The sequence below is a fragment of the Trifolium pratense genome, linkage group LG4, assembly GCF_020283565.1.
Source record: "Trifolium pratense cultivar HEN17-A07 linkage group LG4, ARS_RC_1.1, whole genome shotgun sequence".
NCBI lineage: Eukaryota > Viridiplantae > Streptophyta > Magnoliopsida > Fabales > Fabaceae > Trifolium > Trifolium pratense.
Genome location: NC_060062.1, coordinates 21732288 through 21987185, shown reverse-complemented (window position 1 = coordinate 21987185; position 254898 = coordinate 21732288). Strand labels below are relative to the sequence as shown.

Genomic DNA, 254898 nt, shown 5'->3' with positions numbered 1-254898 from the left:
TAGTGATACACCATCACCAACTGCACTGGTTAATAAAGATTTGTTAACTTTTTCTTCAAGGTGGGTACTTGGCTACCCATCTTCTAAAATTGGGTCACTAGTCCATCCTTAATGTCTTAAATACATTGGTTGAAAAAAGTGTCATTTACAATATTATTAAATTGTGATTAATTTTCAGTTGTAGTAATATAGTTTCCAATATTTACAAATTAGCCCTATTAAGAAGAGTGAAATTCCCAACGCTAATAGTTCCTAGTTAATTTCCAATGACAGTATATGCATAATTAATTGCATATCATATGTACAGTATACAATATATGCATTATGCATAAGAAAATAACGCACTTGTTAGTTTTTTTCTATTATTTAAATTAAATTGCTTCCAGAAACTAATGATTGGAGTGGAGCATGGTTAATTTGTACTCCTCCGTCTCAATTTGATTAACACATTTGACTGTTTTGCGCATATCGATGGATAACTTTGACGATTAATATTTTTAATTGTATAATATTAAAAATTATAAAAATTTGATATTTTTGTTATGAATAATATAGATGTGGATGTCCATTTGTCTAGGCCCATATTCTTGGCTCATGTAATCTCCTATGATATTTTCTCTTCGGGCCCCCATGTATCTTTTATACCCCCCAATATTCCAATTTTGCCCTTGATAAAAACTTTGGTTCGCAGAAACCGAAGTTTTTTCTAGTTCAAATTCAAGGAAATTTCGGTTAACAGAAACCGAATTTTGTTTTCAAGACAAAAGAAATTTGATTCGTAGAAACCGAAGTTTTTATTGAAGGGCAAAAAAGTAAAATTCAGAGGGTGAAAAAGAACCATGGGGGCCTAAAGAGAAAATATCATCTCCTATATATATGACTATCTCACAATGTAAAACACACACCTTGAATAGAACAATACAATAGTCTATTCCTTTCTCTTCTCCCTTTCTCTCCTTCTTCTCTATTCTAGTTATTCTCTATAAACAGTTTATAACACGTTATCAGCACGATAGTCTCTCTCCCTCTCTAGAAAGGTATAGCAACCATGAGAGGTGATAATTTTATTTCTTGTATTTTTTATTCAATTTTTTTCGTTTTTTTTCATATTGATTCACAGCCTACGATCCAGAAGTATCGTAGTAAAATTTTTAAAATATGAATCCTGAAGATTCATAGTATGATGAAATTTTAAAATATGAATCCTGAAGGTTCATAAACCCACGCTTCTAAAATATCAATCCCTGAAGGATTGAAAAAAATAACTGATTTGATCTATTATATAGTTCTTAAAGAACTTAAAAATCCAAATTTTGTTCTCCATGAAATCTTGATGAATTCAATTGGGACACATCCCTGAAGGATGTACAAAATAATTGATAAGATCTATTATATTTATAGAGTTTTTGAAGAACTCATGAATAATTCAATATATTTATGCATCCCTGAAGGATTGCACCAATATATGTATTCCTATTACATTATAATATATGTTATATAGTTCCTAAAGAACTCGATGTTGTATGCATTCCTGAAGAATTGCATAAATGATTAATTTTACATTATAATGATGTTATATAGTTCTTGAAGAACTTCTTATAAATTATTTCTTATGAATTCCAGAAGAATTCAAAATACATATACATGCATCCCTGAAGGATAGCTTTATCAATTTTTTTAGAGTTTTGGCTATTTATAATTTTTATTGAATTTATTTTTATTTATTTTTATAATAATAATAAATAATAATAATAATTTAATATGTATCATCATATTGTAAAGCTAAAGCATAAAAATATTCCAATTTATTTTCAATAAGTTACTAATTAACACTACAACAAAACTGCTTTTTAGCGTCGGCCTAAATGATATGCTAAATGGCCAAAAACGGACGCTACGTAGTTCTTAGCGTCTACTTAGCGTCTGTGTCGGGATAGACACTTAAATGCCTGAAGCTAGACAGTTGCGTCCAGTAGACGCTATTTAGCATCTGTCACGTTAGACGCCAAGGGGACACTACTAACATGTACATAAGGCAGACGCTACTAGCATCGGCTTGTGATAGACGCTACAGATATATATTTGCATTATAAAACGTCACTGGTAGAGTCCACTTTGGCAGACTCTAAGTGTAGAGTCTGCCCTTGATGGATGCTATATATTAATTTTTGAATTACATAGCGTCTGCTAAAAGGTGACTTTTTTTTTTAAAATATATATATTCACCAATTCTTAACATAAACATCTATTTCTCATATATATATATATATATATATATATATATATATATATATATATATTTAGAATCTCAACAAAAAGGTCTACATCCATTTAAATTCATCAATTCTTAACATGACCATCTATTTCTCGTATATAACCATATATATAAAATGTCAACAAAAAGGTCTACATCCATCAAAATAACAACCCACAAAATATATGACCCACCAAAATATCCCACAAAATATATAACCTATCAAAATAGCTTTGCCGGAAAGGAGGACCTACACCTAGTATTCCTGCTTTGCCGGAAGCATCCGTTAAGAAGAAGGATATGCGTAGCTATTGGACAAAGCCTGACGATGTGGCCTGGGCGCAAAATGGTTTAGTGGCGACTATTATTAATGGAGAGGCGGTTCCAGTTGTGCAAAGTAGAATAATGGACGCAGGTTCTAACGATGTCATTCTCATCCCAATGGGGGCTGGCAAGGTTTTCGTCCGGAGCTCGTCAGGAAATGATGCGAAGGCAATCGTCAACACTACTAAAGAGTTCTTTCAGCTTATTTTCTCGAGCTGGACGTGTTGGGATAATCATGCGCACGACTACAGAAGAGGCGCCTGGTGCGTTTGTATGGTATCCCGCTGCAAGCCTGGAACGAGAATTTCTTCAAGTTATGTGTTTCTGATTGTGGCATGGTGGATGGTATCCAGAATGAGGTGAAAATAGTGGAGGAATGAGGTTACACCCTCGGGAGGATAATTGCCTATTTGGGGACGATGACGATTCAGAGACGTCCCAATCCAATCATGAAGAGGGACATCGTGATCCGGAAGCTCGGCGTCATCTTTGAGATAATATATAAGAATAATAAAGAATGGATTGGATTATGCATTTTGGGCTTGGGCTGCAATATGGGTCTCTTCTCACCAAACAATTGGACTTAACTCTAATTATTTTTTACAATAATAATTTTGTTAATTAATAGATCAATATTTATTTTAGTATTTTTAAGTAAATAAATCATACACTAATATATCATACACTGATATATACGGGGAACAAATTGTTGGTGATGTCTTTCTATAAAATATACTACACTAATATATACGGAAACATATTGTGAGTGATGAAAAATTTAAATTAACTACTACACACAGACACGGGGGACAAGATATTTGCTGATGAAAAACTTAAATTAACTATATTATACGGGGAACAAGTGTTGTTGATAAAAAAAATTATTAACTAATTATATACAAAGAACAAGTTATTGTTGATGAAATTTTTTAATTAACTATTATATACGGGGAATAAATTGTTACTCATGAAAATTTTAAATGATTCGAGGAACAAGTTGTTGTTCATATAAAAATTAAATTAACCATTATACTATACGGAACACAATTGTTGTTGATGATATTTTTCAATTAACTCTTAAACACGGAGAAATTGGAAAAAAATTAAATTATACTGAGAACAATTATTGCTGATGAAATTTTTTAACAAAATATTATACAGCAAGAACAAGTTGTTGCTGAAAACCTTTAATTAACATTTGTATACAGGGAAGCTGATAAGAAAATTAAATAATCGGGAGAACAAATTGATGTTAATAATTCTATTGTTTCATAATACTGGTTAAATAAATCTAACTTCAAAGTTTAATTTTTTTCAATTAAATGTGTTAATGTAATAATTTCTTTTTAAAATTTTATATAACAAAATGTAACTTGAAAAATTACCGGTGTAACGTTACGACCCGTGCGAATGCATGGATCTATTACTAGTATTATTAAAAAAATGAAAATTATCCCGTGGGATAGATATAAAAATAGTGAGCGAGAGAGAGAAAGAGAGAGAATCTCTAACTGGTGTATAATGAAAAATGCAAAGCATTTTCTACCCTACTATTAAAAATGATTCTTGACTAATTAAATTTTCATTTGAGAATTAGGTTATAATTGTTTTATATTTATGGGTCACTATATAGTCTCGTGGATGAAGATAAGAGAAATAATCTATCTCTCAATAATGTAGAACTGAAAGCGAAATAATAGTTTTTATCTCGCTCTATGTAACATCGTTAAACTTATATCATGCAAAACCTATCTTAATTTTATCGTAGAAATTTAAACCAAATTACTCAAATAATATATTAAAATAAACACATAAATAATAGTATTAAAAAAGAAAAATAATCCCGTGCCAAGGGCTAACATACTAGTATTAGTAATAGAATAATACGAAGAGAATTATAAAACAAAATAATAATACGAAGAGACGAGTTGTAGATTATATTTCTCAACACATGCTTTGGTGAAAAGATTAATGGATGGAAGCATATGCATTTCGGTTCCCAGGTAGTATGTGTGGCAATGGATCTGAATAATGCTCTGTTTATTAGAGCACTAACATCGATCTGTACTTTTCTTGGAAATGATAACTTACAATTAATATATTTCGGGTTAATATGCAAATATTTAAAAATTAACAACTTAAGGACATTCTTAAAAGTTATGCCACCTAGTATTTGATTCAATGCATGACAAGTCAAAGGGGCTGAGTAGCCCATTTTCTTGAAATGGGTAGATAAGAATTTGCCTTTCTTCAATCTCCTTTTTCACAAATTTTTCCTTTTATATTTCTCAAGTGCCAAATCATCCGGAGTCCAAACATCCACGTGTTGGAAGGTTTGGTCTACCAAAAAGGTTTTTATTAGTTATTATTGGTCTACATATATTGTAATATTTTTTCTATTTTTGCTTGTGAAGCCTTTGTGCTTCTTTTTTTTTTTCACTCGGCATGATATTATTATTTTCAAGTAATTTCATAATATCAACATCTCTATTAATTTTACTTTATTTAGAAACACTTTTTAGTCGGTGTTTATATGCGTACATGTGAGCGTGCGTGGACACATTTGTGTTACTCTCCCAAAATAAAAAATTACTTTCGCTAAAATGAAAAATTACTTTTACCAAAATTAAGGTTTGACCATTGATTCCCAAGTCGATTTTCTATTGACTCAACCTTGAAAAAAAACACGCAAATAAATAAATAAATATCATACTCCGTTTCTTCACTTCACTATTCAACTTCACAAATCACAACCATGAAAATTCTCTTATTTTTTCAATTTTCATTGTTTTCATAACCTTAATACAAGATGATGGTCGAGGATTAATAATATTCCAAAAGCACCTTCTTATTACTCTAAGATGTACATGTGGCTATGCTGCAATGTAGCATAGAGTGTTTTGAGATTAACAAAAGGAGACAAAACATGAGAGAATAATTGGAGAGAATCCAAATTCTATTTTTGTACACCTTCTACACTTTATAAAAATTAACTTAGTGGACTATAGTTTATTCCTCCCAACTAGAGTTATATATATTGACGCATTCATAACCTCCTTTTTTAGTATTTATTCTCCTTTACCTGCTTATTGCATATACTTGGTGTACCTCTCTTGGTGAATCTCAATTTGCATTTCAGCCTATGAAGAATCACGATTGCATATACATGACAGATAAATAATACCAAATATTTACGAACATGGCAATGAATATATTGGCTGGTGTGGAGACTGACAATTTCAATACTAAATTTATGGAAAACAAGGACTCAGGAGAACAAATTGCAAGTGCACATGCAATAAAAAGAAGTTTTGTTTCAAAGAATCACATGAGCATCAAGGATAAACCTTAGTTCAAGAGGAAAAAGGATGATGGACTGTTGGCTAACAACCTTGTTGATACAAATGCTTGTTGACAAATTTGATGGATTGTTGGAGTTGAGAGCTTGACAAGGAAGAGTATGGCAATGAGGACATTAACGGCCTTAAGGAAGACTTTGAAACGAAATAAAAAACGGAGAGAAGTGAAAAGGCATTGTGAAGAAGACTCAAGCGATGACAATAATAGTGGTGTGGTTCGTTGTTGACTACCAAGTTCTAAGACTGATAGAGCTCAACAAGCATGCTGTTTGGGGATGATGACCTATCGAAGTAAGTGGAGAATCTTTTCTTCATGCCCTTGTTACCCAATACAGATTGTGGTCACCACACCCATTCCACCACAATGGTAACATGTCAAATGCCATCCTTCTACTTCTTGAGCACATAAGAGTTCGTTTTTGAGAAGATGTCAGGGAGCAAACAATTGCTACCATTAATGATTGATGCACTACAAACCCTACACTTACGAGAATTAAGAAACCCTAGATTTCAAAAATTGGAACGCCAAAGTTGAACAAGTGTGGAACTAAGAAGAATAAGAGGTGAAATTGCAAATACTAGGCTATTATTCAAAAAATACATCACGTACGATGGTTGAAAACTACTTTTGTACCAGGCACCACATACTAGGCTAAACCACATATTAGGCAAATGTAACATAAACAAACTGTTCAACAAAATATCTTTAAAATGGCAGCCAATCAATATCAATATGAATTAAAATCCTATAATTTGGTGGCAAGAAGAGTACTAAAAAATCTGGAAAACCTTCTCACCAACCTATACATCATGACCCTTTTAAGGTCAAGTAAAACCAACTTGCCTTTTGATACTCCAACATTTTGAACCAAATGTTAAATGCATGAAGACAACAAGACTTCCTTTCAGAGTGAGGAAACATTCTTTCTCTGACTCATTCAAGAAAAAAATTTACAACCTGTACAAATTCTGACAGATATTTTAGTGATCGAAGTTAGAAGATGAAATCCCCGTATACTTTTTTCGTGGGGTGAAGGTAACAAAGCCATGTCAATGATCATCATTACTTTTTTGTGTAAGTGAGATATGGATCTTGAGCAATGGTTAACACATCTGGTCTCTCGGCCTGGTTATATGTAAGACATCGCCGAATAAAATCCTGACAAAATTGTAAACATAGTAGAGATAATTGTCAGGTTTCATAGTAAGAATTGTAGATAGTAGGTATTATTTTTTTGGATTTGACTCCTTTAAAGTGATGAATGCTCTTTAGATAATACAATACAGAATTATGATTATTGATTGGAAATCAACGGTTGAGATTTTAACTACTTTGAGAATACAATGCCTAAGAAATTTTATTGTGGTTCTGGTGATGATAATTAGAATGATAAATAATTTAAATGAAAAAAATATCTTGCACTATCAATATTTTCTCGTTGGTGCAAATTACTTTCAAAACTATCAAACCATCACCATTTTAATGGCATTGTGATATGGAGGAGAGACACTGCACATTCAATTAAAATTATGAAGGCTATTTTGTGCTTGGGCATGGAATAAAGTTGAATATTTGTTCAATAAATATAACCCACAACAAGCAAAGATTGTGTCCACTATCGAATAATATAAATAAATGAAATATGGGCAAAGAACAATCAGCCAGGGGCAGTAATTAATAGAAAAGGGCTCAACTAACCTTTGCCTCACTAGAAATAGTAGGTCTAGAGGGAAATTCAACTTTGCGTGCCTTAATGATCGTGTCTTCACGAAGTATTCTCTCTTGTGTTTGGTCGTGTCCGAAAGGACGTCTGCCAAAGAGCATTTGATAAAACAAAATACCAGCAGACCAGACATCAACCTGTTTTCCACAAGTCAGAAACGCACGGTGATTATCATTATCCAATTCTTAGTTGTTTGCACAATACCAACCAACCATCACGACACTTATGTTAAAGTGAAATAACAGTTTTGAACAAAAGGACTAATAAATGGAAAATTGATCACACGCAGAAAAAACCTATTCGTGTATTTACAAATTAGAAAATTATTGACCTTGGATGATATAAGTGGTGTCTTGCTGAGCTCAAAGCATTCAGGAGGCAAATACCTGCAAATCAGAAAAGAAAAAAAGGCATAAGAGGCTTTATTAACGCAAATGTTAAAAGATCGTGGAAACATGAAACGAGCATCAAAGTTGAAGTATATTGAGGAGACTGAAGCTTAAACTAACAAATTTGGGACACTTCAAAATTTGAAATCCTACAACAATGATCTTAATTCTTTGTCGCTTACCAATATGTTCCAGCACCCTGGGATGTAAGTTCCATACCCTGGGATCCCACGTCATTCTCCACTATCTTGCTAAGACCAAAATCAGTCACTTTAGCGATCCCAAGTTCATCAAACAAAACATTTCCAGGCTTTAAATCATAATGAATAATCTTCAGTGTTCTTTTATTCATGTAAACAAGGCCATGGAAAATCTGACTTAAAATGACCTTAGCCTCCCTCTCGGGCAATGTAGGCGTTGCTTTAAGAACAGCATCAAGATCTTTCCCTGGTAGAACAAAAGAGGATCAGAGGAAGGAGTGATAGACAAAACAAGAAATCAAACATACAATATTTATAGGTCTTGTTTGGATAAACAACTTAATTAAGCACTATGTAAAATCTATCTCTATAATATAAGATAAAATCATATTGTTTTCAAATAAACTTTAAATTGTTTTCAACTTTTCATAAGCTATCCTGGAGAGCTTATGGAAATAAGTTGGAAACATCTTATGAACATGTCATTAGCTGTTTTCATTAGCTCTTTCAAACAATCTCACAAGTGCTTAGGCAAGTAGATAAGCTCAAATAACTCGATCCAAACAGACCCATAGTTTGTCACAAAAGTCAACAAAATAATGATTTTCATAAAACAGATAAGGTGCATATACCACTACAATACTCTAGCACCGTGCAGAATGTATTCGTATCAATCTCAAAGATGTCCCATAAGCGAACAATGTGAGGGTGAACCAATGTCTTGTGAATATTATACTCTCGAAGTGCATGCCTTATGTAACTTTGCTTCTTCTCTTCACTCCATTGAGCATTTAAACCATGAAGTTTGCAGGCAACATATCTATGCTCCACCAAGTCAAAAGCCTGCTGGAGCAAAAAGGTATTTATTTACAATTGCCAATAAAGGCAAAGGAACTCTCTAGGATTTTGGTTTTACTAACTCAACCTTGTATAATATTTCCTAAAGTAATATAAATATGAAAAAATGATTACTATTGAACTATAAAAGTTTAGACCTTGTACACCTCGCTGAATCCTCCCTTTCCGAGAAGGTTTAGAAGGGCATAACGATGGTTTAGAATCTGAAAGTTGTTGAACCGTGAACCATCTTCATCCCGTATGCGTTTCATTTCACGAATTAGTCTTCCCTTCTCTAGTTCGTAGCGGTCCCTCTCTCGCAAAACAATTTCTTCTTCCTGAAAATTATTCCACCATTAGAAATATAAAGAGGAAATAAAATAATTAGAGAAGTAGCAACTTACCCGTTTAATGCTGGCTAGTCGACACTTATAGATTTCCTCGTGCATGAGAATAGTATCTTCCAGCATTCCAGCCTCTGCATCTATTCCTTCACTCTTATCTTCAACCATAGAAAAGGACCAAGCAAAACAAAACTCAAACCATTAGAAAGTGAGCAGAATAACATGATACAAGATAGTCTAGCAGTATCTCATAGCCTGAAATAGATATTTATTGAGTCAATTAGCCATGTTAAGGAGCATATTCATGATTTATAATATAATCAGGGTAATATATAAATAAGTAAATAATGAAGGCTATTAAAAGTTGATGCAAACAAATCACATAGTGTACTGTACAGGTTTATTATGATCCGTGGTATATGTTATAATGACAATTGGTACAAATATACAAACTAAGAATGAAGGGAAAGAGAAAGCGGAAAAGGACAGTCATTCATGTGGTCCGCTTAACCCCTCTTCCCCAAGTGAAGCAAGACAAATGTTAAAAGAAAAAAAAGGAAACCTAGTGTTACCAGATTGTTTTTTCTTGAATAGCTTCCGCTGGCGCTCAACTGCCTCTTTTGATTCTATTAGTTGTTTCTGTAAAACATAAAATCAAGAGATAAGGGAATTCATGTTATTACTAATGCAAAAAACTACCACAGATGTTATAGAAACATTCACAAAATACACCACAAGCTAATGCCCCTCAATCATAGTGAAAAGGGAAACACTTAGAAGTTCGAAGAGAAGACATCGTCTATATAGTTGCATTTAGTCATCAATCCAACAAAAGCAAAAAGGTCCAAGAGTGATAGTATTTAGAATCTAAGATCATTAATGAGAAGCCCATAAAACTATGGTTGCACAAATGAAACACATAAATATCTTTAGAGACAGTTTAACTTAACGTTGATGTGTTACATGAAAAATAAATTGATTTGTTTTTACAGTGTACATACAAATATTCATGCAATACGGTTAAAATCTATATTTCAAGCATTGGGCAGTGTAGATCGATACAAGTCTCTAGTGTTTATCTATTTTAAACAGGAATCTCATCTTGAATATATCCTGATATATTAAGAAGAAATTGTCCCAAAGAGGGTGTGACATCTATGATACTACTTGCAAATACCATTGGTGCATAATAAATTCAATAAATAAATACGAACGGGTAGAAAGAGATTTGACATACAAGCTGGGCATTAAGATCCTTTAACGCCTGACCATCTTCCCATGTCTCCGATATGATAGTACCAGCTCTAAAATTCATAATCAAACCAATAAGAAAACCTAAATAAAAATAATATAAAAAAGTATTTGTCACAAACAATGATCCACCTATACCTGAGTACACCAACATTTCCAAGCCTCAACGAGTCTTGTCGTACTTTTAGCCTTGCTTCTTGTCTTTCAGCCTTTGAAACTGATATCAGCAAATCAGATATTATTTTTGTTCTCTGCAAAATACAAGACCAAATGTGAATATGCTGGCTTAACTTATTTATTATGCATGACAAATAGAATGCTCCTTAACTTATTTTAGATTATTTAGAACAATAACCTTTTTTAAGAAGTTTCATGCAGGCAGATTTAGTGTCACATGCAAAAGTGAATCCACCACTTTATTATATTTTGAATAACATTTTAACATGTATACTAAAAGGAGTGTCGTGTCTAGGTAGAATCAAGAAGGAAAGTTTAACTGCAATTAATGTGCAATTAAAAGCTAAAAGTAATCAAACCTTAGGCTTCATTTGTTGTTCAAGAGCTTTCAGTTCCTTCAGTTCCTGCATGTGCCAAAATAAAACATTAAAAAGAGCAGAAAACCATCACATTAATTTCAACAACTATCAATTCACAACTCTTGTTGCAATTGGACAAACATTGGTTTACCATTTCCAACTGCTGACGAACATTCTGATTCTCAGAGTTTTCTAGCTTTGCTTTACGCAAGTCTTCCTCCAACACAACAATTCTTGCACGTAAAGATGCAACCTCCTCCTAATTTAATAGAAAGATGAAATCAGATAAGAAAAAAAAAAATTGAAACTCACAATAATGAAGTTTTAAAGTATCAGCGAAGTCATGCAGATATGGTGGGGAAAGAGACAATTGAAAGAGGTCAAATCAAAATTCTAATTGTGAACATATAAAGCCGAACACACATTTACTGTCTTAAAACTTAAAAGTGGAACTCAATAATGTAACTCAATAATATAGAAGAGCCATACCTCTAATGAAGCACTATTATCATTATGAAACTGATCTTTGATTCTACCATCCTGCAAATAAATGAGTTTTATAGTGAACAGTCAAGCAGTACAACATAAATAATCATTCCATAAAATTTATTGCTTGAGCAAGATGTCATTCCCATAGCTAATAAAACTGAAACTGTTGTAAACTGCTTACTTTATTCTCATTCTGACCATTTGAAGCAGAAACTGTTGGGGGAGAAATTTGTGATCTGGTTTGATCATTACTTTTGGATCCACGACCCCTACCTGAACCAGAACTCCCTCTTCCACGACCAGATCTCTTTCTACTTGCTTCGACATTATTTTTTGTCTCCACGGCCTCCAAACTAGTCTGTCTTCCATCAGTAACAGCAGATTGCAACTACAAAGTATTTAGATTTTAGAAGTAAGCCAAACAAACACAATTTATCCGACAAATTTCCGTCACATCTATTTTATACTATACTATACTATATAGCGAAGAGTATACAGAGTTTCCATATGAAAACAAACCTCAGCACGTTCAAAAACATCAGCAGTATCATTTTCAGGTTTTGGGCGCTTACGCGTGTTGGCTTGAATCAAGAACTCCCCGCCATTCTGGAATAGAAATATGTAGATAAAAACAATCTATTAATTCAGTCTATCAAAAGAACGCATCCAAGAATTGCTCGCACAAAATACATAATCTTCTTGTCAGGAAAAATAACATACACCACATATATTTATTACAGGGTCATGCTAACTAGTGCCCCCCGGGGCACTAGTTAAGGATACAAAAAAAGCAATTTTTGCATTGGAAATGACACTTTTTATACTTTACAAACATTGACTACACAAGTTTCAATGTAATTTTACTATAATTAGTATCCTTAACTAGTGCCCCGGGGGCACTAGTTAGCATTTTCCTTATTATATCAAAAACCATAAAAAGATAAACAGTGAATAAACAGTCATTTTGGTCCTCAAATGTAAGGTGGACCAGGCGGAGCGGTATGACTACAGTTCTTGAATGTATCAAATTACAAAGTATCCCTAAATGTGTTTTCTATTACTAATTTCACGGACCAAACTTACTAATGGACGGCATGTTCAATGACCAACTAACTAGCAAACTAAATATGCGAGCATAAAACCGACCAACAAATGATACATTTGGTTTTTTTTTTCCTAATTTTGATACATTCAAAGATGGAAGTTACATTCAAGGACCCATATGGCTATTTACTCAATAAACAATCATTCAACCAACAAAACAAAACAAAACAAACAAAAATTACAACAACAAACTATTAGATCAGCATTGAAAATCCTTATCACTACAAGCAAATAAGCAACAAACATGAAGCCTCAAATAAGCAACAAACATGAAGCCTCATGAATACATAAAACCTATGAAAAGTGTGCACGCGCAACTGACACGAACATGAAGCCTCATGAATACATAAAACCTATGAAAAGCGCGCACTGTGTCGACACCAATAATAATTTGAGAAATGACACGATTCAATGTAACTAACTATATGTATCGGTGTCTAGTAGTGTCCGACACTAAGACACGCCTAATCCGAGGAGTGTTCGTGCTTCATAGAATAAAACTCGTCTTGCAGATAAAAATGGATAAAACTTACATCATCATCAGAATCACTTGAAGTACAAGGTTCAACCAAATCTTCAACTGCTCCACTGAATTTCCCAGCTGAAGAAACAGAAGACCAACCTTGTTGCTGAGAAGCAGAAGAAGAACCTTTTCCAACCATTCGAGCTTCAAGCTTAGCAATCTTTGTAGGCAGAGACTGATCCGATTGGTTAGAAGAATTCGACGAAAAATGCACAAGCATGTCATCCGACATTGTTGCTTCTGTAACTGTAAACTGTTTTTCAGAAACAAACAAACAAAATCATTCAAACCCAACACGCAATAATCTCAGAAAATTCAACCCTTTTGAAAAAAAATCGTTTCTTTGATGAGAAAATACGAGTTCATGAATTGAATTTGGTTATACCCATTCGTGATCAGAGAGCAAAAGGTGTGATTTTTAAGAGACCCACGTAAAGAAATTAGGGATTTATGAAATTTGCGAAACTTCTGAATGGGAAAATAGCAGAAGCAGATGAAAAATTGAAAAGGGTGTGATTTTGTGATGGGAAATTTTTGAGTATCTTTAGGGTGAAGAACTCAAAGAATGAAATGATTGTGAAGAGAGAATCTAGGGTTTTTGAGTTTGGTTGAGAGTGGTAGAATTAAAACCTTGGGAGGGAAGATTGATTGATTAAATAGGGTATGTGAGAGAATGAGGCATGACTTTGAAAAGAAAGGAAAAAAAAAAAGGAAGTAATAAAGGCTTGTTTTCAAGTTTTCTTCTTTGTGTGACTAGTGTTTTTCTTTTGTGAGATTTTTGTGGGTTGAATTTGTTCATGGGAAAGTAGTTTCTAATGTCAAAATTGGAAATAATTAATGAGTTGTGGCTTTTTATGATGTAGATATTGAGAGTTTGATTTTGATCGGATGATTTGTGTATTTTGGTAAAACGTGTTTTAGACATGATGTAAAGTTAGAATGTTAGTCGTACGATTAAAGATCGGACGATGACTGGAAATATAGGGTAGAATGGTAAATATTGAAAATGAGTTGTATAATGTGAGATTGGTACTCCTCAAATCTAGTGATGTGATGTGTGATGAATAGTTGTTTTTTTTTACCTTACGTATGTGTTTGATGGATGTAATATGATGACATTGCATGTATGGTTGATGAATATATTGTCTATCTTTGGACCTCGCTAAGAACGACGATAGGAGTTGGTGAAATGCGGCAGAGAAGATGGCAATATTTTCCGATGTGAAAGTAACAAAGGTTGGGTTTTTTATGTGTTTTTTTTTTTTCTGAAATTGTTGTGTGTTGATTTATTTACAAGAAAGTAGTTTTTTAGGGGGTCAAAATTGGAAATAATGGGTGGAATTATGTTTTATCATTGTTGTAGATATGTGCATTTTGATCTTTGATTAGATTATTTATGTTCTCATTACGTTTATATATATCCATTTTGTAAAGTTATAACATCAGTCGTATAATTATAGATCAGACGATTGCTATTGCACGTCCGCATGGATTCCTTGATTGGAAATGTTGCTTAGAATGGAAAATAATGAAAATGAGATGTACAATGTGATATGAGATTGGCACTCCTTGAATCCAGTGAGGTGATGCATTGATGAATAGTTTTTTTTTTTTTTTTTTTACATGTGTGCTTGATGGAGATGTACCTTTGAATTGGATATTATGATATCCTGAGAATTCTATAATTGTATAGTGAAAACTATATTTAATTAGGAAAGGTGAAAAATTTCCAAATTCACGTACACAAATGGAACGAGGTTCCATGTAAAAGAGAAACAAGTTGAAGCTAGATTATGGGTCATAAACAAATGGTTTATTTTTACAAGAGGACTTAACTATACATTTGGTCCCTTATGTTTATTTTAGGTTTTAATTTGGTCTCTTACATTTAAAAAAGTATCAATTTGGTCTCTTACGTTTATTTTAGGTTTCAAGTTAGTCATTTTCGTTAGTTTTGTCACTAACACTATTTGAATAATACACGTGTCAGCGTGTCCAAGTGTCATGTGTCCAAGTTTGTCACTAAATAAGGAGTTTATATTAGGAATCTATTATGATAATCATCCACGTCTGAAACGTATTTTAATGTCCAAAAGTTAGATAGGATGGTCTTTGTGTAAAGATTATATCGCCCCTAATTTTTATGAAATACAAGTAATTTGAGAAAAGAAAAAGGTCAAGAAATATGTGTAAAATGAATTTGAAAAAGTTATATAAATGCAAATAATCAAGATTCACGTAACTCACCACTAGTCTAATATTTGTTTAAAACTTTATGACGTATTTTTTTTTTTTTTTTTAAAAGTTGATGGTTTATAAGTACCACCAACTTATTTACAAAGAAAATACTACAATTGCTGCTGTCAAGGATCGAACCCCTGACCAACAGCCTACACCCGCTCAGTCAGCAAGTGCCAACTGAGCTACCCCACCCACCCCTGACGTATTTTTTTTTTTTATAAGCAAAAGGATTGAATTAAAAAGAGTGCAAGGGGCACTCAACCCTTACAAAAATTACGAAAACCATTAGATACTTAGAATGCAAGCTAATGGATCGTTACACCAGTCTGAGAATACAAATGAAGGATTAAGTTCTATTCGACCTACAAACCAAACCCAAGAAATAAAAATAATCTGATCAACAAGTAAGGCCAAATTAAACACATCTCCACGAAACATAATGTTGTTTCGAGTTCGCCATATACTCCAAGTGGTTGCTAGCCAAATGACATGACGAGCTTTAGCAAGACTCTTACTCTTCACCAAATCACCAAAAGTAGTGAAATGCTTCCATACTTCCTCAAATGTTATAAAATTCATGTCCAGCCATTCATACACTTTATGACGTATTATTGTTATGGTATAATTCACGTTTTGGTCACAAAAAAAAAATTATATAACTTCTTTTTTAAAACAAAAAGTATACTTCCGGTTAATATTTGTTTGAATTTATAATGCTAAATTGCACTTTTGGCACCCTAAGTTTCATAAACTTGCAATTTTTGCCTCCTAATTTTAAAAATAGCACTTTTAGCCCTATTTTTACCCCTTTTACAAAAGACCAATTGACGTGACAAGTGACTTGAGTAACAAAATAAATAAATTGAAAATGAATAAAAACACTAGAAGAAAGTCCTCCAAAATTCTGTATCAGTATTAGATCATCCTCCAAAATTTTGTAACTCAAAAAGCACAGTGTCACCGGTGTTTTCCCTTTAATTAATTAATCCATTGGTGAAGGCATCATATCTAGCTTCCAATAACAACTTCTACACCCTACCCACCCCATTCTCACCACAACACAACCATGCATCCAACATTACAACCGGTCTCTAACTACTTTGCAAATTGTAATTACTGTAAAACATAATGATTATACAATGCAACTGCAAGGGCCATGACGAGGATTTGTCGGGCGGTGGAAAAAACACCGACGGAGAAGAGTGTGTTGTTCCTGGCAGTGATGAAAAACAGAGGAATGTGGCGGCCATGACGGTGTTGAATGAGTTGGAATGGAGGTAGCAATGAGCTATGTGGAGGAGAGTGCGTTGGTGGTGGAGTTGAACGTGACAGAAATAGGTGTCCCCAATGACGGTGGCGGAGAAACAATTTTAAACGAGGATGATCTAATTTAGGAGAACAAACAGAAGTATCACGACTTCCTTCAAGTGTTTTTGCTTCTTCTTTTTTTTTTCAAATTTTTTTTAATTAAGTGGCAAATAATGATGACATGACAGATGAGTCACTCAAGTAATTTGTCATGTATGCGTCGACCAAGTCAAAATTTACCTTTTGCAAAATAAGGTAAACATAGTGAGCTAAAAGTGCTATTTTCAAAATTAGGGGGCCAAAATCCCAAGTTTGTCAAACTTGTCAAAAGTGCAATTTAGCCATTATTTAAATATTTTCAACAATGATTTTTTAACTGAAAAAAACTCAAGTTATTCAAATCAGAAAAAACTCAAGTGCATTCACGAAATAAAGTGGTGGAAGCCTCGAATCAATTATGGACAAATGACATGCCATCTAAAGCGAGTATATTTGGATGGAGATTATTATTATCTAGACTACCAACTCGTATGGCGTTGGCGAAAAAAGGTGTTATTGTTAATCCGCGTGAGTTGTGTTGTGTTTTTTATTTCAGAGAAGAGGAAGATATTGACCATGTGTTTTTCAATTGTTCTTTTTCGCAACAAATTTGGAAGAGAATTTTCGTCTGGCTGAATGTGGATTTTATCCCCTATGAAGTTTGTTGGAAGCACTTTATCTCCTTTGGTGGTTTGGTGAAGAATAAGTCTTATGCAAAAGCTCGACATGTAATTTGGTTGGCAACCACATGAAGCTTGTGGCGATCCCGTAATAATATAATGTTTAGAGGAGATGTCATTAACTTGCAATCTTTAGTGGATCAAATTATTTATATCTCCTGGTTTTGGTTTGTTGGTAGAATAGCTGACCATCTCCAATGGTGATACTTATATTTTTAAGTACTAGTACCTAATAGGTACTCCCATTGGAGCAAAAGCAAAATTGTACCTAATAAGTACTAGTTCTACAATAAGACATAGTACTTAAATAATTTTTGTGGGACCCATTTAAAATGATGTTGAGTTATTGGATAGATGTGCTACTAGTGGGACCAATTTAGAACTTTTGAAAAGGTTTTGGGTTGGAGGGATTGAGTACTTATAATGTACTATTATTAATAAAATTATAAATAAATGATGTGTACATATGGGGCCCACTTAAGTACTAAAAAATGAGTAGCTCCATTGTGGATGCTCTAAGTCTTCTCTTGTATTTTCAGATTGGTGTAAAGATCCATTATCTTGCATTTTTAGCATCTAATGACTTCTTTTAGAATTGTAAGGGTTGGGTACCCCTTGTACTCCTTATAATTCATTTTTTGCTTATAAAAAAAAACATAAAGATAGAAATGAATTATAGAAAAGCTTGCATCCCCCAAACTGATATAGCGGCAACACTCTATGCAAAACAAATAAAGACCACCCACAAAGATGTAACTCGAATCTCCAAACATTGAATCAGGCAATCTAAACAATAGAACAAGTTATAATATGAAGGAGCCAATGCACAAAACAGTTGAACACTTCAATCCTAGCCTGGGTGCTGAGAATTCGGGTAGCGATGACCGGCTCTGAATTTGGTCTGATCTCGTGTTACAGGCAACACAAAGCAACAATTGTTCATGGATTTTGATCATTCTACATATTAAAAAATAGACTGATTCAAGAGCAAAAGATGTGGGTATATAATGAGATAAGAATGAGATTGAGTTTCTAGGTTTGGGATTGATGAGTTGATGAATATATGGGTTTGGAGTTGATTAACTTCTAGGTTTTATTTTTTATTTGCTACAAAATGATAATTATGAATTGTTGAAAAATATTTAAATAATTAATAAATATCCAGTCATCAATATATATACAGTCAACATATGTCACAACGTCCACGTAAGCATTGACCAAGTAAAAATCAAAGGGGGCCTTGTTTTTGCAAAAGGGGCTAAAGTTAAAATAGCCAAAAATGCTATTTTTAAAATTAAGGGGTCAAAATCGCAAGATTGTGAAACTTAGGGAGCCAAAAATGCAATTTAACCTACATTTAAATATAAGTGGATTTACGCACAAAATTAACTATAATTGGATCAACAGATTCATCAAATCAAAACACTTGAAACATTGATTAGTATCTCATCAAGATATTTTGTCTCCTTTATAAATCTTGTTGTGTCTCTTTCTATCTCGATCCATCTTATATGATTTATTTCCTTTTTCAAAATCTATACAATCTTCATCACTGCTCTTCGATTTGAATAAGGTTTGATCTCTAGTGAGTCAATCATTATGGATATCTTTCACCAAGTGTGTTAAAGAGGATAGTTTTGTTCAAGTCCTCATTGTTCAGTAAGCACTTACTTTTCATTTGTGTTTACTTTTAATCTTCCGAATTCACATTTTAACTTGCAAACGATATTTCATTCAAAATATTACATTGAGGCAAGAGGACAAAAGGAATACATTTTTATAAGATTTGCTAGTTAAAGTGCAAACTGAATTCACATTTTAAGTAACGAATTGTGTTTAACCAAATTTTACGTTTTTACAACGCTAGCTACTTAATATGCAAGGGGTTAAAAAATGAAAAGACAAGGGGCACGCAAGAAGGGTGGGGTGGGGGAGGGGCAAAAAGAAATTCCCTAAAAAGACTCATCAAATTGTAGGTCTAGCAGCTCAAATCATTGGCCCATTCATATCAACTTGGGAGATGACAAACATTTCTACGAATGAAGTTTTAGGGCGACACCCCGACACCCCAAGTTCAAAGAAACAAGTTATTACAACATAATGCTACAAAGAATAAATGAGAAAGAAACATGAATGAGTTACAAAACTTGAAAAATGAGTTGCCAAAAAAACACTCACATGGTATGATAGATTTATAATCTAGACTCTGGAAAGCTACCACCCAATATAATTTATCTGAAAACCATTACTATTTGTGTTGTCGAACCTATAAGTTGAGTATCCATGATGAATTAAAAGTCTTGGCCGATCCTTCGGAATTAGGGGGTTCCATCATGAACATTCCTCGTCTTATAATGTAGACTAGATTTCTGGTAAACTACCACCCGTTGTAATTTCTCTGAAATCCATTACTACTCGTGTTGGTGAACCTAGAAGCTGAGTACCCATGATGAAAAGTCCTTCCTGATCCTTCGGAATTAGGGGTTCCATCATGAAAATTCCCCATCTTATAAGATTTAGAACCAAAAGTGTGACTACCGGTACCATTATTAAAATAACGATGATTGTTAGTACTATTATAAGTACATGGTGTTACTGGAGACCTCCAACTATCCCTTTTGGAATTGGAAGGAGAGAATTCACCCGGATGCTCTGTCATCCAACCACCTCTATGCTTTGATTTCTTTGGTGTTTTAATGTCACTTTCTTCAGTATAAAGCCTTGTCTTTTTACTAGAATTACCATATTCATGAGGTGCAGACTCATATCCCATGTAGCCATTCTCTTTTTGGGATCTTGGTGTTTCCCATAATTTATGTTTCCTATTGCCTACCTGTGGAAGTGAACCCAGCAGCGGACAAGAATTGATTTATTCAGTTATTATTCTAAAAGAAACCGAGTGAAGAGATATGTATCATGTGGCATGAAAGCATAAAAACCAATAATAATAATAATAGATAATAGCAAACAACTAAAATAATTTTAGTAACTTGTACCGTGGCAGAATTTGGGCATTCTCGGGAAAAATGTCCTTCTTCACCACACCTATAGCATAAGCTAGGTGTGGCTGGATCATTGGTCTCGGGTTGCCACCTTGAACATGCCTGCATTGATTGATCCTCAGATATTAATTTAGAATTTCATTCATTTGCTGAGTTAAGTTAATGATTTTTAAAAATATCCTAAATTGTACCTTAGCAGAACTTGGGCATTCTCGGGAAAAATGTCCCTTTTCACCACACCTATAGCATGAACTAGGTGTGGCTGTATCATTGGTCTCGGGTTGCCACCGTGAGCTTGCCTGCATTGATTGATCCTCATAAATTAATTTAGAATTTCATTCATTTGTGGAGTTAACGGTTTTTAAAAATATCTTGGTGTATGCCTTAGTAGTTAATTTTAGCACGACAAAGATAAAATTAAAGAAAAAGCAAACCAAATGATTTTGGAAAGAAAGAGCCATGCAGAAATGATGGTCTAGATCACGGAGGGAAATAACCAATAACAGAAAAGATAAATAGATAAAATCATTTTAACAACCATATAGACATTTCTTGAAAAGTACCTTAACAGAACTTGAGCATTCTCGGGCAAAATGTCCTTTTTCACCACAATTATAGCATGAACTAGGCGTGGCAGCATCAGTGGCCTCATTTTGCAACCTTGAACATGCCTGCACCAATTGATTTTCATACTTTATGCGTACTCAAATTTATTAAATAATAAGTTATTTACATGTCCAGTCAAAAAATTTAAAAACAGATCAGTGTGCTTTACTCCTAGTAAGCAAAAAGATGAAATTAATGGAAAAGCAAACCTAACTACTTTTGGAAAGGAAAAATGATGCCTAATGTATCATCAAGATTAAAAGAAAAAAAATCATAGAAGGTCAATAAACCATTGAAAGACTTACCCAACCAATATGACCCATTTGACCACATCTGTAGCAAGAAAATTCTTTTGGCATAGCCTCTGTTGTGTTGACGCAGCATAAGTGGCCAAATTTCATGCAGACATAACATTGTATTTCCTAGTTAAACAAAAGGAAATAAAGTAAACAATCATCAACCGAACATTTCATAATCCATATCTGATGTGCCCATTAATAACTAAGTGAACTCAACCAAAAACCTTTTGCATAGTTTTTCCCATAAAAATAAAATAAAAGAAGTAAAAGGAAGCAAAAGAGATGGACGAGACCAACCTTGAGATCATCCTGCGAATAATCATTTTTGCAAAAAAACATATCATGCCCAAAATTCCCGCATCTCAAGCACACTGTCAAGCTTTTAGAATTAGAATCGCCGCCGTGCTTCTTTGGACAGTCTTTAGACCGGTGACCAACTATCTTGCAGGTAGAGCAATATCGTGCCTACAGAAAACAGAAGGAAATCTATAATTCTAGATAAACCATAACACCCATGATAAAACACTTTTAAGCAATGAGAAACCAATATGACGAAGTATACTATAAGCTTGTAATTCATTCCACTGAAATTAGTAAGTTTCATTTTATGTACATTTGGATTCAACCAAAAAAAATCTCTTCAATGTTGATTGAGTGAAAAGTAGTTTGTTTAAATTCCACCACGGCACTATCACGCCACTATTGTATTGTCAAATAGCAGCTACAGCAATGCTATAGCACCCTAGCATAGCGGAATTTGAACAAACTGCTATTTTTGCGATTGACAGCACTGATTTGACAACATTGTGCCCTAAATCATCAGTTTGACCAAATCCCACTATTCTCTATCCCTATAATGCTGCTATTTGACAACACCCGATCAAACTCAAGTCAATCCAGCCCAATAGTGCATGAACTGTAACAGGAACGGTGCCACCTAGCCGCCACCGCAGTCAATTAGTCCTTGCACCGTAGACTCAACCAATCAATAAAAACTAGTGAACACACGCATGTCGATCAAACCTATTGCATATAGTCAGTAACTATAGTAAACATTGCTCCTTCAAACAGAAACAAATAGGAGAAGCAAATCAGACGTACCATAGTGCATTTTTTGACATTATGACTCAAACTGCCACATATAAAACAAGGTTTCTTGCGCCTAGCAGCTGTACAGTTGAAAGAAGCATGGCCTTCTTCACCGCAATTAAAGCATGTTCCCCAAATACTAACACTGTCTGATGGAGGATCAAAATACCTAGGACCACGCTGATGATAGAACAGAAACATATACCCAAAGTAAGCCTTGGAGAAAGTACAACAGCATTTTCAACATCACATTTCAGGAAAATATTTTAACTCACAAGCAGCTTACGCAGAACAACATTGTCACTCGTATTAACCACCCCTGTTTCTGCTTTACCAGGCTCCACTTTTTCTGGATCTTCAATTGTCTCTACAGCTTCTTTTTCTTCTTCTTCAACTATAACAGCCTATATAAGAAAAATTCATTGTTTCAAAAATAACAAAAAACACAACCCAAATTCTTCTTTCTTGGATAAACAATCCATTATTTCAAATTCCGTTGTCTTAAAAACATTAGATTTTAATAAGAGAAGTTTGAGTGTGTTTCAAGCACACCCTTGTAGTGTTAAAGAGTAAGCACAGTTTTCCATAAAAAGGACAACACATAAAAATCATATTTTTGTTGAAGACTAAGAATGCCCAATTTTCCATTGAAATACAAGCGGAAAAATAAAATTTTATAAGAAAAATTTTCAATTGAACAAATCTAACAGAGACTAACATTTACAGTTTGAACATCAGATTCATGCTTTTTCTTTTTCTTCTTTTTCTGAGTCTTAATCTCCTCACTATGCGATTCAGAACCAGCGTTTCCTGTCAGTGCATTCAATACAGCGTTAGAAAGCACTTTCAACATTTCAGAACAAATATTACAACTCACAAGCAACTTACGCAGTACAACATCGTCGCTCATATCAACAACACTTGTCTCTACTTCGGTATGCTGCACTTTCTCCACAACTTCATCAATTATCTCTACATTTTCCTTTTCTTCTTCAACTACAACAGCCTGCATAAGCAAAGCCAACACAAGTGTTTCGTAAAACACAACCCCAAAGTAAGCAATTACGGTGTGTTACAAATCATATACCCTTCTTTCTAGTGTTACAAACTAAGGCCGTATTTCCTTAAAAACGACAACATAAATTTTTTTTTTTTTTTTTTGCAAATTAAGACTAAGACAACAAAAAAGTCAAATTGTTTTTCATATAAGCTATAAGCCATTTTCACAAGCTATCCTACAAAGTTTATGAAAATAAGCTAAAACAGCTTACAAACATGTCATAAGCTATTTACATAAGCTCTCCTAAGCTAGATAAGCTCATATAAGTCAGTTGGAGAAAACTCTAAGAAAGCCCAACTTTTTATATTGAAAATTAAGGGGCATAAAAAAGATCAATTTTTATAAACTAAGTCTTCAATTGAACAAGTCGAAAAGAGACTAACTTTTACAGCCTCAATTTCAGATTCAAGCTTTTTCTTTTTCTTCTTCTTTTTCTGAGTTTTGATCTCCACACTGTGCGATTTAAAGCCAGTGTTTCCTGTCAGTGCATCCAATACAACGTTAGAAAACTCTTTCAACATTACATTTCAAAACAAATATTAAACTCACAAGCAGCTTACGCAATACAGCATCGTCGCTTGTATCAACAACACTTGTCTCTGCTTTGGCATGCTCCACTTTCTCCGCAACCTCAATTGTCTCTACATTTTCTTTTTCTTCTTCTTCAACTATAACAGCCTACATAAGCAAAGCCAACAAAAGTGCTTCAAGAACACAATCTCAAACATTCTTAAACTACTTATGGATAAATAGTATACCATTTCATCTCTAATAATTGTCTTAAACCCATTAAATTTTAACTTAATCAGAGTAGTAAGCAATTAAGGTGTGTTACAATCATATACCCTTCTAGTGTTATAAAGTAAACTAAGGGCAGTTTTCCTTAAAAACAACAAGGCAGTGTTTGAATAAAACTTAATTAAGCGTGTATACAATCATATAAGTTCTTGTTTGTAAGTTATTTGTATAACCAAAAAAAATATATATAACAAAAGAGAACAAGTCCAATTGGCTATAAGTTGTTTTCACAAGCTATCCTAAAGAGTTTATGAAAATAAGCCGAAAACAACTTACAAACATATGGCCTGTTTGAATTGGCTTATTTGAGCTTATTTACATGTATATGTTTGGTGAAAATGTTTGAATGAACTTATGAAAACAGCTTATGAGAATTTTCATAAGCTCTTTTGAACTTATTTTCATAAGTTCTACAAAATAACTTACAAAAACAGCTTATAGAATACACACACACAAAAAAAAAAAGCATTTAACTTCATTTTATCTTTAGAAAATAGCTTGCGTAAGCTTGTACATAAGTGCTTATCATATAAGGATTTTGTGTTATAAGCTCCCCTAAGCTAGACGCCTAGACAAGCTCGTATAAGTCAATTAGAACAAACTCTAAGAAATCCCAATTTTTCACATTGCAAAAAAGGGGCAAAAAATTCAATTTTTACAAACTAAATTTTCAATTCAACAAATAAAAACAGAGACTAAAACTTACAGCTTCAAATTCAGATTCAAGCTTCTTCCTTTTCTTTTTCTTCTTCCTCTTTAACTTAATATCATCACTATCCACTTTGGAATCAGCAATTACTCTTGGAGCATCCAATGCGGCGCCGTTTTGGAGATTTGTTGAACGATTGTGAAGCGCTTTTTGAATAATTTCAAGGCTGAGATCCTTGTTTGCTTCTTCATCATCATCACTGATTGCTGTGATTGAAGAATTTGTTGCGTCTTCTTCGAGCTCAATCTTCTTCGCTGATTTCTTTTTGCTTCCCATGTTTCAGTTCAATTTTTTCCCCAACCCTAACCCTAATTATGATATGGTTTTGTTCGGTCTTGGAATAAATTAACGATTAACGATTGTTTTTGTATTAATTAAGAAATAAAACCAAAATAAAATTGTTTTCAATAATTACTAACTACAGTATTTTATTCAATCTTTTAGTCAAGGTAATTTATTCAAAAGAATAAATAAATTGCTTTCTTTTACAATAATAATCACACAATTTATTTATTATTAGAAAAAATAAGACTAAAATAAAATTATTTTCAATAATTACTGACTACGGTATTTTATTCAATCTTCCTTCAAAAAAAAAAGTATTTTATTCAATCTTTAGTCAAAAGTATTTTATTCAATCTGTCAAATAAAAGTATTTTATTCAAAAGAACAAATAAATTGATTTCTTTTTTTTTTGTACAAATAAATTTATTTCTTTTACAAAATAGTCACACAATTTTATTATTAAAGAAAAAAGACTAAAACAAAATTGTTTTCAATAATTAGTAACCACAATATTTTGGTGCTTTTAATAACAAAAATCATGCCGCTTGAATTTCGATGAGTTGATCAACTTGTCAAGAGAGAAATCTTCTTGTTTAAACATCCTATTGTTTGACCTCTTTGTTTCGGTTTTAAAAAAATGATTTTTTTGTATTTTTTAAAATAATTTTTTGAAAATCATTTTTTAAAATATTACAAATTTTTTTAAGCCACTAGATTTGGTCTAGTGGTGAGGAGTTTGGGTAGTACTATATAGATCCTGGGTTCGATTCTCAGCTAATTGTAAACAAAAAAAAATATTACAAGTTTTTTATATTTATTTTTTCTAAATTGAAACACTAATTTTAACATCATATAACATAAACATATATTACTAAAGATCAAAAAATATTCAAAATCACAATTTTTTCAAAAATTTGTATTTCAAAATTGAATTTTATGAAAATCTAATAAAGTGATTTTTCGAATTTTTTATATACAAAAAAGTTTCAAAAAGTATGATCCCCAATAATTTGACATGCAAAAGAAACTAGTCCCACACCCGTGCGATGCACAGGTGTTATGTGGTATTTTATATTATAATGTTGAAAAATTATTTGTATAAATTGTAACAATAAGTATTATAAAATGAAAATAATAATAATAATAATAATAATAATAATAATAATATAAAAGTGATGTACTTATCACTTCCTCCAACCAATATATATACCTTTTTTTTTTGACCGAAAAAAAAAAGAAGGGATGTATAATAATTTCCTCCAACCAATATATATACCTATATGTATAGAGAATGAGTACGGACCATCAAAATTGAATGAAATATATTTATTTTTTTGGTGGGGTGTGTCAGCCAATGCAATAGTGCAACGCATAGGCGACACACTAAAATTGAATGAAATATGATAATGATAATGGTTATTATATATTTCAATCTCATAACCTAACTTTTTGCATAACCTTCACTCTTCTCTAAAATTATAATGTAATTAAGTCAATAATGTATATCTTCGTATTTTTTTTGTGTGACTAAATTATAAACTCTTTGTTTTTTTTTTGACTAAAAATTATAAACTCTTTGTTGTTTCTATGAAAACGGTTGACATTTAAATGGGATAAATGTTGAAAGAGAATCCAACCATGTTCATCTTCATTGTCACTAAGAAATGTTATAATAATGTAGAAAAATGTAACATCACAACATCAATTTTTGGATAATTGGAGAGGTATAATTCAATAATAATGTAGAAAATTGTAACATCTTGTGACATCAATTTTTGGATAATTGGAGAAGCATAATTCTTTATTATTTATTATGAGACTGATATAATATAAAAAAAAATAGAGATGAGAATGATATAATATTGATTATATTGAAAAAAAATATAAGGAATTGATGTGGAAACAAAAAAAATAGAGATGAAAATGATATAATATAAGGAAGTGATGTGGCATTATTGTGTGATTTAATTGGATGTAAATGAGTGATGTGGATTAGGGTTAAGATGGATAGTAGGAGAACTATCTAGGAATTATATATATAGATAACATTATTAGAAAAATGCACTGCATCCTAACCAAAAGAAATAACAACAATTACAGATATTAAATGTAATAATTGAATTTTAGTGTAATAATTGAATTGTAGTTTTTTTTTACCGTAAAAAATATTTTGTAGCAATAAGAAAATACAAATATTTTTTATGGTATCGAGTAAAATACAAATTAAAGAAAAAAATAGCACTCATAATGGAGTACATTTTTCACTTATTACTTTTATTTCACCAAAAAACAAAAATCGGTTTAAATGTATCTACTAAAATTTATGCATTCGAAATTGGGTAGGAAAATGTGACGCTCTTCCTTTTAGGTTATGAAAAGGGGGCGTTAAAACGTCCGACCTAACAATTGATCCATTCCTATTGTTTGAAAATTCTATAATGTATTAGGAAAATATCAACTAGTGCCCTAGTAAAATGGTCTTCCAACTTGTCTAATTATCCTTTTAAAAATATAAAATGCACTATTTTTAATACAAAACTTATAGTATGTTTTGGTATCTTAACCAATGCATTCGACTGGTGTCTCAGAGGCATTAATTAGCATAACCCAATATATTAAACATTAGCTTAAAAAAATATATTTTAATACACTGTAAATTGAATTAAAAACACATAAAAAAATCGAGGGACAATAAGAATCATACTTTGAAACGTTTTTTATAAAATTTAAAATTATATGACATATTTATAAGGAAAACATTTTTCTTTTTTCGAAAGAACCAAATTTATCTCATATTATTACTAATTACTAATAGCATCGACAATAGAGATTGACATCAACTTTAATACTTGAGATTTGCACTTAACCTTACCAACCGGTGGGGGTACCCATTTAACCAACTATGGCCGACATGAATGTGCACCTCACCTGTATGGTTATTGCGCAACTTTGCACATTACCATCGGTCGCTGGTTAAGGAACGTTGCAAGTTGCAGCCCTTTGATAAATTGTTGTAACAACTTCATCCCAAAGTTTCAAATTGCGATTTTTCCAAATATTTCATTTTTTTTTACTAAACTAGCATAATGCCCGTGCGTAGGCACGGGTCGCGGCGTTGCCGCAATATTTTTTTTATCGTAGGGTGAGTATTGTATATTACGAAATTAGTCTCATTATAAAATTATTCAATCATTGCAAAAATAATATTTTCATTAGTATGTTCTTTTAATATAGTTACTAGTAATAGACCCGTGCTATCGCACGGGTCGTAACGTTACGCTGTATTTTTTTCAGTTCGACTTTTCATAAGTTGACATATGTAAATTAACATTAATATAACTGAATTAGAAATGAAACATGTGAAATCAAACATCAAGGTAACTGAATTACAATTTCTTGTCAATGTCTATTACAATTTGAAGGAAAACTTGAAACCAAAAATCAAACATTTAGGTAGGTTACATATGGATCTCACATATATGTATCCAATTAAGTTGTAACCTTATAAACTTTACCAACATTTGGATAAACATGTTTGAACTCAATTCGAAGCCTATCACCGAATTGAATTCCATTGTCAAAGCAAAAGTTTTTCCATCCTCCAACAATGTGGACATTTTCAGAAGGATTGGTTGGATACCTTAAATGGACCTTTGAAGTGTTTGTTCCTGGTACTTCAAGAATTAGGGTTTGCAAATTCAAATCACGAACATATTTTGACAATTCATTTGGCAAAGTCTATAAAACAAAATTTGAAGAATTAGACAAAATATAAATAAGAGATAATAAATATCATAGACATTTAAAAAAACTAAGTTGAGATGTGAAAAATCAAATGAAAAGAGAAAAACTTACAATTTGTGTTTTGCTGAAATGGTTGAAATGGTTAAGAGTGAATTCAAAGATATGTACATCGGGAATTTCATGATCTGCAAATCCCAATGGAATAAAACTTACTGCGTAGGTGTTAGGTGCATTTTGAATTTGAACTCCAAGTCTGGAATCTTCCAATCTATCATAATAATCTTCACCATTTTTCTCAAGGAATTCAGCGTAATCCGGGTCAATTTCTTCATAATTTTCACGGTTAAATTGACTAAAACAAAGAAAACAAATTAAATAAAATGTAGTCTGCAAACAATCACTTTTGTTGATAAGTACGAATGTAATACATATACACCTATTGTTGTTATTAAAACATTTAATAATAGAAAGCATGAAAGTATATATATTTGGTATGAATACATTTTAGATATGAAAATGAAAGCATCCGATTATAGTCGACTGTTAAATCACTGTTCCTAGTTAATCAAACAGATTTCCTTAAATGAAAGGATAAAAATCTGGATCTATGGTTTGATAATATTCGATAGAAAAAAGAATTTAAATTAATGTTGTTGTATCAAGTATGAATATATAATACTAACCACGTAAATTATTAACATATGATTGAGATGAAATTATATAAATGAAAATAAGAAGGTTATAATGAATAAACCTAATATTCAAATAGACAGATTATATAACGATAATAATCTTCAATTAAAGGATAATAACCTTCAAACTTAAGAAGGATCTAATGAATAAACGTAATATTCAAACCTATTATCTTCAATTAAAGGATAACAATATTGATCGATTTTATTTAATTAAATTTGCCAATTAAATAAAAAAATTGAAAATAATAATTATTGGGATTATTACTTTAAAATTGTACTATTAAGTTGAGAAAGTTAAAGATTATCATAATAATCATTTGTCATGATTTTTGTATTATAACTTTTCCAAACTAAACCCTAATATAAGTTTTTTTCGGAATATAAAATAGATGTAGTGAAGATAAACATAGAGGTTGATGTTAAACAGATGAATCGAAAAAACTTACCTTTTTGAGCTAGAAGACATCGCGAAAGAGGGATATGAATTTACGGCAGGATGAAGATGTTGAAAGGGATGGAAATGTTGTGATATGCAGATTGTTGAATTGTAGGGATATGGTTTGGTGTTTTAATTGAATGTTATCATATATGTGGTCCTGCATAAGGTAATAATTGGTTTAATAATGAATGGGCCAAATTGGTTATTGTTTTTTAGGTCCATTTGGATATATTTTATGTTACTCATGATTTATTATTGAACTATATGAAACATATTTTATTTAAAATTTGTTTTTGCCAAATTAAATTTATAAATATAATTGACCTAGGTAATATATAAAATTTAAAAACACGAAATATATGAAACATATTAATTGTGAGAAAAATATGAATAAATAAATTATTAAAATTAAAAACTTAAAACATTAATGTTGAGAATTACATTGATTTAACATAAAAAAATACATACTAATGAACAAACGAACTGATTTAGAGAACAATTTTAAACTTTGATAAGCAGATGCAAATTTCATACGGATCCTGTCTCCTGGCTCAAAATTGTTCATTCTACAAAAGATCTTCCACTCTTCTCCAAATGGAAGTGAATAAATATGACAAAAGTTTGTAAAAAATCAAAGTTTTAAAATAAAATAATCAATTACATTTTTTGAATATAAAAATTATTAAAATGTTAAATAATACATAAAACTTTGAATAAATAGTTGAACATAAAGAATATCACTACATATATGAATTGGTTCAAAAAATTTTCATTGATATAATAAGTGACTTAGATAATATAAAATAGTTCATTGATTGGTCTTAGCATTAAGTGACAATAATTTGAAACATAGCTTGGTCTAGAAAGAAACATACGCATGATACAATACGTTCATATTACAATAACATGTTCATGAAAGGATTCAAGTGAAACACAGGGAAAATAAAAAGATGTCTTGGTTAAGTCAAACAAACAGTTGAAGATATATATATATATTGATGGAAACTCATTTGAGAAGCCCAATGATCAAATTTTTTGGAGGATTGTCAAGCTTGAAAACCAAATTGTCTCCTTCCTTCAAATTGGTCGCCTTGACGATTCGAGACCATTCCTTAGAAATGTATCTTTCAGCTTTGTTTCTCTTAGCAACAATGATGTTGCTTGGAATAATCATGAATGTCACCCCATTGATTTGAATCTCAATCAAAAGATGCTTAACTTTTGGTTTCAAGACATCTCTTGCAATTTCTTTAGGGAAGTGCTGAAATTGAAAATTGACACATAAATATTACACTAACTGTGAATATTTATTAAAAGGTAGATCAAAGTTGATTATGTTCTCACAGACATTAAAAAACATACCATGACGTTGTAACCAATTTGTCTTGCCATTGGTTCAGATACAACTATAGTCCATTCATATCCTGCATCACTCTTTTTGATATTGATTCTTCCATTTAAAGCTTGGTTAGGAGACTTTTTAATCTTATGATGTGGTTTTGGGTTTGAAGGCAGTTTTGGTTGATCATTTGTTAATGGCTGAAAGTATTTTGACATAAGTAATTAGAAAATACATTGTAAGAATAGTATATAAATCATTAACAACAAACTACTATATAAAACTATTTTATACATTCTTCTATAAATTTGAGTTAAATGTTTACCTCAGACTTAATTCTTTTGTTGCTGAACATCAACCTATTTGATCTCCTCAAATGTGATTCAGGAACATTATCATGAATCAGATTTTCCTGATTGTCTGGCTTCCTTTTTTTGGTTCTTTTGAAGTTCTGAATCTTCAATTCCTTTTAAAAAAATTAGAATGTTAAATAATTTTATCTGACAGATCAAGTTACTCAGAATTGAAAAAATATTTCCTTAGCTTACCGAGGTTGGTGCAGTTGAAGACATAGGAATTGTTTTATCAAAACTTGCAGCAGATTTCTGAAATTTGTTTGTTACATTTTGACTTCCAGCTAACTGTAAAAAGTGAATAATAAATTTGAATGCCTTATTTAATAATAAGAATGTATTTGTAAATTGAAATAAACTTCCTTACTGACCTTATTTGAAAATACATTGTAAATTGTAAATTGATTAAGGTCATTTGTTAATGGTTGAAAGTATTTTGACATAAGTAATTAGAAAATACATTGTAAGAATAGTATATAAATCATTAACAACAAACTACTATATAAAACTATTTTATACATTCTTCTATAAATTTGAGTTAAATGTTTACCTCAGACTTAATTCTTTTGTTGCTGAACATCAACCTATTTGATCTCCTCAAATGTGATTCAGGAACATTATCATGAATCAGATTTTCCTGATTGTCTGGCTTCCTTTTTTTGGTTCTTTTGAAGTTTTGAATCTTCAATTCCTTTTAAAAAAATTAGAATGTTAAATAATTTTATCTGACAGATCAAGTTACTCAGAATTGAAAAAATATTTCCTTAGCTTACCGAGGTTGGTGCAGTTGAAGACATAGGAATTGTTTTATCAGAACTTGCAGCAGATTTCTGAAATTTGTTTGTTACATTTTGACTTCCAGCTAACTGTAAAAAGTGAATAATAAATTTGAATGCCTCATTTAATAATAAGAATGTATTTGTAAATTGAAATAAACTTCCTTACTGACCTTATTTGTAATATTTGGTGTTGTGACCAAATTATGCTCAGCAGTTGGTTCATGACTTGGCTTTGTATCCAGAAAGATTGACATCAAAAAGTTATTATCTGCTGGTACATAACTCAATCTTACTCTAGTTGGTTTAAGAAAACCAAAGGATCTTGAAACAGTCATCCCAGATGTTAGATTCATTCCAGAAGTAGTTGGGTGATAGAAGACTGCAGTGCTCTTGTAGTCTGGAACTCGAATCCAACCAAATTTGTGCTTCTCAAAATAAGTTTTCCATTTTTCAACAAAATCATCCGGAATGTGAATGTTTTCCTAAACATCATTGTAAATAAGTTGATAAATAAGGATATATGAATTGTTTTCCAAAAAATTATATGATTAATATGATATATTAAAAAGAATGAATACCATTTCAGGATCAATGACAGTGTCAAAGAAGTTGGTACAGTCAGCAATATCTCCAGCCTCAGCAGTTGGTATTCTGAAAAGCAAGAAATAAGAAATTAGTTATTACTTTTATAATAACACCAAATCAGATAAAATCTAACAAAGTTATTGAACATAAACAAACAACCATGATATATAATAGATACTTGCAATTCCAACATATGAAATATTCAACCTATGTCAAAAAAACAACATAAGAATCTTATAAACCCTAAATAAGAATGTAAGAAATAACCTTGGGTAAGACACTTGACTTGATGATTGAATGTTTAGGTCATCAGTTCTTTCATTAGTTGGCTTTTTATCCGGTAATATTCTCATCCAAAACATCTTATCCGGTGGTACATAACTCAGTGTTACTCTTGTTGGTTTAAGAAAACCAAAAGTTTTGGAAACACTTTCACCAGAGGTCAGGATCATTCCATTGCTGCCGTAACGATAGATAACTAAAGCCTTCTTGTGTCGTGGACCTCTAATCCAACCAAATTTTTGTTTCTCAAGAGATGTTTTCCATTTTTCATAAAAAACTTGTGGAATGTCAATGTTTACCTATACATAATAAAATAAATGACACTGCAAAAGTAGATATGAACTTAGAAATAAATTACTAAAAGAACCAAAAAAAAAAAACTACCATATTAGGATCAATTACAGTTTGGAAAAAGTTCCTATATTTGGCAATATCCTCAGCAGTTGGTACTCTGAAAAAAGATAACATTCAAGGTAATATGTCATAAATAGTATCATTTACAAATCACATTAAAATCATTTTAAACCTAAATAAGTATTTGAGAAATAACCTTGTAAAAGCAGTTGCCACTGATGTTTTATTACTTGGTTTTGTATCCGGTAATATTCTCATCCAAAACATCTTATCCGGTGGTACATAACTCAGTGTTACTCTTGTTGGTTTAAGAAAACCAAAATATTTAGACACAGTTGAACCAGAGGTTAGAGCCATTCCGGTGTTAGTTTTGTTATAGAAGACTTCAGTACACTTGAATTTTGGACCTCGAATCCAACCAAAAGTTTGTTGCTCAAAAGAAGTTTTCCATTTTTCATAAAAATCATTAGGAATTTTGATGTTTTCCTAAACAGAATTAAAAAATTGTAAATGATCTAAAGTGATATACGAAATTGTAATGAAAACAATTAAGTTAGAAAACAACAAATTTAAAACTATACCATATTGGGATCAATTATAGTGTGAAATTTGTTCTTATACTTAGCAATATCCTCAGCAGTTGGTATTCTGAACAAAATAACAAACACTCAAAGTAAAGAACACAAATATCAACAACAAATCAGATAAACCCTAATGAAGTTCTCTTTCATAAACAATCATCCATAATACATAGACATGCAATTTGAAAATATGAATTCTTTAACAAAATTCAAATACATAACATATAATTTACAAAATCAAAATAAGTAAAATTTCATTTCAAGAACCAGTGATGACTCATCGATAGATTCATATCACAAGCGTAAAAAGAGGGATGAAAAATGTAACCTTCGTGAAGTAGATGCCATTGATGTTGACCGCAAAGGCGAAGATTTTGGTTGAACGGCAAAGAGGATCCAGTCGTTATCAAAGGAAAAGGTGTTTGCGTGAAAAGGGTATGAAAAAGATAGTGATAGTAAAGTTATGGTTTTGTCCTTCTAAGTGATAACGACATAACTGTGTGGTCCTTATTACTTAGATTTAGTTTAAAGAGGAAATTTGTACAATGATTGCTTGACTTAATTTTAGGGATTTTTATATCAGTTTTAGTAACATTTAGGTCCCACAATTTGGGGTTTTATTATAAATTACTCGATCCGTCCAAAAATATAAGCAAAAATAGTTCAACATAAGTTGATGAATTTGGTTTAAAATTTAGTCCAGATACATTTACTTTCGGCATATGAATAATGATGAATTTGGTTTAAAATTTAGTCCAGATACATTCACTTTCGGCATATGAATAACTTTCAGTTTATGAAATAAATAATTTGGGAAATAATATATCACAATATTATTCGTGCTTGCGGTTTAGTTTTCATCTGGGTTGTGGCAAAATTTTATCCGATTCAAAGTTAAAATTAGTCGCAGTTTTGATGTCAAATTGTATCCGACACATAATGTATGGTAATTAAAAACACATGATGTGTCACATTAATTAAATGATTTGACAACTCATTATTTGGTGTATATGTAAAAAATCTTTCCTCTGACAGTGCACAACAATTAAACTCTATGTAATATTATTTTTTATGAGTTTAATTGATATGTACTGACGGTGTAAAATAGTTTTACATAATCGTCCAATAAATAACCATAATTTTGTCATGTCATTTAAAGAAATTGGGGTTAAATAGGGTGATGTGGCTGAAAACATATTTGGCATTGTTTGACAGTGTTCAATTATTTTACATCGTCGGTGCATATCAATTAAATCCTTTTTTTAATTGTATTTAAAAATAATCATAAATAAATATTAAATTTATAAATTTAATATCATTTTTGAAATATATATTTTATATAAATAGATTAATTGAACTAAAAAAAGTTAAAAAACTATTAAAAATGATGTATGCGGTTTGATATGGTTTTGATCAGTCTTGAATAATAAATCTAATATCTGATCCAATCCAGTGATTTTTATAAAAGGACTTCCAAACACATCAAAATATATTTGTTTCATTGTGATTATTTTTTGTTTTTTTGTATTGGTTTGTGATTATTTTTTGGATTCTAATGAATTAAATATTATTTATTTAAATGTTAATATTCTAAATACATTTACAATTTTTATTTTTAATGTAAAATATAACACATAATATGCTAAGAATAAATATTTGGCAATGACAATCATTACATATATTTGAAATCTATATAATAGTAAAAATAAATAGATTAATTGAACTAAAAAAATTTAAAAAACTATTAAAAATGATTTATGCGGTTTGATTCGGTTTGGATCGGTCTTGAATAACAAATCTAATATATGATCCAATCCAGTGATTTTTATAAAAGTACTTCCAAACACAAGTTGATGAATTTGGTTTAAAATTTAATTCAGATACATTCACTTTCAGCATATGAATAACTTTCAGTTTATGAAGTCACTAATTTGGGAAATAATATATGACAATATTGTTCCAAAAAAACACCTGTAGTATAAATGAGTAATTGATTGATTTAGTTCCTTTAGTCTTAGTTTTAGGTATATAACATGATCAAAAAAATATATATTGTACTATTTTGTAATAAAAAAAGTATAGATTGTACTGATTTGATGTTAAACACAAATTTCTACAAAAACTCAAATAAGTCGAGGATGGGATAGCTGTGTTTATGATGAATTATAATTTTGAAATAACTTCAATAACTTGATGAAATTCAACCAAATTTTTCTTTAACGTGATAAAATGACAACTTAATTTCTTAAGTTTGGTTGTGTGACTTGGCAGTTGATAATTACTTCGTATAGAAAATTGTTGCAACACAATATATGTAGTTTTTGTAGTCTTAGCTGTAGTTATAGACTAACTTATGGACTAAATAGTTTAAATTGAAACCATATGAAACTCGGACAACCAATTTTTTTTTTAATTGACATATATCATAGAGCAATTGGTGTTACAAAACATAGTTTAGAAAACATATAACAGGTTAGATAAGCAATAATTTAGTAATCATATATGTTACAACAAAAAGTACATAAAGTTGATTACAAAAGATGAAATCCCTAGTATCAAAATTCTTAGTTAAGCAACTTCAGATATTGTTGAACACTTCTTTGAAGACAACATTGTTAGTCATCTCTTTAGCAACTTTGTTGTCATCATGAATCAACAACTTAATGCCTTGTTTGCTTTTAACTCTTGAAACGGCAACATATATTTGACCATGACTAAAAACATCTTTTGGCAAATAAATACCAACATGATCCAAAGACTGTCCTTGTGATTTATTAATGGTCATGGCATATGATACCATTAGAGGGAATTGCCTTCTAGTCAATTTAAAAGGCCATGGAGATTGTGATGGAGACATATCTAATCTTGGAATGTAAACTACACTGCCATGATGCTTGCCACCAATTATTTTAGCTTCAATCACATGATTAGCTAGCTTGGTTACAATCATTCTTGTACCATTACATAAACCTTGAGTTTGGTCAATATTCCTCATTAACATTATTGGTGCTCCAACCTTCAACTTGATAGTGTGACTTGGAAGACCAGAAGTCCGTAGAGAACTCAAAAATTCAGGAGTAAAAAGTTGTGTAACTTGATAATCATGAATTTCTGATCTGTCAATATCATTTGCACTCAAGTATTCTTGTTCTTCACCTAAACACAATTCATATAAGAAATAAATAATTTTTAGTAACTTCAAAATTGTTAGAGTACCACACAATATTGAATAAGTATATGTTAACCTGGCATAATGTTGAGCATGTTTTCATTTATTGAATCAACTACTTCAATTGTAGAAGCTAAAATTGCTCTGCTGAGCAAATATTGATAATCGTTGTAATTCTGCAAAAAACTTGGATAAGTACTATCAACAATTCCTTTGATTGGATCATCAAAATTTTTGATGAGGAGTTCATCTGGAATTTCAATCTGTGCAATGCCATCATTAGGTTCAGATATTCTCCCTTCTCCAACTGCCAAGAGCCAATTTGAAAAAGATTCAATCTCATTGTTTCCCTCATTGTTTGGTCCTTGTCGCAGTCTCATATTTTTTGTTAAAGTCAAAACCTCTACATGATCCCAAATGTAAGATGCATTGATTGAAGCATGGACAATATCAGATCTGCTTCCTCTTGGAATTACCGGAAGTATTTGTCTAAAATCACCTCCAAAAACGACAACCTTTCCACCAAAAATTTTCTTCTCCTCTCCATTTTTAGTCATTAGATCCTGTAGACAACGGTCTAAAGATTCAAAACAGTATTTATGAGTCATTGGTGCTTCATCCCATATGATTAACTTTGTTTGTCTGAGCAACTCAGCAAGGTCACTGTCATGTGGTATTTTGCAGCTGGAATTATCTAAAGTGGGAATAGGAATTTTAAATTTTGAATGAGCTGTTCTTCCTCCAGGCAGGAGTAGAGCTGCAATTCCACTTGTTGCAACAGTAATAACAATTTCATGTTTTGACCTCAATGCACTTGCAAGTGTTCTCCATATGTATGTTTTTCCTGTTCCACCATAACCATGCAAAAAGAACACTCCTCCATCTTGTTTGTTCACAGCACTCATTATTTTTTTAAAATGCCTTCTCTGTTCATCTACATCATAATAGTTAAGTCATGTACAATAATTAAATGGATCAATCAATCAAGTAATAAGTCATGTACATTAAGTAATAAGGATAATCAATCAAGTAAATTAAAGTATGATATGAAACCTGTGAGTGAAGCAGATAATTCTGCAAATTCTTCTTTAAGTGCTTGAATATCGTAATTTCTCTCATCATATATTAGTCTATTCCCCAGTTGTTCTAGCACATAACCTTTCGGATACGGCATTGAACCAAATTCTTTTAATGACCTCCTGTTACCTTGCAGATACTGTTCAATCTCTAACAGGGTTAAATTTTCAATTTCATCATCAGTCAGTTGCAAATCTGCATAGAAAAAGCTATGTTAAGTTATTATAAAAAAATATCCAGGTTAATGTTTGTTCAAACTTTTCGTTGTTTCATGTAATGTACCTTTATTAAGTGCAATTCCCCTTTGTTGATATAAGATTCCATTAGAAAGCCACTGTATTGTCTTCTTGAAAACAAAATATGGTCTATTCATACAACTACACAATAGTAAAATGACAAATAATCTCCTTAAAAAGAAACCTGGTCCCCATCCATGAGCTTCTCTAATGGCACTAATGTACTCCTTATCATCTCCAAGAAATCCTTTTGCAAAACATGCATCTCTGAATGTGTCATATTGTATATTACGTACCTTTTTAATATCTTCATATGACATTGGGCCTTTGACGACAGTCAACATCATTCGCAAATAAAACAATTCTCCTGTTGTCGGGGGAACCCAAATCAATCTACCAATCTTAAAACCTCTTTTCCTTGGTGTCCAAGATTTCTTTTTCTTGCTGTAGGTAAACTTTGTGACAAACTGACCATATGTAAGTTTTCTAGCAGCTGGATAGTCTTTATTTGCTTGCAACCATGATGTGAACATAGACTCGGTGACACTTGGTTTTTCCAAAATGTTTTCCATCCGGTCAAAATCAGTGAAATATATAGTATTTTCTCCGACCAGATGAAAAAACATTCTCTCTACAGCAGGCTTCCTACCATGTATTTTGAATGAAAAAATTCTCCAACATGCTTCACATGGTGAAATATATCTGCAATCAACATATTGTTTGATTTCATCAATTTGAATCTGTTGATTTCCTCCATTGTTTTGAGCTCTTTCAACTGTAGCTGTGATTCTATCATAACCTTTGTGTATGTATTTGAACAAATATTTAATTGATGATGATTGGTTACACCATTCCATATTGATATGACCTTGATATTTGAGCAATAGTCTCTTATTATATGGAACAACATAACCATTGTCCAAAGTAACACCATTTTTTTCCACCGTATAGGAATTGGAACTTCTTCTGTAAACAGGGTATCCATCTTGATCAACAATGGTTTTTTCATTGAATTTTTTTGGAAAGAACTTAGTACACCTTCCATTGACAGTGCATGGTGACTGAAGTCTAGATGATCCACATGGACCATGTATCATATGTTTTTTAACCAGGTTGTAAAGCTCAGGGTCAGAATCAGGGTTTGGTATCTCAGCAGAAATGATAGTGTCAATGTCTTCAGGTGAAGGATACTTGCTTGAAGGATGCAAGAAAATCAATATATGAGCATGTGGGAGACCTCTTTTTTGAAATTCAATTGTATACATATCTGTGTAAGTTTATCAATTTAGAACATATTCAGTTAGTGATGTATTGATCAGTGCATTTTAATGCACATTCTTCTACTATTGTACTAGTGTATTCCTATGGTTTAATTTACTATTTTCACTATTTTAAGGTGTTTTTATATTTAAGTTTATTTCTAACTCTATTTTATTTTCGCACTTAATTTATGAATAAATAGCACTTTGACACCCTTCCGGTCCGCAGGTCATAACTGGAGTTACAAATATCGGATTGAGACGCGGGAAGATGCGTTGGAAAGCTGAGATCAAGAGCTACGACTTTCATGTTGAGGCCAAAACCCAGTTCGGAGCGCAAGTGTGTCAAATAATTGCGTTTATGTTCCAGACGAATTTAATTTCAGCACAACTTTATATTTTTCGGCCCAATTGTTTTAAGGCCCGTTCCATGTATTATTTAAACCGAAAAAAAGGCAGCTAGGGTTATTCATTCTGATTTCACGAGAAACCAATCCCCAGAGCAGCCACTACCTTCATGGAGAACTAAACTTATTTTCAATCCATTGGTGTAAGGAATTTTGTTCTTGATTCTTGAGGTTCGGTTTTATTATCAATTCATATGTTTATGCTTATCATATATCAATTTTCGTGTCTCCTTCTTTATGTATGAGTTTGATACAATTGATGCTTAATTATTCTGTTTCATATTCATACTATCGAGACCATTCGAATTCATTCATCGCTTGTATAAATTAATTTGAATAGAAATTGATATATGCTTTTTCGCTTGTAAAAAGGGGCTGAATGAATTATTGTTATGATTTTATCTATGTTATCGGTGACGCTTGATCATCTCCATAGTCAATTGAACACGTTGGTGCTTAATCAACGATTCTTTATAGAATTGATTTTCGCTTGTTAAATTAGTTCTATAATCAGCCCAGCATAAACTAACGAACAATCTTATGAGAACCTAGGATAGATGATAAACAAGATTTCCTAAAACCAATGGATTGATTACTTTCACATTGATTAAATTCGTTATTGTTGTTACTGTTTTCAAAACCGAAAACCCCCAATTTGCAATCTTTAAATTGATTCTAACATTGTTAAACCGATTGTGAGTCCTTGCGAAACGACCAAGGTTACTACCTTGTACTACTTATTTTAAAATTATTTTGATCACGAAACGACGGTGATCAAATTGGCGCCGTTGCCGGGGACTCTCAATTGATTTTAGCTAATATTAGACTCAGTTTCTGTGTGGTTGCGTTCTAGCCTTGCTTTCCCGTGTTTTCTGGCTTTTACGTGCCCTAATAATCAGTTTTCGTAAAAAAACAGTTTTCTGGAAAATCTTCTCCAAATCTAGTGTTTCCTGTACCTGTTCATTAGAAAAAAATCAGAGTTCAAAATCCCCTATTTTGGAACAAAATAGGTGACGGAAACCTAAAAAGTCCAAATTCCGTGTTTTACTATTTTATTTTAATTTATTTCTGTTTTTATAGTTTCAGAAAATTCCAAACTAATTTCCAAAATTCTTATTTTACTTAATTAGACTAAATTTCGTGTTTTTATATTTTTCTGAATCTATTTTAACCATATCTCTTCTTTCTTTTTGTTTCATTAACGAATCTGATTCTTACATAGTTTCTCTTTGCATACTTTATTTGATTCTAAACTTGCTTTTGATAACATGGCTGAACAAAGAACACTAAGGCAGCTTGCTGCTCCTGATGTCAATTACAATGGTCTATGCATCCAATATACTGACGTTGATATTCCTTTTGAATTGAAATCTGGTTTGATACACTTGTTGCCCAAGTTTCATGGTCTTGCAGGTGAGGATCCGCATAAGCATTTGAAGGAATTTCAAGTTGTTTGTTCTACACCATTGAGGCCTGAAGGTATAACAGAAGATCACATCAAGCTCAGAGCTTTTCCATTCTCGCTCCAGGGTGCTGCCAAAGATTGGTTGTACTATCTTGAGCCGAATTCTATCACAACTTGGAATGATTTGAAGAAGGTCTTTCTAGAGAGATACTTTCCCGCTTCTAGAGCTGCGTCAATCAGAAAAGAAATATGCGGCATTAGGCAGGGAAACGAATCATTGGCAGAATACTGGGAAAGATTCAAGCAGCTAGTTTCTAGTTGTCCTCAACACCAGATCACCGAGCAATTACTCATCCAGTATTTCTATGAGGGGTTGCTACCAATGGATAGAAACATTTTGGATGCTGCTAGTGGTGGAGCACTTGTTGATAAAACTCCAGCTGCTGCAAAGGCCTTGATCGAGAACATGTCACTCAACTCGCAACAGTTTACAACTAGAAATAATTCTGCAAGTGTGAATGAGGTTCAGTCTTCCTCTCCTTCCATCAAGGCGCTCGAAACCAAGTTTGATGCTAGAATTGATGAACTTACTTCCTTGGTGAAACAGTTGGCAGTTAATAGACCTCAAATAGCTAAAGTGTGCGGCATTTGTACTTCTACTGAACATCCAACCGACACATGTCCTATTCTGCAGGATGAAACAATAACTGAGCTACCTCAAGCATATGCAGCAGCAGCAGCCCTTTACAATCAGAACAGGTACAACAATCCTGACCTCTCCACCAACCAGTATCATCCTAGTTGGAGGAATCATCAAAACCTCAGATACGGTAATCAGTCACAGGCTGCAGCCCCCTCTGCCCCACCAGCCATCCCTTCACCTTCATTGGAGGACCTTGTCAAGCAAATGGCTACAAGTAACATACAGTACCAACAACGAACAAATGTTAGCATTCAGAACTTGACAACTCAGATGGGGCACATGACAACACAGATGGGACAAATGGCTAATGCAATAGGCCAATTACAAGCTCAGGGCTCTGGTAACCTTCCTGCACAAACAGTGCCGAATCCGAATGTGAATGTGAGTGCAATTACTTTGCGATCTGGAAGAGTGTCAGAACCAGCTCCAGAGAAAAAGAAGAAGAAAACCGTTGCATCATCATCTGCTCCTGAACCTCCTTCTGTTACAACTGAGACCGAACCCGAAAAAGAAAGAGTATATGTGCCACCAATTCCTTTTCCTCAAAGGGTGCAGAAAAATATCAAGAAGACAGTTGAGGAAGACAAGGAGATTTTAGATGTATTCAGAAAATGTGCGGTTAACATTCCTCTCCTTGATGCAATTAAACAGATTCCTAAATATGCAAAATTCCTGAAAGACTTGTGCACACACAAGAGGAAGTTGAAGGGAAATGAGAGAGTCAGGTTGGGACGAAATGTTTCTGCTTTCATTCAGCCCAAAACTGGTTCCTCAGCTAATGTCTCAGTTCTCAGTCAAACCATGCCAGAAAAGTGTGATGATCCAGGAGTTTTTGCTATTCCCTGTTCCATTGGGGATCACAAGTTTGAAAATTGTATGCTTGATCTGGGAGCAGGTATTAATGTTATGCCTACTTCTATTTATAATAACCTTGATCTTGGTCCTTTGCAGCCTACATGTTTAATCGTGCAATTAGCAAACAGGAGCAATGCCCGCCCTGTTGGGAAGGTAGAAGATGTCCTGGTGCAAGTTAATGACTTGATTCTTCCTGCAGATTTCTACATTCTAGACATGGAGGGAGAAACTAATTCCAGCAGGGCACCCATCATTCTAGGCCGACCATTCATGAGAACGGCAAGAACAAAAGTTGATGTTTATGATGGAACCATGTCCATGGAGTTTGGCGACATTGTCGCTAAGTTTAACATTTTTGATGCCATGAAACATCCCGTGGAAGAACATTCTGTTTTTTATATGGATTTAGTTACTAACACTAACCTTTGCTCTGTTTGTGCTAAGATTGAATCTGATTTGCAGGATAATAACATTCATACAGGTGAAGTTGTTGTCAATGAGGCAGTCTGTACGGTTAAAGTTCTTGACATTCCGGCTGCCCCAACCAAACACTCCCATGATAAAGAAAAGACTACGCACTTCCATGATAAGATGATTTCCAAAAAGAAATTTTCTGTTGGCCAAAAAGTCTTGCTGTTTAAGTCTCGCCTGAAAGATATGGTTGGTAAGTTTCGATCCAAGTGGGTTGGCCCCTTTGTCGTGACTAATGTTTTTCCTTCTGGTGCTATAGAAATTAAAAGTACAGGTACTGGCAAGGTTTTCAAAGCAAAAGGACAGCGGTTGAAGCTGCTCCATAAAAGTGTGGAAGGGCTTCCACCAAAACCACCAGACATAGAAGCACCAGCACCAGCCGCTACACCTTAGCCCCTCGGGTGTGTTCCTTCCTTTACTCTCACTTTATGTTTAGATTACATTGCGGACACTGTCTGGTTTAAGTGTGGGGGAGGGACATTTTACATTTACATTTACATTTTTGTGTTTTAAAAAAAATAAATAAATAAAAAAATAAAATAAATTGTCATGAGTAGTCACATGTTCTAAGGCTAGGGCAGATAACTGTAGGGTCAGTGAAATTTTTGGAGTTTTTTGTTTTGATACTTGACATGATAGTCTTTGCAACTTAATGCACAACTGCTTGAACACTGTCAAACTTAGTAATGTCTAGATAAACCTCTGAAATATTTATTCTTTAGACTAAGTTCTCTAATTTGAATATAATGGAGGGTATGATTAGAACTAAGTGTGGGGGAAAGGCTAGAGTAACAGATGGACCGATCATTGCTATTAATTGAGAAAAAGGGAAACTGCTTAAGAGCTAAAACTAATGAATATAATAAGTTCCTGTGCCTGAAACTGGAGGAACAAGTGCTGTGTAGGATGCTCTACTCTGAGTAACAGGTTGGACTTATTACAAGTAAGATCCCGTCAGGTGAAAAGGTGGAGTAGTACCTAAAGCTTAAAAACAATAAATAATAATAAACAATAATAAAGCTTGAAAGTAGTTGCCCCTGAGTTGATGTTGAAAAGTTTTGGATCTCTTGAAAAGAAATAGCCCCCCCCTAGTCTGAAATTCTGGTTAAATCTGAAATTATAGGAAAAGAATGACAGCTTAGCATCTAGAATGGTAGTTTCAGAGAGGGATCTTGACATTACTTTGGTTGACAGTGGGAGACAGTACACACACACACGCAAGATTATTATTGAAAGTTGATAGATAAGAATTGTGCCAATCTTTGAATTTTGACCCAAGGTTTGAAGCTTGAAACCTGGAATATGTTGACTGCTTGTGATTTGTTTTTAAGTTTTTCATTTGAGTTTTGCTCGGAGTGCAAAAGTTCAAGTGTGGGGGAATTTGATCAGTGCATTTTAATGCACATTCTTCTACTATTGTACTAGTGTATTCCTATGGTTTAATTTACTATTTTCACTATTTTAAGGTGTTTTTATATTTAAGTTTATTTCTAACTCTATTTTATTTTCGCACTTAATTTATGAATAAATAGCACTTTGACACCCTTCCGGTCCGCAGGTCATAACTGGAGTTACAAATATCGGATTGAGACGCGGGAAGATGCGTTGGAAAGCTGAGATCAAGAGCTACGACTTTCATGTTGAGGCCAAAACCCAGTTCGGAGCGCAAGTGTGTCAAATAATTGCGTTTATGTTCCAGACGAATTTAATTTCAGCACAACTTTATATTTTTCGGCCCAATTGTTTTAAGGCCCGTTCCATGTATTATTTAAACCGAAAAAAAGGCAGCTAGGGTTATTCATTCTGATTTCACGAGAAACCAATCCCCAGAGCAGCCACTACCTTCATGGAGAACTAAACTTATTTTCAATCCATTGGTGTAAGGAATTTTGTTCTTGATTCTTGAGGTTCGGTTTTATTATCAATTCATATGTTTATGCTTATCATATATCAATTTTCGTGTCTCCTTCTTTATGTATGAGTTTGATACAATTGATGCTTAATTATTCTGTTTCATATTCATACTATCGAGACCATTCGAATTCATTCATCGCTTGTATAAATTAATTTGAATAGAAATTGATATATGCTTTTTCGCTTGTAAAAAGGGGCTGAATGAATTATTGTTATGATTTTATCTATGTTATCGGTGACGCTTGATCATCTCCATAGTCAATTGAACACGTTGGTGCTTAATCAACGATTCTTTATAGAATTGATTTTCGCTTGTTAAATTAGTTCTATAATCAGCCCAGCATAAACTAACGAACAATCTTATGAGAACCTAGGATAGATGATAAACAAGATTTCCTAAAACCAATGGATTGATTACTTTCACATTGATTAAATTCGTTATTGTTGTTACTGTTTTCAAAACCGAAAACCCCCAATTTGCAATCTTTAAATTGATTCTAACATTGTTAAACCGATTGTGAGTCCTTGCGAAACGACCAAGGTTACTACCTTGTACTACTTATTTTAAAATTATTTTGATCACGAAACGACGGTGATCATGTATGTATGTTTCAGATAAATGGACATTAATATTAATATTATAAGAATGACTTACATGCTAACACCTTGCCTAAGATATGTCTCTTAGTCAAATCCTTCATAAGCTCATCAAACTTTATTTTGAAAACCTTTGAAACAATGTCCGGTCGATCTTGAGGTTTCAAGTTGTTTTTTGCAAGCTCCCTTGTGATTTCAGGCCATGTAGGATTACATGTGAAAGTTATAAATATATCAGGAAAACCAACTGCAGAAGAAATTGCCATACCATCAAAGTACAATTGATCCATATATCTTTTACTACCAACAAAAGTAGAAGGCAAGATAACTCTTGTCCCTCTTTTCTGATTTGGGTCATTATTGGGATTTTGAGTTCCTTCCTTTAGTTTGTGATATTTTCCAACTCTGAGTTTATTCTGATTTTTCCTTAACCAATTCAAACGCTCAGTTTCCATCATTGTATATCCATCAACCAAAAACTGTTGGAAAAGTCTTCTTGAACATAGCAATGTCTGAGCTTCCTTTTTTCGCTTTTGGATTCTAAAACAAAGCCAATCTTTTATCGTAAGACGATTCCTTTTGGTTATCTCAGTTTCATGCCTATATCTAAATTGAATGCCTGTCCTGAAACCATCTTCACCATATGGGAAAATCAGTGGATATTGATAAGCAAGATAAGCTGGATGAAATTCATTTATTCTTTTCAATTGACCACTTCTCTTATGCATGATTATATCTCTTTCTGCAGCAGAGTCAATATCTCCAACAATGAGAGCAGCCACTTCAGATACAGTTGGCTTATTATAAATCCTACCATCTGTAGTTCTCTCAGAAATTAGTTTAAACTTTAGGTCTTGGAAAAAATTATTTTGCAAAGTCTGTTTAGCCATTCTAAATGATCTTGCATGAACATTGTGTTCATCAAGCATAACTTTTAATTTGTGAACAATATTTGCATCAAGATCTTTGATATTGCTGAAAAAGGAATTAGTAAATCAGATTAATGGTACAAATATGTGCAGGTACAGAATTGTTTTATGATGATGATAATAAATGAAATTAATGCTACAAATATGTCCAGTGACATGATTTTTTTATGATGATGATGATAATGTACTGTAATTATCAATATGGTTACCTGAAATTCTGCATTCTGTTTTTAATTTCGTTTTCAGTGTCATAAATATATAGCTGTGCAAATTTAGGAGGTTGACCTTCAACCGGCAACATGCTCCCAATTCGATGACAAACTTGTCCTTGAATCCTTAATGTTGGTGGACCTTTACCAATTCTTTTCCGTTCATCCAATTTCATTCCAGGTGATGTGAAAGCAAACATTGAGTTATATATCCTTGTGTGAGCCTGATAATTTTTGCTGTCTGCACTGTGATAGTTAAATAATAGATGTTGAAGAAGTTCTGGTGGTTGGTCTAGCAATGGGAGTTGAGCTTTGCCTCCATGGCAACATAGCTGGAATTGAGGTGTAATGGAATCTTTTCTCTTATTCTTCCTTTCTTGATACCACATGAATGCACCACATTGTTGGCATTCCCATATAGGATCACCTATATCAAAATAACCTACAAAAACATATAAACAATATGTTAAGTTTTGCAAATATGCTGGATTGTATGCATCAAATTTTTAAAGATGCTTATTGTCATAAGAAACCTTGTTGATCATCATCTTCTATATCTTGTTCATCATCAGATGCTGATTGTCCATCACTGCTACAATTGTCTGATGTGTCAGACTCATCAGAAGAAGATTCAATTACATGATTCTCAAAAATTGTGGAATACTGAGATTTCTTTTTGGTTCCAACTTCATTGTTTCCTAAAGTTGTCTGATTTTCACTGAGTGTGGCAGTGAACTTGTTGTATAGATTAACTCCCCGGGTTTGATAATGAGGTTTTGTTGGAGGTGGTTCCACAACATTGTTCAACTGAGATGGTTGGCTAACATTACAAAAGGATGTTAACAAATTAGTATTTTTTTCTACTTGAATCCTTGAAGAAGTTGAACCTTCAGCAGGTTTAGTTGAATTATTTGTTGCTTCCTTTTGAACTGTATGAACTTGTTGGTTGATTTCTTCAATATGATTTGGTCGCATGTTACCAAAAGCAGGATTTGGTTCATTTGAAGCAATTTGTCTGAGAGTAGCATTCCAATTTCGAATAAAATTGGATGAAGCTAAAGGGAAAACAATTTGTGATGGAGGTGTCTGACTTGGAACATTGAAGTTTGAGTTTTGGGAAGCAATTGTAGATGTACTTGGATGTGTATGAATGTGAGTTGGATTGATGAGGTTGACATCAATATTGCTAGTGTTGGTAACATTAGCAAGTGGAGTTTTTGTTTCATTTGTTGAAGAACGTTTTGGAGGTGTTGGTTTCTTTGCAGATTTTTTCTTGTTATCAACAACAGCTTTTCTCTTTTGTCTGAGATTTTTTTGGTTATCCATGTCTAGGTGTTAACTTGCTATGACATGAAAGAAACTATTTGTAAGAATGTTAAGTGTTTATTATAAGGACAATACAATCTAAATTTAACCATGTTTAAGTTAGTTTTCAAGACTTAAAGTTAAAACCAAAATTTGAATTTCAAAAATGTGGTGGGAAAAATGAAGGTTCCAATTTGAATTTAGGAAAAAGGAAGGTAAATTGAAATTTAAATTTCGTATCAATCATGATGGTAAGTGTAAATTCCAGCTGGTTTTGGTAGCTTGTTTGCATATTTACTTGTATAATAAGATAAGTTGTTGAGAACATTAAATGCAAATCACTTTTATGAGCTTATATTCTACTATTATATTTAAAAGCAAGTCAAAAGCTATTATATAGGTTGTACAGGAAACCTGCGATGGACAGTTTTGAAAGCAAGTTTCTTGGGTTAGTGTATTTGTTTATTGGTTTTCCTCCTGCAAAACACCTCCACTCAATGCAAACTTTCTATCACCATTAAATAGATATAGGTGAGAGTTGGTGGATGAATTTCAATGTAAGAAAATCAGGAAGGGAAGGGAACAATATTGTTAAATATTAGATTAACTTAAAAACAATATTAATCAATGAAACAAAACTACAATTTGGCATAAAACATAGAAAATGCCCTTACTAATTTAAGCACATAACTAACAAACTTGATATTTCATTTACATAAAACAGTACATTCTAATGACATGTTTAGATTGATAGAAGAAATTTACTAATCAATAGTTGGATTAAAACACATAGCTTTACTGAATAACCCTATCAACATCCTGAATAACCCTATCAACATCAACTCTATTACTATTTTTAAGATCAAAGAAAGTGAACTTGACAACATCTCCATTGGAGAAATAGTTATCCAGGCAGAATTGTTGCCATACATCCACTTCATACCTTGTGCTTTGGTTTGGACCTCTTGACTTGATGATTTGAGTCAAAACTGGTTCAGCAACTGGTCCTTCAAGCACCAAGTAGTCATGAAAAGAAGTAATATATTCACCCAGGCTTTGGTTTAGAAACTGCAAAATTAAAAAAATAAAATTTAACATGTATCAATGTAAATAATGTGCAACTAAATTTAATAAGAATAATACTCAACTAATTGTCTTGTGCTATTAGGATCATTTGAAATTACAATCTCAAAAGTAAAAGGATCCTTTGGTTTTGTAGATAGAGAATGAAACTCAGGAAATTCGTCAGTTGATGATTCCTTAGTTGGATTTAGAACCAAGTGAAACATACTGTCACCATAATAGACTAAACCAACAAAATGATACTGAAACTGCAGCTCATAAGTTTGACGAATTTCTTGCCAGCCAGTTGTTAGTCGAGGTTGGTTAACATCACGATTCCAAGTCACCAAATGCATGTAATTGCAGCCATATATTTGCCATTGATCGTCTAACTCATCCGAGTATTTATGTACAAAGAAAGGATCGATCTCACCATAAGGCTTCACATGTTAGTTTGTATAAAAAAAACATTAGAATACCTAAATGATAGTGATAGTTAAAAATGAAACAAACAAATTAAAAATGAAAAAGTTTGACTTACAACATCTTTGACATGAATTGTATACATAATGGTTTTTTGCATTCTTCTACCAAGAATAGTATTCAGATCCTCATAATATGTTGGCATGATGATATGAATGTGTAGTGTAGAATGAGATACCCTATAAATGTTATGAACATGTATTTATAGTACAAATGCACACTTGATGTTCATAAATAAGTAGTTGAAGTTGGTACTTGATACACTAACTTTCAATGTTGGAGGTTGAATAAGCAATTAATATGCAGTCATAATGAGGGGCAATAAGATATAGTCAATTTTAATAGTTAATTGATACTACATTTGTGAATAAGTTCAAGGACACAAATTGACCAAAATATCGTAACCTAAAACCAAAAGATCATACACATCACACGTAGCGTTTGTATACGAAAACAGACTAAAAGAGTAATCAGATTGTTACAACAATTCTTGTTTGATCAGCCTAATAGTTAAACAAAATAGTAAATTTAGGAAAAACACACTTATAATTCTAAACCCCTAGTTCATGAACTCTTCACTTTTCCTTTTTTGGAATTTTCAGACCTTTCTTTCCTGCTGCCTTTCCTCCAACTTTCAACAATTTTGTAGATGATGCCTTTTCTCCAATTAAATCTTCAACTTCAGCATCTTGAGATGTTGATGTTAGGTCATTACTTGACCGTTTTGATGGTGTCTTCATTTCAAAAATGAGTGGATCAATCTCATCAGAAGCAGAAAGAGAAATCTGAATATAAGCAGTAGCTGAAACTGAATTATATACTTAAAAATAAGCACTATAAAATGACAGTAACTCGATAGCTATATAATAATTCAAGTGACGTACCGTCGGTATAACGTCATCAACATCAGGATTTTCTTCAGCAGTAGGAGTAGGCTGCAATTATAAATGTCATTTTATAAGTAGGATGAACTAACTGAGTTAAAATTTTTATAACATGTATGTATGTATACTAGATTTCCGACCCGTGCAACGCACGGGCAAGCATTTGTTATATATTTTAATTGTTAGTACCATGATAAATAATTAGGCATAATATTAAGATATCAAACATTGACCTAAAAATAATCGAATAATACGAAATAGTACAATAATAATGACATAGGTCAATCAATAATACAACACATGATTTTTAAAGTAGAATTTGAAACTCATACTAATCAAAATATAATAAAACAACACATGGTTCAAAACCATAATAAAACATCACATGGTTCTTAAAACATAAGCTAAATTGAACAAATGATAAATAGAGTTAATCATGTTGGTCGATGATTCCAACATTCAAAATTTCTGGTGGATCTAAAAGAGTAATCCTAAGCCTGGAACCGATGTTGATATTAGCTTGTTTGATAAATGCAATCCACCCTTGACTTATATACTTCTCATTCATATTCCTTGGTGATGTATGAATCATGCAATTCATAGAAATGTCACGCACGGGGAAGAATTTGTTTATATGATATGGTTTTATATTTCGTTTGTTAGTACAATTAATAAATAATTTCATATAATTTCCCGATATCATTATAAATTAAACTAAATATAATACGACATTGTCATTAGATTAGAGGGATAATCTTTATCTAATTAAATACAGCACTTAAGATTATATGATTAAATAATGACATAAGATTTTTTAAATAAAACAATTAGACAAATGTTAATTATTAACACAATACAACCATATAATAAGGAAAATATAATAAAGACTACATAAAATCATACAGCTCCGGTGCATTTTTTAGATATATAAAATTTGAAAATTAATATTAAATTTAATGTATAAACAAAATGGATACACAAAACATAGAGCGTATAATAAAGGCTACATAAAATCTTACAGCCCCCATGCATTTTTTAGAGATATAAAATTTGAAAACTAATATTAAATTTAATGGATAAACAAAATGGATACACAAAACATAGAACGTATAATAAAGGCTCCATAAAATCTTACAGTCCCCTTGAGTTTTTTAGAGATATAAAATTTGAAAATTAATATTAAATTTAATGGATAAACAAAATGGATACACAAAACATAGAGCGTATAATAAAGCCTACATAAAATCTTACAGTCCCCGTGCGTTTTTGAGAGATACGAAATTTGAAATTTATTTATGGTAAAAGATATATATCATATTACACGGTTACATTATGAAATTATAAATTCAATTAAAAAATTATGTAATATTGAATGGATAGACAAAATGGATGCACAAAACATAGAGCATTTGATAAAGTCTACATAAAATCATACAGTCCCCGTGCATTTTTTAGAGATACGAAATTTGAAATTTATTTATGGTAAAAAATATATCATATTACACGGTTACATTATGAAATTATAAATTCAATTAAAAAATTAATGTAATCTTGAATGGATAGACAAAATGGATGCACAAAACATAGAGCGTATGATAAAGTCTACATAAAATCATACAGTCCCCGTGCATTTTTGAGAGATACGAAATTTGAAATTTATTTATGGTAAAAGATATATCATATTACACTGTTACATTATTAAATTATAAATTCAATTAAAAAATTAATGTAATCTTGAATGGATAGACAAAATGGATGCACAAAACATAGAGCGTATAATAAAGTCTACATAAAATCATACAGTCCCCGTGCATTTTCGAGAGATACGAAATTTGAAATTTATTTATGGTAAAAGATATATCATATTACACGGTACCGTTATGACATTATAAATTCAATTAAAAAATTAATGTAATTTTGAATGGATAGACAAAATGGATACACAAAACATAGAACTTATAATAAAGTCTACATAAAATCATACAGTCCCCGTGCATTTTCGAGAGATACCGAATTTGAAATTTATTTATGGTAAAAGATATATCATATTACACGGTACCATTATGAAATCATAAATTCAATTAAAAAATTAATGTAATCTTGAATGGATAGACAAAAAATGGATACACAAAACATAGAGCGTATAATAAAATCTACATAAAATCATACAGTCCCCGTGCATTTTTGAGAGATACGAAATTTGAAATTTATTTATGGAAAAAGATATATCATATTACACAGTACCATTATGAAATTATAAATTTAATTAAAAAATTAATGTAATCTTGAATGGATAGACAAAATGGATGCACAAAACATAGATCCTATGATAAAGTCTATATAAAATCATACAGTCCCCGTGCATTTTTGAGAGATATGAAATTTGAAATTTATTTATGGTATAAGACATATCATATTACACGGTTACATTATGAAATTATAAATTCAATTAAAAAATTAATGTAATCTTGAATGGATAGACAAAATGGATGCACAAAACATAGAGCGTATGATAAAGTCTACATAAAATCATACAGTCCCCGTACATTTTTGAGAGATACGAAATTTGAAATTTATTTATGGTAAAAGATATATCATATTACACGGTACCATTATGAAATTATAAATTCAATTAAAAAATTAATGTAATCTTGAATGGATAGACAAAATGGATGCACAAAACATAGAGCGTATGATAAGGTCTACATAAAATCATACAGTCCCCGTGCATTTTTTAGAGATATGAAATTTGAAATTTATTTATGGTAAAAGATATATCATATTACACGGTACCATTATGAAATTATAAATTCAATTAAAAAATTAATGTAATCTTGAATGGATAGACAAAAAATGGATACGCAAAACATAAAGCGTATAATAAAATCTACATAAAATCATACAGTCCCCGTGCATTTTTGAGAGATACGAAATTTGAAATTTATTTATGGGTAAACATATATCATGTTTCACGGTTACATTATGAAATTATAAATTCAATTAAAAAATTAATGTAATTTTGAATGGATAGACAAAATGGATACACAAAACATAGAACTTATAATAAAGTCTACATAAAATCATACAGTCCCCGTGCATTTTCGAGAGATACGAAATTTGAAATTTATTTATGGTAAAAGATATATCATATTACACGGTACCATTATGAAATTATAAATTCAATTAAAAAATTAATGTAATCTTGAATGGATAGACAAAAAATGGATACACAAAACATAGAGCGTATAATAAAATCTACATAAAGTCATACAGTCCCCGTGCATTTTTGAGAGATACGAAATTTGAAATTTATTTATGGGTAAACATATATCATGTTTCACGGTTACATTATGAAATTATAAATTCAATTAAAAAATTAATGTAATCTTGAATGGATAGACAAAATGGATACACAAAACATAGAGTGTATAATAAAGTCTACATAAAATCATACAGTCCCCGTGCATTTTCGAGAGATACGAAATTTGAAATTTATTTATGGTAAAAGATATATCATATTACATAGTTACATTATGAAATTATAAATTCAATTAAAAATGTGAAATATTACTCAATTTTGATATTCACCTGTTTATGCGTATAATTATTAATTCGTAATTAGTCCAATTAAGTGTGAAATATTACTCAATTTCCTTATGACATGAAATTCATTTACTAATATTATTGGTAAATAGAAAAACTAAACAAAAACTATTTGAAGACTAATTCATCAAAACAATACATTATATGAAAAACTTAAAATACGCATAAACATAAAATAGGATGATTATTCTTCAATTGAAAACTAATAATAGTAGAGTTAAAATAGGATAAATGATTTGAGAAGGTTCAAACAATGGTACGATATTCAAGGTTTCGGTAGAGAGAGATTATCATCATAATAAAATTAACAGATTAATAAACGGTGTAAGTTTAGAGGGGAGGTGTTTGTCTATTCAATAGACTTTAGGGGAGGTTTGTGTCTATTACAATAGAATTTAGGCGAGGTCATTGTAATTTTCCCCTTAATTATACAACATGATATATGAATTTAAAGAGAATATATATCCTATTGAGATATCATATAAGCCACCACATAAAAACTTGGTCATCTCCCAAGAAGTTCAACCTCTTCATGGTAAACCTTTCTTGCTCCTGCCATCTACAATTATGTAAAAAAAATTAGTCACAACCAAAAAAGAAAACATTCATTCAACTCATACATGTTTTTTTTTTAGTCTACCTAATTTGAAACATGTTAAGTTAACAAACGAAAATGTAAATAATGGTGCATATTAAAAATTAGCAATCAATCCAAAACAGATCTATGGTAGGCTTTATTTTTCTTTCACAATCATTGAGAGTTTTCAAATACAAAGAAAGCTATGTAGCTCACCAACTCTCATTAAAGTAAGTAATTCAAAGGATGACAATGATTTTTTCTATCTAAATCAAACTAAAGTAATTAAAAGTATCATACTATAAATGATCACTCAAACAATAGTCCTCAAAATGATAAAATGAAATTAAGTAATGGAAAGGAAATTCAAACAAATAATACACACTATAAAACTAAATATAGTCCTAAAATGATCTCATTGTTCTTTAGCAATTTGTGTTGATGCTATCTCCCTTTCTAACCTCCCTTCATCCTACCTCTTTCCTACAACCATTCCACACCCATGTCAAAAATAGTAGATGACAAAATTATAACAAAAGACAATGGGCTGGTGATGATAAAACTAAAAGCAAAACCTTAGACTACCAAACACCCTTCAAAGTACAAATATAGCTTTATATAACTTCATTGATGATATAATATAAGATATTTTATATTGTTCTTGGGAGTTGCTTTGGTCATTGTAAACTAATACCCTTTACTCTTTAGTGATAGTGGTAGAAAAAAACACTATGTTCAGCAAACACCACCGTCTGCAGAGATTTTATCCAAAATCTCAAATTATAACTACAAATCATTAGCCAAGAGACTCAAGGTTTTGATGTTAGAATCTTTTTTAAAGATCACCGACACATATGCTTTTAACATGTAACTATAACTATCTTAAGAACAATTAGACTAAAAGTATGTGCTTTTAACATCTGCAGAAAAAAATATTTAAATTTAAGTTACCTGATATTCTAAATCCTTCAAAAAAAAGTCAAAGAAGAAGACTCACATTTGAAGAGAAGATCACGAATGGTGGCAAAAAAGACTGGTGCGGTGATTATGTCGAAGTAGTTCTGAACCTTCAACAAACATAAGGAAAACATAGAAACTCCAAATATGAGAGGATGAAATGGAACCGTCACACAGAGGATGGTGATCCTCCCTCTCCATTTTCTTTATTGTCATGTGCTTGTCCCAACCTTTTGTACTCTTTCCTCAAGATTACAAACTGGAAAAAAAATATTTCAAAGGTAAAGTAAATATTTATTAAAAAAATAACAAAACACCATAAAGGAAAAGTTGTACACAAAAGACTAAGACTAAATACAAACAGAAAGATCCCAAAACATAAATCAAAACCTAACAAAAACAATAAATAAGTGCACCACCACCAAGCTGAAATAACAGACTAAGATTTGCCTGCAGCAAAAATACATATCAGTATGGTAGAGGGGAGCTACTCATGATGATGAACCACACCGCACATGAAAACTCCAAAGCAAATATATTCTAATCAAGGGCAAGCTCAAACAATCTTAAAATAATTATCCCTAACCACAATTAAAGAGGGATAATAATTCATGACACAACTATGCTAAACAAAGAATTTGTGAACTGATACCAATTCAAACCCCATCCAAAAGTTGCAATTAAACCAAAACCAAAAATTTTATTTTCATAAAAAAAAACCACTGGACAAATTTATCATGACATATATGTGTGTGTGTGATTCATTCAACAATTGAATTAAATTCCCTTGATTACTAAATGCTAATGTGTGCAGTTCAATATGCTGATCACTTTTCTCACAGACCTTTAAGATATAAATACTTGAGAAATAATGCACATGCTTAAAATAGTGCTACAAAAGTAAAAGTATCAAGTAAAATGAAGTTAAATCTTGAAAACCATTTACTAATGGCCTTTACAGGTGCTTATGAATTGGAACAGATAAGCCAATCTCTTGAAAGTAATAAACACAGAGCAGAAATCATCCATTGCTTTGATTCTCTTAAACAAATTCACTAAACAAAAAGTATCACACTATAGTGTGACAAAAGGACCACAAACAAAAAATTGAAGAGAAAATGAAATGTAGCAAATGGAGGAGAATGATTTTGGAGGGACTTTTGAAATTTAGATTTTGAAAGCATTGGTCAAAGCATTGTAGAATAGGATTGCAAAGTAGCTTTTGGTTTTTCACCAAAATGGGGTGGAGAAAGACAAGAAGGAAAACAATGTGTGAAGGAAAAGAAAAAAAAGGAAAACATTTATGAAAGTGAAAGAAACCAAACCTCTTCATTATTGTGTGACTGCAAAAAAAAAAATTAACCCGATTGCAATTAAAATATAATAAAAGACTTAATAATATCATGTAATTATAGGTATAACAATATCACCCTTAATTCTTGATACATCCCCAATTTTGTGGAAAAAGAGACAAAGTGGAAATCAAAATGAAGCTAATAATAAGAAAGAAAACCTAAATAAATGATCTCATCATACATTGAGAAATTCATTAATTAGTGATAAAGAGAAATATTACCAATCACTAATGGAAAATACTTTTTAAATTAGTTAAAAAATGATTATCAAACATTCCACTCCACACCGAAGGATTTCATCATACATTGAGTTATTGGTTCTTTTCTTTTTTATATATCAAACATTCTCCCTCCAAATCCATCAAACAAAAGCTAATACTGTTAAATTGCATACCTTTTCCTCAAATTCATGAGCGGCAATATCTGATTGAACATTAAAAAAATAGAAAGAAAAAAAAAAAAAACGGCTGTAGAGTAAGAAGCAATATCACCATAGAATAAAAATAGAATAGATCTGGAATCTGAAAACGAAAATGGATCTGAAGTGCTTACCTTCGCTGCAGTCGTGTGCTCTGCTTCATCGATCTTTGTCGTCGCTCGGTTTGTGAACCTAAACAAACAGGAACAGAGAAATCAAGGAATCAAATTGGTGACATCATCATCTCCTAAAAAGTAGGGATTATTAACTAAAATCATCTGATTAACATAAACTGACAAAGCCAAAAAAAGTTCAACTTACCTAAATGTGACCATTCAAACTCCGTCATCATCTCTCACTTCTACTACTCAAATAACTACTACTCAAATACAATCAATTATAGTTCAGAAGACTTAGTGAACTCATAAACATTTGCTATTGTTTTTGTGAAAAGTAAAAGTAGATTATAAACTACAAAGCAGATTATAAACATTTGCTTGTTTGTATGGCAATTAAGATACACAAAAATTTTGTGCAAAGAAGATTAGAAACTACAGTTTGATCAATAAATATGAAAACAATTATCATTACCAAGAAAATTAAGTTTTTACCTCTGACAATAATGTAGATGCACATGGACTTGCTCCATAAACTTCAAAAAATCATCTAACCACAACTTGAAACAAAAAAATAATTGATTAACTTGTTAAAGAACAAATAAATTAGGCAACAAATTAGAACAAAAAGCAACTAAATAAAAAGTCATCTCATATATAAACAATAAAAAAAAAAGAAGAGAAAAGATGAAGCAAATTCTCATCACATTAATTAGGAAGGAACGGGATAGTTGTTTTGATCTCCTAAGAAGTAGGGATTATTAACTAAAAGATAGAAACAAATCCTAACAAACATGACAACTAACCAAAGGTATTTTCAACAGAAACTCAAAAAAAAATTAACCATCCCTTTACAAATAACAAATTAAATTGATACAAATCTTCAAAAAAAAAAAAATCTGAAATTTAACAAATACAAATCATATTGCAGTGAAGAAAACCATCTAAATCCCACTAACAACTTCTAAAATGTAGGGATTATTATAATAAATATGTGAATTTGAAAACTTATTTACCAACTATAAAAAATAGAAACAACTAATTGATAGGATATTTTATATTAGTAGCTGCTAATTTGAAATCAAAATAAAATGAGGTTGTTATCAATTGAGAAAAATTAGGAACTGAGGTTATCCAACAATCAAAACTTATTTATAAAAAAAAAAAACAGAAAAATCCAGTAACTACAAACTTTGCTGCAAAGCTCAAAGTGAAAATTGTAGATATCTCGAGTCTTTACATACATGAAAGGAAGAAATCCCAATTTGAACATGCATTTAATTAGTCATGAAATCCAAAGCAAAAAAAAATAAAAAATCATGAAATCCAAAGAAAAAAAAATCATGAAATCCAAGGCAAGAACAAAAATAGAAAATTAGAGAGAGAGAACAAATGGCATACCTTTTCTCAAATTCATTAGCAGAATCCCTGTAAGTTGAAAGAACAAAAATATAATAGATCTGGAATAAAAAAAATGATCTGTAAATCAAAAACGAATATGGATCTGAGGTGCATACCTTCATCATTCGTTCTCATCGCTGGGTTTGTCAAAAGAGATGGGGAAATGAATGAATCCGAAAATTTGTGTGTAGAGAGGAAGCTTGACCCTTTTTAGTCATGGAGAGAGAGAAGAAGTTCCAGGAGTTAAGAGAAGATGGAGAGAGATGAGTAAAAATGTGAGTTTAGATATTGAAAGAGAGGGAGAAATTGAATTTTGAATTTGATTCCAACTGTCTGCAAATGAAAGTGACCTTAGGCAAAAGAAGGAAACAAAGCAGAGGAAGAAAACGACGTCTCAATGGTTTCTTCTGCCAGCAATTTTTTTTTTTGTCCGTTTTGGGCTTAAATGCAATGGGCCTTGCATTTTCGACCCACTTTTGTGGCCCTTTGATCATTTCTTCACACTTTTTTCCCTCCATCATCAATTTTGAAAACATTGCCTAAATGAGGTTAAAATTTTGTCTAAACATGAAAGTTAAAATCCTATGTGGACTTGCTTAGAGGATGACACCTGTTTTTTTTTGCTATTTGTTGGTTTGCACTTGTGTAGTTGTAGAGATGTTGAATCAATGAAATATGAACTAACCTCAACTTCAGCCTCGACTTCAAATATATTTGGTGGTACAGATTCTGCAGTGCTAATGTCCTGTAATGAGGAAGAACGATTGCATTATAACATTCAAACAATAAATATAAACATAATGTACATTGGAGAAGACCATCATGATTTATTTGCTGACCTCTATAGCTAATTTCTTAGCAACAGCCTTGACCAGTCCTTGAGGAACCTACAAAAAAAAAAAAAAACATAATAGTTAAGAAAGTTTACATGAATCAGCTAATTCCAAAGAAATGAAGTATAATATTATTAAGTACATAAAACATAACCTCCAAATACAACTTACATCAGTAGGTGGGAACTGAGAGGTGATTTCATTGATAAAGTCATCTGCTTGATTGATTTGTATGACTGAACCGGTCTTCCACTTCGGTTGCCACTTAACTTTAACAGCTAAAGTTTTCCCAGCAATTAGATCAATGTCTTCTGGATAATCAAGAGGATCGTGGATTCCATCCTATGTAAATTGAATGACATTAATGGTTCATCAGTAAATTTAAAGTATATAATGTATACATAGAACAAAAATACATATAAGTGATTCAACATTTACCGCCAACATCTCAGATCGTAGGACAAGGGCACTTTTGCCAATTAATTGTTCACATTCGCGGTCCCAGAAAACAAAAGTTGCCTTAGCCTGACCATCACCAACCTCAACATCCAACTTGTACCTGTATATGGGTAAATAATAAATTGATAGCAATAATATTGTGGGAAAAAACTATTAATCAACATGCACTTATACCTCAGAATTTCCGTTTGAGTTTCATGTTGATCGCCACATTTGTATGGAGGAGCTTCACCAAAGCATTGTTTAGGACATTTGAAGCATGTCAAATAGTACCAACCATATTTTGTAGGCTTGACCTTAATTGTGTTGACAATTGTCACACATTTTGTTTCCTACATAGTTAGAATTGGCAAATTTTCAATAACTGTTACTTTGAATTCAAGCAACTTTCAATCATCGAATACCTGCGGTAGTTGAACAATTTTCCTCAGAGGCATGATCTCAGAATTGTGCATGAATATTTGTTGCGGTGTGTACTGCGAACTTCCATACGATTGGCTCATCATTTGTGATGGAGTTTCAGCAAATCGATCCACAGTACCGCTTTCAATACCGGCAATTAAGCTTATAATATAACACGTCACAATGATTGGAGAAGAAAACCGTTTTTTCATTATATATATATATATATATATATATTTAATTTGTCGTGTAAAAACTGAAAACTACCTTTTCTTGAACTCCACAATCTCTGGAACTTCTTCATTAATGAAAAGCTTAGTGGTACTCCATGTGTTTGATATTGTTAACGGCCATTTTCCTGCACATATATATATATATTATGAAACTTTCAATATCAATGGTTGTTTGTTATAGTTAAATTAAATTGAAAGTATGGTACCTTCTTTTCTGATTTTAGCATATTTCATCAAAACAATAATTGGATCTCCCTTAGCTTGATTCTGAACATTGAAGAACTTAGCTGCATAGTTTTCCCATAGAGTGCAAGCAATTGGAATGTTGCTACAATCAATCAACATACTAACAAACTTAGTATACGTTAATGGATGATAATTTGTTATATACAACATAACATGTAGATATTGTTATTACCTAAGGTCTCGAAGAGTAAGGTTAACTTGAACTTTTCTAGTTCCAGACATAGACTGTGAATAACCAATTTGATCCACCAATCCAACAATATCTGAAAACATAAACCATAATTGTGTTAACTAAAATGATATGTTTTTGATTTGTAAATGCAAGACAACAATAAACTATACCATATAATAAATCTTCACGGAAATTTTGATTGACGATTTCACTAAAAGGTTTCAACTTTGTGACTGCATCAGGAATTTGATGAACATTCACATCTTTGACTAAAGTTCCACCATTGAACCTCAGCTTGTAATCATGGGAAGATGTTTTAAACTGATCATCATTTTTGGTAACTTGAAAATTTTGCATGGTATAAGTGTTGTTCACAGATATAGGAATGTCTTTTTCAAATTTCTGATGTAGCTCATTAGGAATGAACACAGATATGTCATCTCCCTGAAACTCAAATATAATCAAATTTGATAGTTTCATGTACAACTCACTTGTTTGCTTGTTTTTTACTTTGAGTAACAAACAATTATCTTAACATCAATATATATAATTGAACACCAACACATTATTTCATTGATCCAAAACATAACTTCACATATGAACACACTTTTTTGTCTTAAACATAAGACATATAACATAGACACATGAAGAAACATGTAACCTTCGAATTTGTTCCAACAATTAGCAGTCAAACTTTGAACAAAAGTAATTATTTCAAGAAGTAAACAACATAACCTCACATAGTCCACATTTTTCGTCTTAAACATAAGCCATATGACATACATCTATGAACAAACATGTAACCTGAAAGGTTCATCCACCAACATAATTTATAAACATGACAACTTTAAAGACATATAAAAAGCTAATATCACTAAAATGTTACCTTTTCGTCCACAACCAACAGTTCAGTAGACTCTTTTCCATCCTTCACGTTAGTCCATTTTTCTTTCACTTTCACAGAGATCTTCCAAAGATCCTTCGCATCACTTATGTCCTTGACACTCTCAAATTTCCTAGCCATTTTCCTGACAAAAACACGAAAAATAAAACCTTTTCAGGTGAGTTCAATCTACTTACTAAAAAAATCACAACCTTCCATAGACCTTTTAATGATTTCGAACCTTGATCCGAGTGATTTAACATAACAAAATGACATAATCATAAGATTATTCCACAAAAATGTTGTTTTCATCAAATATAAGCAGTTTTAATTTTTTAAAAAACTGTGTAACCGATTTGATAATGAATATGAACAAAATATGAAGCATATCTCAAATGAAAATGAAGAAGAATATGAACAAAATCAAGAAGAAGATGAAGATGAAACAAACCTTGTTGTTTGGTAGATGAGAGATGAAACTTTTTTGGAATGTTGGTTACCGTGAGAGCTTTGAGAGGGAAGAAAATCAGTTTGGAAGAAAATCAGTTTGGACTGATTTTTGATTCTTTCCTTGCAAAAGTAGTGATGTGACATAAAGTTTGCCATTGAGACAAAACTGAATCAGTTGGGAACAGTAGAATGGCTTGGTTGGCTTGCACATCTGGTTACCTTTTGTCTCACAAAACATAAAAATGGCTTAGTTACTCATCAATATGGCTTAGTTTCTTCAACATTTAGTTCAATTTATATTTTTTTGGACATCAAATACCCCTGTTTTGGACAGGTGGCAGGTTTTGAAGGATGGGCAACTTGGTCTTTACCAGGTACTATGAATTTCTTATATTGTAATTGATATTATATATGAAGATTCCATGTGGTTGTGCACCACATATTGTAATACTATTTGAGGAAAACACATTATCCGCTAGTTAAGTAGCAGATGATATCTGAGAAACTCGCAGAGCGGTAAAAGAAACTCTTATACTACAAATAAGTTCAAATCATGCAAAACTAGTTACTTATATTTATTATTTAATTTTTTTATTTTAAATTATTCGGGCTTGCGGGCCGCCTGTTGCCCATTCGAGCTAGCCCATATTTTAAATGGGCTTTTATCGGATCGGGCTAAATAAACCATAAATAATCCATACTAGAATTGTCTACGCCCAAGCCCCGGGAACAAAAATTAGGTTTGGCGGGCCGGACCATTCAGACTAGCCCATTTTGATAACTCTAGTTCTATCATATCCCGCAACCCCTAATGGTTTCCAAGTATCAGTAGCAATTGGACACATACATAATAGATGCCAAGAATTTTTCAGCATAACCATTACATCAAATGACAACAACAAAAAAAAAAATACATCGAATACAAGTTGGAGGGCATTGTACCTTTTTTCGATAAAGCTTCGACCTAGTCGTTAGGCAATCTCATTCTCCCAATGAAATTCCGAGAAACTTTATAATTTATTTATCATTTTTTTTGCATTTACTCTTGTAATCTTTTTGTTTTTTTCCTTAAAATTCATTGAACTCTTGAAATCTTAAAAATTCATAAAGAACGTTGAAATCTTACAATTTTGTCTTATAGCTACATTGAAATCACGTGTTAAAAATCCTGATCATAAAAGGTCTTTTAAAAAAGTGTTTTAAAATCTCACAAAGCCAATGTAATCTCCTAAAATATTTTAAAATCTTCAAGATTTTTTTTATTATCAAAATATTCTTTAAAAATCTTAATCAAATACTTCCAAAATTCGAATTAGTATTCAAATCAACAAATTTTATATTTGTACACATATATATATATATATATATATATATATATATATATAATAGTCCAGTTTTTTTTTTTTTTGTAATAGATGAAATGACAAATACATTATAAACTAAACCAAACTGACACTTTAAATCATTCATATTTTCTTTGATATCTATCTACTAATAATGCATTAGGGCATCCTTTTCACGAAAACACTCATGTTTTTATTTTTATTTAAGCTCATGAATACAAATGGGAATAACACCATGATGTTTTATAAACTTGCACAAGAACGTGATACTTCTCAAAACTAGATTAAAGGGTTTATCCAAGCTTAGCTTAATCGATAGAGTTAGAGTGTGTTTGGTAACACAAATAAGTTAGCTTATAACTTATTATATGGGTTTATAAGCTTGTTTCAAAAAATTAGAGGTGTTTGGTAACAAACTTTTTTTACTAGCTTATAGCTTTTTGCCCGATGCTATTTCAAGTAGCGTTTAAGCTTATAGTTTATAGCTTTTTACACTTTATTCTATTTTTACCCATTAATTTAATAACTACCCACTATAAAAAATAAACTACCCACTATCTATTATGTCATTTAATATTTATAAACTACTTCAAAAGTTAATTTTACCAAACACTTTAATTTCAATTAGCTAGTTTTTCAGCTATCAGCTATAAGCTAGCTTTTCAGCTGTCAGCTAGTTTATCAGCTATCACCTGACTTATAGCTTGTTTTTACCGAACAAATCTTATCATATATATTATGCACGAGTAATAGTTCAAACTCCAACGACACAAGAAAAGAAAAGTAGATGATTAAAAAAAAGAAAAGGAAAAAAGAAAAGAGGAGAGTGGGAAATTGAGTGAGATATATATGAAGAAAGATTGTAATAAGTAATAACGTGTAATACCGAAAATACCCAAATCCCCAAATAAAGAAGAGCAAAGACAATTCTCCATTTTCGTCTCTATAGCAACATCAAACACCTTCTTCTTCTTCTGGTGTGATCTCGATTTTTCACAGTGCTCTCTCTCGCTTTCTCGATTTCTTCACACCGTTAGGTCAATTGCTACAATCTTCATGACCGTCATGACTCCTGCTCCCATTGACGTAACTCACTCTTCGCAACTCTCTCTTTTTCATTTCGCTTTTCGTTTCGTTATTCACTTTCTTGTTTTTCCAATTTTACTTTTACTTTTTCCAATTTCTTCTTGCTGCATCATTTTTCTGATTTATTTTGTGTTAATGTTGTATTTGATGTTGAAAACTTCAAATTGATTATTCTTTTGCGTTATGTGATTGTGAGTGACGGGGTTTTGATTTTCTTTAGTTGAATTTTGTTGCATTTTGGGGATTTTGTTAGGGATTATTAGGGATTTGTTTTTTTAGTCGATCAGAAGTAGTGTGATGGTGTTTTTGTTATGATGAATTTTTTTTGTTGCTTTTTTGTAGCAACAACAGCAGCAGGAGGATGAAGAGATGCTTGTGTCGCACACTGTTCCACATGCTGATTTGGCTGAGAATAATAATCATCAACCTATGGATGGTATACTGCTTCTTGCTTTCTTACTCTTTTGATCTTGGACAAACTGTTCTCTTTTTGGTACTTTATTGATCGTCTTTTAGATGATTTAATCGAATTGATGTTAGAGTTAAGGAAATCACTTCATGCATTGTTTGGTTGCCACACAGATAGATATATAGATAGATAGAGGAACTAAGTGATATAAACAGGTGTAGGTGTTATGTTACCAAGTTTATCCTTTTTTCCTTTTCAAGAGGAAAAGTAAGGCTTGATCTATGAAGAACTGACACGGGACACGATAGTGCGCACTGTCATGTGGGCATGGTTAATAATTTGAGTAAACGGTATAATTGAATGTAACTACATGCGTCAGTGCTACATAGGGTTTGATTGGTTTGAGAAACCATTTCTTGATTTATTGTTTAAATGCAAAATGCTACTTAGTGTTAACTTTGTTTTTCAGTTTTCAAATAAATTGTGGAAAAAATAGAGAAAGACTATGTAAATATTTGAAAGTAGATAACAAAGTGGCATTTTTATAGTTAAAAGCAAAACCTGAAAATTAAAACAGTTCTGTTTCTTCAAACCAAATGGGCCTTGATTTATCGTTGGTATGCATTTTGGCAATGTATGCGTGTTTTCAGTTTCTTCATTCTTTTTTCTTTCCAATTGTTTTACCCATCGTATGACCACTCCTTTTTTAGTTAGTTCAGATATGATACTCTTTTTTTTACGCCTCCAAGTTTTGAGCTCATTTTAGGTAGATACTTAATTGCTCTTTTCATTTATATTGATGAACATCAGTTGTTGCTCAACCTGAAACCGCCAACACTGTGGAGCCTGTCGAGGATCCTTCACCATCAAGATTCACTTGGAGAATTGACAACTTTTCAAGGGTGAATATGAAAAAGCTCTATTCAGATGTATTTGTTGTTGGGAGTTACAAATGGTATTATGCTTACTCATTTCTGGAATAAGTTCATGATGTTCATTTTTCTATTTCAGTAGACACGCTCTATGATATGATAATATGATGTTGTTTGACTCAAATAGCCCACTCTATCTAGCAGGGCAAGTTATTTTGTTGTTATATTTTTTCTGTGTTTTTATCTTCAGCCACCTCTCCTGATTTTTTTCACTCCGAACAGGCGTGTGCTTATTTTCCCAAAAGGAAACAATGTGGACTATTTGTCCATGTATTTGGATGTTGCAGATTCAACTAGTTTGCCCTACGGTTGGAGTAGATATGCACAGTTTAGCTTGGCAGTTGTTAATCAAATTCATAATAAGTACACTGTGAGAAAAGGTAACCTATTTAGTTTGTTCCTTTCATTTGTTAGGAGTTAAAATCAAGGAATGTTGTAAGATGTTTGAACCCATTACTAGAAGAGAATTTTATACTTGAATAATCTATGTCATGCTGCCATTTTCTCTGAGAAGCATGCGTGATTTTGGTTGATTGTTTTTATCAAGTCCCTAGAATAATACTTCTCTCTATTTCCATACTCATTTCATATGCAATTTCTGATTAACCATTAATTTGCACCTAGCTTTTGCCGTTGCTTGTTGATATAAATTTCAGAGCCTAACCAAATTGGTTTCTTTCTGTCAGCCTTCTGCCATCTATTTCATTATATATATATATATATATATATATATATATATATATATATATATATATATATATATATATATATATATATATATATATATATATATATATATATATAGATAGATAGATAGATAGATAGGGAGTACTTCAAGTGAGAGCACTGTCTTATTGTGAGAGATGAGAGGAACTAATCTCAACCCTTGGATCTAAATAAATGGATGAGATTAAAATACACCCTTTTCATATTGACGTGCACCTCTGTATCCGTCTCTTCTCACGCTCGCTCTTCTCTCTCACACTAACCCTTCTCCTTGTTTTTTGGCATTCGATTCAACAGTCAGGAAGAAACAAATTCTTTGAGTACAAATTCTTATATGTCTCCTTCGTTTCATCCATATATATGGGTATGAGATGTATTGGTATTTAATTAACCTTTGAGATCCATTGCCAAGGTTTTACTTTTAACATGTTAAATTATCAATTTGAAATTTCAATCACCGTTAACTTTGAGAGACAAACATACATGTTCTGTATTTTTATTAAATTTCTGGAATTTAGTGATTTTAAATTGTAATTTAAAGAACAACGGTGGAGTTTGGAAAACAACCCGGTGACTATGAAAGGGGATGATAGGAATATGAATAGAACGGCGCATAACTTTCTTCTGAAATAAAATCAAAGTGCAGAGGGATTTGTTGACGAAGAAGGAATTTGTTGTTGCTGTTAAAAAAGAAATTGTTGAAGATCTGGAATAACCGAATAAAGTCACCAAGAATGATGAAGGGATGCAGTTTCCGAAGAAAGAAAAAAAATGAAGTGCACGTGAATATGATAATGGTTTATTTTAATCTCATCCATTTATTTAGATCCAAGGGTTGAGATTAGTTCCTCTCATCTCTCATAATACGACAGTGCTCTCACTTGAAGTGCTCCCTATATATATATATATATATATTCTTTCCCTTATAAGTTGTAATTTTTTTATAAGTCTAGAATTTTTTTAACCAAATTGTTAGTATCTGCCATCTATTTCAAGGGTTTTGCTAATGAGTTTTGGAACTTGTAAGGTATAATAAACAGCAAGCATTTAATGAAAGCATGCAATTTAATCCATTGGGAAGTTACACATTTTTTCTTCTCTTTCTTGAGCTCTTTCCAAGTGTCTTGAGGGAACCCCTGAGCATTTACCATTAGACTAAATGGAAGAGGAGAAAAAGGGAAAATGCACATAATTTTTGGGCATTGCAATTGCAATGATTGTAACATTTTTTTTGCACTATGCAGATACACAGCATCAGTTCAATGCACGAGAAAGTGATTGGGGTTTCACATCCTTCATGCCTCTTGGTGAATTGTATGATCCTAGTAGAGGGTATCTTTTGAATGATACTCTCATAATTGAAGCTGAGGTCCTTGTCCGTAAGATTGTTGATTACTGGACTTATGATTCAAAAAAGGAGACTGGATATGTTGGGCTTAAGAACCAGGGAGCTACATGTTATATGAATTCTCTGCTCCAAACTCTGTACCATATTCCTTATTTCCGAAAGGTCAGGCTCTATCTCTTCTTGTATTTAGCCCACTTGTTTGACTGGATAGTAACAAGGATGTTGGGTCCTGGATATTGCATTTCAGGCTGTATACCATATGCCTACAACAGAGAATGATATGCCCTCTGGAAGCATCCCCTTGGCTCTGCAAAGTTTGTTTTACAAGCTCCAGTATAGCGACACCAGTGTCGCAACAAAAGAGCTGACTAAATCTTTTGGATGGGATACATATGATTCTTTCTTGCAGCATGATGTTCAAGAACTAAATAGAGTCCTGTGTGAAAAGCTTGAAGACAAAATGAAGGTAACAGAAAGACCATCAGATGTTTGTGCACAATTTTATTTTGGTGAAGTACCGTCTCAAATGCATAATGAACTATTGTGTTCAGGCAACTGTTGTTGAGGGAACTATACAGAAATTGTTTGAAGGGCACCATATGAACTATATTGAGTGCATCAACGTGGACTATAAATCAACTCGAAAGGAGTCATTTTATGGTAATTTCATATGCATGCTGAAATTAATTGTATTTTCAGTTGTACCATGCCACTTAATTCTAATTTAGTCTTACTTTAACTTATGTATGGCAGATCTTCAACTTGATGTCAAAGGTTGTCCAGATGTTTATGCTTCCTTTGACAAGTATGTTGAAGTTGAACGTCTTGAGGGGGACAACAAATACCACGCTGAACAATATGGTTTGCAGGTTAGTGCCAATTGTTAAATTGAGTCTACTTGTAAAAATTTCATTTAGTTAATTCAACATTCGTCTTGAAGTTGAATATCGTAAGTTCTGGGTCATCTCTTCTCTACCTTCAGTGTCCTTTGCCCTTTTTTATGTCTGTTACACTTTGATAGTCACAGAATGTAATGTAAGATAAGGTGTACCATGATACTCCTTAGATCTAGTGACAACTAACAAATGATATTTGTCTAATTAAGTCTAGGATGTCTCTGTGTGATGATTACAGACTATGGAATTGTGACAACCAGCAATATATAATTTTTTTTTATTTCTTTCTCTTGTCCCTTCCCTAGATAGCCGGTGATGCCCTTACCCCTATATTGTGTTGTGACAATTGTGGTTGATGAAATATGTGCACTTCAAAGCTAAGATTAAACCTGGGACCTTTTCCCTTTTCCTCCATGGAAGTCTATTGTAGGTTTCTGATGGATCTTTATAGTTAAGGTTGGCCTTGAAGGTCTTGTTTATCATGCCAAGGTTTGTTAGGTGGTTAGTGGTTATGCATAAGTTTTGGCCTTGATTGCATGGATACCTTCACAGTTGTTAAAAACATAAAATGACTTGTTCTGTTGATTTTTTCTATGGATATTATATTCCATTCCATTGGCTCTTTTCTCAATCGGTGTTCAAGAATTCTTTTGTATATGCTGATATCTTTAAAGAAGTCTATATGGAACAACCTCTTGGATTTGTTGCTTAGGGGGAGTATTTTGAAATAGCTTGTTGTCTTCAACTCTTTGCAAATCTATGTCATCAAGAAATCCTATAGGACTTGACTTGGTTTGGTAGATGTTGCATTGTCATTCCATAGTTTGGCATGACATCAATTGAGAATGACCATTCAGTATTCTATTGCTATTCTTGATTAATACATGACAACTTTAGCCGTACAAAGCTGTTATCACCGTGCATCACTTAGGTAAAATGATATCTTTGTCATCATTGGACACAGTAATTCATATCCCAAAAGATAGTGATAGAAACTGGAGCCAAAATACAAATTATTAGTATAACTGACTTTTTTATTGACGACGAATAGGATGACACCAAAAACAATGATAAAAACAAAAATTCATTTTAATTACAACTGGTTCCCCTATAAAATAAATTACAATGGGCCCCCCTATAAAATAAATTACAATGGGCCCCCCTATAAAATAAATTACAATGGGTTCCCAAGAAATTCAAGAGCCTTGGGTCTCTCCCTTCCAAGAATTCGAGAGTTTGGTCTCTCTCTCTCTTCCAAGAATTCGACAGGTTGGTCTCTCCCAATCAATATCCAGCCCCAAAATAAAATGCCTACTGATTTTTCCATAAGTTTTCCTATTTATTCAAAATCTGTCTAATAAAATGACTACCGGCCTAATAACATAACTGCTGCCTAAAGCAATAACTGCTGGCTGTTGCCTAATAACAGAATTATTGCGGCCTAATATAAAATAATTATTAATATAAGAGGTCTAACACATAGTAAGGAGTTTGAATAAAAGGTCTTACTTATGACGATAAATGTCATACACGGTAAACATTTATTTGGTAGTGGCACAATATTTGAATAAGGCAATGGCCATTTAGTTCCAAATGGTAATATATTTATTCTTAGAACCTTATTTATAGTAAATCTCATATATATAATATTCAATTTTATAGGATCTTAAGATCCTTATTAGGATTTTACGTTGTTTGACGATCTTGCTACCTGGATCCCGATCCTTGGTAACTATTTTGGTAGGATTTTACAATCCTTGTTAGGATTTTATGTTGACGATCTTGTTACCCTTCCTTGACCTTAGGCAGGTTCTCGATCTTGACAACATTGTTTGCAAGGGTAAGTGCTGAAGTCAGAAAATTCAGCTATAACATCAGCTATCTTTAAATTTAGCTCAAATAATTACTTCAAGAATTCAAAGTTGGGGAGGTTTCACTCATGATATTTATGTGATAATCTGGCAGTATTGTGTATTACCTTGACATTTTGACTTATGTTTTTGGAGTGGGCCAAACATATTGTCATAAATTTCCATTTCATTCAATAGAAGGTCTTATGGATAGGCATCATCATTTGCTGTCAATTTAATTGAACAGTTGGTGCAGGGAAAACCCCTTCAATGAGTATACATCTGACAATCTTGATGCATAACTGCACGACCTATATGCTTTAGCTTGTGTGGGAGTGTAACATTTTTGAATTTTAAAATGATATTTTGACCAAGTAAATTAGCTTACTACTTTACAAGCAGCCTTCGACTTCTTTGGACCTGGCATTGCATAGTGATGCAATGAGAGTCTTCAATCCCAGAGTTTATTGCTCTGTAGTTTTCTCTTGCTTTGGGTTTCCGCCCCTTTATAAAAAAAAATTTAGAATGATTTACTTTACCTACCTTCTGCACTCAGATGTTGTTATATTATTTTGTTTCCACATTATTAAATGTTTTTCTAATTTTGTTGGAACAATTTCATGACATACCCTTTCTTATATTGACTTTCAGAGTAAGCCATTTTAAGTCTAGTTTCATGTGTAACTGATATTTTTTTTTTCTTTCACATTTTCAGGATGCTAAGAAAGGTGTCCTGTTCATCGATTTTCCTCCAGTTTTGCAGCTTCAGCTGAAAAGATTTGAATATGACTTTATGCGGGATACTATGGTAAAGGTCAGTAGTCAAATAGAGACACTGCTTTACAACATATTTCATTCTTTGCTGGATATTGGGAAGTTAGCATTTCCTTGTTTTTGGAACTTCCACGGCTTTGCCCATCTGAGTTAAGTTGCATTTCAAGTACTTCATTTGAAAAAGTTGTATACAATGAAGGAACATTGCCTACTTGAAGGAGCATGGCCATTTGCTATTATCATTAGTTTCTGCTTATCTGTTCTTCACTTTTGATGGAGGGATTTAACTGTCGTACCTATACATGGAAATTTAATTTTCTTCTTTGTTTGTCATGTAGATTAATGATCGTTACGAGTTTCCATTGCAACTTGATCTTGATCGTGACAATGGAAAGTATTTGTCACCTGATGCTGATAGGAATGTCCGCAATCTTTACACACTTCATAGGTAAATATATTGTCTGTTTCAGCGGTTTATGTCGCTGATTGGATGGTTTTTTTTTGGCATTGGGACTAGTGACCTTTCTGATATGTTTCATGATTTATTCAGTAGTTGTGCTTCTGCATGCTTTCTGATATTTTATCTGCTGGTTTTGTAATTTGGTGCTTCATGCCCAAACTTTGTCTATGATTTTTTCTTCGCTCGAAGCTGTTTTTGGGGTGCGTGTGTGTGTATGTGTATCAGACATTTTTAACCCATATACTTAATGTCTATTATAATGAACAAATAGAATGAAGGGGAAAAATCAAATAAAGGATTAAGTTAAGTGATAGTGGAAAAAGAAATGAAGAAAGCAACTTATTTTTTTAGATAGCCATATCCTAGCCCCATCCAAATTAAGTAGGAAATGTATTTTTGAATATTTTTGGAACAGTAAACCTTGGAATGATGTATTGAAAGCTGTTGTTTATCTAGATTTTTAATCAATGAAGTACATAAACTTGTAATTTCTATTTCTCCATGCTGATGTTATCGATTGATGTGCATTTATGCATGCATATCTTAATTTGTGATCATCAATATTTGACGAATTTAATTTCCCCCCCAGCGTTCTGGTTCACAGTGGTGGTGTGCATGGCGGACATTACTATGCTTTTATCAGGCCGACTCTCTCTGATCAGTGGTATGTTCACATGTCTAAACTGTTCATTTTCTTGTTAGCTTTTTTTTTTTTGAAGAAACCAAAATGATATATATATTAACAAAAAACGGCCTACCTAGCACAAGATGTGCCAAGATAGCCTACCAATGTTTACAAAGAGTCGTAGAAAGAAATACAAATAATCATACAAGGCCCAAACATAATAAAGGACTAGACCACCAACTATGGTAGTTCAAGACTAAAGTAACACATTTGATGAGAACCAGGGGCCATGCAATGCATTCATTGAATGCTATCGTGCTTCGAGTCTAACACGCACATACATGACTAATTATTCATCATATACTGAAGAATACACACTGTCTTTCCAAACACAAATCACAAATTTATTTTACAAGTTCTATTTGTTAGAGAGATAGCGCCAAGAGGTGCTGTATGGGAGTAGATAGGAGTGAGAAGTAAATAATTTAATGTTGTGATGCACTATCAATTTCAACAATTGCAAATATTGTTTGGTAGGTTATCATGGAAGTTGCATAATTCAACTATTTGTAATTAAATAGTTTCATCTGCAGGCGTGATAAGTTGTCAAACCAATTTTCCCAATTATTAGAATAAATAGTTTTGTTTTACTTATTCCCCCGTTGTTATTATAACATAATGGTTGGCTGTGAGAATGTTTTATGCGGGTGCCTGGGTTTTATCCGGGTTTCCACCCTTCCCCCTCCCTGTGTGCGTGTGAGTGGCCACTAAGCCGCTCATCTATAAAAAAAAAACTTCACATTTTTTAAAGTACATAATTTCGTAAGGAAATAAATTGTTTAGATCAAACATCGGTATGCTTATTTTTGCAAGATAAGGTGGAGTGTTTTTTTAATGATGGTATCTTCACATCATTTGTCACCTCATTTAATACAAGCAGAATGCTTGATCACTCTGCCTGGATGCTTCGTTTCTAAGTGGGACAAATCAAACATGTGGATATCCTTAATTTATATAGATTTTCTTACTTATTAACTTACACATGCTTTATCACAAGTGGCCAGTGAGTGTCTATGTATCACTGACACTGCATGTTGAAGGTGTGTCCAAGTGTACGACACATAGTCTAAAAAGTGTGCTATAGATTTTCTTATTTTATTCCGATAACAGTTGTAAATGAACTTCGGTATTGCAGGAAAATTACTTCAAGGCCATTGACCTTTATTTGTTTATTTGTATTGCTTTCATTGCTGACTACTGAACTCTTCACCGCATGGTTTGATTGAATATATGAATTGCTCAGGTACAAATTTGATGATGAGAGGGTGACAAAAGAAGATCCTAAACGGGTATTAGAGGAGCAATATGGTGGTGAGGAAGAGGTAATTATTTTATTTCTAATGGTTGTGGCATTTGATCCCCATGAGCATTTGTTAATCATTCAACCACTCATTGTATTTTAACAGTTACCGCAGACAAATCCTGGATTCAATAACACTCCTTTTAAATTTACCAAATATTCAAATGCTTATATGCTGGTGTATATACGTGAAGCTGACAAGGAAAAAGTAATATGCAATGTGGATGAGAAAGACATTGCTGAGCATTTAAGGGTAAGTAGATTTTCTTATTTTCTACTGTACTATTTTTGTTGGTTTGTTCTGGAAAATCTTCATTGAATTTGTACCAATGTTCTCAATTGCTGATTGCAAAAAATAATGGTTTGTTCAAATTCTGCTTGGCAACAATGCTATATTGCCGCCATAGCCTCTATTTGGCATAATTTTATATTGAATATTGTATCGTGGAACAATATTGATTTGTTCCAAATTTATATACACTATATACAGCACGGCTGCTATTTAACGACACTGATTTGTACAATGGGATTATGCAGGAGAGGTTGAAAAAAGAACAGGAAGAAAAAGAGCACAAAAAGAAAGAAAAGGCAGAGGCTCACCTCTACACTATTATAAAGGTGTTCTTAGTTTGCTTTCCTAGAATTGAGTATTGTTGTCGTCTTGATAAAGATTTTGTGAATTTCTCAATCAAATAGCTTGTGTGTGTGTGTACATTTATATATAACTGATAACATATAATACTTAGGTGGCACGGGATGAAGATCTTGGAGAACAGATCGGAAAGGATATATATTTTGATCTGGTAGACCATGACAAAGTGCGGAGTTTCCGTGTCCAAAAGCAGACACCATTTAATGTTTTCAAGGTATCATCATCAGTTACCGTCTTGCAGTGTAGATGAAAAGAAAAACTGAATTTTGTTATTTAGGATTGATGCACAAGCACTGATGTGATTATATAGATAACCCTAATAAATTATAATCAAGAAAAACGTGAAGTCCCTTGGTGAATACATTTGCCAATTGAATTACTGAAGGGATGTAGTGAGCGAAAAGCTGACTATCTAGTTTTTCCTTGATGAAATGTCAGTCAGTCTATCTCTAACTTGGTTCTATCATGTTGCGCTTGGCTGTGTGCAATGGTAATGGCAGAATTATTACCACAGTGTAGCCTCATAGGATAGGAGTTATGTAAGTTGGAAAAAGTTTAGTTTGACAACTGCTAAAGAGCAAGCCATTATTTTTGTTGCATCCTCTTAGAAAACTATTATTTTTCCAAAAAATACTAAAATATAAAAATCTTGAAGCTTTAGTTGGAAGAAGAAAGAACATGTCATATGAATCTTTATGGTCTTTATGCTTTTGATTTTGTAATTTATAATATAATTTGTGAAGTTCGTCGTGATTATTCAATAGATGTGTTATTTTTTCTAAGTTTGATTTTTCTGTTGGATTGCTAATCTGTGATATGTAGGAAGAGGTTGCTAAAGAGTTTGGCATCCCGGTTCAATTCCAGCGCTTTTGGCTATGGGCAAAGCGTCAAAACCATACATATCGTCCTAATCGGCCATTGACACAAATTGAGGAAGCACAATCTGTAAATTCATGAGCTTTGCTTAAAGTTTATCAATATCATTTTTCTCATATTACCTTCAAGCTTCTTATTGTATGACCTATTCATCTCTGTTTGTTGGCTTTTAGGCAAATGTTGGTTTTGATTTTAAAAATACCTAGAGCTTCTTTCCCCCCTCATATACGTTTTAAGTTGAATTTGTTGATTTGTTCAATGCTTCATGGCAGTTTATATCAACCTGCTGATGTAATGGTTTGTTCAATGTTACATCTTTCTCTGTTAGCATTGTTAATTTATTTTTCTTTTGGACATCTTTGGCTAGCTTATTTTTATTTCTTTAAATTTTAAAACGGATAACAATGTATTACATGCAAGTGGTTATCTTATTTTATTGTTTAAAATCCCGTGCTTAATATTTTTTGTGATTCATGTCTGTGCGGCACCAATTTCTCTATGATATGAAGTTATTTTTTTTTTTTCATTCTCATTCTGATTCATATTGCAGGTTGGACAATTGAGAGAGATATCGAACAAGGTTCACAATGCAGAATTAAAATTGTTTTTGGAAGTCGAGCGTGGGCTGGTAATCTTTTTATATGAAGTTGTATAATATTTTGATACCATGAAACATTATCCAAACTGTCCTTTTGACAAACTACATTATTATATAGGATTTATGTCCCATTGCACCACCTGAGAAGACAAAGGATGATATATTACTTTTTTTCAAGTTATATGATCCTGAAAAAGAGGAGCTACGGTACTGAATAGTTTCTTGATTTTTAACATATGTTGGGGGTAAAAGGTGGACCTGAGTTGACGTTAAATGTATTTCCTTTTGATGGCAGTTACGTTGGCAGACTCTTCGTGAACAGCACTGGTAAGCCATCAGAAATCTTAGCAAGGTTAAATAAAATGGCTCATTATGATCCTGATGAGGAGATTGGACTTTATGAGGTTAGTTTGTGTTGTCTGTTTTGTTGTTTATCATTTCTAGATAGTTATTTAAAATCGTAGTGCATCCTTGCATATTCAATTGTACAGTAAAGTTGGTAACTAATGTTACTGGTGATTAATAGCAATTAAGTGCATCATGTTCTATGAAAATCTATTTTCTTGCATGATTTACCAGAAGGGAAAGGGCCTTTTTTTATTGGCATCTTCAGGTTCTGGTCTCTTATGAGTGACTTTAATCATTTGGCATTAGAGAATTAACTGTGCCGATATTTGTGCAGGAAATTAAGTTTGAACCAAATGTGATGTGTGAGCCTATTGACAAGAAATTAACCTTTCGAGCAAGCCAGGTATAGTATATACCGAGTTGATGCACATTAAGTAATGTATGATTGGTTTTCTTATTGATTTGTTCTTCCATGAATGCAGCTTGAAGATGGAGATATTATATGCTTTCAGAAAGCTCCTGCTATTGATAATGAGGAACATATCCGCTATCCGGATGTGCCTTCTTACTTAGAATACGTGCACAATCGCCAGGTATTTTCTTTCAGGTTTAATTAAAGGCAATTTGTTTTGTTTGATGTGAATAAAAAATAAAAGCTACCAATGTATTATGTTGTGTTGTTTGAATTGTTCTACTTTCCTCCTATTGTTTGTGCTAATGCATGCATGTATTGCTGTGTGTAACCAGTAAGCCTTGCAAGTTTCATTGGGTTTATATTGTAAGCTATGGCACTTATTTTTTTTTATCACCGATTGATATATTGTAGGTTGTTCACTTCCGGTCTCTAGATAAACCAAAGGAAGATGACTTCTGCCTGGAGATGTAAGCTCATTGGATTTTATTGAAGTAAATTGTTATATATAGGTGTGTGCCCACACACGTGTATGGTGCTCAGGATAACATCCTTATCATATACGGTTATGTTTTTACTTTCTAGGTCAAGGCTTTACACATATGATGATGTTGTGGAGAGAGTAGCTGAACAACTTGGTTTGGATGACCCATCCAAAATCAGGCTCACTCCACACAACTGCTACTCTCAACAACCAAAACCCCAGCCTATCAAGTACCGAGGGGTGGACCATTTATCTGATATGCTGGTTCACTACAATCAGGTAGTTATCGATTTATCGTCCAATCATTTTTAGTGTCTCTTATTTAAAAACAAAACATCTTATTTGTTTCTTGCATGTCAGACATCTGATATATTGTACTATGAAGTACTTGACATCCCTCTGCCAGAATTACAAGGTTTGAAAACTCTGAAAGTTGCATTTCACCATGCTACTACGGATGAAGTGAGTATAGTGACCTATTTTTTTCTTGGTTTCGTCTATTTTCTTTTCATAATAATTATTCTTTATTTTATTTTATTTTTTAAATTTTGTTGATTCAGGTGGTTATCCATACCATCAGGCTTCCAAAGCAAAGCACTGTGGGAGATGTGCTTGATGATCTTAAAACGAAGGTGCCTGCATGTGATTTTTGCTATACTTCATTAACTTGCTCGTATTGTACAATTTTACTTAACATTGTAATACAACTGCACCCCATTTGTCTTAATGGCTTGAGTTAAGAAGAATACAGAGAAGCCATGTTTGCCATCCTTGTGCAGTTGTGACGTGACTGCTGTATTTTATGTGTAGCAGTTTTATGATATGATGTTGATAACTTTCTGTAATTTATGATTTTTCACATTTACTTAATTATATATCTGATGCTTAAAAAAAAACCGATACTCAATTTTGGCTGTTTTTACAGGTTGAATTGTCTCGTCCTGATGCTGAGCTTAGGTTGCTTGAAGTTTTCTATCACAAGATATACAAGGTGTGGCATTACATACAAATTATCTGCAACTAGGTTTATTACCATTTTTGATTTTTTTTTCCTGATCAAGTTATGGGGGCATTAGATAAACGAATCTTGTTAAGTCACGATCCTTCAATTGCATATGTTACGGACAGTGCAATTAACGATTGCACATTTGATCATTTTTCTAATTAAAATTTGTTTGTTATGTCCGGCCTATGCTGTGCAGGTTTTCCCTCCTAATGAAAAGATTGAAAACATAAATGATCAATACTGGACTCTACGAGCAGAGGAGGTAGCAATCTCTTTCTTTCTTGTTTGAGTGGGGCTCGGAAAAGAGGAGGATAGCTTTCATTTCATTAAGTGTTTCTGCTTTTATTTATTCAAATAACAGCACCAGTGGATTTTTGTCAATATGTCATATTGAATATATATTTTCCGTTTCTGTAGAAAAATAAAAGTTTCTCTTTGTATACTTACTTTTACAGATACCAGAAGAAGAGAAAAATCTCGGTCCTCATGATCGTCTAATCCATGTGTATCATTTTACTAAAGACACGACTCAGAACCAAATGGTATATAGTTTTAATTGTTTCATTTTGCTTTAATACAGTTCATTGTGTTTGATGTCTGTGATACATTAATTGTATGCCAAACCTTTTATAACTTGTTTTTGCAATTTATCTGTACAGCAAATTCAGAACTTTGGGGAACCCTTCTTCTTGGTCATACACGAATCTGAGACTTTGGCTGAAATTAGAGTGCGGATACAGAAGAAGCTACAAGTTCCTGATGATGAGTTTGCCAAGGTATTTCTTTTGAGTTCGCTGGGTATATTAGGCTTATTCTGTTCGAAGTAATTTTGGTTTGAGTGATTATTTATTGCTTCACGGAGTAAATATTGGTTAGTATACTTGACTTAGTTAGTATACCTAATTCTTTTAATTACATTTTTTTGTTTGGCCAGTGGAAGTTTGCCTTTTTTTCATTAGGGCGTCCGGAGTACCTTGAGGACTCTGACATTGTATCAAGTCGTTTTCAGGTGATTCATTTATACTTAAAACTTTTTTTTCATAAAGAAAATATTTCTAATTTACATTTGACACCCTTTTCATATATTAGGACTTACGTTTACATTGTCCTGTTATTGTATCTTTTGACAGAGAAGAGACGTATATGGTGCTTGGGAGCAGTATCTTGGCTTGGAGCATACTGATAATGCTCCCAAAAGATCCTATGCTGCTAACCAGGTTAGTAGCTTTTCTGGCAAGAACTAATTATATACGTGCATTTTGGTCTTTGATTGTTTGGTGGTTGTACACTGTACACTAGTACTAGGACTATTCGGTTTTTAAAACATTTCAAATTACATGGGTTTTCTTTTCAGAATCGTCACACATTTGAGAAGCCAGTAAAGATTTACAATTAGGAAATCAGTATCAGTATGGACGAGATATCGTTTTGCATGGGATGAATTCAGCGTTCTTCTTCATCTATGGGCTTGTAAAAACAGGGAATGTAGCAAAAGGCTAACTCTGCTTAGGCCAACTTTTGAAATCAGTGGTGGAGGTGGTGTGTGCAGTTTTTTTATATTAGAACTGTGATATGTAATTCTTTCTTTTGATGGATTGACATTGCTCTCTGCACTGTGTATCTGCCGACCACAACTCCTTGAGCTTTTTGCTACTTCCCATTGGTGTATGGAAGTTGTTCTTCATGTCGAGGTCCTTGATCATCATCACTGCACTGCACTGTATCAGTACATAAGATTTTTTTTTGGATTACCGAGTGTATACAAGGTATAGTTGGTTGACTCTTTTTGTTATCTTGGTTGCTTCCAGATTTTGTTCAGTTAGCAGTGTTATTTCTAGCGAGCCCTGCAAAATGGTGTAGAAAAAAAAGTTCATGTAGTGTTGTAAAGGAGACTTCTGCAGCCTCCATATACTCGACGTTAGCTTAAAATGTTATGCAGCACCATTTGGTTCATCTCTTGTGGCTGGCTGTTTTAATATTTTCTGCCCATACTCTTGTTGGGATTTGTATAAAAGGATGTTAAGTTTTTCTAACCAATGCAAATATAACCACAAACGAAGAAAATAACTTAAGCTTCACTTTCTACCATCGTAATTACAGATAAAATTTATCTGTTCTGAGCGTTAAAGACTTTTCTCCTTAGATCAAATTTAACTTAAAGCTAGATGATGATGATGATGATGATGATGATAATAATAATAATGGATACATAAGTATTGTATCAGCTACTTAGAATACAATAATATTTTTACAATTTCCACTCTCTTGTTTGCCAACCCCATAAGGTTCTTTGTTGTTAACTTATCTTTTCTGCATTTTTTCATGTTTTCAGTTGTACAAAAACCAGACTCTAAATGGCGAAAATAAAACAAACGCTTGACTATTACTCCCTATGTCCCAAAACTTTAGTCTTTTTGGAGTTTTGCACGGAGATTAAGAAATGTTAAGTAAAATCATTTTTACTCTTACTTTATTAAGAAAGAGAAAATATATTTAATTAATGCTTTAATTTTTGTAAGAGTACAAATAGTAAAGTATCACTAAATTTGCATTGGTTTCTTAAAAGGACTAAAGTTTTGGGAAAAAATTAAAAAGCTAAAAAGACTAAAGATTTGGGACGGAGGGAGTAATTTTTAGTTTTGAACTAGATCATTTTTGCCGGTATGATGTTTGGAAAGTCTCCAACATTTATTTGTAAAGAATGTGTAAAGTATTTATTTATAGTTCATTTAAAAAATGATTAGGATATGTGCTTTCATTATGTGTAAAGCACTCGGAAGTTGAAATCCAAGATATTCAGATGTCGATGTACTCGATACATTTTTACATCAACATCTTCAAAATATATTATTAAAAAAGTTCCGAAGTTATTAATTAAAATTATCTTTTAAAAGCAGAATTGGTGAACAAAAATGTTTAAATTAAATTTATTATTTTAAAAAACTAAATTTTCATACTTAATACTTTCTATTATAATATATAAATATATGAAAATGCTAAATAGTGCCCCGAGCGAGGGCACTGGTTAAACATTTAAAAATAGAAATCCTATTTCGAAATGCGTGTATTTAATACCTCAAAAGTATCAAAAGTTATCTTTTCAATATTAATTTTATTTTTTATTTCATTTTCTGGTATGTTTAACAAGTGTCTAGGGACACCGTTTATATAAAATCTTGTAAACATTTGGATTCAACGTAATGAGTTGTCTTATATGGATGATTGTTATTTTTGTATCTTTGCAGATACACTTATTAATGATTATGAAATTTTCTCATCCCACCCACTTACTTTTTAGTGTAAAATTTACACTATAAAAAATTCAGAAAATATTTTAGAATTGCTAGGGAGTAGGGAGATAGGGAAGAAAGTGAGTGAGTGTGATGAGAAAATTTCAATAATTAATGGCGCATTTTTACCCAAAAAAAAAAAGTTAATTACTTCTACATGTCTCTCTCTACATACAAACAGACGGAAACAAGATAGGCTATGCAACCACAAAAAACTAGAAAACATACAATACATTGTACTAATGACTACTTCATACGATGCAACTTACGAAATTTCAAACAAAAAAAATGATTGGTGTGTTTTTAGGTGAGCCATGAGGCTGTGGTTACCACCCACCATGGAAATGGTGTTTAATGTTAATTGAACGTGTAATAATTTTTTTTATAACAAGTATAATTCATAATCATATTTTTACGAAGGAGTACAATATTAGAGGGAGTGAAGAAGTGTGTAGGCATTTGCAGATCGTGTAACCTCTTAATCAGCCCTATAGAGAGCCAAACAAATGTTAAGATGCACTCTTGATTTTGAGATTTTGTGTTTTAATTCATGTCTTGAGTAGATACGAGAGCTTTATGTATCAGATATATAATGGGTATAGCTACCCTTAGGATCATTTCGTTGTAATCCTTTACTTTTTTGTGTTTAGACTCTCATGTTTATAAATAAAATACTTCCTCCATATCACTATATATATATATATATATATATATATATATATATATATATATATATATATATATATGTGCCTTTGACACTTTATTTATCGTATGAAAAAAATAAATTGAAGAATTGAAAGAAGGGAGAGTAATAAATAGTTAAAGATATAATAAGAAAAATAACATTAAATACTTCATTGATAATATAAAACGACATAGAGGTACAAGTTTTTTCTCAAAAATAACATATATTGTCGGAGGGAGTATAATATATTAATAGTGGCATAAATTTTTAATGCCATGTGTATTAATTATAACATTAGTATACCGTTTGAGATTATTGAAATCTTGTATATAAAAATTCAAAAAAAAATCACTTATTTATTTTTAAGGTGAATTTTGAGGGTGAGTTTTGTTACCATTGTAATCCTATTTAGTTCAATAAATTAATCTCTATAGTGATGCAAAAGATATTTATTCTTATTAAAAAAAATGTGTAAGTATTATTATGACAAGTGACATGACAAAAAAGTAGAGGCCTTAACTTAGCTCCACATACAAATGAAAAAAAAAAAATTTTCTTTTCCTTTTATCAATGGCTACGCTTTCTCACTACACTCTTCATCCTCTATCTTCATCTTCTTCTTCTTCAACCTTGATTCATCTTTCACCATGTTCTTCTACATCTTATCTTTCTCTTCCTCAACCTACATCTTTATCCAAAGTCTACTGCCCATCCTCCAAATGCAGAAGGAAACCAACAAAATCAAGATTCTTGATGATCATTGACCCAGTATTGCTGTTTAATGGCTTTGGTAGCACTTTCTACTTTGACACACAAACACTTCTTGCCACTGTTAGTGTTTTGGCTGCCATTGCTCTTTCTCTCTTCCTTGGCCTCAAGGTAACTAACAACTACACATTTTCTTATTTTAGTTTTTATCAAAATGTATTTTTTGTTTTGTTAATTCTTCTTTGCTAAATGCAAATTATACAATAGCAATACTTGTTTATATAGTTAGAGTCATTTCAAATTTAGCATATAAGCTCCTATGATCAAAGTAGAGTTGTTTGCTACGAAGCATAGACATAGATACGACACAATAATAATTTGAGTGTCTTGGAATTGGGAGTTGGATTTAACTCAATCATACAAAACCGGCTTATAAAGTAGAGACAACCCTCATCTTACAAACCAGTTATGTAGGTTTGAGTTAGAACTTTTGTAGGATTGAGTTAGGTCCAACACCCCATTCTAAGAGAAAGAATAAATTAATTGAATGTAATCACATGTATCGATGTTGCCGGTGTCGGACACCGACACATGGCAGACATCAGACAGACACACTTTAATTCAGAGTTGTTGATTCTACGTAGGTTGTTTGGTAGAGATTCTTATCTATGTTACTTCAAGTAGTGGCTCAGCTTATAGTTTGTAGCATATAATTTTTATCCTCATTATCTTAATTTAAAAAATTAAATATTAATTTTTTTTTGATCAAAAAATTAAAATTAAATATTAATTAAAAATATTATCTTATGTAATTTTTCTTTATCAGTTATTCAATCACTAATTTTACTAAACACCAAATTTAATCCGAAAGCTTATCTGTTTTTAGCTATAAGTTAGTTTATATGCTATCGGTTGCTTTTTACCAAACAGCCTTAGGTGTCTATGCTTTCAAAAATGTAATAATTATTTTAGCAGGTCCAATTTGACAAATTCCTTTTATTAAAGAGTTTGATTTTGATATACAATGTCACTGAATTTTTTACACCGTCAATCAATCTCATACTATCTTATAACCTATTACTTGATTTGTAAGATAGTTAAGATTAGAGTTAAACTTTAGTAAACTCTTTTATTAATAACTAGTAATAGACCCGTGCTATCGCACGGGTCGTAACGTTACGCCGATATTTTTAGAAGTTATACTTTGTTAATTACAATTGAAAAAAATGTTTTTTAAAGTTAGATTTATTTAATCAGTTATATGAATCAATAGTATAATTTGTTTCATATATGATTTATTTAGTATATATGATAGTTATTTTGAGATTGTTATGAATTTCACGAATCAGTAGCATAAGTTTTCCCATTTATGATTTATTTAGTATGGGTCTTGTTAACATGTGCCCTAGGCACATGTTAAGATATACCAAAATAGAAATTCAACATTTAATGATACAAGAAATTTAATGTTTCAAAAGACAAAATGCACAAATTAGCATTTAATAATTTCTATTTTTGTTTCCTTAACATGTGCCTTAAGGGCACAAGTTAACATTCTCCATTTAGTATATATGATAGTTATTTTGAGATTGTTATGAGTTCAATGAATCAGTAGCATAATTCGTCTCATGTATAATTTATTTACTATATATAATAGTTATTTTAAATTTTTTATGAGTTATAAGAATTAGTAACATAACAATCTTTTTTATGAGTTCAATGATTTGTAAGATAGTTAAGGTTAGAGTTAAACTTTAGTAAACTCTTTTATTAATAATGTTGTTTAGATTGCAGTATGTGCTGCTTCAATTCTGTGTTTTTGGGGTGGGGAATATGGTTTGAACGCAACTCTTCATATTCATTTAGGTATGTGTGTTTTATAGGACTCACATGCATTGCATACATAATTGTATCCAGATTTGCTTCTGGAAGTGTGTTTCCCTTGGTGACAATAAGATTGCTGATACTTTGTTTTGAACTTTTGGTAATGAGTGATGGGATTTTGCAGGGTGATCCGGTGTCCTGTGAGCGATGTGGTGGCAACGGTAATTATCTTTCTGCATTTGAACTTCAAAATTGATGTGTTTTGTTGTTGTTTTCTTATGCAAATTGTTCATGTTTTAAAGTATTAGCAGTGGGAACTAAGGTAATGACAAGTTACTTGTTTAGAAACGCTGACTTAACCAGGATATATAGCTGTCTGTTAAAATTTATTAGGAGGATTGAGTGAGCATAGTAGGATGATGCAAAAGAGAGGGTAGAGCGAAAACTTATTAGGAGGACTGAGTGAGCTTGCCTTTACGAGCCAACCAAAGATCAGTACATATGACGCAAACGTTAGGTAATAAAGAGTCACGGCTATTCCCTAACCTGCGTTACTCCCGGGAATATGCAGAAAAAGATTTTACTATTTTAGAGAGATTTTGAACTAAATTTGAAAATTTATAGATATGTCACTATTTTTATATAAGTGTATTTGAACATAATGCTTAGTAAGCTATTAAAAATTGCTCCCGTAAGACGATGCTTCATAGTATCCTATCCAACTAGCTACCATGTTTTTATTTTCCTTCCCTTTGTATTTCTGCTTTAACCTTTCAATGAAGTATCACTCTATAAATGGAGATTCATTGTATAGTAATGTATCACTATGAACTACCGACACAAACACAAATCACGAACACTAAACACGAAACCAATACTGACATGCAGGTACCTATAAAAATTTGAGAAAAATGGAAGTAATTGAATTGAACCGCATAAATGACTCGTGAGTGTCAGGCACCGAATTGGGCATGTCTACATAGGTCATTGGAATAGGGAAATTTGTATTAGTATTATTGACAGAAGTTACAATTTTAAATGCCATTTTGACAAGCAGGGGGAACAAAATGTGTTTTTTGCAATGATGGTAAGATGAAGCAAGAGACGGGGTTGGTTGACTGCAAAGTATGCAAGGGTTCAGGTATATCTCACTATGTTATTCTCACCAACATATAAAATGTTGTTATGATTGCTTTGTATATGTCACAAAAATTGCATTTAAGACAGTATTTTTACTTTTGGTGAGAAAACCAGTGTTGTCGAGTCTACGGCTGTATAGCGCAATTTGAATTGCTATTGTTTTGTGATACACTATTCAGTAAGAAATGTTGTTAAATAGGGACTATAGTCTATAGCTTAGTGGAATTTGAGCAAATTAATATTTTCTGCTATCTGCGATTGACAATAGTGGTGAACACCAACAAGACATTTCACAGTATAATCTACTAACGCCTGTGTCTAATTCACATCTTGTAGGATTGATACTCTGCAAGAAGTGTGCCGGTTCTGGCTATTCGCGAAGATTATGAGCTTTGAATTCCGCTCTATATCTTAAACCTTCTTCCTCTGACATCTGCAAGATCTTGTAACTATCTTATTGTTCATAGTTTTTTTTTTCCTATCTTTTTATGAATCTTTTTAATTATCATATAACTTTGGTAAAATATTTTGATGTGACCTTGATAATCGCTATTGAATATGAATAAAATTAATCAATATAATCTTGCGTTAAATTTCCGTGTGAATGAATATGAAACGAAGTTGTGGCACCGGTTGTTTGGTGCAGGGACCGATCCTGAAATTTAGTAAACATGGTACCAATTATATGAGTATATACTAGTTTTAGGTTCTGTTTCTTAAATAAGTAGAGGCTAATCAATTGGTAGATCCTAAATAATCAAATAAAAAAGAAACAAATATTGAGAAGATAGTGTAAATTGCTCTAAATGAGGTCTTATTGCCTTATTTGACTTCCTACACCTCTGCCTTGTTACAATTCAAGAACTCATTTTCTGGTGTTATCTAAGTTACATGTTATAACTAAGATCAGTCATATGATCATAGGCAAAAATCGGAAAAATACCATCGACTTCTAGGACTGAACAACTTTTATAATGTACCATACTATCATCATATAAAAAGGATAATTATTGAGGTTTTTTATCCTGTAATTTCATACTCAATATTTGATTTCATGGTTGTCAAACTCGCGGGTAAATTCATAGACTCGTACGAGTTTACGAGTCTAGGAAGCAAAAACAAGTAGAATCACACATAATCATTTTTGATAAACTCAGGTAGACTTGAGTATGCTTGTACAAAATCGTATAGATTCGCGAGTATATGGCGAGTTTACGAGTGTATAAGTTCTTTTGGACTAAGTTGAGCAAATTAAGGGGTTCTTGAAACTGTGTAAAATTTTCAAAATCAGTATAAAATATCTAATTTAATATATGTAAAATCTCCTCCATGCACTTGGTTTGTAAGAGGTGTCCAACTTGATCATTATGTACCATTGAAAAAGTCCAAGTCTCCACTTTTGGACACAATAAGTTGTCATATACTCCTGCAAATAAAGTTAGAACATGCAAAAATATATATTTCAAATTGAGTATTATATACGGTTCAAAAATCTTAGTCTTACTTATCTTAAAAATACACCAACGATTTCTATGGATGCTAATGAAGTAATGTTGTTGTCAATTATCCTATCACTATAATTGCATCCACGAAAATTCTTCCTGAAGTGCCCCATACGGTCGATGAAAAGCATCCCTTACTACAAAGACTCAATTATAATAAGACAAACTTATATGATTCTTTCCCATCTAATATCAATGCTAAGTTTCAGGTTATGATCCCTATATATAAATAAATAGAGGGTAATCAATTGGTATATCCAAAATATCAAATAAAAAAGAAATAATATCAAGTTACGACTTATATCGGTAGATAAACTTACATAAACTTAAAACAAGTCGATCCAAATGGTCCCTATGTACAATTGAAAAAGTCCAACTTGATCAATATACTAAATAAGGTCAGTATCGAATTTCCTAATTTCCTCTCTGTAAATTTCCTACCAAGTAAGGTCCAACTTGATTATTATGTACAATTGCAGAAGTCCAAGTCTCTACTTTTGGACACAATATGTTGTCATAAACACATGCAAATAAAGTTAGAACATTCAAAATTTCAACTTGAGTATTACATACACCGTTGAAAAATCTTAGTCTTACTTATCTTAAAAATACACCAATTGGTAAAACATTTCTATGGATGCTAATGGATTAATGTTATTGTCAATTGGTAAAACATTTCTTTGGCCATTCCTAAGGAAGAATGTTAGTAAGCACACAAATAGTTGAATTAGGGTTAAGACGTCTTATGTGAGGTGAGTTCGATTTTAGACGACCAGGGAATGAGTTCGACGAATATTAGTTGAACTAAAATAGTCGAATTAGAGTTAATTCGTCTTAAGTGGTGCGAGTTCGATTTTAGACGAGCAAGGAATGAGTTTGATGAATATTTTTTGAACTAAAATAGTCGAATTAGAGTTAATTCATCTTAAGTGACACGAGTTATATAGTTTAGATGAGCAAGGAGTGGGTTAGAGGAATATTAGTTAAACTAAAATAGTCTAATTAGAGTTAATTCATCTTAAGTGGCACGAGTTCTAGTTTAGATGAGGAAGGAATGAGTTCGACAAATTTTAGTTGAACTAAAATAGTCGAATTATAGTTAATTCGTCTTAAGTGGCGCAAGTTATATAGTTTAGATGAGCAAAAAATGAGTTAGAGGAATATTAGTTAAACTAAAATAGTCGAATTAGAATTAATTCGTCTTAAGTGGCGCGGATTCTAGTTTAGATGAGTAAGGAATTCGTCTTAAAATAAAAATATTTCTTAATCAAAATGTTAATTTTTTTAATAAAGTAGCTTAATCATTTTTTAATAAATAAAGTGGATGTGTATATTAAATATTTTTTGAAGTAATTTTTCTAAACAAGAATTTATAATATAGCAACAAGAGTTTTCTTAAGACACATATTAAGGATATCAATAAGTTATTCTGAGTTTAACTCAATTGATAGAAAAATTTTATTATATATGTAGAAGTCGTTCGGATTTTATACTCTTTACTTATTTATTTTAAGAGTGAAATTTTTAACCACTAAACTACTTAAAAGAAATAAATATTAAAATTTAGATCCAAGTAATTGCTAACCTTTAAGGTACCCCAAGTTTTATTTTTAAAAAAAAAATATGAAAGCCGTACTCTTTTGATTTAACTTTTAAAATTTATTAAAAAAATGTTAGAACATTCAAAAACATTTCAAATTGAGTATTATATACGGTTCAAAAATCTTGGTCTTACTTATCTTAAAAATACACCATATATTTCTACTGATGCTAATGAATTAATGTTATTGTCAATTATCCTATCACTATAAGTATAATTGCAACCACAAAAACTCCTTCTATTGGAGTGCTCCATACGGTCGATGAAAAGCATCCCTTGCTACAAAACAAAAGCACGCCGAGACTCAATTATATATAAATAAATTGAGGGTAATCAATTGGTATATCCAAAATCATCATCAGGTAAAAAAGAAATAATATCAAGTTGCTCTAAATGGCCTCCTTTTTTATTCTATTGCCTTCTTTTACCATTCACTTCTTCTCCTTGTTGTTGCTTACAAACTTTACTTCCTACACATTCTCATTATGCAACCATCATGACAGCTCTGCCTTGTTACAATTCAAGAACTCATTTTTTGTCAACACTTCATCTACACCTTCCGATACTTTTTGGTTCTATAAGTGTTCCTCTTTTTCTTTCAAAACAGAAACTTGGAAAAACAATACAGATTGTTGTGAGTGGGATGGTGTCACGTGTGACACCGTGTCAGATTATGTGATTGGTCTGGACCTTAGTTGCAACAATCTGAAAGGTGAATTACATCCCAATAGCACTATCTTCCAGCTTAAACATCTTCAACAACTCAACTTGGCTTTTAATCATTTTTTCCCTTCTTCATTGCATGCTGGTATTGGGGATTTAGTGAATCTCACACATCTAAATGTGTCATACTGTTACCTCAGTGGTAATATTCCCTCCACAATCTCTCATTTGTCAAAATTAATATCACTTGATCTTAGACGTGACATGTACCGCAGGGGATTGAAACTCAATCCATTGACATGGAAGAAACTCATTCATAATGCTACTAATTTAAGGGAGCTTTATCTTGATCATGTGAATATGTCCTCAATCAAAGAGAGCTCTTTGTCTATGCTAAAGAATTTGTCATCCTCTTTGGTTTCTCTTAGCCTATCATATACTAAATTGCAAGGAAATTTGTCTAGTGACGTCCTCTCTTTACCCAACCTTCAAAAACTAGATTTGTCATATAATTACCTTATTGGTCAACTTCCAAAGTCCAACTGGAGCATGCCTCTAAGGTACTTGGACCTCTCTTACACTTCTTTCTCAAGTGAAATTCCTTATTCCATAGCTCAATTGAAGTCTCTTACTCATTTATCCCTTCAAGAATGCAATTTAGATGGGACGATTCCTCTATCTTTCTGGAACCTCACCCAACTAACATATTTGGAACTTTCCGGTAACAACCTAACAGGCGAGGTTCCATCATCATTTTTTCATCTATCTCAGCTTTCTCATTTAGGTTTATCATTTAATAAACTAGTTGGTCCAATTCCAAATGAAATCATAAAACATTCAAAATTGAGCTATTTGGATTTAGGTTCTAACATGTTAAGTGGAACAATTCCGCATTGGTGTTATAATTTGCCTTCGTTGTTACTGTTGCGCCTCAGCAACAACCACCTCACAGATTTCATTGGTGAGTTCACAACTTATTCTCTGCAATATTTGGGTCTCTCTAATAACAACCTACATGGTCATTTTCCAAATTCAATATTTGAACTCCGGAATCTTACCAGCTTAGATTTGTCATCAACAAACTTGAGTGGTGTTGTGGATTTTCACCAATTTTCAATATTTAAATATCTATATTACCTCAATCTTTCACACAATAGTTTTCTTTCCATCAACATTGATAGCAAAGTTAAATCCATCTCATCAACTTACCTTGAACAGTTAGATTTATCTTTTAGTAATGCGAATGGTTTTCCTAAATTCCTTGTACGACAACCATATCTACAAATATTAGATCTATCCCATAATAACATTCATGAGAAAATTCCGACATGGTTTCATAACCTCTTAAACTCATCGGAACACATTTATTACATTGATCTTAGTTTCAACAAGTTGCAAGGAAATCTTCCAATTCCACCCTATGGCATTAATTACTTTTTACTCTCAAATAACAACTTCAAAGGAGACATTTCTTCAACATTCTGCAATGCAACTTCCCTCATGATACTCAACTTGGCTAACAACAACTTAACAGGCATGATTCCACAATGCCTAGGCACATTTTCTTTTCTTTCTGTATTGGATTTGCATATGAATTACCTTTATGGAAGCATGCCTAGAAACTTTTCCAAAGAAAATTCATTTGAGACTATAAAGTTGAATGACAATCAATTGGAAGGACCATTACCACACTCTTTGGCTCAATGTAGATTTCTTCAAGTTTTGGATCTTGGAGACAACATCATAGAGGATGTATTTCCCAATTGGCTAGGAATTCTACCAGAGTTACAAGTACTTAGTTTAAGATCAAATAAATTTTATGGTACAATCACATGTTCTAACACCAAAGATCCTTTTCCCAAGTTGAGAATTTTTGATGTCTCTAACAACAATTTTAGTGGTCCATTGCCAACATCATGTATTAAGAACTTTCAAGGAATGATGAACGTGAATGACAGCCAACTTGGTTTGCAATACATGGTTACGTCCTATTACTATAAAGATTCTGTGGTGGTCATAATGAAAGGTTTTTATATGGAGCTCACAAAGATATTGAATATTTTCACAACTATTGATTTATCAAATAACATGTTTGAAGGTGAAATTCCACAACTCATTGGAGATTTAAAATTTCTCAAAGGCCTTAACCTTTCAAACAATGGAATCACAGGTACCATTCCACAGTCATTGAGTTATTTGAGAAATTTGGAGTGGCTGGACCTCTCAAGGAATCAGTTGAAGGGTGAGATCCCTATGGCTCTCACAAATATGAATTTTCTCTCATTCTTGAACCTTTCACAAAACCATCTAGAGGGAATGATACCTACGGGTCAACAGTTTGATACATTTGGAAATGATTCCTATGAAGGAAATACAATGTTATGTGGATTACCATTGTCCAAATCATGCAAAAAAGATAAAAATTGGCCACCACATTCAACATCTGAAGATGAAGAGGAATCAGGATTTGGTTGGAAAGCAGTAGCAATAGGATATGCCTGTGGTGCAATATCTGGGTTGTTGTTGGGACACAATGTATTCTTCTTTGGGAAACCTGAATGGCTTGCAAGACTTGTTGAACAAATGTTTAACATGAGACTGAAGAGAAGAAACAACCGATCCGGTGCAAATCGCAGAAGAATGAATTAATTTGATGTTGGTCTTTTAGAAAATATAGATACGTTTGTTTGTAATTTCAACTTTTCTGTTTGAGTAATGTTTTATTATTTCAAACTTCAAAAAAAAAAATGTTGTATTATTTCAACTTTTAAAATTAGTATGTTTAGTTTATTTCAAGTTGCTATAAAAATAAGAAAATTAAGGATCATTTGGTTTCATGTTATTTTCATGATTTTATTATGCATATACTTTCTAAAGTTGGTGCGTGACATGAATGCCTTTATATCTTTTGAAGAATGTATGAAGTTATTGTATCCATATCCTGAAGTTGTCAATAAATGTTGATATTTTAATTTTTTTTGTACACAACTTATGGTCTACTTAATGCTACTTGTGTCATTCATTTATAGTTCGGAATCTTCGGATGATTAGAGAAAAGTGAACATTCAACATTCTAAATGATTTAAATATTTCATTTCTCAATAATGCATGAACTTGGTTTAAGTCTGATAGAAAACTTAAACTCAACAACCAATATTCTTATTATGTTCAACAGGTCAGCTGGCAGTTTCCATAATCCAGTTATGTCTTCTTGGGCTTGGGTCTTCAGAGATGATCAGGATCGTTGGCTTTACAGTTTTACAAAGAATCTCGATTTTTGAAATAAGGGTATTGCAAAGATTCCTGTTTACTGTGATTCTAAAGTTGTTGAACAATTGGTTACTCAAGGATGCATTGATTTCCATCCATTTTCCGCTATGGTTCAATCCGGAAAGGATCTGTTTCCTCGCAGGTGGGAAGTGGCGTATATCATATTTATATATATAGTTGCGGATTGATTACCAAACATTGACTCCCCTCCTTTGGAATTAAAAAAAAAAAAACAGAAATCTCCCTCCCTCCCTCCCTCCTAAATGAGTGATTTCACTGTCAATTATTAAAAATAAAACAAGACGCTAGTAAATTTGATACACAAAAAAAATAGATAAAAAAAACTTATTAAGATTTGACCTGAATACTGCTCCTATCAATCTTACTTTGCATATTTTTTATATACAAAAGAAAACCTGGAAATCATTGTGCAGTGTTCACAAGAGTGACTTGTGAACCAACCATGCACTTCTCATTAAGCTCCAACACCAACTTGGTCTCTTACTTCAACCCTTCTCATAAAATTGATAAGCCATTAAACCCTTTTGTTCATCTTGGAGACGGAAAAACTTAAGGTTCAAGGTATGAGTTCAATCAACTACTAATCAAAGACAGTAATATACTAACAAAAATACTGAATTGTCCCTCTCACCCTTAATTTTTTGGTTTTTGTTGTTGCTTTGCATTTTGAATAATTGGGGGTATTTTTGTCATATTTGGCACAAAAGCTCCACAATGCTCCTCAAAGATTTTCTGTAACTCTTCCCAAATTGCCCTTTTCCGTTTTTTTGCCTTATAACCCCACAAAATTGGAGTTCTCTACCACTCAAAAGTTGCATGATAAATTTCAAAAAGCAAGGTTATATCTGGTATTTCATAAGCTACTTACACACTGTCCAATGTTAGAAGATTTCAATTTCAAATTTCATATTCTCCCTCTTTTTCTTCCTTTATAATCAATTTGTGTTTTCTGTCTCTTAATCTACTCATATTCATGTTCTATCTTCTCTTTCATTTTCTCTTTTCTTCTGCATATTTTTTCCTTACTACTAATGTTTGTTCTTCTTATTTTGCAGAGAAAGAAGAATAAAAGAAAATGAAATCTTCACAAAGGTATGTCCTAAAAAAACTCGCATTTTCTTTGTTCATCTATTTTTTCTATCTTTTATAACATGTTTTTAACAAACATATTTTTTCTTCAACTTTCCTTTACATCAATGATTCTATAGAATAAAAACAACTAATAACAATTATTTTTGAAAAAAAAAATTGTTGCAGAAAATAAATAAGAGCTTAGAAGATGCACTTCTCCAAAAATAAATAAAAAGTCAAGCAAATGAATATCAATCTTCACTAATTTCTTTTTCATTAAACAAAAAACAGCAGCACCACATACTTATCAAAAGCATTGTTATCATTTTATTTTTCACTAATTAATGCAATAATATGTTTTTTCCTTTCAGGATACATAAAGATACAAACAAAAATAAGAAGAAAACAAGAAACAGAGGTAAAAACAACTGCTTAACACTTTTTTGGCTCAATATTATTTTTTTTAGCTTTTTTATTTTTTCATTCAAAATTTTCTTTTACACTAATCAATGTAACAATTTTTTTTCTTTTAAGATACATACAGATACAAATAAATATGAGGAGGAAAAAAAGAAAGAAAGTTTGATTTAGGTAAAAATAACTTAATATTTATTGATGTTCAATATTGTTTTTAAATTTTAATTAAACATGCTGTTATGAAGAATAAAAATAAGTACTAACAATTTTATTTGGACAAAAATTGGTTGCAAAAGATAGAGCTTAGAAGATTTCAAAAATAAAATAAAATAAAATAATGATTTTAATAAATAAATAAATAAAAATTAACGGATCTAAAAACAAATAGAAGAAAAGAGCTAGAGAAGTTGAGTTTGTGACTTTCATTAAAGTAATTGTTTTTCTATGAACATTTTTTAAATAACATTTTGTAGAATGAAAACAACTACTAACATTTATTAAGTAATTAAAAAAAAATGTGGCGGAATAATAAGAGCTTGGTAGGTTTCAAACTAGAAAATAACCTTGCTATATTGTTTTAAAAAGACCTTGCAGTAATAATTTTAAACATGAAATTAAATTAAATAAATATGAGTGTTTCTTTATAGATATGAACATAGATATAAAAAAATTACTTTACCAGCAAAAAATATTCCTTTAATTTCTCTGATTTTGTTGTTGTTAAACTAGGAGCTTAGACAAAGAAGCAAACCTCTCATACAAAGATGTAAAAAGAAAAGAAAGTATGTTTCTGGCACAATGATACAATTTCTAGCACGATTCTGATTCGGTGGTTACATTTTCCGGGGCGGTGGCTACATTTTCCGGCGCGGTGGCTATTGGCAAATGTATTCCGATCTTAATTTTTCGTTCTGGATTTTGTGGATGAGAAGGAGGAGAGCCTTTTTATAGTGATGATTTTTTAAATGGTGGTGTGTGGTGATCAAAATCTAGATCTAAACAAATTGAAAGCACCACTCTAACAACAACAAAAAAGCAAAACAAAAGATAAAGATAAAGAAGAAGGTTGAATAGGAAGATAGAGGATGAGATTTGATGGTAGGAAAATCAAGTTGGAGGCATTGGATTTGGTGGCCGGCGGCTAGGGTTTGTTTGTGGAAAACAACTTCTCAAAACTTCTTTCTTGAAGAGAGAGAAAGAAATTAACAAATGTTATGGATTTGTGAAATAAAAAATACGTTAGAGAAAATAGAATGAATCCTATGGACTTCAAATAAAATTAAATCTAGCCTATGGACTCCAAAACAAAATTCAATTGAGTTAATTTCCAATTTTTAATACAATTAAATGAGAGCAAAACTTCTCAAGAAATTGCTTAAAAAAAAAAACTTCTCAAGAAAAAAATTTAATTAATATATTCTAGATACCTCTTACAATATTTAAATTAATGTTTTTTTGTCAATTTTTTTTTACGTAAACTTAATGTTATATATAGGACAAATTGATAATGTTTTAAAAATAATTACTTACTCTGTCCCAAAATATAAGTAAAAAGGGGTACATTCACTTTTGTTAATCACTTTTTACTTATATTATGGGACGGATGAAGTATTATACATCAAAAAGTTAAATGTAAATCGTTTGATGTTAATCAGACGACTCTAATGCACCGACTACATCAAATTGAATGCATTGAATCCATTTGAGATATAACCAAAAATAAGAAAGAGAGATGTGATTTGTAGATAGATTACAAATTTACGGCCATACTGTAACACACCATTTGTTAACATAGCTTGATTGGTCATGTCATAGGCCCTCTATCCCATTTGAGTTGCACAGTAACAAAAAGTAATCCACAAGTCTTACTATATCCAATTTCCACTCCAAAAATACTACTTTTTGCTGAATTTGCAAAAAATAAATAAATAAATAAAACTACAAGTAAAAATTTTATATTGAAAAAAAAAACTATTTTGACTTTTAAAAAAATTGAATGTATAATTTTTAAGAACTTTTTATATTGAGTCTCTTAACATGTGTCATAAGAATACACATTAAACTTTTCCATTTTTTAATTACTTAGACATTTCCGGTTTATAAACTAAACATATTTTTTTTTATTAAATAATATGTATTATTTTTTCCTAAAGGTCACCAGAATAAGGTTGGTTGTGACTGGATGGAAGTAGTTTGGTGGTTCATGGCTATAGAGATAGATGTGTGTGTATTGAGGGATTTAGATCCTCTCCAATTATTCTCTCATGTTTTCTCTCATTTTGTTAATCTAATGGTTGACAAATCCTCCTACTATGTACAATTTATTTTCTTTTTCTTTTGGTAACATTAGACAGTGGAATAAGGGAATTGGAGAATGCAAATAAATTTTTTTTTATAACTAATTTATTAATATAATAATAACTCTTCACAAAAAATTTAAAAAATATAATAACTTCTTATAAAACAAAAGAAGAAATAACTTACTCTCTCCATCACATATTATAAAGAGTTTAATTTTGAGCATTATTAATGTAAAGTTATTTTATACATGTATTTAATAATGCGTTATCATGTCGTTAAATGAATGAATACGCAACGTATTGAAAAACACATTTAATTATGTATAAAAATAGTTGAATAAAATCAAATATTATATCGATTTTTATTAGTATACAAACACTTTTTTTAACAAATTTATCAGATTTAATATTTACAATTCAAAACTACTGTATTATATACAGGACAATAAGTTGTTGCTCATAAACTTTCCAAAATAATAATATATGTGGAGAAAATTTTCTTGATAAATCTTTTAGAATAACTATTATATATTATTGTACATGTTGCTCATATTTTAATTATAATAATTATTATACACAGGATAAGTTATCGCCTGTAATTTTTTAAATCGCTATTATACATGGGGAGATGACCAATTTTAACTACTAAAATTAAATGATAAATTATTAAAAAATTAATACCTATATCAATTGATAAAATTTTAAAATACTTATCATACACAGGACAAATTTTCCGATCATTTTTTAAAATCGCTATTATATGCCATAAGATGGTCAATTTTAACTTCATTTTTTTTTTATAATTGTATTTTAATGTGTAGTCAAATTTTATATGCCTATATATATTCTAGGCAATTTCCCTGATAATCCAATTTTTCAAAATTATTTTATACTTCCTCCGGTCCTAAATATAAGAGAGGATTTACTTTTTAGATTTATTTAGAATTTAATGTATTTGATTTATATTATAGGCTAGATACATTGCATTCTCAATGTATCTAAAAAGTAAATTTTCTCTTATATTTAGGACTGGAAGGAGTACATAAATTCAATCAAATTGTAATGTGTAAAATCTATTTGAAATAAACATGAAGAGGAGAATGAACCATTTTTCAAGCTAAGCTCCTTTTAAAAATCTATTTGGACAAAAATATTGAGAATAATGAGAAGATGAAAACTATGTAATTTTTTTTCATAAAGGTGACCGGAAAAATTGGCCGGAAATTGGGTGTTTGGGTTGAGTTTGGAGATATCAAGAGAGAAAGAGAGAAAGAAGGCGTTTGAGTTGAGAAAGAAAAACGAAAGAGATAATGTTAAATGTTGAAGTGTGATATACATCACACTGTTGTACTAAAATGCAGATTGTTTTATTTTTTTGACGAATTGAGTGCAGATTGTTTAATCCTATGTAAAAGTTTATTATAATTTATAACCATGTACTAAAGTAAGTACTCCTACTCTAAGGGATAAATAAATAATAGTAGTAATAGTGAAAACAGATTCACGGTTCACCAACCGTAAAAGAAAAGTAATAAAAGAGGTTGACTTTTATTTAATTTGTTTTTATGTAAAAAAAAACTACTTTTTTTTTATACTTCATCCGTCCCAAAATAAATGACTTAATATTTACTTTGCGTACTACTCCCTATGTCCCAACAAAGAGTGACACAGTTGATCGTTTCACGTCGATCCATAACTTTGACGATTAATATTTATATGATATACTTTGACGATATTTTTCTACTAATATGTATATGAAAATATTAGCATATGAGATATTTGAATTATCTCGATGAATATTTCTAAAATATATAATTTTTAATAATAGATAGCTTAAGATATTTATGATTAAATATTTTTGTACATCGGCAAACGTTAAGGTGGTCAAAATAGGTCATTTATTTTGGGACATAGTGAGTATTTTACTTCTCCCTCCATCCCAAAGTAAGTGTCGAAGTTGTATTGGTGCACACCTGCCGATCCATAATTTAGAACTTTATTATCTTTCGTTGTGTATTATTAAAAATTATTAAAAGTTGATATTTTGAAATATCGATACAAATCTAACAAAATATTATATACTAATATTTATCTTTATATATTTATAAAATAAGATAGTCAAAGTAGCCGATAAAATTTACGGGAGAAGCTGATAAAATTTAAAATTACCTTACAAATTTTTGAATTATTGTTATACTCCAAAGAGGAATATCTTTTTGACTTATTCTATTTTACTTCAATCAAGGTCAGAATATTGACCTTCCCTATGCCCTTTTTCCTGTAACATTTGAGTTGTCACAGTAAAAAAAATCACTCCACAAGTCTTACTATGTCCAATTTCCATTCCAAAAGTACTACTTTTTGCAAATGAAACAAACCCAATGGAAAAATAGCAGTACTACTTTATGCTCTAACACATCCAATCTCATTATTTATTTTCATTTTTTCTTGAACACTACTTCGTTGATTTTAATTACTTTGCATATTAAAATTCAAATTTCTCCTTTCCCTCATTTTCTCCCTATAAATTCAATTTCGTTTAAATTTCAAATACAAATATATAACTCAGTTTACCTAACTAATTTAAATGTTAATTTATCTAAATTGTATATAATTCATTTTTTTTTGTTTTTGAATCAATATAGTCAATTTTTTTACTCAATATATAATCCTTGTTTTAAGAAATCTAAAAGTGAAAATTTTGTATTGGAAAGAGAAATATTATTTTGACTTTTAAAAAATTGAATGTATCATTTTTAAGATTTTATTTTATCGAGTATGTTAACATGTGCCATAATAATATAGTTAAACTTTTCTATTTTTTAATTACTTAAGATATTTGCGATTTATAAAGTAAACATATTTTTTTTTTATTAAATAATTGTAGTAAGTTGATAAGACTTATCCAATGCAATAAAGACAGCAACAAATGTCATTTACATGATATTCATCTAATCCTGCCGAAGCATGCCGATCTACGGTGTTTTTTAATTTAAGAAAAGCTAAATACTACTAATTCGTATCGGACTAATTATAATTTAAACTAACGCGACGAAACAAGTTATCGCATATATAAATTTAAAATTATTGTCATAAACAAATTATAATCAAAAGTTCACATTCAAATTTCATTGAATAACCGATATATCTGATCATTTTTATTATAGACTAGATACATGCACTACATGTTTTTGAGCAATAGTGGTAGACGAATGGTAAATGATTGGGCTTCAATGTTTGTTATATTGCATTCACGTTAATAAAACATATGAATTTAATTTATATGCACCGTTAGTGTAAAATTATTTTACACATGCGTCCAATAATATACCGACACATCATGTATGGTAATTAAAAACACATGATGTGGCAACACATCATTAATGTATGTGTAAAAAATCTTTCTACATATTTAAGTGCACAACAATTAAACTCTAAACATATGTCCTAAACAATAAAAATTAAAAAACTCTTAAAATAATTTTTTTTACATTAGTTACAACAAGACATTATCTATAAATTGCGGACCCGGATTCTGTGCAGTCATGCAGTCAATCACTTTATGATCGTCCGATCAAGATCGGACGATCATGATTTAACAACGATATTTTTTACAATATTTATTTAAACTGTCCGATCGTGATCGGACGCCTATCAAATGACTGCACTAAAAATTTGAATGCACCTAATCTAATTCCATAAATTGCAACTCGAGTAGGGTCTTAACTTCCAACAATATTAAGTTCAATTATAAGGGTCTTTACTAAAAAATGGCCAATTTAATCCCACTATTTTTTTTTTGTTTTTCAATCCCACTATTTTTCAAATACCGAAAGAGACACGTGTTCAATTGTTCGTTGGCATGATCAAGTAAGTTCTATTAAGTATATTTCAAATTTACATTTTCTCATTTAATTTATTTTGTTAACCTCCTTTATATACTAGGACTTATTGTCCCTGTTCCACTCCAACTTCACATTAGTCACACCAGTCTCTCCTATGCATTTAATAAAAGCAGTTTAGGTTTACCCCTACCTTGATCACAGGCTTCGGTTACCGATGAAAACAATCACCTTTTAGCACTATTACTTTACGTAAATTATTACCTTCCTTAGTTAATCAATTCAAGGCACAAGGACAACCTTTGAACCACTAAATCTATGAAGAGCCAAATTAAAAAATGTCAAAGTTCCCTCCATTATTTGATTTTTTCCAATCTCCAATAACTTACTCCTACTTCTTTTGTCAAAAAAAAAACTAATAATTTACTCATACTTCTTTTGTAAAAAAAAAGTTACTCCTACTTAAAAAAAAAAACTTACTCCCTCCTTCCCGAGTTTAATTTATGTACATTGTTAATGTAAAATTATTTTATACATGCATATAATAATATGTTGTCATGTCGTTTAATGAATGTTATATGTCATGTGATTTAAAACACATTATATGAGATATTAATATATTATTGAATGTATGTTTAAAATAATTTTACGCCGATGGTGTATATAAATTAAATTCTATTATAAACAAAAAAATCACAATTATTAATAAAAGTCAAATATAATAATGAGAAATACGACTTTTTATGTTTTCCTTAAAATAAGTTTCATCAGAACAATGTGTGTTACTTGAAATATGACTTTTAAATACAATGTTTGTAACTAAATAAAAGTGACTTTTTTATAAGCAAATAAAAGATTAATACAACTCATTTTAACTTCTGGGTCGGATAGAGTTGAGCTTGGTGCCAATTTTGAGCAATAGGAATGGTAAAATATTGAACTTCAATCAAATCATACAAACTTACGGTGTGTGTGTGTGTGTGTGTATATATATATATATATATATATATATATATATATATATATATATATATATATATATATATATATATATATGTGTGTGTGTGTGTGTGTGTGTGTGTTGGAAACACACAAATAAAAATTAGCTAATAAGACCATCTTCAAGGGTGTAGTACCTATTAGGTACTTATGATACTTATTAAGTATTATCATTGAAGTATCACCAATTTGAGTATTTATTATGTATCACTTCTAAAATAAGAACTCTTTCTCTCCTCTTGGACCCATCTTATTTTTCATTAAAATATTCTTTTTCATGGGACTCACTTTATTTTATATATTCAATTTGAATTAATGAATATTTATAACAAAACACAATTTTTTTTGGTACATCACAAAAGCACAATTTTTGAAATTATGTAATGTTATTTTAAATTATTTTTTAATTGAGTAATTCTTAAAATTTGACAATATTATTTTAAATTAAATTTCGAATTTTAATTATTTTTTTGAATTATAAAAAAAATAGTACATACTAATTTTGTAATTTTATCATTCAATCAATTTATATTATAAAATAGATAATTAAATAATAAGTTATTGTAATGATGTGAGGTTATTGATGAGACTCATTTTAGAACTTTTAAGAAGTGCTTCATTGGAGGGTTTGAATACCTATTAGGTACTATTATTAAAATATAATAAATTAATGATGTGTCTATATGAGACTCATTTAAGTACTCAAAGTTAGAGTGCTCCATTGTAGATGTCCTAAGTACGTAGACTTTAAAAAAATACCAACTTTGGACTTATCAATATAACTAAATACTTGAAGTAATCTTTTAGATTTAACCATATATTTTGACATTGTAATTATGTTTGGTATTAAATATTACTCCCTCCGTTCCTAATTATAGGAACCTTTTATGAAAAAAGTATCCCTAAATATATAAACCCTCTACAAATTTTTAAATGCAAATATTATTATTTTTTCAAATATATCTCTCAATATACTTAAACGGGCCTATGGCTTAGCATAGCCTGAGTCCAAGATATTTTTATAAGTCTATTTAGTTAAATAGATCAGGCTGCAAGCCATTAAAAAAGTATTTTAGCCTACTAGGCCGACCTATTTAAGTTAATATGAATAATATTTTTACTAATGTAATTATTTATATATTAAAATTTGTACTTTGATTAAATTATAAATTTATTAACTTTTTCAGTCGCTTAAGTTTATTAATCTACATAAGTTTTTCACATATATAAATGTATTATTATAAACTAGAATTGAAATATGATGACATATATCGTAAAAATATGACTTTTATGATAACATTGAAATTTCTCACATGATGTGAGTTGTTGCGGTCAAAGTCTCACTCTAAAACACTTTTGCAGTATATACTACTCCTCTCTCCTACAACATGAAAAATTAAAATTGATAACATCAGACTCCTTCTTGCTTAAAAAAACACATTGCACTACTTCTCCTTCACGCTTAACGATAAAGAAATTAACAATTTTAACTATTAAAATTTTTTAAAATATTTATCTTACACATAAAATTTGTTCTTGATAAAACAATTTTAAAAAAAACTAATATACACATAAGTTAATAATATAAAAAGAAAGAATTATTTTATAAAAAGTTATTTCATAATATAATTTTTTTTTGACAATATGTCGATGTCATAATTAATATAATCCCTCAATATACCTGCACGGGCCTATGGCCTAGCATAGCTCAGACCAAAATATTTTTATAAGCCTATTTAGTTAAATAACTCAGGTTGTTAATATGAATAATATTTTTACTACTGTAATTATTTATATATTAAAATTTGTACTTTGATTAAATTATAAATTTATTAACTTTTTCAGTAGCTTAAGTTTATTAATCTACCTAAGTTTTTCACATATATAAATGTATTTTTATAAACTAGAATTGAAATATGATGACATATATAGTAAAAATATGCCTTTTATGATATGATTAAAATTTCTCACATGATGTGAGTTGTTGCGGTTAAAGTCTCACTCTAAAACACTTTTGCAGTAGCTACCACTCCTCTCTCCGGCAACACGAAGAAACAAAACTGATAACATCGCACTCCTTCTTGCTTAAAATAAATACAGTGCACTCCTTCTCCTTCATGCTTAACGATAAAGAAATTAACAATTGTAACTATTAAAAAATTTTAAAATATTTATCATACACAGAAAATTTGTTCTTGATAAAACAATTTAAAAAATAAATGAATATACACATAAGTTAATAATATAAAAAGAAAGAATTATTTTATAAAAATTTATTTGATAATATAAAAAGAAATTTGGCAATATGTCGATGTCGTAATTAATATAAGCTCTCATTATACTTACACGGGCCTATGGCTTAGCCTAGCCTCAGGGCAAGATATTTTTATAAGTCTATTTTGTTAAATAGATCAAGCTGCAGGCCATTAAAAAAGTATTTTAGCCTACTAGGCCGGCCTATTTAAGTTAATATGAATAATATTTTTACTACTATAATTATTTATATATTAAAATTTGTACTTTGATTAAATTATAAATTTATTAACTTTTCCAGTCGCTTAAGTTTATTAATCTACATAAGTTTTTCACATATATAAATGTATTATAAACTAGAATTGAAATATGATGACATATATCGTAAAAATATGACTTTTATGATAAGATTAAAATTTCTCACATGATGTGAGTTGTTGCGGTCAAAGTCTCACTCTAAAACACTTTTGCAGTATATACTACTCCTCTCTCCTACAACATGAAAAATCAAAATTGATAACATCTCACTCCTTCTTGCTTAAAAAAACGCATCGCACTCCTTCTCCTTCATGCTTAACGATAAAGAAATTAACAGTTTTAACTATAAAAATAATTTAAAATATTTATCATATACAAAAAAAAATTCCTGATAAAAGAATTTTAAAAAAATAATATACACATTAGTTAATAATATAAAAAGTTATTTGATAATATAAAAAGAAATTTGGGAATATGCCGATGTCATAATTAATATAAGACCTCGATATACCTACACGGGACTATGGCCTAGCATAGACCCAGGGCAAGATATTTTTATAAGTCTATTTAGTTAAATAGGTCAGGTTGCAGGCCATTAAAATCTTTTAATCTACAAGGCCGGCCTATTTAAGTTAATATGAATAATATTTTTACTACTATAATTTTTACGTATATTAAAATTTGTACTTTGATTAAATTATAAATTTATTAACTTTTTAAGTAGTTTAAGTTTATTAATCTACATATATATATATATATATATATATATATATATATATATATATATATATATTATTATAAACTAGAATTGAAATATAATGACATATATAGTCAAAATATGACTTTTTATTATAAGATTAAAATTTCTCACATGACGGGAGTTGTTGTGGTTAAAGTCACACTCCTCAATTAATTATAACACAACAATTTAAATCAACTAATTCTTTCTATTTATAAAATTAATTTCGTTGAAACCAACTTTTTAACGCGCCGAAGACCCCTTACGACCTAACGCCCCGACACAATATAACGCGCCGAAGGCGCGTCCCGTGCGCACGCACGGGTTTTTAATTAGTTTGTCTTACAAGGTTTGACAATTGTGATTTTCTTTGTTACACGATGTGAGGTATGTTCTTGAACTTTGATGCAAAGATAAAAATACTTATTAAAATTTGAGTGATTTCCTATATGAATGACTTCACTGTCAATTTAAAAATAAAACAAGACGCTAGTAAATTTGATACACAAAAACAACATAAAAACACTTATTAAAAATTTGACCCGAATACTGCTCCTCTGTATCCCTGTAAACGGAGATTCATTGTATGGTTATGTGTCACTATGAAGTACTGACACAAAAACGAAACTGATGCTGACACTTAAGCACCTATAATCGCACCAAACATGATGTTTTAGTGATAGTTTTGATTCACACATTGTATTTTCTATTACCATTGCACTCTCAATGTTTTTATTGTTCTAGTGGACCTGTTTGTTCCTTTATCAAAACGAGCATTGCTGTGTATATGAAGTAAAAGGGGGAATTGGTATTGTTGACAGAAATTACAAAATGTGTTTTTTGCAACGACGACAAGATGAAGCAAGAGACGGGGCTGGTTGACTGCAAAGTATGCATTGGTTCAGGTAAACCAGTCTTGTCAAGTTTACGGTGGTATAGCGCGCAATTTGAATTGATATTTTGTGATACACTATTCACTACGAAATGCTGTTAAATACTGATTATAGCTTAGTGGAATTTGAACGGAAAATGTTATTCCAACACAATTTTTAAACAAAAATATAATAAATATATATTTTTTGTTTTTTTAATATTATTTGCATGCATTGATTTATGTGCATGTGAGTGGTAAAAAGACGTGTCAATTTTGTGTTTAAATAACACTCCTCAAATTTGAACAAATTAATATTTTTTGCTATTTGCGATTGTGAACAATAGCTATCTAGTATCTACTAATACCTGAGTCTAATTCACATTTTGTAGGATTGATAATCTGCAAGAAGTGTGCAGGATCTGCCTATTCGCGAAGATTACGAGCTTTGAATTCTGCTATATATCTTAAACCTTCTTCCTTTTATAAAATTTTAATTCGTTAAAGTGTTATTGAGCAGTGTAACATTACTCAAATGTTATACCAGTGTAATATTTATTGATTGACACAACAACATATATATATATATATATATATTACACCGGTATAACATTTATTGGTTGACACAACAACATATATATATTACACCAGTGTAACATTTATATATATATATATATATATTTTTTTTAAGAAAATTTGAATTATAAATTTTTGTTTGAATTATAAATTTGTTGTCCCATTTTTTGTATAAGTCATGGAACTTCACTTTTTTACAGATTTTCTAGTCATATATATATAATTGTAAAAAAATAATAAAAAATTACATCAATCCTAAAAAATTCACACAATACCAAAACACGCTAATATACAAAATTAAAAAACAGAAATCACCATTTTCAACTTGGCTACTCCATTAGTCAAAAAAAAAAAAAAAAAAAACTTGGCTACTCCATTCTCCAACTGAACTCTCTCAGGTAACGTTTTCTCTTCATCTCCGAGATCAATTCCGTTCATCGCTTTCACTCCTTCATCACACGTTCACTATTCTCTCTCGTAATTTCTCTATAGCGTTTTTCTTCTCATTTTCGATGTAAAACCGTTTGAAACCCTAAAACGATTTCGGAAACGGTTTTGACTTGAATTTCTTGTCCTGCTACTTGGTTTTGAAGCTAAATCGTGAAGTAAAACTTTGTTCCATTGTTTCCTCCACGATTTTTCATAGCTTTCTGATTTTACCGCCAAATTTACTTCTGCGTTGTTTATGAGTTTACGTTTGCTTCACTGATTCTGTGAATATATGCTGAATCGTTAAGTAACACTTCGTTCTGTCTTATGAGTTTACCGCCAAAATTGCATCTGCGTCGTTTACGAGTTTACTATTGCTTTACTGATTCTTTGAATATGCTGCTATATGTGTATATCATGAAGAAAGTGATTTTTGAATTCTATTGGCATTTTTGATTCTGATGTTATAGTGGCTTTCTGAATGTTGAGTTTTCTGATTCTGTTGTTAATTCCTGAAGTAACACTTCTTTCCGAGCATGATTTTGTGATCTTACCGCCAAAATTACTTCCGTTTATTAGTTGACTACTGCTTCACTGATTCTGTGAATATATGCTGATTAGTGAAGGAACACTTCCTTCTGTTGTTTTGAGCATGCCATTTCATTGTTTTTGGACTTTACTGCCAAAACTACTGCCAAAACTACTTCTGCTTCGTTTATGAGTTTACTATGGCTTCACGGATTCTGTGAATAAATGCTGATTCGTGAATGATCCGTTGTTTTGAGCATGATTTTTGGTCGTTTTCTGATAATGTTATTTTAGGTATTTCATAATTTTATTGAAACTTTTTTTGGATATCAAAATTTCAAAAAATCACTTAATTTCAAAGCTATTTCAAATAGATTTTCATAAAAATCATTTTTGAAATAAAACTTTCTGAAAAAATTAAGATTTTGACTATGTTTCGATCTTCAATAATGTACGTTTATGTTATATGATGTCAAAATTAGTGTTTGAACTTAGAAAAACCGATCATAAAAAAACTAGTAATATTTTGAAAAACGGTTTTACATAATCTATTTTAAAAAATACAAAGAAAAAATCCATTTTTTGAAAGCTGAAACAAACATGCCCAATTTCACTTTGGTTTATATATTTTTGTTGTTGTAGAAATAACTTATGCATAAGCACTTATATGATAATAAAAGCTTAATTAATTAAGCTATTTATCCAATAAGGGCTTAAATAGTTTGACCTTAATAAGCTGTATATCTAACAAGAATGAATTGTGATGACAGTGAATAACAATGAGGAAGCTAAAGTTTCATGAGGCTAAGCTTTTGAAGAAGGTGAATTTTTTGGTATGGAAGAGAGAAGGGGGTCACAGAGAGAGCATGGTTATGCGACGATACCATATTACCGGACGGGATGATTACAAAAAGTACTATCATTGTTTATGTTCTTCTGCTATTTCATAATTTCCTTTGTTTTACTTTGGTTTTTAGCTGATTCCTTTGTGATTGTGCGAATATGAACAGATATGCAAGTCTATGCCGGATGGTTCAGAAGTTAGTAAGTGAAGTGAAACAGATGGACCCCAAAGATCCTTTTCGAGTTGATATGACTGATAAGCTTTTGGAAAAACTGTGAGTTCATATGACTGATATATCATATTTATTCATGTTTTCCATTTTTCCTTGTGACAGAATTTTATTATTTAGTGTTGTTCCAAGACTCCCCAAATGTATGTGGTTCATTTGTTTTTCTTTCTTTAAATTGAATTGGTGTAGATGGTATGAATTTGGGTATTCTTAAATTCAATAAATAATATAGCTGCAAATTATGTATAAATTATGCGGTGGTTTTTGTAACCATTTGAGATTTGAGATAAACTGTAAATAGAAGTGACTAGATGAAATATAAAGAAAATAGGTGAATTGATTGTAATGGCTTTGTGGTTCTCTCATCATGATGATCAGAGGTTTGTTATTGTATAAGTTATAAGTTAGTCTAGGATAGTTGTAGCTTCATTCCTAGAAGGATAAGTTAGACCTTCCATTTAAAATAGGCTAATTGTCCTATTTTGGTGAACTCTTTTTTTTTTTTTTTGGTTTAAAATGGAGCTGAGGATCGAACCCAGTACCTCTATCGTACTTCCCAAATCCCTCACCACTAGACCAAACCTAGTGGCTTATGACCTCTTTCTTTTTGTTTCTTCTTGGTTGTTGGTATGAATATGAAGCAAGGAAGATAAAAATAAATGTCATTTGCTACTTACACGCAATTGTTTCATTCATTATTTCTTTTATTTTTTTGGCAGTTACAATATGGGTGTGATTCCAACAAGGCAAAGCATCACACTATGTGAACGCTTAACTGTGTCATCCTTCTGCAGGTAAATATAAGACATTGCTGCTTTAAATGAAATTTTAGTTATCAACTTTATTCATTTGGTCGTTAGAATCATAGAATGTATATTCATATGAAAAGTAATGATAGACTTTATATTGGTTGGTTCAAGTGGTAAGAGACTCAGGAACCTTAAGTAAAATAGTCATGGAGTTCCTAATGGGTTTGGAATCAAAACCTCAGCTGATTGAATTATGGTGTAAATGAACCTATCTGTCTAAATTTTTAGTGGTCAAACAAGTGAAGCCAAGCTATTTAAATGGGGCAAGCAATAAACAAAATCTAGGAATCCTGAAAGCATGTATTGCTATGGACTGGGGTGAAGTATCAAATGAACCTTTCAGGACTTCAATTTGGGATGAGATACAGTCTAGGAACAGAAGACAGTCTCTAGGAATTTTGGGAATATTATTGTTCCTTGTCCATGCTAATTTTAGATGTTTACTTCTGGTGTTTTAGTACAGTTGAAGTAGCTTTTACATTTTGCATAATTAAGTGCATGAATGGTCAAGTGATCTAATTTTAAGAGCATAGTTTGTCACTTAAAGCTCAACACATATGGTTTATTATTGTTTTGAAGCTAAAGTTAATTATTTGAGTTGCATGAAAAGAGATATATATACATATGGTTTATTATTGTTTTGAAGCTAAAGTTAATTATTTGAGTTGCATGAAAAGAGATATATATTGGAGTAAGTAAGCCAAGGCTGCCATTTATGTGATTGTAAATAACTAAATTTAGTACATGAGTTACCACCAAATATTGCAATTCAGCAGGTTTAGTATTTTTGTTTTTCTTTTGTAGTATTACTTGATTATAATTAAGTAATTAACATTCTTATGAGACTGCCAAAGTACTTTTTGGATGAAAAATGTGACCGTCAACTGTGAAGTTGACACACTGGTAATTGATTCTGAGTTTTGACCTCTAATCTCTCGTCATGGCAACATTATGCAATAAGTTATAAAAATTAATTGATTTTTATGTACCAGACTTTGCTTTGCATTGTCCTAATTTGCTCCAAATTATGTTCACTGTGCAGACGGAGGCTTTCATCTGTTTTGGTGAGAATGAAATTTGCTGAGCATTTGAAGGAAGCTGTAACGTATATTGAGCAGGGGCATGTTCGAGTTGGTCCAGATACAATTACAGATCCAGCTTTCCTTGTTACTAGAAACATGGAAGACTTCATCACGTGGGTAGATTCATCCAAGATAAAGAGAAAGGTGCTTCAGTACAATGACAAGTTGGATGACTATGATTTATTGAATTAATTGGCCTGTTTTGCTTTACCACTGAACAAATATTTTGTTGTGGACATGGATGAACTCTAAGACTATCCGAATTCGTGGATGAATTTTTAACTTTGTATGGTTGTGTTCTTTAGGGCGTAAAGAAACTTGGATGTAGGTTGTGTTTGGCCTTTCTTTTTAGTTTGAAAAGAGCTTTAAAAGTAAAATGATTGCTATTTGATAATTTCACTTAGGACTGTTCATGGTTCAGTTCAGTCAGAAAACTGAACCGAACGATAACAACATTTCAGAAGAACCGAACCGAACTGTTATTGTTTCAATCGAACTGAATTAATGGTTCGGTTAACTGTTTTTTATTTTTTATTTTTAAGTTTAACCGAACCTAACTGTTAATATAAATTTTTTGCAGAATGAAACTATTTTTAATGGTGAACCAAACCTTTATTTCATTTCAATTGAATCCAAAAGTTATAGTAAGGTACTGGAAATCATTTCAATTGAATCCAAAACTTTCACACCCCCATGACAGTGAAGGATGTCAAAGATCTTTTCTCTCAATTTTCTGTAGCCACAAATCAGCCTTGTATGAATCATGCTCTCCCTTAAACTTGGGTGGTTCGTGACGGTGAAAATCCACCAGCTCCTTGGACACAGCAGCAGCTTCATCTCTCTGTTGCTTCTGGATATCACGCTTGGCCTTGGTTGCGGCCTGTTGACTGTTGAGTAACCACAATGGTCTGTTGGTTCGTTGCAGAGCTAGTTCAGTCATTGCTTAAATTACTAACACGTGCAGTTCAGTTACCAACAGTTCGGTTTGGTTAACCGCTGTTTGGTTCTGGTTAGAGAACTGTACCTGAACAATAGGTTCAGTTTGCGAACTGCTATAATCAGTTCAGTTAATTTCGGTTCGGTACAGTTCCGCAGTTCGGTTTAGTTAACAGTTATTCTTGAACAGTCCTAGTTGTCATACACTACATCCGCGAATAAAGTTAGAACATGCAAAAAAAGATTTCAACTTGTTCTAACTTATCTTAAAAGTACACCAAACATTTCTATGGATTGTATTAATGCTGTTGTCAATTATCATATCACTATAATTGCAACCACAAAAATTCCTCCTACTGTAGTGCTCCATACAGTCGATGAAAAGCATCCCCTGCTACAAAAGCATGCCAAGACTCAATTTGTAAACAACTCTATTAAGACAATCTTTCTTGGTTCTTGCCCATCAACAATAGAGGGTAATCAATTGGTACATCCAAAATCATCAAATAAAAAGAAACAATATCAAGTTGTTCTAAATGGGGTCCTTTTTTATTATATTGCCTTCTTTTACCTTTCACATCTTCTTCTTGCTGTTGTTTACTCATTTTACTTCCTACACTTTCTCATTATGCAACCATCATGACAGCTCTGCATTGTTACAATTCAAGAACACTTTTTTTGTCAACACTTCATCTACACCTGCCGATACTTGGTACTCTTGGTACCCTAGGTGTTCCTCTTTTTCTTTCAAGACCGAATCCTGGAAAAACAGTACAGATTGTTGCGAGTGGGATGGTGTGACGTGCGACCACATATCAGATTACGTGATTGGTCTGGACCTTAGTTGCACCAATTTGAAAGGTAAGTTACATCCCAATAGCACTATCTTCCAGCTTAGACACCTTCAACAACTCAACTTGGCTTTTAATAATATTTCCTCCTCTTCAATACATGCTGGTATTGGTGATCTAGTGAATCTTACACATCTAAATCTGTCAAACTGTTACCTTAGTGGTAATATTCCCTCCACAATCTCTCATTTGTCAAAATTAGTATCACTTGATCTTAGCAATCGTCCGTGGGGGGAATTGGAACTCAATACATTCACATGGAAGAAACTCATTCACAATGCTACTAATTTAAGGGAGCTTTATCTTGATCATGTGAATATGTCTTCAATCAGAGAGAGCTCTTTGTCTATTGTAAAGAATTTGTCATCCTCTTTAGTTTCTCTTAGCCTAGCATATACTAGGTTGCAAGGACATTTGTCAAGTGACATCCTATCTTTACCTAATCTTCAAAGACTAGATTTGTCATCTAATTACGACCTTAGTGGGCAACTTCCAAAGTTCAACTGGAGCACTCCTCTAAGGTACTTGGACCTCTCTTCCATTGCTTTCTCAGGTGAAATTCCTGATTCCATAGGTAAGTTGAAGGCTCTTACTCATTTAGTCCTTTCATGGTGCTATTTTGATGGGATGGTTCCTCCATCTTTGTGGAACCTCACCCAACTAACATATTTGGACCTTTCAGAAAATAATCTTAACGGTGTGATTTCACCATTACTTTCAAACCTCACACATCTCATTTCATGTGATCTTTCAGATAATAACTTCAGCGGTAACATCCCACCAAATGTTTATGGAAATTTAAACAAACTGGAATTTTTAATACTTTACGCTAACAACCTAACAGGCATAATTCCATCATCAGTTTTTCAGCTACCTCGGCTTTCCAATTTACGTTTATCCGATAATAAACTAGTTGGACCAATTCCAATTGAAGTCACAAAACGTTCAAAATTGAGAGTTGTGAGTTTAGGTTATAACATGTTAAATGGATCAATTCCGCATTGGTGTTATTATTTGTCTTCATTGGTAGAGTTGTACCTCAGCAACAACCACCTCACAGGGTTCATTAGTGAGTTCACAACTTATTCTCTGCAATATTTGGATCTCTCTAATAACAACCTACATGGTCATTTTCCAAATTCAATATTTGAACTCCAAAACCTTACCTTCTTAGGTTTGTCATCAACAAATGTGAGTGGTGTTGTGGATTTTCACCAATTTTCAAAATTTAACAGACTAAAATTTCTCAATCTTTCCCACAATAGTTTTATTTCCATCAACATTGATAGCAAAGTTGAATCCATCTCATCACCTTACCTTGAAACGTTAGATTTATCTTTTAGTAATACTAATAGTTTTCCTAAGTTCCTTACACCAGTACCAAATCTCCAATGGTTAGATCTCTCTAATAACAACATTCATGGGAAAATTCCCGAATGGTTTCAAAAGCTCTTAAACTCATCAGAAAGCATTTATTACATTGATCTTAGTTTCAACAGGTTTCAAGGAGATCTTCCAATTCCACCCTATCACACTTACTACTTTTTACTCTCAAATAACAACTTCAAAGGAAGCATTTCTTCAACATTCTGCAACGCATCCCTGGAGGTGCTCAATTTAGCACACAACAAATTAACAGGAATGATCCCACAATGTTTGGGAACACTTCCTTATCTTTATGTATTGGATTTGCAAATGAATAACCTTTATGGAAGCATGCCTAGAAAATTTTCGAAAATAAATTCTATTGAGACTATAAAGTTGAATGGCAATCAATTGGAAGGTCCATTACCACGCTCTTTGTCTCAATGTAGATTTCTTAAAGTTTTGGACCTTGGAGACAACATCATAGAGGATGTATTTCCCAATTGGCTAGAAATTCTATCTGAGTTACAAGTACTGAGTTTAAGATCAAATAAACTTTATGGTACAGTCACATGTTCCAGCACCAAAGATCCATTTCTCAGGTTGAGAATTTTTGATGTCTCTAACAACAATTTTAGTGGCCCCTTGCCAACATCATGTATTGAAAACTTTCAAGGAATGATGAATGTGAATAATGGTAACCCAACCGGTTTGCAATACATGGAACACAGTGGTGGTTACTATGAAGATTCTGTGTTGGTCATAATGAAAGGTTTTTCTATGAAGTTAACGAGGATATTGACTACTTTCACAACTATTGATTTATCAAATAACATGTTTGAAGGTGAAATTCCACAAGTCATTGGAGATTTAAATTCGCTTAAAGGTCTCAACCTTTCAAACAATGGAATCACAGGTAATATTCCACAATCTTTGAGTTATTTGAGAAATCTAGAGTGGTTGGACCTCTCAAGGAACCAGTTGAGGGGTGAGATTCCTATGGCTCTCACAAATATAAATTTTCTCTCATTCTTGAACCTTTCACAAAACCACCTTGAGGGAATGATACCTAAAGGTCAACAGTTTGATACATTTGGAAATGATTCCTATGAAGGAAATACAATGTTATGTGGATTCCCATTGTCTAAATCATGCAAAAAGGATGAAGATCGGCCATCACATTCAACATCTGAAGATGAAGAGGAATCAGGATTTGGTTGGAAAGCAGTAGCAATAGGATATGTGTGTGGGGCAATATCTGGGTTGCTGTTAGGACATAATGTATTCTTCGTTGGGAAACCTGCATGGCTTGCAGGACTTGTTGAACAAATGTTTAATATGCGACTGAAGAGAACAAACAACCGAGTCAGTGCAAATCGCAGAAGAATGAATTAATTTGATGTTGATTTTTAAAAAAATATAGATATGATTGTTCGTAATTTCAATTTTTCTGTTTGAGTAATGTTGTATCATCTGTTTTAAAATTAGTATGTTGTGTTTATTTCAAGTTGCTACACAAGTTTATTTATTTGCATAAATTATTTTCACAAGCTAAAAAATAAGTCATATCTAAACGGGCACTTAATAGAGGACTACTAGGTAAGATTGTGGAGTTTGAATTTTTTACAGTTCTGTGTAAATTTCTTAGTCAGTATCAAAATCAGTATAAAATGTCTAATTTCATATTTGTAAAATATCTCCTCCATGCACTGTGTTTGTAAGAAGAGTTAACTTGAATACTTGATGACTATGTACAATTGAAAAAGATTCCAACTTGAGTCTTACTTCAAAAGTCTTCCACCAAACATTTCTATGATTGCAACCACAAAAAGTCTTAGTCTTTCACCATACACTCACTAGTGTATTGCTAAGAGTATTAGTGCTTCATACGGTTGAAGAAAGCGTCAAATAAAAAAGCATGCCAAGACTCAATTAGTAAACAACTCTTTCAGTTCTTCAATGCTCAGTTTCAGATTGTTTCCTATATAAATAAACAAAAGTTTTTTTAGTTCAATATTTGTTTTTAATATAATTACACATGAACAAAAGGTAAACGGGCAACAAGATGCGCCGCTAAGTTAATCTCTTAGACGCGTCACATTATGTGGTCCTTATACTAGGAAAGAACTATCAATCTGAACATAAGTAAAAATGAACATGAACTTGCCGTCATAACAGGTAAACTTGATTGTTTAGATATGTAATCAAATAGTTCAAGTTACACAACATTATTAATAATTAATATTATTCCAATCTCCAAACAAAGTGACAAAATTAGGCATATTTATAGTTGTAGCAAAAGAGGACCAGACCTGATGAGTGAGATAGTGATCTGGATGATTGACCATAAACAAGTACCTGATGAGTGAGATGACTAGCTCACCGACTGATTCATCAGCATCTGGTGGTACATTCCTAACAAGTACCTGCACAAATGAACAGCAGTTACATAAAGAAGGAGCATTGGGGGACAAAATGACAAAAGCAAAGTCTAAACAATTTTAGAATATAATTATATAAATCCTTATCATAGAAGTGGTGCTATTGTGATTATCAGCATATCATATCTGCGAGTGCGATAATACTTGATCTTACCGTGAATTGGTCAGGACGGCGTCTTTCAGAAGCAAGAAAAGAGTCCAAAATTTGCAATAAATAATGAGTTATTGAAAGATAAGCATATAAGTTGTTTGCAGATATTTCAGGCAGGCAGATATGAAAAGCTTTACAGATATTTCATGCAAAATCCAAGCCTGCATGTTCAATTAGTTTGGGTTCCAGCATTTGCAATGCTGCAGGCATCCAGTTCAAGAACCTTATGTAAGACCTGAAGTCTATTAACAAACTTGGACACAAATGCCCCTCCTTGCAACGGACTACTCCTTAAACCCTTCAGATACCATTTTGGAAAATACACTCTACCGTTTATCGGTTGAATTCGAAGTATGGCGAATGCTATTAAGAATGTAAATGCAGTAAGGATGTTTATTGCAGCTGCAAGTCCTATATCACCAATGAAGCCATATTTTTCGATTTACTGTGAACAATACAACAACTTTTCATTATGTTATCAGTACAATTTTATTTATAAATCAATGATAGAAATCACACTTATGCCACAAACTTTGAAATATCACAAAAACTTCTTTACAATTATAATATCCATCACATTTATACACAATTAGTATCCAAACACTTATAATTGTACACTTTTTATGAGCATCCACTTAGCTAGGAAAAAAATAGCAATACAATCACTTTGATACATTCTCACTCATTTCCTCTTTTTTGTTCCAATCAAATCATATATCTCTCCTTAATTAATTTTTTTCTTCTTCCCGATCATTTTGTGTCAACCTCTTCATCCCAAGTCTTTATATCTTGAGTATCCCCATAAGCCCAACTACATAGGAAGAAGTAAAACAAGTTAAGAAAACTTAGAAGGGTAAGGAGTGCATAATAGTAATCATAGTGCCCTTGGTTGAGATTTGAAGATAGCCAACTGATTTTTCCTCTTCCCCTTGTCCCATCTTCAACAACCTTAACTATAAGACTTCCCAACAGGTTCCCTACCCCCATGCCAAGGGAAAAAAGTGCAATAGCAATGCTAGCCATGCTTTTAGGAAACTGAGAGTAATAGAACTCTATTTGTCCAATATAATTGAAAGCCTCAGCTAAACCAGTTATGCAATACTGTGGCACAAGCCACATAGCAGACATGTTCACCACTCCTTTCGGATTGTTCATAAACCCTTCTCTTATTGCTTCATTCCTTCTCTTTCTCTCCACCAATGCTGCTACTGCAGTGGCTAAACATGACAGTACTAGTCCAATTCCCATTCTTTGCTTAATAGTGAGTCCTCCTTTCGCGTACTTTGATAAAAAGGGAACTAGTACTCTATCATAGATAGCCACCCATATGGTTAAAGTGAGGATTCCAAATGCAACAAAGCTGGTTGCTGGGATCTCCAAGTTGAGCACAACCCTGTCCATGGTGCCAGCTTGGACCACAGGAAATATGTGTTGGCTTATGCTCATAGAAAGTATGATGCCGGCGGACCAAATGGGAAGGACCTTGATTACTGCTTTCAACTCCTCTACTTTTCTTACTGTGCACAGACACCATGGATCAATGGCCATCCCACAAGTGTCTAAATCTTTCTCTCTGTTCTTGATTATGCAAGCCTTGTTCAAGAACCTAATTAATTTAGGAGAATTAATCAAATACACATAAATAAATGCATATTTGTGAAAGGGTGATAATATCTAGGCAAAAGGAAAGTCAATGTTAAATTTTTTAATTTGTGTACAAATATCTTTACTAAAGTAGACATATTAAATGCATATTTGGAAACATGTTATAAACTATGTCAGTTGAATATGACAAACTGGTACCTTGCTTTGTCCGTCGGTTGGACAAGATTAGAACCACTACGGAAATACCACATGTCTGAATTCTTTGGAGGCAAGTCCAAGTGTCTGTTTTTCCAGGTTGCAGAAATTACTTGTGCAAAGCCAGTGAGCAAGCTCTTGTTTGGTTTCATTTTCACATACATAAAAGAACCCAGAAAAAACATGACAGAAGAAAGCAACATAAGCCCAACCGGAATACCAAAACCCACGATCCATCCTGCTTTAACTTGAATGTACACTATGAAAACCACCGAAATCATCACTGAAAGGCCAACAGAAACATAGTACCAATTGAAGAAGCTCTTCATGATCCTTTGATTTTGTGGGTTTTCAGGGTTGTTGATTTGATCAGCAGCAAAGGCAAAGGAACATGGCCTAATGCCACCAGCTCCAACAGCCATGAGAGCAAGGGACGAGAAAAGAAACAGGAACTGCCCTCCTGATGGACCTGCACAAAGTTCTCCATGGCAATCTGGAGGCCTTGCATTCCTAAGGATTGCAGTTAACCACAATACAACTAATCCCTATGATGATGAAGATAAAAGAAAAACGAACACCATGTCAGAAATGTTTCAAACTCTAAAAATAGACTAATAATAGCATAATCAATTCTGGAATCAATTCTGATGAAAAGCTACACGTCGTAGCTTCTGAGTAAATGTACTAAATGATTGATAGCATATTTGGTTCCACGTTGAAATGTTCCTAAATCAATTCTGATAAGAAGCTACATGTCGTAGCTTCCGAGTAAACGTGGAACAAAAGTACAGTAGTAGCTTACAAGAAGGTCGATGACTGTTCCCCATGCTATGACATGAAATCTTCCAAGGAAAGAATCAGAAAGAAAAGCACCAAAGAGGGGGATGAAATTCGACAGGGCGTTCCACAGGAATATTACTATAGCTGCAGTTGAAGGGTCTAAATGATACTCATTTAGCAGGTACAGAGTCATGTTTACATGGAGCCCTACATTTGCAACCTTTTCAATGGTCTCGTTTGCTAAAACAAGAAGAAGAAATTAAGTTGGAAATAAATCACGACCTGGTTAGAAATGACATATGATTTTAACACAATGTATGAATGAGTAGAAAATAAAATTCCCTGGAAAGGGTTACAATATATAAAGGGGTAATGGTACTCTAATCACCTATGATAAAGGGCATGGTTCTTAAACCACCTTTTTTCCTTGTAACATGTTCAGTGGCTTTGCTCTGCTCCATTGACATCTCCATTTAATTAGTCTTCTGATATGTGCAGGGAAAGGCTATAAACTGAAAATTATCAAAGTTAATACATTAGTACTTCAAAAGGAGGAGCAAGCTTTATTTTAAACACATGCATATGCTTATGGACAACAAGCCCTTGTTTTTAACACAATCTCTCACCTTTGTTACAGCTCAGTCGGCAGAAAGACCTCGTTATTATCTACATTAATTATAAGGAAGAATAGTGGAAGACAAGATAGTACTTGTTTTCCACATAGAACATCAATTGATAAGTGTCATCCCTGATACACACATATATGTTTGGCACACAACATGACAACTCTGCAGCTAAAGAGACGAAAAAACTAGTTTGATCAGAGATTATTATTGTTTTTTTAGTAGATAATTTCTAAGAAGTGTTATTCATATCCAAACATGCTCACAAGGGTATATACTTACCAATTTCAGTGAAGTTAGTCGCACCTTCAGACAAAGCACATTACATGAAACGTGGTATACCGTTTTTACTACACACGACCACACATCCACCACTAAAATTCCTCAACCTTTCCCACAGTAGTTTTCTTTCTATCAACGTTGATAGCAAAGTTAAATCCATCTCATCACCTTACCTTGAACAGTTACGATACATGGACATGAATAACTCGGTGTCCAACTATTATTATACCGATTCTATGGTGGTCATGATGAAAGGGTTTTCTATGGAGCTGACAAAGATATTGGCTACTTTTACAATGAACAGCTCCATAGAAAACCCTGCAATTATTATTATAAGCTATACGTATATCTTGGACACAAACGCCCCTGCAAAATATACAACAACTTTTCATTATGTTATGAGTACAATTTCATTTATAAGCTTTGAATCAATGATAGAAATCACATTTATGTCACAAACTTTGAAATATCCCAAAAATTACAGGCCATAGAGCCGTTAAGACTACACTTGTGTGGTGCACCCCAGTTAAGAACAACATAATCTAAACGTCCATTGTATGGCAATGTATCACTATGAAGTACCGACACAAAAGCAACTTCAAAAATTTGAGAAAATGGAAGTAACTGAGTCGAACCACATGCGAGTCTCAGACTCCGATGGCAAGATGAAGCTAGCAAGAGACGGGGTTGGTTGACTGCAAAGTATGCAAGGGTTCAGGTATATCTCACTATGTTATTCTCACCAACATATAAAATGTTGTTATGATTGCTTTGTATATGTCATAAAAAATTCAAAAAACTTATGTATTCAGAATATTGAAATTCAACGGTTTTTTTAAAAGTTTGTCATATCTTCAATTGAAGTTATCAGAAAAAGTATCAAACGGTTTTGAATTTTTATAAAAATTTGCGGAGTTGATCTACTTAATGAGATTGAAGAAATATAATGTCGATATCGAGTTATTAAGCGGAGTAAGTCAATGAAGACTTACTCCTGGAGTCAACGAATCCCTCCTCAATTGAAAAACTTAATATAAGTTTTTCGGTGAACTAATTTACATTATTTTTTTATTTATTTTGGTTTATAGTAGAAAAACATGTATCTTTTGATTTTTCTACTTGATGTAATAACCCTTACTCCCTTAGATTGCTTAATATGAGGTGAGGTGTTATTGAGTTATATTGGTTGAGTACGTGCCACATGTAAATAGAGGACCTATGTAAGAGTTCCGAGTTTGAATTTTTTAACAGCTCTAGTGTTATCTAAGTTACAAGTTACAACTAATTAAGATCAGTGCTATGAGTATGATGCATAGGCAAAAATCGGGAAAATACTATCGACTTCTTTGACTGAACAACTTTTATAATGTACCATATTGCAGTTTTTTTATCCTATCATGTAATTTCATACCTAATTAATATTTGATATGAAGAAATAATTAATAACTAATTGTATACAAACTGAAACACAATTTTTTTTTTTGAAACACAATTATTAACAGACACGCAAATATTGGAAACTTCCATTGTCAATTGTAATTAACTGCGGACTATGTACGTTTGAAAAAGTCTAACTCTCCACTTTTGGACACAATAAGTTGTCATATACAATTCTTTCTTTCTTCTCTCAGCCGCCACCCCAACCTTTATATTTCTTCTTCTTTTGGTTGATCAATTAGAGGGAGTAATTTAGGATAAATTTTGATCCAAAATCACCCATCTTAATCATTTTTTTTAATTATTTTTTATTTAAATAAAAAATAATATTCACATATTTTTAAGTTTCATTCGAATTTTTTTCGAGATTTTTTCATTTGGTGTTGTTTTAATCCATCTTTGTGCGGTGTATTGTTTTATCCCGTCTTAGTACGATGTTTTGTTTGCCCCGTCTTAGTACGGTGTTTTTTTTTGTTCAGATTTGCAGGTTTGCTTCGATCCATATTAAGTGCAGATTCAATGAATTCAATTAACCTTTAAAGAATAACAGAACACGAATTCAATTAACCTTTAAAGAATGCCTGCTCCGGCTCCTTGGCACAATAAACAATTGGTGTGATTCTGTAGTATCAGGGCAAAAGTAATGCTTTTCTATTCTTTATCTCATCAAGCCTTGCTCTAAAATATAAGGACACGCAGGTCACCGGAATCCAACTTCTCGTGTAAGAGTTTTTGTTGATTTTGAGCAATGCAAGAGAGAACAGAATTTCCCAAAATATAAAGCTACAATTTTAAATAAATGAGTAGACTCAATTATTTCATTACCACCATGACACTTGAAAAAAGAATGTGTCAGAAATTATTTGCTTCTGCAACCTTTTGAATATGAGTAAATAGAAAAGCTAATTGATGGCGGGCTGCTAATGTGCCAAAGATAAATTGTATTGCACATCAAAGCAAAACTCCAGCAATTCACATATTTGCTACAAACAAATATCATCAACTTCCATGAACCATTCATTTTTGGATATCTGCAGGGTCATTAATCTCCTGCAAATCAGCAAAAAAGTGACTAAGAAAATTAGCAAAAAGTAAAAAAAAAAAATTGGGAAAAGGTTTGATCAATCAAGACGAAGTTCATTCCAAGGGCTGAAATAGTTATTATTAATGCTGGAAGAATAAAAGGCTTTCAATGATGCTATTAGTTAAAGAATATGGAGATATAGCCGCCATGCTCTTCATGTCAGCATGCTGAACAACATTCATTTTACCGAAACCTACTTTCCTCTCAGAGGCATCATCAACTTATTTAATATTGTCAGCTATTAGTTATTGTTATAACGAAAATGATTATTGCCACCAAGCTAACTTTGTGATAAACACTGGAACAATGTGGCAACAGACAAAATACCTGTGCTCTAACTTTATATAACACTAGAAGATTAAAGAAAGACTAATGACTAGTCATCATAAATAAAAAGGTGAAACTCAAGGAGGAGGATGAAACAACTCCATAACACCAAAACCAAAACCACCACCATGAGCAAAATGTACCAACTTGTCAGCACACTAATTAGCCTCATGAAAAATTTGTTTGACTGAGCACTCTCAGTTAGCAAAACCAATCAGAGCAAGAGATTCTTCCAGCAACAAGGCAAGATGGAGATGAGAGACTCGGGATAACCAAGATGGAGAATATAAGCAGTTTCACTTTGTTAATAATCACCAAAGATTCTGATAAGAACATTACAAATGGACATATCATATCCAAGACGAAGACCGTGAACTAAACTCCAAAGCTAAGCCAAAATTGAAGTGACTATACCAAAGTTGCATGTGAAACCCCAAATGAAGTGACCATTAGAGTCTTAAAAGGCAATCACCACAAACAAGCATGCCTCTACTACCACTATAATGAGGTCCATCAACATTAAGCTTGAGAACATTTAGAGGGGAAGGATACCACTTGACTAGTTTCCATGCAAAAATTTATTTGGTAATACATAGAACTATTTTTATAAAGTGAAATGTCAAATATTAGCATGTTCTAATAATAAGATAAACCAATAGATGACCCTTCCATACTTGCCACAGAAATGAAACACCCCATAACATGACGTGAGATTAGTAAAACCAAGATGATACTGTGTAGTTGAAAACACCTAACCTCGCCCTTAACCAGCTTCATGATTTCAATAAAACTGTAATCCAGGGAACTTTCCCTATTCAATTGTAATAAGATACCAGTTGCCATAAATGTTTACATGACAAAACTAAATTATGGACTAAAATACCCAGGCTGTCTATAATTTAAAAGACTTCCCAAACCATGATTCTATCGTTCAATATTTAAATGACCTGGACTACTTTCACCCCCTCCCTTTTTTCCAGTTTATTAATTTAGATACCCTCATATTGATTGCTGTTAAACTAATCAATTAACCAGTACTACAAGTAATAAACAAGTCATAACATTCATCCTTATTGTGGTATCCCATCAATAAGTCTTGGTAACTCGCTGGTAAAACTAACAAAACAGAACTTCATAAACACAATCAAGTAAAAAGTTTGAAAGTGCAGCCAAGCTTGTAAAACTGATTGACATTAATATGGAGTAGAATACATTGTTGGATTATTCATACATTCTTTAATGAAAGCCATTGCTAGAGAAGAACATAAGCAAGATTGCAATACCAAAACTCAAGTTGCATGCTCAAGGATATCCAAGCCAATGCTTGAGGTTGAATTCTAAAGTACATTGTTGAGATGTAGCGACAAATTCTGAGTACAAGGATACAAATAACTGTAGGACAAAGTAATGCTCACAAAAATTAAGCTAGAGATGTGAAAAAAATCTGCAAATAATGCAACTATTCTAGACTTATCGTTTTGATCAATGTCTTGAGATGCAAAGTTGTGCTACAAAGTCTATTTGTCTTATACTTTTTGTCATCAGATGTATCTACATCTCTACTAACTGTCATGAAATTCACCGATAGATATTAACTGCAGTTACCTTTGATTATCAATAGTACATAGAACCCACTGATTTATATGATGCTTACATAGAAAATCAGAAGTCTAAAGATCCACACTGTTTGCTTTCGATGCTCTTTCCTCCATGGCTTTCATTTTCTTCTTTGCAACCAATAGCAACCCGACTCCGTCCAATTCCCAGTTTAGGCAAACCTCGATTCAGTCCATCAAGCAGAACACAAGCTTTACACCATTTCTGCACATGAAACGTTTAATCCATTGTATCACAGCTGTTGTAGTTCATATGACCCAGGAGTGAAATAAACAGAGAAAAAGACAATACAAGATATTCAGGACAAAGAAAGCCTGACTAGAAATACCTGACTAGAAATATAACCACAGCGTTCACAGGTTCCCTGCTCTGGCATTTTAGTAGTGGTAGAAATCCTAAAATTCTCACCGGATTTGATGATGTCGAGAATGGCCCTGGGTCTGTAAGCAATTACATGATTATGAATAACAAACAAACAAACAAATAAAATGAACAGAGAAGAAAAGGGAGACCTGATTCTCTCCAAATCCTTGATGAACTCGCGAGCAAAACCACGATATGCATTTGGAGAATAAATGCATTCAGTGGAAAAGTAATCAAGCTTTTTGAAATAAGCATACATAACAATCTCCTTTTCGTAAGTATACTTAAAAGGTTTGCATCTAGGGATTGGTCCATCTTCACCTGTTATTATTGAACTGCATCTACTCAATCTAGCTATATCTCCTCTCAATATGTTCAACAGAACTGTCTCAGCTATATCGTCAGCGTTGTGTCCCGTCACAAGTTTATCTGCTTTAAGGAATGCTGCGCCTCGATCAAGCGCCTGTCTACGGAACACGCCGCAGAAGGTGCAGTTATTCTTCAGACCGATCAGTTTCACGATTTCGTCCATGGTCCATCCGTACAAATCCTTGTAGGATACAACTTTCAGAGGCAAACCATACTGAATCTGGTTTCTGTGAACTGTTTCGAGAGAATCGTCGCGGTAGCCGGTGATGCCCTCGTCGACGGAGAGGAGGAAGAGATGGAGGCCGTAATCATGGATGCGGTTGAGTTTCGATAAAACGTAGGCGAGGACGGTGGAGTCTTTACCGCCGGAAGCGCCAATAGCTACGCGGTCGCCACGGATGAAGAGGCGGTTGGAGACGATGATTTGATGAATCTCGTCTTCGAAGGCAAGATAGAAGCATTCTCTGCAAATCTGTTCAAGAGCTTTAGGTCTGCTAAGAGATGCTCTTCTCTCATTGCATAAGCAGCACATACGCACGCTTCTCTTCCCTTCCATTTTCTTCTCTTCTACTGCAATGGAATTGAATGGAACCTAAACCCTATCAGTGGTTTACAAATTTTATATATATAATCCTAATTAAGCTTGCATCAACTCTTGCAAACCCTAAACCTAATCAAAACTTGCAAATTTATCTTGGACCAAATTTAGGAGAGACTTTAATTTCTGATTTTTGTTAGTTAGGGGCATTTTAGGTTTTTTGATGTGGTGTCAAATTTTTAGATATGGGTATTTTAGGTTTTTTCAAACACTACCCTTAACTACCTAAGTCCTAAACCAATAGGACATACAAGCAAATAGAAGAAAACCAGGCCAAAAAACACATTCACACTGCTGCAACAAACTGGTGCACACCAACAAAAAAACACAAACACCATGAAGCTCAGTAATACACAAACACAACCCCGCAATCTAAACACAGCACCAAGCCACAGAAAAACAGCAAGGCAACAACCGGTACAACAGCCAGAAAAACACCAAAACGACCACTACAACAAACCTCAAAACAAAACCGATGCAGTCCCTCCTTTAATAGACCTCAGGGGAGGTGAGTGTAATTTTCCCTATTATTTATATTTTGAATTCCTCTATTACGTATCCACAAGTGTATTTATTCCCTTATATAAAAGACAAATAAAAGGAATCAACCCTAATTTCTCAATTAAGCCTCGCTATATTCCACAAATTGCAAATTGAACTTCACAAAGGTTAACTAAAAAATTATTGTGTTGTCATCAAGTTGATCTCTTGTTTGACCCATTAGTTAGAAAACGCAGTATAAAAGCAAGCTAAAGAGAAACATCATGCAATCAATCAATACATTGGAACGGTAGAGAGATGAAGTTATTCCATACCTTGGAAAAGCAGAGAAACAACGGCGGAGGGGTTGTAGAGTTCGAGATTAAACTGTGAAGGAGAATGAACGGTGAAGGAGAATGAACGGCAGTGGAGGAGCGATTGAACGGCGGAGGGGATTGTGCGATATACGGTTAGGGATTTGGTCGTGTTTTGGGGTTGAGATTTTCCCCAAAAGGAATTTCGCTTGTGTGAGAGAGAAGGAAAAAAAATTAAAATATAAAATCTGAAAATTGACCAATATATCCTTTGTGTTGTATATTATATTTGTTGGAAGATTTGTGTCCCTATAACATTCTGTTAATGTTATTGTCAATTATCCTATCACTTATAACTGTTCCTACTATTGGAGTGCTCCATACGGAATCACAGGTACCATTCCACAATCATTGAGTTATTTGAGAAATTTGGAGTGGTTGGACCTCTCGAGGAACCAGTTGAGGGGTGAGATTCCTATGTCTCTCACAAAGCTGAATTTTCTCTCATTCTTGAACCTTTCACAAAACCATCTCGAGGGAATGATACCTAAAGGTCAACAGTTTGATACATTTGGAAATGAATCCTATGTAGGAAATACAATGTTATGTGGATTACCATTGTCTAAATCATGCAAAAATGATGAAGATCGGCCACCACTTTCAACATCTGAAGATGAAGAGGAATCAGGATTTGGTTGGAAAGCAGTAGCAATAGGATATGTCTGTGGGGCAATATCTGGGTTGCTGTTGGGTCATAATGTATTCTTCTTTGGGAAACCAGTATGGCTTGCAAGAGCAAGACTTGTTGAACAAATGTTTAACTTGAGACTGAAGAGAACAAACAACCGAGCCGGTGCAAATCGCAGAAGAATGAATTAATTGGATGTTGGTCTTTTATAATATATAGATATGTTTGTTTGTAATTTCAACTTTTCAGTTTGAGTAATGTTGTATTATCTATTTGAAAATTAGTATTTTTTTTTTTTTGACATAATTTGAAAATTAGTATGTTGAGTCTGTTTCATGTTGCTATACAAATAAGAAAATTAGTGATCATTTGGTTTCATGTTATTTTCATGATTTTATCTATACAATATGTTGGTTAAAGTTCAAAACTGCCCTCACTTGAGAAACTGCCATGTGTCCCATTGAAGAATATTTGATGTCCAAAAATCATGTAACTGAATTAAAAGTACACCACTTTTTGTATTGTAACCAAGTCATCTAAGCCACATTGTATTTTGTGAGTGGAAAGGAAAGATAAGAATTATATTTGGACTAAGCCAATAGCAAAACGGCTTCATGCAGTTAGAAGGAAAACATTTAGTTTGTGTCTCACCAAATTTCAAATTCAAAACTTTTTTTCCCTCTCTTCACTTATTCAAAATTCTATATTATCTTCCCTCACTTTCATTTCATTCACTTCCCTTTCATTTCTCTAATATGCATTTTTTACACTATTCATCTTCTTTTTGTCTAACAACAACATGAACTCTTTTCTCTCACTTTTTTAATTTTATTTTTATATATGCTTTAACATCTTCATTTTCTCTAAACGCCATCTTTGTTTCTTCTCATGCAAGGAAGCTATTCTTTTTTGAAATAATCATTCGGGAAAAAGAAGGATGTTAGAAAGGTAACAAAATCAAACTAATTTTTTTCAAGAAATTAACAATTCAAAACAGAGAAAATAGATAGATTCAAAATTTCTTCAATTTGGTGCACTTTTCTTACTTCCTCAAATGTTTTACACAATGTTTTGATCTTTTTTACATTTTTGGTAAAATAAACAACAAATGATAAATAAAGATGAATAATACAACACATGAAGAGAGTATCCAGAGAATCTGAGAAAAAGTAAAAGAAATTATTAATTATTCAACAAATCTTTTTATTGACAAACAAAATAAAAAATAAAAAACAACTTTTCAGCATCATACTTTCTTTTTATTGTTTGATCTAAAAAAACTTAATCTTAATACTTTCATTTTATTAACACATAAAATAAAAAGAAAATTGAGTACTAATCATTTGAATATTATGCATTTTGTAGACAAAGAAGAAGAAGAAGATGAAGAACCCATTCTTCTAAACTGATTTGGTGATATGTTAAATAGCTAAGTACACTACACCAGTTCAATTATGCAGAAGGACTTAAGCAGCATTATTACAATGAAACTCACTAGACAATATCTATGCAAACTAATCTGTTACTGAAGGACAGCGAACAATACCACAACAGAAGGTCTGTAACAAACTAATCTGGAGCGTAATGAAATCCCTTTGCCGAATCACAAACGGCTCAAGGCACAAGGTGCTATCACTAGCAACCCGCCTGAGGAATCCAAACACTGCCTTGAGAGATACAAACAGCGCTGTAAAATAGATTTGAACACTGTACGCGGAGCATCCAAACAGATACTGAAGTGTCCATCTACACTCGGCCTGAAGCGAGAACATGCCACATTCGAACCAAATACACGCCGCAATGGGATCTCTCATCAGTGCCACTAAAGAATCGAAGGTGCGAGAAGCAAAGATAGCTTCAGACCCGAGACAACCGGACACGGCATTATGAGAATCGACCACGATGACGATACTTAGCACGAACGCAGCACACACAACAGGCAGCAAGCATGAAGTTAGTTTATATTTAGGAAAATATTGTGATTTGATAGACATCTTTTGGGTATTTGACATTTCGTAAATTTTAAGGGAATATTTGACGAATTTTACAATTTTAAGGACACTATTCAGTTTAAGTCTCAAGTCTGATACTTAAACTCAACAAAGGATTCCTGTTGCTTTCAGTCGTTACTATTGCTTGGAATAAAGGTATTGCAAAGATTCCTGTTGAATGATTCTGAAGTTGTTGAGCAATTGGTTGCACAAGGATGCATTGATTTCCATCCATTTTCCGCTATGGTTCAATCCGGAAAGGATCTGTTTCCTCGCAGCTGGGATGTGCGTGCATATCATATTTATATATATAGTTGCGGGTTGATTACCAAACATTGACTCCCCTCCTTTGGAATTTAAAAAAAAAAAAAAACAGAAACCTCCCTCCCTCCTAAATGAGTGATTTCACTGTCAATTATTAAAAATAAAACAAGACACTGGTAAATTTGATACACAAAAACAGCAGATAAAAAAACTTATTAAAATTTGACCTGAATACTTCTCCTATCAGTCTCATCCCAAAATTTCATACTTTGCATAATTTTTTATATACAAAAGAAAACCTGGAAATCATTGTGCAATGTTTACAAGAGTGACTTGTGAACCAACCAACTGTGCTACCTGTAGAAACCATCGATCTCTCCAACAGAATTATGTTGCAGTAACCATGCACTTGTCATTAAGCTCCAACACCAACTTGGTCGTTTACTTCAATGTAACTCAACTCTAAGGCTGTTATAATGCTCATTATCAGACATCAGCAGTGTCATGCATCGAGGATGGTATTGAACCACCACCACTTTGTTTGCTAGGTGCAGGTGTGTTCCTCCGCGACTGGCGTTTTGTTTGGACAATTACCGGCTCTTCCTTCCACTCTTGACTCATCACATCACTGTCTGTGTCATCATCATCTTTGAAAACTGGATGGATATATGCACTGTGGAGGAACTCTTTCAAATTGAAGTTTGGCTCTTTCGTACGCTCCAATGTGTCTTTGACCATTGCTTCCTGAAGTTCATACACCACAAAACAAGAAAATTAACTCGGGTTTCATAAGAAACAAGTTCAAGGCAAAGTGATTGGTAATTTCCACATCAGGACTAACCTGTAATGGATGAGTAGTAAAAGCAGGTTCATAGCTTCCCTTGCAAAACCGATGAAACCATATTGTCAAAACTGGGAGAGCGATGAGTAATGGAGTTGAGTTAGCAGCTTCTTTTGTACTCAATAATCCCATTAACAGCAGTTGTGAGACAACTAATGCAAATACAATACGTCCGTGGACATCAGGCCAGAAAGCTCCGGCACTCTCATACTCTTGGTTGTACACATTTATAATCTGTCATTCAATTTCAAGTATTAATATGATACAATACAGGCAATCATGTTCATGGTAAATATGTAAAATCAGTGACAAAAAGTTTTTACGAGCTAATTTTTTACCTGATGACGGTAGACAAGATATGCCAAACCAAAGAACACAATGATGTATGGAAGTAGAAATGGTGTGACCACAGCATAGACAAGGCCAAGCAAGAAATAAAGTTGTATTTGAGGTTCTCCTGTATTGAAATCAAAAGTCCCTGGATCCATTGCTTCTTCGCGGTCTTTTTCGGTCTTCACCAACAAGAAATTCTTTAAGTGATAAAATATCAAAGGCTTCAACCTTAAAATCTCACCAGCACATCCAGCCCACCCATCAACCATTATGTATGTTATGAAGAAAGTTGCTTTCATTGGAATCGAGACACCAATTGTCTTCGGAATTCTGCATGCATATACATACAAAACTTTTGCATTATTAAGAAATCATGTACCAGTTGATAATACATACAGTTATATAAGGGGAACACTTACTCATTTGCAGATTGATGGATGAATTTATCAAGTTGTTGGAATGCAGTCCCGGTAATTATGCTCCCCAGAAACACGTTAATGAACTGGAAGATGTAATATCTTGTGGCTGATCTTCTTTCAAGAGAAGACCGGCTTATAAACCCTTCGAACTTGGACATCATCATCAATATTGTTGGCAAAAAAATGAGGAATATCTTCAAAGCAATCCCAGGAAGGAAACCTTGTATAAATGCTTTAATGAATTTTCTGCAATAAAAATGAAGCATAAAATTATGGACAGACACATTAAGTTATCAAAGAGCCACACAAGGGTCCTCGAGGAAGGGACCTTTCGATGAGGCAAAGAAAAAAAAGATAACATTACATTTCAATGAGGTCCTTGAGGAAGGGTGCTGCTTTTTCAATGCCTTCAATATTAGCAAGTGACTGTACAAATGCTATGGGAATCATGAAAAAGAATGTAAGAAAGAAGAAAGCAACAGCAATTACAAGCCTCCTTATTGAGAGTGAAACATATGGTATTGCCATGTTATCCCAATACACATCACGGGGTTCTGGGGCCCATTCTGTCAACCATATCGTTGGATTTCTAGTTTGTTGAGTTTGCGCACAAACTGATGCACCCCAACGAGTTTTGAAGGAAACAAAAGCCGCTGGCATTGTAGATTTAGGATTCTTCATGACCTTTTCTTTCTCCAACTCTATCTGAAAGTTTTACAGAAACATCGTCAAATGCTAATTTAAAAAAAGAAAAAGAATAATTCAGTAATGTATGCATAGAAGGTTTACTTACGTCTCTTGATAATCTCTCAATTGCAGCAGTATAAAAATCAATAGCATCCACTTTACTACCACATAGACCTAAAAAGCCAGTCTGCAAGCACAATGTTAGCCACAAGAATTACATGCTGCAACAGGGAAGAAAAAGAAAGGGAGTTTATGCTGAAACGGAAAAAGAAATGGAAGATGATTTGGTGTTCGTAGAGATTGGATTGATGGAAATGGCATACCTTTTTAGTTGGTCTCGTTGTTTGGTTTCTAGAATACTTATTTTCATAGTAATCAAGCCAATTCTGTTGTTTTTTCTTCTTAGCAACTAGACTAGAGAGTTCCTTTGCATTGTAAACAACCTGCAAAAATATCACTAAAAGTAAGGGAAAGCATAACCAAACAACTCGGTAGGATAAGACATAACATACTGGCAAATTATAATTTAACATCATTATAACCATAAAATAATATGAAAGCATTGCTATGGGCGGCGTCAACAAAGAAGAACTTTCCACTTTGGTTCCAAAAAAATTGTCATAATGTCATAAAAGATGGTTTTTCGGTCATGATAATTTAGGTCATTTGAACCAAAACAGGATCTTGATGAAAGGTGGTTCTCTTAGAAGCATCACATTATGTAAAAATGAATATGTAGTATGAAGTTAAATAAAAATGAATATGAACTTGCCGTCATAATAGGTAAACTTGATTGTTTAGATATGTAATCGAATAGATCAAGTTACACAACATTATTATTAATATTATTACAAGCTCAAAGCGACAAAATTAGCCATGTGCAGTAGTAGTAGTAGTAGTAAAAGAGGATCAGACCTGATGAGTGAGATAGTTATCTGGATGATTGACCATAAAGAAATGCTCGACTAGCTCACTGACTGATTCATCAGCATCTGGTGGTACATTTCTAACAAGTACCTGCACAAATGCACAGCAGTTACATAAAGACGGAGCATTGGGGAACAAAATGACAAAAGCAAAGTCTAAATGATTTTAGAATATAAATCCTTATCATAGAAGGGTGCTATTTTGATTTTCAGCATATCATATCTGCGAGTGCGATAATACTTGATCTTACCGTGAATTGGTCAGGACGGCGTCTTTCAGAAGCAAGAAAAGACAATCTCATTGTTGCAATTAGCTGATACTCCCTTTTTAAGATATAGCATGTCCAGAAGGTAAAAGCATAAGCCATTACCAAGTGAGTCCAAAATCTGCAATAAATAATGAGTTATTGAAAGTTAAATATGCTTTACATATATTTCAGGCAGAGGTATTAGTTTGTTTTAAATAGATATAATTTCTTAGAGTTAGAGGTGTTTAGTTTGATTCATATACTCATCAACAGAAACATAAGCATATATATCACATATTATATTACATTACATCTAAAGTTCATATTAAATGATAGACTTTATAAACAATCAAAAACAGGTGCAAAAATAGTAAGCAATGCTGACATGAATAATAAAAAAAAAGAATAGTTCAAATATCACTGAAAACATTGAATCTTACGAATTGAAAAGTTTGCGTACGTACCTATTTGATCCAACTGGAATATTTGAAATCGAAAGCTTGTCTATGCTGGTATAAACCACATTTGAATGTTCCAAGGTGTTATTGGTCCAATTGACAGGAACCATAACAGAAAAAGCTAGGAGTGAAATAGGAACAAATATTTTCAGCCTGCACTTAAATTGAATACGACGACGCAGTTAGTAAATAGAAAAGACACCAACAAACAATCTTGAAGCTAAAAATGTAAGGAACATCAACTACTATAAAAAAAAAATCAACTATTGATATTACTTATGAGTATATTATAAAACATCTATTTGTTAAAATCTACTCTTAATTTTCTAATAACCAGTTAAGAACTACACACTTTAGAGAAGTCGAACTGTAACATAACATACCCGAGTAAGTAGATCCTCAAGTATACAGCAGAATCCAAGCCTGCGTGTTCAATTAATTCGGGTTCCGGCATTTGCAATGCTGCAGGCATCCAGTTCAAGAATCTTATGTACGACCTGAAGTCTATATTAACAAACTTGGACACAAACGCCCCTCCTTGCAACGGACTACTCCTTAAACCCCTCAGATACCATTTCGGAAAATACACCCTATCGTTTATCGGTTGAATTCGAAGTATGGCGAATGCTATTAAGAATGCAAATGCAGTAAGGATGTTTATTGCAGCTGCAAGTCCTATATCACCAAGTGAAGCCATGTTTTTCAATTTACTATGAACAACCTAATCCCTGCAAAATATACAACAACTTTTCATTATGTTTATCAGTACAATTTCATTTATAAGCTTTGAATCAAATGATAGAAATCACATTTATGTCACAAACTTTGAAATATCCCAAAACTTTGTGGTTAGTGGTGGACCCCAATTAAGAACAACATAATCTAAAAGTACAGTGTTCTTTTGAAGCAAGATAGTGACATTAAGATATAACATCTAATTTGATAGCTGATATAAATTTTTACTTTTGCTGTATTTCTTGTCATAATATAATCACAAAAAAAAAAAATCAAAATATTATAAAAAATATTAGGGTGGGGGCAGAAAAGTAATATATTCAACTGAGTATTTTTCTTTCCACCATATATTTCATCCAATTCTTCATCAAGCATGAAAACAAGTAAAAATTAGTCCTTTTTTCATAATCACTCAGCAAAATAAAAAAACTCAAACATCCAAAATTAGTCCTTTTTCATAATCACTCAGCAAAATTGAAAAATCAAAATCCAAAATTATCCATTTTTTTCATAATCTCTCAACCAAACTATATAATCCACTTCTGAAATACATAACTAGTATAAAAAAAAATAAAAAAAACTTTATGAGCTAAAATTAAAATCCTCATTCTCTAAGCAGAATGAAAAATCAAGAGTGCAAAATTCAACCAATAAACACACAAAAGCATAGTCCAAAAATCTTTTTTTTATTTTTTTATTTTTATAAAAGCACACAAAAGAATACAGAGCCAAAATTCTCCAAGCAAAATTGAAAAATCAAAAGTTCAAAATTCAACCAATAAACAGAAAAAAAAAACATTTTTTTTATAAAAACACACAAATCTATAATTGAAACTAATGCAGAAAACTTTTATACACAAAAAAAATAAAAATAGATTCATTTAATTTCATAAGGTAGAGTACATTACCTTATCTATCACCAAAATTCTGAATTTCTGAAGAGAGAAAATGAAGTGAAAGTGAAAAGGGTTAAAGAAAAAGAAGTTGAAGAAACCAGAATTGAGATAATGAGAGTGACAGTGTTGGTGTTAGTTCAACGCTCAAGCAGGGGTATAATGGGGAAAAACCCTGAAGCCAAATTAAGTCAGCAATTATATAAAGTTTCAAACTTTATGGCTTTTCATTTCAAAGGGTATAATTATTGAGTAAAAAAATAATATTTTTAAAGGGTATATAAGGAAAAATAATAATAAATAATAATAATAAAAATGTCTTAATTTGCTGATGTGTGAATAATGCCTGCTCATTCATTCATTGCTTGCCGACAAACCAGCCAGCCATTCACTGTTTGTTGTGTGTCTTTTTTTAAAATCAGATAGTTTCTTGATTTCTTATAAAAATAAATTTTTTTTGTTAGATTTTATTTATTTTGTAGCTGAGTTTTAGATTACTAGATCTTTTTTATCTAAAATATAGAGAGTTAATTAAAAAGAAGAATAATTCTCTATAGTCAAGCTCAAGACATTGAGTATTTTGGTTCAATTTTATTAAAGAATGTATTTATTGGAAGAATATGAGTTTGATTTTTGTGTGAAATGATTTTTTAGTCAAAATTTATTTATTTATTTGTCTAATCCTAAATTACTAGATTTGTTTCTCCTAAAAATTGGAGGTTAACAAAAATAAAATAAAATAAATCTCTATAAATAATTAAGGTGGAACTAGATCAATTATTGTTATTTTAATAGTTTAGGATTATAATATATACTCTCTCTGATTTTGTCTATAAATAAAATTTTATTTTTTGGATTTATTTAATAATATAAATAATAATGTATTTAATCTATAATATAAATTATATAATTATTTTTACAATATAGACTATATACTATGATAAAGTATGAGTACGGGATAGTATTAACAATTTGGCAAATGCTAATAAGTGTCCTGTGACACTCTTTAAGATCTTAAATAGTAAATTTTTTTATATGATTTATTTGAAAATGCCTAAAGTCAACGCATTGCTAATTGTAGTGTTTAATTTTTTGAATAAAATTTTTATTTGAATGAAATGCTTAAAGAGTGTCTGGTACACTACTCAGCAAGACCCTAAATTTTTTAAAAAGAGTTTATTATCAATTTGAATGTTAAAAAATTTAAAAGATTAGACTATATAATTGCATGCGAAAATACTCAAATTATAAAAAATAAAAAAATAAAAAAAATAATAGATTTATGTGCGGATTGTGTAAAATCAATAATTAATTCATAGTGAATAAATTGATAGATTTTTGTTTTTAAATCATCATCATTAATTTGCTATAATAATCAGCCTCACATGAAAATTTTGTCTATAATGAGACAATTTTTGCATGTTTTTAAAAGGAAAATATTGAATTTTTATTATTTAAAAAAAGGAAAATACTGAATGAAATCAATTTTTGGCAAATAAAGTTAAGTAATGGGCATTTCAGTAATTGGGAGAGGAAGTTAAATTCCCTAAAATAATGTGTTGATTTGGTTGTAGCATGGTGTTGGTGGGGTATAAAGTTGTGAAGAGAGAGAGGATATACTTTGTCTTTGTCACGTCTCTTTCTTTCCATAACGGCTACTATCTTTATATTTATTCAGTTTCCCCTTCACATATTTTGTCAATAGTATGACCGTTTTCTCTTTTTTTCACATGGAACGTGAAACATTAATTCAAATTAATTACTCAATCAGTTCATTTTAGTTATTTATTTTAACTATATACTATTAATTCAAATTAAATTTTTTTTTTTGACAAAAATTCAAATTAATTACTTAATCAGTTCATTTTAGTTATTTATTGGGTAAATGATCATTTACCCCCCTGCAAAATAAGCAAATTTTCGTTTACCCCCCTGTGCATATTTTTTTTCTGTTTACCCCCCTGCAAAAAATAAATTCTCTCATTTTGCCCCCTGGCTGTACAGCAGGATATGTGACTGTGCAAATCTGCTGACGTGGCTTGTACACATGGAAAAAATCATTTATATTTTTTTAAAAAATTCCACGTCAGATATTTTTTTTTATAAAAAATAAATTTTTTTTCCTACAAAATAAAAAAACCAATTTTCTTATTTTTATTTTGTAGGAAAAAAATTATTTGTAGGAAATTTTATTTTAAATTTTGGGAAAAAAAAATTCGTTTTTTTTTTGTAGGATTTTTTTTTAAAAAAAAAATTATGTGACATGGAATTTAAAAAATAAATATAAATGATTTTTTCCACGTGTACAAGCCACGTCAGCAGATTTGCACAGTCACATGTCATGCTGTACACCTAGGGGGCAAAATGAGGGAATCTATTTTTTGCAGGGGGGTAAACAGAAAAAAAATTTGCATAGGGGGGTAAACGAAAATTTGCTTATTTTGCAGGGGGGTAAATGATCATTTACCCTTATTTATTTTAACTAATACATATTAAAGATGTTCCATAAGTTTTAGCTCAACTGACAAAAATATACTTTATCTGATTCTTTTTATAAGAAACAATTAATTTTTTTGGTTAATTGAATAACTAATGTATTTAGTCCATAATATAAACCAAATACATTAATCATTAAATGAACCTGAAAAATTAATTAATTTTTTTTTATAAAAAGGACTTGAAGAAGTATTAAAATTGTTAAGGACGCGCACTCCTTCCCTTGTGGCCTTTCTAAAAAGTATTTTTTACATACCCTAGAATTAAACATCACAAAACATTCAAGAGACATAAACATATATCATTCGGTGCCAATTGGATAAGGGTTCAGTGAATTCACAAATATACTGACTGCAGTGCAGTCGGCCACATCTAAATCGTCCGATCAAGATCGGACGGTTAAGATTTTAAAATCAGATTTTATAATTAAAATCTTACCTTAAAATCTGAGTCGTCTGATTTTGGTCAGACGGTCCAAATCTACTGACTGCGTACAGTCAACTTCACACAATCCAAATCCGTGCCAATTGGTTGTTCATTTTAGTTATTAACCTTTCAATTTGAAAAAAAAATGGTCAAGAAAATTTAATTTATGTACCTTTTTTTTTATAAAATTTATGTACCTTATAGATCTTCATTTTGTCCATTTCATTATATTAAGGAGATTGATCTCTAAATGTGGTAAAAGTTTTCTTTAAATATTCATATTTAATATTTTGACACTATTAATGTGATGATTAATTGCTTTTATCCTTGTTCCAATAAAATATGCTTTTATCTTGAGTATATAAATAAAGTGATAAAATGTCATTTAAAATAGTGTAAATGTCATATTAGGTTTTCAAAAGATCAGAGGCTATGTTTGAATTGATGAAATGCGATAAAATGGAATGGAACAGAATGAAGTATAATAATGTTCCATTGTTTGGATTTGTAAAATAATAATGGAATAGGATGAAATAGATTCTATCCAATACCACTACTTACCTTCAATTTTGTTCATCTACTTTTTAAAATATCCAAACAATGGAACGGAAGATTTATTCCATTCCGCTCCATCCCATTCCACCTCACTCTATTACGCTCCGCTCCGCTCCATTTCATTATATTCCATCAATCCAAAGAGACACTAAATGATAAACACATGATAGGTCACAGGCCAAACTCAGGCTTTTGATTTTTTCACAGGCCAGACTCAGGCTTGACAAAGCCTAGCTCGCCCTAGCATATTCCCAATTTCCCACCTCTATGTCCGTCACGCCCAGGCTACAGCCACTCATTCACGAGAACGAAGGGAGAATCGAAAGGCTACCGGATATAATGAGTTGATATTTACTATTTTTTATCATCATAAACTTTGCAAGTAATTTTATATGAAGAAGTAAATAAGTTTTTAAATTATACTTAAGAACAAGTATGCTCGTATATTCATCCCGATCAAACAAGATGACTTTAATTTTAGTTTTACCATTCATTTCTTGGTATGACTCGTCAGAGGATGTATTGACGCACAAGACAATATTCGTTTGGTACGAAGGAAATGAAATGAAAGGAAAGAAAATTACGGAAACCAATGAATGAATTTGGATTAAAGTTAGTCTAAACTCATGCACTGATTTACGTAATTTTCTTTTCTTTCACTTTCTTTCCATAGAACAAAACGAACAATAAATTTTTTGGCACCAATTTGTTTTTACTTAGTGTGTGTATATGCATGTATGCACTCACGTGTACGTACGTTCATCATGTGTGCAAAAATAAATTAAATGATTGTTATAACTAAATTTTAAAATAGACTTAGACTCTTATGTTCTTGATAGTAAAATCTATTTGAAGAATGAAAAGTTATCAGAGAAATTCTAACAATTGAAAGTATAATTTTTAACTTTTCTTTCACGTTATATATTTATAATTATATGACTTATAAGAAAAAATGAGTTACCAAAATTATAACTTGCATAAGACACCCAAATTTTCAAGGACGACCCTATGACTAATTCATAGTTTTATACGGTATTTAATTTTTATCACATTCAATGTGAGGCAATTTGAAAATAAATATTAGAAAGTCACTAAATTTAATCTAGTAGTGAAGAGTTTGAATAGTATGTGCATGCAGTTCTAAATTCGATACTCACCTTTATTGAAAAAAAAATAAATAAATAGAAAAAGCCATAAAAATATATCAGGAGTAGCTATTAGGATGCATCAATGAGTCTACTTTTTTTATTTTTTTTAGAAAAGAGTCTACTTATGTTTAATTGTGATTAGAAGCAGCTAGATTAGGATTTGGATAATCTTAATTTTTCCTCATGTTTTCTCTCATTTTTTTAAATCTAATGGTTGATTTTTTTTTCTTTTTATTCTTTGTAATTTATCAACCCTTAAATAAATTAAGAAAAAAATAGAGAAAACATGATGAAAAATTGGAGAGGATCCAAATCCGTTAGATTGTGGCTATACTCCCCAACACCGGGTGCATGACAAAATCAAGCTTTTCTAATTCTAAGATGATTCTAGAGAAAAGTTTCACCTTATGTTTATAATTCTAAAATATGATCTATTTAATCTTAACCCGTTTCTTTGACATATGTTTGGCCTTCTTTAACCTTGCTTCCAGTCTGTCAATAATGTTATGTTTTAGCTTTTTGTTTCTGTATTGATGGCTAGGGATGATATAATTGATCGTAGAAGTAAGAACTATGTGATTTCTTTTGGGGAACAAAATACGAATTTTCCATATTTGAGGTGATTTTCTTATGACTTCTTAAAACAATTTGATTACAGAGTTACTTACAAATACATTACTTTTTACTTAGATAGTTACCTACAAATACAATCTTCATTACCCAACTTACATTAATGAGTATCTCTATCCAGTTTTCATTATTAGGTACGGGTACTTCATAGATAAAAATCTAGTAGTGTTAAAATTCTTAGGAAAAATTTATCACTCATTTGGATCCCACAAAGCTCGAGGTAATAAAATCTGCGGTTGCGCACGAAAGTTACCCATTTAATGCCAAAAAAGTTTATTTAAAACCTAAATTTTTCAAATATAAATTAATATAAAAATATACCATGACATTAAATTACCGTTATCCAACGATATAGATCCGGATCTGGATTTGGTGCTGTCCAAAAAGCACGTAGTTTCACGCTGTACTGCATCTTGACCGTCTGATCACAATCCAACGGATCAAATCTATAGTGGTTACTTTTTACTGTATTTAATCTAAGCTGTTTGATCGTGATCGGACGGTCAGAATGCAGTACAACGTGAAACTGCATACTTTTTGGACAGCACCAAATCCAGATCGTAAGTCTAGTACCCAAGTGGGATTTGGATTGTGTGCAGTTGACTGCATGCAGTCATCCAATCTAGACCGTCTGATCAAGATCAGACGGCTCAGATTTTAAAAGCAGATTTTAATTATAAAATTTAATCTTAAAATTTAAACTGTTTGATCTTGATCAGACGGTGTACAAGTGACCGACTGCACTGCAGTCAGTATATTCTTGACTGCACCGTGTTTACCGTTCACGATATACATGTGGAAATCAATTATCAATTATTTGGATAAAAGAAGACATGCACAATCATCGAGGGAAACACAAGTGTGTGGCACATTATCCACCACATAAACAAGCCCTTCTGACCTAGAGAACAAAGGAGGAACATGATCTTGGTTCATGACACTGCTTTTGTCTTTAATGGAATGGAAGCTTAAAGAAATTATCTTTAACTTTCTTATAAAAATATAAAAGGCACCAGAAATGAGTTTACCATGCAATTTTCTTCTCACTGCTTCAAGATAGCTCGGTTTAAGTTTCATATTAGACACCTTAAACAACAAACAATCTCATTCATCAGTAGCAAGGTAAGTGCTTCTTATTCTGTTGCAAGTTGCAACCTACAACCTTTGACTAAATGACCTATAGAACTAGTTTCAGCAGTAGAATTGTTACACTCTTGTTATTGACTATTTCCTTCTTGCATGGTGCTACTACTCTTACCTCTGATGGGTTAACTCTGTTGTCACTCTTGACACATTGGACTTCTGTTCCTACCCTCATCAGGTCAAGCTGGAATGCTTCTGATTCCAATCCATGCTCATGGGTTGGTATTCAATGTGACCATATTCACAATGTCATTTCCATTAACCTAACTAGCCGTGGGATTTCTGGTCAACTTGGACATGAAATTGGAAACCTTTATCATTTGCAGACCCTTGTGTTGTTACGTAATGGTTTCTCAGGGACTATTCCTTCATCTCTTGGTAATTGCAGCAAACTAGAGGACATTGATTTGTCTTTCAACCGTTTGAGTGGTGAAATTCCGAAAAGTATTTGGAGAATTCCAAGTCTTGTGAACATATTGGTTCACAACAACAGGCTCTCTGGGGAACTACCTTTCGAGATGACAAGCCTCAAGTATCTACAAAATATCTCATTGTTTGATAATCAGTTCTCAGGAGTCATACCTCAAAGCTTGGGAATCAACAGCAGCATAGTGATGTTGGACTGTACGAATAACAAGTTCAGTGGTAATATCCCGCCAAATCTTTGTTTTGGAAAGAATTTGCGTGAGCTAAATATGGGAAGCAATCGACTTCAAGGTGTCGTACCTTCTGATATAGGACGATGTGAAACTCTACGGAGGTTGATTCTCAATGAGAATAATTTCAGTGGTGCTCTTCCTGATTTTGAAAGGAATATTAACCTGAAATACATGGACATAAGCAAGAACAATATCAGTGGACCAATTCCATCAAGTTTGGGAAATTGCACAAATCTCACGTACATTAATTTGTCATGGAACAAATTTGCAGGACTCGTACCATCAGAGCTTGGAAACCTTGTGAATCTTGTGATTTTGGATTTTGCTCATAATAACTTGCAAGGTTCTTTGCCACTTCGGTTGTCAAATTGTACTAAACTGGATCGTTTTGATGTGGGATTCAATTTCCTAAATGGATCACTCCCATCAAGTTTGAGAAATTGGACTAGCATAACCACATTGGTTTTAAGAGGATATCACTTCACAGGAGGTATACCAGAGTTTTTGGCAGAACTTAGCAACCTTCGCGAGTTACAACTTGGTGGAAATTTGTTTGGAGGCAAAATTCCTCGATCGATAGGAACATTGCATAATCTGTTCTATGGATTGAATCTGAGTGCTAATGGATTGATAGGTAACATTCCTTCAGAAATTGGGAAGCTGGGAATGCTGCAAAGTCTGGACATATCCTTGAACAATTTAACAGGAAGCATAGATGCTCTTGGAAGTCTTGTTTCATTACTTTATGTCAATATTTCTTACAATTTCTTCACTGGTTCTGTACCAGCAACAACAATTCTAGCAAAGCTATTGAGATCCTCACCTTCATCATTCTTGGGCAATCATTTATGTGTTACATTTAGTTGCATTTATGCTGATAATTTGAATGCATCAGATAAAGTTAGTAAATTTCAAATTGTGATGATGGAAGTTGGATCCTCACTATTTATTTCTGCCATCTTGGTAATAATAATTCGAAGGTATCTACAAAGAAAGGAACCGGAAAGGGCATCTGATCCTAAGCAAATGTTTTTTAATGTAAGAGGAGAAGAAAGTTTTGAATTCACAAATGACAGTGATTACGAATTAAAGATCTCAACTGAAAAGATGTCTTCCCTTCAAGAGCAAGTCCTGGAGGCTACAGAGAACCTAAAAGATGAGTATATTATTGGGAGAGGAGCACATGGTATTGTGTACAAAGCCATAATAGGTCAACAGGTTTGTGCTGTAAAGAAGCTTGAATTTGGACGCAACAAGAAAAAGCGGTTGAATATCATGCGCAACGAAATTAAAGTTCTTAGGATCATTAAGCATCGAAATTTGATTAAATATGTTGACTACTGGATTGGAAAGGGCTATGGTTTAGTCTTATATGAATTCATAGAAAATGGAAGTCTTTATGAAATTTTGCATGAAAAGAAACCCGCACCGCCCTTAACATGGAATGTTCGGCGTAAGACAGCAGTTGGAATTGCTCATGGACTAGCTTATCTTCATTATGATTGTATTCCACCAATAGTGCACCGAGACATCAAACCAAAGAATATACTTCTTGACAATAATATGGAGGCTGTTATAGCTGATTTTGGTACTGCCCTATGCAAGAAGCAGCTTGAGGATTCTAATAGTCATTCTGAAACCAGGAAAAGACTTTTGTCGCACGTTGTAGGTACCCCTGGCTATATTGCACCAGGTAATTAACTCTTCATCCACAATTACTATTGATTTTCAAACCCATTTCATAGACCATAGTAATTTGATTTCTAGGATGTGATAAAAACTTTAGTTTCCAACAAAGCTTGGAAGTGGAGTTTTGTCAGATAGTATTCTCTAACATGTTTGCATTGTCATCTGCAACAGAGAATGCATATGATATAGTGCCTGGAAGAAAGTCTGATGTATATAGCTATGGAGTTGTTTTGCTCGAGCTAATAACTCGAAAGAAATTATTAGTTGCGTCTATAAATTAATGATGAGGCGGACGAGATCCACATTGTGACCTGGGCAAGATCTGTAATGATGGAAACAGGCATGATTGAGAACATTGTTGATCCATACCTTGTAAGTGCATTTCCCAATTCAATAGCACTAACCATGCAAGTCACTGCAGTGCTTTCATTGGCATTACAATGCACAGAGAAGGATCCACAAAAGAGGCCGACTATGAAAGGTGTTATTGACTTTTATAATAAGAACTTGTTTAATCTGGAGTGTGATGAGGTTCAATATGGTGGTGATGGACTTGTAATTAAATCGATGGGAAATGGTAAGATTGGGTATGAAAAGGTTGTCGGCGTTGCGAATTTAGTTGTTCCAAAAATAACCTATGCTTGGTCTAGTTTGATGTTTCTTCCCTCTATCACTGGTCCAATACTTACCAAACCTTTCAACTGGTTTTTCCTATCACGTTGGGGTCAATATAGACACCTGCAAAAATCCTTGTATTCACAGCCCGAATTATACTACTCTACAAACACCAATCAAACTGAGGCCACTCTCCAAATTAGTGAATAGTTTCTGTACACATGTACACTTCTTCTTCCAAGAATTAATATTGTTTTATTTAGGTCAAATTTGGTGCGCAACGTTTCTGTAGGACTGCTTTCAAGCTTTTGATCCATATTTACAATTTTGGCACATGTGAGTGACTTAGCTAATTTGTGCTTCCATCCTGAACTTGACTCTAGCAAGTTATAATGTTTTATTGAAACAGATGGTATACTGCTATTGTTTCATAATTTGAGAAATTGTTGTCATTCTGGTTTGGTTGCTTAATAGAGTTAGTTAGTAGTTAGAAAATAGTTGGAGTTAGTTATTAGGTAGTAGTTAGTTTGTTAAGTCCTTACAAGCTCTATATATAGAGCAATTCATGTAATCATTTACTATCTTTTAATAATCAATAATTCAATATGAATACTCAAGGTTTTTCCTTCATATCAAGCTCTCAAGGTTCTATCATGTACTACAGCAATGACGTGCATATTTGAGTAAATTTATGCACAGAAACAAAATGTTTGTAGATATAATATGATTTAAATGTTTCCTTGGAACATATAAGTGTTATCTTATTAAAGGGTGTAAACATGCATTTATGGTTGTGGATCTAAGTTTAATGATAAAAGCTGTTAAAGGGTGTAAACATGCATTTATTAAAGGGTGTAAACATGCATTTAATTGTGCAGTTCAAAAATCTCATTGAACCATTTCCGTAGCACAAGTGGTTGGTGCACAATGTGTGTGAATGTTGTAAAATTTAGGATACCGAGTTCAATTCCTACGGACGAAAATGCATTTTACTTGTTTAAATTTATCATTCTTAAAACACTCATTTTCTACTATCTTTCAATGTTTTTGTCTTTGTCTGGTACATGCAAATGGGAATATATTATAATTGAACAACTCCAACTAGCATAAGATATGTTAAGTGAGAAAGATTTCAAGATATCAATTTTTTAAGGGAAGACAAATTAAATATTCTATAAGGGCCAAAATACCCTTATTTAATGCAAAAATACTTTGTCTCTTTGTTTTGTTTTGATACTACTGTCCAACAACCTATTACCTACAGGATGACATACATGATTTATCAAGGCATTGTGATTTATTATTATATTTTGGCCAATGAATTAAGCTTTTAAATTTTTAGTATCTACTTTGACTTATTGTGACTGCAGCAGTGTTCTCACACTAGTCTATCTTGTATGGAAAATTCTCCCTAACTTTTTTAGTAAACTCAAAGAACAAAACAATTTCATTCTACAACTTCAATCATCACTTGGTATCTTTCTCTGTAAGTTGACAAGGTAAGTGCTTCTAATTTAGTTTCAACCTACAAACAACCTTGTCTCACTCTCAATGACTAGAACTAGTTATAGCAGTAGAATTATTACACTCTTGTTGGTTATTTCCTTTTTGCACGGTGTTTCTGCTGTTAACTCTGATGGGTTGACTCTGTTGTCACTCTTGACACACTGGACTTTTGTTCCTCCTCTTATCAACTCTAGTTGGAAGGCTTCTGATTCCAATACATGCTCATGGGTTGGTGTTCAATGTGACCATACCAATAATTTGATTTCCCTTAACCTTACTGGTCATGGGATTTCTGGTCAACTTGGACCAGAAATTGGAAACCTTTATCACTTGCAGACCCTTGTGTTGTTGGGTAATGGTTTCTCAGGGAAAGTTCCTTTAGAGTTAAGTAACTGCAGTTTACTTCAGGTTTTAGACATTGAAGGTAATAGAATCAGTGGAAGTATACCGTATAGTTTAAAAAACTTGCAAAATTTACAGTTTATGAGATTGTCTTCAAATATGCTGACTGGTGAAATCCCATATTCTTTGTTTGAAATTCCTTCCCTAAAAGAAGTGAGCCTACACAGTAACATGCTTAGTGGTCCTATCCCAATCAATATTGGAAACATGACTCAACTATTAAGGCTGTACCTATATGGTAATCAGTTGTCAGGTACTATTCCTTTGTCCATTGGTAATTGCAGTAAATTAGAGGACCTTGAATTGTCTTTCAATCGATTGAGAGGGGAAATTCCGGTAAGTTTTTGGAGAATTCAAAGTCTTGTGCACATCTTGGTTCACAACAACAGCCTCTCTGGGGAGCTACCTTTCGAGATAACAAACCTCAAGTATCTAAAAAATATTTCATTGTTTAATAATCAGTTCTCAGGAGTCATACCTCAAAGTTTAGGAATCAACAGCAGCATAGTGAAGTTGGACTGTATGAATAACAAGTTCACTGGTAATATCCCGCCAAGTCTTTGCTTTGGAAAGAATTTGTTAGAGCTCAACATGGGAATCAATCAACTTCAAGATGGCATACCTTCGGATGTAGGAAGATGTGCAACTCTAAGGAGGTTGATTCTCAACGAGAATAATTTCAGCGGCCCTCTTCCTAATTTTGAAAGTAATATGAATCTGAAATACATTGATCTGACCAAGAACAATATCAGTGGAACGATTCCATCAAGTTTGGGAAATAGCACAAATCTCACATACATTAATTTTTCAAGGAACAAATTTGCAGGGCTCATACCACCAGAACTTGGAAACCTTGTCAATCTTGTGGTTTTGGATCTTTCTCACAACAACTTGGAAGGTCCTTTGCCAATTCAACTGTCAAATTGTACTAAAATAGATCGTTTTGATGTGGGATTCAATTTCCTAAATGGCTCATTCCCTTCAAGTCTGAGAAGTTGGACAAACATAACTACATTGATTTTAAGAGAAAATCACTTCACAGGAGGTATACCAGGATTTTTGGCAGAATTTAACAACCTTCGTGAGTTACAACTTGGTGGAAATTTTTTTGGCGGCAAAATTCCTCAATTGATGGGAACAATGCATAATCTGTTCTATGGATTAAATCTTAGTGCTAATGGATTGATAGGTGACATTCCTTCAGAAATTGGGAAGCTTGAACTGCTTCAAAGTCTGGATATATCCTTGAACAATTTATCCGGAAGCATAGATGCTCTTGAAGATCTTGTTTCATTAGTTGAGGTTAATATTTCTTTCAATCACCTCGATGGTTCTGTGCCAACAGGTCTAATGAAGTTATTGAATTCCTCACCATCGTCATTCATGGGTAACCCTCTTCTATGTGTTAGTTGTTTGAGTTGTATTAAAACTGATTATGTAAATCCATGTATCTACAAATCAACTGATCACAAAGGTATTAGTAAATTTCAAATTGTGACGATAGAACTTGGAACCTCAATATTTATTTCTGCAGTGCTGATGTTAATAATTCTAAGGTATCTCCATAGAAATGAAATGAAAAGGGCCTCTTATCCTAAGCAACAGTCCCCAACGGAAATGAAGCTGCCTGACCTTCATGATCGAGTGTTGGAAGCTACAGATAACTTAAATGGTCAGTATATTATTGGCAGAGGAGCACATGGTATTGTGTACAAAGCCATAGTTTATCGACGTGTTTGTGCTGTAAAGAAGATTGAATTTGGATGGAACAAGCAAAAGTGGCTAAGTATCATGCACAACGAAATTAAAGTCCTCAGGATGCTTAGGCATCGAAATTTGATCAAATATTGTAACCACTGGATTGGAAATGACTATGGTTTAGTCATATATAAATTCATTGAAAATGGAAGCCTTTATAATATTTTGCATGTAAAGAAACCCCCACCACCCTTAACGTGGAATGTTCGATTTAATATAGCTGTTGGAATTGCTCAAGGATTAGCTTATCTGCATTATGATTGTGTTCCACCAATATTGCACAGAGACATCAAACCAAAGAACATACTTGTTAATGACAATATGGAACCTGTTATAGCTGATTTTGGCACTGCCATATGCAAGAAGCTGTTTGAGGATTCTAATAGTTATTCTGAAACCAGGAAAATGCTTTCATCGCACGTCGTTGGTACACCTGGCTATATTGCACCAGGTAATTTACTATTCATTCACAATTACTATGGATTTTCATCACCCTTTCATTGGCAATAATAATTTGATTTCTAGGATATGTGATGATGAGTTTATTTTCCAGCACAGCTTGGAGGTAGAGTTGTGCAAGATAGTATTCTCTAACATGTTTGCATTGTCATCTACGACAGAAAATGCTTATGATATAGTGCCAGGAAGAATGTCCGATGTATATAGCTATGGAGTTGTTTTGCTCGAGATAATAACCAGAAAGAAATTATTAGTTCCCTCTACGAATAATGAGGCGAAGGAGACCCACATAGTGACCTGGGTTAGATCTGTAATACTGGAAACAGGAAAAATTGAGAATATTGTTGATCCCTACCTTACAAGTGCATTTCCCAATTCAGTAGCACTAGCCAAGCAAGTCAATGCAGTGACTTCGTTGGCATTACAATGCACAGAGAAGGATCCACGAAGGAGGCCGACCATGAAAGATGTTATTGCCTTTTTTAATATGAACTTGTTTAAGTTGAGGTGTGATGAGGTGGATTATCGTGATGGACTTTCAATTAAACCGATTGGAAATGGTAAGATTCAATCTGAAAAGGTTATCGGGGTAGCGAATCTAGTTGTTCCAAAAATAACCTATGCTTGGCCTAGTTTGATCTTTCTTCCCTCTATCACTGGTCCAATACTTACCAAACCTTTCAACTGGTTTTTCCTATCACGTTGGGGTCAATATAGATACCTGCAGAGATCCTTGTATTCACAGCAAAAATCATACTACCCTATAACAACCAATCATACGGAGGCCACTGTTCAACGTAGTGAATAGCCGTGTAAAAATTGCAAAGATATGCGACAAAAAGCGAAGAGAGAGCTTCAAAAAATTGATATCGATGTATGGTGGACTGCTGGTGCCAACCAGGGATTATTTGCAAATTTTTGTACTGCAATTTATGTTTACAAAATGGTTTTATCTCTGAAAGATATCAATAATACAAGATTTTAATCTATAATTTATTACGTGCAGCCTCCTAATAGAGTGCCATGTCAGCATCTGTAGTTAACCATTATTGATTATCAGATTTTGCCAAATAATCTAACCTTTATTGCTGATATGTCAGTTTTAGGTTCATCAAAATTGTTTCTGTAAACATGTAAACTTCTTCCTCCAAGAATTACCTGTTTCTTTTAGGCCAAACTTGATGTGCAGTGTTTCAAGTGGAGTGCTTTCAAGCTCTTGATCCATATTCACACACTATATGTTAATTTGAATATGAAATCCCTGAAGAGACACTTTTTTGGAACAAGGTGTAGCTCTTTCCTTGGTGTTCAAGTACTTCCAATCTATTCAAAACTAAGGAAGAGGGGAAGGCCATTTAGAAGTCCTGTCATGCTATACACTTGAGTTTTGGATTATAAATACATCTCTTACATTGTAACTTTAAAAAATATTATTCAAGTTTTCAGTGTCAAACTTCTTAATTTTGAACAATATACCAACTGTATCAATTTTAAAACACTCACCTTCTACTGTGTTTCAATGTTTGAAGCAAATTTAGTTCTAAAAATAATTAAAAAAAAAGAATTCTATTTAGCTTTTTATAATCATTTTATGAGAATGAAAATCAAAGAAATGTTTGTAACATGTACCACAACTTAAATTTGCTCATTTTAGATAGAAATCAAAGAAAACCACTTCATTTTTTTTTTTTTTTGTAAAAGTATCCTCTGCAAACAATTGTGATAACTAATCCTCTGATATAACTGAAAACCATTTACGGGATTGACCTCTTCCAATAGGATCTAACAGAGTGGATAATTCATTTTAGAGTGCTTAGGTACATCATAAAAATCACGAATTTGTTAAAATAACAACTTTTAGTTTTTCACTTTACACTTTAAAAGATTCAAATCCCTCCCAACATATATTTTTTCATACACATCAATCATAGATCGAATTTTGGACCAAATGATTAAATAACTCAAATATCTACCCCACAATGTTGATACTTATAAAGACTAAACATATTTAATTCTAAAATAAAATAAAAAATATATTTTGTATTATTATATATGAAATAGTTTAAAAATTCACATTTGAGATGAATTATTTTAAAATACACTTTTTCAAATTGGTTGAAATTTATGAGCTCAACAAATTTTGTGTGGACTTAAATTAGTAGAGTCAAGTTGGCAAAAATTATTGAAGCTCTCGTTGACTGCAGCAGTGTGAAACAAACTCCAATATCACTTGGTGCTTTCTTTCCTTGTAATTTCCTTGTCATTGCTTCAAGATAAGCTTAGTTTCAAAGTAGAAAACTCAAAGAACAAAACAATCTCATTCTTCAGCTCCAAAACCTGACAAGGTAAGTGTTTCTTATTTTGCTGCAAATTGAAACATTATCTAAATGACCAAAACTAGTTGTAGCAGTAGAATTATCAAACTCTTGTTGTTCATTATATCTTTCTTGCATGTTGGTTTTGCTCTTTCCTCTGATGGATTGACTCTGTTGTCACTCTTGACACACTGGACTTCTGTTCCTACCCTCATCAGCTCAAGCTGGAAGGCTTCTGATTCCAATCCATGCTCATGGGTTGGTGTTCAATGTGACCATACCAATAATTTGATTTCCCTTAACCTTACTAGTCATGGAATTTTTGGTCAACTTGGATCAGAAATTGGGAACCTTTACAATTTGCAGACCCTTGTATTGTCAGGTAATGGTTTCTCAGGAAAAGTCCCTTTAGAGTTAAGTAACTGTAGTTTGATTCAGTATTTAGACCTTGAAGGTAATAGATTTAGTGGAAATATACAATATAGTTTTATAAACTTGCAAAATTTACAGTTCATGAGATTGTCTTCCAATATGCTCACTGGCGAAATTCCGGATTCTTTGTTTGAAATTCCTTCCCTTAAAGAACTGAGCCTGCATAGTAATCTTCTTAGTGGCCCTATTCCAACAAGTATCGGAAACTTGACTCAACTATTGAGGTTGTATCTATATGGCAATCAGTTGTCAGGGACTATTCCTTCATCCATTGGTAATTGCAGTAAATTAGAGGACCTAGAATTGTCTTTCAACCGATTGAGAGGTGAAATTCCGAACAGCATTTGGAGAATTCCAAGTCTTGTGAACATATTGGTTCACAACAACAGCCTCTCTGGGGAGCTACCTACCGAGATGACAAACCTCAAGTATCTAAAAAATATCTCATTGTTTGATAATCAGTTCTCAGGAGTCATACCTCAAAGTTTAGGAATCAACAGCAGCATAGTGAAGTTGGACTGTATGAATAACAAGTTCACTGGTAATATCCCGCCAAGTCTTTGCTTTGGAAAGAATTTGTTAGAGCTCAACATGGGAATCAATCAACTTCAAGATGGCATACCTTCGGATGTAGGAAGATGTGCAACTCTAAGGAGGTTGATTCTCAACGAGAATAATTTCAGCGGCCCTCTTCCTAATTTTGAAAGTAATATGAATCTGAAATACATTGATCTGACCAAGAACAATATCAGTGGAACGATTCCATCAAGTTTGGGAAATAGCACAAATCTCACATACATTAATTTTTCAAGGAACAAATTTGCAGGGCTCATACCACCAGAACTTGGAAACCTTGTCAATCTTGTGGTTTTGGATCTTTCTCACAACAACTTGGAAGGTCCTTTGCCAATTCAACTGTCAAATTGTACTAAAATAGATCGTTTTGATGTGGGATTCAATTTCCTAAATGGCTCATTCCCTTCAAGTCTGAGAAGTTGGACAAACATAACTACATTGATTTTAAGAGAAAATCACTTCACAGGAGGTATACCAGGATTTTTGGCAGAATTTAACAACCTTCGTGAGTTACAACTTGGTGGAAATTTTTTTGGCGGCAAAATTCCTCAATTGATGGGAACAATGCATAATCTGTTCTATGGATTAAATCTTAGTGCTAATGGATTGATAGGTGACATTCCTTCAGAAATTGGGAAGCTTGAACTGCTTCAAAGTCTGGATATATCCTTGAACAATTTGACAGGAAGTATAGATGCTCTTGAAGGTCTTGTTTCATTAATTGAAATCAATATTTCTTACAATCTCTTCAATGGTTCTGTACCAACAGGTCTAACGAAGTTATTGAATTCCTCACCATCTTCATTCATCGGTAACCCTCTCCTTTGTTTCAGTTGTTTGAGTTGCATTGAAACTAGTTTTGTTAATCCATGTGTCTACAAATCAAGTAATCACAAAAGCATCAGTACTGTTCAAATTGTGATGATAGAACTTGGATCCTCGATATTTATTACTGTTGTGATCCTAATAATAATTCGAATTTATTTCCTCAAGATGTCATGTTCCCCACTGGTGATGGTGTTGAAGGCTATGGCTAAATTATACGATTGCTATAATTTTGGCAGAGGAATTGTGCATAAAAGCCAGCAGGGCCGAGAATCGGAAATGGCGTCTGATCTTAAGCAACAGTCTGATATTGAAAGAGGAGCTACACTTCGCCAACAGTCTTACAATGAAAGAGGAGCTGCTCCGGCGTCCGAGTTTAGCAAATGGTCCTATTATATTGAAAAAGGAGTTGGAAGGATTGGAGTCACATATGCTCGAGAATTCAATATCTCAGGCAAAGAGAAGTTGCGTACCCTTAAGGATGTAGTGTTGGAGGCTACTGAAAATCTAAATCAACGGTATATTATTGGCAAGGGAGGACATGGTACTGTGTACAAAGCCATAATTGGTCAACAGATTTTTGCTGTAAAGAAGGTTGAATTTGGACGGAACAAGAAAAAGCGGCTAAGTATCATACGTAATGAAATTGAAGTCCTTGGGATGTTTAAGCATCGAAATTTGTTGAAACATGCAGACTACTGGATTGGTGAGGAATATGGTTTAGTCTTATGTGAATTCATGAAAAATGGAAGCCTTCATGATATTTTGCATGAAAAGAAACCACCACCACCGTTAACATGGAATGTTCGGTGTAAAATAGCTGTTGGAATTGCTCAAGGACTACTATATCTGCATTATGATTGTGTTCCACGAATAGTGCACCGAGACATAAAACCAAAGAACATACTTGTTGACGACAATATGGAGCCTATCATAGCTGATTTTGGCACTGCCCTATGCAAGAAGGTGTTTGAGGATTCTAATAGTCATTCAACAATCCGGAAAATGCTTTCGTCACACGTTGTTGGTACTCCTGGCTATATTGCACCGGGTAATTAACTAACAATTAATGGTGATTTGCACACCCCTTTCATATTTTAGTTATGCAGAATAGTATTCTCTAACATGTTTGCACTGTCCTCTGTCACAGAGAATGCATATGATATTGTGCCGGGAAGAAAGTCGGATGTATATAGCTATGGAGTTGTTTTGCTCGAGCTATTAACCAGAAAGAAACTGTTAGTCCCGTCTTTGAATGATGAGGCAGAGGATACCCCCTTAGTGATCTGGGCTAGATCTGTATGGATGGAAACAGGCAAAATTGAGAAGATTGTTGATCCATACCTTGCAAGTGAATTTTCCAGTTCAGTAGCAATAGCCAAGCAAGTTGCTGCAGTCCTTTCATTGGCATTCCGATGCATAGAGAAGGATCCAGGAAAGAGGCCGAACATGAAAGGTGTTATTAGCATTTATAATAAGAACTTGTTTAAGCTGAGGCGTGATGAGGTTCAATATGCCGATGTGCTTGCAATTAAACTGATGGGAAATGGTAAGTTGCAGGCAGACAAGTTTGTTCGGATAGCTTCTCTAATTGTTCCAAAAATAACCTATTCTTCGCGTAGTTTAATCTTCCTTTCCTCTATCACTGGTCCAATACTCACCAAACCTTTCAACTGGTTTTTCCTTTTACGTTGGGGTCAATATAGGCATCTGCAGAAATCCTTGTACTCACAGACCAAATCATACTACTCTATAACTATAAACACTGATCAAACCGAGGCCACTGTCCAAATTAGTGTATAGTTGTGGCAAAAATTCCAAAGGTAGGCGCCAAAAGCGAATAGAGCACTTCAGAAATTGATGTGGAAAGATGGTGGATTGTATGTGACAATCAGGATTATTTGCCAATTGTACTGGGATTTATGTGTACAATATGGTCCTATTAGAAGGCCATGTCAGCATCCATAGTTAACCATGGTTCATTATCAAATTTTGTCAACTAATCCAATCTTTAGTGCTGATTTGTCAGTTTTGGATTCAACAGTTTTGTTCCGGTACACATGTACACTTCTTCCTCCAAGAATTACAGTTGTTTCATTTAGGCCAAACTTGATGTGCGGCGTTGTTGGAGGATTGCTTTCAAGCTTTTGATCCATATACAAAATTTTGGCACATAGTGAGTTTTAATCATTTTTTGCTTCCATTGTGAACTTGACTCTAGCATGTTATAATGTTTTATTGAAAATACCAATCTAATTAGCAAATTTATCATCCCTTTATGTTGTTCTTTGGAATAAGATTGAAAATAATGTCCACTTGAATTCTAACCCAACAACCCCTTCTTTCCTTTTACCTATTAATTTTCACGATATTGTTTCATGTCACGTGTAACTTGGAAATCTGGAAAACGGTATAATACAAAATGAAGTTGCGAGGTATATAATGGAACATTAATATATTATCAGTTGCGAGGTATATAATGTTCTTGTGATATCTGAGTTGGATATCAAATTATGGATACAAGTATATGCCTATAATTTTATTTTGAGACAGAGGAAAACACTTGCGCCTTCTAACTTGTGATTTCTCCGAAGTACCTTATGAAATGCATCGTATGTTTGATAAAGTTGTATGTCGAGAGGTCGCTGTCATGAATAGAATAAAGACTAAGAAGATGATTGCACAATTACTCTAAAGTGTGATTGAACACTGCTTTTTAAAATTGGATGCTATAGGGTACCCGCATATCTCCTTCGTGATAAAATGGAGTTCATGGATATGGATTGCACATACCCTATAAAAGCCAAACTGAGAAAAAGCCAAACTGATATAAAAGAATCAGGAGTTTGCATTTCTGTTTATCTGTTTACGGCATTATCGTATTCTGCTGCTGCTGCTGCTGCGTGTATTAATTTTTTGTGCTGTTGGTGCATTTCTGTCTTGCTAAGTTACTGCATTCTTTTTACATTTAAATTACTTCATTTCTGTTTTGCTGTGATAGCGTGTATATTGCGTTTATGGTTGAAACGAAAACGAAATCTGGTTTATGCGTAATTCTGCACTGCTGCATTATCTGGTTTACTGCTGCATCTTTTCTTGGAAAAACATAACTACATTGGTATTTAGGGAAAATGACTTCATGGGTGGTATACCGGGCTTTTTGGCAGAATTTAGCAACCTTCGCGAGTTACAACTTTGTGGAATTTTGTTTGGAGGCAAAATTCTTCGATCAATGGGAACATTGCGCAGTCTGTTCTATGGATTAAATTTGAGTGTTAATGGATTGTCAGGTGACATTCCTGCATAAATTGGGAAGCTAAAACTGCTGCAAAGTCTAGACATATCCTCGATCAATTTGACAGGAAGCATAGTTTCTCTTGAAGGTCTTGTTCCTCGATGTAATTGTACACAGAATGCAATTCTACCTATATTATGCTAATTATTGCTAATACATGGTTCTGGTCATTAGGAATCAAGAATTCCATATAGCATACAAATACATAATTTCTTTCACTAAATCCCTAAAATTTTTCAAATAAGATGAATAACTTACACATCACAATAAAAGATTCTAACAAATTTCCACTTATATATTGTTAATAAAAGTTATTATTATTATTGTTAATAAAAGTTATTATTATTATTGTTAATAATTAGAAAGTAAACTAGCCCTATTAAAAGAAGCAGCACTATAATAGCCGCACAATGGGCAATATAATTTTAAGAATGTTATTACTACGATGGGGATGTGGATGAGATTCATCGGATTGCAAGAAAATCCCACGAATGAATCTCAGTGTAATTTTTAATGATTAACACCACATCCACCAACCTCTTTCTTACACTTTATCAATTCTAGCTTCATGTCATGGTTATCATATGTATGATCTTCAGTTACCTTGTACTAGTACAAATATTCAATGAGGTTGTTGGTCATATTGTAATATTTTAATATTGAAAAAAATACTGAGTATCTATAAAAAAGTTATAACTTGATTATAATTTTGGTACATGATCTATTTTTATCATTTTATCAAATGAGTATTTTTCTTGGCATAGAAACTATAAATTCAAAATCCAATATTATTAAACATAACTTCATTTTATACATATTTGCCAATTAATTAGAAAGAAATGTGTCGAAACAATGCATATGAATATTAATAATTAATTAGATAATATATTTTAGTCAAAACAATGCATATGAATATTTTAGTCAAAATTGAGCTGACAACTGAACATAATTAAATTGAAGCGACCGCACAAGATACTAAAATTTAAGGGACAACCTATACTTTTAATACTTAGTGTGTATATACATGGATGAAGTCATGCGTGTGTGTGCGCGTGTGTTAAATTAAATAAATTAAATAAATTAAATAATTATTATAACTAAAAAATAGCCTTAGATTCATCGGAGATTGCAAGGAAATCCCACGAGTGAATCTCAAAAATCTCGGAATGTCGAAGAAAATAAGCGGAAAACCAAAAATAAAGGGTTCAGTCATTTTTTATAAAAAAACACTCAAATCCATTATGCCAAATAGCACTGGATATCGAAGTTTGTTGTTTTTATTATTCATAAAAGCTGAAAATTTCTTGGATTGAGAGTCATACTCAATCCAAGTATAGAAAATCTGTCCATTAGTGATATGTAGAAATTCATCACTAATAGGTACATATTTTAGTGGTTTGAAAGTGTTATTGATACTAACACTAATATGAGCAACCACACCTCGGTCCTCACCTTCAGTGGTGTCAATAACAAACGATAAGAAACTCTTTGGTAGTCCAAAACCTTACAACGGGTGGATATTTGGACTCCAAATTAAAGGTTCAGGAGTAAAGAAAAAGGTGAAATGGGGCTATGCTTAAACTCCATAAACATACACTAAACGATACGAAACAAGCAGCACTATAATAGCAGCCACAATGGGCAATACAATTTTTATATTATTATTATTATTATTATTATTATTATTATTATTATTATTCTGATGTTGATGAGATTCATTGGAGATTGCAAGGAAATCCCACGAGTGAATCTCATAAATTTCGAAATGACAAAAAGAATAAGCCGAAAACCCAAAATAAAGGGTTGAGTTATTTTTTTTAAAAAAAACACTCAAATCCATTGTGTCAAATAGTATTGGATGTTGAGGTTTTTCATTTGCATTGTTCATCAAAGCTGAAAAATTATTGGATTGAGAGTCATACTCAATCCAAGTAAAGAAAATTTGTCCATTAGTGATAGGTAGAAATTGATCACTAATAGGAACAAATTTTAGTGGTTTGAATGTGTTATTGATACTAACACTAAGATGAGCAACCATATTTTGGTACTCACCTACAGTGGTATCAATAACAAATGCTAAGAAACTCTTTGGTAGTTCAAACCTTCCAACGGGTGGATATTTGGACTCCAAAGGTTCCGGAGTAAAAAAAAGGGTGAAACCATATCCTGAAAATTCAGGATTTGGCACTTGAGAAATAGAAAATGAAAAGTTTGTAAAAAAAGAGATTGAGGAAGAAGAAGTTAAAATATCTTTATTAACTAGTTGACCAGCTGTGTCTGGTCCAGCTGGTGAAGGTGTGAATTCATTTCCAAATTTTGTTAAATTAATTTTTCCATTGTTTAGTGTTGCATCACCAAACAATGAAATATCATTTTGTTTAAAAGTTGAATAATGAAAAGAGAGAGAATTTTTTGATGATTTTATTGAAGTGATAAAAAAAAAAAGAACATTGAAAAAAGGAAAATGATTTTCATTCTTTAAGTTTAGAAGAAGAAGAAGAAGAAGAAGAAGAAGAAGAAGAGAAGAAATAAAAAAAAAACTTACACTTGAAAGTAGGAAAATTATGAAGCTTGAGTAGAAACACCGGAAACGTACGTTGCAATCCCTCAAACGTGATTTTTCACTTTTACAAGATGTTTGGCAAGATGTTTGGCAAAGTTAATAAACCTTTATTAACCAGCTCACCAGCTGTGTCTGGTGCAGTTGGTGAAGGTGTGTAATCGTTTCCAAATTTTGTTAAGATGATATATTCATTGTTTAGTGTTGCATCACCAAACAATGAAATATCATTTTTTTAAATTTTTTCATTAAAAGTTGAATAATGAAAGGAGAGAGGAATATCTGATTTCGTGAAAGTTATAAAAAATATGAAAATTGATAAATAAAAACGGTTTTCAATATTTAAAATGAAGGGGAGTAGTAGAGAGTAAAAGTTAAGAAACAAACTTACACAATTCATAAGATTGACCTTGAAACTTCCAAACTGTGGATGTTTGTACTCCAAGGGTTAGGAGTAAAAAAAGAGAGGGTAAAACCATATCCTGGAGACTTAGATTTGACACTTTAGAAATGGAAAAATGAAAATTGGATTTGGCGAAAGTAATTTTCCAGTTTGGGAGAGTAACACAAATGTGTGCGCCTGCACGCACGCACACTCGCATGTATGTAAACATTGAATAAAGTGTTTTACTAAATAAATTGAACAAGTATGTTGATATTATGAAGTGAAATTTTTAGATGTCATTTAAAATTCCATAAATTTAACTTTTCAAAAAGACATAAACATAGTATAGTCCCGGGCATCTTGGAAAATTAGGATCCAAAAGACATTCAACAAATTTTTAAAAGTGTCACTTAATATATACAGTTGAATCAGAATTAATTTATACTCCAATTAAACTGACACTTTGCATTTATGACACTGGATAATTCACAAATTTTTATTGTATATTGTTTATGAATATATAAACCAAGGATATACTTGTAAAAGTCGTCTTTGTTTTATCGACTAAAAGATAGTCCATTAAACTTGTTGTCTTCAGCCCACACACACTTCCAATCTCTTTAAAATCAATTTTAGCCGACGTGAAGCTTCAAATAGCAGCTTCATCTAGACTTGTGTTTAGAGAGTAAAATCAATTCTCTGTGACTTTGCCAAACATCTTGTAAAAGTGAAACATCTTGTCCGCTTCATAATTTTCCTAAGTGTAAGTTTTTTTTATTTCTATTCTTCTTCTTCGTCTTCTTCTAAACTTAAAGAATGAAAATCATTTTCCTTTTTTCAATTTTTTTTTATCACTTCAATAAAATCATCAAAAACTTCTCTCTCTTTTCATTATTCAACTTTTAAACAAAATGATATTTGTTTGGTGATGCAACACTAAACAATGGAAAAATTAATTTAACAAAATTTGGAAATGATTTCATTGTTTTGTTGTTGTTGTTGTTGTTGTTGTTGTATTTGAACAAAACCCCCAAAATATTATTTTATTTTCTTTTAAGCATTGGTTTAATTGTTTTGGTTCAAAGTTAAAGACAATCCTCGTGGACACGATATCTTAATTACTACTTGACGATAATTGTATACTTGCAATTTATCTATCAGTATAGAAAGATTATTTTTGTGAGTGTTATAAAATAGTGAGACTAATTTTTAGAACACATTGAAATTAATTATAAATATATATATCTGCCCTATAGGCTATAGACATTAATTTTAACTTTTTTATGGGCACATTAATTTTAACTTTAAACTTAATTGTTGAAAAATATTTTTTTGACGAAAGTTGTTGAAAAATATCGACAATAAATGAACGCAAAGATGTATAAAATTATCAATATTATATTTGTAAGTAATTTCTTGAATTTTAGACAAAGCCTAGTGTAATATTCTTTCCCCAACTTACTATAATGTAAAAAATTACTGTTGCTCTTTTACTCTCACCTGCTGCTTTCGAAAGTAACTTCCCATTATTTACTCAAAGATCGACGCACCTACCGACTGCTTCTATGCTACAATCTATAGACTATAGAGTTATCAAATAAGTGTTTTGAATGCAACTTACTAGTTAATTTCTGTACCAGGTGCCAACTAGAGTGCATATCATAATACAACTACTCTATCCTTCTTTACTTCACTACTATACTTCAGCTAGAGTGCAAAGTAATTAAATTTTATTGACTAAAAGATAGCAGCTTCCAATCTCTTCACACACACACACTTCCAATCTCTTCTTCTTCTTCTTCTCCTTCTCCTTCTCCTTCTCCTTATTATTCTTCTTCTTCTTCTTCTTCTTCTAAACTTAAAGAATGAAAATCATTTTCCTTTTTTCAATTTTCTTTTTTTTTTATCACTTCAATAAAATCATCAAAAACTTCTCTCTCTTTTCATTATTCAAGTTTTAAACAAAATGATATTTCATTGTTTGGTGATGCAACACTAAACAATGGAAAAATTAATTTAACAAAATTTGGAAATGATTTCACACCTTCACCAGCTGGACCAGACACAGCTGGTCAAATGGTTAATAAAGATGTTTTAACTTCTTCTTCTTCAATCTCTTTTTTTACAAACTTTTCGTTTTCTATTTCTCAAGTGCCAAATCCTGGATTTCCAGGATATGGTTTCACCCTTTTTTTTTACTTCGAAACCTTTGGAGTCCAAATATCCCGCCAAATCTTTGCTTTGGAAAGAATTTGTGTGAGCTCAATATGGGAACCAGTCAACTACAAGGTTCCATACCTTCTGATATAGGAAGATGTAAAACTCTAAAGAGATTGATTCTCGACGAGAATAATTTTAGCGGCCCTCTTCCTTATTTTGAAAGGAATCTGAACCTGAAATACATGGACATAAGCAAGAACAATATCAGTGGACTAATTCCATCAAGTTTGGGAAATTGCACAAGTCTCACATATATTAATTTGTCATGGAACAAATTTGCTGGACTCGTACCATCAGAGCTTGGAAACCTTGTGAATCTTGTGATTTTGGATCTTTCTCATAATAACTTGCAAGGTTCTTTGCCACTTCGGTTGTCAAATTGTACTAAACTGGATCGTTTTGATGTGGGATTCAATTTCCTAAATGGATCACTCCCATCAAGTTTTAGAACTTGGACAGAAATAACCACATTGATTTTAAGAGAAAATCACTTCACAGGAGCTATACCAGGGTTTTTGGCAGAACTTAGCAACCTTCGCGAGTTACAACTTGGAGGAAATTTGTTTGGAGGCAAAATTCCTCGATCGATGGGGAAATTGCATAATTTGTTCTACGGATTGAATCTGAGTGCTAATGGATTGATAGGTGACATTCCTTCAGAAATCAGGAAGCTTGGACTGCTTCAAAGTCTGGATATATCCTTGAACAATTTATCCGGAAGCATAGATGCTCTTGAAAATCTTGTTTCATTAATTGAGTTCAATATTTCTTACAATCTCTTCAATGGTTCTGTACCAGAATTTCTAATTGTTGTAATTGCCTTGAAATTATGATCAGAAAAAAACAAGTTAAGCTGCTGCCTCCTGCGCGAGGCGCAGGATATTCTGCGCGAGGCGCAGCTGTGATATGCAGGTGGAGCTTTAGCCCCTGCCTCCTGCGCGAGGCGCAGTGAGGTTTGCGCGAGGCGCAGCCTGCGCGAGCCTATTTATAGGCAATGCGTTTTTTCTGATTTTTAAGTTGTTTTTAGGGTTTCTGAGGCCAACATACATACTAGGGTTATAAGAGAAACATCTTGTAAAGACTCTAGGGTTGGGTAATCATTCTATCACCTTGGGAAACACTTTCATTGAAATCTCTTGGTCACGGGAAGAGATTTCGGAAAAGGGTAGAAATAGGATAACTCTATTTTCTTGTAACTCTTTTGAGAATCTCATTGTTATCAAGGAACAAAGTTTGATAGTGGAACGGAGAGCTGCTCTCTCCCCCAGAGTAGGTCACATTGACTGAACTGGGTAAACAATTTATTGTGTCCTTTTCTTTCTCGCCGTTTATCATTATTTGTGATTATTATTGCCGTTCGCTTATTTTGATTGCTTAATCGTATTTGCTCCACACATCAAGATTATTATTGGTGTGATTTTATCGAATTCACAACAATTGGCGCCCACCGTGGGGCAAGGATCAAACGAATTAAGTATCATGGGTTCTAAGTGGGACATCGAGAAGTTCACCGGGAGTAACGACTTTGGGTTGTGGAAGGTGAAGATTCTAGAGCTGTCAAAATGGGTCGGGCTATTGGGCCGGCCTATTAGGCCTATCGGGCCAGACCTTATCGGGCCAGACTTTAGCGGGCCGGGCCTTATCGGGCCAGACCTTATCGGGCCAGGCTTTTTCATGGGCCGTCATGGGCCGGCCCACGGGCTTCTGGGCCGGCCCCTTAAAAAATTTTAAAAATATTTTAAAAAATTCTATAATTTTTTTATTGTTATATTTTGATCCTATTTTTACGCATAAATTATATATAATCTTTTTTATTAGTTTTGTCGTTTTATTATTTTTTTTAAAACAAATTATCGTTTTATTGTTATTATTTGTGTTTTGTTCCTATCTATAATCTGTTTTATTCATATTTCTAAGCATATCATGTTTTTATTGTATTTATCTTATATTCTTTCTATATTTTTTTGTTGTGAAATTACAATGAAGGATATAAAACTTGGAATATAGTTAAAACTACTAAGGATAAATTAGTAACTTTGGTAGTAATTAATTTGATTATATTAGAAGTAGATATAAAATACTGAGATACGAGGTGGAAATCTATACCTATGTATAAAGAGGATACAAAAAAATTTGGTGTGAACTTTTCATAATAACAACAATACCCTTAATTTTTTTTTGGCCAGCAAAAAACTTTTATTAACAAACTCACCATAACATAAGACGCGTCTTTTTTTTTAGCTGTAAAAATCTTTTATTAACAAACTCACCAAAACATAAGGCAAAATAGAAAATGTGGATCACACAAACTGACACTGGCCGCTAATAATAATAATAATAATAATAATAATATGACAAAAAACTTTTTGGATTATGATGAGATTATTTGTTAGAGATTTGTTTGTTTGTTTGATGAGGATAAAGAGGATGATATTATTGTTTGGGAGATTATGTGAGAAAATATAGGGATATTTAGATATAAAATAAATTTAGTACTAGAATCTGTTTTTTTTTTTCAAAAAAAAAAAACTGAAAATTAGTGGGCCGGTCCATCGGGCCATATAGGCTTTTACTTATTGGGCCGGGCTAGGCGGGCTGGGCCACGAAGTTAACGGGCCAGGCCGGGCCAGCCCCTTTATATGAACGGGCCCCCTCGGGCCGGGTCGGGCTGGACCGGGCCGACCCCTTTCTAGGAGAGGCACACATGCCTGCTACTTTGACACCAGCAGAAAAGACCGAGATGAATAATAAAGCACTGAGTGCGATTATTTTGTGCCTTGGGGATAAGGTGTTGAGAGAAGTAGCGAAAGAAAAAACAGATGTGGCTATGTGGACCAAGCTTGATGCGTTGTATATGACAAAGTCTTTGGCACATAAGCAGTGTTTGAAAGAACGGTTGTTTTTCTTTCGTATGGTGGAGAATAAGTCGGTAATGGAACAACTATCGGAGTTCAATAAAATTATTGACGATTTGGCGAACATTGATGTGAATCTGGAAGATGAGGACAAAGCGTTTCACCTGTTGTGTGCTTTTCCCAAGTCTCTTGACAATCTCAAGGATGCATTGCTATATGGCAAAGAAGGCACTATCACCTTGGATGAAGTCCAATCGGCCTTGAGAACCAAGGAGTTGACTAAACTCAGAGATATGAAAATTGATGATAGTGGAAAAGGCTTGAATATTGCAAGGGGGAGAAGTGAAAACAAAGGGAGAGGAAAAGGGAAGAAACACAGGTCCAAGTCTAGGGCAAAGGGTGATGGTGGTGGCAAGTTCAAATGTTACCATTGTCATGAACCAGGTCACTTCAAGAAGGACTGTCCCGAGAGAAAGGGTGGTGGTAGTTCGTCAGTTCAAATTGCCGCTAGTGAGGAGGAAGGTTATGAGAGTGCAGGAGCACTAACAGTTACAAGTTGGGAACCTGAGAAAAGCTGGGTCATGGACTCAGGGTGCTCATATCACATTTGTCCAAGAAAGGAGTACTTTGAAACCTTGGAATTTAAAGAAGGTGGAGTTGTCCGTCTCGCTAACAATAAGGCGTGCAAGGTTCAAGGTATGGGTACTATCCATCTAAAAATGTTTGATGACCGTGATTTCCTTTTGAAGAATGTGAGGTATATTCCCGAACTTAAGAGAAATTTGATTTCCATAAGCATGTTTGATAGTCTAGGGTATTGTACTAGAATTGAACGTGGGGTAATGAGAATTTCAAATGGTGCATTAGTAATTGCTAAAGGGTCTAAAATTAATGGTCTTTATATTTTAGAAGGTTCCACTGTTATTTCTAATGCATTAGTAACTAGTGTAGAGGCTGCAGATATAACCAAACTATGGCATTTGAGGTTAGGGCATGTCAGTGAGAGGGGTTTAGTTGAACTAGCTAAACAAGGTTTGCTAGGACAAGAAAAATTGAACAAACTAGAATTTTGTGATAACTGCACATTAGGCAAACAACACAAGGTGAAGTTTGGGGTGGGAGTGCATAATTCTAGTAGACCATTTGAGTATGTTCACTCGGACCTTTGGGGTCCAGCGTCTGTTTCCACTCATGGGGGAGGTTCATATTTTCTTACTATGATTGATGATTATTCTAGAAGGGTATGAGTTCACATAATAAAGAACAAAAGTGACACCTTTGAAAAATTTAAGGAATGGCATACCTTAATAGAAAATCAAACAGGAACTAAACTGAAAGTGTTGAGAACTGACAATGGCCTGGAGTTTGTTTCAGAGCAATTTAATGATTTTTGCAGGAAACTAGGTATAAAGAGGCATAGAACCGTTGCATACACACCGCAGCAGAATGGTCTGGCTGAAAGGATGAACAGGACCTTGCTGGAGCGCGTGAGATGTATGCTGTTAGGAGCTGGATTACCCAAAAGTTTCTGGGGAGAGGCAGTTAACACTGCTGCATATTTGATCAACAGATGTCCATCAACAGGAATTGATCTAAAGACACCTATGGAGGTTTGGAGTGGCAAGCCGGCAGACTACTCTAACTTGAAAGTCTTTGGAGCTTTAGCATTTGCACATGTCAGGCAAGATAAGCTTGATGCTAGAGCTGTGAAGTGTGTTTTCATTGGTTATCCCGAGGGTGTGAAAGGTTACAAGTTGTGGAAGATGGAGCCTGGAGGATCAAAGTTTATCATAAGCAGGGATGTCACTTTTGATGAGACCTGGATGAGGATGAAGTGCAAAGACCTGGAGAAAAGACCAGAAACGGGGATGGAGAGAATTCAGTTTGAGGTGGAGCCTTCCATTGATGAGAGGGAAAAGGAGGATGAGACTCAAGTACCCGATGAGAGTGGAAGTGATGAAATGACTGTTCCTGACTATCAGCTTGCAAGAGATAGGGAAAGGAGAGTTATTAAACCACCTAATAGACTCGGTTATGCTGACCTTATTTGTTATGCTTTGAATGCAGCTGAAGAAGTGCAAGACTCTGAACCAAAGAACTTCAGGGAAGCATCAGAAAGCATATATAGTAAAGACTGGCTGAAGGCAATGAATGAGGAAATGCTTTCATTGGAGAAAAACCAGACTTGGAAGCTTGTGCCATTACCTAAAAGTAAAAGGGTAGTTGGTAGCAAGTGGGTGTTCAAAAGGAAAGAAGGTATACCAGGGTTCGAAGCACCAAGGTATAAGGCGAGACTTGTAGCAAAGGGTTTTACTCAGGTAGAGGGGGTTGATTACAATGAAATCTTTTCACCGGTGGTAAAACATTGTTCTATAAGGGTACTTATGGCTATTGTCAACATGTATGATCTTGAGTTAGAACAGATGGATGTGAAGACCGCATTCTTACATGGAGAGTTAGAAGAAACTATCTACATGCAACAACCTGAAGGTTTTGTGGAAGACAATTCTAAAGTATGTCTGTTGAAGAAATCTTTGTATGGGTTGAAGCAGAGTCCAAGGCAATGGTATCGTCGGTTTGATGATTTCTTATTGAAGACTGAATTTGTGAGAAGCAACTATGACAGCTGTGTGTACATGATGAAGAGGAATGAGAAAGTAATTCTCTACCTCCTTCTTTATGTAGATGATATTCTTATGGCAAGTTCTGACAAGCATGAGATTCAAAAGCTCAAGGAGAAATTAAATGGTGAATTTGAGATGAAGGATCTTGGAAATGCGAAGAGGATACTTGGTATGGATATCTTGAGAGACCGGAGTAAAGGTGAGTTGTTCTTATCTCAGCATGATTATTTGAAGAAAGTGGTGGAGCGGTTTAGAATGACAGATTCTAAGGTAGTGAAGACACCACTTGGTCACCATTCAAAGTTGTCGATAAAACAGTGTCCTCAATCCGAGGATGAGAGAAAGAAGATGGAGAGTACTCCCTATGCAAGTGGGGTTGGAAGCATCATGTATGGCATGGTTTGTAGTAGGCCTGATTTATCATATGCAATAAGTGTGGTAAGTCGGTTTATGGCAAATCCGGGCCAAGTTCATTGGCAAGCTTTGAAGTGAGTTCTGAGGTATTTGAATGGTTCTTTGAAGGGTGGTCTGAAGTACACAAGAACTGATCCAGGAAGAGATGCTTTGGAGGGATATGTGGATGCGGACTATGCAGGTAATATAGACACTAGAAAATCCTTATCGGGTTTTGTGTTTACATTGTTCGGTACAGCGGTAACGTGGAAGGCCAATCAACAATCTGTTGTAGCCTTGTCAACAACTCAAGCAGAATACATAGCTCTTGTTGAAGGGGTCAAGGAAGCCATATGGTTGAAGGGTATGATTGGAGAAATGAGGATTAGTCAAGGGTGTGTGAAGATACATCAGTCAGAGTGCCATTCATTTGGCAAATCACCAGGTGTATCATGAAAGGACAAAGCACATTGACATCCGGTTGCACTTTGTAAGAGACATGATTGAAACAAAAGAGATCATGGTACAGAAAATTGCATCAGAGGAGAATCCAGCTGACATGTTCACCAAATCGTTACCTAGAACTAAGTTCAAGCATTGCTTGGACTTAATTAACTTCGTTGAAGAGTAGACGGAGGTTGGAGAGAGCAGCATAATGGTTGGTGGGAAGTTGGCATCACCATCAATTTAAAGGCAAGGTGGAGAATTGTTGTAATTGCCTTGAAATTATGATCAGAAAAAAACAAGTTAAGCTGCTGCCTCCTGCGCGAGGCGCAGGATATTCTGCGCGAGGCGCAGCTGTGATATGCAGGTGGAGCTTTAGCCCCTGCCTCCTGCGCGAGCCTATTTATAGGCAATGCGTTTTTTCTGATTTTTAAGTTGTTTTTAGGGTTTCTGAGGCCAACATACATACTAGGGTTATAAGAGAAACATTTTGTAAAGACTCTAGGGTTGGGTAATCATTCTATCACCTTGGGAAACACTTTCATTGAAATCTCTTGGTCACGGGAAGAGATTTGGGAAAAGGGTAGAAATAGGATAACTCTATTTTCTTGTAACTCTTTTGAGAATCTCATTGTTATCAAGGAACAAAGTTTGATAGTGGAACGGAGAGCTGCTCTCTCCCCCAGAGTAGGTCACATTGACTGAACTGGGTAAACAATTTATTGTGTCCTTTTCTTTCTAGCCGTTTATCATTATTTGTGATTATTATTGCCGTTCGCTTATTTTGATTGCTTAATCGTATTTGCTCCACACATCAAGATTATTATTGGTGTGATTTTATCGAATTCACAACACTAATGAAGTTATTGTATTCCTCGCCATCATCATTCATGGGTAATCCTCTCCTATGTGTCAGTTGTTTGAGTTGCATAAAAACTAGTTATATAAATCCATGTGTTGACAAATCAACTGATCACAAAGGTATCAGTAATGTTCAAATTGTAATGATAGAACTTGGATCCTCAATATTGATTTCTGCTATTCTATTTCTGGTAATAATAATTCAAAGGCATTTCCATAGAAATGAAACAGATACGAAAGATCTAAACCAATGGTATTATATTGATAGAGGAGCTGGAAGGATTGGAGTCAGATATGCTCACGAATCGAACATCTTAGGTGAAGAGAATCCAACCGCCCTTCCGAATCTAGTGTTGCAAGCTACAGAGAACCTAAGTGATCAGTATATTATTGGCAGAGGAGCTCATGGTATTGTGTACAAAGCTTTACTTGGTCAACATGTTTTTGCTGTAAAGAAGTTTGAATTCACAAGGAGAAGGGAAAAGCAACTACGTATGATGCGAAAAGAAATTGAAGTGCTTGGAATGTATAAGCATCGAAACTTAATCAAATATGCAGACTATTGGATTGGAGCTGACTATGGTTTAGTCTTATATGAATTCATAGAAAATGGAAGCCTTCATGATATTTTGCATGAAAAGAACCCCCCACCACCCTTAACGTGGAAAGCCAGGTTTAACATAGCTGTTGGAATTGCTGAAGGAATTGCATATCTGCATAACAATTGTGTCCCACCCATAGTGCATCGAGACATTAAACCAAAAAATATTCTTATTGATGACAATATGGAGCCAATTATAGCTGATTTTGGTACTGCCCTATACAGGAAGTTGTCTGAAGATTCTTATAGTTATTCCGAAACCAGGAAAATGCTTTCAACTATCGTTGTTGGTACCCCTGGCTATATTGCTCCAGGTAAACAGTTCTTCATCCACACTTACTGTTAGAATTTGGGTTGTGCCTAACTCAACCCTACAAAATTGCCTTCTAAGGTAAGGATTGCCCTAACTTATAAACATATTTTCAGACCATCTCTCAACCAATGTGAGACTCTTAACACTTACTATTTATTTACAGATCCCTCTGATAGCTGATAGTAACTTGTGTGATCGCTAGGATGAAATGATAACTATTGTTTTTCATCATAACTAACATGTTTACATGTCACCTGTGACAGAGAATGCATATGTGATAGTGCAGAGCAGAAAGTCTGATGTATATAGCTACGGCATTGTTTTGCTCGAGATAATAACCAGAAAGAGAGTGGTAGTTCCCTGTTTGAATGATGAGTCAAACGTGACCTCTTTAGTGAGCTGGGCTAGATCTGTATGGCTGGAAACAGGCAAAATTGAGTTCATTGCTGATTCATATCTTGCTGAAGCATTTCCCAATTCATCAGCACTGAGAAAGCAAGTCACAACAATGTTTTTATTGGCATTGCAATGCACAGAGAAGGATCTACGAAGGAGACCAACCATGAAAGATGTTATTGGCTTGTATAAAAGGGACATGTTTAAGTGGTGTGATGAGGAGGAATACAGTGATACGGTTGGAGCTGATATATCATTACCACCATATGGTACTAATATTTTCCCTATCATTCCAGTTGTTAGCATTGACCACCATATACATGGAGAAAGCAGTAGGGCTGCAGCTCAAAGACAAAGAGAAGTTACATTTACTGTGGAGGCTGAATCCATGGATTATATTGACTTTCGCTTATGGCAGGACTTTGATCAAGTTCGATATGGATTATGTCTTGAAGATGATTGGAGTCGCATACCTACCATTTATATTGATGGACTTTTAGTTAAACTGATGGGAAATGGTAAGATAATGGCTGAAAATGTTTTGGTCGTAGCTGCTATGAATGTTCCAAAAGTAACCTATGTTTGGCCTAGTTTGATTTTCCTTCCTTCTGTCGTTGGTCCAATAGTAACCAAACCTTTCAATTGGTTTTTTCTCTTACGTTGGGGCCAATATATGCACCTTCGTAAATCCTTGTCTTATCAACCCAAATCGTACTTCATAAATGCCAATAAAATCAATGCCCTTCAGGACCTAATACTGGAAGCTACAGAGAACCTAAATGATCGGTATATTATTGGTAGAAAAGCACATTATAGTGTGTACAAAGTCATACTTGGTCAACAAGTGTTTGCTTTAAAGAAGTTTGAATTTGGAAAGAACGAGCAAAAGCAGCTAAGTATCTTGTGCAACGAAATTGAAGTCCTTGGAATGTTTAAGCATCGAAATTTAATCACATACACAGACTACTGGATTGGAGGCCATTATGGTTTAATCTTATGTAAATTCATGGAAAACGGAAGCCTTGAGGATATTTTGCATGAGAAGAAACCCTCACTGCCAATTACGTGGAGCGACCGGTTTAAGATTGCTGTTGGAATTGCTAAAGGTTTAGCACATCTGCATTACAATTGTATGCTACCCTTAATGCACGGAGACATCAAACCAAAGAACATATTTCTTGATGCGAATATGGAGCCTATTATAGCTGGTTTTGGTACTGGCCTGATATGGGACCTGTCTAAGGTTTCATATAGTCACTCTGAAACCAGCCAAATGTTGTCGTTGCACGTTATTGGTACCCCGGGTTATATTGCACCAGGTAATCAATTTTTCATCCCACTTACTATTGATTTACAGACCCCTTTTATAGCTAGTAGTAACTAGTGATTGTTATGAAGCTATGATAACTTAAATTTTTTTTCAACACATTGAAATTGTAGTGTGCATGATAGTATTGTCTAACATGTTTGCATTGCCACGCGACAGAGAATGCATATATCGTGGGGCAGGGAAGAAAATCTGATGTATATAGCTACGGAGTTGTTTTGCTCGAGCTAATAACCAGAAAGAGAGTGTTTGTTTTCTCTTTGAATGATGCGACAACTTCAGTGAGTTGGGCTAGATCTATATGGCTGGAAACAGGCAAAATTGAGAATATTGTTGATCCATACCTTGCAAATTCATTTCCCAATTCAGCAGCACTAGCCAAACAAGTGACGAAAGTGTTTTTATTGGCATTACAATGCACGGATCGGGACCTACGAAATAGACCGACCATGAAAGATGTTGTTGACATGTATAATAGTGACTTGTTTAACTGGAGTCGTGGCGAGGTCGAACATCGTGATGGAGTTGCAGCTAATCATAATGCAAGTGGTCAATTGTCATAATGTAAATAACCAAAAAATTACATACAGAACTACTAGAGTTGTACCTTTATTTACATTGCACAATGCACATCAATATAAATATACACTAAGAAAAACAATTCAATGAACTCTCTATTGATCTTTTCCCTGAGAAATTGTTTTGCTCAAAAGATATCACATACTAAAGCTAATTAGATTAACTAGTAGCTACTTTTATGTATTTTGATCAAAAACTTTGAGAAATTATGTTGTTATGAATTATTCAATGCAAAGAGATATTGGCCTCATTGCTTCTTACATCTCCGAAACAGCATTTGAAGCAGAGACAAGATAGCCGTTCCTCTTTTAGACAAGAAAATTGTGAAGAAGCGGGTCAAGAGATTCATCAGGCCTCAAAGTGACAGGAAAATATGTGTCAAGCCAAGCTGGCGCAGACCCAAGGGTATTGATTCACATGTTAGGAGGAAGTTCAAGGGAGTTACTTTGATGCCAAACATTGGTTATGGCTCAGACAAGAAGACCCGCCACTATCTGCCCAATGGATTCAAGAAGTTCCTTGTCCACAATGTCAAGGATCTTGAACTTTTGATGATGCATAACCGAACTTACTGTGCTGAGATTGCACACAATGTGTCAACAAGGTTAAGAAAGGCTATTGTTGAACGTGCTGCTCAATTGGACGTTGTTGTGACCAACAAACTGGCTAGGTTGCGCAGCCAAGAAGACGAGTGATTTCTCTTGCAATGTCAAATTATTTTTGTTTTTGTTATGAAGATGACAGAAAATCCTTTGAATTGTTGTTTGGTGGATTACTGTGTTTGAACCTAGAGCTTTTTGTTTTGACTAAAAAAAATAAAAAAATGCAAAGAGATATTGAAAGCTATTGTTGAAGATTTATCACATATTCTTCAAGAATGAAAAACTCAATCCTAGGAATGAAAGATCACTCAATCTACAAGTAAATAAGAGAATGTATATGGAATAATTGAACAGAAGTAATAGAACAGTTACTCACTTGTGACTTAAGTAGAAAACTTCACACATCATCAGAAGAAACAATATATGGAAAAAATAACTAATAAGTCACCCGTCCTTGTGCATAAAAAATAGAGTGGAGAAAGATACATTGCTAATTTGCTTAAGTCATATATGTGATTAATGAATTTGTCAATAAGTTGGAGTAGTACAATGGAACATTGTTAGAGGAAGACTTGATGATGACAAGGATTTAGTCACTATTTCTATATGATGTCACACACATGTTTATAAAAGGTAGAAAGAAAAAATAATTAAATAATGTGTACCTTTGAAATAATTAAATGATATATATTTTTATGTGAGTGAAATTTAAATAGAGAGACGAAATTGTGACTATATAAGTATTTTTTACATTGTTATTCTATTTTGCGTATTTTTATCACTTAATTAACGCTATAATTAGCTTAATTGATGATAAAATAATAAAAATTATTATTTATTTTTAAAACAAAAATTTAAATAAAAAATAAAATGGGATGGCACTTTTTTACCATTAAAAAAAACAAAAAATTCACAAACAATACAAATAAATAAAAAGATTATATTATTAAATTATTAATCTCATACCAACTATTTTCTTGGATCTTATATATAAACGAAAAATTATTTTTAAATTCATTCAATAATCTTAGTATATATAAACAAAAAAATTATTTTTAAATTCATTCAATAATTAATATATTTTATCAATAATATAGATGAAATGTAAGTAAAGGAAATTTATTGGGTGAAAAAAAGAATTAATTTTATCTATTTAACAAATTTTCAGCGGAGATCAATCATTATAACTTTGTATCTGTTTCCTCCATTTAATCTATAGATCAAATACATCGAATATTAAAAAAATTAATTAAAAAAATAATTTTTGGTCTTTTGTCTCTTTGTGAACATCTATTTTATTTACTATCAAATAAATTCATATTTTCATCTATGTTCTATCAAAAAATTACTATTCTAAATTAATAACTGTACTATGTAACATTTAAATTGTGCGATGTCATTATACTTTCATTTTTGGACTATTTAAAATATTAAAAAAATTCTGTTACCAAAAAAAAAAATTAAAAAAATTATGAACAATATACTTAGTATGAAAACATTCGGTAAAAAACAAAATTATATATAAAAAAAAACCCTAATATAACAAACAAAACTCAGCGCAACAGGTTCTACTAGTTTTCCGTATCAGAATCAACAAGCTTGATTGGAGTCGCCACTCAACTGCCGGAAAACGCCGCCGGAGCGCCCATCAGAAACAGGTTTTCCTTTCTCTCCCCTATGTCGAGCGCCAGGGCGCGATCCTTTGCGATTCCATTTATGTTCTACAATTCAATCCAGATTTTGTTTTCTTTCTTTTCATTTTCCTTCTCAATTTAAGTTATTTTTTGTTCTGCATTTTTCAAGTCAAAGTATCATTTTTTTTTCTTGTAGTATGAAATGTTCATGTTGTGATTTTTTTGGAATATTTCTTAATAAATATGAAATGTTCATGTGCATTTTTTGTGATTTTTCAAGCCATGTAATATTTTTTTATTTATTTTTTGAAGAATGAAATGTTCATGTTTGATGACTGGTTTGATTTTAACAACATTGTTGGTGTGTTTTTTAAGATTAAAAAAGGTTCATATTTAAGGATGTTTAGGGTTTTGTTTTAATAGGAATTGTGATTGCAGGGTAGAAAGAAGCAGAGAAGAAGATGAATAAGAAAAAGGTATTGGAATTGGCAGAGGGGTTCAGGGGGAGAGCAAAGAATTGCATTAGGATTGCGAGGGAGAGGGTGGAGAAGGCGTTGCAGTATTCCTACAGAGATCGTCGTAACAAAAAGAGGGACATGCGATCCCTTTGGATTCAACGGATTAATGCTGGCACTCGCGTTCATGGCGTATGTCTTCTTTCGCCATTTCTCTTCTTACTAACTCCTAATCTGTTACAATCCAATGCTTGTCCAATGCATAATGAGCTGATTAGTTTGAGAAAATGCCTTGATTTTAGATGAAATGATGAAAATACTATTTCCTATACAAATATTTGAAAACACAAAACAACGGTGAGAGAACAATGTGATATATATACTATGAAGCATAGACACCGCGGACACGAAACTGACATTGACACATCGGCAATGGTAATAGTTTGAGAAAATGAGTTAATTGACGGTAATCATGTGTCCTTGTCGGACAATTAACACGGCTTCAATTTGAAGTGTCTGTGCTGGTGCTACAAAACATATATGTGTAATTTTTAGTGAAAACAGGAAATATAAGGTGAAAACAGTGTCATACTAAACAAGCCTTAATATTTATCCTGTTTTCATCAAACATTAATTATTTTTTAACATCTTGATGGAATGATTATGATTATGGACCTTTTTGTCACTATGCTACCTACATGTCTGCCAGGAAAAACTCTCCACTCCAATGGATACTTTCTATTCTGTCATGATGTTACCTGAGATTCTTCATTTTAGTATGGTTTGGAAACTTTAGAATGATTGCCCACTCCCCAGTTTTATGCTTATCTATCTCCAGTTAGCCATATTTGATTTGCTAAATCACTTTTAATTAATGACTCCTTTCCCTAGTTTTAAATATCCAGCATCTTGAAAAATTGCATGTGCTGTTGTTCGCTTTTCTCTCGTCAATTCCTTTTCACTTAAAGCTCAGTTAGTTTTAACTTTTAAATGAGCTTAGAAACAAATTGGTTGGCTTAGAAGGAAGTTTGAATTTTTAAGTGAATTTGCATCTTGTTACCCATATTGGATGAATGTTACTTTCTATCCTCTAACATATTAATAATTAAGTGAAGCTGTGTCTGGAATATGTAAATTCTCTCTCTCTCTCTCTCGTGTTTTTTTTGAAGAACTCTCTTTCTCGTGTTAATACCTACATTGCTCTTTTTATATCTGAGTTATATGTGGAGCACGGACCTACCTATTATTTTGCATGCTCTATCAGCGTGTGTAATCTTCTGATATTTCCTTGTCAATTTCTTTTGCATTTACAGGTCAATTATGGGAACTTCATGCATGGGCTGCTGAAGGAGAATATTCAACTTAACAGAAAGGTTTTGTCAGAGATATCTATGCACGAACCCTATAGTTTCAAATCACTGGTAGACATATCACGAAATGCATTTCCTGGAAACAAGAATGTGGTTGTCCCTCCAAGAAAGGTGACCTTTTAGAGTATTTGGCACTTCAGCAAACATTTAGAGGTAGTTTATGCAAGAATGGTTAAGTATGTTTGAGGAGTTCGGGTTTTTTAAGCTACAAATAATGTCTACAAGTGACCTATTGGTATGTTGGCATTTAGCCTTGATCAGTTTTGTATGCCTATGATTCATACTCTTGTGTACTTAACCAAATGATTTTCCCAAGCTGGTTTTCCTTTAATTTGCTTCATTATCTGTAATATTGTACAATTTTACAAACATGAAGATTAGTTCTGATCTACGGGGGAACATTTGCTGCCATTAGGCTCCATCATCATAAAATAGAGATTGTTTCAACATTTGCAAAATTTCTACTTCTTTCTAAAACCAAAATTTCTACTTTTTTTTTTCTATACTTTTTTAAAGAATGAAGGCAATCACAATTTTAATCCAAGAATAGTGATAAACCAAGTGAGGATCGCCACTAGATACGTAGTTTCTTGATAAGATCAAGTAGTTTCTTGATAAGATAGATAGATGGTTCAATCCAGAACCAACAAGAAGCAAAGCTTCAAAATTAACACATTGATTTTTTTTAATCCTAATTCAACTTATCTTATTCATGTTCTTGCATCTCCTATACAAAGGAATATGATAAAACATGATTACAAGATAAGGAAATGAAAAAGTCATAAAACATATCATAAATTCAGCCAATAAACTAATTACCCAAGGCTGAATAAATGCATGAAATGGTTACATGAGGAATGAGAGGGGGCTGCCGCCATGATGCATGGATGGTTACACCTTTAATTCCTCTTTTTTGTTTTTTTTTTTTTTTTTGATAAGCACTTTTAATTCCTCATTGAAAGGAGCTGAATAATTGAACTTTATTTCCTTTGATGATAGGCAGCGCCATTTTCCCTTTCTATTGAATGCTCTTTTATTGTTTGGCAGTTCTCTTGCCTCTGCTCATTATTTACCACTTCCTTCATTGCTAACCCATTTTACACCATTAAAGAAGCTGAACTGGATCTTGAGTTCAACTTACGAATTGTAGGGAATTCCATATGCATTCCGATGAATCAAATATTATGTCAATCGGACAAGTAGAACTCCAGTTATAATAAAAATAAGACAGACAAATCAAAACCTACGAAAATGACATTTTCTACCAAAATTAATTGGTTCTTTTTATTCCATGACTGAACTAATTCTTCTTGTTAAGGGATATAATTTTAGGATCACACTTCCGTTTCTTGACAGAAGACATGAATCTTTTTTGCCAAACATCTTCGTCCTCACGGAATGCTCCACACGCAGCGGAACAAAAAAAAAGCGTAAACCAAAAAATGATAGTGTGTTATTAACTAGTACAACATCAATGATAACTCTAGTATTAGAACCACTAATGTTGTTACCTTAACGTTCCCTCTGTTTCAAATCCAATAACAACAAATATCTTTCTTAGAACCAAAACACCAACTCTGTAGACTGTAGATTCATATCCACACGTTGTCTTGCACAATAACAACTAACTACTACATATTTGATAACAACAGAAAAGTCCTCTTTGAAAATGAATTTTTCATGCGAAACAAAAGCACTTCCAAAAACTCTCCACTTTATGATTATTATTTTTTAATTCATGTGCTAAAATATTGAATGATAAACTCAACTCTGTCGGCTCACTCAAGGACCTAAGCACTTTGTTGGACTTACTTTCTATTGATGCTGTTGGGAATTGCCTTGAAAACGTGGAAAAAACGCTAATCTGCTGTGTTTTTCGCCCCGGGCGAAAAAACCTGTGCCCCGGACGAAATTTGAAGCAGGAAAAAGGGGGCTCTCTGTTTTGTCGCCCCAGGCGAAAGTTTTGGTGCCTCAGGCGAAAATTTTCGCCCCAGGCGGAAAAAGTGGTGCCTCGGGCGAAAATTGCTGCAGGGTATTTAAAGGGTCACGTTTTCTGTTTTTTGTGAGAAAGTTTTGAGGGTTTCTTTCACCAAAACGGCGGCTAGGGTTAAGAGGGTTACTCTTGGTTCATCTCTAGGTTTTGTGTGTTGATTCTCTCATCTTGTAATCACTTATCATTGAAATCTCTTGGTCACGGGAAGAGATTTGGGAAAAGGGTAGAATTAGGGTTGAAGTCTAATTCTTGCAACTCTTTTGTATTGAATCTCGTTGTAATCAAGCTTTTCATTGATAGTGGAACGGAGGGTGACTCTCTCCCCCAGAGTAGGTCGGTTTTGACTGAACTGGGTAAACAATTGCTTCGTGTTCTTTACAGTTTTATTACTTATCTTTTGTTCGTGATTATTATTGCTATTTCCACGTTTTGATTGCTTATTCGATTTGCTCCACACATCAAGATTATTGGTGTGATTTTCAATCCGAATTCACAACAGATGCTAAGTTATTGACATCTCCCGTGTGTTAAGAAAGTGGTTAATTCATCTTGAAGTTTGTTTTGTTTGATCCTAGGTAGTTAGTTGGTTAGTCTAACTACCAAAAGTTGTTAGGAATTAGTTAGGCCTAAGGGTTGAGCTGGCTTGTTGCATAAGCCACCCTATATAAAGTGCAACTAGTGCATTATATTGTAATGCAATTCAATTTTTTTGGCCCATTAAGGATGAATAAAATCTCTATTTTCCTTAAGTCTTTCATGTTCAGTTGTTAATCAATTCATCAAGAAACTTGTTCATCTTGTATATAGCAGTTTCTGCAAAACTGCTAGTTTGCCCACAGTCAAGCCTGCGTGCCTGCTGAGCTTGCCTGCAACCATCCTCTGAAGCGCATCAGAGTCAGAGGCAACACAACCTCTGAACCTTGCATCCTCTGAACCAAGCAAACTCTTGCTTCTGCTGCGCCAACAATTGGCATCAAGAGCCTGGTTCAATCATAGGTAACAAGAGTGAATTGTGAAGGAATCAAGTGGAGAAACACAAAGTGAGCTGTGTAGATTGATTTCTTGAAGATTCAAGATGAACACCCAAGGTTTTGGTACAAACATTCTGATTCTTGATGGAAAGAATTGGGATAGATGGAGTGCAGTGATGAAGTCCTTATTTGGAGCACAAGAGTGTCTTGAGGTAGTGGTGAATGGATACGATGAGTTGGGAGCAAATCCAACCAATGATCAGAGAAATACCTACAAAGAAAACAAGAAAAAAGACTGCAAGGCTTTGTTCTATATCCAGCAGAATTGTGATGCACAGCATTTTGAAAAGATTTCAAAATCAACTAAGTCCAAAGAAGCTTGGGATATACTCGAGGGTTACCATGATGGTGGAACCAAGGTCAAGAAGGTGAAATTACAGGCCTTTAGGAGGCAATATGAGTCTATGGTGATGGAAGAGGATCAAAAAGTAAGTGATTTCTTCTCAAAACTTCTTGCACTTGTACATCAAATTCAAAACTGTGGAGAGACTGTCACTGATGAAATGGTAGTAGAGAAAGTGCTTAGATCCTTAACTCCAAACTTTGATAATGTGGTAATAGCTATAGAGTATGTGAAAGATACAGCTACTATGAAAATTGAGGAATTACAAAGTGCTTTGGAAGCACATGAGATTAAAGTTCTCAGTAGAGGTTCAGAAAAGAAAGAACAACAAGCCTTGCAAACCAACAAGAAAGAAGAAAATGGCAAGAACTACAAAAAGAAAGGCAAAGATAAACCAAAGTGGCTTAAAGATCAGAGTTCAAAAACTGATGACAAAGCTGAATCCTCTAAAGGAGGAGGTTTTGCCAAAGGTAAAAACAAAAAGAAGAACTTTGATAAAAGCAAGGTGAAATGCTACAATTGTGAGAAGCTTGGCCATTTTGCAGATGAGTGTTGGTACAAGAAAGATCAACAAGAGGCTAATGTTGCAGAAGAAAGTGATGTAAAGTCAGTCTTGATGATGGCTACTATAGGGGATGAATGTGAGAAGAATGAAGAATGGTTTCTTGATTCAGGGTGTTCAAATCATATGACACCACATAGAGAATGGTTAACCAATTTTGATGCAAGCAAAAGGTCTAGTATAAAACTAGCAGATGGGAGAAAGCTTGCTGCTGAAGGTATTGGTAACATAGTGATCAAAAGTAAGAAGGGAGGTAAAGTGATCATCTCTGAAGTGTTATATGTCCCTAGTATGAATTGCAATTTGCTCAGTTTAGGTCAATTAGTGCAAAGAGGGTTCTCTGTAAGTATGGAGGACAATGCACTGAAGCTGTTTGAAAAAATGAAGAACTTGGTTCTGATGTGCAGCTTGTCAAACAACAGAACCTACAGGTGTAAAATCTCAAGTGTAGATATGATGTGCATGTATACCACAATGATTGATGAGGTTGAAGCACTTTGGCACAAAAGGTATGGACACTTGAACTATAGAAGCCTCAGTGATTTAAATTCTAAGGAATTGGTGTATGGCCTGCCTAAGTTTAAGACTAAGAAGTCCATATGTGAGATATGTGTGAAGAGTAAGCACAGTAGAAAACCTTTTGTAGCTGAAATGCCCAAGAGAGCTAGTGGTGTATTGCAAGTGATTCATAGTGACATTTGTGGTCCATTTGAAGTTGCTTCATTAGGGGGAAGCAAGTATTTCATTACATTTGTTGATGAATATAGCAGAATGATCTGGTTATACACTTTGAAGCTAAAGAGTGAAGCTTTAGAAGTGTTTAAGAAGTTTAAAGTCTTGATTGAAAAAGAAAGTGAGAAATCAATTAAGATCTTGAGAACAGATGGTGGTGGAGAGTATACCTCAAAAGAGTTTGAGAACTTCTGTACTAATCAAGGCATTACACATGAAGTTACTGCTCCATACACACCACAGCACAATGGACTAGCTGAAAGAAGAAACAGAACATTGTTAGATATGGCAAGGAGCATGATTAAGCAGAAGAATTTGCCACACAAGTTCTGGGGTGAAGCAGTACTTACTGCAGCCTACATTCTGAACAAATGTCCTACTAAGAAACTGAAAGTTGTGCCAGAGGAAGCTTGGTGTGGGAGGAAGCCAAGTGTGAAACACCTCAAGGTTTTTGGCTCATTATGCTATAAGCATGTACCAGATGCTAGAAGAACCAAACTTGAGGATAAAAGTGAAATAATGATACTCATAGGATATCATCCAACTGGTGCCTACAAGCTATACAATCCAGTTACTCAGAAGGTTCACATTAGCAGGGATGTAATTGTGAATGAAGAAGAGAAATGGAAATGGGAGAAGGAACCAGTGTACAATAGTGAATTGCAGTCAACCTTCATTTATCCAAGTTCAAGTGATGAATCTGATGGAGGTGATGAAGGTGAACCTGCTGCTGAAACTATTCAGAATCAAGGTACAGATAATGATGGTAATATGAATTTATCAAGTGATGATGATGACAGAATTCATATGATTGCAAGGACTCAAAGAACCAAACGTGTACCAGCTAGATTGAATGATTGTGAAGTTACTCAAGACAATGCAGTGAATGATGAGGGTGATCTCATTCACTTTGCATTACTAGCTGATTCTGAACCATTGAACTACAGAGATGCTTTGAAAAGTAATGTGTGGAAGAAGGCAATGGAAGAAGAGCTGAAGTCAATTGAGAAAAATCAGACTTGGAAGCTAGTTGACTTGCCAGACAAGAAAAAGAAAATTGATGTGAAATGGGTGTTCAAAGTGAAATTGAACCCTGATGGCACAATTTCAAAGCACAAAGCAAGGTTAGTTGCTAGAGGATTCTTACAGAAACATGGAATTGACTACAATGAAGTGTTTGCACCAGTTGCTAGAATAGAGACTGTGAGGTTGGTTGTAGCATTGACCTGTAAGAACAAATGGAGCCTGTACCATCTGGATGTGAAATCAGCATTTCTGAATGGTCCTCTTGATGAGGAAGTGTATGTGTCACAGCCTCCAGGTTTTGAAATAAAAGGAAAAGAATCAATGGTGTATAAGCTGTATAAGGCACTATATGGCTTGAAACAGGCTCCTAGAGCATGGAACAAAAGGATTGATGACTTTCTGATTCAGATAGGGTTTAAAAAGTGTGCTGCTGAGTTTGGTGTATATGTACATTGCCCTAAAGATGAAGATATAGTCATAATCTGCTTGTATGTTGATGACTTGCTCATAACTGGAAGTAGAATTGCAGAAATTGCAAAAGTGAAAGATAAGCTCAAAAGTGAATTTGAAATGTCTGATCTTGGTGAACTTTCATTCTTTCTAGGAATGGAATTTATGAGAAGAGGAGACGGTATAGTAATGCACCAGCAGAAGTATATTGGTGAATTGCTTGAAAAATTTGAAATGGAAAGCTGCAATCCATTATCAAATCCATCAGAAACAAATACAAAAATTGATGAGTGCTCAGATGAAGAGAAGGTTGATCCAACTGTGTTCAGACAGATAGTTGGCTCATTGAGGTATGTGTGCAACAGTAGGCCTGATATATGCTATGCTGTAAGTGTTATCAGCAGATTTATGCATGATCCAAGGAAGTCACACATGATAGCTGCTAAGAGAATCCTCAGATACCTCAAAGGTACTTTGGAAATTGGCTTGCTATTCCCTATTGGTACAAACAGTGCAGGGAGTACTTTGATAGGGTATTCTGATAGTGATTGGTGTGGAGACATAACTGATAGGATGAGCACATCAGGGTATGTTTTCAAGTTCAATAATGCTGCAATCTCTTGGTGTACAAAGAAACAAGCTGTGACTGCTCTCTCATCTTGTGAAGCTGAGTATATAGCAGGCACCTTTGCAGCATGTCAAGCAATTTGGTTGAATTCAGTGATGATAGAAATCAAGTGTGAACCAGTGAAGCCTCTAATCCTAAGGATTGATAACAAGTCTGCTATAAGTCTTGCTAAAAATCCAATTTTACATGGCAGGAGCAAGCACATTGCTACCAGATTTCATTTCATTAGGGAACAAGTGACAAATGGAATGATTGAAGTGCAGTATTGTCCAACTGAAGTACAGCTTGCAGATGGTTTTACAAAGGCTGTGAAGCTTGACAGGTTTGAGTTTTTAAGGAGGAGCTTAGGACTGGTTGTTTGCAATTCAAGCATGAATTAAGGAGGAGTGTTAAGAAAGTGGTTAATTCATCTTGAAGTTTGTTTTGTTTGATCCTAGGTAGTTAGTTGGTTAGTCTAACTACCAAAAGTTGTTAGGAATTAGTTAGGCCTAAGGGTTGAGCTGGCTTGTTGCATAAGCCACCCTATATAAAGTGCAACTAGTGCATTATATTGTAATGCAATTCAATTTTTTTGGCCCATTAAGGATGAATAAAATCTCTATTTTCCCTAAGTCTTTCATGTTCAGTTGTTAATCAATTCATCAAGAAACTTGTTCATCTTGTATATAGCAGTTTCTGCAAAACTGCTAGTTTGCCCACAGTCAAGCCTGCGTGCCTGCTGAGCTTGCCTGCAACCATCCTCTGAAGCGCATCAGAGTCAGAGGCAACACAACCTCTGAACCTTGCATCCTCTGAACCAAGCAAACTCTTGCTTCTGCTGCGCCAACACCGTGGTGGCTGGTTCCAAACTTACTAAAAAAGACTCAGCCACTGCAATATGGCACAATTACCTGTCCTGATGTAAGCTTCTCAGTAAACAAGGCGTGTCAATTCGTAGCACAGACAACTAAAGCTCATTGGCAAGTCGTCAAAAGGATACTGAGATGAGATACCTCAAAGGTGAAAATCAGTTGGGGAGTGTACTTAAAACCCAATCCTTCCTCCATTCTCATTCTCAAAATCTACTTTGATGCAGATTGGGGTTCAGACCGTGATGACAGAAGGTCTACGTGCCTCTGTATTTTCAAGTCCTAATTCAGTTTCTTGAAGTTCATGGGCCAAGAACCAACCTGTAGTGTCTAGAAGCAGCACTGAAGTTGAATACAGAAGCATAACACTGGTTACTGCTGAGCTGTTGCCCGAACAAAGCATATGGAGCTTGACTTGTGTTTTGTTAGAGAAAATAATATAAAAAGCAGCTCAATGTAGTTCATGTTCCAGGCCACTTCCAGTATGCAGGTCTCGTAACTAAGGCTTTACGGCTTTACCTCCTGCTCATTTTAAGGCTCGGAGGTCCAAGTTCATCCTGTAATTTCAGCAACTCATCTACAGGTTGAACTTGAAGGAAAATATTAGAGATACCTCTTGTGTAAATGTATAGAGAACTGCATATAGATTAGCACTCTCCGTGTAATTGACTGTAACTAACTTGATCCACATTGTAAAATGTAATCAATTCAAATAAGGAAAGAATAGTTTCAGGGATTCAAAGCGTTCCATGCAACTGAATGAACTGTATTCATCTTCTAATATCATTTCACAAATGAATATTTATATGAATAACTATTTTACTACATAAATCGATATCTACAAATATTGACCAAAAATACTTAATATATATAGAAAAATATATAGAAAAAGCTCAGGATGACAATTATACATGAAGTTCTAATATAAGTATACCTCCAGTAATTTCATCCCACTATTATTATGTGAAATTATAAGCATTACTTATTTTTTCTCTCCAAAAATTAAACCAATCTTCTGAAATTTAAAGGATAATGAGTGCACTTCTACACCCTGCTCAGCTTCCATTTCAGGTATCTTTCTACAATGTCCAGTCCACTGAGTTCCTTTACCACAGGCATGGTTGCAGGCACCCGCAATTGAAATGTGGAATCAGGTTCATCCAAGTTGCTCCATGAAAGAAGCTGTTTCCTTGCTTCTTTGATAGCTGCTCTTGTTGCACAGTGAACTGAAGCTGCTAGAAGAAGGGGAGGCTCGCCAGAAGCTGCAACACAAATTTCATATCAGTTTCTCCATTAAGAATTTTAAACTATAAAATCCCATTTAATGATGAGAGAATGTTTTAGTCGTTGTAATTAAGAATTTCAAACTGATTCACATGAAGCTTTCTTGACTTCATTAACTCACAAAAACATCATGAGCTGCAACATGCATACAACTTACAACTAACAATCCATTTTCCCATACTATTGTTCAGATAAGCTGAATTGGTTATTGTTATTGAACACCCTATTTTAAGTATAAGTGATATGAATTTATGAGGACAGAATATCAAAAACAATTTGACTTATCCAAAGTGAAAAATGAAGCGTTTGTTATGCATGTATAAAATATCTACCTTTGATTTGTTAGTTAATGGTTGATTATACTCACTTAACACTGTACAGTGAATTGCTCACTTTAGAAGAACCGAATCCTAAAAAAAAGACTAATATGAATACATAATTTAATGCATAGCCAGAACTTTAAGAACATCTTGATCCATACCCTTTGAGGAAAGCACACGATGCTGGTGATGTCCACTGTTGAGAATTTGAACATTAAACTGTTGAGGGATAGTGTCTATTGTAGGGATCTTGTAGTTCCATGTGCCGTTTGCCAGCGACAAACCATTAAGGTCTGTTTCATATTCTTCAAGCATGAAGAACCCCAATCCCTGGACGAAAGCTCCTTCAATCTGCAGGATGGAATCATATTGTTATTAGCTGATTCATTCAAGAAAACAAACCAAACTGGACCATCCCTTGCGCATTCACTTTACAGTGTTTGATTCAAAGGAGGGTACCAATAAGAACCCTCTTCTTGTTTGGTTTGAAAGAGGAGAAGAGAGAAAATAAATCTAATCTATTATTATATCCTTATAAATTAGTGTAATAGTAAATCTTTTTTGTCTTTTTCAGTTTCTCCCAACCAAGGTTATAATTGGGAAAAGGTATTAATTGGAATTAGATCTTGGATTTCTAAAACATCAATATTTTTGAAACAAAAATAGATCTATTTCTAAAATATATTCATAGCCCTCCAACTCTTATGTTGAGATAGTCCTTGATTAGGGTTGAGCTTGTAAAGAAAATATGCACTTAGCATACCTGTCCTAAATCCACAGCAGGGTTGAGACTCTGTCCACAATCGTAGATAATATCTGTTTGAAGAAATTTGGTTTCTCCTGTCAGAAGATCTATTTCCACCTGAGAAATAATTTCCACTATTTAGAACAACAATATTTAATAATTCGACCCAGTTACTTCAATAATATGACTCATGTGAAAATTTAAGTACGTATCATAAAAAATAGCTTTTAATGAACTGACACCATTAAGGTTTGAATGTGCATAAGAAAACACTTTACCTCACTTACTGCAGCACCATAGTTAAGGTACATCATCGAGTTATTGCTGGGTACGTAAAATGAAGACGCTGATAAGTTTACTGATTGCATATATGCCTGTAGATTGATAAAATGTCAGCAACATAAAATTATATATTTTGATTTGTGGGCTAGCAAAGGAAGAAAATTAATTATCTTCCCTCAATCCCATTGCCACATTTAGTCCCTGAATATTTTCCTGATTAAAAGGGGTTAATTATAAATACTATGTGCCATCATCCACATACTACAAGACGATAACATGAAAAGGTTGAGGAACTATAGCTAGTGCACAATTATAAATACTACAATACATGCATCAATATAGAATGAAAAATACAAGTTTCTAGAACTTTCCACATATAGCAGTGAAATTTAAACATAAATCATTTTTCCATATGGATCATAAAAATAATAAAACAGATGAAGTACTGCTTCATTCATGTTACACACACAATTAGGATGTTCTCGGAACTTTCTTCCTCAAGAGGAAAATGTATCAACATTTGAAATTAAGCTCTACTACCACCTCTGCCCCAAATTATAAGTTGTTTTGGCAATTTCACACAAATTAAGAATTGTAGTTAATTTTGTACAGGAAAGAGAAATTATGAGTGACCTTGACAAATTGTCCTTCATCAATGGCATGGGAAAGAAAAATTAAAAGAACTGAAAGAAGAGAGAGTAATAAACAGTAAAGGGTATGATGGGAAAAGAAACAGTTATGTTTCATTGATATTGTAAAGTGACTTAAAACTTGGGACATTTTTTTTTTTTGCAAGCTGTTATAATTTCGGACAGGGAGTATTACTTTAGGGTAGTGTAGCTACCTGAAGAATAAGTGCCTCCCACTTGATAGAGCCCATTTCTTCCTGCAGCTTTTCCTTGAGAGGCTTCAACCTCTCAAGTAAGATATCACAGCTAAGCCTAACTGCTTCACAGCATGCCTCTGATGTGGTGCTACCAGAAGTGAACCCCCCTTGAATCAAGCTCACTGTATCAGCTTGTACAACTCTTACTTTGTCCAAGAGACTTCCAGATCCATCACACTGAATTGTACCGAGGGCGAATGCAGCCATTTGTTTCACCTTTGTCCAGAGACCCTGACCCAACTCAATTCCTCCAACTTCGACAACAACAGACCCATCCGACAGAATACTTACTTTTCCAGGAGTTGGTCTTAGAATCAGTTGATACACAACTGGTACTCGAGAAATTCCCCTTTTTCTCCAAATACTACTTCTGTTAAACTCTTTCACCATTTCGGTTCTTTGTTCATAATTTGCAGAAACAGCTAACTTACTCCATATTGATGGCAAGGTATACTCAAAAGGTTCGCCATAACAATGATCATAGAATGACTGAAGACTTTTGTGTGTGTGAAGATTAATGCTTCTGACAGAATCTACATCAATTGAAAGTGTAGCTGCAACATTTTCTATAACAGCTTCAGCAATAAATGATCCCTGCAATTCCCCAGGGCCCCTCATTGCAGATCTACTGGGAAGATTTGTTCTGCACACCTTTATATCAAAAGATAGCGCACCCCAGTTATACTTTTTTAGTGCAGTAATTATGTTATGTGGCAATGCTACACTTATATCCAAATATATACCAGCATTGACCAATATCTCAAGCTCTAATGCAGTAATTTTCCCATCATTCTTGAACCCAACATTGTATGTTATCTTCATGGGATGCCTTCCTCCAGCCATTATCATATCTGTCTTTCGATTTAGATACATCCTGACAGGGCGACATAATTTCTGTGCTGCGAGTGCACAAGATATAGCTGTCTGCATGATATGATTGTCACTTATCAGTGCATGGGATATATTTGTAAATTTTTATATAGTTTTCATGCATAATTTCTACTAATAAATAATTTCTGCGATCACTAGTATGATGTAAACAAAGGGAAAGGCTAAAGCACCAAATGTTTTGGGACAATTAGGAAATGAAAATGACAAAAGTACATAATGCAAATCTTAGCATGAACAATTTAGTATCATACAACACAATGTAGTTAATATTTATAGCGAGTACTGCAAAGAAGCTATTGATATTCACCCCTAAATGAGAATCTTCATTCATGAACACGAAACCGTTACAAAGATCACTTTACCAAGCACTCATGTGACCTTTTTGAAAAACCTAGACATGAAATTTTTTATTTTTATTTATAGTTTGAATTCAAATGGATATCTTCACAAGTTTCTTTTTTTCATTATCTTCTAATATCAGTGACTTCTCCAAACTACCGAAAATCCAGGAGTCATGTCTACACACTGCAATATTTATTGCTTAATGGTACTTTAAAAGTGACAATGATTTAATAACTTTTTTTAAAAAGAATAATACACAACTTTATACTTACAGGAATTGCTTTTATTGCCTTTCCACCAAAACCTCCCCCAACCCTTCTTGTAATAACTCGAACATTATTTTCAGGAATACCAAGGCATCTTGCTATAGTAGAATGAGTAAACTCAGGGCATTGGCTTGAAGAGTAAACTGTAATGCAATTGTCTTCGTCTGGTACAGCAAGTGCAGTTTGTGTCTCCAAATAGAAATAATATTGAGACCCAAGTTTCATCTGGGTTTCACATTAAAACAAATAGATCACAGTGAATAAGTTTGACAAAATGTAGATGATCATAATTATACAGAAGCTAACTTATACATCTGATTAGATACCAATGTAGATGATCATAATGTTGTGAAATGGGGAGCAAGAGGGGAAAGAAAGGAGAACAAAAAAATATAATTCCATGTACCTCAGCAGAAAGAATCTTGTGATCAGCCTCGGCCATTCCTTTTGATATATCACCAACATGTTTTGGGTAGAGAAAAGGAGGAACTTCAAAAAAGCTTGATCTTTTAACAGCATCTTCAACAGATAGAATGGGCGGTTCAAGATTTTCAATATCATAATCGACAATGGATGAGTTTGCTGCCATATCTGCAAGTTTCTGACTGTCTGCAACCTAAAAAATCTATTAGTGAATAATAAGGAAGTGTATACACATTAATCTCCAGAAAAATGAGGGATTCAAGAACTCACCACAACGGCCAGACGATCGCCAGCACATCTAGCTATCTCTTCTGCAAATAAAGGTTCTATGCCAAATATCGTCTTAGCTCCAACGTTTTCCCCACCACTGGGAATGTCTTTACTTGAAATGATATCTCTTACTCCATCTAGCACCAATTCAGGGTTAAGTTTTATACTCCTTACCCTTGCTAAAGGTTTTGAACTATATATATATGCTCCGTGTAGGCAATTTGGAGGCGAAGGAATGTCATCCACAAACACAGCCTCACCTGGATACGGTTCATTCGTGAATATTTGATACTTGACCAGAATTAAAACAACTCTTTATGAAAAGTAATAATTGACAGACACCAAATCAGAATAAAATAAGTGCAAAGGGCTTATAGAAATCAGTCAGTTAATTAATTCAAATGTAGATGACACAAAACAAACCTGTAGCTTGTAGCGTGGCTCCCGATTTAATGATCGGCTCACCAATGGGGTGATATTCGTTTCCTGCTTCAAGGACTTGCTTCCCAGATGACAATAAAGTTGGAATTTTGTCATGATGAACTTGCTTCTGATTCTGTTTTAATTCAAAATCCTTCACAAAAGGCAAATTTGAATTTCCATTTAAGTAACAGTTGGTTACTCTGGCAGAAATTTCAATTAGAGGGTGAAAGAACTGAAAAACAAAACCAGCTGCCAAACTTGAACAGTAAGCTGTTTTTGAGTTTTTATCTTTAGGTACAATAGTGGCCGTAAGCAAGTTGACAGCTTCATACAAAATGCTAAAACTTAACAACTTTCCTGTTAAAAATTCCTCAACATTTTTTGCTCTGATTGAATGCTTATTCCCAAAAGCACTGAAAGACAGCCTACAAGCATCTATCATGGATCCACCAGAATCCTCGCTTGAAGACATCTCGACAAGGAAAGCAGCATTTACATATGGAAGGGCATTTCCAAGCGGTCTAGGAGAAGCTCGGTAAGTTTCAAAGTATAATCTATTTCTTTGGTCTGAAGACGTACTTCTAATAGTTTCCAAACATGGAATTTTAATACTTAAAAGCACACTTTCCAAACTTAATGGCGGTCTTTCCAGAAATTCTTCCAATGTCAGCCATTCAAATTCTGTGCCACTCATTATATGAACCATTGAATCTACAGCAAGAAGAATTGTAACAATATCCGATGGAAAATTGTTCTTTTGTGCCATCACCAAATTGCCACCTACACTGGCTGTATTCCGAATAAAACCTGAGGCAACTTTTCCCATATGGTCTGCAATCTTTTTAAGTATCATTACAAAATCTGAAAGAGAGTCACTTCTGCTTTCTTCCTTTAGTGCTTCAATAGCTTTAGATATTGTCACTGCCGCTCCAATTTCAATCCCTGTTTGATCCTTTTTTATATGTGAGAGCTCACGAATGCCACTTAGATCAATATACTTATCATAGCCTTTGTTATCTTTGTAATATCCCATACTTGTATTACTAACAACAACTTTTATCCTGGTTTCATTGGCATGGTTTAGTTTCCATAAGCTCTGAAGCTCCTTTAAACTAGTGGGCTTGTGCCAACGGTGGTTCTCAGAAGCCAATAACAAATCATGCTTAATATCTTTCAGAAAAACAGGAAATTTGATATTCTTGTGATCGTGATGATATACAGGCAACTTACTAACCTTCAAGCCGTTGCTCTCTCCCTTTCTCCAGAATGAGTTCAACCCGAGATCCTCCATATCAACATCAGCTGCAAAACTTTTGCAGGCATCAGCAATTGGTCGATAACCAGTGCAGCGACAAAGATTCCCTGCAATAGCCCTTTCAGCCTCAGAAACAGTAACTTTTGAGAAACCAGCGGGTGGCTCTGGACAGTTGTTCTTTTCAGCATTGACAAGAGCACCGAAGAAGGAAACACACATTCCAGGAGTACAAAAGCCACATTGAGATGCATGGAATCCAGCAAATCTTTCATGAATTGGATGGAATCCATGTTTGCTATTTCCAATGCCTTCACTTGTTGTTATTGAACATCCATGTATGCTACAAAGTAGTGTGAGACAAGAGCTTGCAGTAAAATCCTCAACTCTTTCACGTAAAGGATCATATTTGGATATTAAAACTATGCAAGCACCACACCCACCTGCAATCAACAACGCCAAAGCATTAAGTTCAAAGTTTAAAAGAAAATTGAAGACTATTTTTCATCGCTTTTTCAAACCAACGGCAAAAAAAAAGTAATAATGATAAGAGGAACCATTGTTTCTTTTTCTCAAATTTTGCAACCAAAAAAAACTACTACTACTTCATCTTTGTCAAGAGAGATTGCATTGCATATTCTTTTATTGAAACTCAGTTTATATTGATTGATAACACACTTTGTGAGTACAAATTACCTTAGCAGTAGGAAAGGAGTATAGCACTGAGATTATCACAAAACAGTGTGGTGTGGGAGTTAGAATTTGTAATATTAATTAGCCATGTTCTATATTCGACTTCAGTGCTTGATCGTGCTACCGTTTGTTGTTTCCTAGCAGACTAGGAGATCAAATTAGGTCCACAAGAAAATTATATATATATAGCTCTTGTCTCGCATTTCTTTGGCCCTAAACTACGACCAGAATAATCCCATTTTCAAAACATTGTCCAATTCATCTATTAGCTTTTCAATAAACAATCAAACATAAACATGTATTACAAATTATGATATCCTTAAATTCTCAACACTAATTTTTCAATTAATAATCATAATTCTAGTATATTAACCCTTTAGAGGAACCAAACTCTTCTACTTCTTAGGATTCTGATAAAAAGTGTACTAATCCATTCGATCAGAAATTGAAAAATAATTCCAATAAAAATTCATTCAGAACTTCACCAAGCTAACATTCAGAATAATGAAAGTATGATATTAACCATATTCAATCAGAAAATTTTATAATTCATTAAAAGCAGTATCACAGTCAAAGTCAATTAAACAGCAAAAAAATACCAAGTCAAACATAGGCAAAAAAAAAAATAATGATTAAGGACCCATTTGGATTGACTTATTTTTGACAATATGAAAAATAGTTTATGCAAATAAATAAGTTTTTTGTTTATTCATAAGTTCTCACTATCGAAAATTGTATCTTCATAAGTTATTTCTTCATAAACTACCTTGATAAGCTTATAATAATACATAAAAGGCCCATCTGGATTAGCTTATTTTTGAGCTTATGCAATATAAATTAGGTTTTAAGCTATTTTATAAGTTCACACTAGTGAAAATTGTATTTTTATAAGTTATTTTATCATAAACTACCTTTGACAAACTTATAATAATACATAAAAATTGCATAAGCTAAAAAATAAGCTAATCCAAACAGGCCCAAAAGCTTATTTATTTATTTATTTATTTAAGTAAGGTGTTTTTCATAAGCTGAAACATAAGTCAATCCAAACAAGCCCTAAGTCAGTATGAAGCTTATTGAAATTAAAATAACAATAAAAAAAGAATCTTTCTTCACAAAAATGAATAAATGAATCAAACAATTAAGTGAAACAGACATATAAATGTATGATTATGATATACCTTCGCCACAGCCAAGTTTAACACTCTTGAATGGAGTTTGAGTACGCAAGAATTCAAGCAAAGTGGTTGATGGGTCTATGTTGTATAGCTCAAATTTCTCACCATTGATAGCAAAAATCAAACTTGTTTGATTTTCAGTGTTGTTCTTCACATCCATACTGATTTTCAGTGAAGTACAAGTAATAATGTATGTATCTGATTTTCTATGTCACAAACTGAATTTACAAGAGAATTAATATAGAAGAATAGGAAAATGCTATACAGATGTACTAATCACTATATATGGCAAGGAATTAATATAGAAAATGAAAATTAATCACTATTCATAGATTTTCACTTGAATCAAAGATTTTCACTATATATTCATGAATCTCTCCTAAGAGTCAACTAATTAAATAAGGAAGGACAGCTCGCTCCAACAGTATCTGCATTTATCTGTTATCTTGTACTGTTTATAATCGCTTATTGCGTAATAACCGCTTAAAGAGAGAAGAATAAGAACAAAAAAGTGATTAAAATAAGTTGAAATTATGAGAGTATAGTAGCGTGGGAACATTAGTACTATGATTCCCGCCGCTTCACTCGATTCTTTACTGCCATGTGTTTATACTTTCTAGACATCTCCCATCATTTTTTTTTATTTTTTTTTATTACTTTAAGACACTTATTTTAAAATTATCCGAATATTCATAATATTTTTTTTTTACTAAATAAATATTGATAATATTGTTATGGGTCTGACTTTAAACATTTCATTTAAAAAAATTATTCTTTTTTTTTTTTAACATTTTGATCCCTTATTGTATTATTTTAAAAAATAAATGACTTATATGTTACAAATAAAAGAAAAATAAAAGATCAAAGTGTTAAAAAAACAAAAATAAAAGATCAAAATGTTACCAAAAAAAGTTAAAGAATCAAAATATTATAAAAAAATAAGATAAAAGACTTGAAATGTATTTTAATCTTTGCATAAAATTTAATCTTAGATTATGATATTCCTTTTTGACGTTATATACAAAGATAATTATTTTGTATTTCTTGTTCCATTTAATTTAATGCAATATTTAATATTGATAATTTATATGTTTACAAGAATATTTTTTTTATATTATATGCAATTTAAATTGATAATTTTTTTTTATTAAAGGACCACTTTTATATTTTGCACAAAGTCTCTTAAAACTCGGAGACGCCCCTGATTATTTACTTTTGGATTATTGTATAGTAAATACTTTTAAATAACGAATCTAAAATAAATTCATTGTTGAATACTTAAATGATAGTAGTTGTTATAAATAAGGTTATATTTACGGTCATAAATTGCTTAAAAAATAAAATAAAATTTACGGTCATAAACTAATGTTGAGTTTTAATGTTTTTGTACAGATTAACTAATTAACGACAAATCGAAAGTTCATAAACTCAAATACTTTACTTTTGATGTGTTGAAAACTACAATACCAAAATAGTTTTAAATTATTTCAATTGAAGAAATGAGCCTCCAATATTACATATTGGACCTCATTCATTATTTCAACTAGTCTACATGTTCTTCAAACGATTCTCTCAATTACTTCAAGAAAATAGTAGAATTTTTAGGGGATGGATCCAGGAATTTATAAAACGGGGTTTGAAATAACTAAATAATAAATATTAAATAAATAATAATTATAATAGTATTTAAATATACTCAATAAAAAATAAAAAAATACATCACATTGTTTATCTAAATTGTACACATATCATAAAATCATCAACAACTGAATTTGTATTAAATTTTTTAGCAATTCTTCTCTCGGTGTAAGTAATCACATAATTAGTTTGAAATTCATTTTCTATCTTGTTTCTCAACTTATTTTTCACAATCTTCATAGCAGAAAATAATCTTTCACTTGTAGCAAACAATCAGAACTAACTTAATTGAATTTGAACTTTAGTAGTGTATAATATATATTATCAAAATATTTTAAAGTAAATTGTTACAATTACTATGAGAATAATGGCTCAAGAGTTCAATCCCAAGGGTCTTTCCTCACATTCATAGGTGAGTTGAAGAATCAAATGGATTAAATGGGCACCTAAAGTATTGGTGTGAAGATGTTGTTTTTGTTCTTGTTGTTCTTAGGGCCAACTTGCATCAATATAGGTAAGTTAAAAGACTGAGTTGACTCGTTTAAAGTTATGAGATCAAACTAAACTTAAAACTTAAGTTAGGATCTCAAACATTAATTGTTAACCCAAAAGACAAAGAGCATTATATTAACCGCGGTTGAATTTAAGGAAAGAGTTTGAAAGTGTGACACACTTTAAATAAAAATGAAGGTAACTTACAAAAACAAAAGTGAAAAGAGAAAAAAGTTGAATTTGACTAATAGCATGTTTGGTAAGAGATAATATCTTCCGCTCACTCTACGGTGGGATGCAGATTTGTTGCAGTAATAAGTAATTTTGAATATTGACTGTTGATTATGAATTTAACGGTTTAGATTAATGCTATTATAAATTTACTTAAAACAATCTCAATCATATATTTTCGATCGAATAGCTATGATTTAAAAATATACATCAGAAAATCTGTTTCAATATAGTAAGTAGCAAACCCCATCAAAACCAGCAAAGATTACCTCTAGTTTTTTCTCTCATAGTTTTTAAGTGGAGAAATCATCATCCAAATTTTTCCCTCTGTCTTGTTCAAATTTAGGTTGCAAATTAACTGAACTCAAAGTTGCCTGACACATGATTTAATTTTATGAATTTTTGAACATATGTTAAATTGAAACTTAATTTGAATGGACTTAAAAAAAGAAAAAACTTGTTTGAATGGACTACATGAAATGCAGATAACTTAAATAAATTATGAATGATTTAAGATATGATAATCCAATATTATGATGTGTACTAGAACTAGGGTCAAGTGTTGATCACATTTTTATGACAGATGAGTCGATCAATTACCAACTCAATCAACTTAAGACAAAATAAATTAGTAATTAATACTCACAAAATATATTCATTAGTGCAACTAAAAGTGTCAAATAAATTATAAAGACTCAGTAATAATTTTTTGTGATTTATTTTTACATCTCTAGAATCCAAATTCACTCGCAAACCAACAATCACTTTACTTCCTTTAATTTTTTTTCTGAGAAAATTAAGTATTCTCTGCACATAAATACAATAGACTATTCTATCAAGTTTTACAGGATTTAAATGAATGATAAAAAAAATTCTAAATATTTTAACATTATTGTATGCTTAAAGTAGGGATCAAATGTAGAACTTGATTAAGTTAGAAAAACTCACAACATCTTATTTAAATATGTTTAAGATTATTTTATAATTTATTTCTTATCAAGAGTATCTTTGTTTGACCAAACTTCTAAATTTAAGGAGAAGATAAGACAAAATAGTTGGATCAATCAATCTCTTATAATATGAGATGTCAGACACTAGTAATTAATTTGGATGTATTTATTTACTTTTTATCATAAAAATAAAATACACAAATAAGACAAGTTAGAGACGTGTAGTATGTGTTCTTTCGAGTTTAATATTATGGACTGTGGATTATTATCTACTTTTCTCACACTTAATACTTAAAAAATTAATATTCATCGATTTGTTTTGTTTTCAAGTTAATACTTGGAACTATTTTGTTGCTTCATCTTTCTCTTGTCATTTTGTTCTTTTAAGTTCACATCTTTGTCACTCAAATGTTCAACTTTTGGTATTAAAAACATCACTTATTAACTAAAAGCATATATGACATGTACTTATAAATTGATATAAGTAATATTAATATAGGATGTTTTAAATAAATGGTTATGAGTTTGATTCCTCATTTTATGTATTGAAAAAAAAAATTAAAGTTCGATTGAAAAGTGAGAACTACTATGTGCCCACAGATTTTTCGATAAAATTAGTTAACACTAAATAACGGTGAAAATTTTGTACGTATAAGACATGTACAAAAACAAAAAAATTAAATGATCACAAGTATGCAACTTTTCAAGGTTTTAACTATTCAACAACCACTACAAGAAAACAACATTTTAGAGTCCGTTTTTAGCGTCGGCCACCGACACCCACGCTACTAGCGTCGACGTAGCGTCGGCTAAACCTCCGCTAAGCAAATATTTTTGTTTTCCTTTATTTTTGAAGATGTTATGCTATAATCATAGTCACGTTTTGCTTTTAAAATTGTTTAGAATCGGTGCATCCGACGCTATTCTTTTTTGCTTTAAATAAATTAAAGTCTTTAATATTATTTTTGTACCCTTTCACTCAAATCACAACAAAAAAACCATTTTTCTCCCCTCTTATTTTCCTTCACTCACCAAAATAATTAAACCCTTCTAATTTCAACCCTAAATTTTCTTCCCTCTTTTCTAACCTTTCCCTCCTGCAAAAAAACCCTAATCGTTCTCCCTTCTTCAATCCCTTTCACCATCGTTAACCCTCCTTCACCCTTGTTTTGTTCGTTCTCTTTCTCTCTCAGTCACGAAACAATACACTCGTCCGTTCTCTTTCATCAGAGTTCACCGTCCTTCTTACGAAGCCTCAACGTCTCTTTCATTCGCAACCAATGGTTGTTCTCACGGTCAATGTTTTTTTATTTATTTTTGTTTATGTTTTATTGTCTTCTTTATTGTGGAAATTCTATTGACGAATTTTATTGTGATTTGGGGCAATTTTAGGGTTTTATTTTCTTGTGGTTTGGGGGAAAACTGTGTCACTAGTCAAAATCTCACATAGAGGTTTCCATTTATAATAACGAGGAGGTGTAGGAGGACTATGCTTCTTGTGGTTTGGTTAGTTTCAATTTTAGTTATTATATTCACCATTGATAATTTAGGTTCCCTTTCTGATTGATTTCACAGTTTAATTTGGTTGTTCGAAAAAGATGATGATAACAATCTTCTATATTTTGGTGTATACAAGTGATATCACTTCATTGGTTCCGTCGGAGTGGCCTACATCATTCCAATCAACAAATGTCGCGAGTTCGAAATGAATCAATCATCCAACAGCAACAGTAGAAGCATAGAGTCAAGGTAGTTGCAAAGATCCCTAATTTATCAGATTCAGATTCAGTTGTCTTTTAAGCTTGTATTACCATGATTTTTATAAGCATGATTTTCAATGAAAATGACTTGTTTTATACAGGTACACCTTCAGCATATTGAATGTCTTGGATTACATGATTTCATTTTTTCATATTGCAGTACCAGATGGTGAGACCTTTATCTACCAATGTTTGAGATTTCTTTTTTGCTATGCTAAAAGAATGATATATGGCAGTTAAACATGTGCTGCTCTTTAGGTATTCTTAACATGGGACAAGAAATAAATGACTAGACATGGTGTGGTGCAAGCAATACTCAAAGGTGTTTCATGCTTAAGGTAACCATCAACTTTTCAAACAATATATGCTTAGTGCTTCCGTAGAATTATATAAATGGATTGTTGTTAGTGTCATTCATTTTTTGGTGAGGTTTGCTTTAGTTCTTGATTGAACCGTCTTAACAAAAAAGGAATTAACTTTTTCATATTCATATTGAGTAAAAAGGTCTGTGTGAGTGATCAACATGATTGAGATTACATGCTTTGGTTTTGTGTATCAAAGATTTGTTATGCCCTATAAGTACACACACAATTGATATAAGTCTGCATAAATATGATTATGTAATTGGTTTTATCACTCTTACCACTCATGACAAAGTTATATTTATTGAGTTATGTATCTAGTTTGTTGAATCATGGTAATTGAACTTTATAAATGTGAATGCAGAGAATCAAATTCGAAAGTTTAAATGTAAATGTTTGGTACACAAAAATTAAATACACATGGATTGAAATAATAAGAGTTTTTTATTCATATTTATATTGGACTAGTAAAGGTGACACACTGTAATTAGGCACAACCTGCTGATACAAGCTTGTTACATATGCAATTTTAGGTACATATGCATACAGAAATGGTGTTACAAGCTTGTTATATATGCATTTTAGGTACATATGCATATGGTGATACAAGCTTTTTTCATATTCATATTGCCGAAATTGAACTCTGATTAGACAAATTACCTTAATAAAAATGGAAACTGAAGTTAGAGAGTCAATATATAATCGTGGTTCTGAAAACAATGAACCAAACTTCTCTTATTCATGTTATAAATAAAGGTCTGAAGAGTTGGGTAGAGATCCCACATTCGACGAGGTCTTCGTCTAAACACACACCAAAATGAAGGACTCCGCTTGAGTCGATCATAGATCGAAAAATACTTGTGTAAGGAAAATTAGAGCATTGATTCTTTAATTTTATTTTGTTGTAAATTAGTAATGTGACATTTATAAGTTCATTATGGGTATCCAGTCATGAAAATCAAGGACACAGTCAAGCTTAAGTAGGTTCCATTCTCAGCTCAATCATTATGTTGTTATATTGTACGCTATTATCATTTATAATTTACATCATTCTTATCGATGTCATTTACAAGACATGATTTGTGTCACTGTTGGGACTACCTCGCATATCCGAGTTTCTAACAATGGTTGGTACTTTCCTGGTTGCACTGATTGTATTAAACAATGCTACTGCTTGGCACCGCCATTCAAGTGTAGAGATGGACATTCAACTGATGTTTCCAGTTATAAGGTTGTCTTAACTTATGTTATTGATTAAAATTTCATTTATTACTTATATCTTTCTATCCATTCTATATTTATTGATTTTCAACTTCGCCTATTTTATTTCCAGGTATAGGATTGATGTTGAGGTCTGCGATGACAATGATTCAACCAAGTTTATCTTTTGGGATAATACTTGTATTGATCTGTTGGGTGTCACATCCTCTGACCTTAAAAAAATGATTGAGGTATTTGGTGACTATTTATTAGCAATTTAACTTATTATTAACATACACAAAATTTGACTCAACAACATTGCCCTTTTATTTTATACGCCCATGAAGGAGTAATTGATCCTTGTGTGACTACCCATTCAATTTTGATGGGATGGAAATTTGTGTTCCGTTTCAATTGGCAATTCGACTGGAAGCAATGTTCTGTTTTAGCTTGCTTGGATAGCAAAATCATGGTTGACACTATAGAAGGAGAATTGCAACATGATCAGGTTTGTTGCATTACCCTCATCTATCACATTCGGACTTAAAATTTTTCAATGCTTTAATGTTACTTTGGATTCCTATCAATGGCAGCTCAAGCCTACTAATACTGGATCTGTCACAATGAAGGACACCCAAGACTCACTTGATGAAATTGAAAGTCATGCTCCTGTTGAAAACCTTTTGGCTCCTATTGCATCCATTACTGTAACTACTACCTGCTTTAGTCTCTTAAATTTAAATTGCTATAATAATCACATTATTTCCTAACTATATTTAAATTGCTATAAGAATTATAAGATAGGTTAGTTGGTTTTTGTTGAAGTAGTTGCTTAAGCTTTCTTCATACATTTATGTGAGCTAAGTTATTGTGTAGAGACAAATGATTGTATTAGCTTTGACATTTACACTATGTTGTTAATACATTGGCTTTTATGGTAGATTTGATGTGACGATATTTGTGATTTAAGAATCAGTTATCAGGTGCAGACCAGGGTACCACATACAACCCCAATTTTTTTTTTTTTAAAAAAACGCAGTATAGCGTCAGCTAAGCAGACGCTAAGTGATTTAGTTGACTTTTCAAAGGTTGACTTTAGCGTCGGATACACCGACACATTGTTATTTTTACAGTTTAATGTCTGTAAATTTTCTTAGAGTCGGATGAGCATAGAGTCAGACGTAGACTCGGTTGGACCGACTCTAAAGTAGAGTCGGATGGCCTGTAACCGACGCTACTATTTAGCTTCAAGCGTTTTAGACTCAGCCACGACCCCGACGCTAATCCGACTCTAAATCACTATTAGCGTCGGTTTTTCGTCTTTAGCGTGGGCTTTTGGCCGACTCTAAATCTTGTTTTTCTAGTAGTGAACGATAAATTTTAAAACTGAAAAAACTGAAATTACTATTACTAGTCTTTATAAAATGAGGAGAGAGGATCTCTCAATAGTCAATAGTAAATGGTCATTATGTATGTTAGTATCCAATGGCTGATATTGGAACTTGAAATCTTTCTAACTTAACATATCTTATGCTAGTTGGAGTTGTTCAATTATAATATATATTCCCTTTTGCATGTACCAGACAAAGACAAAAACATTGAAAGATAGTAGAAGATGAGTGTTTTAACTTTTAAGAATGATAAATTTAAACAAGTAAAATACATTTTTTGTCAATGTAATTCAATGAGTTCATAAGTAGGAACTGAACTTGGTATCCTAAAATTTATAACATTCAATATTAGCTGGTCCAGTGAACAGTGGCGGAACCAGAAAAAATATTGTGAGTGGGCCGAACAATAGTCAACCTATTTTTAAATTGAATTTTTTGGTCCTCTATTTTTATATGTTACAATTTTGGTACTGACAATCAATCTTTTTACTCTAAAATTGTGATTTTTGGTCATAAAGGTTGTCTTCAACATTGAATCTAAAATGAAATATCAAATTTGAAACTAAAATTCACATTTTTTTTCATTAAAATTCCCTATTTTGACGGCAAAAAAGAAAAAAAAAAACATTGAGATAAGACTAAAATTGCAACAAATTAAATGGAAAATATGGGAATTAGCCCATCCAAATTAATTTTTTTTGAAGAAACTAAATTAGCCCATTCAAATTGGCACCAGAGAGAATCGAACCTTAGACCTCAATAGGAGCACACTCCCAGGTCCCAAGCCAATACCAATGCACCAACCTATATATTTTTATTAATTAAACATATATTTTTATGTCATTTCATATTTATATATGCTAGTTCAATTGCTAATTTTATCTAATACTATAAATTCAATTAATTATGAACTAATATTTACACTAATATTTGAACTAATATGTGTATCGAGTTACTTATAATCATCGATAATAAACACTAAATTAATATTTGTATAAATATATATACTGAGTGACTTAAATTCATTAATAATACATTTAAATTAATACTATATATATATATATATATATATATATAAAATTTGATGTGGTGGTAGGCCGTGGCCCACCTCAGCCCACCCGTAGGTCCGCTAATATTAATGGACCGAATACTAGTAGTAAAAAAAAATTATAACATTCACACAGATTGTGCACCAACCACTTGAGCTAGGGAAATGTTTCGATGAGTTTTTATTTTTTATTTTTTATATATTAGAGATAGTTGGTAATAAATAGATAGTTTCTTCTTTGGAGAAGAAGCCATATAATTTTTCAAAATTTAGAAGATTGACACTGAAAGTGTTTCATCCTAATAGTCACTAACCGTACAAAATGGGATTCTTTGAATTTTTTATTTTTTTTTCTCTAACGATAAGTAATTTTCATGCACCTGCATGATGCCTTTGATTGCTGCCTATTATGGTTCATCATTTTGCAGTAGCTAAGAAGGCGTTGGGGTTGATTGCAATGTAAGTCCCACATCGCTAATGAAGGAAAAAAAGTCAAGGAAATTATATTTAGAAGTTCCGCATTGCTTAGAAAAGTGAAGAGCGGAGGAGCTCAATGGTATATATATAGAGACCTCAAATTCCTTATTTCAATACACCAAACAGTAGCACTTATAAACAACCTAAGTTTATATTTATGTTCTTTCTTCTTTTCTCTTATGCTCTTGTTTAAGAGTATTTGAGATGTAGTTCAAATATTTACTTTGGAGAGTATGAGTGTACTGGGGCATAGGGTGGTTGAGAGTGAAGTTTATTGTCACAATTTACATATAGTGTTTATTCTCTAGTTGTCGGCCGTGATTTTTTTCTCCGGTTTTGTAATTTTCACGTTATATTTTTGTGTTGTGATTGTGTTCTTTTATTTTTTTCTACCTTGTTTTTCCAAACAGCTATGTCACTTATATTTCTATTTTGTTTTTTGTGAAAGATATTGAGAAAACTCAGTTACTTGTGGAACAAGTTAACTGAGTTTCTACACTTAAGCTATATGGTTGTACTACTAACTACTTGTAATAGGTTTTAGGTGTGATTTGTTAGTTAGCTTTGATTGGAACATTGTATATAAACCATTAGCTAACTTGAGCTCATCTTCTGGTTTTCTCCTTCCTTCACACACAAACTCGTATTCATCCATGGAGTTTCAGATTCACTTTTCACATTTTTTGTTATAGGAAAATTGACTACATTTTTCAAAATCCTTCTTGATGTAAACTGAACTTTCTATTTAATGTTGCAGATTAAGCTAGATTGATCAAGATTATTTCACTTCATATTTATATATAGCAGACTCGACATTAACAAGAACTGATAATTGTAAACAAATTTGACTAAAAGTCGCACCCATGTGCCAAAATTGTAAATATGGATCAAAAGCTTAAAAGCAATCCACAAGAAACGTTGCGCACCAAGTTTGACCTAAATGAAACAATGGTAATTCTTGGAGGAAGAACTGTACATGTGTACAGAAACAAAATTGTTGAACCTAAAACTGACTTATCAGCAAAAATGATTAGATTAGTTGACAAAATTTGATAATGAACAATGGTTGGCACATGCAGTTCACCATCCATCCACACAATTTTTTGAAGGTCTCTCTTCCCATTTATTGCCTTTCTTTGGAACTTTTTTCCACAATTATTCACTAGTTTGGAGAGTGGCCTCAGATTGATTGGTGTTTATAAAGTAGTATGATTTGGGCTGTGAATACAAGGATCTCTGCAGTTGTCTATATTGACCCCAACGTGATAGGAAAAACCAGTTGAATGGTTTGGTAAGTATTGGACCAGTGATAGAGGGAAGAAAGATCAAACTAGACCAAGCATAGGTTATTTTTGGAACAACTAAATTTGCAACGCCGACAACCTTTTCATATGCAATCTTACCATTTCCGATCAATTTAATTATAAGTCCATCACCACCATATTGAACCTCATCACACCCCAGATCAAACTAAAGCACTGCAGTGACTTGAATGGTTAGTGCCATTGAATTGGGAAATGCACTTACAAGGTATGGATCAACAATGTTCTCAATCTTGCCTGTTTCCATCAATACAGATCTAGCCCAGGTCACTATGTGGATCTCGTTCACCTCATCATTTATAGACGGAACTAATAATTTCTTTCTAGTTATTAGCTCGAGCAAAACAACTCCATAGCGATATACATCAGACTTTCTTCCAGGCACTATATCATATGCATTCTCTGTTGCAGATGACAATGCAAACATGTTAGAGAATACTATCTGACAAAACTCCACTTCCAAGCTGTGTTGGAAAATAAAGTTTTTATCACATCCTAGAAATCTAATTACTATGGTCTATGAAATGGGTTTGAAAATCAATAGTAATTGTGGATGAAGAGTTAATTACCCGGTGCAATATAGCCAGGGGTACCTACAACGTGCGACGAAAGTCTTTTCCTGGTTTCAGAATGACTATTAGAATCCTGAAACAGCTTCTTGCATAGGGCAGTACCTGCTATAATAGGCTCCATATTATTGTCAAGAATTTGGTTTGATGTCTCAGTGCACTATTGGTGGAATACAATCATAATGAAGATAAGCTAGTCCTTGAGCAATTCCAACTGCTGTCTTACACCGAACATTCCATGTTAAGGGTGGTGCGGGTTTCTTTTCATGCAAAATTTCATAAAGACTTCCATTTTCCATGAATTCATATAAGACTAAACCATAGTCCTTTCCAATCCAGTAGTCAACATATTTAATCAGATTTTGATGCTTAATGATCCTAAGGACTTTAATTTCATTGCGCGTGATACTTAACCGCCTTTACTTGTTGCGTCCAAATTCAAGCTTCTTTACAGCACAAACCTGTTGACCTATTATGGCTTTGTACACAATACCATGTGCTCCTCTCCCAATAATATACTCATCTTTTAGGTTCTCTGTAGCCTCCTGATGAATTATTGGCAAGTGTACCAATTATCGTCAAGTAGTAAAAAATTATCGATCCTCAGGGATTGAGATTAATCTAAAGCAAAACAATTAAACTATTTCTTAGGAGGAAATTAAATGACATTTTGGGGGGAATGCATAGCATTTGATTAACAATTGAAAGGAAAAATGTTTAAATTCAACAATTAAAGAAAGCGATTGGGTTTGTTTCGAATCCCTCGTATTTCAGTATGGATGTTAGCGTCTAATACCCTTATAATGATCAATCCAATTATCACGACGGTTTAACTAAGCCACTATACCCATTCTCATGGTGTATAACTCACTATTTTACACTATAATACCCTAATCTCTTAGGCCAATTGAATAGTTAAAATAGGCAAACATTGAACGTTAAACCATAAGTCACAACCTCTAATTCCCTATCTCTAGATCAATTACAAGGTTGAACAATCAATTTAGGTCCAATTCATACAATTAATCTCTTAATCAATATGAATCTCAAATCATACATGAACATTCATCAATACCCATAAAGCATTAAACACAAAGATTGATTGAATAACGAATTTAATTAATCAAAAGAGTATTAGTTCAAAGACCTAACATATAAACCCATATATTCATACAAGTTCATCTTACAAAACCAATCAAAAGAGAACTAGCTACTCATAATGAAAACAAAAGAAGAAATAAAGAAACTAAAACCAATTAATAAGGTGTCAGCTTGTAGCTTGGAGTCGTTCCCTTCATTCCTTCAAGTGCCCCACGCACTGTTCATGTTTTTCTCCTCCTCTGCGTCATATCCTTCCCCAGCGTAGCTCCTCTTGTTATATGCAAAATATGCATTGAATTCTCCTGTATCTTCTTGGGCCACTTTAGCATGTTGCATTTTCTTGGGCTATTCATCAGTCTGTTTTCTATTCACACCAGCCCATTACACTAAAACAATTGTTAATATAATTTTTGCACTCAACCATAAACATGTTAAGTTGAACCAAGAAAATAAAAACTACACAAAATATTATTTTAATAGAGAAAAACACTTAATTGATTCAATAAATCAATAATTGCAATTTATTTAAAATGACTCTAAATTAAACACTAAACTAATAAAATGATATTAAAACTTATTAAAAAGACTCTAAAAATAGTGACTGATGAGGATCTCATCACAACCCCAAACTTAGTCTGTTACTTGTCCTCAAGGAACAAATTTATCAAATGAACAATCACAAAGGGTTGACAACTTCCTTACACAACTTCAAATACAATCGACTTGAAAATTCCTCTAAGCACTTCAATGATCAAACCTTCAATGCAACTTCTCTTCACAATGATTTCAATCCAAACAAGACTAAAGAATTATTCACAATATTTGACCAAGCTCAATAATCACTTCACTCACTCGCTTTCTCTCAACTGTTTAATCGGGTAATCACTCAATCAACACAAACCAAACTATTCTACCATAGGCTTGCAAGAATTCTAACAATCAATCGATAAGCAAATTAAATACACACTTTTGAGGTCTTAAAGGTCATAATTTGGCTTAGGTAAGGGTGGATGTTTTTGGGAAGTGAGTTAAAAACTTGGAGTTAAGGACATACCCAATTTCACAAAATTTTCAAGAAACACACTAGAGAACAACTTATTTCCACATTATCTTTCAATCTCAACACATAAAAACATCAGACCATCACAAACTATTTTTCGTTCTTTTCATTATTTTCTCTTCATCTTTTTTGAAGAAGTCACTTTTTTTTTCTTTTCAAAATTACAAACATTTGGCTTCTTGATTTTTCAACATTTTTCATTTTTTTTTTTTTTTTTTCACAATTCAAGTTCTCTAGTATACCCACCCCAAACTTAGATGGTTGCTAATTTCAAAAGCAACCCCAAACTTAAGCATTTGCAATATGTAATGAAAATCAACTTAACTCCAAGAAAATGATTTTTTTTTTTTTTTATATATGGGTTAAGTGATCGATGAACAAAGAAATGTAAGGCTCAAAGGGGCTAAGCAAAGGATATAACCATGCAAGGGTAGGCTAAAAAGGCTCAAGATACCAACAAAAGTTGCCTCAGTGTGTAATCATCGCAATCAATTAATTAAAAGAACGCAAGCAAGTTCTAGAGAATAAGTAAAGTAGTGGACTCACATAGCGAGAAACAATCCAAGTGTTTAGGCTCAAAATCTCACGGTTTAAACGGCCGGATTATCGAACTGTCAAAATTGTGAATGTTCATCAGCTTGTCTTTCAATCCACCAATCGCAAAAATCTGTTGCACCGCAAGAAATTTCATTCCAGATGCTCAAATTAAAAACCAAGATAATTGTATATAGAAGTGAATGAAAAGATGGTGTCAAACAAATGAGACTTTCCAAAAGATAAAGGTGCTCATTAAAAAAAACAAAGTAAAATGTGCAAGTGATCATCACAGTCATCCAAGATCAGTCAATTATTATAGACACTAAAATGAAAAGATAAAAGTACTTAAAGAGAAAGAGAGAGAAAAAGGATAGAAATGGACCATAGAGATCACATGGGTTGCCTCCCATGAAGCGCGTGTTTAACGTCCCGAGCTCGACGCACCATCATTCAAGTTAGGGAGGATACTTCAAATTTGATTCCACTCGGCTCCTCTTTTCCTCCTTCTTCAAAGGGGTGAGCAACCTACTAACGATCACCGGTTGCTTATAATCATCTCCCAAAAATACAAATTTCCCATTAGAAGGGAGTGCTTTCAAATCCGGAGAAATTGACTTTGTTGCTTCTGTCTTTGAGTTCTCACTCTCATCTTCAATGACATCCGCTTTAAAGCATTGTGGAATCTCATCTTGATTTCTCATACCTTCAAAGATGTTGAAGTTAACTTTCTCATCATTGAACCTCAACATTAAATCACCCATCTCCACATCAATTAGAGCTCTCCCGGTTGCCAAAAAGGGTCTTCCCAATAAAAGAGGCACTTCGGCATTTTCCTCCATATCGAGAATTACAAAATCCGCCGGAAAGACAAATTCGGCCACTCTTACCAAAACATCTTGTAAGATTCCATAGGGGTACGTGATTGACCGATCCGCAAGAGATAATTGCATCTTGGTGGGGTTAGCTATGGCACCGGGTATTTTTTTCATCATAGAGAGGGGCATCAAGTTGATGCTTGCTCCTAAGTCACAAAGTGCTCTCCCAACATGTAAATTCCCAATAGAACAAGGTATAGTGAAACTACCGGGATCTTTCTTCTTTTGTGGGAGTTTTCTTTGAAGAATTGCACTACACTCTTCCGTCAACAACACGATTTCATCCTCTTTAGGCTTCCTCTTCTTAGTCAACAACTCCTTCATGAACTTGGCATACATAGGCATTTGCTCCAAAGCTTCCATAAACGGAATTGTGACTTGAAGGCTATTAAACACCTCCATGAACTTCTTAAAATCAATATCTTTTCTCTTACTCTTCTTTTTGTGAGGGTAGGGTAGCTTTTCATGAGGTAGAACTACTTGAGCTTTTTCTCCATCTTTCAAAATTTTACTCTTAATTTTCTTCAAATTTGAGTCGTTATCGACAAATCTTGCATCGTCTTTTTTCTTCTCTTCCACATTTCTCTCATTTTCAACTCCTCCCTCTTTTTCTTTTTCTTTCTCACTTTTTTCTATTTTTTCATTTTCACTCTTATTTTCGACTTCTTTCTCAAGCTCACCACTTCTCTCATTTTCAACTTCTCCCTCATGATATTTTTCCTTTCCACTCCTTCCTTTTACCACCTCATCCTCAACTTCATTTGACATATTTTCCTTGGAACGTGGCTCACTTACCGGTGTAGGCACCACTCTACTTCGCAAATGAATTGCATTACAACTCTCCTTTTTAGGATTATTGCATGTGTTTCCTTCAAATCCGCCATTAGATGACGACGCAACTTGCCTAGACAATTGGCCCATTTGTGTTTCTAAATTCTTGATGTAGGCTTCATGATTTTTATTTGTTGATTCTTGACTTATCTTCATAGCTTCTTGACTTGTCTTCATAGCCTCGAAATTTACTTGTATCATCTTCATGACTTGAGAAAGAGTTTCTTCCAATGGTGAAGGTCTACTTGGTGGAAGTTGAGCTTGTGATATTGACACTTGTTGTACTTGAGCATGAACAAGCTTGTTGGTGGTCAAGTGTTTTATAAAAGTCTCCATGTGAATATTCATGAGCTTTAAATTTGCTAACAAAGCCCTTTGAGTGTCAAGCTCCATCGTACTCACTTTATTCTTAGCTCCTTTCTCATTAAGAGCTCTATATTCATTTTGCGCCATGGCTTCCACAAGCTCTTTAGCCTCATTTGCAACCTTGTTATTAATGGAACCACCCGCGGATACATCAAGTAACATGCGAGTTTGTGCTCTTAAACCTTGAGTAAAATATTGCATTTGAGCCAAATTATCCACACCATGATCGGGACACTTCTTCAAGAGGAGTTTGAACCTTTCCCATCCGTCATAAAGAGACTCGGAATCTCCTTGTTCGAAGTTTGTGATCTCGGCTTTTTTTTCTAGGAACTTGTAAATTGGGAAAAAGCGCTCCGAAAATTTGACTCTCAATTCGTTCCATGTTTTAATTGTCCCGTTAGGCAAGGTATCCAGCCAATCTCTGGCTCTTCCGGTAAGAGAAAATTTGAATAGCCTCAACCTTTTAGCACATTCCGAGACACCCGGAGGGTCGGTGTAATCACACACATCTAAGAAGTTACTCAAATGCAGATTTGGACACTCTGAGTCGGCCCCAGAAAACTTGTTCTCCTTTAAAGCTTTTATGACGGAACTTCTGATATCAAAAGCTACCGGGTTTGCCGGTTGAAACCCTCTAAAATCTTGATCTCCATTTGCTCCTCTACCATAATCTCCCAAGGTTCTCCTTGGTGGTGGCGGTGGTTGCACCTCCGCCATTTCAATTGTACCTGAGCAAACACAAACAAACAAATACCCAAGCAGCACAACAATATAAAAGAAAAACTAATAAGGCTAAATAATAGAAAGAAAAAAATAATAATTCTGTACTAAAATCCTAAGTAAAGCTAAATTGCCTTGTCAAAATTAATCAACAATCCCTGGCAACGGCGCCAAAAACTTGATGAATTATTGGCAAGTGTACCAATTATCGTCAAGTAGTAAAAAATTATCGATCCTCAGGGATTGAGATTAATCTAAAGCAAAACAATTAAACTATTTCTTAGGAGGAAATTAAATGACATTTTGGGGGGAATGCATAGCATTTGATTAACAATTGAAAGGAAAAATGTTTAAATTCAACAATTAAAGAAAGCGATTGGGTTTGTTTCGAATCCCTCGTATTTCAGTATGGATGTTAGCGTCTAATACCCTTATAATGATCAATCCAATTATCACGACGGTTTAACTAAGCCACTATACCCATTCTCATGGTGTATAACTCACTATTTTACACTATAATACCCTAATCTCTTAGGCCAATTGAATAGTTAAAATAGGCAAACATTGAACGTTAAACCATAAGTCACAACCTCTAATTCCCTATCTCTAGATCAATTACAAGGTTGAACAATCAATTTAGGTCCAATTCATACAATTAATCTCTTAATCAATATGAATCTCAAATCATACATGAACATTCATCAATACCCATAAAGCATTAAACACAAAGATTGATTGAATAACGAATTTAATTAATCAAAAGAGTATTAGTTCAAAGACCTAACATATAAACCCATATATTCATACAAGTTCATCTTACAAAACCAATCAAAAGAGAACTAGCTACTCATAATGAAAACAAAAGAAGAAATAAAGAAACTAAAACCAATTAATAAGGTGTCAGCTTGTAGCTTGGAGTCGTTCCCTTCATTCCTTCAAGTGCCCCACGCACTGTTCATGTTTTTCTCCTCCTCTGCGTCATATCCTTCCCCAGCGTAGCTCCTCTTGTTATATGCAAAATATGCATTGAATTCTCCTGTATCTTCTTGGGCCACTTTAGCATGTTGCATTTTCTTGGGCTATTCATCAGTCTGTTTTCTATTCACACCAGCCCATTACACTAAAACAATTGTTAATATAATTTTTGCACTCAACCATAAACATGTTAAGTTGAACCAAGAAAATAAAAACTACACAAAATATTATTTTAATAGAGAAAAACACTTAATTGATTCAATAAATCAATAATTGCAATTTATTTAAAATGACTCTAAATTAAACACTAAACTAATAAAATGATATTAAAACTTATTAAAAAGACTCTAAAAATAGTGACTGATGAGGATCTCATCACCTCCAACACTTGCTCTCGAAGGGAAGACATCTTTTCAGTTGAGATCTTTAATTCGTAATCACTGTCATTTGTGAATTCAAAACTTTCTTCTCCTCTTACATTAAAAAACACTTGCGTAAGATCAGATGTCCTTTTCGAGTCCTTTCTACGGAGATACCTTCCAATTATCATTAGCAACAGAACAGAAATAAATATTGAAGATCCAAGTTCTATCATTACAATTTGAACATTAGTGATACCTTTGTGATCAGTTGATTTGTGGACACATGAATTTATATAACTAGTTTTCATGCAACTCAAACAATTGACACATAGGTGAGGATTACCCATGAATGATGACGGTGAGGAATTCAATAACTTGATTAGACCTTTTGGTACAGAACCAGTGAAGAAATTGTAAGAAATATTGACCTCAAGTAATGAAACAAGATCTTCAAGTTGGGTAACGAAGAATTTACCTTGTGAAAAGGGTACTTGTGAGTTGAGTAAGAAGTAATGTATTTGTAAGTAACTGTGTAATCAATTGTTTTAAGAAGTCAGAAGAAAAATTGTTTTTTACCAACCAAAAACAAAATAGTAAATGATATCTTTTCCTTTTGAGCAGAAGCAAAATAAATTCTCAGGAAAAATATCAATATATAAAGAGTTCATTGGATTATTTTTTTAAGTGTATATCAATCTGCAATACGAATAAAGGTACACCTCTAGTTCTGTTTGTAATTTTTTGATTATTTATTACATTATTGATAATCTTGTCACTTGCATTGTGATTTTATCAGGAAGGTTTGAAATAGCTTTTATATTTCTATTATTTCTATTAGCTGCAACTGTGTTACCATGTTCAACCTCGCCACAACTGCACTTAAACAAGTCATTAGTATACAAGCCAATAACATCTTATATTACTTCACAATTCATTGCCTCCTTGGTGAGTACTTTGAAGTACTTGACTTGTTTTGATTTGTTGTCTTCCAATATTTCCGATGACTTGCTCTTCTCTATTGCAAACCAATGTCTTCCTTTAACGAGACTTGCTCTCCAAGATTGCACCGGTTATAGTTATTCTGGAATCTTTTATTTGTTATCCAAGTGTCAACATTTCCAATATTTGGATCTTTCAAAATGCTGTTTTTCTGACTGATACACATGTTGTGGAGCTGTCTTTGTTTCTGGGTGATTTGGTATCTATAAACTTTGACTTGTTGTTCATTACTCACAATATCTGCCGTCTTTGCACTCATTAAGAGTTGTCCTTCACTTAGTGATATCAAAATGGAACACACAGAAATTGGGAAAAAGAGTCTAGAGAGTTCTAGATCTTTGATGGATTTTACTGCACACCCTCAATTAAAGTATCTCCGTTTGGCTCACAATCAATGGTTAACAGATGAAAACATCATAATGTTTGCTTCTGTTTCCCCAAATTTACAGTTGCTTGATTTGAGCCATTATTGTGGCATAGAAGAAGGTATTGCTCAAGTTTTAAGAATGTGCTGTAACGTTAGACATTTGAACTTATCCTTCTGTTCAAATGTGAAGCTGCTTGAAATGAACTTTGAAGTGCCGAAACTGGAGGTGTTGAACTTATCATTTACAGAAGTTGATGATCAAACACTTTATGTGATTTCAAAGAGTTTCCGTGGACTTCAACTAGTATTACTGTGTTGTACTAATGTCACATTGAAGGGAGTAGAGCATGTTGTAGAAAACTGCACGCAACTCAGGAAAGATCAAGTAAGATGGTTTTCATAAAGTGCTTACTAATGTTGTTGCCTCGATCGTATTTTCAAGTCCATCATTGAGAAAGAAAACAAGTTGTTTTGTTCAGTGACATAAATAAGAAATACTTCTTGCATCATGGATGCATTGTTTGCTAGCATTATTATTTATCATTTATCAAAGTTTAAGTTCTGGAATATAAGATGTTTTTGTTTTCAGATTTACTTCTCTATGAACCAAGTTATGTTATTTCATTTCAATTACTTAATAGCAACTCTAGAATGTTGTAAGGAAGTTATGTTATGTTATACCACTAGTAGTGTAGACCTCACATAGCCTATCAAAACCATGTAAGTTAGTTACAGATTGTTGAAGCATGTGTGCAGGTTAACTGGTCTATAAATAGACTTGATCCACAATTTATATTGTAATCAATTTTGAAAATGAAAGAATGGTTCCATAAATTCAAAGTGTTCACTCAACTGAATAATTATTCTAGTACCATTTCATCAATGAATATTTTAATACATAAATCAATATCTATAAATATTACAATATAACATGAAGTTCCAAGATGGGAGAATACACTTTGTTATCCAGCATGTCCTTTTCCTTGTGGCAAAAGCTACCCTCCTGAGCTATCTTGTGTCTTATTGTAAATATACCTCAAAATATACAACCAAAGTTCAAGATGACAATAATATTACATGAAGTTTCCAAATGAGAGAATATCCTTTTCCTTGTTGCAAAAGCTACCTGTGTCTTATTGTAAGTATACAAGTATTAAAACCAATCTTCTGAAATTTAAAGCATAATAAGCACTTTTACACCCTGCCCATCTTCCATTTCAGGTATCTTTCTACAATGTCAAGTCCACTAAGTTCCTTTACCACAGGCATGGTTGCAGGAACGCGCAATTGAAATATTGAATCAGGTTCATCCAAGTCACTCCATGAAAGAAGCTGTTTCCTTGCTTCTTTGATAGCCGCTCTTGTTGCACAGTGAACTGAAACTGCTAGTAGTAGGGGAGGCTCGCCAGAAGCTGCAACACAGATTTCATATCATTTTCTCAATTAAGAGTTTTAAACTATAAAATCTCATCTAATGATGAGAGAATGTTTTAGATGTTGTAATTAAGAATTTTAAACTGATTCGCATGAAGCTTTCTTGACTTCATTAACTCACAAAAAACAACATGAACTGCAAAATGCTTATAAGTTGTTACAACTAACAATCCATTTTTCCATACTATTGAAAGATAAGTGATATGAATTTATAACGCCTTGATCCATACCCTTTGAGGAAAGCACACGGTGTTGATGATGTCCACTGTTGAGAATTTGAACATTAAACTCTTGAGGGATAGTGTCTATTGTTGGGATTTTGTAGTTCCATGTGCCGTCTGCCAATGACAAACCATTACGGTCTGTTTCATATTCTTCAAGCATGAAGAACCCCAATCCCTGGACAAAACCGCCTTCAATCTGCACGATGGTATCAAATTGTTATTAACTGATTCAGGAGAACAAACCAAACTGGTCCATCCCTTGCGCGTTTATATATATTATGGTGTTTGGTTGAAAGGAGGCTATGAAAAGGAATCCTCATTTTGTTTGGTTTGCAAGGGAAGAAGAGAGAAGATAAAAATATTCATAGCCCTCCAACTCTTATGTTGAGATAGTCTTTGATTAGGGTTGAGCTTGTAAAGCAAATATGTAATTAGCATACCTGTCCTAAATCCACAGCAGGGTTTAGACTCTGCCCACAATCATAGATAATATCTGTTTGAAGAAATCTGGTTTCTCCTGTCAAAAGATCTATTTCCACCTGAGAAATAATTTTCACTAGTTAGAACAATAATATATAATAATTCGACTCAGTTACTTCAGTAATATGGCACGTGTGACAATTTAAGTACTTAACATAAAAAATAGCTTTTAATGAACTTATTATACCATGAAGGTTTGAGATGTGTATATGGAAATAAAATACCTCACTTACTGCAGCACCATAATTAAGGTACATCGTCGAGTTATTGTTGGGTACATAAAATGAAGACGCTGACAAGTTTACAGATTGCATGTATGCCTGTAGATTGATAAATAGTCAGCAACATATAATTAAATATTTTTATGTCTTGGAACTTTCTTCCTCGAGAGGAAAATCTAACAACATTTGAAATTAAGCCCTATTATTTTAGGGTATAGTATAGCTACCTGAAGAATAAGTTCCTCCCACTTGATAGAGCCCATTTTTTCGTGCAGCTTTTTCTTGAGAGGCTTCAACCTCTCAACCAAGATATCACAGCTAAGTCGAACTGCTTCACAGCATAACTCCGATGTGGTGCTCCCAGCAGTGTAGCCCCCTTGGATCAAGCTCACTGTATCAGCTTGTACAACCCTTATTTTCTCCAAAAGGCTTCCAGTCCCATCACATTGAATTGTACCAAGGGCGAATGCAGCCATTTGTTTCACCTTTGTCCAGAGACCCTGACCCAATTCAATGCCTCCAACTTCAACAACAACAGACCCATCTGACAGAATACTAACTTTTCCAGGAGTTGATCTTAGAGTCAGTTGATACACAACTGGTACGCGAGAAATTCCCCTTTTTCTCCAAATACTACTTCTGTTAAACTCTTTCACCATTTCGGTTCTTTGTTCATAATTTGCAGAAACAGCTAACTTACTCCATATTGATGGCAAGGTATACTCAAAAGGTTCGCCATAACAATGATCATAGAATGATTGAAGACTTTTGTGTGTGTGAAGATTAATGCTTCTGACAGAATCTACATCAATTGAAAGTGTAGCTGCAACATTTTCTATAACAGCTTCAGCAATAAATGATCCCTGCAATTCCCCAGGGCCCCTCATTGCAGATCTACTGGGAAGATTTGTTCTGCATACCTTTATATCAAAAGATAGCGCACCCCAATCATACTTTTTTAGTGCAGTAACTATGTTATGTGGCAATGCTACACTTATATCCACATATATACCAGCATCGACCAATATATCAAGTTCTAATGCAGTAATTTTCCCGTCATTCTTGAACCCAACATTGTATGTTATCTTCATGGGATGCCGTCCTCCTGCCATTATCATATCGGTCTTTCGATTTAAATACATCCTGACAGGGCGACATAATTTATTTGCTGCAAGTGCACAAGATGTAGCAAACTGCATGATATGTAATTGAAATCTTAGCATGTACAGTTTAGTATTAAGTAAGCACCCATGTGACTCTTGGAAAAATCTCCACATGAAATTAGTAACGAGATGATCTGAATGTGAGTTTATAATAAAGTAGAGGCAATCGTCACCTTACAATCCGGTTTAAGCCGGTTTTGTAGGGTTGAGTTAGGCCTAATACTCAATTCTAAGAATCTTTAAAAAATAATATACAACTTCATACTTACAGATATTGCTTTTATGGTCTTTCCTCCAAAACCGCCCCCAACCCTTCTTGTAATTACTCGAACATTATTCTCAGGAATACCAAGGCAACTTGCTATAGTAGAATGAGTAAACTCCGGGAATTGATTTGAAGAGTAAACTGTAATGCAATTATCCTCGTCTGGCACAGCAAGTGCAGTTTGTGTCTCCATATAGAAATAGTATTGAGACCCAAGTTTCAACTGAATTTCAACATTGAATGAATAAGTTTGACCGATATATAACCATTTCAACATAACTTATACAGCAGAAAACTTATAAATCTCATCAGAAACAAACGTAGATGACCGCAAAGTTGTGAAATGAGAACAAGAGGGGAAAGGAAGGAGAACAATAAATATATTCCATGTACCTCAGCTTTAAGAATCTTGTGATCAGCTTCAGCCATTCCTTTTGATATATCACCAACATGTTTTGGGTGGAGAAAAGGAGGAACTTCAAAAAAGCTAGATCTTTTAACGGCATCTTCAACAGATAGAATAGGTGGTTCAAGATTTTCAATATCGTAATCGACAATGGTTGAGTTTGCTACCATATCTGCAAGTTTCTGACTTTCTGCAACCTAAAAAATCTATTGGTGAGTAATAAGGTAGTGTGTCACACATCAATATCCAAAGAAACAAGAAATAATCTCATAAGTTGTTGGATCAACTAAATGACAGATTTAAGAACTCACCACAACAGCCAAACGATCGCCAACACATCTTGCTATCTCTTCTGCAAATATAGGTTCTGTGCCAAATATCGTCTTAGCTCCAATGTTTTCCCCACCACTGGGAATGTCTTTACTTGAAATGATTTCTATTACTCCATCCAGCTGCAATTCAGGGCTGAGTTTTATACTCCTTACCCTTGCTAAAGGTTTTGAACTATATATATATGCTCCATGTAAGCAATTTGGTGGTGAAGGAATGTCGTCCACATACACAGCCTCACCTGTATATGATTCATGCATGAATATTTGATCTTGACAGGAACAAAATAAACATGTTTATTTATGAAAATTCATATTTGACAGATTCATTCATGTGAATATCTAAGCTCACAAAACAAACCTAGAAGTGCAAAGAAAGAAAGAAAGAAAATAAATACATTCTAGATGACACAAAACAAACCTGAAGCTTGTAGCGCAGCTCCCGATTTAATGATTGGCTCACCAATGGGGTGATATTCGTTTCCTGCTTCAAGAACTTGCTTCCCAGATGACAATAAAGTTGGAATTTTGTCATCATGAACCTGCTTCTGATTCTCTATAAACTTGATATCATTCACAAAAGGTGAATTACAATATCCGTTTAAGTAAGAGTTGGTTGCACCGGCAAATATTTCAATTAGAGGGTTAAAGAACTGAAAAACAAAACCAGCTGCCAAACTTGAACAGTAAGCTGTGTTTGAGTTTTCATTTTTCGGTATAATAGTGGCTGTAAGCAAGTTGACAGCTTCATATAGAATGCTAACACTTAACATCTTTCCTGTTAAAAATTCCTCAACATTTTTCGCTCTGATTGCATGCTTATTGCCATAGGCACCAAAAGACAGCCTACAAGACTCTATCATGGATCCACCAGTATCTTCGCTTGGAGACATCTCAACAAAGAAAGCAGCATTTAAGTATGAAAGGGCATTTCCAAGCGGTCTAGGAGAAGCTCGGTAAGTTTCAAAGTAGAATCTATTTCTTTGTTCCGAAGATGTAATAGCTTCCAAACTCGGAATTTTAATGCTTAAAACCACACTCTCCAAACGCAATGGTGGTCTCTCCAGAAATTCCTCCAAAGAAAGCCATTCAAACTTTGAACCAGTCATTATGTGAACCATTGAATCCACAGCAAGAAGTATAGTAGCGATATCCGAAGGAAACTTACTCTTTTGTGCCATCACCAAATTGCCACCTACACTGGCCGTGTTCCGAATAAACCCTGAGGCAACTTTGTTCATATGTTCAGCAATCTTTTCAAGAATCATTACAAAATCTGAGTTAAAATCACTCTTATTTTGTTGCTTTAGTACTTCAATAGCTTTAGATATTGTAACTGCTGCTCCAATTTCAATCCCTGATTGATCCTTTTTGATCTTTGAGAGCTCTGAAATTCCATTTAGATCAATATACTTATCATAGCCTTCTTTATCTTTGTAATATCCCATACCAGTATTATTAACAACAACTTTTATCCTGGTTCCGTTGGCATGATTTAATTCTAATAAGCTCTGAAGCTCCTTTAAACTAGTCGGCCTGTGCCAACTGTGTTTCTCAGAAGCTATGAACAAATCATTTTTTATTTCCTTCAAAAACATTGGAAATTTGATACTCTTGTGATGATGATCATATCGATGCAGTCTACTAAGCTTTACATCCTTGCTTTCTCCTTTTCTCCAGAAAGAGTTCAACCCGAGATCCTCCATATCAACATCAGCTGCAAAACTTTTGCAGGCAGCAGCAATGGGCCGATAACCAGTGCAGCGACAAAGGTTTCCTGCAATAGCCTTTTCAACCTCAGAAACAGTAACTTTTGAGAACCCGGAAGGCGGCTCTTGACGATTAGTCTTCTTCTCGGCATTAATAAGAGTCCCGAAGAGTGAAACACACATTCCAGGAGTACAAAAGCCACATTGAGAAGCATGGAATCCTGCAAATCTTGCATGAATTGGATGGAATCCATGTTTGCTATTTCCAATGCCTTCACTTGTTGTTATTGAACATCCATGTATGCTACAAAGTAGTGTGAGACAAGAACTCGCAGTAAAATCCTCAACTCTGTCGTGCAACGGATCATATTTGGAGATTAAAACTACGCAAGCACCGCAACCACCTGCAACCAACAATGTCAAAGCATAAACTTGCAAGTTGAAAAGTAAATTGAGGACTATTATTGATTGATAATCGCACTATGTGTTACAACTTACAAGTTACCTTCATCAATTGTGGTGAGATGATTTATATAGATTAGTACAAAACAAAAGAGGATTAACTAACAAGTAACTAACTCTAACAGTTGACAGCACAGTAACCAACTCTAATTCATTCAATCTGGTATTGAAAATAATTCAAAATTTCACAAGCTAACATTCACAATAATTGAAGTATTATATTAACCATATTCAATCAGAAAGAAAATATAATTCATTAAAATCGTTATCACAATCAATTAAACAACAAAAAAATACCAAAGTCAAACATAGAGAAAAAATAATTACTAAGTTAGTATTAGTATAAAGCTTATTGAAATTAAGAAAATTAATCAATCAATCAAACAGTTAATTTATATAAACAGATATATGTATGATTATGAATTATGATTATAATATACCTTCACCACAACCAAGTTTAACACTCTTGAATCTAGTTTGAGTACGCAAGAATTCTAGCAAAGTGGTTGATGGGTCTATTTTGGATAGCTCAAACTTGTCACCATTGATAGCAAAAATCAAACTTGTTTGATTCTCACTATTCTTCACATCCATACTGATTTCAGAGAAATACTACAAGATATAATGTATGCATCTGCATTTATTTGTTATCTTGTATAGTATTTATTTATATAATAGCACATACACTCATCAGATTAAGTTGTGTCCCGTGTTGGACACACGTCAGACATCGACATGACAACAATACTTATAAATATATTAAATAATGTCATTTTCTCAAATTATTATCGGTGTCGATATGTCAGTTATTGTGTTTGGTGACGTTTGTGTCCCGATTTCATAGATTTATATTGACTTATTGCTTAATAATTGTTTTAGAAGAAGAAGAAGATGATGTTGATGATGAAAGTGATTAAGCAAGTTGAAAGAGTGGACGTGAATTAAATGAATTTTTTAGTTGAAAAAATTGGAACATTTGATGATGTTTTTCTTGCCGCCGCAACTGATTCTTTACGGCCATATGTTTGTTTGTTTGTACTTTCTACACTAAGATTTTTTACTTGGAAAACTAAGATTGATATTGTTTGTTTGCACCCTTCTTCTTCTTGGTGATTGATATTCACTCTTCTAGTGCTTACATAGAAAAATATACTATAAAACTATTTTTTTTAAAACTAAAGGTACCTTCCGCACGCAACTGTAGAGACTAATCCCCTCTAGGTAACTGAGATTCATTTAAGGGCCGGTTGACCTCTTCAAACAAGTGCTTCTCCATACGCACCAACCGGGGATCGAACCCAGGATCAAATAATTTATTTTAATTCTTGTGACTTGTGTCGCTTTGATTATTAAAATTACAAAATATATTTATGAAATCTCTCCTTTATTTTTATTTTTTTTACTAAATAAAAGGTATTCATTCATTAAAATTGATAAGAGTACATCGATGCAATACAAATTCAAAATCGCTAAAAACAAAAAGGATGAATTTGCGAACAAACTCACAGCATTCGTATTAATAGCATAAAACGACGTATTGCATAAGCTTGCATATTTGACTATATTTAAGTTTTTCGGAATATCCATGCCTCCAGATCTGTAGCGTTGATGACACCAAAGTCATTGATTGGATCTGTACTGAATCAACCTTAATTATTCAACCTGAAACAAATGAACACCGTACCAAGACAAGATGACAATACTCCGCACTAAGACGGGATACTCCGTACTAAGACTGGAACTAAGACGGAAATATCAAAACAAAGGATGATGAAATCACAAAAACAAACAAAAGAAATACTAAATATATGTGGAAATCACACTTATTTAATTAAAATAGAAAGAAAAACAATTTGGAGGGGTGATTTTAGGCCTAAATTGATTCTAAATCACCCCTCTCTAGTAGATCAAGAAGAAAAGAAAAAGTGATGACAGCTAGGATTAGAGGAGGAGGAGAAGGAGGACTTGATGAAGTCTCTCCTTTAGTTAACAATATAGTTAGTCGTCGATTGTAATTTTAGTTGGTTAATTTGGTCTGTAAAGATTAATTAATAATAAAATAGACACTAAAAATACATTTTCAACTTTCAAGTGTCTCTTTCAACAATAAGAATTGAGTCTAGCAAGATGTTATTATAATGCAACGAATCAAATTTATTTAGGTGTTGGTTGAAAGAGACATTTACCTTAAATAGGAGATTACTTTTAATGGAGGGAATTTTGTTGCATATTGTTTTAGTCGTAATTTTTGGTATTGACACAGACAATGAGAAATTTCTATACGATTGAAGTTAATGTAATGAAGGAAATTTATTGAATTTTATTTCTATAAGATTAAAGTCAGTGAGAAATTTTCTTTTGGGTGGGATCGGTAGCTCCACTGATTAATCTAATTGAGCTAAGGGTTAATGGATCTAGAGATTCATGGTTCAAGTCCTGACAAAGTTGGAAAGTGAATCTTAATCAAGTAATTTTATTAGCATCCCGTCTTTCTAGGAACTTATACACTCGGAGTATTTTCAATCATTTGCTCTATCCATCTGAATTTAGTTTTCTACAACAATTTTTTAAATATATGTTTGATCTATTTCTTTAAAAAAAAAAAAGTTTGATCTGTTAATTTTCTTATTTTTATAATATAGTCTAATGCGTCAAAAAAAATATATATAGTCTAAAAAATGTTTGATCTATTTAGACTATAATATAGTCTAAATATAATCTAAATCTAAATATATTAATTCTACTATAAATCTCAAAAGTAATTTTTTATATATATAAAACCAAAAGAGTATAGAGCTTTTACTGATTTATGTTTGGTCCAACATTTCTATAACTTCTCATTTCCTAAATTTAGAAGTTACCTAACTAACTTGTTTGCCTTAGAGCGTTGGGTTGAGGGAGACTGAATCCTACCGTCATTAGGATACTAATGGTCCCTCCTATTATATTTTTAAGGTTGCAGTCTTGAAGAGTCTAACCAATTAGGTTACGGTGATTAAAAAAAAAATTATGTTTCATTCCCGAAATACTCCCTCTAGTTATATGCAAGAAAAATTTTTAGAAGTTACCTAACTAACTTGTTTGCCTTGCCTTAGAGCGTTGGGTTGAGGGAGACTGAATCCTACCGTCATTAAGATACTAATGGTCCCTCCTATATTTTCAAGGTTGTAGTCTTGAAGAGTCTAACCAGTTAGGGTGCACTGATTTAAAAAAAAATATGTTTCATTCCTGAAATACTCCCTCTAGTTATATGCAAGGAAAAAATTATTTTTTAAATTTATTGTAGATTTGATGGATTTAGACTATAATATAGTCAATTCTACAATGAAGGTCAAAAGTAAATTTTTTTCTTATATATAGGAAAACTTCCAACTCGCACGGTTTCCGAAAAACTTCTCAGAAGGTCACTCATCCAAAGACTACTCCAAGTCAAGCACGCTTAACTGTAGAGTTCTTATCGAATGAACTACCGAAAAGAAGATGCATCTTGTTGGTATTGGTAGTACCCATCAATCCTTATAAGCTTTCCTTCCACCATGCAATCTGAAACCTGCACAACCTCAGGATCCCTCTCATTCCGATGTGATTCGTTTTTGCCTAGAAGCTGCCAGGAACCGCTAATTGTAATGTCTCATGCACCAACAACCACTCCTCGCCCTCGTCAGACCCGGGCGTTACATATTGAAAATTAGGGCATTTCATTTTTCAAAAAAAAATGAAAATTACTTTTTTCAAGATTGGCATGAATTCTTAAAAACAAAAATAATCGAGGCTTAAATATGTTACTAGTCCCTGCAGTTATAACATATTTTGGTTTTAGTCCCTGCAATTTTTTTTGTTTGATATTAGTCCTTGCACTTTGAAAAACTTTGTTTTTGGTCCCTGACATTGGTGAGTCTGTTAAAAAAAGTTAAAGTTAACTGAGTGCCACGTGGCCCAATCGTTTCATGCCACGTGGCACAGTAAAAGTCTTTTTGTAATTGGGATAAAATAATGCAGTAAAGTTGATTAATATAATTTGTTATTTATAATTATTTTAACAATAATACTAAAATGAAAGGGAAAAAAAGACCACATAAGTTTAGTTCATTTTGTGTCATTGTTCTTATTTTCTCTCATATATTCATAACTAGTGTCACCATGTCAAGTTGCGAGTAGGCTGACCCAATCCGCGATAATTCCAACTTAATATACTCACGTCAGCGTAGTCAGGTTCTCGGGTCGTAGGTTCGTATGATCCTACCGGCCAAACGAGCTTAGAACCCGCGAATTTTGGTGTGGGTACGTAAAACAAAAACGAACCGGGCCATATACTTGCAAAAACGGCTCTCAGGCAATTCCAAACTATGCAACTCAATTTGTCTTCAATAGCCCCAAAAACTCCTTATCAAAAGGGAAAACAATACTCCTTAGTCCTTATTGAAAGGAAAAAGTAAAACTGATTATTAAATTCAAGAACAAATACACCAAAGTTAATGCAGTCCTAGAATTAGCATTCCTCACAAGCATTTTATCAAACAGTTTGAGAGCATTTTTTTACAAACAATTTGTCAAACAGATTGAAGGCATTCTTTTATCAAACAGATTATCAGCAAAGAGTGTAACAATAATGGTCAGAAATCCTCTCTAATCTCATAACAATGTTACCTTGAACCTCGTGATTAAGCGAAGCGGTGATGGTGCCTTGCTGATTGTTAAATGCCAAGTTCTGGGAAAGATGTAAAGATATGATCACACGTTCTGAGAAAAGAGCTAGTAGAGATGGGAGCACTCATGTGGTAGTATAAGCATCAGAGAAACAGCTTAAGAGTGAGTGATGGCAATAAGTGAGTGGTAGCACCATTTTTGTTTCTTTAACAAGAAAAGTTTAGTGCACTTTTAGATATTTTGAGTTGGTTCCAACTCATCTAGATCAAGAAAAACTCCTTAAATAATGTGTATTAACCAAGAATTGGGCTCAAGTGTGGTTATCGAGGTCCCCTAGGACGAATTGTTCGGGAGAACCCGAGTTCAATTCCCAGTGAGAACAATTTTTTGTCAGACTTTACTTATCTCTACATAGTACTTACAGTCTTTTCTATACGTCAATTATTGAGTAAATCAAGCAAGTCCCATTTAATAACAAGATTCAAATGAAATTCATCTAATTATATAACTTGATTATTGCTACAAATAATGCATTGGCATGGCTATCTTTCATTTACAGAATAATGATGTGTGTGATTGAGGTATTTTTTACTTGTTGTCCATTTTCCATTTCAAGTATCTTTGTACAATGTCTAATCCACTGAGTTCCTTTACTACAGGCATGGTTGCAGGGACCCCTAACTGAAATGTTAAATCTGATTCATCTAAGTTGCTCCATGATAAGAGCTGTTTTCTGGCTTCTTTGACAGCTGATCTTGTGGCACAGTGAATTGAAGCTGCTAGAAGCAAGGGAGGCTCGCCAGATGCTGCACGACAAATATCAATTACTACCAAAGTAAGTTGAGCTTTCTCTATCTTATTAACAGTCTAAAGTAACATTTTTAAATAGCGGCTATATCAGTGTTATAGCATAGTGGAATTTGAACAAATCGCTATTGTTCTGCAATACGTTATTTAGTACAAAGTGTTGTCAAATAGTGGCATTATAGTAATATTGTGTATCATAATTTGACCAAACTATCGGCAATTGACAACTTGTTCTCATATATGTTATTCAAATTAGTTGAGATGATTTTTACTTGTTCCAAATGCATATAATTATATCTTGAGGCTTGATACCGAACAGTTTTTTTTTTTTTTTAAATTACTGTTATTTATGAAGTCAATGATCTCTAGTTTTTGGAATTGGAACAGTTAGAATGCTTTCAGGTAGGTTTATTCTGATAACAGTTAGTTTGATTTCAAGCATAAGTTATATGCATTATGAGGGGAAAAACATATGTGCATACAAAAGTTTAATACTTAAATATTGGAAAAGTCCTAGGTCACATACCCTTTGAAGAGAGAATTCTATGTTGATGATGCTCACTGTTAAGGATTTCAACATTAAACTGTTGAGGAATAGTGTCTATTGTTGGGATTTTGTAGTTCCATGTCCCATCTTGCAACACCAAACCATCAAGGTTTGTTTCATATTCTTCAAGCATGAAAAAGCCTAACCCTTGTATGAAAGATCCTTCAATCTGCAAGATAAAATTGTAAGATTATCAACAGAATTTTTTCATATTTGACAACATAATAAACTGATTCAGGAAAACAAACCAAAACATTCCATTCCTTCTGCATTTCACAATTATTTTTTATTTTTTTATAAAATCAGTTGTTGCAACTATATAAGAGAATGCAAATAATCATTTAGTAGTGAACAATTTTTGGCTGGCATGACACCAAAAAGGAAACTTGGTACTACTGGATACGACAATGACACATACACACAGATAATAATTTAAGAAAATGAAAGTGGTTGAATGTAACCACATGTATCAGACACTGGACACGCCTTCAATTTTGAAGTTTCATTGCTACATAGGGCTTAAAATATGTATGTGTTTGTATTACCTGTCCTAAATCCACAGCTGGGTTGAGACTTTGTCCACAGTCATAAATAATATCTGTTTGCAAAAATCTGGTTTCTCCTGTCAGAAGATCTATTTCCACCTGAGAATCAATTTTCATCATTTAGCATATGATAATTTAGTTGATTTACATCGGTAATATGTCTAGCATGATAATACCACAGAAGTAACATTCGGTAAGTTATGCACAAACAACAAACTCACCTCACTAACTGCACCACCATAATTGATGTACTTCATGGAATTTTTACTAGGTACAAAATATGAAGATGCTGATAAATTCACAGCTTGCATGTATGCCTGTACGTTCACGAACGAACTGTCAGTAACATGTATAAATATATAAATTTTGAAAAGTAAGCTCTTTCTTTCTACACTAGCTACCTGAAGAATAAGAGCCTCCCACTTGATAGAACCAGTTTCCTCTTGAAGCTTGTTCTTGATAGGTTTTAGTCTTTCAACCAAGATATTGCAGCTAAGCCTAACAGCTTCGCAGCTTGACTCTGATGTAGTACTCCCAGCAGTTAATCCTCCTTGAATCAAGCTCAATGAATCAGCTTGTACAACCCTAACTTTATCCAAAAGATTTCCACTTCCGTCGCATTGAATCATGCCGAGTGCAAACGCAGCCATTTGTTTCACCTTTGTCCATAAACCCTGACCCAATTCAATTCCTCCAACTTCAACAACAACAGAACCATCTGATAAAATACTAACTTTTCCTGGAGTAGGTCTTAGGTTCAGCTCATACAACACCGGTACTCGAGATATTCCCCTTTTCTTCCAAATGTTTATACTGTTAAACTCTTTCACTTTGTTTACTCTCAGCTCATAGTTTGTAGAAACAGCTAACTTATTCCATATTAAAGGCATGGTATATTCAAGAGGCTCACCACAAGAATCATCATAGAATTCCTTAAGACTTGTGTAGGTGTGAAGATTAACGCTTCTAACAGAATCTACATCCATCGAAAGCGTAGCTGCAACATTTTCTATAATACCTTCGGCGATGAATGATCCTTGCAAGTCCCCTGGGCCCCTCATTGCAGATCTACTAGGAAGATTTGTTTTGCATAATTTAATATCCAAAGATAGAGCACCCCAGTTATACTTTTTAAGTGCTCCGGCTATGTTGCGCGGCATTATTACGCTAACATCAGTATAAATCCCGGCGTCAACCAAAATCTCAAGGTGTAATGCAGTAATCTTCCCATTATTCTTAAACCCTATACTGTATGTTATCTTCATTGGATGCCTTCCTCCAACCATTATCATATCTGTCTTTCGGTTTAGATACATCCTGACCGGTCGCTGTAATTTGTGCGCTGCTAGTGCACAAGATGTAGCAGTCTGCACATAGCATTACATAAAATGATCATGTATGCATGAATGTATCCAAACATAAATCACTATGCCTTCAACTCACTGTTAGCCAGAGTCATTTTTACAAAGTTTTTTTGACAGAAAAAACTTCGTAAAATTCTTTCAAAAATAAATCTTTGTTACCGCAGACCAAACACACACATAGTCATACTAAGAAAGTGATTGAAGTTATATAATAAAGAAAAAAAATTGTAAGAAGAGAAATTAAAAACAACTAAAAGATTACCGCTACAGATCGTGCACCTTTTCCTCCAAAACCTCCCCCAACCCTTCTTGTAATGACTCTAACATTATTTTCAGGAATACCAAGGCATTTTGCTATAGTAGAATGTACCGACTGAGGGCATTGACTTGAACAGTAAACAGTAATGCAATTGTCTTCATCTGGTACAGCAAGCGCGGTTTGTGTCTCCATGTAGAAATAGTATTGAGATCCAAGTTTTATCTGAGTTTCATCGATAGATGATGACAGTGAATATGTTTGATGAGTAAACAAAAACATTCATTATTCATAAGCTAAGTTAAACATTATATCAAGAACCACAAACAAACTTATTCTGTGTGTTTACCTCCGCAGAAACAATCTTGTGATCTGCTTCAGCCATTCCTTTTGATACATCACCAATTTGATATTTTGGACATAAAAATGGAGGAACTTCAAAAAAACTAGATCTTTCAACAGCATCTTCAACACTTAGGATAGGTGGTTCAAGATTTTCAACACTGTAATCAACAACAGATGAATTTGCAGCCATGTCTGCCAGTTTCTGAGTATCTGCAACCTAAAGAAGCCATCCAGAGAAAATGTTAAAGCATTGTATCAAATCTCTAAATAATGAAACAGAATGTTGTAAATAACGTATATTTGTAATTGTTTGTATACGGTCGATTAATCAGGCTCGTAAGGTTTAGAACAGTCTGTATATACGAGTTAGTGCTTGTACTTGAATTGAAACTTTGAAATATACTGGAAAAAATTTCTTCACAGAAGATCATACATTTTGGATCAAAATAAGGGATTTAAGCACTCACCACAAATGCAAGACGTTCACCAACACATCTAGCAATATCTTCGGCAAATAAAGGTTCTGAACCAAATATACTCTTTGCTCCAAGATTCTCCCCGCCCTTAGGAATGTCTTTACTAGAAAGGATGCCCCTCACTCCATCAAGTTCCAACTCTTGTCTGAGTTTTATACTTGTTATCCTTGCCAATGGTTTCGAACTATAAATATATGTTCCGTGTAGGCAATTTATTGGTGATGGAATGTCATCCACAAACACAGCCTCACCTGTATGTGAAATTATGTTTAATATTTTTAAATTTCAATCAAAATGCATAATCAAGGAAACTTTCATCAGAATGTAATTCAAAACTTTGTCTAAACAAACCTGATGCTTGTAATGCAGCGCCGGATTTTGTGACTGGCTCACCGATTGGTCTATATTCACTGCCTGATTCAAGGATTTGCTTCCCGGACGACAATAAAGTAGGAAATATGTTAGGCTGAACGTGATTCTGAGACGCCTCAACCGAAGGCAAATGAGTATGTCCATTTAAATAACCATTGTTTATTTTTGCAGGACTATCAATCAACGAGTTAAAGAACTGAAAAAGAAAACCTACTGCTAAACTCGAAAGGTAAGCATTTTTCGAGGCTTCATCGTGAGGTATATTAGCAGTGGCAGTATCTGTAAGCATGTTGATGGCATCATACAGATTGCTAACACTTAACAACTTTCCTGCTAAAAATTCTTCGACATTTTTAGCTCTGATTGCATGCTTAGTCTTAAAACCACCAAAAGTCAACCTACTAGTATCTATAATGGTTCCTTCACTATCCTTGCATGGAGACACCTGAACAAGGAAAGCAGCATTTAAGTGAGAAAGTGCATTTCCAAGCGACCGAGGAGAAGCTCGGTAAGTTTCGAAGAGAAATCTACTTTTTGTATTTGAAGATTCGCTTTTCATAGTTTCCAAACTAGGAATTTTAATGCTTAAAACCACACACTCCAAACCTAAAGGTGGTCTCTCCAGAAATTCCTCCAAAGAAAGCCATTCAAACTTTGAACCAGTCATTATGCGAACCATTGAATCCACAGCAAGAAGTATAGTAGCTATATCCGAAGGAAACTTACTCTTTTGTGCCATCACCAAATTACCACCTACACTGGCCGTGTTCCGAATAAACCCCGAGGCCACTTTGTTCATATGGTCAGCAATCTTTTCAAGTATCATTACAAAGTCTGAGTTAAAATCATTCTTGTTTTGAAACTTTAGAACTTCGATAGCTTTAGTTATTGTAACTGCAGCTCCAATTTCAATCCCTGATTGATCCTTTTTAATCTTTGAGAGCTCCGAAATTCCAGTTAGATCAATATACTTATCATAGCCTTGTTTATCTTTGTAATATCCCATACCAGTATTATTAAGAACAACTTTTATCTTGATTTCATTGGCATGGTTTAATTCCAATAAACTTTGAAGCTCTTTTAAGCTAGCAGGTTTGTGCCAACTATGTTTCTCAGAAGCTATGAACAAGTCATGTTTGATTTCCTTCAAAAACATAGGAAATTCGATATTCTTGTGATTGTGATCATATCGAGGCAACTTATTAAGTCTTCCTTCTTTGCTCTCTCCCTTTCTCCAGAAAGAGTTCAACCCGAGATCCTCCATATCAACATCCGCTGCAAAACTTTTGCAGGCATCAGCAATCGGTCGGTAACCTGTGCATCGACAAAGGTTACCTGCAATGGCCTTTTCAGCCCCGGAAACAGCAATTTTTGAGAAACCAGTCGGTGGCTCTGGAGAACTGCTCTTTTCGGCATTGACAAGAGCGCCGAAGAGGGAAACACACATTCCGGGAGTACAGAAACCGCATTGAGAAGCATGGAATCCAGCAAATCTTTCATGAATTGGATGGAATCCTTGTTTGCTATTTCCAATGCCTTCACTAGTTGTTATTGAACATCCATGTATGCTACAAAGTAGCGTGAGACAAGAACTCACAGTAAAATCGTCAACTCTGTTGTGCAACGGATCATACTTGGAGATTAGAACTACACAAGCACCACAACCACCTACAACCAACCATGTCAAAGCATGAAGTATAAAGTTGAAAAGAAATTGAGGGTTATTATGATTTTACGCATACATCGAATCGTATCTTACGATGATTTCTTGTTGTATTTCTTAAAATCTCTGCACAAATATCTACACGGCAAGTTTCAATATACAAATATGTAACTCTGAGTACAGATTTGTATATATAAATATCCTTAGGCTCTAAACTATGATTAAAGTAGTCCAAGTTTCAATATGTAACACTACTCAGAATTTGTTAATTTCACCAAGTCAACATTCAGAATCATAAAGTATTATTTAAATAAACTAATCCTATTGAAACAAAAAGAAATGAGAATTCATCACAATCAGTACCAAAATTGCTGAAACTTTAAAAAATACAAAGTCAAACATAGAGAAAAAAAATGATGATTTCCATATCAAGCTATTGAAATAAAAATATAAAAAAATATTCAAAATCCAAATCAGGCAGAAAAATTGATAGGATATATGATATTGATATACCTTCACCACAACCAAGTTTGACACTCTTGAATCTAGTTTGAGTACGCAAGAACTCAAGCAAAGTGGTTGATGGATCAACTTTGGATAACTCAAACTTGTCACCATTAACACAAAAAACCAAACTTGTTTGAATCTCACTACTGTTCTTCACATCCATATTTCACTAACTGTTTTTCAGTTTTCAGAGTTCAGACAGCTCTTATTTGTCAGTTCAAGTTGTGCTTCTATTATAGTAAGTAGTAGCTGGATAAGGCTTTCAATCATATATTATTTTAATAAAAGTTATTTTTATTTTAAACATAATAATAATAATACAAATATTGTGTGGGCCAATATTTTTGCACACTACTATATATATATATATATATATATATATATATATATATATATATATATATATATATATGTGTGTGTGTGTGTGTGTGGTGGACAGCAGGGAACCGGTATATCATATCATTTTCAATCAGAGATTTTGTCATAACATAACATGATAGAGTGATGGCTATAAGTGAGTGGTAGCACCATTTTTGTTTGTTTAATACTAGAAGAAAAGTTTAGTAGCACGTTTAGAATCAGGTGAGGTTATTTATTCCTTCTTTACAAAAAAAAAAATGATTGAGTTTAGGTGCATAATAATGACAATAGAAGTTCTTCAAGTACCAACTTCCCATTCCAAAGCCAATTAAATTGAGTAACACTAACCAATGATAGTATCTTTGAAATTTTCAAAGTACTTAGGTAAGGTAACGCACACAGTAGATGTTGAGATGTGCCAGCATAAGAGTCTCGTTCTTCAATGCTTATACAAAACCGACAACCAGAGAATAAACACTATGTAAAAATTGTTACAATACATAGACTTCACTCTCAACCACCTCATGCCCCGGTACATCCACACTCTCCAAAGTAAATATTTGAACTACATCTCAAATACTCTTAAACAAGAGCATAAGAGAAAAGAAAAACAACACAAATATAAACTTAAAGTGTTTACAAGTGTTTCTCAAATATAATTTTCTTGATCTTTTCTTGTTCAAAAAAAAATTTCTTGACATTTTTTCCTTCATTAGCAATGTGGGACTTACATTGTAATCAACCCCACGAAGTCCTTACTGTCAGTAAACTTCTTAATGTCTCACTTGGTACCTTTGGTGCTCACTTAATGATTTATTCCGATTGTCCCATGGTGAGCGTCAATTGTTATGAATTCGAATTAGTCACACTCACACCAATAATATTTGGATGCGCGGAGCAAAATTAAAGGCAACCAATAATCAAAGGAATGCGATAATAATCACGAACAATAAAACTAGCAACACCATAAAAAGAAACGCGTGATATTTTTTTACCCAGTTTGGTCCAACAATGACCTATATCTGGGGGAGAGAGCAGCCCTCTGTTCCACTATATCGATGAGTTTCGTTATAACGAGATTCCAAAAGCTATAACAAGAATTAGTCTTCAATTCTAATTCCACCATCTTCCAATCTTTACTCATGGCCAATAGACTCAATGATTTAGTATTTCATAAGGTGAATACAAAGATAATTTGCTCAACCCCTAGAATTGTACCAAGAGAAAACCACTTTTTTTCTCTCTAAAACCCTAGATTTAGTGGTTGCAAATCATAATCTCAATTAATTCTCCCTTGATCTCTTAATTTTTTGTGCATATAACAACCTCTGTTTATACAAAAAAACAAGCCTTAAGTAGGAATAAATCTGCCTATTTTCTTCAAAAAATCACGCATGCACCGATTCATTAATTAATGAACCGGTTCAAGTTTCTCTTGGATTCCAGTTTTTCACAGCATACACCGGTTCATAAATTCCTGATTTTAAGTTGATCAACATGTCTAGCTTTCATTTACAAGATAATGATTTGTTGTGATTGAGGTATTTTTTTACTTGTTGTCCATTTTCCATTTCAAGTATCTTTGTACAATGTCTAGTCCACTGAGTTCCTTTACTACATGCATGGTTGCAGGGACCCCTAACTGAAATGTTGAATCTGACCCATCATCTGAGACTGAGTTGCTCCATGATAACAGCTGTTTCCTTGCTTCTTTGACTGCTGATCTTGTGGCACAGTGAACAGAAGCTGCTAGAAGCAAGGGAGGCTCACCAGATGCTGCACCAACAAATATCAACTATTATTTTATTTTTCATTAGAGTTTGATCCATTTTTGTGACTTGAAGACAGATGGGAGTGATTACTGAAGCATGTATCACATATATTCTATTGGCAGACATTTCTGTGGACATAAGCAAGTCTTTGCTTTCATGATACACTTTGCAATTATTGTTTGAAAAAACAATTGTCAAGTTCTTTTGTTGTAGTTTTCCAATGCTCAACAAATTATTCTTTAACCCATGAAGATAATACACACCTGTTATCACCTGCACAATTCCTTTCATGTACAATTTCAAATTGCCCTTTGCCATGACTGGCATCTTTGAATTGTCACCGAGCTTTACTGATTCTCTGAATTCAGAATCAAAATCAAATAGCCATTCCTTCTTTCCCACCACGTGGTTACTGCAACCAGAATCAAGGAACCAAATATCATCCTTTGAATCACTACTGATTGGTTCTTTTGACTTTTCTTGTTCCATAAGCAACACTTCTTCATATTCATCAAATTCTGCATAATTTGCACTTTCTTCCCAAGTTGGACATTCATTTTGATAATGCCCAAGTTTGTGACATCTATAGCATTCAATCAATTCTTTGCTTTCTCTTCCTCTACCACCCCTTGAACTGTTCCTTCCTCTCCCTCTTCCTCCAGCTCAGCCATAAGACACTTTCAAGGCTTGTTCTTCATGTTTATCTTGTGTGGTTTTCATCCTTTGTTCATGAACCAGTAAACTACTTTGCAATTCATCAATTGTAAGGGTAGTTACATCATTTGACTCTTCTATGGAACACACAACATAGTTGAACTTGGAAGTCATGGATCTTAAAACATTTTCAGCAACTTTAATTTGATTCATGGTTTCACCATGTGAAGTCATTTTATTGGCAATAGTTAAAGTTCTTGAAAAGTAATCACTTAGTGATTCATTGTCTTTCATGGTCAAGATTTTGAATTCTCTGCGTAAGGCTTGAAGCTGAGCACGTTTAACCTTTGTTGAACCTTGATATTTTCTTCTCATAGATTCCTAAATATTACGAGCTGTGTCACGAGTAAGAATAGTTTCCGAGATTGAACGATCAATTGCTTGAAAAAGATAGTTCTTGGCCTTCAAATCTTTGAGTTTGCTTTCATCCGCAAGTTTTCTTTGTTCAATTATTGCATTTGCAGGAGCAACGATGACACCTTCTTCAATGAGACTCCAATATTCTTTAGAACGAAGCAAATTTTCCATAAGCATAGACCAATGATCATAATGGCCATCAAATTTGGGAATAAAAGGTTGCATAAAGTGGGAAGATTCAGCCATGAGAGTCGGTGATGAATATTGTGTGAGGGATCAAGATTCACGATGAAGATTGGGAAGGAAACAGTTGTAACAGAAAAACAACAAGAGCGCGCGCGAAACAAACTGTGTTTCGTGTATGCAGGACCCTTGAGGGCTCACTGATACCAATTGTTGTGTAAATGGTGTTCTCAATTGATTCACATAAGGTAAAGTACCTTATATAGGCATATACAAAGAGTGCATGACAAGTAAGGGCGAGGGGGAGTCAAGAGCAGGCCAACTAGCAAGCTAGGCCTAGGTCTAGGCTTAACGCATGCCTAACATCAAACGAACCCAATACAAGTTTAATCCTAACAGGGGGTGTTTGTATGACAAGTCCTTAACTAGAGAACGATGTAAAATCCTATAATTTCATGTATAGGGGGTTCGCTAGTTAAGTAGCTGATAACTCCGTTATTACACACTAAAAGTGACATAATTCAAGGGAGTTAGAGGACCTTTTGATGAGTTTTTAAGCTTAGAATAAGTGAAATTTATGGTTTGGAAGAGTTGGGTTATGTTGGAAGAAACAAGGAAAAGCTATCAAAAAGTGTTGCTGAAGGCCTTAAGCTGTCAAAAGAAAGTGTTGTTGTAGGTATGTCACGCTGGGCGTAATTCATTGGCATTTTCTTGGCTTTGGCTGCTGGTTTTCACGCTGGGCGTGGTGCGTATCACGCTGGGCGTGATAGATCTGACAGGATGAAAAGTATAAGTTGGAAACTCATTTTTTGGAAAAAGGTTACGAAATTTTGGATCAAAGTGAGTCTTTGGAGCTGAGTTCAAGCAACAAGAAGGTGAATCCAAGCAAGAAATCAAGTGTGGAAACACATCCAATTCCTCTTGTCATGAAGATTTCAATTCTTTTCATCCATGTAATTTCCTCTTTCACTGTGTTTGGCTAAATTCTTAGATTGGATTTCTAGGGGATTTTCATTGTTCTTTGTTTGAACCATGTGAACTTGATTGTATGCAATTGGATTATGATCTAGTTTCAATTGATTATTTCTTGCACTTAATGCATCATATAATTTGACGAAATTGTGTGATGAACTTAATAGTTGATTTATCATAAGAATGGAAATTAGCTATGGACCTAGGAATGATTGAACAATTGATAATCACTTTAGAGATTTAGGTTTATTGATTGTGATTTAGGAATCAATGCTTGTGAAAACCTCACTTAAACACAAATTCACTCAAAAGATTGGGGAGTTGTGATTAAGTGAGAGGATTATTATCAATAGATTGGTAATTAATAATCATTTTATTGATACAATCTTGAAACTAGTTGAGTAGTTCATGAGTATATAATATGATTCACTAAACAAATTACTATGAAATGAACCGAAGAGATCCAATCGCCCGCCAACCGTTCGATAAAATTCCAATATTCGTTTCGTTTCCAACAAATTCTTATGAACAAAACCCCCAAATATTCTTTTATTTTCTTTTAAAGCATTGGTTTAATTGTTTTGGTTCAAAGTTAAAGACAATCCTCGTGGACACGATATCTTAATTACTACTTGACGATAATTGTATACTTGCAATTTATCTATCAAATTTTTGGCGCCGTTGCCGGGGATTGTCGATTAATTTTGACAAGGCAATTGAGCCAACAATTTACTTAGTTTGATTTTAGTTTTGTTATAGTTGAAAATCCAAAAAAAAATAATCATAGTATTCTCAATTTATCCAAGACAGTCTTCTAGACAACATGAAAATATGACAAAATGGTAACCTTTTTTAGTATTCTCACTAAAACTTCTATGTGCGTGTTTGGTTATAAGGTGACAAAAATTGATTTTGAATTAAAGCTCAATTTGTAACCAAAAACGGAGTGGAATTGAGTTAAATTTTGGTTCGTGTTATTAAAAGTGAGTTGAATGTAAACTACTAAAATGTTTATGTTTGGATATATTCGTGTTGAAGTGAGTTGAACAATAAATTTGAGGCTAAATATCGATTGTAGAGGCAAAAACTCTAAATTTTAGCTTCAAGTTGGAATCAATTTTGTCTGCTTCAAAAATGGAACCAAACATACATTACATATGATTGAATTTCATAGGGTAATTTGTCTGAGACTCTGGCTCACCAACTACTTTTACAGTAATCTCAACATCCAAACAGATCCAAAGGGATTGGTGGAAATTGAGGGTCTCTCAGAAGTGCAGATTTCTGATTGTGCTAAAGCCAAATGGTGGTACAACAAAGGAAGAAGATTCAGATCAACCTCATGTACTAATGTGAATGAGGCATCAAGCAGGTCACACTGGTGAGCATAGTTCTAATTAGGCACTCCAAAATATTTTCATGGTTTTCTCAGCTTGATAGTTACATTATCTGTTTAGCTTTATATATATCTATATATATATATATATATATATATATATATATATATATATATATATATATATATATATATATATATATATATATATATATATATATATATATATATATATATATATATAGCCTGACAAGGATAAGCATATTTAGACGCGGGGATACTTCGGAGGCCAAAAGAGAAACAAGTAAGTTATGGATGGTTGATCTTGGAGGCAGTGAACGGTTGCTGAAAACTGGGGCCAAAGGACTAACAATTGACGAAGGACGAGCTATTATTAATCTCTCTCTTTCAGCTCTAGCTGATGTCCTTGCAGCTTTGAAGAGAAAGAGGTGTCATGTGCCTTACAGGCAAGTATTCTGTTGGTGTCGATTCGTCATATTTAATTATTGTCTTCTAAGAAATCTATGCCTAACTATTATAAAAGTCGTACAAAAGATAATCATTTGTGATTAGTTAACAGTGTAAAATTTTTTACACCAACAATGCATCAAAACTAAATTCATCAGAGTATTAACATGATTCAATGTTACTTTGTTTGCAGAAATAGCAAGCTGACTTAACTACTGAGAGATTCTCTAGGTATGATACTGCTTTCTTCTCTAATACTACTAAATCTTGTATGCAAAATAGTGAAAAACCAAGACTAGAGTAAGAACGTGCGCGCATGCGCAAATATGATGTGCAATGTTTTATGCATACTTTTATTTTTCCTATAAAATATTAAAATGTCTAATCTTTATTATTATGTTTTTGAGTTTGGTAAAATAGTTTCAGCTTTTAAAAATCTCTTTTTATGTTTGTAGGATGAAAAGGGTAGATATAGATTGTAAGATTTGAAATTTCTAGATTATTTGATGATTTATTTTCCAACATTTGATGAAATTGTGTTTTTTGCAGATAAAGGATGGATTTTGATCTAGCTTGAAGGTTTTGATCATCTGTTATAAGAGGTAGTTCTCTTCTTGCATCTGTTACATTATGATGATATATCAATGTATTCATATTTATGTATGCATGCATGCCTTGGGAGATGTTGTATCTTAATGTAGTCAATTTGTCAACATTCAATGTGTCATTATCTTAATGTAGTCACTTTGCCAACATTCAGATTTTTATATGTTGATGCTTTTGAGTTGATATGGATGCAAGAGTGCTTTTATCTTAATGTAGTCACTTTGCCAACATTCAGTGATTGTGCTTAAAATTACCAGGTGCTAATGCATCTCAATATATGCATGCACATTATTATTAGATGGCTCTGACATAATGTTTCTTCATTTGTTTATTTTGTATCATGAATGTCTTCATGTACGTTCTCTTGTGCTGGCTGCATCACATTTTATCTATTTTGATGCTTTTGAGTTGATATGGATGCAAGAATGCTTTTATCTTAATTTAATCACTTTGCCTACATTGATTGAGTGTTCTTAAAATTATCAGTTGTTAACCCATCTCAATATATGTATACGAATTTAACATATTAATAGATACCTCTGAAAACATGTTTCGTGTTTTGTGTATTTTATATCATGAATTGTACATGTTTCTTGATTTGTGTATTTTGTATCACACTTGATGATTGAGTGTATTTTTCTTATTCTTTTATAAATGTACATTTTTTTGACGCATTTTTTAAATGTACATGAGGAGTTGATTTATGTGAAATTGTTTTTTTTACCTGTTCACTGCAGGCATTAGCCAGACTCCCTCAATGCTTTGTTCGCGATTTCGGTGACTTAATTGATACATATGTGATTCTTCGAGATCCTAATCCTAATGAGTTCGAAGTGCATGTTATGAAAAAATCTAATGACATGTCCTTTGATCAAGGATGGTTGGTTCTTAGAAATGTTTACGACATATGGTTTGGTGCTTGGCTTAGTTTTACTATGTTAATCCTAAGCTTTTAAATATAACATAAGATGTTTATAATCTTTACCTCGTATTTATATAATGTGATCCTATTCCATCTTCAATAGATTTTGTATCTTTCTAATATAGATTTCTATAATTTATTTGCGCTTCGTATAATCATCGATAAATATCTAAGAATTTGATGTATTACCTTATTGTACGATTTATAAATCTCCTGGTATTGATTGAGGTCCTTCGGTTATCAATCTAGATATGAATTCATGTGCGCTTCATAGAATCGTAATTTTTGTATCTTTTTACTTAGATGTTTGTAATTTATGTGCGCTGCGTATAGAGCTACTGAATTTTTCTCTGCTGAAGACCAACTTTATGTAATCATATTCGATCTCCGAATCTCGATGTATGTTCGTAATTCTGGCCATTGAGAGAGGTTCCAATTTTTTTTTCCATTCGTCCTCCGAGTATCAATATATGTTCGTAATTTTTTTATCATTCTGATTTAGAGATCTATAATTCATGCACTCTGCAAATAGAGTTTTTAAATGTTTTCCGCTTAAGGTGAACTCTCGGAATGCCATCATGTAATTCGCACTTAGTGAATAATAGTTTTGGGCAGGGACGGATCCATGTAGAGGCATGGTGTGGCTTTAGCCACACCAGATTTTTAGGATTTTTTTCATATATATATATTGGGGAAAAAATCTGAATTGTTGAGAGAATGCATCACATTGGCTTTCTTGTATTTTAGAGATGTTATGCCATTGAATCATAGAGAATGCATCACATTGATTCGTATTACTGCAATTTTGGGCAAAAGCAAGACGGGACATCCCATAGTTGCTGTTGCATTTTTGAGTGTGTGCTACAGTGATATCTCCAAGGTTAGGGAAGATACCACGATGGACTCTATATTGCGGGTCAAAAAAGAAAGGAATAGATGGGTTTCAAAGTCCAAAGGCCCATTGTATTTTTTTATGACTTTGCATAAGAAATGGTTTGATCTTTTAAAATTAGAAAATCATAATTATAATACAGTATATATGCAAGCGCGTCCCAAAAAGAATACATGCCTTATGTTATGGTCAGTTTGTTAATAAAAGATTTTTGCTGCAAAAAAAATATATATATGTCTTATATTATGATGAGTTTGTTAATAAAAGATTTTTGTTGCTACTACAAAAATCAAGGATATTGTTGATATTATGAAAAGTCCACACCAAAACTCATGTATTCTCTTTAGGTGGTGTTTGTTTCAAGGTTAGGAATAATATTCCTCGGAATATATGGGTTGGAATAAATATACTCATGTTTGTTACAAGGTTGACATGAAGTTTCCTTGGAATAAAATAACTTCCAATAACTTCTCTTATTCACATGATTTTATTCCCAAGGAAATGGGTGGGAAAGAAAAGTTCCCATGAAAATGGGAATACATTTTAAATAACTTCCAATAACTTCTCTTTTACCCACTTTTATCAATAATTCCTAGGAATGTAGTTAATATGAACCAAACATGTTTTTTTTAAAATACCTGGGAATAAAGTTTCCATTATTATTTCTTGGGAATATGATTCCTGAGAGTAAAATTAACAACCTTGAAACAAACGCCCCCTTAGTATAGATAAACAGAACATATAAATAATTAAATTTGATAAAAAAAATATAAATTTTTTTGGTTTGTAATACAAAACTTAACTAATTATATAAAAAAATTAAATGAAATATTTTGGTCTTTCCACCGCAGAACGAAACACATACTTACACACACGACATAAGAAGGAACATGTATCTCAGTGCTTAGATGATCGTCTTGTAACTTTTATAAAAAGAGATGTTCTTCAAATAATTAACAATGATGTTATTTTAACTCATTTTCAAGAAATAGATAGTAGATATTTTTCATTGTAGATGTATTACACTAAACAATATTATTTCTTATTTTCAAGATAATTTAGTTCATAGTATCTTTAATTTTAGCCACACTGATATTTGATGTCTAGATCCGTCCCTGGTTTTGGGCAATATCATATTACATTTTTCGCTATAGATGTATACATATCTGTATCGAGATTTCTTATTTATGTAGCGATTAAGAAATCAATGAAGAGTGATGTAAAAGTTGCTAGCTTTTATATGCTATATGTCAATCACTCTATATTCACATGGAGGTTTATGTGTTCATTATTTTTTACACAGAGCTTAAAAGACATTTTCCATTTCACTACAAACATGGCCTTTCCCCAATCAAGTTGCAAGTGGGAACTTTTTCATTTACTCATCCTACTTGCAATGCATGAACGGCCACCCAATCAAATGACTTAGAGTGACTTAATATCCAAATGCTATCTACCTAAGTATCATGATATCCTATGCCTGTTTCAACCAATCCAAGAACATGCACTTATCTATCACCATTATTTCAAATTACTTTGGAAATATAAAAATTCTAATTGTAACTTATACAATTATGTTAATGACGCCTAAATAGTGCATCTACTTAGACTCGAGTGCAGCTTTGCTCCTTTTCTATAAGCTCCATTTATTCAAAGTTGATTGCTCATATGATTAACATGTGGCAGAAACAAATCAAAGGGTTACGATTAAAGCTTAGGACTAATTAATTATTAATTACTATTATTTTAAGAAACACTTGTCGTCCACTTTTTTCTCTGAACAATAACATTGTTCCTTCTTCTCCACTCACCGCGCCGCCGCTGCTTCCCTCTACATCCATCCTAACGGCGGCAGGGACGGACCTGGAAGGGGGTAAGCAGTGGCCAAGCCCCCCCCCCCCCCCCCCCTCCCCCTCATTTATATACATACATATACATAATATATCATATTATATAAGTGTTGAATTATTAAAAATATAATCTTTTAATTAACAAAAAATTAGTTGATTTAAGTGGTAAGAGTTTTGAGTCTCTTAAGTAAGTGGTCAAAAGTTTGATATTTGACTCTTGCGTATGAACAAAATCCGATTGAGGGGAAGAACTCATTTTTTGTGCCCCGCATATTTCCCGAAGGCGATTAGTATCATAATGTTAACATTAAACAAGAACTTCGTAAATATAACACGATAACATAAAAAAAATTACATGAACAGTGCACCAGAAAAATCTACATTCATTTTTATTATTTTACTATTTTTCGACCCCCAGTGTGATAAACTTCTGAATCCGTCCCTGAACGGCGGTGGCGTTCTTTCTTTTTTACCTTCTGCTTTTCACTGTCTCATCACCTCCCACTTGGCCACTTCGCTACGTCGGCATCGTTCTGCATCGAATTGGTAGACAAACAACACTAATAAGCTTTTTTTTTTTTTTGAAATTGGACACTAATAAGCTGTGGATCTATCTAATCCCTTCCTCTCTTCTTCTCACGTTTTCTATAAAATTTATTTGAAATCTTATTAGTTTAAGAAATTTTGCTGGAAAAAAACAGATCAAAAATTTTAGTTCTAGTGGCAGTAGCCTTGGTCTGAGAATTTTTAACAATTATTCAAGCATCTTCAATTTTTCTTGAAATTTTTTAAAAAATGTTTTATTAAAAGAATGAGACACCATAGGTGATGAAGATGAAAAGATGTATCAGAGAAACCAAAGAGAGGAAGCAGAAAGACGAACGCCACAGGACAGAGAGAACTCCGCCGTTGCAATGGACGGTGAGGGACGGGCGGAGGCGAGAGGGAGAGGAAGAAGCAGAGATGGAACGAATGAAACAAGATGAAAGGAGGGGCGTGTTGCTTTGTTATTTTGTTTTTTATTAAACAAATACAATTAATTAATCTCAGCCTTTGATTTTGTTTTTGCCACATGTCTCTTATCAGTGCAATCAAAAGGAGTAAAAGGAGCTTATAGTAAAGGAGCAAAGCTGCAATTCTAGGGTGTGTTTGTTTCGGGGATTAAAATTATAATCCTAGGATTATTATTCCTTGGAATATTATTGCTGGGAATATTATTCCTATCAATATGTTTGGTAAATAAATAAAGTTCCTTGGAACATTTTTAAAATAATTTCAATTAATATTTTAAAATATTAAAATAAAAAAATAAATGAGTTAAAAATATTGGGAGAGTGGGGAGTTATGGGTGGTTACTTCTTATTCCCATGGGAATGTAAGATTCCCACCATTTAACATGGGAATAAAAAGTGGGAAAGTCATGTGTAATTTATATTCCAAGGAATAAAAAGTTTCTGGGCATAATTTTTTAAAACTTGAAACAAACATAGGAATTAAAGATTCCCAAAGTCACATTCCTGAGAATAAATTTATAATCCATGAAACAAACACCCCCCAATTACTATTCTATGTCTTTTTTCTTTGGATTTAATTGATATGCACCGACGGTGTAAAATAATTTTACACTATCAACTAATACCAACCATGTTTTCCGCCACATCACCCCATTTCACCCCACTTTCTTGATATGACATGGCAAAATGATGGTTGTTTATTGGACGATGGTGTAAAACTATTTTACACTGTCGATGCATATCAATTAAACTCTTTTTCTTTATGTGCCAAACTATACAATTCCATTTGCATCTCTTTCTAAGTTGCGCCTCTTTTGCTGATAATTGAAATTCAAAATCTACTTAATTGACTAATTCCATTTGCATCTACTTTGCCTCTTCCACCATCAAAATCATTTGATCATTGTTTGATCGAAGAATTGACATTATTCGATGAAGTTTACTTTTTAACCTATTGATATTTGTCCTTTAGAATCATATTAATTGCGCAAAAAAAATGGGTTAGAATTAAATTTTATCCATGTCACGGGTCTTTGAAGGCTCAACTATAAAATTCGATGTGACCGAGTCATCCAAAAATAGGGTGGTTCGCTTTTGTATTGTACTTATTTTGATTTGGTTTTTAAGTTTGTTTACTCTTTTGGATGTAACAATTATGCTCTTTGATTGATTCGTTTTATTATGGCACTCCCCGATTAGCCTCCAATCAAATATTCAGAGCATCCTAACATTCATAGGCTTTAAGAAATGAGTGGAATGTGATAGTAAAATTTAGGAATTGATAGTATCAACAAAACAAAAATAGGAATTGAACTTTTGTCAAAAAAATAAAATAGGAATTGAACTCTCACACTTGCAAGAATTTGTAAAATCATGCTATATTAATTCTCTCTTAATGAACCCATACCAATTACTCAAATATTACTGCTAAAAATTTATAATTCACGGTATTGAAAAATATTATAAAGCACATGGAGATGACCATTTTCACCGATCATAGACATTTTAAAATCACAATTACAAGTTATTACTGATAAAAATTTATAATTCAAGGAGAGATGATAATTTATATCGCTAATAAAAAACATTTAAATTACTATTACAAGTCATTACAGATAAAAATTTATAATTTATCGAGGAGATGACAATTTTGATCGCCGATAAAACTTTTAAAATCATTATTACAAGTTATTGCTGATAAAAAATTATCATTCACGGGGAGATGACAATTTTGATAGCTGATAAAAGATTTAAAATCACTATTACAAATTATTACCGATAAAAAGTTATAATTCATCCGGAGATGACAATTTTTAGCACTGGTGAAAGTTTTAAAATAACTATTATAAATTAGAAGTAACTTATGCTTTAATAACATGTTCTGCATTTTTAAGATAATCGCTAAAGTTATGAGTTTAATAGCGATGCTTGAAGTATATATGGGGTGAGGAGATTAAATATCATATCTCTAATCCTCTTGATTGTGGCACATGATTAGTTCCAATTTATTTAATTATCTTAATGAAGTTTTCTTTTTAATCCGTTGATATTTGTCCTTTAAAGGCTTAACTATAAAAATCTAACATCCTAGAAAATTTGACCAACTTAGTTTATATTATTTAAGATGCACACCTAATTTCGTTGTGTTTATGTCTAACCCGATTGATTAACAACATCTATCATTGACATATATATTGTGATGCTTAACCCATTTGATTAACAGCATCCATGATTGAAATATATTTAGCGTTCCGCCAAACCCGTGCAACGCACGGGCCATTTTATTTTGGATACTCTACCATAATCATCTTATTTTGCATGCTTATTCTTAATATTCATATGCTTATATGCTTATGACTAACTCCCTTGCCTTATATCAACCATGATTGGCATATAGATGCATATGCTTGCCCTTTTCATTGTTTTTGTTGTTTCCGAGGTTCAAAATCGTTAAAAATAATTTTCAGCCACCGAAGAGATTACTAGATTGAGTCGTGGGTCGATACGCTCTCTTTAAGACGTTTCGCGGCACCGCCCAAAATTGTGCAAGACAGGCAATCAACCACGAAGTCCTCAGGATAAAACAGCTCAGTTCTACTGATACCGATAAATACTGCACTGTAGATATCGGGCAAGAATTACACCCTCAAATATGGTACTAAAACCACTGCGCTATGATTTTAAGTTCATTCTAATATGGTGCTATGACCGTTCTAATATGGTACCGAGACCATTCTTATATGGTAATTAAGACCATTCAAATTATAGGGAATATGACGCTATGACCATTCTTAAATTTTTGAATGAACTAATTGTGATATTAGAATCACTCTTAAAACACAATAATAATACTTATATTAGTATCTCAGAACAAATAGAATAAACCTCAATATTATTCTCCAAGTTATTAGGAACACAACCTAATACAAATCTTTCTAATTAATTTGCATAACCGAATAATGAAACCAATTGATATGAATAATTCATTCATTCTAACTTTAATATGGCTCATCTCAATCAACTAAATATTTCAAATGAATATGTAAACCGTTGATTCATAATCACTTACAAACCAAGAACATCAAATAATCTCTAAAGTCAATGGATTTGATTATTTGTTCCATAAAAGAAAATAAGACTTACCGTTGCCGCAGGTTTTAATGAGCAAAACCATCAAGCACCAACATAGTGCTATGGGTGCTTGTACAATTGATAAGCTATAATTCTTTGAACAACAATTGGAGTATCGTCATATAGTTTGATGAGAGAGCCACCATTGAGAGAGCCACCCACGAGATAGATATTTTAATGTGAGATATGTAACTTCCTCTCTCCAAGTAACAACAAGTGTTATCTATCATCATCTATTATATGCTGGTGGCTAGGATTTAATTTTAGAAAAAATAAGTGGATTATGCTCATGACTCAATAAAACTACTGAGGTGGTCATAAAAGTAGGAACATGTTTTTTACTTTTTCTACTATCATTCCTATTATTTAGTAACTCAAGTAAATTTCTACAACATGAGTTTATTTCCATTATTTTTATATTCTCAAAATACACATTAGTATATAATACATACTAATATGTTCTAGTACCCGATGTGGGGCTCAAACATTTTATTTTCAATTCACACCTAATGTGCTCTTTGTTCCAACGGTTTTCGACCATGATTGATATATATTGGGCGTCCCGCAAAACCCGTGCAACGCACGGGCAACCCACTAGTTGCAAGATAAAAGTGGAGGGAAAACAAATTAGGTTTAGGGTTTGTTTGTGTATATAAGCTTATAATATAAGTGGAATTTCGTTGAAAATATTTTGTGACGAATAATATAGTCAACAATAATTTTGATATGATATACTTTTAAAATTGATGGTGCTTATCAATTATTGCACATAATTTTAATCACAATTGGTATATTTGCCATAGTGGTTGGAAATATTGCCTTGCACTGAAGTGTTTTTTGAAAAACACTATGTACAGCGAAACATAATTCACGAATTTATCACAGCAGTGTAACTTACCTATGCATAACACCAATATGAGAATCCGGATTTCCTGCTGTTGGATTTTAACACAGTTTCACGCAGTAACAGATCGCAGCCATCCATTACGGATCAGACCATTATGATTTAAAATACAATTTTATATATTAAAACAATATCAGCCACATGTTTTAGATCAGATGGTTCTGATCTAAAATTGTGTGAAAACTGCACCTTTTTAAACAGCGTTAAATCCTATTCCCACCAATACCCGCATGTATTCCGCTAATTCCGGAATTAAAGTGAATACAACTATTTTGAACATTGAGTTATATATGACCCAAATACATGTTTCAGGAAGTGTGTCCTGAAAAATCATTTGCTGATATAGCACCCCTCTTGCCTGACAAACTTTCTGACACACATCCGTAAGTGATTAAATGGATTGATCTATTTTGTCCATGCGTTAAAGTGATTAAACATGACCGTTTTGCTGATTAAAAAAATTAAAATCTTTTGTAGGATACGACAGAAAGATAAATACTTGTGTGATCTCTTAAAATTTGGTCTCAATTTGATCACACACACATAATAACATATACTAGTATCATTTAATTATAATAAAATATATATTATTTAATTATTTTTTCTTTGTACTTTTTTCTCAACAATGTGTACGTGACCAAATTGAGACTAAATTTTAAGAGACCACACAAGTATTTCTCTGACAGAAAAGGCATGGTTAGGTAAATGGAGTCGATTTCATTCCTCAAATGCGTGAAAAATCACTCTTCTTCCCGTAAGCTTTTTTGATTTTCGTTTTGTGTAGAATAAGAAGTGACAGCAGAGTATTTATATATAGAAACACTTCGGTTAACATAAACCGAAGTAATTCAGCGAGTGGTTTATATAAACCGAAGTCCTTGGCCTGCGGTTTGTAAAATCCGAAGTTTTCTGGCAAAAAAATTTTATACCGCAAGGTGCAAAATGGAATTTTCGGAAGGTATAAAAGAATTGAGGGGATCGAAAAAGAAAACTTCGTCATTTTGTTGGCAATAAGGCTGTACGGCTGTACCAATCAAGGCCTATGAACATAAAATGTATTGAGCTAAACCAATTAACGCCCAATACTAACAAACTGTACAACAAATACAAGCATAAAGAAGAAAGTAAGTGGGGATGCCTTTGACGGTGGAAATTAAAAAAAATAAAATATTTTGTAGAATAAGACAGAAAAGGCATGGTTACGCGTATGGTTACGTACGGTTAGGTAATGGATTCGATAAGCACTATCTATATAAGTCCTCAAGGCTCCAACAAAATTAAAACGTTAATAATTAATTAATTAACTGTGGAAAAGCTGCAACCTCTAACTATTATTTTATCTTTCACACTTAGGAAAAATGAAGGTGTACCAGTTAACTATTTTGGCTTTAGTTCTAAGCTTTGCGGCTTCGTTAGCTAGAACACACACCTTTCTCCGAGATGAAGAGAAATCATATCTCACATCTCCGGCTCCACCAACAAAAATTGTGCACCATCATTATTATTTTCATGTAAACCTAAAAATAGCATTGCCAACTACTGGTGCGGCTGCTACTGCAATTGCCATACTCATATGGATTTATCAGCATAGAAACACCAAAGAAAACGCGAATGTTGCTACAGATATTGAAGTTGCGGGTGATGAAGCCGTGTAATCAGAATTTTCTATTTGGTGTGTTGTATGATTTTAGGGTTTGTTTCTTCACTTTCGGTCTTTAGCTTAATTTAATAAACAAGTGTGCTATTATTTTTGAGTTATGATTCTAGATTTGATGTTTTGGAGTTGAAACATATATTCTAAAACAAGTGTACTATTATTCTATGTTGAATTAAGAATTTTTGTCTTATTATTTTTGTTTCTTCATTTGATTATTATATATGATTTTATAATTGAGAACTCTCTTTTAATTAGAGGGTTGTTATTTAAAAATCACATTTTGCAAATAAAAATACGACATCGTATATTACTCACTCTGTCTCTATGGACATACATCGAGGTGCTCAAAAATTAATAAGAAAATCAAATAGTGCATGTATCCTATATTACTCACTCTATTACATAACATTTTTCTTTTAATTATGCAAATCTTGTCATATATGCATGCATGCAAATAAAACATTCGTTTATATTAAAAATCTTCTGAAAAATTGTGCACCATCATTATTATTTTCATGTAATAAAATATTAAGAAGCCTGAAATCTATGCTTATATATAGAGGTTGTTGGATGAGGATTCACTGCTGTCCTATTTTGGTGCAGAGTAAAATTGCCTGAAATTTTGAATTAATTAATGAGTTACTGTATTATAAATTATTGCTTGTATGTACAGTAAACTTTTTACTTTAGAGGAGTACTTTTCATAGTAAACTTTTGTCCTATGTACGTGGAGTTGATGCTGTTGGAATATTCGTTCTTTTTCGTATTTATCGCTTCTCTCACTTTTGAACAAATTTGTTAATGATCTGAAGTGTGCCACTCGTTTTTTCCACTCCTCTCATGCTTGCTTTGCAACAACCACAAAAATATAATCAAAAGAAAATATGATATTTGGTTCAGGTTTCACTCGTTCTTCCACTTCTGTTTATGTTTTTTAGATCAATACTGAGATCTGATTTTGTTTCAGATTTATTAGCAAAAAATTCTATTTTTTTTATAAAAAAAAATCACTTTTGTTATTTTACTTGTATTTGTTTTGAATTTTTATGAGAAACTGTTTTTTGGAACAAAATATGAGGTTTGGTTTGGATCTATTATTTATTTTTTTGGATCTAAGATTTTTTTTAATGTTTAGATATGCTTCTGTTTATGTTTTTTGATCTACTTTTTTCTAGATCCTATCATATGAAGATCTATTGTGTAGAACATATAATCTATTTTTTTTATTGGTTTACTTTCTTATTTTTGAATATTTTCTTTTGATTAATTTGTTTTCTGCACTTCCAGGTTTTTTTAAGAATATTTTATTTCATATACTTATTCTAGATATTCTTATGTTGGATGTTTCTAGATATATTTAGACTTCTCTTTTTTTTTTCCACATAAATTAGACTTCTTAGAAACAAACACCTTCTTAGATTAAGTTCTCATTAAGGGAAATGCACACTTCAAAAAAAAAAAAAAAAAGTTCTCATTAAGGGAAATGCTGGTCATAAATAAATTTTGACTTTTGAATATTCGTTACGCAATTATGTGACTCGTCGCACGTGGTTTCATCCATCCTTTTTCTCTCTCATACAATACTGTACCATATTTTATATGGTCCAACTTTTTTTCTTTCTATCTTCTTTCTGTCTCCAACCATTTTCTAAATAAATTAATTTATAACGGTGCGACTTATTATTCATCTATTTTTTGTTATGTTTATCTTCTGTTATGTTTTGACAGCTTCTTTTGTTTCTGGCATGTCATCCTTGGAAAGAGAAAGTAAAGTCAAGATTTTAATTTTGCAGAATAATTTTTTTCATGATCGAACAATAAAAAGTATAAAGTTAATTGTTTTTATTAATAAAAAGATTTGTTGAACAATTAATAATTTCTTCTAGGTTTTCTCATACTTCTTACTCTCTTACTGCATTGTATTCATCTTCTTTATTTATCATTTGTTATTTTTTTTTACACAATCAAAATTAAACATTGTGTTAAACATAGTATAATTGAATACCACATTGACAGCAAAGAGCCTTTAGCTCTTGTTAATTTGAAGATATAATCTATTTTGTATCAGACTTCTTATTTAGTGAATTTTGACACATTTTGTGCCAAATTCACTCTTTAATATATTTTATTTTCCAAAATAAATTTTTTATAAAATTTTAATTGAACACATAATTCTTAAATCTAAATTATGATTTTTCTAAAATTTCAATTGAATACATCCCTAAATCTTTTCTTTAGGTTTCTAGAAACACCTTCTTTTTACTATTTTTAAATAATTGGTGGTCAGTTGGAGGGACTATTGGACTAATTCTTGTGTTGTTTGAACTTTGAAATCAAACACTTAGACTCTTTTATAGAAACAGTGCCATTCATACTGTTGGCATTGTTCTCCAATAGAAACCTGACATATGCATTTTTTTTACACGTCATTAATTAAAAAAACTAACACCGTTTGGAAATTTAGAAGAGTTAACGTTAACCCCCAGCTTCCAACGACGCACACATTCTGGTGTACGATTGAAAGAATTCGCACACTATCCTTCGATTTCCTATTGTTTCTGAGTTTTTTTACTTCTATTTCCTTTTATTCTTTGCTGTTGGCAAACCCGGAACAATTCAATTTTTAGTGCCCTTTGTTTTAGTGTTGAGCTTTTAAAGGTTATGCAAATTGAAACGCATAATGTCCAATGTCATTAACATCTTTTCATGGTTGGAGCTGTGAGAGAAAGGCCGATAGAGGCAAAATAGCCTTGGACGATGGGAATTTGTTGTTATTGGCTTGTTGCACAGTATTGTAGAGGGAGACGGGAAAGTGATGGAATCACCATAGTGTTATTAGTTTAACTGGTGACGTGTAAAAAAATAATATGTGTCATATTCTTATTGGAAACAGTACCAACAGTGTGTATGGTACTGTTTGTAAATTTTCTCCTCTTATATATATATATATATATATATATATATATATATATATATATATATATGGGAATATTTTTTTTTATTATAAACAAATTTTAGATAAAGAATAGTTTGGTAATTTAATTTTAGAATTTAATTTAAAAAACATTACCTAACCGTTTTACACAGACACATCATACTTACATTCATTCATAAATGTAAATTTACCAATGAAGAACATGCTCAGGTTTGATTGAACTAGTATCCAGACCCGTGCCACACACGGATAAAAATGTGCTCGTAGATTTATTGACTTATAAATAATATATTTTACTTTAAATTTAGTTAAACAAAAATAAAGTTTAAAGTCAATTTGTAGAAAAATAAACATTTCACAAAATTTTGTATTATTTTTTTTCAACATATAAGTTAGCACAAATTAAATTTAAAACAATCATTTTACTTAAATTACTAATATAATTGGGTTGGATTTCAATCGAGGAATCTTGCCGTTAATATCAAATCATCAAAGTATATTTTTTCACATTTACGACCAACTCATTGGGACTAAATTAGTATGTTCATTCCTCTATTAGCTTATTTTATATCTTTGTCAATCCTGTTAAATAAAAATGATAACATCTTATCATTTTTCAGTCGTATTTCCTCTCTCTCTCAATTGCAACTCATCTCTCTTAGTCACTCTTAGTTGTATTTCCTCTCTTTTCGGCATTCACTCTCATCTGATGTTCCATCTTACTCTTCAATTTCACACGTAATTTTTAGGTTGTCATTTGCTATTTTTAAATTGTGAAAAACTTCTATTTGAGCGTTATGACATATTTTTTTATCGTAGCTTGTATTATTATGTTTTACTAAAATTATATCATAATGTATTCACATTATTTTTCTTTTGAAGAAATATATTGATAATATTGATCAAAAACATATTCGATCCATGGTTATGAAGTTAGAATAATACATTTTTTTCATTCATAAATGTAAATTTACCAATGAAGAACATGCTCAGGTTTGTTTGAATTACCAACATATACAAAAGGAACGTTAACGCATACATTTCGCACTTGAATATTATTTTTTTAATAATAGCATATGAATACTATTAATGATATTATTACAGCAACTTTAAATTATAAAAAAGAAAAACAATGTAAGATTTTATACGAAAGCATTAATTGTTGGATTAATATAAAGCACAGTGATTTTTATTTTCTCAATACTTTGTTTTGATTAAAGACAGAAAAATATTAAAGATGAGTAATGATCGTACCTGGTGATCAGAATAGATTGATGGCCGGTCCGTTGAGCAAGCTTCCACACCGAAGGGGGGGTTTGTACCTGCAGGTGCTCCGATGCCTAAGTCAGCAAGGTGAACAAGAGAGATACAAAAGAAGAGAGAGAGAGTTGAATGCTTAATGATTCAGAATACCTGGCTCTCCTGTATAGGAGAGCTTATATAGTGCCCCCAGCGCTGGGCCAAAGGTTGGTCTATTGGGCCGGGATAACCGGCCCAATAGACTCAACTGCCAAGATAGTCCCTGTATCGTAGGGGAAGGCAGTTATTTGCCTTTATCTTGGTTGGAGCCGTTCCGCTATTCGCGGGTATGGGATAGGCTCTGTGACAGCTGTGGCTGGATAAAGGAGCACGTGTTAGACGTGCTGCTTAGCTGTTAAGCTAAGGCTGAACGAGTCGTCGTGCACGGATAGTCGAGCACGTGATTAGCGTGAAGCTAATCTGTTATGTCGAGCAGGACGTCATTGGCTGACGTGTCGGGGAGGTATCCCCTTATTGGGCCATGCCCCAAATGTCGGGCATAAGTGATTGGGCCAGCTCTTGGCCCAGTCCAGAACAGGAGCCCCCCAAGTCGTTGCTCCTAGCTATAGGAGTAATGACTTAAGGTCCATGCCCGTGTGTCGAAGAGTTGTTTTCCTCGCCAATCCTAGGAGGATTTCATAATTCATGGATTATGACTGTTGCTCGTTTGCGTGAGGAGCGCATTTGCATGTTGCTCGTAAATTCCTCTATGGTACGACGAGGAGGATTTTACAAGGAGGAAGCTTCCTTTTGCTCGTAATGCGTGCCACGATGTTCGTGGAGGGAATTACGGGGAGAGGATTTTCCCCTTGGAAATTATTGGTTTCTTAGTTCCTCGACAAATTGTCGAGGACAAATTATGTTAATTGCATGTTTGTTAATGCTGCGCGTTTTAGCGGGCACGTTCTGTGGCGTTTGTTTTGCTTGCCCGTAATTCGCGCTTGTCCGTTATGTCGGGGAGATAATTGCGTTGGTGATGACGATGAGTCCCTCGAGAGACGCGTGGTCTGTTCGATGGGATGTGAAAAGACAGACTTTTCGTCTGATCTTGACACGTGTTACCTTTACTAGAAAGTGTAATTATGACTTGGGGAAGTGTGATGGTTGCTTCGTTTTACGAGGGGAGTTTGGGACCGTTGGATCAACGTGTCGTTTGGTGTCTTTCCAGATCGAATCTTGGCCATTTGATGGCTTTTGATCACGACCGTTGGATTCGAATCAACGGCTATGGGACGATTAGGCGTGTTGTTTCGTGATGCAGGTGCAGGGATCTGGAGAGTCTATAAATAGGTGGGAGAAAGTTCATTTAGAACTTTTCCTTTCTTCTCTTCATTTGTTGCTCCACTGCTGCTGCTGTTGTTCCTATTTTCCCAGATTCAAGGCTATCATACTCAAGGTTTTTGCACCCATCTTTGTTTAAAGCTCCAAGTCTCTTTTAATCTCAAGGTAATTTCTCCACTTACCCATTTGTTTTGAAATACCTTTGTGTTTATGCTAGATTCTGTGTTATACCCATTTTGTTTGTACTAGTTTGGGTTTTCCCTTTGGGTTTTGAGCTTTCATGCCCCCTCTTTGTTTGAGAGTAAACAGTTTGGGTTACTGTTATTAGTGATTTTCGATGTTTGATAGTGGTAGATTCGCTGTTCAAATGCTATTTTGTGCCTTGATTTTTTGGCGTAGTTTGAGTTTTTTGTCCGTTTTCTGGGAATATTGCCATGACAGTGTATGAACAACTGATGATTGTGATGAGTGTTCTTCGTTTTTCTGGAAAAAATGCGATGAACTTACGAAGGAGATGATGAACATCGTATGAATTTCTGGGAATTCTATGAGTTTTGCGTCGGGGAGGAAAATGTTGTTTCCTCTCCCCGTAACAAAAGTTAGGTTAGCGGAACCTTGCGTCGGGGGCTTTCTCCCCGTTTTTGCCTTCGCGAGTTTTTAAAGTGTCTTTATGAATTGTATGAATGTCGGGGACCTTCTCCCCGTTATTTCGTTGAGAAAAGTGTGGATATATGAGTTTATAAAAACTCTGTGTCGGGGACCTTATCCCCGTTATTTCGCTGGGAAATTTCTGTAGATATATGAGTTTGTAGAAACTCTTTGTCGGGGAGCCTCTCCCCGTTTTTAACTTTAGGTTTTTATGCAAAA

General features: G+C 33.1%; 24 protein-coding genes, 3 long non-coding RNA genes and 2 pseudogenes across 41 annotated transcripts; 15 read left to right on the top strand and 14 right to left on the bottom strand.

Annotated features, from left to right (window-relative positions):
- Nucleotides 1-6628: 6628 nt before the first annotated feature.
- On the bottom strand, nucleotides 6629-14111 carry LOC123923314 (serine/threonine-protein kinase TOUSLED-like). Of its 2 annotated transcripts, XM_045975998.1 has the most exons (17): nucleotides 13720-14111; nucleotides 13345-13587; nucleotides 12227-12313; nucleotides 11889-12095; nucleotides 11708-11758; nucleotides 11370-11477; nucleotides 11219-11263; nucleotides 10821-10933; nucleotides 10669-10735; nucleotides 10004-10070; nucleotides 9492-9589; nucleotides 9246-9425; nucleotides 8883-9093; nucleotides 8233-8497; nucleotides 7993-8047; nucleotides 7637-7798; nucleotides 6629-7096 (listed from the first exon to the last, which is right to left on the bottom strand). In XM_045975998.1, the coding sequence occupies exons 2-17, from the start codon at nucleotides 13564-13566 to the stop codon at nucleotides 7001-7003; spliced, it is 2034 nt and encodes a 677-aa protein (XP_045831954.1). In that variant the 5' UTR covers nucleotides 13567-13587; nucleotides 13720-14111; the 3' UTR covers nucleotides 6629-7000. The 2 variants fall into 2 exon arrangements, with proteins under 2 accessions (XP_045831954.1, XP_045831955.1); XM_045975999.1 differs by having other exon boundaries at nucleotides 13345-14093.
- A 5564-nt stretch (nucleotides 14112-19675) lies between these two features.
- Nucleotides 19676-25525, bottom strand: LOC123923557. 2 transcript variants are annotated; one of them, XM_045976255.1, is made up of 13 exons: nucleotides 25163-25525; nucleotides 24219-24336; nucleotides 24042-24136; nucleotides 23487-23604; nucleotides 23317-23408; nucleotides 22874-23002; nucleotides 22611-22778; nucleotides 21807-21974; nucleotides 21516-21632; nucleotides 21168-21275; nucleotides 20796-20903; nucleotides 20599-20706; nucleotides 19676-20435 (listed from the first exon to the last, which is right to left on the bottom strand). In XM_045976255.1, the coding sequence occupies exons 1-13, from the start codon at nucleotides 25439-25441 to the stop codon at nucleotides 19980-19982; spliced, it is 2064 nt and encodes a 687-aa protein (XP_045832211.1). In that variant the 5' UTR covers nucleotides 25442-25525; the 3' UTR covers nucleotides 19676-19979. The 2 variants fall into 2 exon arrangements, with proteins under 2 accessions (XP_045832211.1, XP_045832210.1); XM_045976254.1 differs by having other exon boundaries at nucleotides 23317-23604; nucleotides 25163-25512.
- A 3318-nt stretch (nucleotides 25526-28843) lies between these two features.
- LOC123924747 lies at nucleotides 28844-30361 on the bottom strand. Of its 2 annotated transcripts, XM_045977714.1 has the most exons (3): nucleotides 30336-30361; nucleotides 29306-29546; nucleotides 28844-29188 (listed from the first exon to the last, which is right to left on the bottom strand). In XM_045977714.1, the coding sequence occupies exons 1-3, from the start codon at nucleotides 30353-30355 to the stop codon at nucleotides 28940-28942; spliced, it is 510 nt and encodes a 169-aa protein (XP_045833670.1). In that variant the 5' UTR covers nucleotides 30356-30361; the 3' UTR covers nucleotides 28844-28939. The 2 variants fall into 2 exon arrangements, with proteins under 2 accessions (XP_045833670.1, XP_045833669.1); XM_045977713.1 differs by lacking the exon at nucleotides 30336-30361 and having other exon boundaries at nucleotides 29306-29762.
- A 6818-nt stretch (nucleotides 30362-37179) lies between these two features.
- LOC123922289 lies at nucleotides 37180-49158 on the bottom strand. Its single transcript, XM_045975018.1, has 7 exons — nucleotides 48366-49158; nucleotides 47833-48274; nucleotides 46753-47669; nucleotides 39130-40350; nucleotides 38824-39042; nucleotides 37847-38704; nucleotides 37180-37757 (listed from the first exon to the last, which is right to left on the bottom strand). The coding sequence occupies exons 1-7, from the start codon at nucleotides 49156-49158 to the stop codon at nucleotides 37180-37182; spliced, it is 5028 nt and encodes a 1675-aa protein (XP_045830974.1).
- A 1927-nt stretch (nucleotides 49159-51085) lies between these two features.
- On the bottom strand, nucleotides 51086-63397 carry LOC123923096. Of its 5 annotated transcripts, none has more exons than XM_045975738.1 (13): nucleotides 63225-63397; nucleotides 62509-62782; nucleotides 62339-62429; nucleotides 62127-62248; nucleotides 61955-62045; nucleotides 61690-61849; nucleotides 61460-61617; nucleotides 61265-61385; nucleotides 60998-61168; nucleotides 60833-60880; nucleotides 60679-60738; nucleotides 51567-51617; nucleotides 51086-51467 (listed from the first exon to the last, which is right to left on the bottom strand). In XM_045975738.1, exons 1-13 carry the CDS (start codon nucleotides 63360-63362, stop codon nucleotides 51258-51260), a joined length of 1695 nt encoding a protein of 564 aa, XP_045831694.1. In that variant the 5' UTR covers nucleotides 63363-63397; the 3' UTR covers nucleotides 51086-51257. The 5 variants fall into 5 exon arrangements, with proteins under 5 accessions (XP_045831694.1, XP_045831696.1, XP_045831695.1 ...); XM_045975740.1 differs by having other exon boundaries at nucleotides 51086-51416; XM_045975739.1 differs by lacking the exon at nucleotides 51567-51617.
- Nucleotides 63398-65799: 2402 nt separating this feature from the next.
- LOC123923965 (ubiquitin C-terminal hydrolase 13-like) lies at nucleotides 65800-81834 on the top strand. The gene is made up of 32 exons (XM_045976715.1): nucleotides 65800-66100; nucleotides 66443-66536; nucleotides 67320-67464; nucleotides 67664-67821; nucleotides 69412-69677; nucleotides 69763-69981; nucleotides 70067-70175; nucleotides 70269-70384; nucleotides 72977-73075; nucleotides 73374-73483; nucleotides 74085-74159; nucleotides 75424-75502; nucleotides 75587-75733; nucleotides 76018-76098; nucleotides 76227-76346; nucleotides 76955-77077; nucleotides 77559-77636; nucleotides 77725-77813; nucleotides 77902-78010; nucleotides 78289-78357; nucleotides 78437-78547; nucleotides 78781-78836; nucleotides 78952-79129; nucleotides 79211-79312; nucleotides 79411-79482; nucleotides 79776-79841; nucleotides 80053-80118; nucleotides 80312-80398; nucleotides 80516-80632; nucleotides 80791-80865; nucleotides 80987-81073; nucleotides 81211-81834. The coding sequence occupies exons 1-32, from the start codon at nucleotides 66071-66073 to the stop codon at nucleotides 81250-81252; spliced, it is 3375 nt and encodes a 1124-aa protein (XP_045832671.1). The 5' UTR covers nucleotides 65800-66070; the 3' UTR covers nucleotides 81253-81834.
- A 2510-nt stretch (nucleotides 81835-84344) lies between these two features.
- Nucleotides 84345-88079, top strand: LOC123882467 (protein BUNDLE SHEATH DEFECTIVE 2, chloroplastic-like). The gene is made up of 4 exons (XM_045931326.1): nucleotides 84345-84710; nucleotides 86548-86584; nucleotides 87421-87504; nucleotides 87840-88079. The coding sequence occupies exons 1-4, from the start codon at nucleotides 84402-84404 to the stop codon at nucleotides 87890-87892; spliced, it is 483 nt and encodes a 160-aa protein (XP_045787282.1). The 5' UTR covers nucleotides 84345-84401; the 3' UTR covers nucleotides 87893-88079.
- A 2754-nt stretch (nucleotides 88080-90833) lies between these two features.
- Nucleotides 90834-93967, top strand: LOC123923372 (receptor-like protein 7). Its single transcript, XM_045976060.1, has one exon. The coding sequence runs from the start codon at nucleotides 90999-91001 to the stop codon at nucleotides 93915-93917; it is 2919 nt and encodes a 972-aa protein (XP_045832016.1). The 5' UTR covers nucleotides 90834-90998; the 3' UTR covers nucleotides 93918-93967.
- A 1584-nt stretch (nucleotides 93968-95551) lies between these two features.
- LOC123923374 lies at nucleotides 95552-96020 on the top strand. The gene is made up of 2 exons (XR_006814377.1): nucleotides 95552-95651; nucleotides 95817-96020. It is a non-coding gene; the product is annotated as an uncharacterized LOC123923374 (long non-coding RNA).
- A 7-nt stretch (nucleotides 96021-96027) lies between these two features.
- LOC123923373 lies at nucleotides 96028-96826 on the top strand. The gene is made up of 3 exons (XR_006814376.1): nucleotides 96028-96048; nucleotides 96165-96221; nucleotides 96777-96826. It is a non-coding gene; the product is annotated as an uncharacterized LOC123923373 (long non-coding RNA).
- An 11426-nt stretch (nucleotides 96827-108252) lies between these two features.
- Nucleotides 108253-112200, top strand: LOC123920038 (U3 small nucleolar ribonucleoprotein protein IMP3-like). The gene is made up of 5 exons (XM_045972126.1): nucleotides 108253-108283; nucleotides 109613-109755; nucleotides 109853-109960; nucleotides 110635-110709; nucleotides 111767-112200. The coding sequence occupies exons 2-5, from the start codon at nucleotides 109622-109624 to the stop codon at nucleotides 111996-111998; spliced, it is 549 nt and encodes a 182-aa protein (XP_045828082.1). The 5' UTR covers nucleotides 108253-108283; nucleotides 109613-109621; the 3' UTR covers nucleotides 111999-112200.
- Nucleotides 112201-113118: 918 nt separating this feature from the next.
- On the top strand, nucleotides 113119-116646 carry LOC123920032 (receptor-like protein Cf-9 homolog). Its single transcript, XM_045972118.1, has one exon. The coding sequence runs from the start codon at nucleotides 113279-113281 to the stop codon at nucleotides 116351-116353; it is 3075 nt and encodes a 1024-aa protein (XP_045828074.1). The 5' UTR covers nucleotides 113119-113278; the 3' UTR covers nucleotides 116354-116646.
- A 922-nt stretch (nucleotides 116647-117568) lies between these two features.
- On the bottom strand, nucleotides 117569-121012 carry LOC123920035 (protein NRT1/ PTR FAMILY 1.2-like). Its single transcript, XM_045972120.1, has 5 exons — nucleotides 120757-121012; nucleotides 120519-120642; nucleotides 120153-120370; nucleotides 119354-119895; nucleotides 117569-119156 (listed from the first exon to the last, which is right to left on the bottom strand). Exons 2-5 carry the CDS (start codon nucleotides 120601-120603, stop codon nucleotides 118301-118303), a joined length of 1701 nt encoding a protein of 566 aa, XP_045828076.1. The 5' UTR covers nucleotides 120604-120642; nucleotides 120757-121012; the 3' UTR covers nucleotides 117569-118300.
- Nucleotides 121013-123261: 2249 nt separating this feature from the next.
- LOC123920036 (cytoplasmic tRNA 2-thiolation protein 1-like) lies at nucleotides 123262-127883 on the bottom strand. 3 transcript variants are annotated; one of them, XM_045972123.1, is made up of 5 exons: nucleotides 127646-127883; nucleotides 126013-126802; nucleotides 125829-125940; nucleotides 125538-125704; nucleotides 123262-123522 (listed from the first exon to the last, which is right to left on the bottom strand). In XM_045972123.1, the coding sequence occupies exons 2-4, from the start codon at nucleotides 126786-126788 to the stop codon at nucleotides 125546-125548; spliced, it is 1047 nt and encodes a 348-aa protein (XP_045828079.1). In that variant the 5' UTR covers nucleotides 126789-126802; nucleotides 127646-127883; the 3' UTR covers nucleotides 123262-123522; nucleotides 125538-125545. The 3 variants fall into 3 exon arrangements, with proteins under 3 accessions (XP_045828079.1, XP_045828078.1, XP_045828077.1); XM_045972122.1 differs by having other exon boundaries at nucleotides 123262-125704; XM_045972121.1 differs by having other exon boundaries at nucleotides 125829-126802; nucleotides 127646-127834.
- A 195-nt stretch (nucleotides 127884-128078) lies between these two features.
- Nucleotides 128079-128553, top strand: LOC123920037 (receptor-like protein 9DC3). Its single transcript, XM_045972125.1, has one exon. It carries the CDS (start codon nucleotides 128102-128104, stop codon nucleotides 128501-128503), a length of 402 nt encoding a protein of 133 aa, XP_045828081.1. The 5' UTR covers nucleotides 128079-128101; the 3' UTR covers nucleotides 128504-128553.
- Nucleotides 128554-130765: 2212 nt separating this feature from the next.
- LOC123920033 (CSC1-like protein At3g21620) lies at nucleotides 130766-136321 on the bottom strand. Its single transcript, XM_045972119.1, has 12 exons — nucleotides 136123-136321; nucleotides 134863-135207; nucleotides 134486-134632; nucleotides 134025-134160; nucleotides 133763-133864; nucleotides 133171-133290; nucleotides 132954-133034; nucleotides 132525-132865; nucleotides 132161-132406; nucleotides 131747-132071; nucleotides 131409-131642; nucleotides 130766-131311 (listed from the first exon to the last, which is right to left on the bottom strand). Exons 2-12 carry the CDS (start codon nucleotides 135174-135176, stop codon nucleotides 131054-131056), a joined length of 2304 nt encoding a protein of 767 aa, XP_045828075.1. The 5' UTR covers nucleotides 135177-135207; nucleotides 136123-136321; the 3' UTR covers nucleotides 130766-131053.
- A 5885-nt stretch (nucleotides 136322-142206) lies between these two features.
- On the top strand, nucleotides 142207-150585 carry LOC123922287 (annotated as a pseudogene).
- Nucleotides 150586-151773: 1188 nt separating this feature from the next.
- LOC123921846 (receptor-like protein kinase) lies at nucleotides 151774-156673 on the top strand. The gene is made up of 2 exons (XM_045974542.1): nucleotides 151774-154792; nucleotides 154892-156673. The coding sequence occupies exons 1-2, from the start codon at nucleotides 151981-151983 to the stop codon at nucleotides 155542-155544; spliced, it is 3465 nt and encodes a 1154-aa protein (XP_045830498.1). The 5' UTR covers nucleotides 151774-151980; the 3' UTR covers nucleotides 155545-156673.
- Nucleotides 156505-172629, top strand: LOC123922286 (receptor-like protein kinase). The gene is made up of 6 exons (XM_045975017.1): nucleotides 156505-156646; nucleotides 156743-156791; nucleotides 162155-163000; nucleotides 169368-170293; nucleotides 170556-172007; nucleotides 172175-172629. Exons 1-6 carry the CDS (start codon nucleotides 156505-156507, stop codon nucleotides 172576-172578), a joined length of 3819 nt encoding a protein of 1272 aa, XP_045830973.1. The 3' UTR covers nucleotides 172579-172629.
- Nucleotides 172630-172875: 246 nt separating this feature from the next.
- Nucleotides 172876-173380, top strand: LOC123922285 (60S ribosomal protein L32-1-like; the record flags this gene model as incomplete). The annotated part of the gene is made up of 1 exon (XM_045975016.1): nucleotides 172876-173380. A coding segment is annotated over one exon (414 nt), but the record flags the coding sequence as incomplete, so codon positions are not given.
- Nucleotides 173381-174728: 1348 nt separating this feature from the next.
- Nucleotides 174729-177113, top strand: LOC123921918 (50S ribosomal protein L20-like). The gene is made up of 3 exons (XM_045974640.1): nucleotides 174729-174854; nucleotides 175269-175477; nucleotides 176599-177113. The coding sequence occupies exons 2-3, from the start codon at nucleotides 175292-175294 to the stop codon at nucleotides 176776-176778; spliced, it is 366 nt and encodes a 121-aa protein (XP_045830596.1). The 5' UTR covers nucleotides 174729-174854; nucleotides 175269-175291; the 3' UTR covers nucleotides 176779-177113.
- An 8002-nt stretch (nucleotides 177114-185115) lies between these two features.
- LOC123921736 (abscisic-aldehyde oxidase-like) lies at nucleotides 185116-194106 on the bottom strand. The gene is made up of 10 exons (XM_045974388.1): nucleotides 193527-194106; nucleotides 190401-192095; nucleotides 189978-190237; nucleotides 189691-189900; nucleotides 189291-189509; nucleotides 187744-188709; nucleotides 186896-186991; nucleotides 186636-186734; nucleotides 186034-186223; nucleotides 185116-185530 (listed from the first exon to the last, which is right to left on the bottom strand). The coding sequence occupies exons 1-10, from the start codon at nucleotides 193681-193683 to the stop codon at nucleotides 185313-185315; spliced, it is 4110 nt and encodes a 1369-aa protein (XP_045830344.1). The 5' UTR covers nucleotides 193684-194106; the 3' UTR covers nucleotides 185116-185312.
- A 3725-nt stretch (nucleotides 194107-197831) lies between these two features.
- Nucleotides 197832-201144, top strand: LOC123919497. 5 transcript variants are annotated; one of them, XR_006813229.1, is made up of 8 exons: nucleotides 197832-198117; nucleotides 198227-198340; nucleotides 198471-198583; nucleotides 198696-198763; nucleotides 198853-200187; nucleotides 200290-200407; nucleotides 200504-200664; nucleotides 200750-201096. It is a non-coding gene; the product is annotated as an uncharacterized LOC123919497 (long non-coding RNA). The 5 variants fall into 5 exon arrangements; XR_006813231.1 differs by having other exon boundaries at nucleotides 198227-198583; nucleotides 198853-199940; nucleotides 200030-200187; nucleotides 200750-201086; XR_006813230.1 differs by having other exon boundaries at nucleotides 197832-198583; nucleotides 198853-198932; nucleotides 199713-200187; nucleotides 200750-201144.
- A 3083-nt stretch (nucleotides 201145-204227) lies between these two features.
- Nucleotides 204228-213048, bottom strand: LOC123922284 (annotated as a pseudogene).
- LOC123921749 lies at nucleotides 205524-211808 on the bottom strand. Of its 2 annotated transcripts, none has more exons than XM_045974406.1 (2): nucleotides 208044-211808; nucleotides 205524-206428 (listed from the first exon to the last, which is right to left on the bottom strand). In XM_045974406.1, exon 1 carries the CDS (start codon nucleotides 210448-210450, stop codon nucleotides 208117-208119), a length of 2334 nt encoding a protein of 777 aa, XP_045830362.1. In that variant the 5' UTR covers nucleotides 210451-211808; the 3' UTR covers nucleotides 205524-206428; nucleotides 208044-208116. The 2 variants fall into 2 exon arrangements, with proteins under 2 accessions (XP_045830362.1, XP_045830361.1); XM_045974405.1 differs by lacking the exon at nucleotides 205524-206428 and adding an exon at nucleotides 207078-207791.
- LOC123921755 lies at nucleotides 212850-213919 on the top strand. Its single transcript, XM_045974417.1, has one exon. The coding sequence runs from the start codon at nucleotides 213080-213082 to the stop codon at nucleotides 213557-213559; it is 480 nt and encodes a 159-aa protein (XP_045830373.1). The 5' UTR covers nucleotides 212850-213079; the 3' UTR covers nucleotides 213560-213919.
- Nucleotides 213920-213999: 80 nt separating this feature from the next.
- LOC123921748 (indole-3-acetaldehyde oxidase-like) lies at nucleotides 214000-220940 on the bottom strand. Its single transcript, XM_045974404.1, has 10 exons — nucleotides 220290-220940; nucleotides 218100-219791; nucleotides 217661-217920; nucleotides 217337-217546; nucleotides 216948-217166; nucleotides 215743-216708; nucleotides 215519-215614; nucleotides 215255-215353; nucleotides 214821-215010; nucleotides 214000-214568 (listed from the first exon to the last, which is right to left on the bottom strand). The coding sequence occupies exons 1-10, from the start codon at nucleotides 220441-220443 to the stop codon at nucleotides 214351-214353; spliced, it is 4104 nt and encodes a 1367-aa protein (XP_045830360.1). The 5' UTR covers nucleotides 220444-220940; the 3' UTR covers nucleotides 214000-214350.
- A 4023-nt stretch (nucleotides 220941-224963) lies between these two features.
- Nucleotides 224964-231669, bottom strand: LOC123921747 (indole-3-acetaldehyde oxidase-like). Its single transcript, XM_045974403.1, has 10 exons — nucleotides 231385-231669; nucleotides 229188-230876; nucleotides 228828-229087; nucleotides 228365-228577; nucleotides 228022-228240; nucleotides 226797-227762; nucleotides 226617-226712; nucleotides 226396-226494; nucleotides 225830-226019; nucleotides 224964-225302 (listed from the first exon to the last, which is right to left on the bottom strand). The coding sequence occupies exons 1-10, from the start codon at nucleotides 231539-231541 to the stop codon at nucleotides 225085-225087; spliced, it is 4107 nt and encodes a 1368-aa protein (XP_045830359.1). The 5' UTR covers nucleotides 231542-231669; the 3' UTR covers nucleotides 224964-225084.
- Nucleotides 231670-234173: 2504 nt separating this feature from the next.
- On the bottom strand, nucleotides 234174-234539 carry LOC123922283. The gene has a single exon (XM_045975015.1). The coding sequence runs from the start codon at nucleotides 234537-234539 to the stop codon at nucleotides 234174-234176; it is 366 nt and encodes a 121-aa protein (XP_045830971.1).
- Between the last annotated feature and the right edge of the window lie 20359 nt (nucleotides 234540-254898).

Coding starts and splice junctions, on each gene's coding strand:
- LOC123923314 (XM_045975998.1), bottom strand. CDS start 13,566: ATGTCGGATGACATGCTTGTGCATTTTTCGTCGAATTCTTCTAACCAA. Junction 11,759..11,888: donor ATGGTCAGAATGAGAATAAA/GTAAGCAGTTTA, acceptor ATTTATTTGCAG/GATGGTAGAATCAAAGATCA. Junction 11,264..11,369: donor TTCGTCAGCAGTTGGAAATG/GTAAACCAATGT, acceptor TGGCACATGCAG/GAACTGAAGGAACTGAAAGC.
- LOC123923557 (XM_045976254.1), bottom strand. CDS start 25,441: ATGGGAAGCAAAAAGAAATCAGCGAAGAAGATTGAGCTCGAAGAAGAC. Junction 24,137..24,218: donor AAGCGACGATGCTGTATTGC/GTAAGCTGCTTG, acceptor ATGCACTGACAG/GAAACACTGGCTTTAAATCG. Junction 21,975..22,610: donor ATGTCAAAAAATGCACTATG/GTACGTCTGATT, acceptor TGTTTTCTGTAG/GCACGATATTGCTCTACCTG.
- LOC123924747 (XM_045977713.1), bottom strand. CDS start 29,668: ATGCTTTCTATTATTAAATGTTTTAATAACAACAATAGGTGTATATGT. Junction 29,189..29,305: donor ATTTCAGCAAAACACAAATT/GTAAGTTTTTCT, acceptor TTTGTTTTATAG/ACTTTGCCAAATGAATTGTC.
- LOC123922289 (XM_045975018.1), bottom strand. CDS start 49,158: ATGGATAACCAAAAAAATCTCAGACAAAAGAGAAAAGCTGTTGTTGAT. Junction 48,275..48,365: donor AGAAGATGATGATCAACAAG/GTTTCTTATGAC, acceptor ATGTTTTTGTAG/GTTATTTTGATATAGGTGAT. Junction 37,758..37,846: donor CATGCTCAACATTATGCCAG/GTTAACATATAC, acceptor AATTGTGTTTAG/GTGAAGAACAAGAATACTTG.
- LOC123923096 (XM_045975738.1), bottom strand. CDS start 63,362: ATGGCTAGGAAATTTGAGAGTGTCAAGGACATAAGTGATGCGAAGGAT. Junction 62,249..62,338: donor CTTACTCTTCGAGACCTTAG/GTAATAACAATA, acceptor GATTGATTGTAG/CAACATTCCAATTGCTTGCA. Junction 61,386..61,459: donor ACTCAAACGGAAATTCTGAG/GTATAAGTGCAT, acceptor ACCCATATACAG/GTACAAGTTGGATGTTGAGG.
- LOC123923965 (XM_045976715.1), top strand. CDS start 66,071: ATGACCGTCATGACTCCTGCTCCCATTGAC. Junction 70,385..72,976: donor CTGAACAATATGGTTTGCAG/GTTAGTGCCAAT, acceptor TCACATTTTCAG/GATGCTAAGAAAGGTGTCCT. Junction 73,484..74,084: donor AATCTTTACACACTTCATAG/GTAAATATATTG, acceptor TTTCCCCCCCAG/CGTTCTGGTTCACAGTGGTG.
- LOC123882467 (XM_045931326.1), top strand. CDS start 84,402: ATGGCTACGCTTTCTCACTACACTCTTCATCCTCTATCTTCATCTTCT. Junction 84,711..86,547: donor CTCTCTTCCTTGGCCTCAAG/GTAACTAACAAC, acceptor GGGATTTTGCAG/GGTGATCCGGTGTCCTGTGA. Junction 86,585..87,420: donor TGAGCGATGTGGTGGCAACG/GTAATTATCTTT, acceptor TTTGACAAGCAG/GGGGAACAAAATGTGTTTTT.
- LOC123923372 (XM_045976060.1), top strand. CDS start 90,999: ATGGCCTCCTTTTTTATTCTATTGCCTTCTTTTACCATTCACTTCTTC.
- LOC123920038 (XM_045972126.1), top strand. CDS start 109,622: ATGAGGAAGCTAAAGTTTCATGAGGCTAAGCTTTTGAAGAAGGTGAAT. Junction 109,756..109,852: donor GGACGGGATGATTACAAAAA/GTACTATCATTG, acceptor GAATATGAACAG/ATATGCAAGTCTATGCCGGA. Junction 110,710..111,766: donor ACTGTGTCATCCTTCTGCAG/GTAAATATAAGA, acceptor TTCACTGTGCAG/ACGGAGGCTTTCATCTGTTT.
- LOC123920032 (XM_045972118.1), top strand. CDS start 113,279: ATGGGGTCCTTTTTTATTATATTGCCTTCTTTTACCTTTCACATCTTC.
- LOC123920035 (XM_045972120.1), bottom strand. CDS start 120,603: ATGGAGATGTCAATGGAGCAGAGCAAAGCCACTGAACATGTTACAAGG. Junction 119,896..120,152: donor GAACAGTCATCGACCTTCTT/GTAAGCTACTAC, acceptor TCATCATCATAG/GGATTAGTTGTATTGTGGTT. Junction 119,157..119,353: donor CAACCGACGGACAAAGCAAG/GTACCAGTTTGT, acceptor TAAATTAATTAG/GTTCTTGAACAAGGCTTGCA.
- LOC123920036 (XM_045972121.1), bottom strand. CDS start 126,788: ATGGAAGGGAAGAGAAGCGTGCGTATGTGCTGCTTATGCAATGAGAGA. Junction 125,705..125,828: donor GTGGTTATATTTCTAGTCAG/GTATTTCTAGTC, acceptor TTTCATGTGCAG/AAATGGTGTAAAGCTTGTGT.
- LOC123920037 (XM_045972125.1), top strand. CDS start 128,102: ATGTCTCTCACAAAGCTGAATTTTCTCTCATTCTTGAACCTTTCACAA.
- LOC123920033 (XM_045972119.1), bottom strand. CDS start 135,176: ATGGCTTCACTTGGTGATATAGGACTTGCAGCTGCAATAAACATCCTT. Junction 134,633..134,862: donor TTGAGGATCTACTTACTCGG/GTATGTTATGTT, acceptor ATTTAAGTGCAG/GCTGAAAATATTTGTTCCTA. Junction 132,072..132,160: donor ATCCATCAATCTGCAAATGA/GTAAGTGTTCCC, acceptor ATATGCATGCAG/AATTCCGAAGACAATTGGTG.
- LOC123921846 (XM_045974542.1), top strand. CDS start 151,981: ATGACCAAAACTAGTTGTAGCAGTAGAATTATCAAACTCTTGTTGTTC. Junction 154,793..154,891: donor TCCTGGCTATATTGCACCGG/GTAATTAACTAA, acceptor CCTCTGTCACAG/AGAATGCATATGATATTGTG.
- LOC123922286 (XM_045975017.1), top strand. CDS start 156,505: ATGGAGTTCATGGATATGGATTGCACATACCCTATAAAAGCCAAACTG. Junction 156,792..162,154: donor AAACGAAATCTGGTTTATGC/GTAATTCTGCAC, acceptor CTGGATTTCCAG/GATATGGTTTCACCCTTTTT. Junction 163,001..169,367: donor TTCAATGGTTCTGTACCAGA/ATTTCTAATTGT, acceptor TATCGAATTCAC/AACACTAATGAAGTTATTGT.
- LOC123921918 (XM_045974640.1), top strand. CDS start 175,292: ATGAATAAGAAAAAGGTATTGGAATTGGCAGAGGGGTTCAGGGGGAGA. Junction 175,478..176,598: donor CTGGCACTCGCGTTCATGGC/GTATGTCTTCTT, acceptor TTGCATTTACAG/GTCAATTATGGGAACTTCAT.
- LOC123921736 (XM_045974388.1), bottom strand. CDS start 193,683: ATGGATGTGAAGAACAACACTGAAAATCAAACAAGTTTGATTTTTGCT. Junction 186,992..187,743: donor GGGAGGCACTTATTCTTCAG/GTAGCTACACTA, acceptor ATCAATCTACAG/GCATATATGCAATCAGTAAA. Junction 185,531..186,033: donor TCGTGTGCTTTCCTCAAAGG/GTATGGATCAAG, acceptor TTTGTGTTGCAG/CTTCTGGCGAGCCTCCCCTT.
- LOC123921749 (XM_045974406.1), bottom strand. CDS start 210,450: ATGGCGGAGGTGCAACCACCGCCACCACCAAGGAGAACCTTGGGAGAT.
- LOC123921755 (XM_045974417.1), top strand. CDS start 213,080: ATGGAACACACAGAAATTGGGAAAAAGAGTCTAGAGAGTTCTAGATCT.
- LOC123921748 (XM_045974404.1), bottom strand. CDS start 220,443: ATGGATGTGAAGAATAGTGAGAATCAAACAAGTTTGATTTTTGCTATC. Junction 219,792..220,289: donor TAAACTTGGTTGTGGTGAAG/GTATATTATAAT, acceptor TGTTGGTTGCAG/GTGGTTGCGGTGCTTGCGTA. Junction 215,354..215,518: donor ATGGTGCTGCAGTAAGTGAG/GTATTTTATTTC, acceptor ATTATTTCTCAG/GTGGAAATAGATCTTTTGAC.
- LOC123921747 (XM_045974403.1), bottom strand. CDS start 231,541: ATGGATGTGAAGAACAGTAGTGAGATTCAAACAAGTTTGGTTTTTTGT. Junction 226,713..226,796: donor GGGAGGCTCTTATTCTTCAG/GTAGCTAGTGTA, acceptor GTGAACGTACAG/GCATACATGCAAGCTGTGAA. Junction 225,303..225,829: donor TAGAATTCTCTCTTCAAAGG/GTATGTGACCTA, acceptor TTTGTCGTGCAG/CATCTGGCGAGCCTCCCTTG.
- LOC123922283 (XM_045975015.1), bottom strand. CDS start 234,539: ATGAGAAGAAAATATCAAGGTTCAACAAAGGTTAAACGTGCTCAGCTT.